Source organism: Aulostomus chinensis, chromosome 6, assembly GCF_037954235.1.
Source record: "Aulostomus chinensis isolate RoL2024-O1b breed Wild chromosome 6, RoL_Achi_v1.0, whole genome shotgun sequence".
Lineage (NCBI taxonomy): Eukaryota > Metazoa > Chordata > Actinopteri > Syngnathiformes > Aulostomidae > Aulostomus > Aulostomus chinensis.
Window position 1 is genome coordinate 27456335 of NC_141325.1, and position 288358 is coordinate 27744692.

Here is a 288358-nt window from a genome sequence, read left to right on the forward strand (position 1 = left end):
GACTTAAGACCTTTCTTTTTGATAAAGCTTATAGTTAGACCTGGCTTAGACTAGCCTTTAGATATGCTGCTATAGGCTTAGACTGCCGGGGATCTCCCATGATGCTCTGGGTTTCTCTCTCCTCCTATCTGTCTTCCTGTGCCCATTCATACATCCCTGTTACTAACTTGACTTCTTCCCTGGAGCCTTTGTGCTTCCCCAGCTCCCAGATCTCTGACTGATGCGGCTGCTGGAGGGGGCTGCGGACCTGAAGAGTCTCAAGCTGCCATCGGTCTTTGTACCAGTGGTACTCATACTAATATTAGCACTTGAATGCTCATCTTACACGAGTTGATTGCTTAAGTAGCTGGTAGATGTTACTGTTGCTGAAAGTCTCATGAGATAACTTTTTTTGTGATTTGGTGCAAATAAAACTGCCCCGATTTTTGACTCCAGTGGACAGAAAATGCTAGCTGTGTGTAATTAGCTTGAGGCCAATGATGCAACACAGCCGCCAACTACACCCAACAGCATATCTGACCAAGAATAACTGTTTACAAACTCTCAAGTACATCATTCAGTATAATCCACGTGTTCTTTGTCCAGTTGTTTGCTCAGTAATCCACAAATGAGCTGGATTACTGAGCAAACAACTGGATAAAGTACAGTAAAGTGGATTATACCAGACGACAAGCGTGAGAGTTTGTAAAACTATGATTTTGGACAGTTTTGCTGTTGTTAGCCAGCAGTTGATTTTAGCTTCAAGCTAAATGTTTGCGGCTGGCTCTTCCTGCGTTCTGGAGTGACGAAGAAGCGATGCAGCAGTGACAAAACGTGTGAGCTCAAGACAACTATTTGTGTGTGCACGAAAGTCAAAATAACCATTTTGGGTGAAGCAACATTTCAACCCTGCCCATCTTTTAAGTCCAATCAAACGGTTTTTGTGCCCCCTTTCCATCCACTCTGAAGGATTTTTGTTGGCATGACAGTTCTACAAAAGTGTTAAGCTGCTTTTAATTGTATTACTGACTCTCACCTGCGTAATGAGCGACCGGCAGATGCTCCCAAAGATGTTCCTCTAGTAATTGGAGGATTAGGAAGTATCATCTCATATTAATTAAGATAAGCTAATGCAGACACAATGTTTAAGAAAACCGCCTTTCTCTGTGTACTAATCATCAGCATGGACATGGACCTAATTATCTTATCAGAGCTGTCTTTGTTCGTTGGCGTCCCGGAGCCTTTTCTGTCGTACAAGAGAGGATTGATGTGTATCAAACACCAAATGAGGACGGAGACACGTGCAGAGCCTCGTACCGTCTACTGCTCCACAAAGTAGTCCAGCGCTTTCTGCTGGATTGAACAACAGCAGGTTAAGGATGTTCGCTCAGACAGATGATCTGTGAAATAAGCAACCGTAAAATGCTTTAACAGTGTACATCCATCTGGATTTACTGCACCAGCCTTGGTTATTATGTGCAGGAGCTGTGGTTTAGAGCGTCTTATTTGTACTGAATGGGACTTGACTCATATAAAACAGTACAGGCATGGAGATAAATCTCTCTCGGTCACGCTGGGGAACACCATTCGTGCCAGGTGGATGTTGGTAGCCCTCTGACCTTCTCTTGTTTTCCAGCAGGCAGAGAAACGCCCAGGCTTGTCTCAGGGAGCTGGCTGCCATGTTTCTCCCTGTGCAGGCCCCCCCCCACTCCTCCAGGACCAATATATCTAAATGACATGGCTGGGTACTCACCTCATGCTGCTGTAGGGCTTCGCTAGCAACTCCACTTGTTTATTGCCTTTGGGGTTTTGAGTCATGAATATCCTTCTGGAGTGCATATATTCATGTGTGTGTGTGTGTGTGTGTGTGTGTGTGTGTATCAGTTATGATGATTCATCCCCACCCAAATAGCCTCACATGACTCAGATCTGTGTTTTCTAGCTTTAGTATCAAGTGCGGCCAGTTTACATCTAAAATGCTGTTAACTTCTTTTTCTTTTGGGTCTGTAGGACGAAACCCACGAAGGCAGAAAGGTTGACACCCAGAAGCTGTGAGGTGACAGCACTTAAACCACTGCACCGTCCCCATGGAGAGCACAAACAAACTGTCCAGTAAATAGAAATAAGGCGGATTAGGGCAATAAAATATTGCGGTAAAATATCTAGATCACACGAGCTGATGTGATCAAAGTGCCACCACATCCCCTCGTACATGAGCCACTGTGGTGCTTCATAGGTCTCCAGATGTGAGAGAACAGAAAAAAATCTCAGGGTTTTAATGTGAAAGAGAAATGCAAAAACTACCATTTCAACTAAAATCCCAGTCCTGCAATACCTGCTAATATAATCACTTTTTTCTTTGCATATCACTCAGCCCTGACATGCAGTGAAAAGGACAATAAAAATGTTTCCTCAGATATACGTCTGTTCGGCTGCAGGACAGTGTGACAAATGGCTGCTGTTTATATATTACAGCCCTTGTGGAAACCTGCTGCCAGCACGGTGCCTAAATCACTGCAGGGTTTGCTGGGCAAAGCTGTTTTTCTCAGCACGTCCTTCACTCCTTCTCTTGGTTTTGTAGGATATCTCCATGATATGCTTGAGAAAGAGACTGAAGGAGCAAGAACCAACACGCGGCAACAAGGAGTCACGTTCGAGAGCTCATTTCACATCTGTGGCTGAAGATCTCCAGTCGGACCTTCGACTGCTCTGATTTACCTCCTCCTTGATGGAAAATGTCAAAATGCCCAAATAACACACTAAATTTGGACTGCTTATTAAAGAAAGAACTACGGAGAGTTTTAAGTTTTAGTTTAAGAACAACTAGAAATATTGCACTGCCGTTGAATGTTTTCAGTTCATCCTCGAGTCCTAGTGGACATTGGTGATAACGCTGAGAAGAAAAAAATCCCTTGCTGAGAAATTCTGCACATGTGAGATGACCCTGACCTTTAATCACCAAAATCTGTTCAATGTATCTTTCAGTCCCAGTGAGTGATTTGAGGAGTCTGGGGAAACATCCCAGCTCTGTTCATCTGCAGGAAACTGTCTGCAACCATCATTTTTTTTAAACCGAGAACAAAAGCCTTCAATTTCCGTGGGTTCAGACTTCCGCTAACAAGCACAGGTATGACTGAGGCTGGTTCTAAATGTTGTGCAGTGTTACCTTTCAAATGAATCCAAAATAATTTTGATGGAAGTGAGCCTACTGGGAACAGACAAAAGAGAGTGAAAAGCAATGAAAATTATACTCCCTGGTTGATTTTACAGTAATCTGAAGGACTGATTGGCCAACCTGGATCAATTCAGCGAGAGATTATCATTTTGGTTCTTAGATTAGGGTCAAATTGAGACAAGACCAAGACAAAGCAGAGATCTTAATTTGAATTTTCCTTTCCTCTAAGCAGTAGTCCATCGAGACCTGCACAGGCCAATGAGTTAGTCCATACAAGTTAAGTGGTTTTTAGTGATTTCTTCTGTGCAATTCCACCAGTGGTTGATATTCCTGCAGATTAATCTAATCAATCCTACATCCATGGTGTGATTACTCGAGTGAAAGGCTCCAAAACATGCACCATTTAGTCCTGCGCAGGAAACTGTTAGCTGATGTTGCTTTGCAGTAGACGAGACGATCATTAAGCTACCAGCACGTCTTAACTTCCACAGTTAACGCGGCATTTTTATTGTTCAGGCTGTAAAGAAAAGAACGAGTTTGGAGGTCGTTTTCAAAGAGTTACATTGCAGGTCTGAGAGAGAGCTGGCAAAAAGTCACACAAGGGTGTGTGTGTGTGTGTGTGTGTGTGTGTGTGTGTGTTTGATCAGGAGGGTGTTTATTGTCCATATCAGTAAAAACTGGCCTGATCAGAGTTTCAGGCTGCCCTCGCTGCTCATTTGCTGAAAAACTACGTTGAACTGATTTAAAAATGAATTGAAAGGAAGCAACATAAATCAAGCAGTGAATGAATTGGAAATTGCAATCAGAGACCACAGGGAGCACAACTTACCATTAGTGAGTTTGTTAGTCTCACATCATCAATTTAATTAAAAATCCATTTGAGATGGAAGCCTGGGGAAAGTTTTTTTTTTCTTTTCTTTTCTTGGGATGTCAAGACATAACCAACCAAAATAAGTGTGGAGTCTTCCTCTTTCAAGAGTTGGATCTTCACATTTCCGGTGCAACATCACAGCAGGTACACCATCTAAACCTGGAGCCGGGGGGTGAAGATGGTGGGACTTTAATGGACGAGTGTTTTATTCTTACCTGAAGCAGCTGAAGCCCCGGACGATGGTCAAAGGAAGAGTGGCGGTGGTATTTTAATTACACGGGACCCTCCATCAATCACGCCCCCTGCGGCTGACAGTTTGAGTCCTCCCAGACCTGCTGGGCTCTCCTCGCCCTTCACACTCCACAAGCGGAGCCCAGCTGCTGTTGTCCCAGCAAACACACACACACACACACACACCCACACACACACACAGTGGACAACTCTAATGCCCTGCAGACACTAATGGAGCCACAGAAGCAGCAAATTCACACAGGAGAGAGCAGATCGCACCACAGGGAAGAGAAATCAAGACAGATGTGAAATTGAGACAAAGAGGTGTTTTCTATTTGTGTGTGTGTGTGTGTGTGTGTGTGTGTGTGTGTGTGTGTGTGTGTGTGTGTGTGTTTTTTCAGGCTACATAGTCAGTAGCTAAACTAGCAATTAAACTATTTATTCGGAGCATGGATGCTGTGTTTCCACAGATCCACCAGAGCCCCAACCGCCGCCTGCATCGCCCCCCCCCCCCCCCCCTCTTATTCCCTACTGTTACACTGGCCTGCACTCCCCTTCCATGAACCAGTCTGCCATCCAGTCCCCCATCAAGCTGGCTTGCTCTCCCTGCCTCCCCTTCCAGAAGCTTCCTTCTTCAACTGTTATTAACATTTCCGTGTTTCTCACATTCTGCATTGTAAACTGTTTTCTTGTCTGTAACAACATCGACTGCACGTCTGTCCGTCCTGGGTGAGGGATCCCTCCTCTGCTGCTCACCCTGAGGTTTCTCAGATTTTTCCCTGTTAAAGGTTTTCTATGGAGTTTTTCCTCAGTCGATGTGAGGGTCTAAGGGCAGAGGATGTTGTTATGATGCCATGTGAAGCCCTTTGAGACAAACTGTTGGTGAAAACGGGCTCTACAAATAAAATTGCCTTGCCTTATTTTCATTAAGATATTCTATGCTGAACAGGGCAGCAAAAAGGTGCCACTCAGACGTCCAGCAGTCCTGGTTGATCTACTCACACAGGAAGATGTGAGTGTTGAACCTCGTTCTGATTTAAGAATCTAAATATCAAACCCGTTTAAAATGATGAGGGTGGCTTCCATCTGGATCTGGATCTGGATCCATCACCCCTCACTCAACCAGATCAGCTCGTTTTTCACTAGCCTCAAGTTGGGAACAGACCTCTGACTGTTGGGAGGGCCGAATTGGACTCGATTAGCCTGCAGTGTGTGCCCAGCCTGAGGGAGCCAACACCGGTACCACAGAGAGGTGCTTCCTCAGGGAGGTCCACCCACTGAGGCCTCCCATGTGGAGCTTGGTTCCTCAGTGGCACCTATAGTAAGTAAGTTCAGGTCAGGGGTCTCTCTGTCTCCACCAAGGTGAGCTCACTGGATTTGTGATGCCATCTCTAAATCTCATAATGTGGCAGCAGAATTCCTCCAGAGGAGTCATGTGCTCGGCTGTGCTGGTCGGGTTTTTTCAGTGGAGAACATTTGCTAACTTGTGTTCTTCTTCTCCTTCCTCAAGGAGGGGGGCGTAGGTCTCTCTCTACTCTTCCATCCAGCTTAAAACTCCAGGAACCCAGCCAGAAATATTATGTTGTGAAAATCTTGCGAGATTAAGAAGGAATGAGAGTCTCTAAAACATTCATTAAAAAAAAATAATAGATCAAATATTCAACAACGTCCCCAAAACCTTCTCAGAATGATGTAGTGGACATCTTTTGTCTTAGCCAACCTACAGGAACATTAGTTATAATGATTCAGCATCTTTAAAATGCTCTTTAAATGTCTCTAAAGCATTTTCTTCAGCATCATTCAAACCTATTGTGAGCCAGTGTTGTCAGAACTGTGTCTGTTGCCTTTTGAGGAATTGAGATCTCTTTTTTGCAAAGTGGGTCATTTTTCTCTGAAAACGGCTGCACAATATGTGAGAGTAAACAGACGTTATAAAGTCGCAATGAGCTGAAACTCACAATAAAGCCCCCCCCCCCCCCCCCAAAAAAATTATCCAAGCAAGTTACACAGGGATGTGCTGAGCTCCAGATGTGATCGTATTAACAGAACTGGTGTCTGGTTTGGCGAGTGACCTCATCATCCTCCAATCTCTGGAAAAAAAGCAAATTAAATATATTTCCCTGAATGTCAAACCATCCTATAATGATCTTCATCCTTATTGTGTTTTTTTTTTTAATCCTCCTTTTCAAACCCCATTTATTGATTTGTTTTTGTTTTTGGGTGTGTGTGTGTATGTGTGTGTGTGTGTGTGTGTGTGTGTGTGTGTGTGTGTGTGTGTGTGTTAACTCAGTGTTCCAGTTCAGGATGTGTTGGATCAATACAGAAAAATAGAGGTTAAAAAAATAAGTCAGAGCACAAGCTGCTAGAATTCATTAAATAAGAGTAGAACGCCACTGAACTGTCACAGTGGTGTCGGCGAGGCCCGTTCTCTGCTGACAGAGGTGATCTGAGCAGTATTTCTAATTATACTCAGGGTAGTACTACCTTATGTTGAAGTATCCCACCTCCCATCTTTTAAGCTAATATGTGACTTTTGCTGATTAACAATCTGATCCACGCTGCAGTGAATGGGAACATTTCTCTGCTTGTGATAATAACACACACATACACACACACACACAAAAAACGCAATCAGCCAACACCACTGTGATGATAATTACTTACGCCGAGCGAAATGCAATTTTTCAGTCGACTGCCTTTGTTTGGGATTTTTTCAGAGATGGATATTATTTGGACAATTATGTAAAGAACCTTCTCCAAAAGGAAAACATTTCCCACCTTGTCTGTAATTATAACGCTTCCTCTCCCAAAGAGATTGTGAGCATACTACACACCAGTTTGCTCACCAGCATGCTCCCCATGCTTGTAGGAAAGAGGTTAACCAGACCATAATTGGCGCTACGATACGTTTATTGTCCATCGTCCCCAAAGCCAGACAGAGAGATAAACACACTTCTCTCCTGTGTGTGTGCATCAGGGAGCCATCGAGACCAGCTGACTGCTTGTAGGCTTAGTGAATGAATGGTGGAGGACTGGCAAGTTAGCATTCCTCCGTCAATCAAATACACCTTTCTCTAAACCAGTCATTGCAAATTGCAAGATATAATTTCAGCCGTGTAGAGAATAGTTTGATGGACACTTTAACACAGTTGGAAACCAGAATTTAATACTAAATTTGGCTTCAAATGATTGAAGTGCTCCAGACTGTTTTTTCTTTGGAATTCACCTCTGTTCAGGAGTCCATTGAACGATTCTCTACACGTCTACCCTGAGAACACCAACCTTCATCAGAGAAGTGGCTGAACCACTGGAGACTCCCGGATTATGATTTTAGCATCACATGCAGTGCATAGGTGGAATGGCTTTCCTGACTGAGCAGACTGATTTGATGCGTCACATCAAAAGAGAAACAAAATGTTTGGTGACAACTAAAAGGGTGATTGCTGCTACTGATCATGGCCGATTTTGTAAGTGAGGATAAAGAGGATTACTTCTGGACAAACCAAGATCCTGATAAACGATCAAGATCATTTTGAACCAGAACATACAGAAGAGGAACTACACAACTACAGACAGAGGTATGCCAACCAGCCCATCCAGCGTGCTGACTAACTAGCAGCCAGCCAGTCTGTGTGCATTTCAGCTCCATAATGCACACAGACAATGGTATCCATCCTCTTGTCTTGCTCTGGGGAGTATGGATAATAAGCAAACTTCAAAAATAGTTGCCATTTTCCTTTAAAAGCTCTCTGCTACACCGGCAACTGGCACATTACATCCCATAAAGTCCTTGAAACAAAATGACAAATGTATAATTTGGGCTCTTCCTCGATGACATTCGTCAACAAGAGACGAATCTCTTAAAGATGCTGCAGTCAATAAAAGTTGATACACGCTCTTGACATTGTTATGTATTCCTTAAGTGTTATGAAAATACAATATACAGAGCAACAATACAATGCGTTGTTGGAGGCTGTTCAGTATATACACAACACTGTCTGCCATGTTGAGGAGGATGAGAATGAACTGCAAAGTTGTGCCTCTTTTTTTTTTCCAACTTCATGCAACTTCTTGGCTTCGATTGGACCTTTCCACGTCTCCCTCAAACAATAAAGATTTAGAAATTAATTTCCAAAGTGTTACAAAACTTCCAAAACCATTTAATGTGCACAAACATTTTGAACATCTATCTAGTCATGTTTTTAAAATCTACATGTCGTTGGTATCTCACAGGTCAGGGTTGCTGCAGATCAGTTCTGGGATTGTTACTTGATTCTAGCAAACCCTGTGAGAGTAAAAGGCGGATAGATAAAAAGATAATCATCCGATAAACAAACAGAACAAAAAGTGTCACCTGACATCCTTGTTCATTAACATATTTTTTTCATTGGTGAGTCATCATCAGTCACGTGGGGCATTGTGATAATATTTTGATTTGTATGACCCTTTGGCAGTTTGGGGTGATTCTGAATGTTCCTCTGTCCTCTACCGATTGGTCGGGTGTTTATCCAGACCCACTTTCCCCCTGAAAGGCATAAGGGTGAGTTTGTTACAAGTGCACACCGTTTATTATGCCACCTCTTTTAAAACACTGTCATTTAATCTTTCCATGCAGTTACGCAACTCCTTGGAGTCCCCCATCTCTACGTCTTGGCACACCCACTTAATGTCCTGGTTGTGGCCTCCAGTCAGTGTGTTAACAGTGGGGTAGCTACTGTCCGAGGGGATGGTGGTGAATGTGGTGAACTTGACTCGCTTCCTCTTGGTGGTGGGTGAGTCTCCTTTGCTGTCCTTGGCTAAGCAGCCTGTGTCTGCCGCACGGTGCACTTGGCCCTGCACGTTCTTCTGGGCTGAGCCACCGTTCAGCAGGTGGCTGCCTTCCTCGAGTCCACTGCTCGAGTCCATCATGGAGGTCTGTTCCTCCTGCTGGGGGGACAAGCTGATTTCACTTTCCAGCAGCTCGGCCTCATTCCCCAGCCAAACCCAATCATGGGCGTGGTTCATGCTCTCTTGGCCCTCAATGGAGAGCTCCTTGTGGCGGTACTTGAGCGTATAGGAGATGCAGTTTATGAGAAACACCAGGATAGCGAGGCAGAAGACTCCCAGCAGGGCGTACATGCCAATCTCTAAGTCTGTGAGTCCCCGGGCAGTTTGAATGAGGTCATCATCCATGTTGCGGCTGCGGGGCAGGTCAACTTGGGCAGGAAAGTCTGCAAAGTCAATCGGTATATTTTGGCTGCCATCGTTTGAGAGTTTATCCCCGTTGGGTCTGCGCATTATTGCACTTCTAGTGGTGGTGGCCCTCTTCAAAATGCCGTCCTCCATGTCAGAGATGGAGCTGCCATAGTAGTGGGTGTCAAGGCCAGTCCTGTCTGCAGAGGGGAGCCTTCCTCTGTTCTCCAAATCCTCTCCATCAGTGCCATAATCGCTGCCCCCTCCTCTTGAGCTGTCACTATAACCAAACTTCACCCTGACGTTGCAGTTCCCCGCTGCCAGGATGCTGCGGCGCTTGAACTTCTGGCACATCTCACAAACAGTCATTTCCACCCGGACCAGCAGGCCTTGGCCCTCAGCCTCTGTCACGATGACAGGCCATTTCCACGAGGGGTCCTGCTGCACTGTCACTACATCCTCATCCAGGGAGGTGGCTGTCAGGGCAAAAAAGTCAGGATTGTACAGGTCTAGTGGCGCCACAGAGCCGTCACTGAACTGCAACCAGGCACTGATCAGAGCCTCCTAGGGACATAAACACACAAGTATCCAAAGAAAGTCAGGTGTGCCACTATTGCATGGCGGACTTTAGGATTACAATTCAGCTTAAACAGGTTCATACAGACATACACAGTTTCTTTGTCATTTCTCAGTAAGATCATCAACTAGAAACGCACCATAGAAATGTCCTACATATGTGTAGATTTCTAATGGTGGAAAATGTAAATTATATACACACTCACTCTCTCAACTAAGCCAGAATGTAGATTAAAAGGTAGGTGGAAAAGGTCTAACAATAACATTATCCATTGTTCCTGTGAATGAGGATTACATGAGCTTCTCGAGGCCCTCGCATACTGCCACTTCACAATTATTCCTTTCATGTAACTGGAGGACAAATCTCCAAAGGAGTACAGATAGATCCTCACAGTGTTCTGTCTCTGCTCCTTATTACTGACACCAGAGGGCTTACAGTGAAGTGAAGTGCTGCCTGCTTATCTCTACACTTCGCACGTGGAGATAGAACTGATAAATGGCACTTCCATCTTTCCACAGTTGGAGACAGAGTGAGAGGGTGAGGAGTGAGAGGGTTCAATGGGTATGTCAAAGGTGAATAAGAAAAGGAAGTAAAATATGATTTGAAGTTCGGCCTACACTGTACTGTAAGTCCTATTTTGGCACAGAAACTGTGGCGTTGCTTTTGCATGCTCTGAGATTTAAGCCCCCCGTTTCTATTAGCTGCCCAAGGAAACACATTCTGTCACACTCTGGCATTCCAGCCTTGGAGTTAAGAGGGTTAGGGATGGTGAGGAACAAACAAATAGACACGTGTGCACTTGCACATGCACACTTGCAGCTCTCTCTGATTGTAAAATCACTCATTCTGATAGTGTGAAACGGAAGCTGGAAGTAAGTCTTTTGTTTTCAAAGCTACCGAGTGCACATTTTAGGCTTCAGCAGATACGGACGGGAGACAAATTGAAGGCAAAACCAGCATAGAGTGTCTTACTCAGGTGTTGGGCTACCAGACCAGCTTGAATGTGTCTCGGCAGAGTCTCTGGATCTTGGCTGGATGACTATTCTTCCAGAGGATACTCCTCCATTAGGTGTTTGGATGATGTGGTAGAGAGAGCTGAGCTACTAAATCTCGTAGGAGTTCAATGGTGACTTAAAACCAAGGATGGTGGACCTTATATCCACCCAGATGGCTTTTTCCACATCTCAGTGCCTCTTTTACACACCACTGAACTCTTCAATGTATATTCATTTTTGGAAAGAGGTTTAAAAAATGCACTGCTACCTTATTTATGTTATTACTGACAGACTGAGAGTATTTTGAGTGGTTGGTGCATGTTCCAAAAAATGCTATATAAATGAAGTCCATTTACAATTGAAAATTGCAGTTAATGGCGTGAAATAAATAAACATCAGTGTTTGCCAGTAGTCACTGGTGTGGCTATTAGCTCAAAATCAACATCATCTTTGTCTAACAGTGACGGTCGAGTTAAAGATGAGATGATGCACATAAACATGTATATTAGGGGGCGCTGACCTGTTTGGGGCTCTGCAGAACCTCCTGTGTTGTGGTGGTAGCCAGGATTGCTCTGTTGCTTCCAGGACTGAGCTGCAGGTTCATAGAGAGACCAGTGACCAGCTGGACCCCCAACTCAGTGATGGTCACTTTCTCATCCACCACTGTGATGGTCCTTTCTGCCAGGATTGAGTCCGACAGAGGAGATAACACCTACGAGGAACAAGAGAGAGGCAGTGAACTAAAGACATACGTGCATATTCAACTGCAAGTGCAATTCTAAAGAATTTTAAACTGATTTTTTTTCTTTTTTTGTTTTATATACATTATAAATGTTCCCCAGTTATTGTCTCAATTTATTCAACAGCTTCTTCATAAGAGTTTCATTTCCTGGCCCAGACATGAAGGGTTAGGAGGGTCATTCCCTGGAGAAATCATCAGTGAGCAGAAAAGAACACTACCATATAGAAGCTCACACTTCATCACCAACCGAAAATCCGTGCAGAAATAAGTCACGGCTTGATTGACAAGTGATTCCTTGCGAGTGCAAGGCAAAAACATCACATCAATGAGCAGTTAGCGGTGAAGATGTCTCTGACTTGAAAAAAGGAGATTACCATGAGTTATAGGTGATTTAAGAAAATGTCTTTCCAAGTGTTTCATCTAACATAAAAGGCTCACAAGCCCCAGTGCAATATGCAAAATGATACCCAAAACCTACCAGTACTTTTATCCATTTTCTCAGGCTGTGTAGATCAAACAACAGCTCTACTTGACTGCCATAAAACCCCCACACCTCCTGTAGGTAGGAATCCATTCCCTTTGATTAATACTGGTAATCCTGGAGAGACACGCTTTCACCCCACAACAGAGATAGGAAGTTGAATTGTGTTTATGATCAATGTTTGGATGAATTTGAGGTATGGATAACTTTTTTCTTCTTGCACATCTTCTTTAAAGTTTTGCTCATCCATCAGTCTGAGAGGGCAGGTGTACTAAGTAGTCAGACATTTGCTTTCCAGTTTGTCCTTGTTTTTATGGATGTTTTCTAGAAGTGAATGAGTCCACGATGCCAGAGAGTCGATCCCACTCAAGCAGACATCACTGGGAGATGTATTATCCAGTTACAACCTCAAAAAACTGACAAAGCAAAGGGTGGAGGGTGAGGGTCCACTCAGTGACATGAGCTGCTGAGATGCTGCAGTACAGGCTGTCATGCACCAGTACACACCTGTCTACACTAGACACTTGAAGGCAGCATCTCTTATTGACCCCAGAATAAAAAATAGGTTCATGTTCTTGTAGTGAAGTTTTTGATTTTCACACCGTATGCAACTCTGCTGAAATCATTACTATTCACCCTAATGGGAGATGTGAACTTGAACACAAATTGTGGGTGACAACATGGTAATGAATATTGGACCCAAGACATCTCTCCCACGGGGCTTGACTGTCTGTCTTGGTTCACTACAGTGCTGCAGATGTTATTTTCCTACCAAAACAGACATTAAAATTGATCTTTTTTTCAAATAAAAACAGGAAATAATACAATAGGTTAAAACAAACTAAAACTTCCAAGCTTTATCCACAACTCCTCCTCTTTATCTACCCATCTCTTCTGGTGTCCCCCAAGGTTCCATACTCGGCCCAGTACTCTTTTACATCTATTGACCTCAATGTTAATTCAGTTTTCTCAGACACATAGCATTTCTTTTCTCTGTTGAGCAGATACAGACAGATCTCCCCCCCCATTGCCTGCTAGCAAGAGGCTGTCTTTTCAAGCAGGCTGATGAGTAAGCATGCTCTCAAGATATGAATAAATGCAATCCTGCTTCAATTGTAGCTTTTCACTATCCATGCATGCAGACAGGTAGGGTTGTTGACTAGAGATCTTCACAGTGAAATACAGAGGTTATTATGGGATGTGAGCTGTTTATGGTGCTGTTGTTAAGTGAACATTACCATTCAATCCAATATCCCTTTTGTTGTTAATCTAATTAGAGGTCTCAGTTTGGATGGTTTTGTCAGCTAATGCTTAACTCATAGTGCTACTGATGGATAGTAGATCTCAAGAAGGATGAGGCTTCTCTTCATTCCAAATCTAAAATGTATTCTTTCAGTTTTTAGATTTCAGTTGTTATGAAGATCCAGGACTAATTCTGATCTGATTCACCTGGCAAATGAGACATCCAGAAGCATACTTTTAATCCTCAGAATGTTCCTAGCTTGTTGTCATTGTGTGCTGTTGAGTAAAGTGCTATATTAATAAACCTGAAATCATATTATAATGTATGTCTAGTATAACTGCTGAAGAAGTGACAACTTGCTGAGTAATTAAGTTAATGCATGCATTCTCTTAGCTAATGAGTTCCCTCAATACTTTTAGCAGCATTTGAGAGGCTTCCTGTTGAGACCACTTTCTTGTGAATACACCCACAGGTCCTTTAAAATTGACACATGTCCTACCTGGATGGTGGTCATCCCCACATCAAGTCCAGCCAGTATCCGTCTGTCCAGCAGCTGAACAATCTGTGGGTCCTCGACCTTCAGAAAGTCCCACACTAACTCTGTTATGTCCACCTGCCAATCGGTGCCCAGCATGAAGCTCATCTGACCTCGAGGATCCCCTGACTCAGCAACAAAATGAGTCAGGACTCGGACAATGGTGTGCTGGTACTGCAGGGTGCAGCTTCGTCCTCGTCTGTCTTCATCCTCATCCTCCTCGCTGTCACGTGTGGACCTGGCGATTTACAAAACCAGACTTTAAGCCAGATGCTAACATGATTAATTTCACTTAAAAACAACAATAATCTAAATTAGACAGGTTTGAGTATATTCGGAGATATTTTAGCTCCCTCTAACATACCTGCTCAGCATTTACCAAACGGACATCAACTCAGTGTTCTTGACGAAAGCACTAAGACAGGATCAGTCCAGTATTTCACCTTCATTTTTCTTCCTCAGTGTCTCTTCTTCAGCGTGCTGAGCATCATCCTGTCTGTATACTCTTCCTCACAGCTTTACTTAATAGCCTCTTTGATTGCTCTGCTGCTACAAAACCTACTTTTATTACTTTAGTCGACAAATCAGCTAAGTCTCCATTGCTTCTCGCAAGAAAAGATTAAATGGTTACACCTCAGCTGCAATATCATTGTTCGTAACAGTTTTTCCTTTTGCTTCAACAAAACTTTATAAAACAACAGATAAGCATGCCCAGAGATGAGGAGTAAGCAATTCTTGATCAGGGAGAATAAATGCTGTTTAAGCTCTTCAGTCACATGCAAACATGAAGTGCTTCGCTGATATACTGCACTAGAGACATACACCCATCCTTCATCATCATCATTTGTTCGTTTGTCTCTTTTGCACAAGCATCAGTTGAGATGATTAAGGGGAGAGGAAAGGAAATCATCTCTCAAACAGTTGTTTTATTTAAGGAAGATTATCCATTTTCTCTGTACATCTCCTGAGAAATCTGACAACACGCGAAACCGTGGAAATAAAGATGTCAGCTGTTGGAGTTAAAAGCTTAAACCCGTCACTGGTTTGAACAAGTTTATGTGCAACTGAGTGGATGATTAAAGGTCACAAAAAGAAACAGATCAGCATTCAACATGCTTCAGGATCCACAAGTGATCCAGCGTAGTGGCAACATCCTCCAACTGTAAATGTTAAGAACACTGACTGCTCAAATGCAAATGCTGCTACACGAAGGCTATTTCACATCACCATTTATGTTGCATTGTGACCTTGGTGCTGAGGTGCTGTAGCGGGATGGTGGGAGTTATCATCTGAAGCCACACAAGCCACAGAGACTCTCTGCACGTTGGCTGCATGCTGCAAAATACGATTTGTTCCAGAGTGAAAATGTACAGTATAATTTGAGCATCAGGAGGAATGATGATGGTCCCAGCTTTGTTGTTGTTAAACCAAACTGGGAAGGAGGTCGTTTGATGTTGTGAATTCATTTGTCGAGCAGCGTTTTCTCCTTCTTTGCATAACGCAGCTCACTTGTCTCAGGTTTGTATTTTAAAAGTTACATTTTCCAAGACTAATTTGCAGATGCTTGTAGCATTATCCTAAAATAGCAGATCTGTTGTCTCTGAGCGGGCCTGGTATGACACATTTAATGCATATTCATGAACGTTAACTCCTCTACTGAAGACTTTTATGTCATTTTCTACACAGACATGGCGCACTGTGCCAGATTTCCAGGCAAGGGTGTTATTTGTGTTTCTCTAGTCATTACATTTTGTTTGCTTTTTCTCTTGTGTGTGGACCTTCCCCACTTAGCCTACTACCTCAGTTTCACACATAAACAAAGAAACATGCATTTAATTGAAAGATGCATTTTACTTATTCCAAACAGACTCTGTGGTTTCTGACTTTTAGTACATATAGTTTCATTTTAAATGGGTGCTCTCCTGTCAGAAATTTATATTTTGCTCCTCCGGTAATTGATATGTTGTATGCAGCAGTGATTAACCTCTGCCAAAGATTCTGATCACCACTTTCTAATTATTCCAGCAACTGTAATTAAAAGTTCTGTTGCTTGCTTTGGTTAAATCTATTACAGTCATTTTGTCATAGTTTTGGATGCAGACAGAATTTTTGATTCGACATTCATGGTTGAAACAGCGCTGATGTAAAAGGAGCATATAATGACATTACAAATACATGAGTGATGCTGGAAGAAAGACGTGATTGGAAACTCATCTGTGGAGTCCGATTTTTTTACGTTATGAATTACATATCAGCTTGAATAATTTCTATATATAAAGTCTTGATTTGCTGAGTAAAACAGTCTGGCGGGGTGCTTTCCATGTCCACATGAGTGGAAAAAAAGGATTATTCGCTCAAGTTTGTCTACCTCCAAAGGGCACATGGGGGGTTAGACCCCCTCTCAGCTGGCTGCAATGAGGATTCCTTCTGCTTTATCTTTTTCATTGGATGCCATATACATTCACCAGGAGCAAGGATAGCAGACTTAACTCCAGACTATCAAAAAAAACCTGGAAAATGCCTACTACTCTGCACTAATTGAGGAACACAAGAACAATCCCAGGTTCCTCTTCAGAACTGTAGCCAGACTGACAGAGAGCCACAGCTACAGAGTATTGAACCAAGTATTCCTGTTTCCCTGGGTAGCAATGATTTCATGGACTTCTTTAATGACAAAATTCTACTTATTAGAGAGAAAATTCACCTCCTCCTGCCATCAGCTGACAACATGGCACCTATAACCTCAGAAACCTCAGAGGCAGCTGTAGAACCAGACATACACCTTGATAGTTTTTCTCCAATTAGCCTTCATGAGCTTAGTACAGTCATTTCCTCCTCTAAACAGTCCACCTGTCTTCTAGACCCCATCCCACCTAAGCTGCTTAAAGACTCTCTACCCCTAGTTAGCAACTTTATCTTAGATATGATCAATGTCTCACTGTTACCAGGTTACGTCCCACAGTCCTTTAAAGTAGCAGTAATTAAAACCCTTCTCAAAAAAGCAACTCTGGATCCAGAAGTTTTGGCCAACTACTGACCAACATCAAATCTTCTTTTTCTCTCCAAGGTTCTAGAGAAAGCAGTTACTTAACAGCTCTGTGACTTCTCCACAGCAACAGCCTATTAGAGGATTTCCAGTCAGGTTTCAGGGTTCATTATAGCACTGAAACAGCCCTGGTCAAAGTTACCAATGATCCCCTACTGGCCTCAGATGAGGGACTCGTCTCTGTGCTGGTCTTATTAGATCTCAGTGCAGCTTTGATGCCATTGACCACCATATCCTTCTGCAGAGACTGGAACATGTCATTGGCATTAAAGGAACTGCAATAAACTGGTTCAGGTCATATTTACTAGGTCCATCTCAGTTCGTACTCACTAATGATAACCCCTCTGAGACCACTACAGTCAGTTATGGTGTTCCACAAGGGTCTGTGCTTGGACCAGTCCTCTACACTCTATACCTGGCTATTCTAGGTCACATCATAAGAAAAGACTTGATTAATTTTCACTGTTATGCAGACGATACACAGCTGTTATTACTGCATCCACATGAAACAAATCAGTTGACTAAACTGGAGGCCTGTCTAAAGGACATAAAAACTTGAATGACCCACTATTTCCTTTAATTAAACTCTGTCAAAACTGAAGTTATTGTGCTGGGCCTAAAAACACCTTCGAAACACCCTATCTGATGAGATAGGTATCCTGGATGGCATCACCCTGGTCCCCAGCACTACCGTAAGGAACCTAAGAATTCTTTGATAAGGATCTGTCCTTTAACTCCCACACTAAGCAAATCTCTAGGACTGTTTTCTTTCATTGTCTCTCCTGTTCTGGCTTCTCTGCTTCGGTTCCCTGTCAAATTCAGCATAAAGTTCAAAATTCTTCTTCTAACATACAAAGTCCTCAACAATCAGGCTCCTTCATATCTGACAGAGCTCAGAGTCCCTTATTATCCTGCTAGAACCCTTCACTCCCAGGATGCAGGGTTACTTGTGGTCCCTAGAGTTTCTAAAAGTAGAATGGGAGCCAGAGCCTTCAGCTATCAGGCTCCCCTCCTGTGTTACCATCCCCCAGTTTTGGTCTGGGATGCAGACACCCTCACTACCTTTAAGAGCAGCCTTAAGACCTTCCTTTTTGATCAGGCTTATAGTCAGGGCTGCTTAGGCTGGCCCTTAGATGTGCTGCCCCAGCTTAGACTGCCGGGGGATCTCCCATGGTGCGCTGGGCTTCTCTCTCCTCCTCTCTTTCCTCTCTGTCCTCCTGTATGTGTTATACATAAATCATACTCATATGTGTTACTAACTCCTCTTCTTCTCCGGAGCCTTTGGGCTCCCCACATCCCAGATCCTGGGTGCTGGTAGAGGAGGCTACAGACCTGAAGAGGCTCAAGCCATCCGTAGCACCACCTGCTCACGTCCCCGTCTGTCCATCAGTCTCTTCCCTTTCTCTCTCTCTTAATCTGTCTCTCTCTTTCCTTCTGTATCTGTATCTTCTGTCTCTGCCCCGCTCTCCTGCTCTCTTTCCCCCCAATTGGTCAAAGAAGAAGGCCGTCCCCATTGAGCCTCGATCTGCTCCATGTTCCTGCCTGTTAAAAGGAAGTTTTTTGTCGCTGCTGTTGCAGGATGTGCTTGCTCAAATAAAATTGACTTGACTTACAGTAAAGGGGGACAGGACAAAGCATGTCCCTTATTCTGTCCAAAGATGGGGCTGATGCCTGTCTTGACTGTTTGTGAACATGTACAGTCAGAACGTCAGGTCAGTAGGGCCGACTGAAGCATGTTCATGCTGGAGTAATTCGATTCCCAACCACATTATCTAGGCATTTAGTCCAACTTTCAAAAGTGCAATTTCAGTCAAGACCACTGAAAACCCATTTTTAATTCAATAATAATTTTAATTTCCCGACGTCATGTAACATTCAGACGACCGTCTGTGTAAAGTTCACTTCTCATGGAAGTGGGGGGGACGCTAACTCGTGCTATTGGACAAAAAAGCACTGACAAGTGCAAGTCAAACTTAGCATTGATTCAATGACATTAAGGAAAAAAAATGTAGTAAAATGTCCAGATTTATTGCAGTCTTTAACATTCAGTCTCTAAATAGAACATGATACTTGTTGGGGGGCGTCAGTGCTATGTGCCTTCATGGAGCCCCGCATCTCCATCCCTGCAGGTATGAGTCAGGTATAATGGATTCAGGAGTAAACAAGCCGATAGTGATTTTTAGCTCTGCTATAAATCTGATATGCCAAGCTTTTGTGCAGCCATCTCAAAATCTAATCTTAAGGTTAATCTAATAAACAAATCACAGTCAGCGCCAAGAACAACCTGCTTCACAAAGCAATTTTTCTTTACGCTTCATTCTCTTCCAAACCCAGTTCTGACTTCAGAGGGGATGCTGCATATTAATGTGTGTGTCATGCTTATTTTTGTAGTGCCCTGTATTTGTTTTGGCATTTTGCAGCATTTTATTTTCTGCTACAACAACATGACGGAGGTCATTCGGACAGAAATAGGCAGAGCTGCTTCTGTACATACACAGGCGGCTGAGGCTGACAGTGCTTGATTGTTTCTTATTGTTTGAATCTTGCAGGGAATTCAAACGCAGCTCAAAGTTTTACAGTAGAAAGAAGTACAAAGTTTTAGACAAGTCAGGGATGAAGGCGAGATGAACATTTGAAATAAAAAAAACCTAACAACAAGATTCAAAAATAGTATAAAATAAGGCAAAACAGAGGCTTGATTTACATATCTTTAAAGAAGTGTTAAAGGCGTGGTGCTTGCCTGAGTGCTACACCTACACTTAAGTTTGCTGTCTGTGAAGGCTTATCTTGTCCCCGTTTTGACAGGGCTTAGGGAGGGAGGAGGTGAGGCATACAGGCTGTGTCAGTCAAAAACTGTGTGAGAAGTGCCTGAGTAACTATCCCACTAACATGTCTGATGTCTCCTCATTTTTCTTTCCTCAGTGTGGCCACGACTTGTCCGCCTGCTCACAGTGGAACTTCCTAACACTTGGTGTTGTAGCTCACTGGCTCAGTTCCTCTGAGGCTTACGGACAGTGGACCAATGCCTGCTCTCACCAACAAGCATCATGCTACTTTGTAAGGTCATGCCTGTTATCCCCTGATAAACAAAAACGAGAGAAAGTCAGGGAAAACAAAGCTCTCTGCACAGCCCATCAGCAGTTGTGCTGGCGTCAACAATGACAACACAACTCGGCTGTCCCTGTTGATAAAAAGCAGACCAGCACATAGCTAGGAGAGCAACATCCCCAACAAGCCAGTGCATTAGCTGAATGCTGTACCCCTGTCACTCAAAATAAGACAGGAGCAGAAAATAGAGCGTGGGATGAATCGGAGTCCAGCCTCAATGCTTTTCCAGAAGTAATTACTGCAGGTATAGGCTCATAGCTACTCCATCAATTAATGGATTTCAGCAGTTGCAGAGTAGCATGGTACCGCGGCCTTGGCAGAGGCTGCTATTGATGAGCCCCCAGGGGAGAGGTCTGGCCTCCATACAGCTCTAATAACGGTCTGTCCTACTGACACAAAAGAGGCGCGATGGAAGCCCACCTTGAGCCGACCGTAATGACAAGCTTTAATGCACAGGTCAGCCAAGTTGTTGTCATTCTGGAACTGTCAGTGGGTCTGAGGCTGGGCGGAGACGAGTGACACGTCTCGTCATTAGTTCCCTTTAACCTGCCATGATTCAAATCAAACTCCCCCTTGCTGCCGCTTCTCCTGCTACCACAGGTAGATCATCACAAGTTTTTCCGTGAAGAACTGACACATGAGGAGAAAATTCTAAAGTAATAAATCCTGTGCAAAAAATTAATGAAATAGCTGCTGTAAAAGTTTGGGAAACTTTGTGTTGCCAAATAGATTAAAATGTTCATTCTTGGTTTATAACACTGTTGTATGAAAAAGACGGAGGCTCGGGCAGTTGATGGAAGGGGGCTGCAGCAACCCTTTCAGTCCAGGGTCAGAAGACTGCTAAGAGTGATTTATCAGTTTTTAATTTGATTGTTCTCTGCACTTCATCACCTGAAAAAAACAGGCTGCTCAACAGGCAAACAGAAAAGAAACACACACACACACACACACACACACACACACACACACACACACACACACACAAGAGGGTATTCATGTACTTATATTGATATTGAGCATATTAGGGTTTGAGTTTCACTGTGTAAATTGTTGGAGCACTGCTGTAAAATGTTGTTAATTCAAATGAATACCAGCAGCCTGAGCACTGCGCTGTATTAGCTGCTGCAGAGACTTTCTCTCAGCAGACCTCCAGAGTCCCGTCAGCCCCCTGTAGCCCCATTGGCCCCCTGCAGCACCTGCAGTACTGTACCTCTGATTGCTGGCCATGATGGGTACCCTCCACCCTTTGATCTGGCTCAGCTCTGTGTCCGACACCTCAATCTGGAGGGGGAGTCGAGGGATCCACACGTTGAGCTCAAGTTGAGCATTCAGATACCCGTAGGTGAAGTTCACCATCATCTTCACTTTGCCCTTCATCTCCTTCCCATTCACGAAAACATAGTCACACCTTTCTGACACCTGTGTAGGAGGAAGGATAAGAGAGGTGGCATTTAAGTTGAGCTCTTCAGACCTTTGCACTTGATGATATAGTGCACAGTGTGAGTCAGACCCTCCAAGTTGATTATAAGACTTTACACTCCAGAGCTCTCCATTGATACATTACTACTTTGAACCAGATGAAAGGTCCTCTATTGGCTCCACACTCAGGAAAAAAAAGGAGGACGGAAGCAAGGACATCTTTGAACCTGAGGGAAAACAGGTTGCGGTCCAGCTCTTCTATTACTGTATCAGCCTACAGCTTAAAGCGGCACCAACAGATGGAGACTAGCAAGAAGAGAGCAGTTGTCTCTTGATAAAATGACCAAACTCAAAGCCATCTGTTTCATAAAATTGCTTTACAAAAGAAATGACCCCACCAATTTTGTGTTATCGAAAGATGCAACTCTTTGTTGCTTTGGCTTGCTCTTTTTGAAGTCCCCCTAGGCTGATTTTTTTCCACTCATACCAGCATTTGATTAATGTCCAAAATCCTCTCTGTCTGTCTCTTTAAAGGCTTTAAGATATGGCCTTGCACGCACTACAAACAAATAACATACACAAAAAGAAATCCTAGAGAGGGATATCCAGCAGAAGCACATACTCGCAGAGGTAATTAATCAGTGTGTCTTCAACAGAGATAGCCTGGTTTTTGGCACTTTGTCAATCTTATTGATCCCATCATGCAGCGGACTCCTATGGCTGGAACCAGATGGAATTAGATGGTGAGGGGAAATGTCTTTTTTTTCTCCTCCCAACTTCTATCTTCACTGCGAGACAGAACCATAAACAACCATTCATCATGAGTCCGTGGCAGGATACCCTTCTGTGACCAGGAAGAAAACTTTGTGTGCAACAAATTCTGGGGCTTTGTGTGAGTTCCTTCCACGCTGCATCACCTCTAGAGTCAAGCCAGTGGGAGACTTGATGAGGAAAATTACATTTGGCTAGTCTGTATATATTTGGAGATTTTAAGAAACCAGTGTGACTGGGGGAAAAGGCGATGCTATGTAGGAAAGCTTTCATTAATCCGAGACCTGCCAGTTAATCCCTTCTGTTTGTATCCATATTATGCTATAAATCTTTAATTCACCCAGATCATGGCTCTCTTTTTGCGCACTGTTAATTATGTGAAAGTTCCCCAAGGTCGTTGTGTGTCTGTCAGACTGTGACATGAGATGTTCCTTATTCTTGAAGTCAGAACTCCTTCTAAACAGAACAGTCTGCTGAATATCTCAACATGTTCTCTGTATCCAGAGCTGTGACCTTGTTATCAACAGTATAACGCTGACTGTGTCAAATCTTTAAGCAGGACTGAATGCAATCATTTGAGTGCACTTTGCTTCTTGGCCCAGAATTAAATATCATTATTTACATTATTCATCACATACTATATGTACACCATGGTGCCTTTTTTCAGCCCAATAGCACCTCACCAAAGTAACGTTTCCCGATCACCTCTGCCAAGGAGGCGTCGTTTCTCTGCCTGTCTGTCTGATTGTTAGAAGACTTCAACAAAAATTCCCCGGCTCTGAGAACGAGCCAAAGGAGCATCCATTCAATTTTGGTACAAAATGGAAAGTAGGTGCAGCTTGGCTTGGGGAGCATTCCTTTAAATGTGAATTTGAATCGTCAAGGTGCTCCTTGAAATTATGCATGACGTGCAAATTGAATAAATAATCATCATTTATTTTATTAATTCTCTTACAAAACAAACAGAGATACAAGAAGACAAAAAAAAAACCAGCACAATCTTGACTGGTTCTACCATCCAGAAGCTGACTGACTGACTGACTCTCCATGGGTGAAACGTACGTGTGCTCGTGTTGAGCAGGGCTGGTTGAAAGCTCAGGACAGCCCTACAAGCGTTGAGTTGAAACTCTGACAAAAGATGCCATGAAAAAATTCGGATTAACACTTGAAAATGTATCCATAGCAGATGTATCAGCATCATTTTCTCTTCCTTTTAAAAAAAACACAAGAACACATTAGAAAGCAGTCATAAAGGTGGACCTCCACCCACTGGTACTTTGGTGCTGGGGACCTAATTAAAGCGATGAGCAGAGAGGTGCAGGTCCCCGCACCTCCACACATATCAGTGTGTGGCTGAAGAGAGAGAGGGAGGTGAAACCTGACAATATTTGAATTTTGCATGAAGGAGCAGACGAAATGCAACATTCTGCATTTGCTTTCTCCATATTGGAAGAGATACTTGGAAAATGATAAATACTTTGATACAAAGTTGGCAAAATATTCTTAGAGCTTTTAGCTCACAGGCCAGAAGGAGAGGACCTTTTCTATTCCACGGGTCCCTAATACATGCAGTGGAACAATAAAAACAGCTTTTCAAGAACATTATTCATAATTATATGAGTCAGGGTGTAAGTTTATTTCCCAGTACTCTGTCACCGCCACTGTTAAAGAAGGACGGAGAACATTTGTAAAGGGCATCTCTGAGTCAGAGATTAGGGCTGCCATCAGCATCTCTGCTGGTAAAGAACATCACGGGATGATAGTTGAACCACTGACTTTTGTAAATGTTTCCAAGACTCACTGTTCTCTTTTCAGATTGTATTGTTATGTGATATTATTGCTAATCATTGAATAACCACCAGCATACCCTCAGCAGTGATTTTTAAATTATCCAAACCAAGCAAAGTCCACCTACAAGTGGGTAATTTTAGTCGTTTCAGGCTGCTAAACACTGATATTTCGCAGATGCTTGTTTAATGTGTCTTGAAAAAAAAAACATACTGAGTGCCACAGGGATGATGTATTTTTGTACGCCATTGAGAAATGTTGGAATATCTTAAGCGTGTTTTAACCACAGATTTTATTTCAGCTACCCGATGTTCAACAATGCCAACCTGCTGTATTTCCAGGTTTTAGGAGGTGGGGTTCATTGCTGCCCCTCATGCTTCCCTTTCAGATATTCACGTTTATCAAAAAAGGTCTTCTGATTTCTCATCTTCTGTTCACATTAGCATCCAAAACTTCAGGCTTGGGCCATCCAGTATCAGCCATTTTGGATATGAGTTTAAAAGTTAACCTTTACACTGATGACATTACTCTACCTTTGCATTCAGATGAACACCTTTCGCAGCATACTGAAGACTTCAGCCAGCACTCTGGTTACAAGTTAACTGGGGTGAGCGGGAAGTTATTCTGTTTAACAGTTTGATATCCCCAGCAGATTCAATCTCTACTTCCTTGCTTCATATGGAGGACAGAGGGAATGAAATATCTTGACATTATAATGGACTTATGCAGCTCAGCCCCTGTGAATACTGCCACCTTGAGGCAATATTAATGCTGAGTGACAACACATTCCCTACAGTCACAACCTTGAAAGTTCCTTCTTCTCCAGGGGACGCATGCAGGACCATTGGACATTGTTATAACAGCCAATAAAGAGTTGAGGAAGAAAAAGTCCTGCTCATTCAAGGCTGCTCAACACTGTAACGCATGGACTTGCTTAATGAAGCCTGTGAACATTTCTACAAGGGCAGTGTTGCTCCCCTTTCTCCAGTCAGTCACGGAGAAGACTGGAGTCGGTCCGAGCTCCCAGCGAGAGAGTGTGTTTGAACTGATAAAGATGTCAGAGGAGTCCCTGCTTCTTATCGCTGCTCATTGCTCGTCTCTTTCTCTCAGTACACTCAGTCTGCTGAGACTCAAGTGCCTTTGACAGCCCCTCTTTCTACCACACTTCTCTTAAGCCTCTGCAACCTGTCCACACAAGCATGAGCCTGCAGGCGAGGTAACACCTGACCCGGCTCTGTGTCAGACTCACTGATCACCTAATAGCGATATGAATGAACGAGATGCAGGTGATGCAAGTGTATATCAGGCCACAGTTCAATGAAGTTACCTGAGAGAGGGATGCTCTGCTGCAGTGCGTCCCATGCCAGAGAAATGAACTGCCTGCTGGCATTTCTTCCATATATTCCCATCCACATGCTAAGCAGAAACAATTATGGGGAACATGGCAGCTGACATCCAGCTATCCCAACACATTATGTTGACATGCTTCCTGCTGTGACGTATCTTTGGCGAACATAGCTCCAGTTTTAACATACAAAGACAGCTGCCCTGTGCTCCACTGTGTGTCATGGTGGGACCCTCTTTGTGAATTAAACACTCTGTCATTCCGATTCACAAAGTATCATAAAAGTCCAGGAGGATCCACTGCCACATTAATCACACACATTAGGCAGCTAACGGGAGACTACTTACAGAGGACATTAAGGCTGTCTCTGGATCTAGCCCAGGAAATTAACAACTCACCAGACAGATACAATCCATGGCAGATATGAGCGATGGGAGTAGGGAGCATGAAGGTAGGTTCGGCCTGTCTCTGCCTCGTACACAGAGCTGGCTTGACAGAAGCAATTAAGCCACTCAGAGTTGGCGGCGTAAGCTACACCACCCACTTCAATGTGAGCGGAATGTCTGCGCACGGACCTCCACCATGGCAGCAGAGCGGAGCGTAAGCCTGACTAACTGTGATCCAGGGCAAACAAGAAGACAGAATATGTGCCGAGGAAACTCATAAATACATAACTGTGCTGCTTGTATCATTATTTGAACAAGACAGCTCTCAGCAAGAGCACATATCTGCCAAGGCAAACTTTCGGCTCCTGCCACTGTGGTGTTTGGGCCCTCGTCAAAGCTGCGAGCAGCAAAGTGACCCCTTGCACACCCGAACATGCTAAGGTGTGTTGCTGAGGGATTTTGCATTAGGGAGCAATGTAATGTGTACACTGTGGTGCAATCATCCCTTCCTCCATCTACTAGATGGTGCTAGAGAACAAACTCTGCACTTTTCAGTAATCCTGCTGACAGGCAAAAAAAACAAACAGGGAGATGTCGACGTCTGACAGGTGATACACAGTAACGATTTCAGAGGTTCTACAGTGACAGCAGTCGCCTGCTTTGGTGAAACAACTCCTACATTGAACTCTGAGAGTGAGCTAAAATATTAAAGCAGTGAGCTGAAAGGAGCTCCATTGATCTTTGGACATCTAAAAGTGAAAGCTTACTGGGATCCTCACAAGGATCGACCTTCTTAATGTACAAGAAGGAATCAAACGTGGAAAGGGTGGTGCATTTGAATGGTCCTCCCTTTGCTAATCAAGTCTGATTTCCACTCCTTGAATGGATGACTGGATGTGTATAAAACCAAGATCTGACCAAAAGTAAAAAACCTGAAGAACAACAGGAATCATGAGGCTTCTCGGGATCATTAAAACCAAGCTGACGGTTCCAGGAGATCAGAGCTCGGAAGCCTCAAGTGGTGAACGAGCCATCCGTCATCTCCAGCCAGAAAATCAGAACCATCACGTAATCATTTTGATCTGGCACTCACATCGCCATGCTACTCCTACAGTGCTAGGGCAGCTATTCATAGCACCCAAAAAAAACGAGGCTTGATCAAATTTAGCACGCACTGAATTATTGACGAGGCAGTTTGTGACTTGTAAATTGTACATACAGTTTTAAGCGTGTGTAAACAGAACAAAATATAATAAGAAATACAAGCTGTGAAATTCTGCCTTGAATCATTTTCCATCTTCACTATGTCAGGTTTGCCTTGCTCTAAACAACACAAGTATGCACAGTCTCCATATATGTAGCCTGCACGTTCCCTTATATCAGTTAATGTGCGTAAAGGCAATTGGTGTTTTTTTTTTGAGACACTCGTTTATACATGCAGTTCCTGAAATGTCAACACAATTAATCCAGACACCAGAACAACAATGCAGCAAAATTTATTTAAACAAAACAACACTATGAAGAAGTTTGAAGAGTAAAATATGACCTTGGGTATTTTTTTTTTCCCCAAATTCCTTGTAATTATAAGCCTCAAGTGAGTGCATCATTTTATGTGCACAGTGATTCATTATTCAGGTTTAATGTCACTCTGTGTTTACTCTCCGTGAGAGAGCAGTGAGCATGCAGGATGAATGCTCGGACCCAAAATCCCACAGGCAGAGCTGTGACTGTTTCCTTTCAAACATCTTTTTAAACCTGCGGTTTAATTTCCCTGTGGAACTCTCTTAACCATCCCTGACTCACATATCAGACATGATAAAGTGGATCGAAGAGGCGAAATATCCTCTTTTTGATTCCACTGCTGTGTGATGTTGGCAGTTTCAAACAAGCGAAGAATACTGGAAGGAACTCTTAGCACAGCAGGGTGTCATTTCTAGATGCTGTGCAACATCTCAACTACTTATCTAATCGAAAACAGACCACAGGCGGACTGCGTTTTTAATTTATCGTATGGATGATTTAGGAGCTAATGAGACTCTGCTGGAGAGAGAGACTCGTAGTAAAGTTAGTGAGACCAGCATTCATCTTTATAATGTTGTTGTGCCCCAGGTCTATAAATATGAGAAATCTCCAGCGAGCTGTCAGCAGTCGCTGCTCATCAAACACACACTTTCATGTTGTTTGCTGGTGTTTGTTTATCCTCTCTGAAGGATTTGTATAGATGTGCTAAACATAGAAAATTTGTCATCTGTATCAGTTTTATGTTCATTGGTCACAAATAAGCTTTAATTCAGTATTTTTTAGTGCTTCACAATTCCTGGATAGTATTTGGAGTTATCAAATACATATGTTTTTGTTGTTGTTTTTCATGATTTGTGACTGGTTGCTGCATTTGCTCTGCCACTGCACTGCCAACATTTATTATTTGATTAAATGAAGTATTATCGTTGACTACGTTTGATCAGTTCCATATGAATGAAGGGAAATGTGCACGATGACTCCAGCTTTCCAGGAGCATCAGTTAATGTCATTAGTCTGTTTTCGTGATCATACTTTGATATATAAGGCTGTGCAATAAAATCCATCCATCCATCCATCCATCCATCTTCCACCCCTTATTCTGTCAAGGGTTGCCAGGGGGTGGATCCTATCACAGCAGCCTTCGGGTGCGATGTGTGGTTCACCATGGACGGGTCGCCAATCCATCATAGGGCCAACACATATAGACAGACAACCATTGGCTCTCACAGCCGCGCCTACAGTCAATTTAGAGAATCCAATTAGCCTCGTCCCCTCTTGATGTCTTTGGACTGCGAGAGGAAGCTGGAGTACCAGAGAGAACCCACGCAGGTACAGGAAGAACATGCAGACTCACGCAGAAAGACCCGGGCTTGAGCCGGGGCTCGAACCCTCTTGCTGTGAGGGGACAGTGCTAACCACTGCACCACTGTGCTGCCCTTGCAATAAAGTCAAGAGAGCATTATATTTCAATATTTTTTCACAATACTCAATCAATATTTCAATCCTTTGTATTGTACATCTAATGTATTGTGCTAAAATCATATTTTGAGTATGTGTATGTTATGGCATCTACACAGTATTTTGGCATTTTGCTGATCAGTGGGGGAACTTAAATGCAATTTATTTTTAATATGATGTTGTGGCAGCTACATTTAGTGTGCTTCATAGCAGTTGCTACCTCGACGACAATATTGCAGTATATGTATCTGATTAAGACGATATTCTGAGTAAGCCACTGCCATGGAAACAACATTTTCGAATGACCTTAACCTGGATAATGTCCTCGTTATGGTAAGCAAAAGTCATGTGGGGAGTTGGACTTTGTCCTCTTATCAAGCGTGTTTCCAGACTTGTATTCACAGCATGTTGTGACACATATGACAGGCAGACTGTTTCATGACACACAGTCCAGCTTCAAGCAAGTATTAAAAACGCCTCTGACAGCACTCAAAACGTGCTGCTCATAACATGACAGAAATAACTGCATGACAAAATGTGCAGCGGAACGTTGACGTAGAAGATGGTAACGTTGGACTTTGCTCTGTAGCATATAAACGGGAATCTGACTGTAACATTCCAGAGGAAACTCAAGTAAACACCTAAATGATGATTCAGAATAGTTTAATATTCAGATTATTGACATCTACGTAAACGCAGCCACTGTAACAGCAACTTTGCATTGCATAATCATTCCCAAAAATTGGAATGTAAATTTTGAATCAAATAGTTTTGACTCAATTTGACTGTGGACTGATCAATACAATGTGATGTACTTAAATTAGACTACCCTGGTGGTAGATAGCAGGTTGGTTTTTCCAGCTCTGTTCTCAAAATATTTCATTAAAGTATTGCAATATTTATCGTATAATATCATATCACAATACACTGTGGTAAAATCTTTTTGTGGTATATATGGTACCATGAGGTCCTCGCCAATACCCAGCTCTAAAATCTAGCCATCTGTGCTAGTCCGAAAAAAAAAACTTCAATAAAAAATACTTGAAGCAAATGATGGATCTCAGAAGAGAAGCAGGTGCTCATACTCACTTTGACCACATCTTCGTCTGCGGAGCGACACTTGACTGCTTCGGAGACATCAATAACAGAGGCGTCTATTCCGATGGTCACCACCTTCACTGGGACAGCCACCGTCTTCCCAGTCAGGACGGCCGTGTTCAAAATCTCAGAGTCCTGGAGAGGCAAAGAACACAGAAATATGTATTCTGCCTGGTAACAGACTAATAGCAATTATGAGCTGCAAAGACAGGGAGAAAGTGCGAAAGTCAAAGACAGAGCTGGAAATGAAAATAGGGAAAATGAGAACCACAGGTGGGTGGACGGCTCATGAGGGATGGCTGCTGGTGAGCATGTTGTCCGTGACACTGTCTAGATGGAACTCCTCTGTCTCTGTGAAAAGATTTTAAGTTAAAAACTCAGCATTGAGTTTGGATCAAGTGAGGTTCCATCATTATTTGGGCGTCATTAAAATGATTGTGCCTTTATCAGACTGAACGTTTCTCTCACTACTGAGCTCTCCAGCCATCTAATTGATGAACACCATTAGCATGACATTGTGGTTGGCTAGTTGCTATAATTACAGATTGGACGATAACACTGACTGTAGGTTATTGACAGCGGACAAATGAATGCTGAGTGAATTATACCTCATGTGGGAAAAATGATTCATGCTCTGCTGCTTGAGTGTTTTCTTTGAATCATTCGCTCCTCTGCTCCGACACATCATGAATAACATCACGAGTGTCTCTTACCAGGGTCGATGCAGCTTTCATTCATTTTGTACATAGATGCACAGCAATTTGCAGCCTCAGTATGGCTGTGATTACTTGCAGCTGCTTATTGTAATCATCCTGTAAAGTACAGCCAGGAGATGTCCACAGCGCACATCCCCTCTGCTGCACAATATGTTTCCTGTCGTCTCTTTTAAAACCTCACATTTCCTAACAAACTAAAGCCCTGAGCGTCCATCTTTAAAGGCCACATGGGGGCGTGAAATGTCTTGTCCCCACAGTGTAGGTAGCACATCATAAAAATAACAATACGCTTTATTGATAAGGGACTGGCCTTGACAGGGATTAAAAGGGCAGTAAATAACAGTAAGATAAACAGAAACAGGACAAATACAGGTTTTAACTGCCAAGAACTTTTGTAATAAGAGGCACCATGTCAGTCAGCAGGGGGTCGACAGACTGGCCGTGTCTGCCTGATACGGAGGGTGTGTGTCCTGGACGCTGCAGTGATGGGAACGGCGGGGAATAGCGTAATCCTCCCCCACACTAAGTCCCCTATATGAGACTCCTCACTGTCAGGTCAAAAGATTCATCCAACAACGCCACATGTGATGGAGGAAGCGGCCGAGTCAGTGGTTGCACACAAAATTCGCAGTTGGGCAAAGGTAGAGCAGCCGAGTGCTGATGGGTGCTAAGTGGGCTTTTAGCTGTGCTGAAATCAGAGGGTGGCAGCCATATTGACATTAAGATTAGGATTTATGGTATGTGTGCATGAGAGAAGTTGATGGTGACACTGTTCACTTTCTCACAAAACATATGGTGCTTGCATATTAAGATTTCGCAGAAACATTCAATTTATATAACATATTTACATCCATGTCTCCATTACTTCTCATCGGAGTCCCAATGGGTGAAACAGGCATATTTAGACCAGCACCAGCTCCAGACAGTTAATTACAGCGGTGCTTCCCAAAGCAGCAGAGGAGGTGGGCCATCGACCAGGACAGCTTGCTCAGGTGATTTAGCAAAGTACTGTACAATTAAGTGGGAAAAAAGGAACAAAAAAGAAGTACCTCCTAATAGACAGTAAAAATAAGCAAATATAACATTCATACCAAGAGTGGTTTCATGAAATTCTTAAAGGTTGTATTTAAAGTTGAGTCAGGAACATCTTGTTTAATGAAGACTTAGTTGCCTCTCCTCGATACTGCAATTTGACCCCGGATGGCGGCTGATCTTAGTCATCTAGACGGCTGGTTCTTTAGGTTAAATGGCACAGCTTCATTACTCTGAACACAAAGCTTAACCTTTCGTAGCACATGCATGTGCACGCGCGCACACACACACACACAGACACACACACACACCATAATTGACACAGAGGATAATTGGGGCCCATAACAATAAGTTTCAGGCAACGTCACTTGTTCGTGTTGGATTGCTCCTTACTCAGCCTCAAAGAATCTGCACGTCAATTACACAGATAGCAGTGGTAAATAGCTGCCACACAGGTCCTGCCTGGTACTTGGAAGCTGATATGACAGTAGTTAATGGTACTGGATGATAAAAGTCGTTGTTTTTCTCTTGGCTTTTGGGAGGCTATCACACAAAAACTCTGCACTGACTTGCTTAATTTCAATGAGTTGGAACCCCAAGACGCACAATTCTGTCTTCCTCTGTGTTGAGCAGACATCCCGGCTAGTCTACTGAGGCAGCTGCTGTTTTTCCTCTAACAGAGAGATCCAGCTTCTGAGTGATGCCTGTTGAATAAAATGTCACATGAGTTTACGGCAATAATGCTAAAACTGATAGGCTCAGACAGGACCAATCTACAGTGTGTCTTCCTGAATCACCAGGGAGGGAGGCAGGATTTGTTCTCTGCTCGGTAATCTCGATTTCTAAAGGCGTCCCTCTGTATTTGTGAGCTAGTAAATCAGAGTCATTCACAAAAAAAAAGAGCAAAGGCGGATTAAGTTTGGTCGCAAGGTTCGTAACCGCACATCAATTACCGAGATCATTCTGCTCCGAAGTGAAATGATCATTAATTGAGCCAAGAGATACCAATACATCACAAAAACACTTAATCTTCAAATGGCTTTTCATTGCAATTTTATAGACTATGACATTGTTATGCTGCAATATAACACTGCCACTGCCCCCCCACCGAGCCCCCCCAAACCACCTCATGCTGCTGACTTTGATTCAATTCTCCTTTTAGAGGATTGCTGTAAATTAATGCTGCGTCTGCTGGGATTCCTTCATTCCCACAGCGTCGTCTATAATAAATGACAAGGTAAGCGGTCGTGACCCGGTGAAAGCCGAGGCTTATGCTACATTACTGCAGCTGAAGATGACCCAGCGGGTTGTGAGCAGCACCAGGCAGAATTAAGACTCACTGGGTTCCAACAGTGACACATCATTGGTCCGCACACTCAAACACAGCACAATTAAATAAGAATTGAAGATGTCGAACAAGTCGCACTGCAGGGCTCCAATATCCAATTAATTTACTGCACCGCCTCATGCAACAACCAATATTGCGGCACTCCTATCTGACAAGAGACAATGTGCGACATTATCTCAAATACACACAAAACGCAGGGTTGCTGACTGACCTGTATTAGCCGGGAAATCCCTTTACTGGGCCGTACACACCGCCAAGTGGTAACAAGTACCAAATCTCTGGTAATGTGACACCCGTACCCTCTCAGGACAGAGGCCTAACAACATGTATCCAACTCAAAAATGCCTGACTCACCATTTCAGAACGATATTCTATAAACGACAGAGTCCACCTCTCCAATCCAGTCTGCACCAACAGTCAGAATTCATGTCGGCCAAATTACATTGAGACACGGTAAATGCTAAATTAAACTTATACTGCTTGGAAAGCGGATAAATTATGTAGATCTAGATTTGGTACCATCTTTTTGTTTCACTTAATGAGACTATCCAACATAGTTTTTGACAAATGACACATTGTGTATATTCAGAGTAGCTTGAGCCTGCTGTTCATGTCCTCATTTGCTCATGACTATTGTCTATTGTCTCAAGATTAATGTTGCAGGCAAAGAAAAAGAAACACAGCACACAGACTGCATTGTTTTGCATAACCAGGTAGTACTAAAGGCACAGTACAGAATATTACTAATTCATATTTTAGCGCAGTAGTCTCTTTAAATGGAATAGTTGGCGCTGTCTCGGCCAAGCATCCAAAAACAAAAATCAAAGCTGCAGTGACAATATAATTATTACAACTGTGAATATTATACACCAAAACAATCAGTGAGGGATATTCTCTGTCTGGCCCTTCATAAGCTTGGCCTGCCAGCTGAAAAAAACAAACTAAACCAGCAAACATAATAGGGTCTTCGCCTGAAGTACCTTCAGGCTCAGGCCCTAACTAAACAAAAAAAAAACTCTGGCATAATAATAACATATTTGAAAATATAGAGAGAATTACAAATTGCTCCTTATGCTGCATTGTGGGGTAAACATGTTTTAAATATGTAGGATTCCTGATTAGAGAATTTATTATTTTTGTTCTAATTTGATCAGGTGCCTGAGTGACAGTTTTGTGCAAGAGAAGTAAGAAAAAACTACAGACATTAAACTGATTTTAACAACACAGTATGTGTTTGGGTTTGTGCCTTCAGCCTACTGTCAGGCTCTAGGCTTGGCCCCCAAGTCTGTAGCCTAGACATAGATGTCCATTTGGACTGAACCAGGGTCCACTTACCGTCCCTCACTTTTCTGCTACTCTTCCGAGTAAGTGTAACTCAGGCTCATAGAGCTACCACGAACGTGGATATTGAGGGAAATATTTCACTTTCACTAAGACTGATCACAGACTTGGCATACGAATAAGGTAAGTTGCGGATGCCCTCATTATTTTTCTACATGTAACAAGCTTTGTAGTTCATTTGATTCTCAGTTGTTGATGCTGGTGTTTGTGCTGTTATTTATTCTGCAGTGTCACAGAGATGTCTTTGTGTTCAATAATCTGTAGGGGAACTGCCTGTCTGCTTTATCAAGGATCTCTCTGTTAACATTCTGCACGCTGCAGTGGCTGGTAATTTGTTCTGGGCCATAATTTCTGCCTGTGTCTCAGTTGGATCTGAAAATAAGTGAGATTTATGGTGTCAGCCTGAGTGACACAAGCAGCATGCGAAGTAGCGTAGCTGCCCGTCCTGGTGTGGCAATTAGCCTCTGCTTCTAGCCTGACAAAATACATCCATGTTCTGACCCAAACACACTGGCTGCTGCTGCTGAGGAAGAGGTCAAGCATTGTGTGGAGTCTGAGGGTTTTAGGCCCTGCATTATTCATGGAAGATGAAGAAAGGATGTCAAAACGTGCTTAATGTGTACAGTTATTCATCTATGGGAAGTTTTTTTATGGCCCAAAGCTAAGAGGCGGTTCAGATAAACTAGAAAAACTAAAGCTAAGAGGCAGTCCAGATAAATCAAATCAACCCCTCAAACCTGCTGCTCTGACACTTGGATTGAGTGAGTCTCGTTCAGTCATTTAAGCAAGCTAAAGTGCGTCAATACTAGAGTAATCTATGGTAAAGATGAAGTTCTGACAAACCTTTTTATCCCTTGATGAATAGCTATACAGGAGGGATTGTCATTCATATGCCAGAGACATTAAAGACCAGTCAGCTGCTGTCCTGAGGCTACTAAAGATACTAAATGAGACATGTCCTTTCATCAGCTCCTCCTTCAACATTGTGCTGTGTTCAATGTGGCACCCCAACCCCAAACCCCTTTACCCCCTCCCTGTATTCCAGTGGGCGTTTAATTGGCTAGAAGTGAGAAACATAGAGGAGAGTGGGAATAAAGGCCTCGGAAGCACCATGCAGAGCGATACATCACTGCAAGACAGCGCATTGAAGTGGTGGGATGGTTGTGAAGCCAACACTGCCTTTTAATGAGTCCGTCTCCTGCTCCCTACTCTACTCTTTCCGTTGGTGTTCCTCCAAGAATGAGTTGTCCTCTCTCTTCTTTCTCTTCTCCTAATCTCACCCCATCTGATGGGATGAGGATGGCTGCAGTGAATCTGGGCACACAAAGACCCATCTCTACTTGGCGGTCATCCCTCGCTGCCTCCTAAAACACCTCCAATCGCTTTTCAGTGGCAGTGGCCGGTCTAAGGTACATGTCGGTCAGAGATCTGAGCTGCTCATTACTGCTGGCTGTGGCCGGTAGTGAGAAGATTAACTCAGTGGCTGCCTTGAAAGTGTCAGTTTAAAAGCGAGGTAATGAGAGATCACACTGATGATCACATGGACAGGAAGAATTGGCAGCTCCAAATTAGCAAATCTGTCGAGGGATATTTTAATAGGTACCTGGGTCAATAAAAAGGCATTACAGAAAGGTCGCTTTACTTCTTGTCAGAGTACTTTGAGGAAATTCGACCACATAAAAGAGGCAGTATGTGAATGAGCTGAATCGTTAGGGACATGTAGATTGTGATCAACAGCACAATTGTAACATTTAAGGAAGGAATAGGTTTTGTACGATTTACATGCTTTTAGAAGAATTCTGGCTAGAGCTGTGAACTGCACTTATTTTATCGCCAATTTGAATTTCTAGATAAGTAAACACACAGCCTCCGGACCATTTCAAACCGACCCGCAACCTCCTCAAAGGGAGAAAAAGAAGTAACCCCCCCAAAAAACAGGAAAAAGGCAGTGTTCTGTTGCTGAATCTCTACTCAACTGATTAAACTAACTACATACTGGTATTATACAAAACTTCTGTCTACATTTGGGTTGAACTAAAAGCCTTATTCCTCACTCAAGTGACAGACTAGCAACGTTAGCTGTTGTGATAAAATGAATCCTTTAGAATTAATAGAAAAGAAGAATAAAATATGATGACTGTTCAAAGGCGGTATTTTGGATATGCCAAGAGAGTATGGCAGTCTTCAAGGAATGCAATGTCAGGGACTTTTTTGAACCAAGCAAGTTAATGATTGCATGAAATAAAAGAAAACGCCGCGGAATTGTTCTCCTCCTTCACATGCATCCTGAATCATTTTACTAAACAGTCAACCATCCAAGAATCCTCCACTGAGGGCAGCCACATGCTGTCTCACGAGCTCACCAGACAGACAAAAAACCCAACATCCCACTCAACTGTGCAGCCTTACTTCAACTGAGTCAGTGACTCGGTACCTGTCCCCCCAACACCATCCATCCATCCATCCATTTTCTATACCACTCATCTGTTAAGAGTTGCGTGGGGGGCTGGAGCCTATCCCAGCTGACATTGGGCGAGAGGCGGGGTTCACCCTGGACAGGTCACCAGTCGGTCACAGGGCCATCAGGAACAATTAGGGGTTCAGTATCTTGCCCAAGGATACTGCGACATGGTCACCGGGGGAAGTGAGGATTGATCCACCAACACCTCTCATGGTAATTCATGGTATTTTTGGCATGGATCATTTAAAGTAATACAATTAATCCGTCTTCATTTGGTCTGCAAGGATTCTCCCTCAAAGACCAGCTCCACTCCATCGGACAGCTCGATAGTTTTCAGTCCACCTCCCTGTCAAACCACCTACTGTGAGTGGTCAGCTCATTGGAATACGTGCCTGCTTACAGTTAAAGAACAGAGAACCCGTCTGAGATCCTGACCTTTGACCTTTCATAACAAAATCCCTTTGATTGTGTGAGAAAGAACATCAGTAAGCAAAGCAAAGAGCTTTCACATCACCTGAAAGAGAAAATTTTTTTTCTCCTGTTTTCTTAATCACATGGAGGAGATTAATGTTGGACTGCTGCCCTCAATAGCTTCAAAATAAGGGCAACCAATTATGTATCAAGACCTCCCTCTTTTTCATCGGGGCTGCTTTGGTGAGTGGTCAGTTATGTAAGAGCGTTCACAGTTGGTAGACGGTATTGATGTTTCAGTCACACTGAACGGCTCTCAACTGTAAATGAGTTATGAGGGCACATGATTTATGGGTAAACTTTGGCTGCAGTGAAACAGTGCTCAGGCATGCTGCTGACGGGGCAAATACCACCACAAATATTAATAAGGTTGGGCTGGCCTACAGTACATGGCTTGTTGACAATATAATTTGCTTTAAACTATGCTGAGGGTGTTTTTAGGGGCATGTCTGGAAGTCCCTATGGTTTCATCTTATTATTAAGAGAGACAGTATGTGAACCATGAAGTGATACCAAAATATGTAGATTAATAAAATTACAGCCGTCTGTTCTGCAGCTTCAGGAGTATTCTGGTAAATATATCTCTCTGTGATATAAAAGTACAATGACAGCACATGGATGTAATTCTAAAGTAAAGTTTACAGGAATTATTGAGGGTTGGCGCTGGAGGGACGGAGACACCCCCTGGAGCCCAGTGGCCATGAATTGCACCTCATGCTGTGAAAATGAGCTCCTGAATAAAACATGGTGAATAAGGAAGTATTACATTCGAAGTTTATAGGACAAATCCCCTGCAATTCTCATGAATTCCGTAGCTGTAATACATCTAGATCAATGGTGTCAGGAGGCAGGAGCAGGGGACCCTGGTGAATTTCAACAACAGTCAGGCTCAGCTCTGGAGGAGTGAAGGTCAGGCAACAGGGACACAAGCATCTCCCGCTCACCAGTGAGTGAGGGAGCTGCAGCGGCGCAGGAGAGGAAGTCGCTGGAAGCTTTGACTAATGCCAGAGCTGGTGCAGCGGTGCCTCGCTGGTCCACCTGCTGCTTGTCCATTGAGTCAGGGCCCGGAGGCCAAGAGGCAAGGAAACAACCCTGCCTACACCAGTCTGCTCAATTTCAGCCTGATATCTATCACGCTCAGACGATCGATGAAGAGTTCTTCACCAACAGCCAACCATGCCTGTGGGGGATGACCTCCTGATCTCTGTCTGATTTCTTCACCCAGCTCTGATCGAGATCCATACTGCCAGCTTAGCTTGGCTTAGCTTGGCTTAGCTGCCCTCTGGACACAGACCTCTCTCGGCAGGCACAAAGGTCAGTTCCACCGTAGAGTCCATTACTGCTAAAAAGTACACACATTCGTCTCAAGCCTCAGTGGGCCAGGATTAAAGTCAAAATGAATAGAACTGGGCCATAATGGAAAGCCGGATGTTAACAATTACTGGAAGATAGGAGATACAGGCAGGTGCAGACCCTGTCACTCTCAGATTGATCTGTCAGTTTGGATCCAGCCCTTCACATCCACCTGGATTTTTGCCTCACAGTGCAAACCTTTTCACCATAACTGACAGGTTTAGCAGAACAGCGAAGGCTGCCTTGACAGCTTTAATTTAGAGCACCTAGGTTATAAGTCCTTCTGCAGGGAACAGGTCAGGCAAACCAAACAATCGACACCAGTGCCGGGTTTTATGTAAGCAATTTATTGCAGGTCATTTTCTGAGGGTAACAAAGTAAACAAGTCATTTGAACTCTTACAGAAGAGAAAGATGACTGGTAACAATTATTGTCACTATATAATGAGCAAGTGTTGCAGTTGATGGTCTTGCAGCATCAGAGTGTATTCATCGATGGATGCACTCAAACATAGGGAGTCTGTGTGAGTGTATTTTAAAGGCAACAAACCCATCCCACTAACTTTTACCCTTTCAATTACACAGGGATGTCAGATCCTGAGTGACACTGAAATAATTTGCCATTAAACTACAATGGTGCTGTTTGTATAACAGTTCCCTGGTTTCATGAGCGGATTTATACCTTAAACATCGAGTGATGTGAGAGAACTAAAGGACCATAGAAAGCACAGTGGATTAGGGGATCATTCGTCACTGCGTGTAGTCTTAATTAGCTTTACATTTACTATGTGCACATAGTGCCTCAATTAGTGTTTGTACTTCATCATCAGCCATGAAGCTGTTTGAGTTGCTAATGGATTACATGCTTGGGGTCCATCTCTTAGCCCCTTACTGTAAACCAGGACTCATGCAATTAAAAAAAACAAAATGCCATGTTTTACCAATGTTCTAAAAAAGCAGGAACCGCTGGGACTCAACATGAGTGGCTGCCTGAGGTTAACAGACACCTGAAACAAGGTACTCTCAAGAAAAATACAGAACTGCCACTTCTGACAAACAGCGTGCGCGATATTAGCAGAGTACATGCTGCAATTCTGCAGGATTAGTTTGTCTGTAAGTCTAATTTTTTGCTTGATAAATAGCTCTCTAGATTTCACTTGCTTCACAGAGAAGATGTGCATTGTAACGCAGGCAATGGAATCGAAAAGAGCAAAATGAGACATTCATTGGAGGATGTTGATAGATGACTTTATCATGTGAGAGCAGAAGTGGCCAGAGAAGGCTGGGGTGATGATGTATTGTTTAACAATACATTGGAGCGGTATGTGAATACAAACGGCTGCTTTCATTTCTCCTCATCTCTATGCCTGCAAATGCTCGTATGAGTGAGCACAGTTTGGTGTCTGGGCTGGAACAGGAAGACGGATGAATCCAGATATGATGTATGCCCTGTCCTCCTGCACCCTCTCCATCACTGGGCTCCCACAGCATGGGTAATGATGATGAGGGCAGCCTGGACAGGAGCGTATTACTTCACGATGGTAAAAGATAATGGACCAGCCTCCTACTGTGCACAGGAATATGCTCAGACATCCAATTACTGCCTTTAAGATCCATCACAAGATGACCCAAAAAAACACTTAAGTGAAATGGAAGATGCCAACACATGGAGGCGGGGAGGTAATTAATTTGCACTGTTAATATATAATAATGTGTTTGTCTGAGGCAAGCAGAGGAGAGGAGGAGAGTAAAGAGAGAAGAAAAATTAGAATCACTGTATGCCTGTCACAGTAGCCCTGACCTTTGACCTCCAACACTTTTTAAGTTATCCTTGGGTCCCAGTAGATGCTTTTACTAAAGAAATGTCAACAAGACATTCATGAGATATTCATGTAAGGTGACAGTGACCTTCGGCCATCGCAATCATTCCAGTTCATCCTCGACTCCCAGCGGACATTTGTGGCAAATTAGGGGAAATTCCCTCGAGGCGGTTTATATGAGGTGATGGTGACCTTTGACCACCATATCTTTCCAGTTCATCCTTGAGTCCCAGTGGACATTTGAGCCACATTTGAGTAAATTCCCTCAAGGCGTTCCTGAGATATCTCCTGAATGAAAATGGACATAGGGACATATGGACGGATGCATGACCGGAAAATATAAAGCCTCCAGCCCTCAGCTTGCTGAGGTGTAAAGATCTGAGGAAGAAGGTGAAGAGAAGCCAGGACAGACAGGCAGGCACTTTTACACTCCACACTGTAAAATCACAAATACTTTTGAGGACTCTTCATATTCTGCTTTAAACAACTGCTGCATTTGCACAACTCTCGTTTCCACACTTGTGAAATTGGTGACAAGTAGGTGAGGGGTGCTCTCGCCATGCAGGTGGGTCCGTGACAAAACACAGGAGGAGCCCTCTTTAAAGGGGAAGGAAAAAAAGAGAGTTCATCTTTCAAAATAATGTTGCTGCTTTCCCAGAGGTGTCACCCTCGGCCGAGCCCATCGCTTGGCTGGGGGAATGCTATAAAAAGACCTTTTTATTATAATCAATTCCAGGGAAGGCGCAGTAATTTAGAATGTGCAGTAAATTGGAAGAGAACAGGTCTGAGGCCATAAATGTGATCAAATCCAAAGTAAGCTTCCCATTACGAATACTCATTAGCTTTATTATATCACAACCTATAGAGGCACAGTCAGTTATGGATCGGTTTATGAGATTATTTCTGGTCAAAAGACAATTACAGCAGCTTCTCCATTATAATAAAATACAGTGGAGCTTATTAGACTAATTAGTGCTAATCACAGATAAAAGGAGCATCTAGAGCAAAACCACAGAACAGTTGTGTCAACAGATGCCTTCAGCGAGCTCTCTGAAGTCTCCCCTCTCAACTTGATTAAAGTAGATTGGAGAATTTGTTGTTTCTCCCTCTCCATTATCTCTAAAAATGCCACTCGTTTTCCCTCTATAGTCTTTCATCCCTTCTCTTCAAAGCTCTTTTATTCATCTGTAACCTTGATTAACTGTCAACATCACTGCAATTACACACACAAAAACCCCCCCTCCAAAACCTGGCAATGGTTAGGCAAGAGAAACTAACTAGGATCGTTTTTCTGTCAAAGATTACGCAACATTTTTTTATATGACTGACTAACTTTTCGATTACATTTTTTTCCTACATTTTTGATCGCTGACTCAAAAGACTGTAACGTAATGTGACTAATACTGTTGATCTCACTTCAAATCTCAATCTCAAAGAACCTCAGTCTGCTGCTTTGGGAGGATTTCACTCATTCACTCATGTTCAGTTCACTATTCTGGTGTTCAGAGACCCATTTCTACTTTTTGGGGGGGGGGGGGGGGATTTTGGAGCTTAAATGAGTAATCAAACCTGTGGCTTGATTTAGTCCACTAAGCACGTGCTTTTACGCTGTCAAAATACAACATGTGGTAATTCAGTCATTCCACCAGAGCAGCAGCAGCAGGTATCCCGCTACCTTGCCCACAATAAAACACCTTACAGAAGACATTGATTGTGCCATCAGAACCTTGAATAGCTGCCTCCTTTATGCACGGCAGTCCACTGGAAGATCAAGTCACATCACTGCATTACTCCAGCAGCTGATCAGTAGTCCAGTGTCAGTCACGTACAGCATGTTGTATAGAGCTGACGAGATGAACTGTGACTAATTCGAAAACTATTATTTGTCCATACCCCTTTGGTCAGAGAGGAATATACGTAATCATGCCAAGTAACTAGAGGTGCACAGGTGATGAAGTGAAGTAAGTAAATACTGTATATCTTTCACGTTTCTAGGGCCGCCCCCTTCAAGCTAATGCTTTGAATAGAGTTGACTGAGATGCTTCAGGTTGAATAATCAGTAACTCAAACTTGCTGCGAGTTTGGCTGCGTAAAAATTTCTGTCAGTTTGGCAGTTTAAGAATCTTTTAGGAGAAAATGTGGATGTTTAAATCTTTAATCTGCGGTTGATTTAACTTGATAAAGCTTATAATTTGGAGATTTAACATTGCAGCCTTGAGCCATTGGCGCAGCTGGTGAGCTGTACCAGCTCGCAGGTCCTCACACCCCTGGCAACGTTTCATGTTTTGATGGCAGCAGATAAATGCACAGCATCCAAAACTGAGAATCAAAGGTCACCGACCAAAAATCCAGAGATCAGAGTCGAGTATGCACACTTTCATGATAGCTCCCATCGTGAATGTAATAAGACACACCTCCGTCAGGTGCAATCTGAAGGCCTTGCTAGCATGGCTAATGGCCAGGCTATGCTAACTGAGGTCAACACCCACCAACTGCAGGTGAAATTCACTCAAATCACACAGGCAACGTTCCTGATTTTAACTGGCAACTGAGGAGACTATTTATGTCTGACAACAGATACAACATGAACAATGTTATTTGCTCACAAGCCTCGTGAGAAACACCAACTCTCGCTCACACACACACACACACACACACACACACACACACACACACACACACACACACACACACACACACCAAACATCCATTTTGCACATTTGTTTTTAATGATTTTTATGAAAAGCAATACTCCTATTTCACAGCTTGCCTTAATTAGACCATAAAAGAATTTTCTATGCATTTTAAGAGAAGGAAAGAAAAGCAAAATGCTAGGTCAGTCGGAGTTAAGGGTATTGAGGAGACAAGAGGGAGGCGTGAAAGAGAAAGTGAATAGAAAAACTGAAAGAGAGGAAATGAGATGTGAAAGCTTCACATATAGAAAGCCGGTGAAGAGGGAAAAGAGATGAAAATGTGTTGAGAAGAAAAGAGTGAAGAATAGAGGAGAGTTGCTGATGTAAGAGCATAATATCGTGCTTTTAATCTTTTTTTATATTAAATATATGATCAGATATCCTCTTTTTTGTATTGTTTTTCAATCAGTGGATGACATTTCCAGGGATAAATGAGCTGTAGGTCTACATCAGAGAGAATGAGAGAGGTTGAAAGGAGAACAGAGTGACCAGCAGTAGATCACGTAGGATGATTAAATATGCCCACGCGACTCCGCTATTCTCCAGTGAGATCGAATATAATTTGAGTAAATGTTCTTCTGTTGGTCCAATAATCAATTCAGATTATTGAGGACCACATGAACTTGGCAATGATGGGGGTCTTTGATTTGCAATTAAAACAGCCCAGATTATTATGGGATGGATTCCAATGTAGCAGATGTGTCAGCTAAACATTCATGCATCGATCATTACCTCTGCCAAGGAGGGAATGTGATCACCACCGTTCGTCTGGTAGTGGGGTAACTCAAAAAGTTGGGTTTGGATTGTAATTATTTTCTGTCAGATGATAGGCTCTAAAAGACAGGCAGTAATCATGTTTGTCATTTTTTGGATCGATTGTCACTGAATTCAAACCCCGTCACCTCATGGATTAAGACATATTTAAACTGTTTTCTTGAATATGCCTCCAATTAGTAGATATCTATCTGTCTACAATCTAATCAAGGTCTGTAATCTTTCTGTATATGAACTAGAAATCCAAATGGATTCCTTGTACATGTTTGTGATGTAACGTGATAAAACTGAAAAACTGAAATCTGTTCGTGGGGAAGTTTTTTGGGATAAATTTGGTGTCAGTCTGAGGAGTCTTGCTGTGCTGAAAGCCTCCTGATTGTTTCTCACTACTTGGTGCAGCTTGATTGCCTAATCACCATCGGATGCGTCACGAGTGCGTGGCCTAAATACGCTTGTCTGTGTCATTGATCCAGAAGACGCCCAGAGGGCCGCAACATCGTCTGCATAAAAGGAAATTATTAAGCCAGAGTGTGTGACACTTTTTTACCCTTGATCTATTTTTTTGGCCTGTTTTTTCCTTTTTTTCCTCCACAGTTGTCCCATTCCCCCTCCAAAGCTACTGCCCCGGTGTAGCTGCTCAGTGGCAGCAGATCTGACTGCAGTGGTGCAATTGAGAGTTGCTCTCGGTAGGTTTCCCTGACTAAATAAAGGTTTTAAAAAAAAAAAAAACGACAACAATGAAAAACAGACAACTGCACTACATGGGTGCCCTCACTATTATGTTTTTCACAGATTTTAAGGCATTCTATCATCACAACTGGCTTGGAAAATAGCTCATAAATGCTGAAAAAAATATCAGGTTGATATGCCCTCGCGTCACCCTCACGTTGGGTTAAACTCAGAATGTTTGAAACAGCCCTGGCCCAACTCAGAACCTGAACCACTAAACTTTAAGATCATCACAAAGAAATTTGCTGTGCAATTTGAACCTCTGAGTAGTGAGCACGTGAACTACAATCAGTCCTTCCATTCTTTTCTCTCTTATTTGTACTTGGATGAAGTCTGGACCCCTCCAGGTGCAACATCCTCTCAAAACATGAACCTTGCTATCACCAGGCATCTGATTATCGTACAGTATACACACTGTCCGCTCACATTTCACACACCAAGTCTCTCCAGCATCGCCGCCTTCACTCTATTAGAGTGACTCCGGTTCTGTGTGTAGAGGTTTGTTTTCTATTCGAATTACTGGGTTTGTTCTCACTTCAGTGGAGGGAAGGAGGTGGGACATGGTGTGTGTGTGTGTGTGTGTGTGTGTGTGTGTGTGTGTGTGTGTGTGTGTGTGAGTGGGGGGGGGGGTTGATGACACTGCTCTTACATTACCTAACTTCCTCCGTTCTATCAGCAAGGAGTGTAGCAGAGGGGAGGGAGAGGAACTTATCTGTGGGCCTTTCATGCCACAGTGAACCCAAGTAATCTAATTCAGCCTTCCTTTTTCTCGCTTGTGTGCCTTTCTCATATTGGTGCATGCAGATTGCAGGAGCCGTATGTCCTTGTGTGTATAGTGTGTGTGAGGGGAGGGAGTGAAGGGGACAGCCGGAGACTGACAGAGTTTATGAGCTCTGAATGTGTCTGCATGTATAAGTATTTGTGGTTTGTGTTAAGTACTGAAGATTAGCAATGTGGTGCAGGTTGTGAGGTTTTCTGTGTGGGAGGTGGTTAAGAAAAAATAAAATGACATCAAATTGTCCCATTCAAAAGCCTTTCAATGGATTTTAAATGGCTGAAAATGTTTGAAACGTCAAAGGTACACCTGGATCAGAGAAACAGAACTTGATCCCTTTCAGTACACACACTCTCTGACATGATAGCGACTGCTTCACTGCATCGCTGACAAGCCATCTGAGCTGAAAAGCATTTTCAAGGTAAGAACATGAGCCTTACTGTACGCATGAAACGCCATTCATCTCGATCTCCTGTGAGACCGCTGCCTAAATTATCCTGCCCTTAATTGATTTAGCCAAGTTTAGCAAATTATTTGCAGTATCAGGTTAATTGAGATGGAGTTTTGCCACTGTGATAAAAGTTATATGATTTATAGAGAGCCGCAAAATGAGCAGAATAATCAGGCTGAAAAAGCAGAGAACTGATTGATGACTGTGTATTTGGAAGCTTGGAGGGCTGCGCACTCATTCGCAGAGTTCATTTTAAAAACAATAGTGGGATTAGTGCCTCTTATATGGTCATACACAAAAGTCAAATGAAATCAGTGAAATAACGTCTTCATATAAAGGCGTGGCCTTTTTGTGGTAGATTCTATTTACCATCTTGAGCTGAGCCTTTGCTCCATAATCATGCAAATCATCTCTACAGTTTTTGCCAGTGGAAGGAGTGGGTGCGAACTATATATTCCTCGAGCAAGGCAAGCTGGCTGTTGATAGATCAGTGACATAAAAAGGAAGTGAGAGAGGGAACTCGAACAATACTGCAGCATTAAACACATAGCTTCAATTATCCTGAGAATGGATCAGATGCACCGCATTCTCCTGCATCCAGGAAAAGCCACCCACGGGCATCTATCATCTACACAGCTACAGGCAATGCTTGGAGAGGAGCACTGACACAGCAGTCAGGTCTGTAACACCCAGATCACAAGCACCAAAATAGAAATGAATGCAATCTTTGTTTTATTAATCAGCACTGATGGGACATTTCTTTCTCTTAACACAAGTGATGCCACTCACTAGACCATTCTTGCTCTGAAGCTGTGCTCTCCTGGTCAAATGAAACAAGTTGCAGAGGTATGAAAAGCTTTCCATGTGACGTTCTGTGGGGACGCTTTACCGCCTTCTTGCTGGTAGAGACTCCTGCTCCAGGCCTACCCTCAGGTCACAGCCGGCCCCCAGACCCCATCTGAGACCCGCTGGGAGCGACAGATGTTCTCCACCTGGGTTGTCTCTAATCACACTCTGTGGGCCCAGACCTTCATTCCCGCTCAGCCTTTTCTATCTCCCACATTTAATGTTTGTGTGGCATAATAGGGGCAATTTCCTGCTGAATTGCAAGCACAGACATCATGATGGTTCACTTCATGTGCATAACGCCACACCACAGCCACACACGCATCTTTGATGTGGAGGTTCTTACGAATAGTGTGCAGCAGGGATGACATAGTTTTTAGGTAAACCTGGAAGTTGGTGTCAGTGTGGTTTCCCTCCACCAAAAGCCAGGGGGATCTTCATTCTGGTTTTTGGATCATTGCAGGAAATACAGTCTGTGGCAAATATAAACTAGTGAGATTTTTATGGCTGGTGTCAGACAATAACCCTCACAAATGATCACCACTTTTATGATTTCTGAAGTGTAAATTCAATCATCAGAAGTACACAGTTGCAATGAAAGAGCTACCCAGCAGACGCATGACTTGAATATCACCACTTGTAGCTTCGCGCTTCCTCCAGGTTTCAGGACTTCCTGTGCCCCTCTATAGCAAACTTTGTAATTCGGAAATAAACCACAGCGTGACAGCAATAAAAATCTTCAGAACACCAATTAAACCAGACACCTAGAATCTCCATGTTGAACCAAACTGAAAAAGCTGGCAAATGTAATGCAGCTAAAGGTAAAGCTAGTGAGAGAGTCTCCTGCTGTTTTCACTGATTTCAGAAAAATAGGTCACAATCACTATATTTCATTTCAGAAGAATGTTTGGAAACTAATATTTTAATTACTATAATATAGAATATTTTCTGTAAATAAACCTAATCTGTCATTTCATATCAATCTGTTGACCCCATTTCCTTCCATCCAGCATGTTACTGATACTGATCTTCATATGGGTTTTGTGTGAATGTGTGCAATCCTCAGCACTTTATTGGGAGACTTGTTTCAGTGAGGGTGAGAGAGAGTTGTAACATTTTTCCATAAAAAGTGTTCTTGGAAAGAAAGAAAAAAATCAGTTTTGGCAGTTCAGACTTTTAAAAAGACGAAAATTCCGAATAAGTCAAGGGAATCTGTTTATCTCGAATTGTCTTCTTTCATAGTCATACACAGGATGTAAAAGCAAATATGTTGTGAGCTACTGTACTTCAGAATTACAGAGTCATGATTAAAGATGGCGTTTCCAAGGTTAGTTATTTATGTAGCAACAGAAAGGATTTAAACTCTGAATTATGACAGCGTGGTGTCCTACAGTATCAGGATGCCCAATGTCTCACTCAGAGGAAACATTGTGCATCAAGTGTGTGTGTGTGTGTGTGTGTGTGTGTGTGTGTGTGTGTGTGTGTGTGTGTGTGTGTGTGTGTGTGTGTGCGTGTTAGGGGCATCACTCACCATAGCCAGTGGCACGATGCCTGCGAGGTCCTCTTGCGCCAGTCGGATCTCGGTCTCTACCTCTTGTGTGGTGGCACGACTGGCTGGGTACTCCACCTGCCAGGCCATCCAGCGGCTGCCCAGCAGCTCTGGGAAGCTTTCCATTTTCAGGTCCACCTGGAGCACCCGCTGAACTCCCATCTCAGCCCTGCCAGAGAGCAGAAAAATTGGGGTTTGTGGAGACGAGAACACATGTGTACAAGACAAAAAGAAAAAGTGTGTGTTAATGTGGGCCCATGGAACCCCTCAGCTCTAATGATGACAAACGGTAAAGGCTGATAAATGTGTCTGAGGCTGGAATCTATGACATTTTACCAACTGAGATTCTTTGAAATGTCAAGTCCCTTTGTGTTTGACTCTTTGGCCAACCCTTTGCTTCATGGGATAATATCACCTTGCTTTTTCTCTTTCCCCGTCACACTTTACTGTAGGTGATGTGCACTGTAAATAGGAGCTATTTCTCACCACTGCTCCACAGCAGTTCAAAGGAATGCTTCGCCTCGCTAGACTGTTGATAGTTGGGCCTGTCACCGCTGCCCTTGTACGCCACAGCAGAGTGTAAATATACAGGATGCTTCGGTGCAATCTACGACAGGCCTGAATTAAGCCAGACAAATGGAGAGTGTTGATAATAAAATTTCCCATGGTGCTATAAGTCTCTGGTGCTCAGTGTTTAAATATAGCCTGCAGGCAGGAAAGGTCAGCTTTACACAGGAACTGTAGAAGATAGGAAATGGCACACGATCTGTTAGCCATGTCTTGCGTGTCAAATGGCAGGACTCGAGGCCAGTACATTTCATGCATGAACTCTGTGGTGCCCAGGCACACAACAGCATCTTGTAATTTGAGCATGGTGAGGGAAAGAGAAAAAAGAGTGATGTGGACTCTGAATATATGCTGTTGTTTTTTATGTGTACAGAACCTGTTGGAAATACTGCAGAACACACAACTGATGTGGAAACATTAAATGGTTCGGACATACATATGTGGTAAATCTTAGGAAGATAAAAGTGCAAATGGGCTTTCTTAAGTTCCTAAATTATGAATAGGAGACTAAAACAGGAAAATGATAAATAATAGAGAATGTTTTCTTCTCATACATTCACATAGGTCTGACACTATTTTCAAATCATATTATTCTGAATTATTTCAAGAGAATGAAAGATTCCTTTAAGCAGCAGAGCACAACAACATTCCAGCAGAGGTGTGTGTAAATTATTAAGACGACAAGCAAATAAGTTGTGTCACATTTCATATCAGCGTACCGGTTGGAGTACGCCAGCCGTTCAACATCATGGACTTACATAACTGCTCCATAATGCTGTGAAAGTGACGGATGCTAATCTCTGCTCACAGACCGGTAAAAGCCAGGAGATTTGTCAGGGACAACCAAGTTAACAGATGATGCATCGAATGTCCAGAAATAAACCTTTGAGCACTGCACAGCCACTCAGAGTCACACAAGACCTGTGTCAGCCATCCAGCCCAAATGGCCTACTTTCTACAGCACAAGCAGACTTTGACTGCAGAGAGGTTGCTGTGCTAAACATCATACGCTCCAGGCAGCCAGCGACGAGACAGAGGAGAAGAATAGAACTGGCTCGGCAGCAGAGCGGTTTGATTGTGCTCCACGCACAAGTACAGGAGCTAAACTCACACCTTCAAAATGTTTAAAAGCCTCCAGAAAAAAAAGAGAGAGGATTATTGATATTAGCCCCCCCCCCCCATTAGAAATGTGAATTATTTCCCTCATTCCATGATCCAATTGGAAGGGTTTGATAGCAGCTGCAGAAGCAATGAAAGAATTTTACGAGGTTTTCATATTTCTTCCTACAATAAAAGTGCCAAGAAAATATTGAGGTTATGAGAATGTACAATATAAGGTGAAACAATTATTATAAACCACTGGTCTAATACAAAAATCGAATAATCTCACTAATTTTAAACTAATTTTGAAATTCAGATATATTGCAAATTAAAGCTTTATTTTTTGGACAGAAATAGACATCGGTTAGTGAGGACAGTGAAGGAGAAATAGAAAATAGATAAGTAGAATGAAGATGTGGCCCTTTTTACTTCAATTCTTGACAGGAAATAAAAACAGAATGGCTCCAGTTAAGAAGTTGTAGCTTGAATCGGTGAACATGGTATATTTATTGCATTTTTTTTATATTGACTCCTAAAAAGCAAAGCTGTTGGTAGTATATCTAACTAGCCAATAAGTTTGAAAGCAGACAGCAAAGAGAGGAACAGGAAAGATTTAACTGAGTCTGGCAGCTCTTGATTTTTGATGTACTTGACCCTCATTTACGCACGTCACAAAAATAGAACCTGACAGAAACATTGTTGTCGGGGATGAATGTGATATTCACCAAAGACACGGCAGCATCCTGAGCTGACCTCCTCTCTCCAAGTTTGCAGATCACGTGGCTCGCTGGAGGAAACTGCTCATATCTCTGTCACTTCCAGCATGGGCTCTAATTCAATTAGCAACAAAAGGGCCGATGGATGCATGCCGCACAGCTGACCTCAGCCTGATAATTATCTGTAAACTAGCGGCAGTTGACTAAATCTGGAGCCAGACAGATGAGCAGAGGGCAGCCACAGGCGTTAGACGGGCTCTTTAGATAACAGACCCCAAAGTTGGGGGCCTCCTGGCCCTGGAGACCACACTGGAGAGGAAATCTGACTTGACAACTTGTTGGAGATGGTTGAGAGGATGCTGCTTAGGCACATTCACAACGCCCAACAACACACAGTCAAGCATAAGTAAGTACTTAATGTGTAATAACTGTTGTTGTTTTGGAGCCTTCACGTATCTAACGGAGGCACATTTTGAAGGTAGCATGGTTACATGGCTGGTAATGAGTGCAGCATCATCTCTGGTGCTAGAACTGGAAGCCACAGCTTCATACCGCATGTCACAAAGAAAGCCTCAGAGATTTTTCTGTCTCTGTTGATCCTTTACACCACAGACTGCAGTCACTAAAATAACAACAATTATGTGTAATGGTTGTTTATTTCAGCATGAGAGAGGAGGACAATTTATAACCAACAGCTTTTGTTCAAAATAGGAGTATGAACAGACAGAGGGGCTCCATGCAACCTTCATGTCACATCTGACTCATAATGATGCTGAAAATAACAATTCATTTCACTTAACATATCAATTGAGATACGATATTTCCTTTTCCAGGGAGTCCTGGTGAAACGTCCTGGTAAAATTATAAAAATATATATATGAATTACATGTGACACAGCTGCTGGAGACAGCTCCTTACTTACTGTATAGGTAACAATACAACGGAATAGTGCACAAGATCAATCCAGGCATATTGATCGATTCAAGATTTTGTTAAAAATCAATACCTTAGAATCTACCACAGGAAGTTAGCAAGTGCAGTCAAAAACTGTAGAGCTCTAGTTGAGAGTATAGAGTGTTAAAATTCATCAGTGTCTGTGAAACAGTTCTTGAGTTGCAGTTTGGATATGAATAGCCAGCGGCGTCAGTGTGGGTGCAGACCCAAATATGTAATATTGTGTAGTTAATGTAATGTAATCACACAAGCTGTTAGGGGACGCTCCCATCCCCTCTATCCACCCCATATGAATCACAATGTAAAATGATGTTGAGGTGCATTGTAGATGCAGTACTTTGGAGCCATAGCAACAAAGAGTGAAGATTAAAAAAAACAACAACAAAAAAAACTACTTTTTGCAAAAAAAAAGCTACTTTTGCAAAAATTAAAACTTGAGCCAATGTTTAAAGTGAAATACATTGACAAGCTGTCCACTTGAGGGACTAGAATGGAGAATCTATTTGTGGTAAGTGCTCTTAATAATTAATCTATTAAAAAAAATAATTGCACATAAATTTTTCTGTCAAGTGACCTTTTAAAATAAATGTTTCAGCTCTGCTTTGCAAATGTTAAACGGCTAAATGACCCAGTGCCTGCAGGTGGCTTTCAGGATTTTTCTCAGCATTTTCAAATCATGTCCAACCGGCCTGCCAACAATTTCTTACCTCTATTGTTCAGCTTTTGTGGTCACTCATTACATCTGGTCATAAAAAGGTCCACTTAGAGGTGATTTAGCTCTTTCTTATCTTGAAAGTCAGGCATTCATTGAATTTAGAAGACAAAAGGTTGAAGAAAAATGCATTTAAAATGTCAAAATGAATAAACAGACACGGGACAGAGATATTGGAAAAATTCACTTCTAGCAGATTTCTCCAGAGAAAGACCTATAATTGAAATAGCTTCTTTTGTCCTATGATCAGTCTGGCTATGTCACGGTGACACTCCCTGTTTAATCTGCCCTGATGAGAGGAGATCCATCAAGACAGAGAGCTTTTGTTAGATAAATGAATTAAGACTTCCAGGTCCTTTTTTTTTTTTTCGTCATCTTTAAGATGAGACATGGCATTATTGGGATAGTTGAACAGAATAACATGGGTCCACATGTGGCTTAACATTTGAAGCTCTTTCATTCTGCGTATGTTTTATGTAAACGATAGTAAAAAAAAATGAGGAGTGCAGACGACCGAGGGTTATGACAAACCTCAGCAGAGCAGCACGAACCACAAGTGATTCACTAAAACAACGGCTGCTGAATGCAGAATGGCATATGAAGATGCATAATGCAAGCCGGCGGGACATGAGGAGGAACTGTCCACGACAGCCTTAGGCATCATTTGTGTGTGTGTGTGTGTGTGTGTGTGTGTGTGTGTGTGTGTGTGTGTGTGTGTGTGGCAGGGCCTTGCACGAACCCTAAACTACTTGTGGAGGAAAAAAATAATCAAATTTGTGGCTTCACTGGTGCTTGAAACTCTGCTGTTCACATGCTCTGTCACCTGGAACAGCAATAAACCAGACCGCGCAATGAAGCCACAGTTATGTATGTTATGTGCATGCACTGAATACACTGAACACCAAACTGCATTCCCATAAATGAAGGAAATTACAACAATTAATGTAACCGAAAAACAAAAGCAGCTACTTTACTCCACCCTCTCTGCTGGAGAAGAGGCTGCTCAGCCCTGCAGCTGTGGAAGTCTTGTGGAACTGTTGCAAATTGGAGTTGTGTTAACCACAGTGAGAGGTATGAATAATAATTGACTGGAATTAATTTGTACATTTCTTACATTGTTAAATGATAAAACCGTGCTGGCTAGCCAACCTACAAATGTTTAACAGCCCTTTCACTGACATTTCTTTGTGCATGTTTGAGAAGTAGGAATGTTTCGAGGAATGATTTTAAGATTATTTGGTTCAAAACGTTACACTTTTCTCAGCACTAACAGCTATGCTACTGTTATCAAGCTAATTTTAATTGCTGTTAAGAGGCTACTAGACGGCTTGCTCTATGACGTTGCACAGAAAGAATATTAGCCTCCAAGCGGCGATTAAAAGGGGATTTGGTGAGAAAAAACTATGGAGGTTAATTGTGTAATTATTATGCAATCAAACGAAACAGTTTTGAGAGCAAAACATTCCAAAATGCAATCAAAAAATAGATTTGAGAGCAAAACTTTGTATACTGCAATCTTTACTTTTCAAATTGAAAGTCAAATGAATTTGCGATGATCTTAAAGTGTTGTTTGCAAATCAGTAGGTTTTGTTTGCAAGTCCAAAACCTTAGTTTGAAAATCTAAACCACAAAATGAAGAAGTCGATATCGGGGTGACAGCTTGATAGCAGCTACAGGGGAAGCCCCTGCTCGTCACGGGAAGAGAAGACAGACATTGGAGGATTAATGACATCATTGCTGTGGATGAACAGGTTTACAGATACAGCGTATTTTGCTCACCACTGGATACCGGCTTTACTCATTGAGTTTGGTCAAGTTGGAAAGATAGTCATGAGTTAAAACTTCTAGGATTAATAAACAAAAAAAACACAGTAACAAGGAAAATGACCTTCAACCTAATTTTCATCCAAACCGGCCGTCCTCCGTCCTGGATGGAGTACACTTGTCCCCACGCGTCGCTGGCTGCGGGATCGGAGTGCAGGGACCGTCTACAAAGTACCACACTGAAAATAAATACTAAAAACACATTGAAGTAACTCCACCTCGACAGCCTAGTAACACCAAAATATCTCCACTCATCTATAATCTCCTCCAGGCTATATAGTTTGGAAAAATATTAGCAGTTTAGAACATTATGCACACAATTCTATTTCATGATTGGAATTTTCAAAGTTTTGCCCTGAAAACCATTTTTTTGATTGCAGTGTGGAAAGTTTTGCCTTCAAACCTGTTTTTATTGCATAATGAGGAAAAAATCCTCAGCCTTTGGGGAAGCAAACCTTTTTGATTGGCAAACACGTAATGCTGAACTGCAAAGAAAGGCTTTTAATTTGCAGGTAAAACGTTATTATTTGTAAAAGTGTGTTGAAATAACCACATATTCATTTGCAAGCATTTAAAAAAAAAATTGCAGAGTGAAATATTTCGTGTAAGGATCTATCTTGTGCTGGTAATTTTGAAAATTTTGCTCTCAAACCTGTTTACTTTTGTTTACATCATAAAGACACAAATCAACCCTCATAATAAACGACGCCACTTTCCAAAATGGCGGCTGGAAAACGTTCCAGTGCCAGAGGCCAACTTATAATACCTCTCACACATGACCACAAACTACATTATTAATTATTAGACATTGCTAGAACCAACCAACACAACACAAAACCAGGTCACCGAAGTCAAAGACTTGGAAGTCACCTGTGTTCACTTTGCTCACTTTTTTTAATGGCAAACTTAGCGGGGCGGTTTCACTCAGAGACCATTCAGCTAGGATTTTGACATAATGTCAGATTGTTATGCAAATGAAGGGCAAATGAACAGAAGGACTCAGAAATGGCAGTTTATTGAAGAGCTGACATTAATATAATGCAAAATATGCACTTCTAACAATGATTCACGAAAAAAATGGCCTGGTGCACCCAACGCTGTCTGTAAACCCGTCCATACGCTGTTGGGACCGATCCTTTCTGCATCCCCTTATTGCATATTCAGTATCGACCAGTCTTTGTATAAATCACATACATTTGCTTAAATAAGCATATTGTGGAAAAGAATTTTCAGAGTTTATTGTGACAAAAATATAGACCATGACATGATACTGTCACCCTCAGTCTGCTGCCGCTCCCTTTGTGCTTGTGAAGGATCGGTAGACAACACAGAGATTATAAATATTCATCAAGCCAGTGATATTCATGTAAAGATACAAACTCCATCCTTATTGTCGATATCAAAGACTCGATTATGCCACATTTGGAAATCCTTAAATGTGTCATTGTATCGGCCGACCACTGTGCATAGTACTGTAAGTATAAGTAAGCTTGTTCCCGAAAAATGACATCATCCATAGAAACGGGGTCAAATTCTCCAAATTCTCTTAATTCCCTAGAAAAAGTTGCTGTCAGCAGCTTTGTCAAAAGGTTTTAAGAGGAAACTCTCAGCGAGTTTTAACTTTACTGAGGAGAACCCTGGTCAGATAAATGCTCTGTGGATAAAGACCCTCCCTGATTCTGTAGCTGCTAAATGCTTCATTGGCCTGTAGCCTGACTTTATACTGAGTTTTATTCAGTCTTAATTTACTTTATCATATATTTCTTGTTCATGTTGTGTAGTTGAACATAGTCACCCCAATAAATACTCTTATTAATAATCTGATCACAATCATGAAGAGTTTATCATTGTTGGATAGACGGTTGATGTCCGGTTGAGTTTTTCCTCCCTAAAATAAACTGCTGCTGCTGATTAAAACAACAGCAAATATATGAAATATATATACATATATATATATATATATATATATATATATATATATATATATATATAAAAATTATGAATAATGCAGGACTCCACACGGAAGCTCAGACCTCGCTGGCTCCCACGTAACTTTCAAACCTAAATGTCATTCAAGAAGTTACATTTATGCCCGATGCTAAAGTGGTGAGAGAAAAACAAAGTGACACATAACAACAGCTGTAAAACATTTAAAGGGAATTTATTATTCAATTCTTAAAACAGTTACAAGATCAGGACTTGGTGTATTATCTGCCTCTAAGCCAGCAGTGGAGTCAGGTGATGAAGGGGAGGGGTTTCAGACAACCAATATCTGGCTCAGCACCGCCAGGGGAAAAGCTAGGGGACCAGGTCTTCATGGTGGTGCATCTTCCTGATGGTTTTCTGGATGGTTACCACCAGGATGGAGCAGGAGAAGGTGGCCAGGTGGTCCATCCTCAAAGAGTCCTGGAGACCCCGTCCTCAAGGGCCTTTGTGACCCCAACAAAAGCCTTGCTAAGCTTCTCCTTCTTTGCTCCCAACTCCGTGTGTGTACATGATTGTGGTCTCACCAGGCTGAGCAGAGGCATGGCTTCTTCCTCAAACTCCCACAGGCTTCACTCAGAAAGGGAAACACTCCTCGTTACTCTGCTTCATTACAGGCAGACGTGTGTGTGACATGAGGAGAGTTTGAGTTTTGGGGGTGGGCTGTGTGTGTGTGTGTGTGTGTGTGTGTGTGTGTGTGTGTGTGTGTGTGTGTGTGTGTGTCTGGTAACTGTCCTTTGCCTCAGGGACTCCTTACTCTTGTGAGTGATGGGCTCCAGCAGGTCTTCAGCTGGAAGGTAGGTGAGCCAGGATCTGGCTCTTCTGCTGCAGCAGCAGGACTTCCCTCAGCAGAGTGATCCACCAACACAGAGCAGATGCGTCACACAGCTGATAGGAGCTGACACGACGGTTTATAGCGCCGTGAGTGCCGATTGGTGGAAGCTTGTACCTGGACCTTGAAACTGCTCTGGTGCCATCAGATCAGCAGAGCAGTTCATAGATGCTGGTACCAAACAAGACCTGAGGAGGAAATGACATCACGTCAACGTAGTTTTCTACGGACACGCCCAGATGGCATTTGCACATGCATTTCCTCTGATTATGAAAATATTTGACATGAGTAGTGATGTAATTACTTAACTCTCAAAATGACTAAACTTACCCGGCAACTGTCTCATTTCCTTCAAAAATAATTTGACAAAATGAGTCAGACAGGACATGAATCTTCATGTTGTCATGTTTTACTGTTTTTCTTAACAAAAATACAGCTGCGCTTCAAATAAAATCCTGATAAATGAGAACATCTCTGCTAACTGCCAACAAACAGTCACTGAGGACACGTCTTCATTTCTCCGAGATTTAGACGTTTGTACCAACGGGATATCAGTGACCACTACTTTCTTTATAGATGATATAATACTTACATGATGTAAGTTAGCATAGCTTTGGAGGTTCTTTACATTTGAAACAGCACTCTCCCTCTATACACGACAAACGTGTGCATGTCAGCAACTCTGTGCTGACTGATTCTCTTCATACCGACAAATTGAAAGCTTCGTTGATAAAATGTAACTTTTTTCTGAAATACATCTGCAAATACTAAGTCTAACTTAAGTAAACACAAACACTTACCCGGACAGGCTTGGGCACTCAAGCGCTCCTCTCAATAAAATCTTCTTGTCCATTGTTTCCAAACCGAACTATCAACTGTCAAACACAACAGCCAGCGTCCCTCCGATGAGCAGAAAGTGTTAGTGGAGGAGAAGAGTCAGTGTGTCCACTTTTATACACTCTGTACATAACACTACATTACTCTGAAACCCCGCCCACTGACCAGCCAGCAATGATATCACGGAGAACCAAACTAAGACTCAAACTGATACAAAACAAAATTTCTGCAGGGATGTTTTTCATGATTGGGTCGGACTTCATTTAGAGCCGCCGTTCATGGGAAGTGGTGGAAGATCCGATCCAGGCTCAGCTCGAAAACACCACGACGCCTGACAACACTGATGGCTGCATGTGTCTGGCAGTGGCATTGATGCAACAACAGCGCGCAGGACCAGTAAGACACAACGAACACACGCTGGACCTCATGCTTTCGAGACGGCTCTGCACACCTGTTGTGTAAATGTGCCGGAGACGACAATTTTGAGAAAACTAATAATTTCAAAAAACATCCACAGAACTGTAAGAAAGGCAGAGAAATAAATGAACGTACCGGAAAAATATTGTAGTGTTAAAATATTTATCTAACTAATGTTATAGGGTCTAAATGTTCGTAATGTTTACGTTTGTGCGCGTTGGTTGGAAAATGCTTGCAGATCTCAGAGTCAACAGCATGAACACTTTGATATCAAGTGTCATCTGTGTGTTGCCACCTACAGAGGTGTAGATGTTGCATCTTTCATTTCTTCCAACAGAACTAAGATATTTTAGTTTGATTTCTTTGAACAGAACCAAGAGAGAAGCCTACAGCAACTAAGAGCCTGTTTGCCATGCTGGCCATCTTCACCTTCTAGCTTTGGTTGTCAACAAAAGCATTTTCAGCCATCCTGCCTCCTTTGCATGTACTGACATCACAAAGACAAACCACATGCAACGCATGAAAAAATAACCAAGGAACAAAGAGCCTCCGTCTGTCATTGGAGCCGATTCTACCTCATTGACAATCTTGTAAATTAAACGCGAAGACTTACTGTTCACATAAGAAACTGGTGTATGAATGTGTGACAATCAACTCAACAGAAATGTTTTCCAAAAAACCAACCAGTAACGTGGGTACCCAGCTGCGCCAAGTCAGGCTGCTACTGGAAGGATGTGCTGAGCAAGGACACCCCGGCAAAATACTCTGGAGTTTCTTTTGATTACGAGGCCATACGAGGACACCTTTTTTGATCTGCTGACATATCAGCACTTCAACATCAGCTTCTGCGATATCAGCGAACACAGTTTTATTGCCTCCAGAGAGGAACTGCGGCAGGAATGCTAGAAATAGCAAACGGCATTATTGACCACAAACAAGACCTCAATATCCGATCAAAAAAAGACTGGTCGTCTATTAAGACATTTACTGGTAAGGGGCCATTTTTGCTCAGCAGGAGCAGGCTGTAAGCCGCCCTGATGTTTAAAACTGTGTTTGTCACCATGCAGTGTCCTTACTTATTATTTCCTTACTTTATTCAAAAATGTGCACTTCATTCAACATAACAGCAACCCTGCTGTTTGGGCTGTTAGGCTATGGCTCAGACTGTTGAGTCTCTCCGATGTGAGATGGTGTTTAGTGTTACAACTGTCTAATCCAATGATCCTCAATTGGCGAGCCCCTGGGCCAGTCAGCACGTCAAGGCAGGGTGGCCTTAGGGACGTTCAGGAGGTTTCCCCGAATGGCCGGTCTGGCTGGCACATTTACAAAATAATTTGTTTGTAACCTCAAATGTCGGGGTTTATATTGCACCCTGCCCTTGCGGCTGCAGCATATACAGACAGGTACATTGACAATCCACTCGCGACCGCACTTGCGCTTTACTTGCACCCCCATCCCCCAGGAAGCGATATACTGGCTGGGACTTTTTTAACTTTCACTTTTGCTTTTGGAGCAGTTTTTTTTAAAAGATTGAATCAGTTTGTTAAACCAAAAGGGACATTTGGTTTGATTTTAGTGTCTATGTTCGTTTGGAATTCCTGAGATGATTCACTATTGGACAGAAATACGTTTTTCCTTCTTCCTTGTGTTTCTTTGTGTTTATATTTAAAAAGAAAAGTCTTCTTGACCCCCTCCTGACGTATTTGTTTTGGATTCATGGCAGGGGTCATGTTTGTTTTTATTCAATAATTTATTTCAATTTATGTCAAAGTGGAAATGACATTTTATTTTAGTTCTTTTTTTTTTAATGAAATGGGCATTTTGATATTACAGAATTATCACATGTGGCCTGACCAATCTCAATAAATGGACCTTCGACTCATTGAAAAAATTCTTTGTAGCCCTTTAGCATTTGTATTTGAGCACCCCTGGTCTAATAGATGGCTTTGAGACCTAAATGTGCGCAGAGGGATTCTCCAGCTGGCTGGGTAGGTGTTTGTCCACGTGCACATAACGTAAAGCATATAACTCGGGTGAACTGATGTCATATTTTCATATTGTTCAGGCTATAAGGTCTTTGTGACAAAGTTATTGCACCCTGTCACTCATGCAAGATGCAGTTTTCTGAATGCCACTTGTACTGAGACGCATGTTTGTACGTCCGAAGCACAAGAGTGTGCTTACACAATCATCACGGAGCACAGCCATCTCTTTCCAGGGCTTAAAATCTGTGTGCAAATGAGAATATTTCTGTATTCTCATGTAGATTTGTTAGTCACATACAGGTTATGGGTCTAATGAACAACTTTTTGTAAAATTGTGGTTCTTCATGTGTAATTACACAATTTTTGTCCAGCTGCTGTTATTTTTCTACATAGCAGCTAACGATATTAGCATGGTGATACCCAGGATTTTACAAATACTGGCATTTTCAAGAATACGTGTTGTAATATTGTATTATTATTGAGACAGAATTTAGTAATTTTGTATATCTAGAGCCAGAGTAGAGAGCCAGAGTCAAGAAAAGTCAAACTTTACATGCAATGTAAGACAGCGGGAACACAGACAGTGAAAGTCTATTATAATCTATGTCTTTCTACTCAAATACATCATGTTACTGAAGGTATACAAGTGGAGATGGAGGATCGAGAAGCAGCAGAACCAAAAAAAGTGTAGAGTTGAGGGGGAGTGTGGAGGTGGAAAAGCACCCTCAGACACTTATTCTCAAAGGACCTTTTCAATTCAGCCGTTCCAGAATAGAAAGAGAGATTGTGACAGAAGGAGAAAAAGGTGTAAACTTCGCCTGAAACACTGTCAAATAAAGGGGAGACAGGAATGAGAATAATAGTGATGCCATGTCAGTGTGGTGCAGCTGCCTCCGTGGCTTCAGAGCTTCGTGGTTATGCAGAGATATATTGAATGTGGCCACAAGAGGCTTGGAGCGAGATGGAAGAGGGAGATTTGTACGAGAACACAGGCAATTTAGGAAAAGCTGAGAACATTTACATCATCCAAAGTGAATCACAGAGGAAGAAATCAACAAATAAAAGCAAACAAAAAGCGAGAACAATCCAAGCAAAAACAATAAAAACAGTAAAAATGGTTAAGTAGTCAGAAAGACATCCAAGAAAATACAGTAAATTGATCAACAAGCACAAGATAAAAAAGAAGTGTCATCAGCAAATGGGAAATTACTTACAGCATCTACTATTCTATCTGTTTCCAACTTTCCCCTTCCTCATCCCCCTCTAGTTTGAAGCCTTATTCGGGCCTGAGCCTGAGGGTACTTCAGGCGAAGACCCTATTATGTTTGTTTTGTTTTATTTTTTCAGATGTTGTTGAAATGACCATGTCCAGCGTAAAGGTAAATGGCGACTGTCAAAGCTATTTTGATGATGGGTATGGTTTTATAAACATGGTTTGAGTAACGTTATTGCGTCACACTCAGTGACAGGAGTTGTTCAACACAGCAGGGTTACAGCCAGAAACAGGTTGTCAGAGCTATGATGAGCTCAGAGTAAAGCAGGTAGGAGGCAGGAAGGTTTACTACTCCAGTCCAGAGTTCCATTAGCAACACAGCACAGCCACACGTTGAGTGATTTTAAAAGGTGACATCGTAGCTATTAAATCAAAAGTTTCAGCAGGTGTTAGCATTTGCTAATGAGTGGTAGCAGAAGCTAAGGAGTCATGTGTGTGGCATCAATAAACTGAGCTGTAGTCTTGCTGGTCCTGGTGTGATGTATATTTAAGTTGTTTTAACACCTGAAAGTAGCGGATTGAGGTCTGAGGTGGGCCAAGGTTCATAAACAAGAGACTCAAGAGATTTATGGCCATTTGCACAGGTACTGACAGTGCATGAGAATGCTTGTGCGTTCCCCGAGTCAGCTTTTTAAAAACAAAACATACATGCACATAAAAGTGCACATAAAGCACATTTACAGCCTGTGTAGGAAAACACGCTCCAAAATAAGCAGACATTATACACTACAAAACTAAAATTACACACTAAATGAAAAGACATATTTGCAAATACATGGTGCCTGAAAAATAAGCACAAATGATTTCACTGTAGATTATTGCACAGTCAGTGATTTCACAGAATATAGATTACTGCACGGTAGATTACCGCACAATAAATTGTTGCTCAGTCTGTTACAGCATGTTAAGAGCACAAGTTAAAATGTGTCCTTGCTGTGAGTGGGGAGGGATCCTTTGCCATCACTCTGACTTCAGCCGGGAAAAAAAAAAAAAAAAAAAAAAAACCTGTCATGGGAACGTGCCTCGTGAGAGGAGATGCTCTCTGGTCTGGGGTGTCCCACGGTGCATCGAGAGGTTTTCCATGAGAACAGAGAGAGAACCGGGCTCTGTTGGTCTCCGAGGAAGTGCTGCGCTCTCCTCCAGCAGCGCTCTGGGGAGTGTCCATGCATTGGAGGTTTGGGCTGATGATTCTCCGTCTCCCTGCACTTGACAATAATTAGCATGTTTGTGTTCAGGCCAGCTGACGTTGGCTGAACAGATTTATTCCCTTCGATTGAATACTTTGTCCTCCTCTCCTTCCATCTGCTAATGTAGCTCATTTTGACATGTCTCCTGGTAGTTTTTCTTCTATACTGTTTAATGAGTGATCCACTTCATGTAATTGAACTTAACAAACCACACAAAGATCCAGTTTGAGCTGGACCGGGACTATCGCTTTAGGTCAGAACAAATTTTGTCCCTTTGCACAGGACCGTGACCTTCTCACACCTGTAACTTGGATGAAACTGAAAAGTCTGAAGATCAAAATGGTGTTAAATCTACCATATAATGTTTCTTACATCCTTGCCTGGGTTATAAGTTTCAGCTTTAAACTTCCCTTTAAGTATGAATTAAAGTAAGAAAAACATCACATTTGAAGCCCCCGTTACCTGACAGTTCAATCTGATCCTGCAGCTTGAGTGGTGTTTCCATCCCCTCCAGGATGTGAGCTGTAAAGATCCATCCAGCAAAGTGCCCACTGACAGGCAGCACCAACATTATCAAGTCAATATAGTTCCAATTTTACATTTCTTTACACTCTAATACCATGCTGCCTGTGAATGTAGGAGTTTATGCTGGACATGTAGCTGTGTATACATGGAAGTGTGTGTGTGTGTGTGTGTGTGTGTGTGTGTGTGTGTGTGTGTGTGTTCAAAATTCCTGTATTTTAAGTGTTTTTCTACATGAAGGCTGCTGCAGAGAAAGACTGGTGATAAAGTCAAGCACGCCGGCGCATCCCTCATGTTCCTATCATTTCCTCCAAGATACTAAACCAATACCTTTGATTTATGGTGCGTCAACTGACATTCATTTACAGCTCTCTAAACTGGCTGAGCGCAAATGGACGAGATACTAAACCAGGCTGCAAGAGAAATGCTACCAGACGCTTGTTTTCATCAGGCTGCTATCCCAATATAACCTTTAAGACAGAGAGCCTCTTTGACAATTTACTAGAGAGACAATAAATCTGTAAACACATCTGTTTTGGCACACAACGTATTCTCAAGTACGTTCCACACTGTCGGGCCATCAAATAAATTCTGAAAATGTCCTACTCACTACTCGCTAATGTTGCACTCAAATGTGGACTTCACTGAAAAAACCTACAATACCAATAAACATGTCCATCACGATTGTTGTCTTTTCCTGCTTTACTGACAATATGACAGCTGAACACTCGTCCTTTTAGTTTAAGAGCATAAAGTTAACGAAAAGAGGTCCATAACACACTTTCCATCACACGAGACGTGCAATTTTAAAACGTAATTTCCATTTCTCTTATTCCCACTAAGTGCATAAAGAAGATCAGGCTGTTACAGTTCAAATAACCTACAGTGCCTGAATTAAAACCCACATTTAATAAGCATCGGATTCTCCTTCATTGAATCATTTATTCTTTACCCCCGTTCTAACGTGCACACAAAGAAAAGAGCTGAGTACTATTAATTATACAATTATAATGAACAATGGGCGCAAACGCAAGGCTTCTGGCTTGTGTTTGCACAGAACCCAATAACGAGATCAAATTTCCATTTCACTTTAAAATGTTCAGTAGCACTGATCAAGAAAAATACTCATACAAACAAAATCTCGCTGTTGTTTCTGGCAGGGGAGTGTCAGGAAGGGAATATTTCGTTATTACATTTGTTTCTCAACGTATTTCACATTGCCTTGAGGGAAACAAGCCACAGTCAACGTGTTAGCCTGAGCTGAAACAGCCACATATCAATTCCCAGACAACCAAATCTCATCCTGGAGTTAATGAAATGCACCATGCCAACAGTTGTCTAATCAAAACTAAATGCTTCTCTGCAGTGCAACATTAGAGTCAATCAGCCGAAGTGGGCTCCATGGTGTAATGGATCCCTAATGATGGTAGTTATCATCACTGGTGACCTCAGACCTTTTTTGCATCACTTCCCAGTCAGATGCACTCTGTATCTGCCTCATTTATAGGAAAGCTATCTAAATAGCAAATTGCAATATAATAAATGGAGCCGACAGTTACTCTCTCTATTTTCCTCTCATCAAACGCTCATCTCGAGGCTGGATAACAACCACCGGGAGAGCTCATCTGCATTCACACTAGGGGGCAGCAGACGCTGAGCCCTGGGGCGGTGATGCAAATGATTGTGCAGAGAAAGTAATCCCTCCCTCCTTACAGCCCCCGGGTGATGTGTGTGTGACATGGTGTGACCGTCCGAGCCTGTCCCTCTGCAGGTGCTGTGACACAGGAAGTGCCTGTCCTCCTAGGGAAAGTCTTTAAAAACCCACAAAACCGTTCAGCGCTGCCACTGTTGCATGGCAACAGAACCTGGAGAACACACAAGAGTCATTGACCGAAAGAGGCCTAGATGATCAGATCAGTTGTACTCTATTGCAATCCAGGCTCTACCCCCTCCCTGCTTGGAGGATGTGAAAGGTTAAGCTCTGGCTCTGTGAGACACAAAAGGAGTCAGAGTTCAATCTTACAGCCAGCGAGTTGTTAACTGGGCAGCGGTAAATTAGACACAGAAGTCTGATTTACTGCAACAGCGGAGGGAAGGTTTCTGCAAGCGTCACATGGAGATGCGGCGCTAAGATCCGTCTGGAGAATGTTTAACTTTGCATAACGACACTGGACTTATAAAGTTCAACCATAAAACGCTCATGTAATCATGACCAACGCTCACACAAACAGTCACACTCCCCATTTTTTACCACCAGAATCACGTGGAACATCAACACATGTGTTTTGTTTGTGAAAATTACAGTGGTGTGGAGGCAGAATGGGCATGATTGCTTTGTACCTCAGTCTTAATGCAGTGTCCCATGGTTCAGAGGCTAAGAGGCAGCGATGCAGAGTCAACGACTGCACAACTCCTACCTTCTCAGCGGTCAGAGAACCGTTTGAGACACACTTAACGAACACACCTACACACCGGCTTCACTTGCACTACAAATTTGGTTCTTATTTTTTTAGTATATCCGATATTATTATGGACTTTCAAGTATGCAGTGAATTTTAAAGAAATTATCTTCCCTAAAATCTTAATACTTTATTATGTTAAATCACCAGGGGTTTGTAAACAACTGATTTTTACAGCATCCGGTGCATCACTCGCTGGTTACGCGGCCGTCCTGTGATCACAAATGGTCAGTTCGCATCCAATCGAAATAATTTCGCTGCTCATTTACAATGAGAAATCACACACACACAAAAACTCCCCTTGGACTGAATTTAAAATGAAATTGAACAGGTTTTTTTTTGCCCCTCATCCACTGATTTGTGGTCAGCTCATACGTGGATTGAAGGGCTGGGCGATGGTTGGTTGTTATTGTATCTGGATGGTTGCGATTATAGGATATTTGGATCTTGCGTCATCCATTTCTGATGTTTGAATTTCTGATAAGTTATTGCTGGTACACTTGTTTCAAATTCATAACTTTTTTTGTGTGACAACACATTATTGCCATTTAGTTCCAATTGCTGAGTACTACTTTGCAGGGTGTGATTTTTGTCTACGTGAATCGTGGTATGATGCGTGATTTCAACCACAAGCTCCAGCCCTGGGTCACAGCCGCGAGTAACACACAAGGACACACTGGCTGTCATAAGCCAATTCACAGTAATTTAACATCTTTGATTGATAAAACCTTTCCAAGTGACTGGAACTGGACTCAAAGACCTGAACCTTTTTTTTTTATTATTTGTTAAGAGACTTTAATTTTATGGTTTGAAGGCACTAGACCACAACCTTCTAGTATACGCCCAATCAGATGTGTATGTAAGCCGGGAGAGTTTCACCCCCCTTTCTACACTACTTAATGATCTCCCAGTTAAATTACTACCAGAGCAATTATGCAACCATCAGCCCTGTATTCCCTGAGATACATGGCGCACACACACAGTACACATTCAGAGAGGCTATTTCATAACTGCGTATTTGTAGAAATGTGAGTACAGTGTGCATGCAACACACATATCTGTTGCACTGCAGCCGCAGCAGAATTTCTCATTGATCAGCAGTTAGGTGCCGTGATGTGGGTGTTCGTCTTGGCAGATGTGAAATTATAAAGCATTTTGTCATGAAAAAAATGGCCTCCACAAACCCAGGGGTGTGTGTGTGCAGAAATGAGACATTGATCCATAATTGGAGGCACTCAGTCATGAAATCTAAAGACTAATTAAAGAAAGAGAGCTTTAACGGTTTCCATTTACATATTCGGCACAGTGATCCAGTGCTACTCGCCCACAGCCGCCAGTGAGAAATGGGATGATCTAGACGGAGCTGAAGCGTTCAGTTAGATCACATGACAGACTAACGATTAGTGTCTGAGTGCATCAGCATGATCTCTCACCACAGGACTAACAAGAGGAAACACACAGCTGGAGTTCACACAGAGGTCTTTTAATGAGGGTAAACCATGTATCTGGAGGTTAAAACTAGGAGCTCAGTGTGACCTCCACCGGCTGTGTGTGAACGAACATGGACGTATCTGCGCAGACTGTTTATATGTGGAACAGGTGACATGTCCACATTCTGGCATCTCATCTGGAGGCCTGGACATGTGCACCGGTCCTACTGTGTTGAAGCACTCAGGGTCCATCTGCTGATGCCTGTTTTGGCCAGCTGAGGTGTACACATGGCCTGATTACATGTCAGTCCTGCTAAACAGGCGTCGGGTTGCAGCACAGGAACACCTACTGAGGCATGCTACCCTTTCTTTCTCTGCTTTCAAGCTGTTAGATTCAAATGATGACAGAAGACAGAACAAGATTGCTTGTCAGTGTTTGCCGGCCCACATGCTTTAGCTCAGACAAGAGGATGAGCCTTGTACCTTTCTTTGTTTGTCTTCAGGTTCATTGAATCTACTTTTGAGTGAAAGCCCGGTTGTCTGTCCATGTTCCATGTGCTTCATTTATTACCATCTCTTTCTTTGGGCATTTGCACCTCCTTCTTTCCAATCCAATTTTTCTTCACCAAATAGTACTTCTATACCTTTCTCAAAGCCTACAGCCTCTTTTAATAGGCTCATTTAAATATGTCTGTGGTGCAGGTTAGAGCAATGAGACAGCTTTGGTGATAGAACCAGGAATTTTTTGAGTGGAATATCCTTCAGTACAAAGCCAGTCCTCCCGAAGGCCTGTCTAAACTGAGGTTAATTGGAGCCAACTGCCGGACAAGGTTACTTTAGCCTACCCAGTCAGATCAAACTGTAGGAAACGTGAAATTTGAAGGGTGACGATTTTAAGCTTATACTCGCCGCTGTTGTTCATGTGGTGAAAGTGAAACCTCATTGCAAAGCAATCAAGGTAAACCAAAGATGTAATTAGAGGAGAAACTGCTGGTATTGTGTTTCAGGATGCTTGTAGACAATTGCATGTTTACATCTCAACCTGCTTTGTCTCATCAGCTGGGTGGCTGCTACCTGCAGCCTGTGGCACATTTTGATTCAACCTCAGGTCTAATTTCATATTTTATCTGTCTGTTCAGAAAACATGGTCACGTGTGTGTGTGTGTGTGTGTGTGTGTGTGTGTGTGTGTACTTGTACTTGGTTTTTGTTATCTTTTGGAGACCTTTTCTGATGTAAACACTAACCTTACCAGGACCCCTAGTCCTCATGGGGACCAAAGACCGGTCGTAATGCAGCAGAACTTAATTTATGAACACCTGGTCAAAGTTCGAGTGAAGGTGTAAATTGCAGTTAGCTTGAGGTTGAGGTTAGGCATCAATTGGTAAGGATTAAGATTAGGGCTTGGGTTAGGATATTCACATGAATGGAAGTCAATGGAATGTCCTAATAAGGATATAAGGATAGCTACATACGCAAACCTGTGTGTGTGTGTGTGTGTGTGTGTGTGTGTGTGTGTGTGTACATAAATCAATTTGTGGCTTTTGATTCATGCTGCTGAAACATTTCACAACAAAAGCACATGATAGGGATCCTGCACAGATGGAGGGTTTAAACTCTGTCCCATCTAGCTTGAGCTCGGTTTAATTACAGAGCTGGGTTTCCTCATGAAATGAAGTAATACATTAAGATGCAAAAACAATCAACAATATTTATGTTAGAAGGGGTTTAAAATCCAGTTGGAAAACCCGCAAAAGCTTGACAGCTGATTTATATAACATCCTGCAAATTAAATAGTGTCAATATGTTGTATCAAACAGTCATTAATTGCGCTGCGCCCCCAGGATTACATAAGCTGTTTTTTTATTATTATTAAATGATCATAACTGTGCTTGGCTGCTTTCTTTTTCAAGGTATGCTCAGCTGCAAGGCGTTAAAAATTGTAATCATTTGGTTTTATCCTTCCAATCTTGGGCCATAATTCTACTTTGTTCCTTGACACTGTAGCATGTTGGACATCCCGAGGTTATTGCGTCCTGCAGGCGGGGCAATTAAGACAATTTCCGAGCTGTGCTGCGTTGTGTAAAGGAGTGTTGTGAGGAGTAAGTGGTCAGAGTACTTCAGCGACCTCATTCTTTCATGAACCATCATTAGTGAAAGTAGTAATGTGAATCGAGTGGTAATTTTCACCCTCAGAACTAGTTAGGTGGGATCAGCTATAAATGGACTCTGATACTTCACTGCTCAACTATGCAATGCCACTGTAAAGTTTAGAAACACCCTGCCCTGCTTTAGAGTGAGGTTTTGCTCCCTAACGCTGGACCCCCATGAATACTCAACGTACAAGTCTTTCTGACATGTTACTTTAAAGATTACTACTATCTGAAAGTCTATAGAAATTGTTGGTTTTATATAAATATTTTTTAGATATTTTATTTTCAATGTACTAAATTACTGGATGTACAGATTTCAAATTTAAGAATTGACAAAAAAGTCAAACATCATGGCTGGTTGCACATGACATGTAACATACCTTTTGAGATACAAGTCATCTAAAAGTGACTCCAGAGGAAAGCATCCCACCAACAACAGCAGAAACATACATAAACAGAGAATTGATTTTATCTATTATAGTCATAAATGGCTTTATTGTAAGTACAAAAAAATAAAGTATTTGCCTGTGGTAATGCAACCCTCCAAACACTGGTGGCTACAATCTAATCCTCCAGGGGATTAACCTCTAAGAGCAGGATATTCACTCATAAACCTTTATAAATCTGACACACATGATAAACCTCAAGCTGTCTCTCAGCTTCTGCACAGAGCTGTCCACACACACACACGCACACACACACACACACACGCACGCACACGTCATTTACCGAATGGAGCTGGCCACAAAAATATTCTGACGGACAGCATCAGCCGTGGAATGATTTAAGATGATACCTGCTACATGCAATTCAGCATTTCCCGATCACTGACAACCAGCAGAGAACACCATGCATGAATAAGTTCAATATTTTTGGAAAAGGATTCTCTCAGCAAAGTCACCTGTAGATGTATGACATGCAGATGAGGTGTGTGTGTGTGTGTGTGTGTGTGTGTGTGTGTGTGTGTGTGTGTGTGAGCGCGCATGTGTGTGTGTTTACTGTCTAATCGGTAAGCGGGGAAGGGTGCACTGAGCCACACTGGAGAATGATCTATTACAGTTTCCTTGGCACTGCAACAGAGGTGCATCTGAACAGTCAGATGTAATCTGGGCCGACCGTTGTATTCAGATGGTTGTCCTGAGGAGACACATAATACGCCTCATCTCTTCTCCGGTTCAGATAAAGGGAACCAAGCAGCATCTCTTCTATTAAATGTAATTTGAATGTTCTTTTCTCACAAACATCAAATTATGGAACCTAATAACACTCCCTCCTTCACTCAGTCTTGAAAAAGGCTTGGCTGGCACATACAAAAGCATCAATAGCATGAAATTTCAATTATGAAGAGATGAACAAGAAAATAGAGAGGTAGAGACACTTGTGTATTGTATATATCACAGATGAGGCGCCGGTTAGTATTTGCAGCTGGAAAAAGTGGGCCACTGGGAATAGAACTGAGTCATTATTTAGGGTGTTAGTGTTAAGACTGCTGAGTTAATATTGCTGATTGCCCATAATGTAACTGCGCTTTTTAATTTATGCTCTGGATTTTACTCCATCATATGGCAGGTCTAGCAAATCACCCAATCAAATGGGTGCTGCAGCTCACAAAACAAAAATGTTCATACGACATGAAAATGGTTAACCATCGCACTTTTGATTCTATCAATCAACATTTTGAATTCCTTTTGAAAATGGGGTGGATAAATCTTTTGACTTCAACAAAAAATACAATGAATGTATGCAAAGTGGTCGTGATGAGAGTCAGAGACAGGATTGCTCCTGTTTGCTTGGGAGGGACTTGCTCCTCCAAGTTCAGATACCTCAGGGTCTTGTTCAGTGTGAGAGTGAGATGCTGGATGCTGCATGGACCTGCTGAGGTGAAGACTGAGCTGCAAGGTGACGCTCTCAATACATCAATCGATTTACCAGCTTTGAGGAGAGACCAAAAGAATGCAACTGGGGATACAGTTTCCTCCACAGGGCAACCGGGCTTGGCCCTAGAGGAAGAGTGAGGAGCCCAGGCACCCAGGGGGAGCTCAGAGTGGAACCACCGCTCCTTCAGGTTGAGAGGAATCAGCTGACATAGTCCGGGCATCTGGTCAGGATGCCTCCTGGGGGCCTGTTGGAGGCATTCCAGACATGTCCAAATGCAAAGAGGTCCCATGGTTGACACAGAACACACTGGAGGCACTACAAATCTCTTCTGGCCTGAGAACTCCTTGCTGCCCCCAGGGGGAGCTGGAGTGAGTTGGTGGAGAGGAGGATGTCTGGGTTACCGTACTCAACCTGCTGCCACTTGCTCTCACATCACATGTATTTTTTTGTACAATTTTGTCAAACAAAAAAGGCCTGAACCAACATTTCCATCACATATGAATGTGATTGACATACTTGAAGGGGGCTTAAGGACCGCAAAACCCATCTTGGGTCATTTGGTTACTTGCACTCTTGCAGTGTGTCCCAACTATAATGTTTTTAAAGCTTCTCTGTACTTTGAAAATGAGGATAAACTGGAAGTTTGCGGCCACATCTCAGCTCTGTGAGCGCAGACATTCTCAGTCTGCTCTAACGGAAAAGTCACATTTCACAAAATGAATGCATGCTGAATTGATAAATTAATTACGTTGATCCTCACTCGTTGCAGATTGGATTTAGACAACGAGAAATAGGCCACAGTGAGACTGTTTGAAGTTAAAAAAAAAAAAAAGATCAGCAAATATGCCACCCACCATACCTCCTCCAACTTAGACTGGCTCTCTCATGGCTGTAATGAGTGGACTGCCCGCTATCCCTCCGCTGGGTGTGGTGTGGGCGATTAATGAAGTGGTGGCTCACAAGGGAAATCCATCTGCACCCAGACAGTCTTAATGAACTACTATGGCCCAGACACGGCACTTTTACGGAGGCATCCACTTATGGCTTATGACATGCTGAGAAGGCAAGACTGGCTTTGTTTTGAATGAGCCTGCTTTTAATGGTGACAAAGTGAACTTTTCAATCTACCAGAGTGCATTTCAGCCAATATTATATGGACTCCTCAAAGCAATTTTGTCCCTTCCTGTAGGGAGTAGTTTTGATTTTTTTGGATAGACTGTAGCAACATCACTGAAAATCTCAACTGCTCCAAAAAAAAAAAGAAAAAAGATTAGCACGTTCCCCTAAAAATAAAATGTGCGTTTCTACATCTTGCAGTGACTGCTTGTGATCCAGTGTTTTAACATTGGACCATTTGAATGCTTATCATAGAAAAACTATTTGTCAAGCAATGCAGTGGTTAAATATATGCTGAATGTGATGGAGGATTTTAAGCTTCCCCAAAGAGCAAAACACAGCTGCTATCATTATTTCAGACTCTGATATATGTGCATCGACTGGCGTCACAGCCTGATCTAACCAATTTTGCATACAAATAGCCCGACTTTACACTTTCAAACCGCAGGCACAGCATTTGCCTTGGTCTTTATTTGCATGCAGGTAATGCAGCAATCCTTTCCATTTACTTCTGCTGGGAACAATGCACACAAATGCTCAAATGGTCATGACTGAGGTTGATGGGAAACACGGAGCACGTACTCGATGCTACCGTGCTCGATGAGCATAGAGGAAGATGAAGAAATCCCTGCTTGTGTGTCAGCACTACAGTTAAGGTCCAGTTAGGCAGAAAAAGCAGAGATAATGTCTCGGGTTGATCTCAGTTTTATTAGGTTACGTAGCTCTGTCCGATTGCAATCGTAATTGCGTTTGTAAATCTGTGTTGTTTGTATGCAAGAAACCAACTTGAAAATCTTGTAAAATATTGTTACAACTAACTCGTTCAAGGTGCAAAAACCAACTTGACAAGCCAGCATCATTACTGACATGACTGGACAACTGCTATTCATTTTTAGAACAAATATGAGTCGTAAAATATGTGATTATACATTGTTTACTCAGACTTGACAATACAGCAGTTTTAAATTTGCAGTTTTAAGCCACTATCAGGGATAAATTCTTGACAACTATTAACTTAATATTGCACACTCCATAAATTTATTTCATTGCATTAAAAATAATTTACATCAAGCACTTGTTTCAGAATTTCCCCTAAGATTAATCCAGCAGAATCAAACCCATCTTTACAATGTAGCACCCCGTGATGAAAAACTGTCACCTCGCTTTTGCTTTTATTAGCCTCCTTGCTGCCAGTCTGCATTACCATAGGAACCTTCCAATGTCTGCAAGGTTAAGAAAGAAACCTCAGAAGCACCAGAAATATGCTATTTGATGAATAATTGCATTTGGCATATATATTGATGAATGATGGTGACATTTATGTTAAATAAGCTGCACTGCAGCTGATATGTGAATGTGAAGAAGAGGTGTACATGTGCAGGTGAACAACAGCTATTTCTTATTTTAAAATAGCAAATCCACAGAGGAGGGTGTGGTTGGAGCATCAGCTGTGAACGAGAGGGAGGGATTGGTTCAGCTGGCCTGGCTGCACAGCTTCAAGTGACTGACTGAAGCTGCACGTACCGTGCACCTGACCCATCAGCTCGTCTATGCTCTCATGCTCGGGGAGGGGGCTGGGCTTACATCACGGTACACAGGCTTCCATTAGTGGTCCCAGAGCAATTATTCAATAACAACACTTCTGTCCAGTACACAATTCAAGGTCCAGTGACATTGCCAACTGTCAGTTTGTCCCACGGCCAACAGTCACAGCTCTGATTCCAGTATTTATATGTATGACAAGGTGAAAATCAAACCTCACTACAATCATGCAAGCTGCTACCGATGACGTGTGCTATATGCACTGCTGTCATTACTTCAAAGGCTCTCTGATTGCCTTTGATGTAAAAATGATGCACCAACCAGTTAAAATTCCCATTTAAAAAAATTTAACGCATCTTGCCCAAAGCGAACTCCGGAGAGATCAGAGTAGAGCTGAGGATCCTTAATGCCACAGTGCCTTTGCTTCTCGAGGGACAACGTGGTGTTACGCCACAAGTGCGGGACTGCGACCCTCAGGGAGGAGGTAATTATACGCTTACAATTTGTACTTTTAAATCGTAACTAAACCTCACGCGCAAAATCCACCAGTGGATAATTTTAGAAAACACACACAAAAAAAAGTCAAGGTGCTAAGAGGACCTTGTATGGGTTGTGTGTACGTCAGCTAGGGAAGCACCGATGTCAAAATTGTGGCCAATACGATAACAATATTAATATTGCTGTCATGGCCGATACTGATATTTACCGATGTCGATATCTCTGTGTAGAAAACATGTTTTTATGATAATCAAAGAGCTATTTTACAAAATGCATTTTTTTAACTTTTGTAATTTATTTTCAGGAATAACTGATATTTTCCAAACATCTAAGCCGACACACACGTCAAATACACAGGAATGATAATGGGCCTGTTCACATCAGCCCTATTTAGACATCGGAACGATACCGCCGGGCCAAAAAATTACCATATCGACCGATATTATATTGGCAGCCGGTGTATCGTGCACCACAAATGTCAGCCACATCAAATCACAATTTTAGAAATGGAGGATTTCACTTCCAGCCTGTTCTGTGTTGCCTCCCTATTCACCCTCGGTGATGGAGGGACGGAGAGTCCCGATCACTCAGCAGTGCAGAGTCCTGATGCAGTTTCTGAGCCACTCGTGCTGTATTTAAGCCGATAGAAGGCAGTTACTCATTGTATATATTATGTAGAATTTAAAAGCTTAGCTGAAAGGTAATTCCATTCTGCGCTTTATAAATATACAATCGAACATGTGATGCAGGGGTTCGGGGTCTCATACAATACAAGGCTAAATGATAAAATACTTCTTGAATTTGAGTGAGATGGAATCCAACTGCATAGTATTACCAGTAAAATACTGTTTAGTACTGTGTTTTTCATTTGTATCATTCGCTTTCAAGTTCAAGTTGTTGTTTTTTTTATTTTAACTAGAAGATGTAAGGTTGATTAAAGATTAGAACATGATGAAAGGGTAGAAAATAATACTTTAATCTTGAGGCTCAAATAACCCCGAACCCTTTCAGAAAGAGATGTAACTACTGAAAAGCAGCAAATGAGCTACAGAGATGTTGCATTCAAGGTTCAAGTAGTAACAGCTCATAACACATCCACATGACATGGATGGGTAGACATGTTCACCCTGTTGTTAAGAACAAGCTTAAAGCAAAAGATGGGATCCACGGTAGTTTGACCCAGGCAGCATTTACACATCTCATCATCCTCCGACGCTCCAGGAAGCAGCTGAGGGAGGAGAGCAGGCTGATTGACAGGCCAACAGATGAGATACAGCTACGTCTAATCCTCCTCGAAAAGAGCTTCAGTGAATTGACTGGAACAGCGGAGGACGAGATGAAGGAAATACTGATGCATTGTGTTTTGTATAGCCATTATGGAACATCTTTAGGATTCTCTCTGAAGGGACTTTGACAGCTGTGAACTTTGAGGAGTGAGCAGTCCATCGTATGGACGAGCGCTATCAACTGTATGGATTTTGAGCATAGCGTGGTAAAGCCTTCCCAGTTCTATAGTGGCAATGACATGAATACAACAGTCAGAGGCAGTGATCCACTCAATGGTGCCCGAGTGTGGAAGCAAAACACGAAGAAGCCGTCGATAAACAGTGTGCTTTTTCTCACACATTGATTTATTGGTGGTGGCACCTAACCTGACCATTTTCATGATTTCAATGTAAAGCAGCGTGCAGCGTACACGGTTCCACATTCTCACGACTGAACATTTCTGCTTCATCACAGCCCTTCCAGGACTAAGCACAGAAAATACCCTCCAATTCAGTTTAACACAAACAACAGTCACTGCACATGTTTCAATTACACATGTGGGAGATTCTGCGAGCTTAGTAGAAGCACAGTGAGAGCAGAAGCAGCAGAGGTATGTTGCTCTGAATACCCTTTTTTGTAAATTTGTATTACAAGACATCATGTTTGTTGGTTTACACAGCTACCCTTGTTAGGACATCTCACTGACTTCCATTCACATGGACTGCTTCACCAAAGCCCTAACCATAATCCTAACCATAACCAAGTGATGCCTAACTCCAACCCTGACCTAACGACAATTTAAACCTTAATTCTACCCTTCTACCCACACACACACACACACACACACACACACACACACATTATTCATATTCCATTCATATTCCAACACTCATGTCAAGTCTTCTGGAGCAGGGAGACTTCACCCTGATCTTCTGAGCCACTGACTTTAAGATCACCACAGGAACTCCTCCTCCTGAGCCATGCCACAAATACAAGATGTTTTGGATCATTCCTGCTGAAGTGTAATTGAAAAACCTTAATAATTTAGAAAAACTCCCCTTCGACTCTACTGGAGGTTATACAAAGGTACTTGTTTTTATTGTCAGCTTCTTTCATGAAAAGAGATGAGTTCTTGTTACAGTTTTGCAAAATTAATGTCGTTAAAATACTGATATTCTATGCAAATTATAAAAGTGGAATTTGATTAAGAGTACAGCAGCTGTACTAGTAGCTGCCTTCCAGAGCTTAACCACTTCAGAGGCATTATACTGAGATTTTCTGGGAAAATAAATATACAGTACACAAAGGAATGACTTGAAGGGAGGGTGGTGGTATTGTTACCCAAGGGTTACTGGTTTGATGCTTTTTTCCTCTCTGACTGTGTCGAAGTGTCCCAGAACAAGATACCGAACAGCAAATTGCTCCCACTCGTGGATGCAGAGCCTCAGTGCCAGTCAGAGGCCTGCTGTGTCAGGAAGGAACCCATGCCAAATGAAATATGCAGATCAATGATCTGCTGTGGCAACCCCTAACAGGAGCAGCCAAAAACAGTGAAGGAGAAACATGCAGTAAACAGTAACTGCCCATGCTTCAAAATATACTGTGATATAAAATTTGCCTTTACCTGCGCTACTCTTTGATGGCCCACGCAGACGGAATTTGAGTAAATACACACAGTATTGTCTCCTCCTTTACTCTGGAACTCAATTTTACAACAGTTTGGAGCATACTGGTAGACAGAGGAGAAGAGGTGAGGTCGCAAGACAGAGCAGAGAGAATAATACCTGCATTCATGAGGCGAGCAGCCCGCAGGGAAGGGGAAGCCTGCTGCCAAGTGTTGCTGCTCACTGCTGCAGTTTGCTGAGTGCTCCTTTTTATATTGTAGAAGAAGCAGCAGCTCGACTTAGAGCCGTGCACAGGCGTGGAATATTATATAGGCCATGAATTTAACATAGCACAAATTCAGTTTGACAAATGTGTTGTGTTTCAGCAAAACAAAATGGAAAAGCACCTAAAACAACAAGCTTTTTACTGTCAAAAACATGTCAGCTAATTATAAAGAGGCTGTATTGACAATCTCATCACATTTTCTCATCATTTTCAGTCATGAGACGTGGATCCGTTTTTAATCCATGACCACAAACTGTATAACCCCAGATACTGTGGCTGTCAATCTGAAGTCGATGAAAAAGGAAGATGCAAACATGATGATTATTTGCATCGCTGTACATTTTGCAGGAATGCCAAAACATTTCTATTTATAAGACTGAGCTGTCAAAAGTTATTACACAAATAAATAGAAGGTCTGGAAAGGAGTTTATGTGTGGGGACGATTTTGAGTTCATTGGGTGTCTCATGTTTAAAACTGACAGCTTATAAAGTAAAGTGAAGATCCTCTCCATATTCAACTTAAAGTGTTGGACCTTGGTCCAAGTCCAAGCCAGCGAGGTCGGGAACTGGCTTGTGAGGTGCTGGTGTGCTGTACAGTTCTGCAATACCATATTTTAAATTACTGCGTGAGACGTTTCAAATCTTAAATAGCTGCCTCTGATTTAACAACCCAAACAATTCAATTGCAGGGACAATTATCTTTGTTTCATGGTTAACAGTGTACACTGTAATCATTTCTGGCAGCACCTTGCTTATAGTTGCCTGTCTCAGCAAACCACAGTACAAACCAACACAGTGTTGTACAAACACGATTAAATTACATATGTTTCACACACTCCTCTGCACTTGACTAAACCGGCCCAATTGTGATTACAAAGTACCCGTTATGATGTCAAGCATCTGTTTTTCTTACAGCAGTGGTTCAGACTGCTGAGTGTAATGATGGCTAAAGGGCACATGAGTCGAGCTCTGCCGACCACAAATCTGCATCCTCTAATCCATAAAATTACACCTGTCACTAGAAAGTTAGATATATTAAAACTACTTCTGGATCTAAGAGGGAAAAACCATTAAAAACACAAAGGCCTTCAATCAGCACTTAATTAACACAGCAACCTTTTCCCAGAGCTGGCAATCACTTTGCTATCTGCCAGATTAGTTTAAGGACGTAAATGCAGATAGGAAATGGCCAAAACAACTTTGAGGCTATGGCAGTGCAGAAATAAGCATGCAAATAAAAAAAAGGAAGCAAGTGATGAAAATGAGGGGATTTTGGAATGGTCTATTAACTTCCCCCTCCCTACAGAGGTCTCAATGGACAGATCCCACCAAGGGCGCAGTTCTCATTAAAACTTAGAGGGAACCACAAACATTGAATTTCTCAAGAGTATTTTCCGGAAAGTACCTGAATAATATCACAAAACTATCAAAGTACCTGCTGTGACATACACAGTTATTAATAGCTTTGTGCTGACGTATCAGATAAGTTCAAAGTCTCTCACGTACGTGTTTGTATTCCAAGTGTGTGATTTGACCTGATAAGAAGTGTTCATAACATACTTTTTCAACAGGAGACAGTACTTGACTCTCTTTTCCTTTATGCTGTCCTTTAACTGTCTCTCTTGAAACCGTTCCACCAATACTGGCTACATGTAGGACCTTCACATTTACTGTTTCTAATTACATCTTGTCAATCTCTCTTGAGGTGTTCCCCAAGGTTCTGTCCTGGGCCCGGTGTTGTTTTAAAAGCAATTGAAAGGACTCATGCTATTCAGTTTGCAGGAGGCAAAGCAATAAAGTTACACATCATTTTGTGCCATTGTAAGATAAATAATAACACAGTGATAAGAGTGAAATGTGATACATTATAGCTACAGTAGTAAATCTAGTTTTGTTATATTTTTGCTCAATAACCAGGAACAGGTTAACCATTGCTGGTACTTAATAACTGTATTTTTTGTTGTTGTTTTGTTTGACACAGAGGACAGCATTCCTGTCTTCAGTGTCTGTTGTCCATTTCGTATTTGCTTTATCTTTTATTGATAAGCACTTTGACATCTAGTTGATGTTTTAGCGGCTTTCTAACCTTAAAATGGAACTGAGCAGCTGCAACAGTTAAAAGATAAAATGTAAAATAACAGTCATCTACAGGCAGATTGGAGTAAGAGATTTACCCATTACAAAAGTTACCTGCTACACTTAAAAACTGCTGGATGTTGATGATTCAGGATGCAGCCCTAAAGTTATTTAGTAGCTGGTGGATATAAGGGCCATCTGGCAGATAAAGATCCAGATATTCCCCTATGGAGTTGGTGAAGAGCAACACAGTATTAAAAAAGACACAATATTGGACTTTAGGGGGCATTAAAAAGACTGTTTGGGGGTATGTACAGGTGACAATATGTCAGTGTTGTGTTTACAGCTTGTTCACTTTATAGGCCACAAATAAACACAAATGCAACTTTTTTCTTTCTTTTTTTATATCAATTAGCTTTAAAAAAAAAAAAACAGTGAACACAGTGTAGAAACATGAAGGCTCTTCTGACACATTTACATCTTTTCACTGATCTACTAAAATAACCAGTCACCCTAAAACCCTAAAACTTGATGTACCCCTTAACAATGAAGTCATGCATGTGCTGACCTTTGCTGATCGTAGCTGGACTCCTTCCTGCGGCAGTGAAGAGTCACCACTCGATGGCCTTCGCTTCTCACGTCCTGACTCACTATCCACTGGGTGGGGTTGCTGGGACGAGCCCCGAGAAATGTCACGCCTTCTTTCAATTTCACTCTGTGGAGGAAGAAAGAAATGTTTATGAGCATATGAGACAGATTGATTATCTTCTGTTATCAAGAAGATCCTCATCCCAGGGAGTCAGCAACCAGCTGATCCGTGCATGGCAGCTGGGTCCACCTAGACAATGATTTTTTCTGTCATTCCATCTAATAATATATTATCCAGATGGTTCACAGCTTTGTCTTGTCTTCAAAAGATGTCCCAGCTGTTACCTGCATTTTAATCACATATTTTTGTTGTTGTTTCCCCGGAGGACAATTGGCTGTTGGAAACTGTTTTCCATCAGTTAATGAAATGATCAAAACACCTGCAATATTAATGTTCACTTTATGCTTTGAAATTCAAAAAGATCAGGTGTACATCTTTTCCACAAAAAACTGTGTCTTGTTTTTAATGACAAATATTCCTTTACCAATTATATGAATGAGCCAGAATTCCAGTCACTGTACATGAAGATACCACTTTTCTGTTGTCATGGGACAAAGTTGGGTTGAGCTAATGGATGATGTTGTGGTCAGTCGCAGATTATTGACAGACATCACACTGTTGGTCACAAAAAAATACTAATTCTTTGCTATATCCATCTTAAAGAAATAATTCCTTGTACTGTTATTAACCCCTTTCCACCGTTTGTCCTCCTGCACATTGAACTAAATAAGAATATTTGGTGTTTAGGATCTGATCAGTGAATTTGGATATTGTTATAGAATTATTAGAGTTAAGAATTATCTACAAACTAAACATGATCGTGCCCCATACTGCCAGGGGTATCACTGTAGTCACAATGTAAATGTGTCAATGTAGCATCTTTAAACCATGATTCAACATCCCTTTCCCCCACTGGTGAAACAAAAAAAAAAATCCATCAAGGCTTGTAAAAAATATGAAAATGTGATAAAAAAAAAAAGATCATTGAATCCCAGGAAAGTCAACTAAGCTAATCAACCGTTCAAGTTTGGACCATAATGAAGTCAAGGATTCAGTGCAACAGTTCTCGAGTTACAGTAGCATCATGAACGTTGGGTGGCGGCGCTCGTGGTTTCGTTCATTACCTGCCATCATCTGACTGCAGACAACAAAGAGAGTAGCATGAACTTTCCTAGTCACGGACGAAAGGCAGCATGTCTCACACACTGACTGGCAGCTAAGACGAGAGCCTTCCTGACAGAACAAGTGGGTTTCCAAAGCTGGAAAAAAAAAAGGACAAATAAGCCGTGGAAAGAAAACAGACAACCAACATCTGAGTTTCCTAACGTTGGAAAGATAACCAGAGACTGAAATCACCTGGATCAATAGTTCTTAATGAAATGTTGCTAAACCCAGATAAGCATCTTTCTAGCCTTAATCATGTACAAAACATGCAAGAACCTAATTTTTTATGAAAACTTAATTTAAGTTCTCTGAGCTTGAACAAGAAGTGTCTGTCGGTGCAGCCAGTTGTACTTGTGAGCACACAGAGATTTTTCCCCTCTTCTTTCTGACACCAGAAAGCAGAAGGAGCCAGCCACTGTACGTACAGTAATTTTAGCTTGACGCTTCAAGCTATGGCTTACAAAAGCAAAATTGGCCAAAAAGGTCAGTTTTCACACGCTCAAGTGCATGGTCAGTCACGTCTCCTTTAGCCAGCCATGAACTTCATAATCCACCAACACTTTGATTTGAGTGCAAAAAAAATGCGAATACTTTCAGATTGACAGCAACATGGACGAGCGCCCAGCCAGATGGGTTACAGTGCATTCTGGAGCAGAAAGATGTGATGGAGGAGGGGAAAAAAAATTCTCAAATCCTTTTTGGTCAAGTATCACTTTATGAATGAGCAAAAGAAATCCTTCTCAAGACAGTATTTGCTATGCTAGCCGGACACCAGTTAGTCCAAGAATAACTTCCCTCTTACAGTGTGGGGGCTGCCGTTCATGGTTAATGTGCTGTTTGCCATAAAATGGGGCTATAAGTGACCATTCCGTTATGCCGCTCCTCTCCCTCCTCTACCTCCCTCAGTCGTCATTTCTCTCTCTCTCTCTCTCTCTCTCTCTCCCCCTCTCTCTATGAAAAGCACATTATGACAGGCTTTCTTTGACTGAAGCAAAAATTATTGCATCATTGTCACTGGTTCAAAGCAGGAGGTAAATGTCCAGGGAAAAAAAAGTAAATGAAAACACGGTGAAGGATACTCTGTGTATAAAGAGTGATCTGAGGGCGGAATTGACAATATTAAACAGATGGAGGCGAGTGCTTTGTAAAATAACGTGGTCCAAAGGTCTGTGTGAGCCTGACAGCAAAGTTTCAGGTCTGAGGAGAAGACTAAATTATCACAGAGGCCAATCACTTTACCGATCCATTCCCCCGCAGGATGACAGCTTGGACCAAAGATGGTAGTTTGCTTTCATCTTGAATTTGTTGCTGCACTTTTAACATGCACGACGTGCTCGCCTGTCTGAATGACAGTGAATACATCTGCCCTCTCCAGTCAGGTCTGTCTCTTTGATGTGATGTCTTATCATGTTGTGAAGGGGCTTATATCCAAAGTGAAAACAGGTAATATGACAGATGGTATGCTTCCCCTCTGTGTGTATTCTGGTGTGTGTGCATGGGATAATACTCTATGTTTGTGCTGCAGTTTTCAAATTGATATAATGCCTCCTGGCCAGCTGCTTCCCTCTCCAGCCTGTGTACAATAACATCCTTGCAGAAGTTCATACGCGTCACCGTATCTCTGTCAGATTAACATATAATTAAGCATAATTATCATAACTTGTACAAGAAAAGTACACAACTGCAGGGCATGATGTCACACCCACAGGTGTGATAAATTTGGTCGACTGCTTCTTACCTGAGGGTGAAAGCAAAAACGGGTCTGTAAGTTCACATAAATAACTCTTAGTCTTTGGATTTGTCTACAGAAGGGGGCACAGCACATTTTAAAAAATTGCCAACCTGGAAAAAATATTCCTCCCCGATGAAGCTTCCACAGAGATACACAGGATCAGAGAAGCTGCTGTTACACCAGATGTGATGACTTAAATACTAGTTTATAACAGAGATGCCGCGGGACTGACTGAGGGTGGAGAGGTTGAAAGTTTTTCTTTTGTTACTGGGGTGGAGCGGTTCGCACAAATCATGCCTTTACTGCCTAATAGGAAATGTAAGAATGCGACGTCTCTGAAGCTTTCCCAAAACACAAGTGGAGCGACTGTATATTGGCCTCGAATACATTATTCATCATTCTTTATGGTGATGAAATAAAAAAATAAAAAATGCTGTGATTTTGTTGGTCTTGACTTCCACAATTGAGGGAATACAGTCAAAAGAAATTGAAACAGGGATTTTACTTGAATTTATTTTCAGGTGAACAACTTCCACAACACTGTTTTAGTAAAAGCAAATGTATAAATACTTCACCCATAAGGTGCATTTTACTTTCAAGTATTCACAAATAGGTGCCTTGAGTTTACAGATGTTTTTTTTTTTCTTTCACTGCTGCATCCCTTTGTTTTGAGTCTTTCCACATTCTGGAGGAAGGAGGAGAGAAGGGATCCAGCTATGATCTCTTGGACTCAACATGCCACCTTATGAGTACCTGGTAGGCAAATTATTACTTTTATAAACCATTTTAAAATTTTTGTTATTTCAGTTTTAATTGTTTCATTCAAATGAAAAGAATATTTAATGTTGCTCCGTTTAATGAATGAGTTTTTTTTCCCCTGTCGTAAGATCAAAGGTTCATCACATTAAAGATCCACAAGACCTATCTGCAACTTTGAAAATACTTCATGTTTAGAGGATAACTGACGCTGGATATTCATCCTACTTCGACTTAAAGTACCAAGAACCTGAGAAGTCAAATGGACTGGAATAGCAGGAAAACATTGCGAGGTTGTCGCCTTTAAATGAGACGAAGTAAAAAAGAAACACCAGAAAATGAAGTGCAGCCCGTTTTCTTCACCTACAGCGATACCTTCATACTCAAACGCGAAGAAAAGTAAACAGGTCCCAAGGTGGAACTAAATAGTCGAGCTACAGTTCAAAGCAGAGTAAAGGGATGTGCTGAGGAGGAGCTTACTGGCAGAGTGCATGCAAGTGTAACATAAAAAGCTCATGCACAATCTGTCTGTCCCCGCAGGAGCAGCGGGGTCTTGTATGCGCTTCAGCAATCAGGATGTCTATCAGCGGCTTCCAGTGAGGCTTCAGGATGTTTTAAACACAGCGGAGTCACAGAGGGGAGCCAGTCATTACTCCGCTGACCATATCAGAGTATGGCTGGAGAGACTTTTATTGACTTAAGGGTCCATTTGGCTTTGTAATCAGCCACTGTGGACATCTCCTGCAGGTGAAATAGCACTCACCCAATACAAGTACCACTGGATTTATGGTGCCTCACCCAGGGTGTTTAGGAAGACAGTGCTAATTTGACCAAAATCACCTCTTTTTTTTTTTTAGGAAGATTTAAAGGTTTTTCACCCTTTACAAAACGTGTCAGGACAAAATATCTAGTCTGCCCCTGTAGGTCAACTGTCATTGTGTGTATCTTGACCTTGAAAGTCAAACTCTGTTCTGTTGTGTGACCTGGCAAAGTTAAGGATGAGCAAAAAAAAAAAAAAAAATTCAAGTGGAACTCTTCGCAAAGTTTGACAAAATTACACCCCCACCCACTTCTGAAGGCGTGTACACTTTCAACCAATGCACCTGGGTTCCCCTCTGTCTCTGAGTAGGTCTCCTCTGAAGAACGGAGCTACAATCAAGGCTGAGCCTCCTGAATACCAAGTCTTACACAACCAGAGGGGAAATGAGGAGGCAATGGCCCACAGAGGAAAGGAGGGGAACCGTGTGAAAAGGTAACAGCATTTAGCTGACAGTTTAAAGTTACACTAGAACTTAGCAAAACTGTCAGCAATCATGAGAGAACCTGACGAGGTTTCATCTGCGCTGTGGCAAGTCTGAGCCAAACTGAGCTGAACAAAGAGAAGGAATGCCAGCGATGTGGAGGCAATCAGAGAGAAGAGTGGCTCATTCCTGATTCCAAAGCCATTTCATGTCATCGCGACCCTTCCTTGAATAAAAAAGTAAGGCAAATCATGCTGTAACAAGTGTATATTCCTGCATCCCTCCCTCCCTCCCTCCCTCTCTCTCCCTCTCTCTCTCTCTCTCTCTCCAGTGCCCGTCCGCCCTCAGACCTGATGCACACCATGACTCCTCAGGGGCTCCCTTAATAAATAGTAATGAGATAAGTAAGAGAGCTTCTTGTCAGCAGGGCAGTGAAAGGAATAAACATTTCCGGGGAAATCCAATAAGGTTGAAGTTGGAAGATAATGGGAATCCCCAGCTGGTGGTCTGTATCCTGCAAACCGGGCAGCGCTCCAGTTACCTCAGTGGCCTGCCTCCATCTGGCTCCGTCAGCCTGCTCCCGGCTCACATTCATCACAGGGTCGCTGACCTTTTCTGACCATTTCTCTCCACTGGGGACCAAATGCGTCCGCAATCAGCAGCTCCCCGAAGAGGCGTTTCCTCTTTCATTGTGCCATCCGGCCGATACAAACAGTGTGCTGGGAATGCAGCAGCTCAGAGGGGAACAGGGGCAAAGAGAAGCTGCAGTGTGGGGAACAGCAGCAGGACAGCACTTTGTTGGCCTGTGCTTGGCAACTAATGGAAGAGTGAACATGGCACTAATCTATGATGCTGCTTTTTTATAGACTACTAAGAGCAGACACTGGGACGACAAACACACACACACACACACACACACATGCACGCACGCACACCACACAGTGAAAAAAAACAAAGACAGCTAAACGCCTACACTCAGATCCCAAGGTGACAAAACAGAATGATTTTATTTCAAAAACACAGAAACTTTATCAAAGTCTTAAAAACTCCCCAAAAAGATTTGTACTGAGTTAGTGTGAGTCTGTGTGTCTGTACCCTGAGGGCAAGAAGAACTTGTCGATATTTTGTGATATTGTTGATGGATTTACTGGGCAACCTTCCTCCTACCGCCATATACATACATACAGTACACACACACACACGCGCGCGCGCACACACACACACACCTTACATTACAAGTCTTCGACAAATTCTATTGTCTGACCGTATGTTTGCATTAAAAACTTCTATTCTGTTGAAAATAGGAATGCACTGACTGCCCGACGAGGAACTGGAGACACTCCATTCTCAGTGTGACAGGCCCTGACCGGTGAACGGCCAGTCACTGTCACGTCGTATTTTCGATTCCTAGCCGGTGCACCTTTTCGACGGGAATAGTGGTGAGTCTATTTTTGATGGACACCAGAAATCGCCGCACAAACAGCATCGTATAGTCGGTCAATTTTCAAAATAAAACACCATGTACAGGCTCCCAATTGACAAACCAGACCTGAAAATGACACAGTATAAACACATACTTGACGTGTACATGATATAAACACATAAATTAAGAGAAAATGACCAATCAGCAGAATCTGAGCAAGTTCACTATGCCAGGGGGCAACTGGAGATTGCACCTTTTTGAGGGACCAACGTCATCAGCATCACAGCTGTGCTGGAGGAAATTTGGGGTCAGTGTGTTAGCTCTTCACTGCTAGTAATGAGGACATAAAGCTCAGGATTTATTAAACACATAAGGCCAAAAACCAACAACAAAACTTATCAGACACTTCAATCTCCTTCACCCTGTTGAGCTGCGAAGTTTGAGGAAGTTAGCAAAGGGAAAGCGGCTAAGGCTCGTAGTCAGAGCTCAAAGCCAAGAACCAGCCTGCAGCCTCTCCTCCTTCAACTGCTTCTGCTCCATGAGTGAAAGATATGTCAGACACAGCTGAATGTACAGCAGCTGATTTTCAGGAGAATTTTATTTGCTTCTCTTTCCAGTAGGAGAGCAAGTTATTAATTTATGTACTTTTTAGAGTTGTCAAAATAAGAAAAAAAATCCTGTAACCTGGTGCAATGTGGGGGGAACTATAAGAGTAATATTTTCTGTAATAAGGAAAAGAAAAGTTTCCATAATTTTCTAATTATTATTGTCCAAGAAAATGTATTTTTTTAATGTTTTTATATTGTGTCAAGTGTAGTTCTTGGAAAGAAAATCAGAATTGTCAAAAATCAGTATCGGCAGGTTCCACTAACAAAAACACTGGAAATCAAAATCGGCCAAGAAAAATGCATTTGGTGAATTTCTCGTTGCTAACAGTGCTGAGGGTGAGCAATACTCGATAAATGAACAAAATTGTACCGCAGATTTAAAGACAGGTGTTGTGGCTTCATCAGGTTCTTTTTAGACAATGCAGTGTTCAGGTGTCTATAAATAGACTGGCTGTAATTTCTCCCATCTCTTACCACACTCGGGCTTCTTTGATTAGGCCAATCAGCCTTCTGTCCACACATTATATGGTCATGGTGCCCTTCACGTAAGAACTGCACAGGTTCCAAAGAAAGAAAAGAAAGCACCCCTAAACTAGACCTACATCCAGGACAGGGTGTATCTTTCTGATACAGTTCTTCCACTTTTTTTTTTTTTTTTTTTTTACCTCTTGTTTGATTTTTAAAATGGCTCACAGAGAGGGAGGCAAAGAATGATGTGAGGCCATGTCAATGTTCCCTCAGCATTAATTCTGGGGAAAATAGTCTCCCAGGGAACATGGGGTTTAATTTTGATGGGGAACATTTTCTTTGAAATGAGAGAACATAGAGATGACTCAAATGTTGTGATCGCGGCACACATCGTGAAGCACGCCTATGACGTTGACACTCTTGAAGAGCGACCCTCCGGTTGCCACTCTACCTCTGAGTCATGCCGCCCTTGACTCAAACTGATATACCTAAAAACCCTGCCGGATGTTCCATCCTTATCTTGTGTACGTATATTTGTCATCCCCGGAGGATGAATCCTAACAGCTCTGATTACCAGAGTAGAGACCTCATGGTACAATTTCATCACAGTGCATCAGGATAGGATTTGGTATGATGCATATTCATCTATCCATCTTCAACCGCTTATCCAAAATCAGGGAACCCCAAACTTCCTTTTCTCAGGCCACATCGAGCTGCTCCGACTAGGGGATCCTGAGGCGTTCCCAGGCCAGTGTGGAGAGCAACACATATTGCAAGTGACAATTTGAGTCCAAACTATTTCTTTCAAAATATCCATTTCAATTTATTAAAACTCTACCTGCAGCGCATTGAAATATACCTTCGATATATAAAGGAGCATTAGGGCCAGGGTAGAAGGATGGGAGGAGGAAGTTTTTTTTCATTGTGCACTTCGAGAAAGAAGTCAAAATGTCATGAAAAATGACGACATGTCTAAATTAGGAAGGTTTTTTTTTTCCCTTCATGCACCTTGAGAAGAAAGCGGAAATGGGAAGTAAATAAACAATAATTAATTACTGCTACGTTTTCAGTGGAAAAATCAAATTACTAAGTCAGCGGTGATGTCAGACATCAGCGGCCGAGGGGTTTTATTTTAGAGCGTTTTAGGTCTCACTGTACCCTTCAAAGTGATGTGCTGTTGGCTCTACTTATTAACTTAAAAAAGAAGCAAAAGACAACAAATCAGACATTGTGCCATTTTTCGACTTGAATTTATTCAGAAGTCTTCGCGTTAGCCTGTTAGCTGAGCACGATGATTGTTGGGGGGGGGGGGGGGGACTGTTTGATATGTTTTACTTTGTTTCCTTTTAAAAGTTATTAAGTAGAGCAAATAGAACATCACATTTATCTAAATGCTTAACAGGGGTTTCCATTCTGGATCTCCAGTGCAGTAGAGCTCAGCTTTGACCTCTTGACTGGTGGAACTACAATAAACATTTTGCTGAATTAGTGTTGTATAGGCTTTTTACTGTCGGTGAACATTTCAGCACTTCAACTTTGTTCTTGACAAACCAACTCTTTCCCTCAAAGTGCACAAATGGAAAAAAAAAAAAAAAAAACAACTCCTCGAGGCCCCAGTACACCAGCGTACCCTTGACATACCTGGATCATAAAATAATTTCATATATTGCAATACAAGCTGGAATATCAATATAGTATCATGGGGTGAAAAATATAGCAATAAATAGCTGTATTGATTTAATTGCAAAGGCCGAATCCAGATCTGCTAGCCATCTACAATGGATTGGCATCCTGTGGTCAGTATTTCACTTTGTTCAATGGTTTGATTTTGACAAAATACCTGAAAAATAGTTGACATTCCAATTCATTTCCTGTTTAAAGCTGTCAAACGTGAGTATGGTAACACGGTCAACTAAGACCGAAAAGATCCAGTTTCAGCTGTTTAGCATCTGCATGTAAATATTGGGTTTGTTAGCATTTAACTCACAGAGATTCTCAGTATTTGGAAGAGAAGGAACAAAACTATATATGAGACCATAGTTAGGTGTGAGGGAGATGGTGACAAAGAAGGAGTGAGAGAGGAAGTCTGGGGAAAAGGCTGTGAGACTGAGACAGTGTGTGCAGGCGCAGAGCGTGACTGTGCAACCTGCAGTTTCTTAAATCAGCCTGTGTTTCGCTGCTCGTCTCAACCGTTCAGCAGGGATGGATACTGTGATACTTAAAGGTGCAACACACCAATAACAAAAGCTTCCTGCTGAACTGCAAAAGCTCCAAAAAAATCATGATCAAATGTTGTGAAGTTAGACGACAACAACAACAACAACAACAACAACAGCTAAAGCAGTGGAGATGTGATGCACTGACACAAAACATCTGAATCCCTTTCGGAAAGCTGTGATGTGAGCACATGGCATTCAATCTAAACATTCCTTTAATGTGCCCACTCTACGGAACATAACGGCACCGTGATTGATAAGGAAGCATTGAGGATTCAACACCTACATCTGCATGAATACCCAAATTCATGTCAGCATGACAAGCATATTAATTCTGTTACCTGGTGTGAAAATGTTATTGCAGAGCAACTGCTAGATCCTGCTAAAAAGGCTGAAAACAATATGAATTTGACTGAGTTGCCTTTTGCTCAATTTGGGGAGCCACTAAGTGCTGGTAACATCCTCCGCAGTAGCAGTCATTTACCCCACATGCCAGGAGGCACATTTCCCCTGCTTTTCATTTCTGAATCACACAGCAGAGATTACACAAGTATGCATTGTTCTGCTGAGTGGACATAAAAGAGAGGGGGGAAGCATTTTGTAGCGAGATCTGTTTGCCAATTACTCCATCTTTTGTGTAGACATGGTGTGAGCAATGAGAGGGAACACTGAAAATCCCATTTGAGGAATTCATATGATTGCTATCATGGAGTGCGGTTTTGTGGCGATGTCACAGAATGTGTCCTTCTAATTGGATTTTCAACAATGAAGAGCACAGCCAGAGAGGAAAACATGCAGGAAAGACAAAGAGCAGGGAATAGAAACAGTTTTCCATAACAGTTTAAATCCCGTGTTATTAAAACGTATTTGAAAGAGGCCAAATTAGATTGAGCAGGTAGAGAGACTCTGGAACGGAAGAAAGAATTTGACTCCTCTCTTGCCGCGGCAGCCAGCCAGCCATAGGCTAATCTGCAGATATAGACAGTAGCTTTTCACTCCGAACACAACACCCTCCAAACTCACACGAGCAGAGGCAGATACGCAGGTAGCCACTCGTACGCATCATATACATGGCTTATACATGTGTCTATACATGCCTTTGTACAGAAGACGTTGCCTTTGTAAGGGAGATTATTTACCAGCGCACGTTTTCATTTTTTTTTTGTCTTTTTTTCCCATTTCCAGTTGTGAAAAAAATGAGGCAACTTGACAGTTTCATGCAGAGAGAAAATGGTTCGCAAGTGAGAAGCTACAGTTCAGGCTTTCACGTGACGCTCACGTGCGTCCCATTTCTGGCTTCCTGTGCCATGTTGGCCAGAGCCTGAGGTCACGTTTACACAAAGATGATCGAGGTTATGATCCTAATTCACGCAAGTTTGGTCGCTGGACTCGAGTGCAAAGTACTGCGCTGCGTCCTGCGCCATGAATGCTGTTGCTGCTGTTGCTGTACTTCTACTGTTTACTTCCATTTCAGGCATCTTTTAGGAGAGAATGCCTATGTTCAAAACTTTAATCTGTGGCCGTTTTATCTTGTCAAGGCCTAAAACTTGTAAACCAAACATCAAGTTGTTGGTCGTGGGCCATGAATTCCAACCGCCAGCTCAGATCCATCTGCGATGTGGTTAATCAACAGCTGTGGGTGAAAACACTGGACTGTGTGGAACACACAGTGATCAGCTATTCTTCCATAGTTTGCCTCAACGGGATGTCAGTGACGAGTCTTCACACTTGAATATTTTTGACATTTCCAAAATTGGCAAAATTGTGTATTTGCATCATGCAACTCCAGTCATTCATCCAAGCCCATGTGAATTTCTGTTTGTTTGTTTCTTCACATTTACTTTAAATGAGAGATGTTGGCACGTACGGTGGCTCTGGGTGGCCTAACAGCTCTCAAAGTGCCTTTGATGGATCCCCAAAAAAAAAATGCAGAAAATCAAACACGTTCCCAAGATGTTAATGATGTACAGAAGTTTCCGAGTCCGTTTGTCAATGTGACTGATGCAACACAATTTCATATTTATTCTAATGAACAGTGCTCGTAACGGCTTTTGTTCTGAACTGAAACCACCAGCTTGAACAGCAACAGATGGACTGAACACCAGTTCTAATCAGTCAGTAACACTGTAGAACAACCAACAAATATTCTCTAAACTGAGCTGATGGAAAATTATTCCAGTCACCATCAATCAAGTGATTTGTTATTCCCATGTCTCCTGTAAATCACACCAGAGGGCATCAGCACAGGGTCCTTCGGGGACAGCACTTAGTATTCAGGATGCCATTGACTTTTTAACCTTCCCCCTGAGCCCAGAGATATTTACACAAGTCAGTAGCATTTAGCCGCCTTTCACACATCTCCTCATCCCCTTCCCCGCCCCCACAGCTCCGCTTCCCGAGGGGGTATGGGAGTTGGTAAAAGATAAGCTTTGTGTCGTGGCAGAGGCAACTGACACTGCTTCAACAACATGAGGATTTTGCCTGCAAGCAGAGAACTAATGCCTGACGCGTGCAGGGAATCTCTGAACCACACTCATACACCCATCTGCCTACCTAAACATGAAGGCACATGCACACATACACTCACACGCAAGCGCAGACACACTCAAACCAGTGGAAAAAGCCGAGACACAAAAAGCATCAATTCTCAACAGCAACTCTAATGCTTAGAAAATGGCTTCTAATTGGTGGAGGAGAACGGATCAGTGTGAACATGCAATCCATTACTCCGCAGTTTTTTGAGAATATTCTGACTAAGACATATGTCTACAGACATTTATAATCCAAATTAAACACAGTCAAATTCTGACTTGCTGGCTTGTCCCCAATAAAAAGGGTGGGACTCTTACAGTATTGTTTAACACTCTGTGACACTTTACAGTTATAACTTCTCCTCCTGTGTTAGTGAGAGAAAAGAAAGTGATATTAAGCATTATTCGACTATTAAGTTTCTTTAATTATTTCGGAATGCCGAATGATGAAGAAGCCTGAGTATTTTTTGGGATGTTAGATAAACTATGTCTCTCAGTAGACAAAAGATCATCAACTGCTGTAAAAACGCAAACTTGACACATTCTGCTCATGTTCCATATAAGTCCATTGAACGCTCCTGACACGTGGTTAATATGCATTTGTTACATTAAGACTTCCATCCATCCATCTATTGTCTACCACTTATCCTGTTAAGGATAAGCGGCCTTCCAGTGAGAGGCGGAGTTCACCCTGGACAGGTCACCAGTCCATCACAGGGCCAACACATAGAGACAGACAACCATTCACACTCACAGTCACACTTACGGTCAATTTAGAGTCTGGATTAACGTGGTCCCCTCTTGATGTCTTTGGACTGTGGGAGGAAGCTGGAGTACTGGAGAGAACCCACCCAGGTACAGGGAGAACATGGAGACTCCACGCAGAAAGATCCTGTGCTCCAGCCGGGGCTCAAACCACTGCACCAACGTGCCGCCAACATTAAGACTTAATAAGTGTAATTATTTGTAGACTTTATGAGGTTAGGCCAGTCAAAACAAGAAAGTCTGCACACTGATGCTCCCTTTATGTGCAATTTATTAGATGCACCAATAAAGGGAGCTACAATGTGCAGACTCTTGTTCCTAAGTCGGTCCGTCATTGTCGGTGCAGCACCTGCCATGAAAGGCTTTTTGGATGCGTGCAACTGCAATGATTTTGAGGTTAAACCAGTTATCTATTCGACACCTGCAGCTGGTGCAAAGCACTGCTTCCTGCCTTTTGGCTGGGAGAAAAATTAGGGACCACATCACACCAGTGTTGTGTGTCCTCCACTGGCTTCCTCTCTGTTGCATGACTGGTTTTACATATTTCCTGTCTCAATGGGAAATTGCTACATAAAAAATGCAAAATCCAAGAGGAATAAGCAGTTTTTTTGTAGACACACACACATACCGTATATACCGTATATATATATATATATATATATATATATATATATATATATATATATGTGTGTGTGTGTGTGTGTGTGTGTGTGTGTGTGTATATATATATATATATATATATATATATATATATATATATATATATATATATATATATATATATATATATATATATATATATGCCAAAGAAACATGGCCAAGGCTACTTCGGATATAAAAGTGTTACAACAAAATTCATGTTGCACTATTTTTCGTTTCCCCTCTCTGTGGCAGTATAAAGTGGCTTTACAAGTGCAGCGCGGCTCCTCACTCGTCTAGCAGGCTCTGATCAGTGCAGAGCACCCATCTCCCCACAGTGAGTCAGTAAGCCTGGTAAGCACTCAAGAGGAGAAAGGCCTCAGGCAATCTGGGACTCGCCCCCCTTTGCCCATAGCTGCTTTGAAGAAAATTAGCTGTCACTCATCTGATCGACACAAATTCATCCGCGACTCACTGACCTTTTCGAGAGGAAGCAGGGGAAGGGCAGCCCGCCCACCTTGGCTTGACATCAACATGCTGAGAGATGAAACAATAACAACTTCAGAAGCTCAATAAGATGACGCAGCAAAGAGTTCTCACAGGAAGACACGAGTCAGGGAAGCTGAGGCGTACAAAACGTTGTTGTTGTATTCATGTTGGTGCATGTATGAGAGTTGTCAGATCTGAGTTACGATCATGAATGGCAGGAGGAGAGAACATCAACTGGCTGAACAGAGATACTATATCTCACCCTCTTGTCACAAAATCCTCAGAGAAAGTAAATTTGACTTGGTCCTTTGACCAGAAGAGTTGATGTTCCTTAAAAAATTTAATTTGCAGGCTCACCAGGTAAAATCCATTAAAATCCAGCCAGCGATGTCTGCTGAAATGGGGCTGTTTCTTCAACAGCACGGTTCGCTGAGTGCTCTGCTGGCACCTTGTTGGTAAGCACAAGGCAAATGGGATTTAAAAGAGACACCGACTGCTAATGTAACGACACAACTTCTCAAATCATGTAAAACCACAGAGAGCCACTAATGTCCTAATGCAGCCCAGACAGGAAGCATCAGTCTATTAAAGACTCAAATCATATCAGTGGAACTCGCACCTGATTAGCTGAGACTCTGTCGTCTATTTATTGCGTGTGTGACAAGAGTGTTCTCGTCAAGTACAAATGAGCTGTGTGAACACAAGACATCACGTTAGTACTACATGCAGTCCAAAGAAAAAAAAATTAGAAAAACAGCAATCCTCACATCGAGTTACTGGGGAAATCAGCATCAAGTACAAATACAAGTCCAACATTTTACATATGACTCTAAACTGTAAAAGTCTAACTGCAGGTAGAAGTTTATTGGTGTTTTTTTTCCCCCACTTAAACTGGAAACTGAACGAGTCCATTAAAGGTCCACTCAGTCAAGAAGTGTTAACTAATTAGTAAATGTTATGACAGGAAATGTCACAGCGGCATCGTGTGACACTTCTGAGGAAGACTGCATGAAATCAGAGGAAAATAGGATTCTGTTTAGAAGAATATTTGCTAAATATTCAACAGAAGCAGCTCTGTCAATGCTGAAATACAATCAGCGATTACAGCCCAACACCAGACCACAGAGCCAGTGTCCCATCCTATTTCTTCCAAAGAGATGTGAGTAAATTATGAGGTTGTGAGGTTTTTCCTGATTATAACACAATACTGCCATTGGCTGTCATGTTACTTAGTGATGGTAGATTGAGTAGGATGCTCATAGTGGCACACATCAGTGGTTTCACCTTTTCATTTTTGGCCGGCTGGTAGTGGGCGGGTTTAATAATGAGTCTGATGGCAGCTTGAACCTCAAAAACTTCACCTACCGCCAACCACAAAACCTGGACAAGAAACCGCACACACACGTGGTGTTAGTGTAGAGCCAGGGGTGGGGTACCTGGGGTAAGCCCCCGCACAAGCCAGTGCCAGTCAGCCACAGCGTTCTCCAGCAATCTCGCCAGCACACATTCTGTTAGAGGATGAGTTTACCTCGGACACATCAGGCCCAGCGGGCAGTCGTTCTCGTAAAAGTCATCACACAAACTAAAATAACAACACAAATAATCATTTGATTCACATAGTGTCTTTCAAGACACCCAAGGATGTTAGAAATTGCAAAAACAAAAAACAGACAGTACATGTGATAAATGGATTATAGTCCAAAGGCTGTAGTGAGCAGGCGGGTGTGGGGGATGGAGAGCAGACCCGTGTCTCCGGGAGGGGTGTGTGGGTAGAGGAGGTCAGGTTTCTCTACACTGCAGGTGAATGAGCCATGCTTTGCAGTTGTACACGTTTTATACTTTAGGTTTATTTCCTTCCTGCATCACTGATGAGGATCCGCCGCCGCAGTCTGTGACTTCAGAAGAATTATTATCTCTTAGGGTGGCTTTGTTGATGACTCTGGCCACCTGTGGACCTTGTTGGCTTTTCAGCCGTCACCACATGACTCATTTTCAAGCACTGGGGTGTGTTCTGACAAATTTGCTCCCCATTAGAGGAGTTCTTCCTCAGCCCACACCTACATCCCTCTACCATGTTAGGTGAAAATCAGCCTTATAGTTTTTACATCATCCTGCAAACAAATAAACAAACACTGCAGAAAACATGAGGTCCCGGGTGGAGGTAATGATTAAGTTGCAGTTATGATGGTAAACAAGTATTTGTTATTTAAGCCTATTCATTTCCTATTTTTGGACTAAAAGTGTTTAATGTTGCTGAAAGGGGACTGATCAGTGAGCTCAGCTGATATTCGGTAATTCACGACTGCAATGAGTGCTTGTCAAGGAGGTTAAGAGGTTAACTTATTGACGCTTTTAACTTCCACGTTATTTTGTGAGGGCGTTAGTTCATATTCTATCTGTATCTGTAGCAACGCTGGATTTTTCTGCTGGATCACAAACATGACCTTTGCTGCTGCCTGGAAACCCACAGGAAGTCATTTAATCACACCGCTTCTCATGGAAGCCAATACTTTCCCGATGCCACAATTACACCGCGGTGTGCTGACCCCAATTATGTAACTCAAAGGTCTTCGGCAGAGTTAATTATTACCGCAGCTGGCAGTGCCCTTGGTCTGTGCACTTGACAGTACAGTACATTAATCAGCTATGATTGACAGCTGACAGAGCCAATAACGGTCCAGGTGAGGCTGTATTGAAGCGAGCAGTTGTTGTGCCCTTGTCCTGTATATGTGGTCAGAGAGCTGATAGACTTCCATGTTAGAGCCGCTTCCCTGCAGCGCTTCAGGTGCAGGGCTCTTACACGTCCCACCAGGGACGAGTGTCCTTCAGGTTCTAACACCAGCTGACGCTGCACTGGCAACAGAAAAGCAGAGAAAAGCTATGGATTCAAACATGAACTTCAAAAAAAAAAAAAAATTATCAGCAGTGGTGCAGAAATGAATCAACTTTTGTGAAAGTGACTGAAGCATGACAACACAGACAATAAAAAAAAACAAGCCGAAACAAAGGTGACAACCCCCACAAGGATTCTGAGGCTCTTTAAAAGAAACATCTACTTGAATTCTTACCTAAAAGTTCAGTAGAATCAAAGAGAGAAGAGGAAGAGTTTGAACATTTCCTCCTCCAACAACAGCAGTGACACACTTTAACTTTTCAGGAAGACACATGAGGATCTCTTTTATGAGGTTATTACATGATTTATGCAAGGAAATTCAGGAAGTGTATTAAAACAAGTGCAAGAGAGTGGTTGTTCACACATCACACTCAGGTGCAAGGCGAAAAATCAGCATCAGTGAACAGAGAAGTCTACAAATACACACACTCCACACCACAGAAAGTTTCTTTGCAACAATGTTTCGAACTGTGTTGGATCTTCGTAAGGTCAAAATGTTTGACAGGTGAGAAGCTCACCTGTATTTATAACTTCAAGTCCAACACCAATAAGCTGATAAGCTCAAGCTTCTCCTTAGCGCATTGAAAGTGCTTTAAAACAGATCACTTTCACATATAATGTCCTCAATATTTCACTGTAATCAAAGCTATTATTGAAGTTAAGATCTAGCCGTAGACACAGAGGAGCGTTTAGCAGCTAAAGGCCAAATATTTCCAAGAGTAAATATTGGACTTTTATTCATCAAATGGCCAGAGACATGAATCCAAATAACTGTTTGCTAACAGCTTCACCATATCGGCATTTAAATGTGGTTATATGTCATTGTTTTGTTTACAGCTTATTTCTCTGACCACCAAGGGGCAGTAAATAACACCACGTCAACTCAGCTAAAAATTACAGCCTCAGCGGAAGCGTGGCGTATTTCATCCACTCGTCCGAGTGAAATATGTAGAGAGAGGAGCCTCGGGTGCGCTGTGCACGCGACATCATCTGTTAGCAGTGCATGTCATGTATCATGAGGATTCATGATCCACAGCAATTATTTCATTGCTGATTACTTCACTGATAAAAGTGTGTTAATAAAGAGGATCATTTGTCTTCTGATGTCAGTGTGAGGTTAGAGAGACAACCGAGAGAAAAGGAATCAGCTCCCTCGCGTCCCTGTTCTCACTTGTTATCTATCGCTTCTGTCTCATCTTCTTGGTTCACGCTCATCTCTTTCTCTCTGACAATCTATTGTCATTTCCCATTGTTGTCCATAAGCAACCTCGAGTCAAGGTCTTGTAGTTATGTTCATGATGCAATTCCCCCCCGCCACAAACACACACACACACACACACACACACACACACACACACTCACTGCTAAGTGCACATTATTTGCAGTATGCTTCATTTCACCTTAGCTAAGGCTGTTTACTCTGCAGCTCTGTGAGTTAATTGGACTCTGACAATTAATACCACTTGTTTACAAAGTGCTGATGTTGCCGTTAAAATGCCCGTGATGAAAGTCGAGCGTGGCAACAGTGTTGCACTGTGAAGACAAGAGAGCTATTCTTACAGCTGGTTTGTGAGTGTGAGCGTCTGCCTGGAGTGGCAAATGTCTGCAATAAATCAAAGGAAAGGCCACAGAATAGAGTATTGTCTTGGGATCAGCTCTGATTCTGTCTGAACACCAAACATGCTTGGTGATTGCAGTTCATCTACATTCAAGACTTATTAGTTGTAAGATAACAATCTGCTCTTCCTGTGTGGTATTAAAGGTGGTATGTGACGCTCACGTGGCATCAAAATTACGACATGAATACACAATGAACCGTCTGCCTATGGAGACGTCTTCCACTCTTTTTGTGCTTTTCTTTCCCTTGTTTCACTTTAATGTGAAAGGAGCTTGAAGTCACCAGCGAGACAAATGTCTAGACAGCCTATCTTGAGCTATCCTGGAAATCAATCTGCAATGAGGTGCCTAATACACGCCAAGCAGATGTGCAATATCAAGCAAGTTGCTTGCACTGGCCTTATAGTTTTGAGTAAAAATGTATTTTACCAAGGCTTAGGAGGATGGATACAGCTGTCCTCTGCTCAGCAGCAATGAGATGGGGACGTCATACAGTAAATTGCAGACAGAACAGAAAAGTTGAAGCCTGTGAAATTTGCATTTTAACAGCTACAGTACACAGAAGTGTCAAGAGGCTCTGCAATGCAAGCTGATGCACTGAAACCCTGGAAGAGGTGAAGGAGGGAACATGTGAGGGGAGTCTGAAGAGAAAAACAGCGGGCAGCAGAAACCACATAAGGAAACAGATTAGAGAAGTTTTTCTGTATAGGTTGGCTATTTTACACCCACTCGGCTAAAGTGTTCTTGTTAACCTTCGCTAACCTTCAGGGCATAAAAACACAGATATATGAAAAGTTTGCCAGTCGATCTGTCAAATCAGGTCATAGAATAGTGTGTATCATATTATTAGGTAATGCTCATTTGAAAATTTAACGTATACACGCTTTCATAATACTCAAGCTTTGTGAAAGAAGAGCATCTTGAAAAAAATATGATCATTCCTCCACCAAAAGTCAGTTAAATAGCTACATTTAACTACATATCATTACAAAATGTAAGTAGATCCTTGCTGCCACAGCAGTACTCAGAGATCTACAAAGATGCCTTTCTCTCTCAATCTCTCTCAATCTCTCTCTCTCTCTCTCTCTCGCTCTTACACACACACACACACACACACACGCACACACGCACACACGCAGGCTGCCATTCAAGGTGCCCAACCAACCAAGGATGCTTCAGCGTGGTCTCTGGGGGGAGTGGGGATCAAAGCCATGTCCCTTTGGTGACTAGATGGCTTCTCTACCTGCAGCCCGATAATTTACACCGCTTCATCAACAAAGTACGCTGTGTACCTATAAAACATTACTGCAATGGTTCATTTCACACACCGAGAAAGTGAGCAGCCAACTATAACGAGTCACTACTTAAAAGCCAGTCTCCTCCGGCCACTGGTTTACAGCGTGCATTACATTCTTAATCTCGAAAGCACTCAGAGAGGCTTTGACAAGGAGAGGATAAACTGTATCCCATCGAAGGCCTAGAACCGTCTTCAGGATTCAGAATCTAAACTTTGATCCAGATAACCTCCAAAATATAATCACTTGCCTCCTCCAGGTTTACATTCATTAGTTTTTGTGACATCCTGCTAACAGCAGAAAACCTCCTTGATGGAGGTAATAGCATTTCATTGGTACTGGATGTAGAACCATACTACCATAGGCAGAACAGCCACAATGGAACCAGGAGATGCCACCACTGAAGACAAGGCCTCCTGCTCTGACTTAACTCACTTAGTTATTATCTTATGGAACTTGGAGAGAGAAAGACTGGCATAGTGAGTCCCCCCAGTTTAAGGAATCTTGGACTGGATGACCAACACTACACTTGACATTAGTTCTACAACTGGGTTACTTTGGACATTTAATGCAGTGGCAACCATGGACTTTTGTATGTTTTTTTATATCTAACTATGTCCCATCTGCTACAATGGTGGGTCATGATGTATGACCTATTGTACAGTGCCGCCAGCCACCTTAAGGTGAACAAGGTCTTTTGATTTGGGGTGTCTATCTGTAGATATACAGGTGGACAGGACGTGGCGTTCAAAACCTCCTCAAACTAGTAGAACTTCCTCAATTCTCTTTGTTTGCCTGCTGGGCAGCAGGTCGAAATTACCACTGAGATGGGGGACTGCTTGTGCAGTTGTTTGTATGAAAGATTTAGTATTGTTTATTAAAGTTTCTTGGATTTTGGAAAGTTAGCAGAGGGCTTCAGGTTTTTGAAATTCTCAGTTTCATTGTTTATTCAAATCCATAGTTTCTGCAGTGCAAACAATAAAGCCCATTTAAGTACTGACGATGAATTGTAATGGGTATTCTGTCCACAAGGGGAAGCCAGTGAGACAGCAAGTAGGACGCTACAAAACATCTTAACTAAAGTTGGGTTTCCCCAAATGTATTATGATGCATATTTTGATGCTTTGCAACAAGCAAAAAGGTAAATGGTAGTAAGTTTTGCTGATAATCAGCTGTTTACACTGCAGTCGCCTTCATGGATACTCCCAAATGTTGTCTCCGTCCCAAGACAAAAGCAATATGTCCAGCAATATATTTTCTTTAAATAGCTCCTCTTCTACTCTGCCATGTGTAACACTGCCTATACTGCCATTTTGTGGCAGCATAAAAGCTTATTTCAGTGTAAACTAGTTGATGGAAAGCACACACATCTCATGTTCTGCAAAATCCAATCCGCTGGCACCACGGTGGTGTGTGGTTAGCACTTTTACCTCACAGCAAGAAGTTGCCAGTTTTGAGCCCTGGCTTTAGCGCGGGATCTTTCTGTGTGGAGTCTCCATGTTCTCCCTGTTCCTGCGTGGGTTCTCTCTGGTACTCCAGCTTCCTCCCACAGTTCAAAGACATCAAGAGGGGACCAGGTTAATCCAGACTCTAAATTGACCGTAGGCGTGGCTTTGAGTGTGAATGGTTTGGCGACCCGTTCAGGGTGAACCCTGCCTCTCGCCCAAAAGCTGCTGGGATAGGCTCCACCCCCTCACGATCCTTGACAGGATAAGCGTAAGAAAATGGATGGATGGATCCAATTTGCTTAAAATTCACTTCATAATCTAAGACACTACTGGTCACTTAGCTGACAATGTTTTTTTTGTTTTGTTTTGTTTTTTTACTTAATTCATTAACAAAATGCTGTAAACAAACTGAAAAGATGCTCCCATGGGGGAGCCAAATGCAATGTTACATCCTGCAGCTAAGATCATGATAAGTGACGTAAGAAGTGAGCCAGACAATTATACAATATAACTGCTGCCAAGTTGTCAGTCTCCTACGTTTCCATGCTAATGCATTGGCTCACCATCCACTGAATCCGCATAACAGCCGTTTACAATCTCGTCTTTTTGTTCCGATCGTGGCTTTTGGATGACTTGTTCCATATTCTTTTCACAACGTCTCAGTAATGTTCGAGACACATCTTCTTTGATTATTGTTGTTCATTTTAGGGACCGTATCGCCTGGGGAGTTTGAATGTTTTGCCATGGTAAAGAACTCATAGTACTGAGGTGATCCAAAAGAAAATCCATAATCTCTTTTATTTGCCCTCAAGGTGACATCTGTTTTAAAAGAACTCTTATCTGAGCTGATATAAAAGGGCTTTCAAAAGCCATTTCACTGGCTTTTGTTGCATATGTGTGTGTGTGTGTGTGTGTGTGTGTGTGTGTGTGTGTGTGTGTGTGTGTGTGTGACTGTGCAAGTGTGCGTTGAGAAATTCCCCTGGTGTCCTCTGTCTCACAGAGAAAAAGCAGAGCAAATGATTATATGAAAAGGTTCCTCTGACGCCTCCACGGTGGAAGAAAAACCAGCTGATCATTCACCCTGCATGAAAACCATTATGTCTTTTGTACTGACAATAAGACAAAATGCTTTAATCTACTTATGCGAGCGTCAGTGCTAATCATGATGGCCACTAAGCCATTCTCTGCCTCTGTCAGTCATTTTGTTCTTTTTCATCCTCTGCTGTTGGATAATAAAATAAAAAAGCACATGATTAATAGTTGGAGTCTGTAAGATGTGGATTTGCATCTTTTAAAGCATTTCCAGCCTCCATAATCATTTTGATGCAGGCTCTTCTTTACCTTTTCTGGGCATGAGAAAGCCTGCAAAACACTGGCTGCTCCTAAATGCATGCAGCCCATGTCTCCAGCCAGCCTCGGCCCCACTTCCACCTGCACTGCTCCTATGGCCCCCCTCCCATCAGTATGGGACAGTTATCTCCCAGTATCAGCAGGAAACGTGATGGATGACAGCTGGCAGCAGAGAGAGCGGGGCTTCTCAGAGCACGTCAGGCCTGCTCCCACCACTCATTAGTCTTCCATTTAGCCCTGCACCAGACCGGCTACCCTCATCACACACACGCTTGAATGTTCTGGTCAATGATGAATCCCCAAACCTTTTGCTGTATGATGGGCCTGCAAGCCCCACTTGCAGGAGCAGGAAAGGCCACAATGGTTCTGCTCTTGGTCTTGAGCCACATGGACCAACTGCTTCGCTCTGCTTCTCCTGCTGTCAGATGGCATCTAAAGCTACAGGAGAAGCTGTCAGATGTCTGATGTCTTTCTATGCTCGATACATTTACTGCAGAGGACAGGCCCGCTCTCCAGGATGGTTTGCTATAGAACACCATGTACGAGTTAAACCATTGTGCAACAAAAAGAAAAACTTTTTTTTTTGTTTTGGCGCCAGGGGGCAAGTCAGAGAATCCTTGCTGTGCAGCAGAACATCCCTCGAATCTGCTGGAATTGTGTGCCTGTTGGGGAAACTGTAAGTGCATTGATTAGACCTGGGAGTGACAGGCAGGAAAGATCACCGAGGACCTGCAGAAAATTGATCTGCAGTGCCGATCAGCCCCTTCTGCAGCCCTAACAAGGCCCATACCTCTGACATCTGCCTGGAAAAAACTCATGTTGAACACACAAACACTGACATCGAAAGCACCCATTGAAAAAGTAAAGGTCATGACCTTTGGAAATGCCAGATGGTTAAATAACATCCAAATTTGGATGCACATATAAAAGGCCATGCGACGTTCAGTGGTCAAATCCCAAGGTGTTGGGTTGTGGAGATATAAAGCAGAGTACCTCCAACAGACTAAGGCACCTTTGATTTGTCATCTGTGCATGTTAACACTATCAAGATTTGATTCAATCATTATGAGCTACAACATCTTCCTCAAATCGCTCATTGAAACAAGAAGCACCACACAGTAAGTGCAAGCCAAATATTACATTATTCCACTGCAACTTCCTGGCATAAAATCTAATCTTAGAGTAGTTTCACGTTCTATCTCCCTGTTCCTTCTACAAGAATGGGGTCGCCTCAGGTTAATAACAGTTTCTTCCAAAGATTATTACAGGAAGGAAAGAATGAAATATAACGAAGGTAGCTGCAATTTGATAATGTGGAGCTCTGCTCTGAGTCAAAATGCAAATGGTTTATCAATATACATATACTGTATATACTTGATGAAATGAAACAGCTTAGATGTCTCACCATCTGGTAAGGAAAATGTACAGTTTTCACATTGAAAATGTTCGAGTGATCTCCCATATAAATCCCAAAAGGACGCAGTGTGTTGCAACAGGAGCGGTCCTAAGCCCAGCGCGGGTGCTATCTATACTGTAGCTGCGTTCAGACAGCCAATCCAATCCATAAATGTGCTTGATCAAGGAAGAGAAAAAAACTGTCCCAACAGAGAGAGGGGATTATGGGTGAAATGAATCAATACAGGAGTGAATGGGAGGATGGAGTGTATTGGTTTGGTGTGTAATGTGTAAAGTTAATCTATACTGTGTTTGCTTTCAAAACACTGTACAAAAGCCTGGAAATACCATGCAATCTGCAGGTGGTCTGACGGGTTTATCTTCCTATGTACCTGACTTACAGGTGTGTATTGAATTACAGTGCAGTGGCTGTTAAATAAATCGTGTGTGTTCAGAACAGGTTGATTGCTGCCTTCAGCTGATTCTGAGCCAGCCATCGCTAAACAATTGACCGTAAAGTCATAAAAGTTTTACTAGTTGCTAATTTAACATAATCACTGCAGCAGTGGAGCGGTGTTGCAGTTGTGGGTGCACATCCAGCACTACCCTATTAACCCCAATACACACTCTATATGCATTTACACACATAAGATGTAGCTCCAGAAGATGAAACCAAAGTCCTTAAAGGAATAACTTCACATTAGGAGATGCTAAATGATGGCTACTATGTTGTAGGCTGCTTTTTCCACTACACCTGGAGTACTGCAACTCTTCAGTACAACCTGTGATGTGATAAAAGATTTCAATTGCAGTTGAGATTTGAAGAGGCTGTGTTTAACCATCTTGGCAGCTACGGTTCAAAGTAGGAGCCGGATTAAAAAGAAGTCAACACTGTCATATTTGTGGATATTTCCTCTGCTAATTACTGACATAACAACAACTGATCATTAGCAAAGACATCATCCAAATGTGGGAATAATGCACATAGATACCAGCTGATTGATACTAAAACTGTTGAGAATATCAGGCAGTCAGTCTAGCCATTGTTTGTTGCACTTATCTTCTCTCATCTCCACAGCTGCAGTCAAAACATCTGCCCAAGACATTATGAGTGCACCCATATTCTGACCTTTATGGTAAAACGGCCCAGAGAGCTGACAGGGACGGCGAGTGACTGGAAAGCTAAACAGAATAAACTTTTAGTTCAAGGGAAACAACTTCAACTTCTACAGCACATTTTCTTTAGATCCCCAGCAATTCACCATCCAAAGTAGATGGGAGGAGCATGCGCGTGCGCGCGCACACACACAAACACACACACACACACACACACACACACTCAGACACACACACACACACACACACACACACACACAATTCAACTAGCACACTAATAAGACTTACAATGATTCAAGAGGATCTGATTAAACCGGCAACAATTGATTTATTAGGCCACAAAACACAAAATTTAATCATTTGCATTAAATGAGATTGCTGTTTCTGGCCAAAGAATATGTTTATGTCAAAAATTCCCCCTTCTTTTAACTCCTGTATTTCCTAAATCCCTTAACTAGATTTTCTCATATGATGCCAGAATTAAACTTGGTGAGCTTCCCTCGTTGTTTCTGTTGTGCTTGCTTGAATACTCCCTCACCTACAAGCTGTGGGTATCGCTGGAACATCACAAAACAGCGGTTAAAAACACAGGGCCTGATTGATGCTCCATCACCGGGGAAAGATGCGCTCTGAGAACAAAGACCTGCTCCACCTGTGGCTGAGAGATGAGTCGGTAGCTATGGAAACGAACAAATATATCACGTTTGCATTTAAACATATTTGGAATTAGTTTTTCATCTAAAGGTTTGAATGTCATCTTCAAACTAATTATTTCCTGCACTCCAAAGGGATGTTATCATTCCAGAGTCAACGTTGAATGGAACAGTTCAGCGCTCCTATAGAAACTGATGACGTTAACTATCATGTATTCACTATGCGCTTGATACCGCCAGTGAGAGCAGAACTCAGCTGGTATGAGGTATAATGGCACTCTGCCTGAAACCACTGATTTGATGCAGGTCTGAGCGGGCTGGCTTGACAGGGGGACTGTAATGGCAGGGGGCTGTATAACCTCCCTGCAGAGAGCAGCACTGTTGCCAGGTATACATTTTACTGTCTTGTTCCCTGAATGCATCCAGGCAGAGATCCACCAGCTGACACACACAAGGTGGGGATACACACAGTAAACCCCACATCTGAAGTGGTTTCCTGCAGATTTCACACAAAGGTCATCAGAACCGGGAGATTATTCATTGTAAGTGTTTGATTGGCAAGGCAACCAGCAGGACCGGAGGATTAGGAGAAGGTAAAAGAGACACATCAACTCTTGATACTTGGTAAGAAAAAAACCTGGAGCTGTGATTCAAGCTCAGATGTCAAAAACAGGAACTCTGAAATATGCTTTAGTCGCTAAATATCATTATCAACACAGTGGGTTTAAGCAGGCAAATTGAACATGATATTTCCCTCACTGCCTTATGACGTGACTTTGACCAGACTTTGAGAATTTAAAACCAAAAGAGAAACGCTGATTACGTTGGTCCCAGTACTACTCACGTCCTTGGGCTCTCCGCACATTTTGTGTTCTTGTGCCAAATCACTAATTTTAATTTTGAACAACAGGACAGCTGTAGCAATGAAAGTGAAACTTACACCTGGAGGCTTTTGCCTTTTTTAACAGGCTAGTGGTGATAGTATATTCCTATTATTTTGGTCTTAGTGGGAGGAGAACTTTTAAAATCTGATCCGCCTGGTAGAACTCATCACTGTCAGCTGACCGGGGACTCACTTTACAGAAAAGTGAGTAATTAGGAGTGAACCACTGTGGGAAATAGGACAAAAATAAATAAGCAGCCTATATGTTCATGAACACCTGCAAACCTGGTGTCCCTCCATCAGCTGCACTTCAGTGCTAATTAGCAACTGCAACCATGCCAAACTAAGTCTCAGCCTGCTGAACCTCCACGTCTCCGTATCAGGATCTCCGATGTCTGAGGTCTGCATTTCTACACAGCAGCGTGGCAAGGTGCTGAATATTGGTCTGGGCAGAAAACAATATCTTGAAGAAAAGTGTTCAACAGAATATTTTTAGAGTTTTTTTACTGTGTATCCTGTCAAGGGTCGTGGGGCTGGAGCCTATCCCAGCTGACATGGGGTGAGAGGCGAGGTTCACCCTGGACGGGTCGCCAGTCCATCGCAGGGTAAAAGCAATTATAAATGTTCAAAATTTAGTGCTCTGCAAGACCAGAAGAAACACCTGATCATATTTGAGCTTTGTTGTTTGGTTGTAGGCCCTGTGATGGACTGGCGACCCGTCCAGGGTGAACCCCGCCTCATGCCTGAAAGCTGCTGGGATAGGCTCCAGCCCCCCCCGCCCCCCCCCCCCCCCCCCCGGGGGGGATGGATTTTTGATTGTACCTTCTTCCTTGTCATCTTTATAGAAAGAGGTTATCAACAATTATCAATAATTATCAGTATTGACTGAAATGACATTTTATTTAACTTTTGGAATGTTTGTCTGATCCCTCAAAACTTGAATAAAATGCTATTTAACTTCACTTTTTATAGACCAATCACAGTGTGGGACAGGCGGGACAAATAACACAACAACTGACCGTCACATCCCACATGTATGAGTGCAGAACAACAAAAGGAAAGAGGATGGAGCTCTGATTCTGATGGCTGATCTCAACAAGACGTTATTTCGCCCCACAAATTCCACTTGATTTGTACGGATTGGCAGGTCTGTCTGCTTTCCTCTACATGTGAGAGCGAAGACCAGAGGAAGTGCTGTCATTTCTACTTCCTGAAATATTACTGTATGTGTCATAGCAACAAAGCAGCTCGGCACTAAAAGAAAAAAAAAAATCTGCACTTCACTCTTCAATGTTCCTGCCGAGTTACTTTGAGGAGAGCGCCGGGAGTTCCCAGCAGCTCAGGTGGATACAGGCCCCAAGTCTTTGTTTGTAGCTGCTTTTGGAGCCATGCGTAAAACTAAAGTTTCCAAGTAAATTGATCATCCCCTCTCAGATTTCACTCTCACATTTTTAAAGAGGAGAGGTTGAACAAGAAGCTACGTGCACAATTGTTCCCTTGACGACAACTCTATGTAGAATGTGGTCCATTCTGATGAACAGATGGGTCATAAACCGGGGTGCAAATATTTGTCTAGATACAAGAAATGGCGCCATTTACGAGCGGCTGTTCCTCAACAATTAAGTTCTTTGTCTCGTTTGCTTAGTTGTCCAAAAAGCCCTAAATTACATGGAGGAATCCCATCAGAGATAAGCAGCAGTCAAAAATAATTTACATCTGCTCATCAAATAAATGATTATGCCTCATCTGCCCTGGAATCTCCATGTTTGCTGACTACTTTTTTATGTACTTACCACGACAGCAAGAATGCATCGAGATAATTACACAGCATCAGTGAACGAGTGTCAGGGAAAATATAATACAACTATAGAGGCAATTACAGAGTTTTCAGGTCACATTAAAGCCCATGAAAATATGCAAGGCAAGCACTCAAGTTCGTCTTATTGTGTTCCCTCCAAGAAAGAGCACTAAATCAAATCACTGTACCACCCGAGCCGACTGCTAATGAGCTGAGCATCATTCAAGGTCTAATGGAAGATACATTTCAACCAGGCCAAAGAGTGTAAGCGTCATCTGCGCGACAAGCCGGACTTCAACAATGAGATGGATGTTTTCCTTTAGTGTATTAAAAAGCTCTCCTCCGCTTATAGTAAAAACATGGTTACGGAATTCTTATGAGGCCATTAATATGAAACATATCTATCCAACGCATACCAAACTTTAAGTCAAGAAATGGACAATTAGTATGATTAGCTGGGAAGAAAATTAAAGATGAAACAGAAGGATATACGGCCTGTAATTATTAGAAAAAGACTTTGATTGCAGCGCTTCTTGCAAGGGAATAAAAGTGTAAGTTGAAAAATGTAGTCTAAGTAAAAAAACTGCACAGAGACTGAATAAGATGACCCATTAATTAGCGCCGAATTACAGATGAATTATTGTAATTTAATTCAGCCATTCTACAAAGAAATAATTACAGTCTCCTGTAGAGAAAGAGATGTATTGTGATCTCTGACGCACTGCTGCTGTCAATATATTCATCAGTCGCGTGGGCTTGGCCTCCATTAGCCTTACAGTGGGCTGTTTGATTGTGAGGTTCAGTGTTGTGAATATTCATTAACATTCAATTAGCCCGCTTATCTCAATCAGCAGCTCAAATGTAAAGTTAAATCTTAAATCATAAGTAAGGTCTAGATCAGCAGTGTTTAAAAAGTCTGAAAATGACTGAGATGGATTTAAACAGCAATCATTTGTCTTCGTGACAGCCACAGATGTGTGTCATTATGTGTGTGTATAAATATACAGTAAATACTGTATGCACCTACAGTAAATGTGTTGTGGTTTGAATCAAATTCTGCTATGTGATTAAGTTAGAGGCAGAAATACAATTTACTGCATCAGTGGTACACAATTACATCAAAAAACAGGAAAAAACACATCTTAACTCTGCAGCATCCCTTCAGCCATCTTGTAATTTTGTCATTGTCATCAAGTTGAAACTGAAGCGTGTTTTAACGAGCTCTCCCACAGTTAGCCTAAAAAAAAAAAAACACACACACACACACACACACAACAGCAGTTTTTCTTTTTACAAACAAGTTTCTTCAAAATTGCTTTTTGCCACAATTGAGACGCAAACATAATTCCGAATGAAAGTAATATTCCAAAAGCTGCTACGTCTGAAATGCCTCACCCAGCATGAATTAACAGTACAGTCACTATACTCACAGGAGTCAGAGACTGTGAAACACAAAACTGGGGGGGGGGCGCTGGATCTCAGGCTGACAGGAGTCCAAGAGCATATCTGAAAGGAGCTGAAGTGGATGCTAAGACCCCGCATGAGGTAATGATGGGGGCTCCAGTGGATGTGGGAACCGTGTCCTTCTTCACTTCCACGCTGCTGCCTCTCTGTTAACTCAGTCTGCCCCTGGCTAGGCCACACTTCTGCTAGCTCATAAATAGGTAACAAACACAATAAGACCAATTTAAATGGGCAAGCTCAGCACAAGAGACGTGGAGGTTCGAGACCTCGCAGCCTCTCTCCTACCCGAAAATATGAGACTTCTTACTGCAGAAGCAAGATAAGTCTGCATCATCCACAAGTGCTGCGTGCTGTTTTGTTTTTGGCAGGAATGTGTCTCATTGCATCCACACGAGCTGCACAAAGTCTCTGCTGTTGACACAGTTAGCCACTTCAGCGGGAGAGAAGTTTGTTTTGGAAATGCACAAGCAGTTTGCTGCAGGTTTGGCGAATCACACTGAAAACCTCTCCATCTAAAAATAAACAAACTACAAAGAAGAAATTATTCATCATGACTAAGAGACATCTGATTTGCTGCATACGTGACTGAAGCTGCTCTCACAGAGACGTTTAGTCTTCATCATCTATATCTGGTCCCTGGAGCCCTTCTATTACCCACTTTCAAATGGAGATGCTGTTTCACCAAAATTGATTATGACTTCAATGCCTGTCAATAAATGACAAGGCATTTTCTTAGTCTTTCATCACATATTCTCCCCTGCAGGAGCACCCCGGAGCCTGCTGACTGTAATGAATCGGATATGAGTGTGACCGCAGAGATGAGCAGTGTGTTGTGGTCTCGTGTGAAGAGATCTATCATTTCTGTCGAGACAGCCACTTTTATTCATATCCACTTCTCAAACTTTTTTTTTTTTTTCTGTGGAAATATTATCTTTATTTATTAGCTTTAGCAGCAGCTAAAAGCTTGTGGGCGCGCTTCGCTGGTCTCACAGGCCAACAAGCTGGTTCCTCAGAGGTTCTTGCTTGCTGAGAGGCTGCAAGTAAAACACAAGATTCTAAATCTTAAGAGCCTTCATGATTATAAAATAATTTTATAATTTACAGGTTATCCAGTAGTAATAACTAGCTGCATACTGTGCTGCCTTTTTTGGATGTAATTCTCTGTCACACCCACAAACAGACAGATATATGGTTACAATTTATACAAATGTATTCAATAAAGTAGGAATGGATGATCGTATTGGCAGATCATTGATATTGGGAGTTATTTGTCCTATTTTTGTATACAACTGGACTTGTTTTGTGTATCTCTTCTTCGCTCATCATCATTGACGTGGACACCATCATAAATATGATTAATGGGTTTTTTGAAAAGTGCTTCTTCCAATACAACATATAACATCAACTTGTTTTATACTGATAATATCCACATCAGTAAATATTGGCTATTGACCAAAATCAGGTATAAGAGATCAGCTGATCAGATATCAATGAAGAATCTGACGTCATGCATCCCAAGAAAAAAAAGAGGGTCAGCCAGTGTGTCAGTGATACACTCAGTGTGTGTAGGTGCTGTGGCATTCTCGGTCAACAGGAAAAAAGCTGCAAAAAAGACTGAGAGAGAATAAAGTGCTGACTCATTCTGTTATCGAGGCAGAAATCAAGAGGGAATCTGAAAAAAAAAGTTAGTTGTTTAATTAAAAAAGAAAATTCTAATGAAGCCAAATTCTCCCGCGTGGGCTACAGGAGTTACTGTAATACATCAGAAGTAAAAATGTTCTCTGGAACTCTTTCCAAACTATGAGCAGCTTAGAGTGAAGATCAATATCTCTGGCTTCATCTGGAAATAAAAGGGGGGGAGGGGGTGGTTGAGAAAATGACATTCACTTCCATTAATTAACGACAGAAAGAATAAGGCAGCTCATCCACCTTTGTTGGAAAGCCAAAGTTTTTCCTCCACTCGAAATATTCCTCAGCACTATCAGGTTATCAGCATTTTATGTATATTTACATAGTTTGTATTAGATATTCCTTTAATGGGAATATCTAATCTTGCTATTTTTACAGTGATAACAGCTGGACGAGCTTCCGGCGAAGGTCCAGTTGAGGCAGTGTCCCCAAAACTGTGCAGTCACATGGAGCAGTACCCTGGCTGCTGCCCCGCCCCTCAGGGGACTGTCCTTATTCTGTGGGAAGCTAATGTTTGCGGGTGAGCCCGAAGACTTGTTGAGGAAAAAGGTTATAACTCCTGACTTTAACAAAGTCGGCGTAGAGCTTGAAACGCTTCAACAGAAAAAAAAAAAAAAAAACCTTTCACAGTTTATCTCGTCATTTATTGACACATTTACTTAAATTTAAATGAGCATTTTAAATGTTATCACAGTCAAAACTCCTATCGCAAACTTTTAGATGAATCACTTAACACATAATGGAACTGTGTAAATTGAAAAAAAAGGGTGAAAACTTTTCATTTCATTTAATATTCTCATCTATTTTCACCTGTTGCCTCCTGTATTAGCATCCAGTGAGCACACAAAATGAAGCGTGGTGGAGGATAGCGCCGCTTTTTAAAGACGAGGCAAACTGATTTCAACACAGTTACTCATTGAGTGCCTGTTGTATTCACAGTGAGAACACGACACTCAGATGTGTCAGAATACATGCAAACACACATCTGCGTGTGCCCAAACAAGCCTGTGCACACACAAGCAGACAAACACGTTGTGACTGCAACAGCCTGACAGTTTATTGAAATCTGTTTGCAAGCAAATGTTTGGTAGGATGTTCTCAACAGGAGGCGAAGAATTAAATAAACATGCAGAGGACCTCAGCCAGCAGTGTTGATCTGGAACAAACTCACAGTCATGTACACACAACACACACCTGCATCGCACGCGGGGACACACAATCATCCACGCCCCCTCTATTACGCACACAAACACACACAACCACCGCAGTAACATTTATTATCTCTTTACTAGGAACACGGAATGATGTGTTTTTTTGCAGCTGATTTCTTTCACCGTGTCTTTCAAAGACAACGAAAAAAATATATGATCACCGAAAATTGTTAATTTCAGGGATAAAAAAAAATGAAAATGAAACCTGCATCAATTTGAACTTGGGCAGTATATTTCCCTTTTTAAAGTTATCACCATGTGTGTTTTTTCCTCAACCGCCAAACTACCAGCTGCAATTTCCCTCTGTGCTGTTTTTTCCCTCTCTTTACACCACTACGGCCTGCGAGAGGAAAATGACTTTAATGCAACATCTTTTATCACGTATGATTTGCATACGAACCACCCAGAGATAAGGATGAATAATCAATGACATATAACAATGTGAACTGCTCACACGGCGATACCAGAAAACACATTATGATAATGAGCCCCGCGTATACATTAGCTGCATATTAAATTTAATGACCAAGTTCTTAAGTGCCTTTTCAATGTCTTTTCCGTCATTTGACTCCTGCAACTGTGCAGGTGTGAAGCAATGTCTTCATGCTTTGACGGCGTTAGAAGAAGTAGCTCCCGCCCGTGATAAAGCAGCTCGTCTGTGTTGCTCAGCATCGCGACTCTGCGTTTCATCCAGCACAACAAAGCAGGGACATATCAAAGTACGAGCAGAATCACACCATTAGAACTGCACCAAAGAAAGCCCCCTCGATCAAAGAGTTCATGACTCCGACTCCACTTCTGTTCACAGGAATGACATCTTTTGACACTGTCAGTCCACTTAAATCAAAACAATATCAATCTATTTTCTCCACATAATGTATTTATTCCCTTCAGTGAAATGGCTGCTGCAGGAACATGAAACTTTTATAAGTAAAAAAATAAATAAATAAAAATACTGCTTGATAATGTGATGCTACAATCTTTAGATTAAACCCTTTAAAAAAAAAAAAAGAGCGTGTCGGGGAACCGAGCGAGTCTTCACATTCAACCATCAGAATCACAAGAATCACAGACTCGCATGGCCGCTTCCAACCTCGGCAGAGGGAGAGACAGACAGCACTCCTACTGGGTTTGCTCACCACTAAGTTCATGTGTTATCTTGGTGATGACAGGATGAGATGTTTATAGTGTATATCTGTCACATACAAGTTTTAGAATAGAAGTTGACAGAAGTATTAGGCCTACAGTGGGGGTTTCCAAACATAGTTGCATTCAAGTAGACTGGGGCCTTTAGGGTGGCTCAGGATTGAGGGTCAGCGAGATTTTTCGAACGAGAGACTTCAGGTTCAACTCGGGATTCTCTTTAGTGCTGTGGTAACAAATGCTACAGACCCGACCTGCTCCGCAGCAGGCTGGTCTCTCAGGAGTTAAACCAGAAAAAAGGTCTGCGGTGGTACTTAATGAGGAGCATGTCTGTGAGCATTACCGATTTCTCTCTGCGGAGGGAAGTGTTTGAATATTTGCCAGTCGAACGTTCCGTACACAGCAAGTGTGGTGGTTCACAGTCTGACTCTAACAGACTGTGAAAGAGTGACACCAACATTCATAATGCCAATGTGAAATATGCTATCAGCTACAGCAGCCATTCATTTAATGTCAATCAAAAGTGATATTCGTCAGATCTACTCGGGCTGATAAATGTGCTCATTTACATATTCCCACACACGGCTATGTTTTTCAGCACCTCCTTCCTGCTTTGGCTGCAGCAAGCATGTATTATGGATTTATATTCCTCATATTTGTGAAGGATTATATTTGTTCCTCTTGAGTGACATTCCAGGTCTCCATGTAGGTGATTGGTCATTGGCTCCGCCCCTTATTATGTGACTACACACACACACACAAGCAGGTAGGAACATGCTGCCGTGTTATCGTGAGTTTATAACCCCCTGTTGTGGTGCCGCTGATCCCTGACTGCAGTTGTTTGACTGCAAAACGACAGAAATTGATTTGTTTCACTCCAGCTTAGCTGTCGGTACTAACAAAATGTATCTCTGCAAAACGTTTATCGTAGATTTGGAGAAATGAGCAGAGAGATATTTTGACATGGTCTAAATGATGTAATTTTTCTTTAAGACAAGTAGGGGATACACTAAACAGCCTATCAATCTGTAGTGTTTTCTGGTGCTCATTGTAAAATACCACAAGCAGAATGATTCTTAGTTTCAGGTTATTATACACCCGTGAAACAATGAATCCTACATTCCTCCTTAAATTCTACGCGCTCATCCTTTATTAAGGTGCATTTAAGCTAGCCATAATGAATGGAGCAATAATTAGAGATTTAACTCATTTAAAGGTGCATTTAGTTTTATTTCCAAACATTTGTTGGACACGCACACTGCAGGAGTATGATATCTGGACCTTGTCGACGTGCTGTGTCGGGTGAAAACAAAAGCGTATTCTCTCAATGCTCTCACTGCAGGGAGCTTTAGAAAACAAGAAAACAACCCTCAGTAGAACGAGGAGGCTTGAAATATGTTATTACCGTGCACGTTATTCTGAGATTGCTCCCGTCTGTCTTGCTGAATGTCTCCCTTAATCAGGAACACGAGGCAAGTGAGAATCAACAAGAGTGAAAGCACAGATTGTGGTTGAGAGCTCAGAGGGATGCTCATGACGGTGTTGACACTCAAAGATTGGACACGTGACGTCCTACGGAGGTCTGTCGCTCAGTGGCCAAGCTCAAGACACTTTTTTAAGACACAGCTCCTATTTAAATAGGAGATTAGTTTGCAGCATCAAATGCAGGGAGCGACATATCTTGTGTTTTTAGCAACAAACACAGTAATCGGCTCTATATAATACTTTAGATTAGATTAGATTGATGTCCAGTGGGCTGCATGGTGGTGCAGTGGTCAGCACTGTGGCCTCACAGCAAGAAGGTTCCGGGTTCGAGTCCCAGCTTGGCCGGGGGATCTTTCTGTGTGGAGTCTTCATGTTCTCCCCGTGCCATCGTGGGTTCTCTCTGGTACTCCGGCTTCCTCCCACCATCCAAAGACATGCAATTTGGGGACGAGGCTGATTGGATTCTCTAAATTGACCGTAGGTATGAATGTGAGTGTGAATGGTTGTTCGTCTCTGTATGTTGGCACTGCGAAGGACTGGCGACCTGTCCAGGGTGAACCCCGCCTCAGCCCCCCCACGACCCTTACTAGTAAGGAATAACCGGAAGACGATGAATGAATGAATAAATGAATGATCTTCAGGTAAAGGCAGCACCAGACAGAAAATGGAAATATCTTCATGTCACGACGACTCTGGCAAACGTACACAAGCAGCGACTAGTAAGTGTTCTAACAACGTAAAACTTTTACTTAGCAGAACTTCCTGTTTCTGAGTGACACAGTCAATTAACAGAGAGGAGGTCAAATCAAATCATAACCCATCAAATTGAAAGTAGCTTGTCAAGGCAGAAATGCCCCAGCGAAGCATGCCATGCTGGGCATTCACGAAGTAACAAATTGGCCAGATGATTGGCTATTAAAACTATGTGGAATGAACTTCCATTGCATGGTATCCATCACAGCTTGAGCCTTTCAGCATAATAGATGTGACCAAGGTGAAAACTAGGAGGAAAGAATTACAGAAGGGTTGACTGGCTGTTTTAATTGTGGTTACTGTTCTTCATGCATGAAGAAAGAGAGGCTCTGAATAGAAATGTTGTTTATTCATGCTCACACTGAATCAGGTATTGAGAATATAATAATAAAAACTCATGTGGGATTTGGCTCCAGATTTTGTTATAAAATGTACCAAGCTGAGGATCTAATAAACATTTAGCCGCATTCAGGGCTGCACAGGCAACAATGGCTGCCACAGAAGTGTGTAGTACACAGATGATAATGATGCAGCGAATATAGAGATCAAAGTCTTGCCACTCCAGTGATTAAGTGTCCTAGCAAATGCATATATGAGGACAGCCTTATCACCTTGGACCACACAGCGGCCTTTGCATATCTGTCGCTCTCAGATGGCCAACCTGCGCGCGGCATGTAAGACGCTGCCAAATAAAAACACCACAAGCATTGCCTCTGTGGCCAGCCTGCTCATTTGACTGATGAAAGAAATAATTCTGTTTTCTCCCTTTTGGAAGTTTGAAACGCCTTATCACTTCAGGACAACTAGCACAGGAAGGGCAGAAATCTGGCAAATTTGTTTGGCTTGTTAAACTGCTCAGGTTTACCTTGCCTGCAATTTTGAGCCTTAACAAAACATGCTTGCTTTTTGTGTGTAAGGGGGGCGGGGGGGGGGGGGGTATCCAATTGTAAAGACGAAAAATAAGAATTCAGCAGCTTTATAAAAAACATCACTATGTGTAGCCCACGCTGTTATTTAGCGTGGAGTATTTTTAGACACGGTGACAAATTGGCTTGACCCCTCACCGAAACATTTCCGGAGGTTTATAAATGTACTAAAGCAGTGTGATTAAGATTGGCTTCAGTCGTTACACCATAGGACATGCATTTTAATTAATGATATCCTCATTTGCATTGTATGTTAATTATCCAGATCATTTTGTCTCAGCTGTGCACAGTAATTACGACCTATCAGCAGCTTCACTGAATCAAGCCTTTTCCATGAGATAACTCAGCTCTCCACCTACAGCGTTTCACACACGTGGTTAGTTGCCGCACTGAAGTTTTGTCTCAAGCTGCAACGTTATAATCTATGACATTGGATCCAACTTCTAGAAAGCGCATCACCCGATAAAAGCCTAAAAACTGACCTCTCCTTGAAGATTTTATGTTACAGAGACCTCTAAAAAAAAAAAGCTGATTTTACTGAAGAGTGAAGTGTATGTATGACCAGAACCCAAAGGTAGTCAGTTTAACGTTCATGAACGTCAGCAAACTCAACATCCGCCATCTGGGACAGAAAGAGAAAAACTACAACCTGTAAAATGTAAAGATAATCTGTTAATAGTTGGCTGGGCAAGTATAGAATTTGTTGAATTTACCACATTACAGCTTTGGTTCAAGTGAACGTCTCATAACTGTAGTTTGAATCTGAGCAGATCTTTAGAGGAAACTTATACTTGAGTAACACCCGTTGTGGCTTCATTAATAAAAATTAAATTTTAAAAATTAAAACTAATCAGCTGCGGTGTATCAGGCTTCAGAACCACTCCTGCTTTCTGTTGAATGCAACAAATGAGGGCAAAGTAAGGACGCCAAAAACTAGCTTAACATTAAGCTGATGGAAGGGATAGTTCATCCTAAAATGAACATCATGGCGTTATTACCCTGATGCAGATGGAATGCGAAGATTTTTTTAGCCTACAAAACACTAGCAGAGTCTGAGGGGAAAGAGCATTCTAGTATCTCCCAAACAATTGAAACGTTAATAAAAATAAATAAATAAATAAATTAATTAATTAATGAATAATAAATCTATAACTTACCTGCTCATCCAAAGTGTCGGGAAGCTTTGATGTGCTAAAATGTTGTGACAAATATCCCTGAAGCCATGTTAGCGTCAGTAAAAGCATGTCATCGCGGCTTGCAGTCACAGGCGAGGTGGGGTTACTGAGGATAGTGAGGCTGAAAACATGGTGTCGTTTCGCACTTGGCATGCCGAGGCTTCAGAACAGTTTCTTCACTTCGGAAAAACAGTGTAGTGACGTCTTACAGTATTTTTTTTTTTTTTTGATTGTTGAAAAATTGGTCACGATTCTTTAGTTTGGGAGATTACAGCAATGCCTTTTCATCTGAAACTCCAGCAGCGTGTTGTGGACTGAAAAAACTGCATCCGACCTTCCATCAGCGTAAGGGTGAGGTGATAATGACTGGATTTATAATATTTGGGTGAACTTTCCCTTTAAGACAATGTTCACTGTCATGCAAACAGTATTTTCTAAAAAAAAAACTTAACCTGATTAAGGTCATAGCCTGAGTAAGACATGATCCAATTAAGACTTAGGGAGTATTCAAGTATCAGTCACTTGTATGGTGATTAAAAGTTCTACGGGGAACGTGGGGAACAATCAGCAGATAACACTCCTCAAAATGTGTCACAGGGGGACAGTTGCAGAGTTAAACTGGTGGTTGTGTTGAAGAAGAAGTTATTGTTAATGTAGTTAGTCATCCGCACAAACTAGTCTATATTATGTCACCATAACAAAGCGTGCTGTTTTTCAATTGATGTGTGAAATGCATCAAAGTTTCAATCATGTGGCCTAAACAACACAAATGTGAAAAGTTGCATCATGGAGAGCAAGTCAGGATAGAATGTGGGTTAAACCTGCTGGGACCAGGACACAGAACCCAGTCTGGGTCTGTTGACTGTGATGTACTACTTGTTTGTTTTTGAATTGTTATAAATTAATAATAGGTGTTGATGTAAAACTCTAAGGGCATATAAAAGGACTAAAGAATGCGCAGCAGTCAGACACATGGCTGCTGTAAACACGTCTGTCTCAGACTGACAGATGTAGTGCGCACCATGAAAGAACAAAAGGTAAAGCGATCTTACCTGAGAGTAAACATCTCTACAGGAGAGTAGGCTGACACCGTGATGAAAGCAGAGATGGTTTCTCTCTGTCTCATGGGTGTGGTGGGCACCAGGACCATAAAGTTATTATCCAGCCTGTGTTCAGCAAGCTGCGGAGGAATGGGGTTCTGGTAGAGCCTCACGCCGCCAATCCGTCTCAGAGGCGTAGAGGTGTAGGAGCCAAACAGCCCTTCCTGGCTTGAGCGGATGAAGTTTTCCTTCCTGGCCTCCTCCGAGTGGCATTCCCCAGCTTCTGTGGACTGCAGCATATAGTACAGCTCCACTGGGGTGCCCTCGGACCACTCAAGGTTCCTTTGGCGTCCTGGCACCACGCTGGGTGGGCTGAACCAGCTGGCCAAGGGCTCCAGCTCAGCCACGCACAGCCCCAGCTCCCCCTTCAGCAGGCAAGTGCCACGCACCTCCTGAGTCTCATGAAAAGCAAACATGTGCACGCAGGGCAGCTTGTTGATGGCACTGTAGTCATCCCAGTCCCTGCCTGCGATGTAGAAGAGGACCTGGACTTTGGGCTTGGCCAGGTGAATCTTGGTATTCATGATAAAGGTCTGAACCTTCCAGTTGAAGGTAAAAAGTGAGGAGGCTGGAAAGGTCCCCGGGCTCTGGAGGAGCTCTAAAGGAACCGGCTGCTCCACAGACAGAGGCCCATAGCTGGAGTTAACTGAGGGCAAACTTCTGGCCTGGTAGATGAAGAAGGGCTCAGTCCGTGACATCAGGCTAGAGTTCCTCATGAAATCTTGATTGGTTTCTTTGAGAAAGAAAGCCAAGTCAGCGTTGAGCACCTGATAGTTGACAGGCAGATATGTGGGTATGGAGGGGTATCTCTGCAAACCCTCTAAGACTCGGCACTCTGCAACTGCAAGAGAGGAAAGAAAAGCTGAGTCAGCACACAGAGCAAAAGTAGAAGCAGGTATGAGTGACAGCAATTAAAACTGGTGCAGAGGCACATTCCCTTTTCATTGTGAACCCTGGTGCTGGTGATGAGCGATGACTAACGCCGACTGATCTGGCTAATCCTGGTTAGCACCCTGCTAACAAATGCAGATAAATATATTTTATCGTGTCATCTCAGACTCATTAAATGTTATCAAACCAAATGTATTCTACAATACTACAGTTTCATTTGGCAGACATACAACACAAAAGAATTTAGACTGGAGGGAAAAACCTGAGCAGGTACGACAAAGTGCTTCAAGTTTGATTGGCTGCAGGTGCTGCCATCTAGTGGCAGAAGAAGTGCCAGGTTTGTTTTTTCATTTTCTTAAGATATTTATCAGTTCATCCCACATTTAGGAACAACAAAGGAGAAGAGTCTTGTTAGAGACTTAGAGCCATGCTGGACTGGGAGCACCAGCCGCCTCTCACAGGCACAGTGGAGCGGGCGCGAGGGCGTGTAGACCTGGACGAGGGATTCCAGGTAGGCAGGAGCTGTTCCTGTCACTGTTTTGTAAGCCAGAAGAAGACTGTGAAACGAGTCATTTCACCTGGGTTAGATGATGCTCAAACCATCCATTCATCCATCCATCCATTCATCCATCCATCCATACATTTTCTACAGCGTATCCTGTAAAGGGTGGTGGGGGGTGGAGCCTATCCCAGCAGCTTTCAGGCGAGAGGCGGTGTTCACCCTGGACGGGTCACCAGTCCATGGCAGGGCCAACACATAGAGACAGACAACCATTGGCTCTCCCAGCCACGCCTACGGTCAATTTAGAGTCTGGATTAACCTGGTCCCCTCTTGATGTCTTTGGACTGTGGAGGAAGCTGGAGTACCAGAGAGAACCCAGCAGGAACAGGGAGAACATGGAGACTCACACAGAAAGACCTAGTGCTGGAGCCGGGAATTGAACCCAGAACCTTTTTGCTGTGAGGCGACAGTGCTTAGATGCTCAAACCACTTTTCCACTTTTTTACAGCCACTTATGAGTGTTTTAAATCATTATTTTATGTAGGCATATTCCTTCATTTACTTATTTATTCTTACATACAATTTATTGCCTTGACTTGCAGTATTTTTTGGTCTTTTAAGGGAAATGAAATTTCCTTTTTTGTATGGTGCAAAATGATGGAAAATGACCAGAAAGGAAATCTTGACCTCTCAGATGCAAGTCCACGATAAAAAGTCTTTTGTGACTGCAGTGCATCATGTGACAGATGGGGGAGGGGCATTAAAATAAGAGAAAGCATTTTCATTGGATGCGAATTTAGTAGATGCCCTGAGATCAGGATGAGTCATTTTTTTGTTTTTACAGTAAGACAAAAAAAAGGGGGGGGTTTTGATGAAAAAATACAACTTTTTTTTAGTTTGTTTTCATTTATCAAATAAGATACAAATGAACACTTAACACAGGATTAGAGCATTAATTTTTCATTTCATGCTATCTTTAATTTTGGGAGATTTTGGACTTGTGATCTAATTCTAATAGTCTAATATCATTACCCTCAATTGCTGCTGCTCACCACGGTTGGATTAACCAGATGGGGGGCATCGAGCTAACAATGTGCTTTGACCACCCACCTGCATCCTCTGTACATTACTGCTACTCCGACCAAAACCCCTACACTGGAATAAAAGCTTGCAGGTGCCCATTAGATTTAAAGTAACTTAATCAAGAGAACTTCATCAGCAGGAAGCATCACATGAGCAAAGCATAAACCATCTCAACTACATTACTTTTCAGTGTAATAATACTAGATGGTGATGGACATGTTTTAAAATGACTTTAGCAATAGGTAACTTGTGAATTCCCTTAGAAATATGCTGTTAATGAAACTGTTGGGACCCACAGATGTGCAATGAAAGTGCCTTTTGGGGTCCCTAGGGGTCTGACTGAAGCTTAGAATTTAGTTAATAAGGGCAGTGTGGGCAAATTATGTTTTTTTTTTTTTTTCATTTTTGAAGAAAAAGCACTAAAATCCCACTGCACTTTTGCAGCTCTGCATCAAACAGACACCGTGAGTGACACGCTGGTGAGGGTAAAGACACATTTAGCAGCTCAAGAGTCAGATACTGCCTTCATGAGCTGACAGAAACCAAAATGACAGTTACAGTGGTTTGGGACTCAAATGCACCAGGAGGATAGAGAAATGACTCAGTGAGATCTGTAAATAAGCAGTTTGTTCGGTGTCGGTTATGTCAGTGTCAGTGCTTATAATGTGTTTCTGCAGGTTTAAGGTAATAAAAGCTTCAAACACAAGTTAACAGTCACTTAAAACGGTTCCCTAATAATAGGAGTATGACAATGTCGCAAGGCTAAAACTAAATCTAATTCTTGTATCTGTGGATATTCTCAGTCATCCAGGTCATGGTAAGTCTCAAAAAAGCATAAAAAAAATGGCAACTGGACTAATTCTTCTATGCCGTTTCAATTAATGTGCCGTGTTCCCTCCAATGTCAAAGAGCACCTTCAACATTTTCCTGTGGTAAAATAACTGAATAGACTAATAATTCCTTTATTATCATGTACGGCCCCATTGGTTGAGGAGCTGCACCACACACGTTTAAAAAAAAAAGGTTTTAATCACAATGAGAATCGGCTCTGACCTTCTTCTCAAGTGCAATCTGCCATGTGATTACCCTCCCCCAGCACACCCCCGTCTTCGTGCAGGCTAGCGGATGATTTCTTTCCTCTGATCACCCGGGTAAATCAATGTCCTGACAAATCAGACCGGATTTGTGATTCATGTTGCCCCTCTTGACCTCAGCACCGTCCCCACTGAGAGACGCAGGGGCGCAGGTCTTCCTTGGACCCTCAACCCAGATGTAGCATTAGTCCTACCTAATGCATCAGCCAGCAGCCCCAGAGTAAACACTTTAGATTTAGATCCTGTCTTTACATGACAGCGAAGAGCACCAAAGAGCGCTGTGTGTTTTTCCCGAACAGGCATCAGCTTTGTGTTGTTTGTTGGCAAGAGGCATTGTTGTATACGTGACACTGCTGACAAATGTGCAGCAAGAACAAACCCAGACAGAACAGTCGGGAACAAAGTTCTCTCCGAGTCCCTGGATAATAACACTGGCACTCTCATGTCTTGAGTAAAAGCAGAGGCCTGGGCACCTCACTCCCTGTCTTGTTCCTTATTGTTCTCAAAGCTGACATAAAGGATTAAAAATGTCTGACTATTTTATGCGTCTAACCTACAGTTTTTTTGTGTGTGGCAGAAAGAGACTTCTGCCATATTTTATTTTTAGATCAAAAGGAAATAAAACAACTACATTTTGAGGGGGATGAAAATAATTCTTATGGCGACCAGAATATCCACTTTCCGTGATGTGAAAGATCATTATTACAACAGTAATGAAATTCTCTGAAGGCCAAATCCTTTTTTAAAAACTCTGCAAGGCTGCTCTGATAATGATCATAATGATACCAGCAGAAAGAAAGAAAGAAAAAAAAACACATCCAGACAAAAATGAATGTCTCCAACTGCTTAAAATTATACAAAGAAAGTAGAGGGGCCTTTGAGTAAAAACATGTGAAAAAAGACTTTGTTCCAGAATGAATGACAGGGTGAACCTATCAAGCGAGCTATTTGAATAAAGCAAAGTAAATGAGCAACAAAACAAAATCGAACAGCGCGGTCATAATAATGATGGCAAGCCAACACAAAAGAGGAAATGGGACATGAAAAAGAAAATCTAATACACTGTCAAAAAATGACTAATGGACGTTTGGAGACAATAGTAAACAAGGTTCAAACTGATGTTAATCTACCTAACTTTAAACTGTGTGTGATGCATGCTTTGTTTTAATGAACACCATCAATTCAGGGAGCTTAAATGGAGTCCATGTCCCTGAGCGGTCCAAAGCCACTTCACCTAACAACAGCATATAAGCATGCAAACCTTGTTCAGGGCTGCTGCCTGAAAAATGACACTGAATTTATAAACTAGAAAATAATCCTTTCTCCAGCCAAATGGAGCCTGGAAATCTCCAAACCCCAATCCAACGCAATCATAATCAGCTAGCGTGTGTTATGGATTAGAATGAGTAATGATACAAAGTTATTTCAAGATAGATCACATACTCTTTGGTTCTCGGATAAACTGGAAAACAAACCGAGTGCTCCTAACGCGGCAGACCTTTGTTTTTCAGTGCAGCATGGGGGGCTGATATATCTGGGTCCACCCTGAGAGATTATTGCTATATACCCTCCAGTTCATAAAAATCATTTGGAATATATGCCCCTCAACTGCTGTGACCCCTGTGAAACAGCCCCCTACTACCAATGGAACAGCTTTGCAACAGAGAAACTAGCTGAATTTACCATCAAGCAGCTAGCCTTCGTTCAGAGGTAAAAAAGAGAAACGATATTTGTTCAAATCAACCACAATGCAGAAATTTGTAATTTTTTTTCAGTACAGTTCGTAATTGTAATTAGCAGCAAGAAATATTAGTTCTGATTGGATCAAATAAGATGCCAGGTTTTGAATGAGGCATTTTTAGGCTAAGTTTGCATCAGTGTTGCTTCAACCGGAAGCGTAGGGGATCCTTACACTGGATTGTGAATTATTGCCAAAAATAAGTGCCGGGGCAAACAACAGTTTAAGTAAAAGCTAAGTTTCATTCAGTGAGATAATCGACTCAAATAAACAGTTTTACTTTTATTTTTTGGAACTTAAATGCACTCAGTAGAAGAACAAAGCTTTGCTGTGGGACGCACGACTTTGCCTTCCCCACCTATAAGTTTGTGCTTCTTCTGTGTCCAGGGTGATGATATTCAACACCTGAAGTCTCTTTTAGCCACTTTTAGCTCATTTTTGATACAAATACAAAGCTTTGAGTGTGATATTTACTGATGCATTTTATGCAAAATTCTGAAAATAATTCTATTTAGTTTAGTTTAGTTCTCATTCCTGTGCCACTCTATGGCCTCTTGCTCTCATGTTGGCCTGAGGGCAAACTGGACGCTATTCACTCACTTTCACCTCTTAAGGTACAAATTACTATGGTCTCAAATGTGGTCTCAACCAAAACAGATCATGGTAATGCAGCAACCTGCAGCAAAGTTTACCGTCTCCGTTCAGCTAACAAGCTGTTAATGGTCAGCAATGACCTCCAAAAATAAGCCAGTTGTTTGCTAAATGTAGTTCTCTTACTGTTTCAAAAAGCAGAGTAAGACATGCGGGTGTGGGGGATTTGATGGAGGCGTTCTCACAATTCAAAAATACAAAAATAATGAATGTGGGTGTAATTAGGTTTGCAACTTGAGTGCTTGGTGTGTGCTTTCCAGTTTGTCTTTTAACTCCAATGCTGGGAGTAAGACTTTAGAAATTTTCTCCATTAATAAACAACTCTCATCAATCTTTGCCAATTCTAAAAACTTCCACTGCATTAGCAAAAGAAAAATGTAATTCTGACTGCAGTAACACTGACTACAGTAGTGCAAGATTTGTTTGGAGTGTTGAAAGACACCAAACTTGCTGGTGATATTTCTTCAACAAAGAGGTTAGAGGAAGAGACTCAAACATTACTTTCAAGTAGTACAGAACTGCAGAGACAAAAGAAAAATAACGATAATTCAACTCCGAAAAATGTCTATTTCAGCATACACATTATGATCCACATCATGTATAATTAAATTTCCCTATTGTGTGGAATTTGATTGCAAAAGAATAGCCATCATTATGCTGAGCAGGATAAATTCAAATGTTGGAGTCTCTTCATCTCCCAAGTTTTAATAAAAAGGACTTCTTCGCCCTCTCTATATGGAAATGCTGTGTTGTCTACAGCACATACACTGAGAATGGCTGCCTCATTAAATCTTACCGGGGAGGGGACACAGGGAGAATCTTGCTTCCTGCGCACAAGCAGTTATTTAACTAACAGTGTTGCTCCAGGGATGACAGTGTCAGTTTGGGCAGTCGTATTCTGTTTCCGCCACTGCTGGACAGATCACGTTGGAATTTGTTAAAATAAATATTGATGGCAGGGGGAGAACAATTCTAATGGGACAATAGGAAGAAATGTCAGATGATTAACTGGCTTCATATGGAGCCCCCGCTGAAGTCAGAGACAGTGAGAGAGAGAATATGCGCGCATTGGAAGAGAGGGAAAGACATATTTTGTGGCCATGAGAAGTTGTTCCCTTGATTCAGTGACTTTGAGGCTGTTGATCCTCCAACTGAATGCATAAATTAAACCTGTCACCTCCCCCAAGGGAATCAGATTTGCTCATAGAGCATCAGTGCACAAGTCCTAATTATATGACATCAACATTTAAAACCATCAGTAGGACGCATGAAAAAGAAACCAAATCTTCAGCAAGCGATCATGTAGGGAATTAATGGATACAATCAATCAATTAACAGGTCAAAAATTAAGTCAACTCAGTACAAAAAACACACATCAAATGCAGAACAAGTTGTATTGTGACATTGCAGTCTGAGCTGATTGAGCAGGTGATGCCTGTTTTTGTTTGCATCCTGCATATAAGACTAACATTCATTCGTTAGTAAGTGGCAACAAGCTATGACTAAAATATGAGAAAAAAGAATTGAGAGAAAAATATCTTGCGACTTCAATTGAACAAAATGTTCGGACAACTGCTGTGGACCTAATAACTAAATTTAGGAACCAAGTTGTATCTAATTGCCTCAACAACAACAAAAAAACAACTTTAAATGAGGGAGCAAGTTACATCCTCTGGCCTTGAAGTATTGAAGTTGAGCCAACAAGTTGTCTTGAGGCTTTTTGTTCACTCCATATCGGCAATGCCCATCCAGGACTCTGGAAATACCTGGTATCCAGATTCAAATTTTGGAAATGTGTCTCACAGCATCCCAGCCCTTTCCTGTCCCGATTGGAAAAAGCTGGTCGATGAATATATTTAACTAAAAAGGACAACATCCACTACGGAGCTATGAAACAGGTGGAGTGATTTCAGGAAAGCGTAAGTAGATCTCACTACTTTCCCCCTGTTGGCAGTATTGAATGACTTACAGTTCACTGGTCAGCAGTACAGAAGAATGAACATAAAACTGTCAAACTAGATGTTAAGGTGCGTTCAACAGGATAATAACAATAACCAGGCTTCCCATCTGTTGTGTGTGCAGGCAGCTGAAGATTATATTAAGAGAAGTGACTTTACTATCTACTGCTGATAGGAGTTCACTTTCTTTTCTGGCACAATTTGGGGTGAATTCAGCAGCTATGGCACCGCATTTTGTTTTCCACCGCAACAACAAAGCATTCTGAATTCATTGCGGCTTTGATTCAGTCTGGCTTCTTTTCCACAGTAACATCAGCCAAGGTTCATGAGTATTGTATTATTTTTAGCCGTCCACCATGCCAAGATGATGGACAAAACAGAACATAGAAAGGAGGATGAAGTCATCGAATCTGGAGGCTAGAAGATAGACCTACATCTGACTCGTGGCTGCATCTTTCTTGACACTCCCTTGCTTCTTTATTAAGGACTGTTGAAAATGAAAGCTCGAAATGGGAATGCACAACTCACGATAACCGGATAGCCAGCTCCTAAACATCAGCATGTTCATGCTGTCTCGCTACTGACGAGGCACTTTTCACCACTGGGCCCTGGTGCAGACCCAGCTGCTTCTGCGGCCGTACACCTTCAGTGTGGCAGAAACTGCCTGATGAGACATCTGATTTTTCCTTTACAGCTTCTTTCTTTCAGGGTACTTTGGAGTAGCAATAACCTATAAAGCTAAGATAAGGGGTGTTTGAATGATTTCACACATACTGTACTGTGCATACAGTCACAGTGGGACTTAAGCACAGATTTAAGTATTGGCCATAACACAGCTCTGATAATGCAGTTATGGATTAAGTGCAAAGCTCAAAGGCACACTTGCAGACAGTATTAAATGAGGGAGGGCAGAGTGTTTACTTTACGTTTACTTGCCTTGGTCAGATTTACGTGATTTCTGACAGGCTTAAAGTACTTTAGAGAAAATGTCCAAATCTCTGTCATTTTTCAGTGTAACCTGCAATCTGAGGCAACATGAAAGTGTGCTGCATTAGAGATGTCATATTTAAGGGAATTATTTTAGCCTGAGCAAGCTCCTGCCTGTCTGCCTGGTCTCGTAATACCACTTTGTTCCTCAGGAGGCGACAGTGAGTCAGCGTAGAGGTTCTGACTGATCATGTGACTGACGCAACATTGCTGCTGCCTAGCACCAACATGTAAGGAGTCCCTGCAGCAAACCAGCAGTGTATCAATGTGTGGAAATATTGAATATTAATATTATTTGTTTTCTCTGACTTGGAATACTATCACATGACAGCGGGTAAGCGTTCATCCCACACACATCAAGCATGACTGATGAAAGCAAAAAACTGTGACTGAACGAGTCGATGACAGGCTTATCGGCTGGATCTTGTGGGAAAATTGTTTTCCTCAGTTTTTAAATCCCTATATTCTTTGCACTTGGATGGATGTCAAGCGCTTCATTTATTTATACAGTTTAAAGTTGCAGGGACATTTGACATTCGCAGACATTTATGTAAATGGTCAAATCTAGCCATCCTGGTTAATTTAAAAAGTAGTCCTGCAGGTGTGATGACAAGCAGAAACCTGCCTCTGTAACTGTAGCCATTGGGTAGGTCTGTGCAGTGAGTACACCTGAGTCACCAACACCTCAAGAGACACACTGGGGACTGATGCTAGTGTCTGTGTGTTTTAGCCTCCTTGCATGCACGTTTGCCTCCCACAGTTCCCCGAGTTCGAACCCAGTGGTGGTCAGGGCTCACACAATATGGATTGTTGAGAGTGAGGTTAGGGTGTGTGTGTGGGGGGGGGGGGGGGGGGGTAGTGCTGTGGAACATCATCAAGTAAACATCATTCTCCGAACGCCTCAAGAAACAAAAGACACGCTTGGTACTAAAGCTGGTGTGCATGAGTTCACATACCAGCGGTACAAGGTTTGAGTGCAGTAGCAACACACATTGCACAGGCTGTACTTCATCACTGAAAATACTATACTATACCAAGTGCAATCCAATTTTGTAAGTACATATTGCTGCTAAGCATTTCCCTCACCTTTGTTTTTGGCTAATGGCATCATCCGCAATTAGTCAAGGTTGTTTTTCATCGCTCAAAAGTTGGCTTGAAAAAAATCTCATCATGAAACCACAGCAGTATTAAAGTAGCAAAAGCTCTTCTCTCATCTGTCTTTGGAGCTCGCCATGTGGCAGCGATGTAGCTGCTGCAGTCCAGAGCTGACAACTTAAAAAAGAAACTCATTCACAATCTCATTCATTCAGCCATTGATCAAAGCATGTTTGCATGAGGTGAGTGCTGAAACGTCAATCAACTGGTCAAGTGAGAGATTCACCCTCAGCTCATGCTAATCAACAGAGGATCACCTTGTTTCTGACAGCAGTGGTAGATACCCCACATTTTGGTGTCAGAAATGTTTTACATCACATTAGCTTTGTTGTCACTTCACAATATCTGATGGCACACTTGCAAATAGTCAATTTAGGGTTTCAGATGAGACCAGGCTGAAGTTTTCTGTCAGCCAAGGCTGGCTAAGGAGGGCCCCAGGTGAGTGCTAGCTAGCCAAGCAGCACACCTCTTGGACCCAGCCTCATATAGACTCAGTCATCCTAGGACTGAAGCTCCACGTACGCTTCTGTCGAACTGGAATAGGACTGGCGGAGCGAAGAGCAGCCTTCACACTCAAAGAGGCTGAGTAAATGAACAGCCACAATAGAGGACACCAGGGACAGAGGGGCCACGTTCCTGCTGTCCACTCCTGCAATAATACGGCCGAACAGAAAAGTGAACGGCTGCAAGGTGGCTGGCTGGTCGGTTGCCAGCGTTTCTGCTTCATCAAACACATCAAGACAGACAAGAAATAAGGAACAAGGACAGAACGTGAAATAGGAAGTGACAGTCATAGAGAAAAGGTTGAGTGAATTTCTGGATGCTTTTCAGCTTTTAATCATCATTCAAAGATCTTAAGTCCCCCCCAACAACTATAGTCTGAATGTAGTTTAGTCAGGATGGAACACAGCAATTCCATCCCCTTTGACCCCCGATGAGACTCTGAGTCACTCTGAGCTTTGCCATGTAAGCCAAAGAAGACAATCTTAAACATGAGGGATGAGAGAAAGCTCTCGAGTCCCATTGCATTACCCACATCATATTTCTCACCATGTCCAATTAATAAGGGCTATCGAATTTGTGACCATGCGTCAAGAATAATAAATACAATATTTCCTTCAAGGATCATTTGGGGATGATTTATGCTTTTGAGTCACCAAGAAATTCAAGAAAGAAGGACTGGAAAAAAATCAATACATGACACAGTATGGTATTACTTCATGCCAGCCTCCATAGAAAAGGAATCATTCAGGCAGATAGAGGTCTGGGGAGTCCGCCTGGCTGATAAGTAAGAGTCATCGAGGAGGAAGGTAATACCATAATAAAAACTCCTGAAAGGGGAATGGGCGATACAGGAGACTGTCCTTTGTCTTTGACATGAGCCAAACTCAATGCACAATTATTGTTCTTGATTAAGGGTCAGTATAAATTAGCCGGTGTGTGTGCGTGTGTGTGTGTGCGTGTGTGTGTGTGTGTGTGTGTGTGTGTGTGTGTGTGTGTGTGTGTGTTCTGGCGGGCTATGAAAGGACCTGCTGGGGATGTTTGTTGCTTTGCCTCTAATGGATGGCCACATTTAAGACGCTAAGAGCTAATAAAGAGTAATGGGCCTGTGGCTTCACTGGGGAGGCGGAAGAGCTATTTTGGGTTCATGAGAGAAAGCATCATCTTGGGGATTAAATAGTATCGACTGGCAAAGAGTAAACATTGCAATACTGTGCAGCTATCCTATTTGGAAAAGCTGTGGATGAAAAACAGGAACCAAAATAGGCATCACTGTTAGTGGCTGGGCGGGTCAGTGGGGATGTCATTAACGGGTGCTGAGAAGGGCCTCTAGGTGCTTGATATGTCTGGAACAGTGTTATCACAGCAGGGGACTGCAGAGTGAGCGGCAAGAACCCTGGGCATTCTGAGTATCCTGCAGGCTGACAACAACACATCCTTTGTGCCATCCAACGCACATGGCTGGAGGGGAAAGGGGCTGAGAGCATTTGGCTCTGATAGGGTGGCAGAGACAAGCACATATCTGTGTGCCAATCAGTATTCCCGCAGCCCCTCAAGACTTCTCCAAAATATAAACTGAGCCCCTTAATGAAGCTCTTCTCCTCACACTGGCCTTGATGGCAAAATGATATCATAAATCAGGCTAAATACGGAGGCATTCGAGTAAGTTGGCCTCTCTGTGGGCGTGCAGGGACATTTAATGGTGAGTGAGCTGTGTTAGGGGAGGGGCACATGAGGGCGGGCCTGCTTGGATTAAACATTATATAATAATTACACAGCAAAAAGGATTAAAGAAGAGAACTACATCATGCTAAGGACAGGGGTGAAAAAGAGGACAAAGATGTCTGCCCCCCCAACCCCCCTCCCACTGCCCCCCACCCCACCCCCTCAGATTTTTTTTTTTAATGGAATATCAGTTTTAATATGTTGAACTGTTGTTGAAAAAAACACCCCTGGAATTGTATTCCTGTAATGTTGTTGCTCCAAAAGTAATTTAGGAGGGACACCAGTTCAACTGAGTGCAGAAACAGGCCAAAAAAATTTTTTTCATCAAAGTTAATCAAACAAAACAAATACAATATGAACAAAATCCACACTTTTTCAGGAAATAGAGACAGAGAGAGAGAGTACAGATTCCCACCATTTTACATCTAATACAACCAGAGCTCCAACTGCTATCTCAACCACCACAAGTAAAAGAAAGACTGTCACAGGTTAATTTCAGTTCAGTATCTGCTGTTTTCAGTGAGCCTGACATTTGCTCCACATAATGGCTAATGTCACGGTAATAAATGCATTAATTAACTAACTTACTCCAGAGCAGGTCCACTCAAGCTATACAGTAAATGTTCAATTAATGTCTCAGGAGTAAATGTTAGCTTCATATTCCACAACAAATGCAAAAGTAAAAGGATGAATTATGTGGTGCTAATTATTTTTAGCAGGGGAAAAAAAAGTTGATGAGTTAAAACTGTGGCTCAGAAGCACCAACAATGAGGTGTCTTGAGCACAAAAAGATGTTTTTCACCACTACATCACTTCTTTGTGACCAGGAGGAAGAAAGAGCCAGACACACATATTCAGCTTGAAGCTAAAGCAATGAAACAGCACCAAACAGTCAAAAAAGGTCGCCCTCTATTCTGCCAGATTTTCAGCAGTGCTCACTTTTCAGACAGTTTTGCTGTTGTCAGCCTTCGGCTACCATTAGCTTCAAGCTTAATACACATATCTGGTTCTTTCTGGATTCTGAAGCCGTCAAGAAGTACTCGAGAGGCAAAAAAAAAAAAACACTTTTGGGGTTGAGTCTGACTTGAGTTTACCAAACATCCAAATTACAATGACGAGCGTTTTGTGGAATCAAACTAATCACAACAGCCTGAAACACAAGTTAAGATTATTGGAAAAAGCAGCGAATTTTGTCAAAAGGTGACAAGTAATCAGCCATCATCAATCATGAGCATGTAGAATTGCTAGTTTAACGTTGTGATGAAATGTATTTACTTTTCTACCTTCAATGTGTGATCAAGGAATCACATTCATGATGCTCCAAATCAGAGAACCAAATACATCAAAACTTCAAATGACAGAAATATTCAACACAAGCAAGGGAGATTGATTATAAATGGTGGTGCCTGTCTGTGTTTTTACAGCTTGAAAGTAAAGCACTGCTCTTCTTTGACATGCCTGAGGAAGATGAGGCAGCATCATAATGGAAGTGGGTGCGAATCGTAGCCATAACATGTTTTTCTCCTCTTAGGGTCAGGAAACATCAATAAAACTTTCAAGCAGATGCTGAGTACAACTTTGGAGTTCAAATTCTATTCAACTAAAAACATCTCACAATGACCTAGAATTTGTTAAAGCCAAACTCGTGAGGCTTTCAGAGGGATGCAATTGAAGCAGGGGATGACAGCAGTAAAATCCTTAAGTTAATTAAATCAGTTTATATAGTCAGTGCAGAGAGAAGATTTTCCCCCAAATCCACTTATTTATAGCAAGGTGTGAAAAACAGAGCAAGTAAATGAAAGAGTTCTGTAGCGCAGAATCTCTGCATTCCTAAGCAGCTCCTTATCAAACCCTCCTCCCGTCTTAAATGCTGGTAAACTTCTCCCCAAGGTCACCAACGTGTAGGATGATAAATTCTTCAGGGAGCTCTCCTGACAAGCCTGAAGTTCTGTGAATGCAGTCAAACTACAATGAGGCTTGGCCGGCACGTAGTGTTGAGTTTATAGGTATTAGGTGAGTTTTCTATTTTCCACAGCTTCAGACCACAGTTCACTTCTAATGAGCCGACCATAGTTAGAGGAGTAAATGAGCTCGATCGAATGACAACTCTCAATTGCAATTTAATTAACTCTTTCCCAACCAACCTTTTTGAAAGGATGCCAAGCATTTTTTAAACATATTTTCTAAACACACACACACACACAATATTCAGTGCTATTGATATGTAAATGTATGCTTTTTTGTTGATGACTGCTTCATCATTTTCAGGCAAAATATGGAAATTGTTCCGACTGACCACAAAATAACAGCATACATAAAGATTGGCTGATATGTATAAGATAATATGTGGATGCCTTCATTTGCGCTTTCAGATTTTTTGCACAAATTTCAGAAGTGGTTCATTTGCATATGAATGACGTGAGCAGGGAAGATGCAACTTCAGGTCAAGGTGTGTGTCTATTTAAATTGGACCTGTTTCAACTTGCACATGCAGACAGTCTCTAAAAAAAAACAAATTTTCTATGTGGAATTGCAGATAAGAGTTTCCATCCACCCGTCCATCGTCGCCTGCTCCTCCTGTTTCAGGGTTGCGGGGGGATGGAGTTGGGAGGTGGGGTGGTGAAGCCCGCTCTCATGTCCCTGGACATGTTGTTCGTCCATCGCAGAATTTGCTTTTTATTTGTATATAAAAAGGGCAACTTCCAAACAGGGATCACTTTTAAAACACATCTACATCTATTTATCTAAAATCTCCCATAAAACACTGAAAAGATTTTATTTATTATTATTTTAATGCCTACAATTCCACCAATATGAAGATTTCAGTGGTCCCTCCAAAACATGGAACTCTGAACGCAAATATTCTCATTTGTGTATTCATTTACTCGGAGAAATCCTGACCACATTAAACTCAGGAAAACACAGATTATTCAAAACAGAATATTTCTCACATGGACTCTAAACAAGGGGATCTCCCTTTGATTCAGCAACGGTTTGGAGAAATGATATTTCCTTGTAATCGCCTTCCCTGAAGGTGCTCATTGTTGTGGGATTGTACAGCAAGAAGGAGACTGCACAGATGTCATTAGACAGTCTTCTCATCTTTGAAAACAGGTCTCGGTACCTGCTTTCTGCTTGGCTTTAACTCAGTGATGCACAATGTGCTCTGAACTGTACCAAGGGGGAAAAAAGGGAATAAACACATACCGGGCAGTAGATACCAGCACTAAATGAAATTGACAATGATATATTGCTGTAGGTATCCTTAACCTCCAGCTGCATAGGGACTTCAAAGGACTGCACACACACACACACACACGGCACTGGGTTGTGTACACCACCAATACACTGCACAAGGTCAGTACTAGGTTGCTAATACATAGTTTGAAATTTTGCAATAAATAATGTCAGGACAGTTTCAAAAGAGTCTCATTCATGCACTCAGCTCTCTGGTATGCTCCTGAACTACATCAAATGAAATCCCATAAGCTTTAACTTGAAAGACTCTCCAAGAAAACTGGCTTAACAGTCCATCTCCTTGTATACACCTCAATAATACAGAATCACACTGAGCCTGGTCCACATCCTGCTCACACCTCACTCTGGCACCATTACGCTCTCTTTTACAACAACAACAAAAACTTGTCAAACTCAATGACAACCTCCTCATATTTGACAAGTGTAAGTCTTTCATTTCATTCTTCCAAACTACATGATTCCCCCATCCACTGTATTCTCCATCTAAAAACTCTGGAACAAGCTTTAGAACACTATGAGAACACTGGAACAAGCTATGGGGCTGCAGCTAACTGTTATTTCTACAGTTTGTTTTGACGATAATTAATCCTTGAGTCATAAAATATCAACAGTGCTCAGAGCCTAAAGTCACATGTTCAAAATGCTTCTTTTCTCCATCAAACACCCAAAAAGCTTTATTTTCTGTCACAGCTGACAGCCAAAGAAGCAAATCCTTACATTTAAGGAATCTGGACTCTGACTCTGAATAGTTACATCTCACTGCACCTTCTCTACCACTCCCCTGTCTCAAGGCATTCCCCAGGGTTTTGTTCTTGGTCCACTCCTTTTCTTGCACTACTTGTGCAGACATCATCAGTATCTCCGCTTCTACAGCTACGATGAAGACGCCCGGCTCTAAATCTCAATGATATCAACTACAACTCACTCCAGCCTGCCTAAATGATATTGCTGATGCAAGTTAACTTGCTTTCGTAACATTATGACAAATGTAATATGATCATGTCCCCAACGTCTGCCTCAACCCATTGATAACTGCCCTTCACAACCCCCACTGCCTCTTTTACAACAACCTATCCAGTTCTGGGTCTCCCTTCTGAATCAGATAGCCCTCCATAAACCCCTTCCAACCCTGCCTCAACTATAACACTCCACCACCCAGACCTGGAGCAACAAAGCCTTCTCCATTGCCCCTCGCTCTGGAGAGCCAGCACCATTTGTTGCTTAATATGTTGACAGAATATTCCAATTTATCCTTGAATGATAATCCAGAGAAAGAAGATATTTGGGGTAAATTGGGAATCGTACCGAATAGTTTGTCGGGCAGACAATTTTGTTCAGAACTCGCAGTTCATATAAAACAATTCCAGTTGCTGTAATTTCAAAAGTGAGAATGAAAGTCTGGGCTTGGCCTCACTTTCAAAGATTAAGCAGGGAAGATTCTGTTGAGTTAGTTTGTGACCATGATACTTCAACAGGAAAATATTGCTGAAGATGACATGTTTTGATGAGCAAGAAGTGCTTCTGAGTTGAGTTCAATACAATAAAATAATGATTCTGAACAAAGCTGTTGATGAATCTCACAGTAAGCTTAATAGAGTTGTTGTTTAGTAGAGAGGACAGCAGAGGTTTTGCCAGTAATTTCACTCATTGGAATATTGGCAGATATTTCAAAATTATTCTCTAACGAATTTCTCCTTTCAGGGATAAATTAAATACCTGCCAACTCACCTAAATCCTTATTGACATTGGTTCAAACAAATGAGACTGCAGTGATATGTCCATTACTAACAAAACTCACCTGCTCAGTTACTCTTATTATTATTATTATTGTTATTATCACTATGTCTGTGGTGAAAGAAGGGTCTATTCAGTGATTCGTTCAGCCTTTGGAGAAGCTTTCACTGTGGTTCCAGTTCGGCTGGTTTTAAATCTGCAGTTTAACCTAAAGTCGGTGAGAGTAAGTAGTAACTATACGAACAAGTACTTCTATTTTGAGCCTGGGAGCGAAAGCTATTACAGCACAAGGAAAAAAATGTTTCTATTTCAGACTAAACTCAAAGGGAAGGCGGTAAGCTTTCACACCGCTGACAGAATCTGTTTTAAAGAAATATTTCCAACTAGGAACGTGGACACATTTCCTTTTCAAATCCTCTCTGCCCGGTTGCCAAGATGAACTTCCATCCAGTGATTGACAGCAGCCTACTCTACAATCAGGAGAACTCGTCTGGAGGAATCCTAAAAGACCACATGACTCTTCTTGAGCCAGTAATACCAGCTTTCTAACATGCTGGAAAAAAAAAAAAAATCTGAGGAAACAGAAGCTCATTATAATTTCAGTTCTTCAAACATTTCTTGGATGCGATGGGTGCTGTTCTGTAGGAAGAAAGGAAATCTCCTTCACGGCTGGAGTTTATTCTCAGTAGACCAAGCTAAAGCACCATATTTTTTCTCTTGGCTAACTAATGTTCGATTGAACCCCAGTGAGGAGAGGAGCAGGGAGGGGAAAACAATATTACACTGCCTTCTAATGAATCTCTTGCTGTGAAAAGGAGAAAAGGGATTGCAGTCTAGCCATATTAAATGATCCGCGTAAGCTAATTGGGGCCCTATGAAATCTCTTTTAAAGTTTTCCAGGTTCTGTTTTATTCTGTTTCACGAAGCATGCGATGTCCACTTTAATTTTCTGAATCCTGTTTTACGATTTGATCTCATTTAGTCATGAAAAAGAATCTTTAATTACTTTATGTGGTGAGTGGCTAAAATTGCTGCTATTCATTTCCTTTAATTAAATATGTATCAGTAAATATAACTTGTAGAACAGTAACAGCAATGCTTGCAATGGTTTAAAGTGGCTTCCTGCATGTCTACACTCAAATGTCAGTATAATAATCCTGATTCTTCAGTTCTTTGATGATTGTGCTTGTTATTTTTTTAATGCATTTATGCTTTAATGTTATTTAAGGTCAAGAGCTAAATACTGGACCTTGAAACTCTTTTTTCTTAAAGGATAAGTGGCTAATTTATCTTGTTATCTCGAGAAAGTACATGCTGTTTTTTCAAGTTAGCTCAAAGGAAGTTTCTCAAGATAATTTAATTTGTTGTAGTCTCAAAAAAAACATTTTCTCAAGTCTGGCAATCTCAATTAATTAAGTCTTTCCCCACCAGTATGTTTTACAGCAATTTTGATCATTTTCATTAATTTTTCAAGTATAAAATTGATTTGACATATATCTGTGTTCATTTAGTTGTTTTTTTCACTCCTGTATAGCTTTTTTTATTGTTTTGTTTAAAAAAAAATAGTAATTGGCCTAGTGTGCCTACAAGCCCCCCAAAGAACCAGCATATCCATCTGCCTCCTCTGCCTCATTGAAGGCCTCTGTATTTGGCCTGGTGAAGCCCCTCAGGACCCCTGGAGAATAACATTGATTCATCTGTAGCGTCTTCTTGTCCGCTTATTTTTGGACTTAGCTGTGCAGTATTCTATCTCAAAGAGCACAATGTCTCCCTCTATCACCAGTAATGTAATAATAATAATAATAATAATAATAATAATAATATAAAAAATTGTTGAAGAAAAATTTGTGATGGCAGGGAAGGATTGTCTATCACATGACGGAAAATCTTGTCAGTGACTTATCTCAAGAAAATGGCTTTTGTGTTTGAGATAAGACAATAAATACATTTTTAAAAAATGATCAGTGCAACCATCCTTGGCTTCCGTACTTGGCATCAATACCTGGCTCTCCACCTGTGTGGTGACGCTCCATCACGCCACTGCAGTTCACTGACTTTGTCCTGGTAGGTTGTTTTTTTATTGTATATTTCTGCTTACAGCCAACCAAGCAAGCTACAAAACAGTAGTGAAAATAACTTCCAAATGTAACTCAACCTTATTTATCTGATAAATCTCTTAGTAGCAACAAGTTGTCACACTCGGTCATTAGCAAAAGAAAACTCCTGCGTTTGTTTACTGCTGTTTGAAGACCCACCGGGCCATCCCTTCCTTGTATGTTGCATGTGTGCCAAAATGAAAAAAAAATCAATTGAATCTAGTGCTGTAATCTCCCAGTCCACTGGTGGATTTGTTAGTCAATACGTTCTGGTTCCACCAAAATTCTGATTGGTCGATTTTTTGCCACGTTAATTTCATCAGGAGGAAAGTACCAAGTGCTAATGGGGGTGTTTTCAAAGCACCCTTGTTTCACAGATAACGATCCATCTTTGAACACCCCCCTTGTTTTGCCATTTTGGACTAGCCCGACCCGCTAGAGACAGACAGACGAAAGTGTACCAGAAGGACAACATCTGGTGGTTTGATGAATGTCTATTTAATTTTGACGGTTTCATTTCAAGTCAGTCCTCGTCCACCATGTCGAAGACATCTGCAGCGTGGCAGCATTTCATGAAAACAGATCATGGAAAAAAAGTTGAATGCAAAGTTTGCAAACAACAGTTTTCATGTCACAGCTCCACTACAAACACGACGTATCACCTAAAAACGGTGAGCTAACTTGTCCACCTTCGGTTGCCCCGTCAGTTTTGAGTATTTGAACATATCAGAATTGACATTTCAATGTTTTAGTCTAATAATTGTTTTTGTTTCAATTGTAAAAATTCTTACAGTGGACCTGCCCTTTTGTGTTTAAGAGTAAAGTTTTAAGTTAAAAGTCTATTTGTGTCTCAGCCGCGATGCTGAGCTCCTCTGTTCAGTCTGGCTCTGTGCGCAGGACAAATGATAGCGTCGGTCAGTTATTATAACGTGACAAAAACAATTGTCTAAATATTCCTCAACAGGTTTTGTGCTGATAGTTGACACAGTATATTTTTCATATATAAAATTAGTCGATTTTTAGTCAAAATTTGAGGGCTTCAGTCGGCCAAGCATTTCTTTGGTTGATTACCCCTTGGGGATTAATAAAGTATCTATCTATCTACAGCCCTAATTGAATCTGCTACCCGAGGTTAAACCGAAAGAGAAATCTTCAATTCAGGGCAATGTGGCGTGTAGATTGTTGGTGGTGGGACAGACTCGCTAACTCAGAGATATTTCCAGACATCTTCCACAGTCTCCGTCATTACTTTGGAAAACAGTAAATATTCCGGTGGGAGAGTATGTTATCATCTATTCCTTATCAAATTTTTATTGCGCCGGTGGAGTCATTCAGCTGAGGTTAAAGAGCTTCCACCCAACACTAAAGTATGTCTGACTATAACTTTGACACAGCTGCTTCCCTCAAGAGATACGCGCTTACATTTGCTATAAAAACACAATCAAGTAAACAGTCTTGCCAAAAGTTTGTATGCTGACTGTGTACCAGGGAGAGTGCTGGTATCTTATTCAAACCAGTAGTGAAACAGCTGTTAATATCTGAGACGAAGCAGCGAGTCAAGGCCCTCTGGGCCTGTCGGCAGAGCTGTAATTTAGTGGCCTCGCTCCACACCAAAGATTGCAGCGTCTCAGGGAAGTGCATTTAAGGTTCCCACCTCCTCATTCACAAACAAACCAAGCATGAAATCACACAGACTGACAGGTAACTCGCTTTCTGGATGATTCCAGTAACTTTTCATTTACGTGAACACTCGAAGGGGGAAACAACACAAGCCTTATTCAAGTGATGAGCTAATCAGTTGCCGGTCTGGATGTCACAGATGAATGTCTTGTGCCATGAGTTGGGGTGAGCATCATCATGTTCAGTGACTTCAGGCTCAAAGAAACTATGGAGAACTTCATCTCATTTGATCCTTTCCTTGCATTTTCTCTCTTCCATACAAACAAAAACAACAGCAGGAAACTACTTTTATCTTCCTCATCTTAAGCTGGGGTGTATCAGGGCTAATGAATCATCAGCATTTGAATCGATAGCTTCTCTGATATCCAACAGTACTTTCTCTCTTCATAAGAAGAAATTTCTGTCGGATAAATGAGTCAAATCCTTCATGTTTCCAGACATGCAGATACGGTGCATTCTTCAATCTTGAGATATATTTTGTGTGTGACAGGTGATTCAGTTAAGATAAATTGCCAGGCTCAACTTTGCAGACTGGACGGAGATCGTTGTCTGATTCAAGCTCTAGAAAAATGTAACCACACTTAAGATCACTCTCAGCTCGCCATTGTCCTCCTGACAGTGGGTAGAACTCGACCTCACTTCAGGGATGATGTCACTCTCTCTCTCACTGTCTCTCTCTCTCTCTCTCTCTCCAGTGTATCCTGCACTGTCTCACAAAGCTGTGCAGATAATGAACTTTAGTACTGCTGACTGATCAAACTTCCATCAGCACCCAGTCGTTACTCTGTTGGCACCCATTAAAGTAATGAGTTGCGCACCTACTTTAGTTTGGATGCATCCCCTTAATCTTTCCAAGTTCTCTCTCCTCCCCCAGGTTTGACCAAATCATGACACGATCAGATAAGATAAATCTATTTTTAGTTGCTGTCCTTTTTACATTGTCATTTTGTGCCTTTTCCCCTGTTGTCTGCCGCTCTGAGCACCACGGACTACCACATGTCTCCTCTGCGACAAATGAAGCCATCAGCTGCATCTTTTCAAAGCGAGTAGCATCACCTGGAGGATGTAGCATGTGAATTTCCCTCATCCCTGAACAGGTGCTCCGACCTGCAGGGCCAGGAGACCCTTCCACAGACACCGCCAACTGTGTCTGTATGGGTGACCAACCAAAGACCAGCACAGGGAACTGAACCAAGTGCTCCAATTATGTAACACCCTAGACCACTTGCACTACCCCACCGCCCTGTGTCAGATTTATTTGATAGCATCAGAATCCAGCCATGCAAAATGAGTATCCAGCTGTGCAACATGACAATCCAGCTGTGCCATCTGCAACATAGCCTGCCCTGAACATTTGCTGAAGGAATAGTGTCACCAGATCTTATTTTTACTGTTGTACAGTACATGTTGTCATCCAACCTGAGGTCCATGTGTCTTGGCAAAACTAGCCACATTCAATTTGTATGAAAATGGCTCAAATTGGGTTGTTTATCCAGCACCAGGGTTGAAATGAGCAACATTCAGTCTAATAGAAGTGGATTACAATGGAAAATAAAAAAGGTATGTGATTTTGTTCAGTAGCTAAAAGGCTCGTCGTGTTTATATGTGCGGCTTTTATTCGACTAAAGCCCAAATCTGTAGCAGAGAAGAAGCTACAGGAAGGACATGTTTTGTCGAGTTGGTGTGAAAAGGTGCCACCATTTACGTCATTAAAACCTACTTTAATACCGTATTCCTGCTTCTCACTGTATCACCACAGTCCAGTCATAAAGCACTGCTCTATTTCTAGAGGATATACTAAAAATAAATCATAAGTTCACTTCCCAGTTCCCTCTGTGAAATTGTGTGCGACTCGAGATCTCTTATCAAATAATTGATAGAATCCCCCTATATACTGCGCTTTCAGATTTTAGGTAATTTGTATGCTTTTGTGAGAGAGAGAGAGAGAGAGAGAGAGGATCTGCTCTTATTTTGCTTTTTCAGTTTTTATTTCTGTTTTTCTCAGAAGTGAGTTTACCGCGTTGTATCAAAGGAACAAAAATTCTTGGATCATTCTCACGGGGCTGCAGAGATCAGCCCACCCTTCCCTGCTGCTCAGCTCACCAGACAAATTTCTCAGTCGGACCAACTTTGCCTCCCTACCATGCAGGTCAGATCATGTGCATTGCTTTGATCTGAAAAAAAAAACTTAAGTTTAACCTGACATGCGTACTTGTTTTATAGATCCTTTATTCATATCTTTGCTTCTTTTTCTCACTTCAGCTCCCTGTCCTTTGGCACAGATATTGATGCTCACCTCAAGAAAGCCGTCTAGAGTTGTTACTCCTCTGTCAGAGCAATATACTCTAGTTTTATATCCGGCGAGGCTGCAGGAAATACAACCCGACAGAGAAATCCAATATATGGACAGATTTTAGAAGGTATCAGCTGGCAAAGACCTTGCAGTTTCTTCACTCTTGTGGGCTAAATTAACCGTCCTACACATGGCATGCACAATTAAGGATCGAGCACAGATTACATCACCCTGAATTTCAGTGGCTGCCACAGTCCCAGAACATCTAATTACAGGGTCTTCACACAACAGTGTTCAAGGATTGTCAGAGAATGCACCAAAACACCACGGAACTAGGCAGCAAGAGCAATCACACACAGCCCAGAAGGGCGAAGAATCACTTGCCAAGTGCTTATTCACACTTACCACAGGCTCGTATGTGGGAATAGTTAGCACATCCTCTGAGCAAATCATATCAAGGCCCACATCATTGTCAGTGGATCTGTGCCAAGAGGCTGAAGCGACACAGCAGCTGCTTTCTACTGTCTGAACAACAAAAGTCAGCATATCGCCAGGATTGTAACACATGATGGAGGGGAGGAGGTGGTGCTAGACTAGGGGGTGATGATTTCAGAGCCAGAACAAATCCTACCATTGTGCAGGTTTTTAGAAATGTTGCTCTTAAATGAATCAATCATAAAAATTGCTGACAAATTTGATGTATCGTTGCTCAGGTCAGTACTACTCGACTCTATACTGTCTATATTCTACTGTGGTACAAAATACTGCCAGTCTTTTAATAGATGCTGTGATAACCTCCCTGCACTCCCTGCCAAAAACTTCAGTCGATTCTACTCATCACCTTCAACACAATCAATAGCCTGCCTTCAGCCTAAAACTGAGACTTTAACCAATTAAACGCCAATAAGTGGGCTTATCACTTAAATACTTAAACTCAGCCGAGGAGGTCGTGTTTTCAGTTTGTCAGCACAAAAACAACACGGCTGACTTTCGCCAAGAGGAGTGTAGTCGTGGCCGTGGAAGAAGCTGATACATTTTTGGACGGATTACTCATCGTAGATTACTCAGATTATTCCTTTTTCAACTGTTAACAGGACTCACCAGCTACTAACTCTGATGTGTGCAGGGGTGAGAGTGCTTGCACCTCAAGTGTAATAGTGCTTGACTACGAAAGTGCCAGAAGCCAAAAGTTGGCCTTGCTGGAGGTACGCACCCTCTGAGCACTTTTTAGCTTTTTATTATTCCATTGTTGCATTGCTCTTGAATAATTTCATTGAAGTGTATTTTCTGTTACTGTATGAACCCTTGTGCACAACTTCAATAAAATAGAATGACTGATATGACTCATTTGAATTTTAATTCTGAGAACAGGTGGAAAAGACAGCATTCAGTCTGGCATTAACATCCTTATATCCTTTTACTTCCAATTTGAATTAAACTGTCATATTTTATTGGCTAATCTTTCCTTATCCTTGGGGTCATTTCCTCTTAGCGTGGTGTGGCTCTGTCCAATTTGTGTGAAATTGAGGGCCTTGGGGTTAAGACGAGAGTCTGCAGGAGCTGATAGTGGCTCCGAACAAGCTGTGGTAGGAGGTGTCAGCGATGGCCCTGCTGGCCCGTATGACCGGCGACTCGCTGCCGCCACGCTGTCTGTCCTCCCTCATCATCAGCTCCACGTTCTCCAGCCTGAGAGCAGCAAAGCAGCATGAACGCAGCAGGCTGCCAAATACTGGAGGGCGCTGGCCGAAAAGGATGAGATGACGAGGTGCAAACATCTCACTCATGGATTCAAAATGCACAAAAATCAGGACATGTTTCAAACGGGGATATTTGCTTTAGCTAACATTATTGCTCTTTGACTTGCAATATCTTCACACTGCCTCTCTGAGTTTGCTCAGGGGAGTTCATTAAGTTTGAGCCACTCCTGCTGGAATAACTTGCACACTGATTGTAGTCTGAGGTGGCCGTTGCTTTTACACTGATTAGAAGCTGGTGATTGTTTCAAGACTGATTGGCGACGCACACCGGCATTCCAATTACAACAACTACCATCATGCCAATTTTCAGAGTGTACTTCAGGCCATTTACATTTAACTGGGATGTAGCAAATGAAGCACTGCTTTTTCTGTTGAGGAGCTCTAATCAAGGCTGCACAGAAAAATCATACCTGATCATGTTACTCCAATAAAGGAGTTGGTTACCAATAATAGTGACAGCAAGAGACGATGAAACATTTACATATTAGAGGCGAGAGCCACAGAGTAACTAACGATACTTGATGCTCAACGACCGTACCACTATATCTGCGTGTGTGAGGAAGAAATACCCCTAAGAAAGCAGCTTCACTGTGTTTACAGGGGTTATTTTCATTTATTTATTTATTTATTCATTCTTCCTAAGTTCATTTTCTTCCTCTCTATGTAAATGATGATTTAAATACAGAAGTAGATCAAGAAGAACAGATTGTTGATTTTTGGGTACATGGGTGTAGACATTTTTGTATGTCTGTATGCATACAGATATTAATAATTAGATATTCTTGTTAGGTATTGAGTGTTAGATTAGATCAATCAGGAAGCAATCAATAAGTTATGGAGGAGGGTTTAAGTTTGTACTTACACTCCCCCTCTGTTTCAGAAATGTAATGCAGGTCATCCACAGTTTGACATTTTCTTTTTTCTTCATGCTTTATATTCTTAAAATGATCAAAACAAAAATTTCAATCAATCAATCAGCTGTGGTGTCAGATACAAAGGCTTTCATAACCGGGATGAAAACAGAAGACACTTAAAGCCTCAAACACGACACACACACACACACACACACACACACACATATACAAACAGTACCGTGCGTGCACACACACACACACACAAACAAACATGCCAGCACACACATACGCAAACACAAATACAATAAACAATTTGTCAAAGTATCAGTGAATGAAATTATACCACCAGCTGGGCACCTGGAATAAAAATCGAAGTATTTGGTGCCGGTGCATCAATATTGTATAGCAGTAAAAATCATCGCAATGAACTGTGGCATCGATAGTGGCTGTTTGATAACAGAGTTATTTTGAACAGAAGGTTCTGCCAGCACAGAGCTAGAGTGACAGCTGTCAATCCCAGAGCTGCTTCAGTAGATGTAAGATGTTGATTTCATGCAATGTCTTCTGTTTGTTTGTTTGTTATATTTAGCTAATGCTCTTTGTTTCATATCATAAAATGTGCTGTATCCGAAGCACCTTCTCCATCTGCCACAATTCATTCTTTATGCTCGGTGCATCGGCTTGCCGTCACAGATGAAAGGCCACAACAAACTCTTGTTCCATCTCCACAAGACAACAGTGGTTCTTCACCAACAGAACGGACTGCTCGAGGGAAAGAACTAATATGTTTCAAAATTAAAATTCATTGCTAGTTTCAATGCCGCTGTTGAGAGTCCGACTGTGTGAGCGTGCCACTCTGAATCTGAAAGAGGCGCACAACTCCCATTTCAACATAATCTCGACAATCAATCAGCCTCACCACAAAGAAGTCAATGGGCCTTGACAGTATGTACCTGTCAGATCATTGCCTGTAATGCATTAGGCTCTAATGCCTCTGATAGACGGCGACAGCTCTGCGCGCTCGGCTCGCTCACATGGAGAGGCGTTTTGCTTTTTTTTTTGTCCAGCCACCTGCCTGTGATTACTTCAATCAAAAATGCAGAACCAATTGCTGTTATGGAGGCATCGCCACCGACAGGAAGGAAGCTAGAAAAACAGGAAATGCGCCTGCCGTCCACTATGATTCGTCACAGGATAAGTTTGTCATGTTTACTCTTAAGCAGAAGTAGTCACCTTACATGCATCCTTGTTTTTGCAGTGAATTCACACTCGGCATAGCAAAATAAACTTGTTGAGTTATGTGGTTTAATGCAGCCTGTATTACACAAATATCTAATGTTTTTTCACACTGCTATCTTATCTTTGCCACGAAAGCTCCTGGGCTTATGACATTTTATTACTGAAGTAATAAAAACATAATCCACTTTTTATTCTCTTGTGTTTGTTTGGGTTTCTTTTAACACAGAGTAAAAGTGTTATAAAAGACGAAATGAAAATACACAGTAAAGAAATGGGTTACAATATAATGGCAGTAAATGCATGGGGTTTTATGTGGGGTGGTATTTTCAGGAAATACTGCATCATAACTCAAAGCTGTTAAGATGAGCAATGTGCATGGAAGAACCTGGGATTGCAAACTAGTGTCTTTGCAAGGCAAATATATTTATATGGTACAATTCATACCAGAGGCTTGCCAGAGTGCTTTACACAATACATAAGGAAAAAAGGAAAAAATAAATAAAAGCAAGCAAGCAGAATAAAAACACTGAAAATAAAAGCAAGAGGAAAAGAAATGATAAAACAAACAAGCAAAGAAAATTAATTAAAAGCAACTGAAAAGATTTTTTTGTTTGTTTTGCAGCATGAAAAGCATGAAAATAATTTCCAAATGTATTAATCATCTCTCAGCAAACAATGCAGATGTTTCAAAGCTAAATCCATTACTGATGAACTGCATCAGGGTGTTCCCGGGCCAAGTGTTTGTGAGTGGGCCGAAAGACTGAAGAAAACAAGTGGATGTAGCATGTCAGCCATTCAACTCCTCGTTTCAGCATCAAATTCACCATTTTGGGTATCACCCACAGAGTCTGACTGACACATCGGTATCGACACATATTTTGTCTGATATGTGCTTTTTAAAAAATTACATAAGTCCAGAAGGAGGCTTGGGGTCAATTTTCAATGATTAAATTCCCCCTGAAGTTTAGCGCACAGATTTAACTGTTCAATATCCTGCCTTTCTTCATTTGGATAGCTTCATTTGAGGGATCACATCACAATGAATGCTGGCCGATATGTTTGTTTTCTAACTCCCTAATATTGTTTAATTTTAGTTCATAGTCTCAAAAAATGACTTGTAAAACCAGAATTCCTATATAGCACAAACAGGGAGGGACATAACATAAATATCCGCGTATTTCGATCCATGTTCATACTGGCATCAGAGCTTTGCGGCTGGGTTTTGCAACAGTGCAGTTGCCCCCTAGTGGCAGCGGCATTGAACCACGCGAGCTTCACTTCTCAGATCTGGAGGGTCTGTCCACTTCTCTTGCTCAGCCTCTCGACATTTTTTCCAGGATGAGCAGGCTTTTAGAGCTAGTTTTTGTGTTACAGAGATATTGCATCAGCTGACATAAAATATGCACTTGAGTCCGCGGTAATGTGACCACAGGAGATGGTCAATTTGAAAGGTAATTATGTCAACCACAGCACCGCCACTCTGCCTTAATGAATTTCAGAACAGCTCAAATTCCTGACCCTGCTCCTGACAGCACGCTGGCTAATGCTACTACAGCAGTCCTGGTTTTGATGACAAATACTCAAGTGATTGGGACCAAATTGGTTCCAAACACCTATGTTGGCTCCAGACCCCTCTCCTTAGCACCATCACAGTTAAATAAATGTTCAAATGCTAACAATGATAAACATGGCAGACACTTCCTGCTAAATAACTGGATGTTAGCATCAGCATAGCTCAGTAGTTACACTTGTCATGATCTGCACCACAGAGAAGCATTTACACTTCTGCTTGTGTCTAACACTAGCTGGCGGCGAGGCCTCTATGATGCAGTGATGAGCATCCTCGTGTATTTCACTTAGACACGAATAAATAGTTTTTAGAGTCTGGGCTAATTAAAGTTGAACAACAGCAACATCTACCTGGAAAATTCTCCAGATTAGAGGAAAAGGAGGAGTGGAAATGAGCGCGTGTAGGAGGACATGTTATTTTAGGAGGCGGACCAGTTACAGCTGTCGGTGTCGGCCTGATGTGTGGTTATTTTTCCCAGGAAAAAGGTCGTCGTCATAAAAAAGGTCTATCATCATGAAAACAGCTTTGATACATTTTCTCATAACCAGAAACCAGTTGAGCTAAAAGTTTGCAGAGCCCGGCCCTCCTGACTGCCCACTCTTTCCCCAGTGAGCCAGCGTGATGGTGAAAAGCACACAAGTGAAGCCACGTTGCTGAATGATGGATGATGGATGGATGGATGGATGGATGGATGGATGGATGGATGGATAGCCCAGCTGACCATTTTTGCTGGGGGTTAGCTTTTAGCTCTTAGCACATTATATTTACAACCCAGCAAACTGTAACTGTATTTATCTCCAAGTTGGAAGCAATGGAGGTGGACACAGGGGGCAGAGTGGGGGGTGTGTGTGTGTGTGGGGGGGGGGGGGTTGCACTATGTGGATGTCTGATTACTCTACAGCATTGGCAACTACCACCGCAGGCCCAATGATAACGATGAAATAAAGAAAAGCAGATATTCAGGCTTGCGAGCATCAAGGTCAGCCGGGAGTGTGGTCACCATGCAGGCAGCTCAGAGTCATGGAGGAGCAGCTGGAGGACAGAAACGTGCTCCAGAGATCCAAACTTGGAGCTTCATATTAGATTGAAATAAGTAATGGGAGCGGAGTATACGTGACGCGTTGAACGGATTCATCTGCTCAAGTCATTCAGTTCCATCAACATGTGTTGTGTGTAATGTTTCCTGATTGGAAAGTGCATTATTTACAACTGCAAAACTTACAACTCTTCCGTTTATTTCATGGGATTGTGGGAAGTTATCAGGCTCTGATCTGGATGCCACCCCCCCCCCCCCATAACCAACAGTTAACAGCATTAAAGAAGTATTTATACTTTAAACCTGACCTTTTATATATTTCTGCCAAACTGGAAATTAAAGAACTTCTTAATTCTGCTAAAAAATCATTCTCTGGGAAGACGATGACGGATGATGAAAAGATTTCTTGAAGTTACAGTGTGAGCGTCCTCCTCCTCCTCGTCCGCCTCCTCCTCCTCCTGCTCTCTCAGCACAGCGTGACTGAAGCGCACGAGTCTGGCCGTGAACTCCCGACTGATTTATGAAGAAGAGGTCCTCCACTCAGACACGACTACCCACTGATGAGAGTGTACAAACACTGCATCAGCATGTTGATCTGGTATTACAATGACCCCTTCCACAGGCCACACAAGCCCTCCCTCTCGAGCTCTTCATTCATTCATTCATTCATTCATTCACCGTCCTTTCACATGATGTTGAGCCAATTATATTATCGCATGATAAGGAGCCAATTAAGACAGGGCAGATGGGCTTTGTGGAAATACTACGGAACGTTACACTGATGATGTCTGAATTTATGGGGCCAAAAACCCTCATTGGACCCCCCCCCCCCCCCCCCCCCCATTGGAGAGCTACAATGTGTTCCTCCTACTCACACTTTAAGGATGATGAGCATGAAAGAGCAGTACAAGGGATTTAGATGAGTCCACCTACTCAGTGTGTCTCATAAATTCATTAAAGCAAGCAAGGCCTGCAGATTGACACACAACCCCCCGAGCGTTTGTGAAGTCAGTAATCGCACAGCATGGATCAGACCCCACCTTACATTGTGCTGTGTTTCTGTTTCTTTTCAACGAGGAGAAACTAAGGAAAAACACCCAAGGTCTGCCAAATTGGATTTTGGAGGAGTGAAAAATCTGCCTCTTTTTATCAACGTCCTCTGACACAAATCTCCAAGGTGCACCGCAGCATGCTCAAGGCACAGCTGTAAGATAGCCCTGATAAAAATACCACCAAGCAGGGATTTTAACTGCTCTTTCCACGTTCTCTGATCCGTAGAAACACGGAGTTAACACTGACGGAGCAGCAAAATGAAATTACACGTCCGTTAAGACAGAAATCCTAACAAGCATACGTTCCTGATACAAGTATAATTGATGTGCTGTCAATGGGCGGAAACGGAATTTAGGATTAGCAATTCTCAAGGAGATTATCTGAGAAAAACCCAGTAGAAACATAGAACCGGTAATTTCACAGAACTATTGAGGAAATAAGACAACACACATGTCCAGCTACCACCTAAATCGATAAGATATTGATAGAACACATTCCCCGTGTAATACAAGCAGCAAAGCACCACAACACACATGAACGGTCTGTCAATATCAGCTGAAGGTTGAGCCAGGCGTCTCTCAGTGGCTCAAACTATCCTTCGCTCTCTGCTCTTAACATAAAATGTTGTCCTCGGTTGCCGTTTGTCACCTCTCATTTCTTGGTCACTGCTCGCTCAAGGACAGGAGTTTAAAGGACTGCCAGGGGCAAAGACGAGAAGCTGGATGTGTGCCACATCGGTGGGGCACCACAGCTGTGTGACATTTCTAAGGACAATTACATTTTAAAAAAAAACTCCAGAGAGACAGAGAGAGAGACAGAGAGACTAATAATATGAGTTGGTATAAAATGTTTAAAAAAAAAAAAGGAAAGAAAAGAAAATCATCCACCAGGACGAGCCATATCCCTTGACAGATGTATGAGGACAGACACATGGCAGGGACAAGCGACAGCTGGGTTTGTGTGCTTAGTACTTAAAGATGTAGACTGAAGGCTAACCTGGCTTGATCCCCTTTTGGATCTTCCTAAGCTCAAGGATAAGATGAGGTGGCGTAAGATTGGATATTCCACTCAGGAATCCCATCGAGGCGTTTCACTGGCACACCTAAAGGCTCCACTTAATAGAGGACGTGACAGACGGCTTTAGAACACAGCAAAGTCACGCTATTTCATATGTCGGCTGTGTTTTTTTGCTCATGCAATCCAACAGATTTCAGGGCGTAAATGATGACTCCATTATGTATTTTTCCAGCGTGTATCTGATCTTGTGTTTTCCTGGAGTGTGTTATCATCACTCTTGTCTCCGTTCACGCAGTGAGGAACTGTGTCCTGCAGCTCTGCAACACACAGCGCTCAATTAGGACCCTACTGTGTATGATTACTGAGAAGGCCTTGGCATATGGCAAACAACATTACTGAACGCTTGGCTGCCGGTGAGTCAGCGGCCATCACAGAGGAGCGTTCACATGAGGGTCTTCCACCTCCTCTAGGAAGAAAGCCTCATCAAGGTGCATCGCTCAGCGGCCTTTGGGAAATACGCAGCAGTAATCTTTGCTGTCGATATCTGCTGCAGAGCTTGACTTTCTACAAGAAAAGTTACCCCTGAAACTAAAAAGATATTTCCTAGTAAAAAATATTTGCAATATTAGACAAGATGATAATATTTAACCCCTTAAGGGCTTCATTAGCCGGACCACCAGCCGCCCCTCGTCAGTCTGGCTGCCTATCAGCCCGCTCTCCTCCTCCTCCTCCTCCTCCTGGCTCCACATGATTGATGCAACGTCATGAACACAGAAAGAGAAATTTACATTTTCATTGTTCCAGCGAGAAACTCTGGCATTCATGTTTCTTTTCCTCATAACCAGCAGTGATGCTGCTGTTGTGATTTGAGCTATGAAGATGTGTCATCACTGCAGCAGATCTCTATAACTTTTTGCCATAAAATAATTATAAGCTGTGGAAGTAATAACCTAACAAGCCAAGTGATAATAAAGCCCCCTCAGCTTTGCACCGCACAAGAGAATCACTGTCATATTGAAATATTCATGAGATAAATGTTATTTGAGTCCAGAGCAGCTCTGGGAATGTTGTACAGGTGGGAAGCCAGAGTGATGGGCTGAGTGCTCATCATATATCAGCCTGAGCAGATATGAAGTCTAATTATTGCCAGACTGGGCAGGCAAATTGTTCATGTAATGTATTCATGAATGGAGGACTGATAATATCACATGATGTTTCCCAGGATGAGCTTGTGAAAGCTATTTCACTTCTGCCTTTACTTGCAAGAACATGAGATAAAAGTAAAGCAAAAGACACCAATAGAGAGAAACGGTGCTTACCTCCCAAAAGCACCACCGCCGACTGGAGCAAAAGGATATGCAACATGTTTGTTTGCGCCGTTCGGGAAACAAGAATTCCTCCAAACATGTATGGAAGCCGAAATGGCTTAATTCACAACAACAACAACAACAACAACAAAAAATCAGACTTGCTGCATCGTTAGTTTAAGAAAAGAAAATCTGGTGAAACTGACGTTTTAATCCACACAAATGCTAAAAAGAAATAACAGAGTGCGTGAAAAATGTTTAGCGCGCCTTTTCGCGACTGTCTGTTCTACTTGTTTGTTTTTGTCTGGAAAATTCAAGAATTGAAGAGAAGGATCTTGCGCGCTTGGCGTGACTCTTTCCAGCATTTTTGGAGGAGAAATGGGTTAGACGCCTGGTTTCATGGTAAAGATGCCACTGTCCCCAAATCAGTTCCATCCAAACAACACCAAAACCTGCTCAGTCCCTTCCCCTTAGACGAGCCGGGAGTCTGCTCTAGACCCTCCGCATCACCGGGCTCCTGAAGTTGGCTGCTGCGTGGCGCGTAAAGTCCCACACTTTTGGACGAAGAATGAGCAGCTCCAGCTCTTCGTCGTCTATTTAGGATGAAAATATAAAAGTAGATAATTTGTATCATTACACAGCAGACATCTTCCCCTTGGCGACCTTTTGTCAAGTCCTGATGAGCGCAACTCCTGCAGCCAAAGAGCGCGCTGTTCCCGGAGCCGGAAGCCCAGCTGCTCTTTCCATTCACACTTTGGCACCAGGTGGTTCAAATATTCTGCGAAAGTCCGATTTCACTTCTTCATCTTTTTATGTTTAGCCTCTGTAGGGGGGCTAGAGGCTGCGGTTGCAGTGGAGGTTACGCACAGCGAGTCCGTCCAATGCGCGTCGAGAACAGCAGACAGAGGGAAGCCTGTGGCGGTGACAATGAGTGACACTGGCACACACATCGCTCCAGCTACACGCATACGCACGCACGCATACACACACACACACACACACACACACACACACACACACACACACACTGAGCAAGCAAACCTTTTGCATCAAACCAAACGTTTACATTCTAAACAATGATGAAACGACCACATTTAAAACATGTAACATATTCTCTGGACGCTGTTGTGTCCTGTCGAATCCAGTCCCCCTTCAAAAGAAAAAAAAAGACTTTAAAAGTTGTTATTGGACATGTCCAGCTGTGTGCATGAACGCGCCACTTAGAAGGCACTAGCGACCCCATGTGGCAGGAGCGAGAAGCTGCTCGAGTGTGAAGGTGAAGGATAACAGACAGTTAACATTGTGGACTCCATTAGAGGGGGGTGATGAAGGTGACTGACCTCAGACAAATCACTGGATGAAGGCATGTAACTGGATGATGATCCTGCCAGGAAATCTTCAGGGAAGAATGTTCCCGTGCGGTTGTAGGTCTCAACACTGACTTGTTTTGGTCTGTTTCCACCTTTCCTACTGGGACGTCTTCATTCTTTCACTCATCTTTTACTCCAGTTTTTAGTACAGAACCCTGGAGTGGCTATAAAGAGAAATATTCTTTGTTTGTTTGGTGTAGGTTTTTTTGTGAGCATCAAGAGAAAAATAATTATTTAGAGGCATGAGATATAAATTACTCCAACAACTTGGTTATTTTTTTGCATCAACATGGAACTCATTCCTTCATTTTGGTTGTTTTTAGATGATAACTTGTTCCCTAAGTTTAATTCATTCATAGACATAACATATAACTTCTTCAAAAATACAAATTGAAATGAGGGGATGACATCATCACCTCAAAATAGCTTAATTGAGGGAACAAGTTACAGTATATCTTGAGACATCAGTGTTCCTAAACAGAGGGAACAAGTTTTATCTTGAGGCCTGGAAGTAACTCAGTTGTGTCTATCTATTCCAACAAACAAATTTCCTCTCTGTGGTCACTCCTGGGCTCCTTTGGTTCGGGCCTTGAAGAATAAATGTACGTTCCAACATGCATCCAACATGATCCTGCAGACTGTGCTCTGGGTTGGAAGGTCTTTTGTTCCAGGACACTAATTGTTATTACCAGCACCAAAAACCTCCAGATGAAAACCTGACACCCAGACATTGCAAACTTGATGGTATTTTTGCTCTTACATTGTGTGAAGATTCAGCAAAATGAAAGTGCTGATGACTTTATCAACCCTGAATTTTCTTTAATGGAATGAAAGATGATGTATCGCTGTACGATGTTAACTGATTCCACTGAGAGCCAAATAGATTTTTTTTTCCCTCCACTGCAGAGGAACAAGAGCGAAGGAACAGTAAAGATCCATGGCCACTCAATACAAAGCCATCCGGTGAGTGACCCTCAGCTGAAGCAGCCTTCACCCCTGATCTGTCTCTACTCCTCTCGTCCTCCAGGGCTGCGGTCAGGGCGCATCTGGCAGCAGCCCGGTTTGGATTTTGATTCAGAGGAGGACATTTGTTCAGACCAAATTCATTTGGGATGTTCAATAATAATAATAATAAAAAAAGATCCAGACAGTCTTGAGTACCAACACATTTGTTGCATTTGTTCACAAGTGAAGTTGTACTGTTCATAATCATAATCAATATGTGGAGGTATAAATGTGTGACCTGCTAACAAGAAAACTGCCCATGGCAGTTTCCTCAAGTCTTATATTAAAATTCATGCTACACATTCTCAGTCAGTTCATCGTATATGGCTCAGATCGCTGGCAGCAGAGCTACAAGTGGACGAACAAAAGTTAACATCTGTTGGAGATGCAGGCAGTGGAGCGGGATTAGTCCATCAAAAGGAAATGAATAACCAACTCTTTTCAAAAGTATTTCTGGCATTTTCCAAGTAAAACTATAAAATATTTACTGTTTTCTGACTCTGAAATAAAAGGACTGGCTTCTTTTTTTGTCATTAATAAAAACTAAAAGAGTCTTTGGGTTTGGGCGGCATGACTCAGAGGTAGAGTGGCCATCTAGCAACTGAAGGGTTGCTGTTACAATCCTCACTTCCCCCGGTGACCATGTCCAAGTGTCCTTGAGCAAGATACCGAGCCCCTAATTGCTCCTGATGGCCCTGCGACGGACTGGTGACCCGTCCAGGGTGAAGCCCGCCTCTCGCTCAGTCTCAGCTGGGATAGGCTCCACCCGCGACTCTTAATGGATAAGTTCTATAGAAAATGAATGGAGACTTTGGGTTTCGGTCTGTTGGATGAACAAAAGAAGGAATTAAAAGAAAGAAATTTCCTTACATTTTATAAACTAAACAGTTCATCGTAAAAATGTTTGCCAGATTTACTGATTATTAAAATAATCACGAGTTCCAGCCCTGGTGAGCACCACTAAAAGTTCAGAGAAACACCTAGAAACCTGCACGTAACGGATGAGCTTGAACTCATAGCTGCATCTGTCCTTTCTTTAACATGTCTTTTGGCTGATTTTACATTCTGTTTTTTTCGTTTACATCATCGTCAATGTGTTTGCAATTCAATCCTGGAAACAAATTCACTGCAAAAAGCATTACGGTGGGTTGGGGGGGCAGGCGTGTTGATGTAGAGCAGTCACTTTCCAAACTAAAACGGCAGGCTGGAACATCATTCACACAAAGGCTGGTAGCTGTCCAAAAGTAGCCGTTCGTGAGCCTGACAATCAGACGAATCCCTTGAAGCCCACGCTGCACTGAGGTCCATTCATCTGCTGGAAGTCAGAGAGAGCAGCGCAAGGCGCCCGAGAGGCTTAGGTTACATCGTCTGGAGCTGCAAGTCATTAAAATGTAGCTGAACTCCTCTCGGGTCTGCATATGGAAAGTTCATTTTCCAGGTTAAATTACATTGAAGACGTCGGCGGCTGTGAAAACACACACAATCCATCTCCAACCTACAGATGATTGGCACATCGCCCGTACACAGTGAGAGAGTCCAGCAAAACAGAGAGAGGACGTATTCAAAAGCAGAGGTTAAAAAATTCATTTGATTGTGTCTTAACAGATGTGGTGTTTAGATCTGCAGACCTCGGCGAGGACGCCTCCTCAGACTTTGATGTCTGGAGAAAGGTCTCAAGTCTTTGATGTGTTTAAAAAGATCTGTAAGCTTTCATGTCTAGAAAATAGACCCGAAGACATAAATGCCAGATACATAAAGATACGGCAAACTTTGAGGGATCTGGCCCTTGTTTTCCCACACTTTAGCTCCCTGTAAGAGCACATTTATTTGCTGTTGTCAAGAATCCTACATAGTTGCCACACTCAAGCATTAGCTGGGTATTCAACATACCAGAGACTGCCTTTTTTAAGTTTCTGTCCCACATCATGACCTTCTGTAACTCCCTGGGGTACACTATCCTATACTCTATATCATACATAATGAACCATCCCTGGTGTCTTTTTTGGTGGTATCCTTCATCCATGACCTAGCTTGTCCTCGTGTCATTTGGAGACAGGAGGCCCAAAATTCATCACCACCTTTTATTCTCCTCCCCTGGCCAATCTGATCTGATGATAGCATTAGTAATAACTGCTGCAGGACGCCCCGTCGCCCTCTGTGCCTCGCCCACCCCCGGCCTGTGCAGATTACCAGCAGCCATTCACAGCCCATTAAATCTGTATTTACTTATCAGCCTCTCTGGGGCCATCACTTTGTTTTCAAAAGTGATGCCCAGAGGGAAAGAGAAGAGTGACCTTCCTGTAGCCTACAGTGCAGGAAGTCGCCAGTCAAAATGGTTTGTCCTTTATTTTGCTGCCTTATCGCAGCAGTCAGTGTCTTCAAATAACTTTAATAACTCATCAAATAGGAGATGCCAAAAAAATGTTTCTTTCAACAAAGATGAATTATATGACTTGGAAAAATATGACTGATTTGATTATTTGTTCTGCCCAAGAAGCAAAGTCTGAAGAGTTGACTGCACAACTCAAAACAGCACACACACGCGCACACACACACACACACACGCACACGCACACGCACACACACACACACACACACACACACACACACTGGGGTAGCAATTAGCATGCTCACGGGCCAAACAATACCCACAGAAATGGCCAAAAGTGGAGCTAAAAGATGAATAAATCCTGTCCATACAGGTGGCCAGACACTCAGCTTCAGATAAATACCAATAATGGGCTGTGTTAGTTTGATTTCAACAGAAAACTTCACCTCATTACACCTTTGTTTCAGCTGTCTCAAGTGGATGAAGCATCGCTACACTAATTGCTAAAGCTGCCATTATCACTGCACGGATGGTTTTTATTTGCTTGTTTATTATGTTGAAATGCTAGAATAAATACATTTTGTAAAAACCTGATTTAATGCTCTGTTTGCCTACAAGTGACTGTTGAGTAACACAAACATCTCCTCCAAACCAAAGGGTCGCTGGTTCCATCCTCACTTCCCTCGGTGACCATGTCAAAGTACCCTTGAGCAAGACACTGGCTCCAGCCCCTTAACTAATAAGCGGTATACAAATTGGATGGATGGATGTTTCTCCTCTGTTTGAGTGCTTCATTGCTTTGCTTGAACATGCTGACAAACGGGGGCCAGAAATCATACAAGCTGTGTTGAAACTAAGTCACCCAACTCAGGTTATTTGATGAGACTGATAAGATTTCCAATTTTCAAACACTTCAAGTTTAGGAGTTGGCTGCCACAGAGCACACTTTAAAAATTCACACAGCTCTTTTCCCTTTGGTACTGATTTCTTTCAGAACCAGCAGGATGCAACATGCTGCTCTGTGTTGCACACTAATCTGGCAGGAAATGAAAATGAAATGAAATTAGATACAGGCGAGACATTTAATTGCATTGGAGAAATATCGTCAGAGTTTTTTTTTCAGGATAATTGGCTACCATCAGCTTAAGTTAGTAATGTTAGCAAGAGATGATAATGGCTCTCTCAAGGAGGCTGAGGAGTTTGGATAGCACAGCTCTGCTCAGCTCCAAGCTTTTATTACCTCCAGTGAGGAGGCAGTGTTGACACTGGCCTTTGTCTGGACAAAAAAAAATGAGGCAGATTTTCACCAAACCTACTTGGGGGGGGGGTCCAATATGTTTCCTACTTATTCGGTCGACTGGATCCATCACAAATTTAAAAAGAAACGCATTCATGGGACATAAAGCAGCATAATACCAAATACATATTCTCTAGCGCCACCTGGTGGACACAAAGTGATCATGCAACCCCAAGCATGCAAAAGACTGCTTCCTTTATGCAAAATTCCAATGTCGGGTTTCTCCACCGTGTAGCTCCGCACACATCGCAAAAACTATGAGGCCGAATGCTGTAGCATCGGCTAAGGAAGATCCCATTCAATTTTAAAGCAAAGCCGTCTAAAAAGGCAAAAAAAAAATACCAGTTGATTCGGGGTTTTGGTGAGTTCGCCTCACGTGAGGTATTCAGCTGCCCATGAGCTGACAATGGCGCAGACACTGCTGACAGCTGACATCAGCTCAGTCTCATCTATACTGCCTCCTGCATTGTGTTTTATATATGCGCCTTGATTCACCATTGGACGCCATGTTGTCTAGACTGATTTCCTTTGTGGATGTTGTATCTTTATGTGAATGCGTGCTGCTTTCAGCTCTGCTGCCCCTTTCAGAGTGACTAAGTCTCATCTCATCAGTCAAACAGCTCAAATAGTTGATGTGAAAAACTGTAATTAAACTGTGTTTTCACTCATTTAAAATAAGATTATTGAACTACAAAACGGGGCTGCACGGTGGTGCAGTGGTCAGCACTGTGGCCTCACAGCAAGAAGGTTCGGGGTTCGAGTCCCGGCTCGGGCACGGGATCTTTCTGTGTGGAGTTTGCATGTTCTCCCCGTGCCATCGTGGGTTCTACTCCGGCTTCCTCCCACCATCCAAAAACATGCAATTGGGGACTAGGCTGATTGATACTCTGAATTGACCGTAGGTATGAATGTGAGTGTGAATGGTTGTTCTGTATGTTGGCCCTGCGATGGACTTGCGACCTGTCCAGGGTGAACCCCGCCTCTCGCCTGTTGACGCTGGGATAGGCTCCAGCCCCCCCGCGACCCTTAATGTGTAGGAATAAGCGGAAGATGACGATGGATGGATGGAACTACAAAACTTACTGAGTGAAGTTTAAAAAGTCTTAAAAATACAGTATATCAAATTGCATAAAATTGCCCGATTATTTTCTTTATCCCTCTGCAGTAATTGTGAGCGACAGTTGAGAAATCACAGGACAAGGTGAACTCTCCTCATTCTTCCTTACACAGACAGTTATTTCTTATCAGCTGGAATGTAGCATGCTCTACTTTAGGTGTGCTTAACTTCCTCTGACCTTTAAAAGGGCTGATTATTTCCATCCACAATCTTCACTCGGCAATACGCTGCCAGCACAAAAGGATATTAGGCCCAGACCTGCTGGTCTGATAATGCAGGCTCTCGCTATGGAAGTGAAGGAAACGGAACCACAATGCTCTGCTCTTCTATTATCATTTCGCTGCCTCCACCTTCACCTTCACCAATGGTATTCTACCACCTTTCACCTTAGTCTGCAGCTTTTTCACAAGCCGAGGAGTTCTGTGTGTGTTCTGCATTATCGCATCTTAAAAGTACTTTGAATCCATGGTAATTAACTTCTACTTTATGCATCATCCTCCAGGGACAAATTATACATCTTTGCATAGCCTAGAATTCTTTGCAGCTGTGTAAATCTCCTCAGTTTTGGGAGACTCCCATGCCTCCAGCTCCCCTGACAGCACTCTTCGATAAGGAACAGAGAGAATCCAAGTAGGAAAAATATATCTAAATGGTTAAAAGATTCTTATTTACTGATGGTAATGTCGTTATAAGGTTCGAGGGGGTCACATCTATCAACCAGGGAACAAATAAAAGTCTAATTGTGTCCTGCTTTCTTTTGCCTCTGGAGGAAATGTGAATCAAATAAATGATGGCCTTGTTTCAAAAGATGCTCAGTCTATTGCCAACTATTTGTGGCAAACAAAGTAATTTCGATGCCAGTCTTTGTATTGATAGATGGGGCCTAAATTTAATAAAGAGTCTATACGTAAGGGGTAAAGGAGTGGAACAGCAGTTGTCTTCCTCCCATTTTGCCCCCATCCTCCAATCCGGCTGAAAATTAGATCACAAGAGAAGGAAAAAGGCGGGTATTTTTTTTTTTAAAGAACACCACTTTTTGATACCTCTAATCAAAGTGAGTTGTTTCAGCAGTACTGAAATAGCTTACATTACTACATCAATGTGAAATGTGTGTCTTTTGTGGGTTCCTTTGTTCGTGATACTGAATTTTAAGTTTGCCAAAGGAGGGAAGGTAAAAAGCAGTAGACCAGCTCTGAGGTTCAGGTGTATTTCGCTTCAGGGAGAACAGCGTAACACTTGAGAGTATTTTTGCAAAAACAGATTCAGGCATGATGTTTTCATGACCACAGGCAGCTGTAATGCAACATTAAGACTTGCTGTGCCATGATGACTTTCATAATCTTCCTCAAGAACCTGAATTAATGGAGAGCTTTCGGCCTTGGAGGGGGCCCTGCTGCTGAAATAAAATGTTTTGTTTTTTTCATGGCCAAACCCTAGATTTGTCTTATCACCTGCTGCTGCAGCTGCTACTGTTGTCAGACAACAACAACAACAAAAAAAACGGTGTTTTTGTGTGACCGCACAGTGGAAAAGATATAAATTAAGTCCAGGGGGGAGAGAGAAATGTTTACCTCGCTGAGGAATCCTGACAGGCGTGTGCACAGAAGCCTATGAATTAATCACTGTCTGATGTCTAAAAGGAGAAGTGAAGAATAATATTCATGTAATCACTCAAAAAAAATTGAAGCAGAGTGCAGTGGGAAACACAAAGAGGAATTCAGCCTCTTGGGAGGGGAATTGTGTGGAAGCTGACACTCATTCAGGGAACAATGCTTTATTGATCAGGTGATTTAGATGTGTAAATGATTATTTGAGAGTGAAATAAAATTGAATTCAAATCAAACCTTGATTAAACTGCAGAATTTTTGTATTCCACTTGAGGAGACGAAGTCTCGACATGACAAACACATTCCTCCAGTGTTACATTTAATTAAACAGGTGCATGATCATCCATCCGTGCGCTGTGCATGAGACTGCAGGCTCAGAGATGGTGCTGGCATGTGCTGCACTGCTGCCACCTAAAGGAAGAGTTTGAATTTATTTAATCAGGAGCCTTCCCTCTGACAGATCACTATCCCATAACATATGATCTTTATTTTCATACCATTATCAATTTAAATGAAACACATTTGATTTAATAAATGAAATTGTAATTGACCAACTTTTTTTAAAAGCCAAGCAGTGAATTATCACAGTTGTATCATGTAGCAGATAATATGGAGTCCAATTTTTTTTGGACTTTTACTCTTCGTATGTCCCACAGTTTGAGTCTTTCTGGTAACCATCATTCATCATTGTAAGATAAACATTATTTCTTATCCGCAAATTAACAAATATTCAGTACAATTTTTATTATTGTGTCTAAATTCGAACATTTTTGGAATAACAATCGTTTTCACTATTTCCTCGATGTAGAAGACAGCGACATGTGTTTCTCTGTTGTAGAAGGACCAAGGGTGAGGAGGAACCTTCGTTGTCGTTGTTGTTGTTCAGGGGAACGAAATTGCGTTAGAAGGGGCGGACACTTCCTGTTTAGAACGAAACCGGCGCTGCCGTGCCGTCCACCGGGGTGTCTGAGTGAGTAACTAACTTTGTCACGTACAAGTAAATTCACTTAAAAGACCCGATTGAATTATTACACTAATTTAGCAAACAAACGGCTCATTTGAAAAGTTTGGTGCTCAAAATAATGTACCGGTGTAAGTTAGCTAGCCTGATGTAATGTTGCGTTACAAGCAAAGCCGAAGTTGAATCATGACAGCAGACATTAAACGATGTTAAGGACATTCATTTACCTGTAAAAAAAAAAAAAAAAAAATCTTATGGTTTGATGGATTGTTGCCAATTTGCTTGAGGCGTTTTCCAGCTAACGTATTCTGTCCGTTTATAGATAAAGCCGTAAAATCTAGCTGAGACGCCCTCACCTCTTATCTGTGTTTTCTAACGGTCGGTGTAGTTGGGTTGTTAACGTACCGGCGCTGTGAAGACTGGAGCAGCTATGCCTTTCCTCCATGGGTTCCGAAGGATCATATACGAGTATCAGCCGCTGGTGGATGCTGTCATGGAGGTTATCGGGCCGGAGGAAGCAGCCACTGGTCGGGATGACAGGTGCACCTGAAGCCATAAATAAATCGGCTGTGTTCATTTTTCTGGGAAAAAAAAGTTTGAGTTTTTCTTAGTCATTAAAATTAAACAATTGGAATAAATCTCAGTCATATTGTTCTAATAAATTCTATGTGGAAGAGTTTATTGATAAAGGTTGATACACACATACACAATAAGTTTAACAATGTTGACGTTTCTTACAGTTCAAGAACATTAACATTTGTTGCGCTTGTGTTCTGAGCCAGACGTCCCGCAGATGATAGTGGTGTGTGCAGCTCTCTGGTGGAGCTCCTGGAGCGAGAGTCCCAGTCAGACGTGTTTGAGGAGGGCATCAGCTATGCCCTGTTCAAGGTGGCGGAGCGAGGACTGGTAGACGCAGCTGAAATCCTTCTACGCTACGGAGCAGATCTGAACTTTGAGGGTGAGGATAAAAGTCATGATTCTTATACTCTTACTTTCCTCCCGCAGTCTCACAGTAAAACGCTCTCGAACCGCTCTGTTTACACATCTGAAAGAGATAAACATGTTTTTAGTAGTTAGTTGAGTGTGATGCTTTTACTAAAAATGCATGCACAACAATTTCAAATGTATCTTTGATATTTTGTTCAATTTTTCTCTGTATCAGCAGGTGTTGAGGTCAACAAGTTACCGGCCGTAAAAACATAGTAGGAAGTTCCGGACAGAAACTGGTCAGGCAAAAATGGCAAAACCTCAGCGAAAAAAAAAAGAGGCTTTCTCTGGTTTTAACTGGAAATTATTTAATGTTTTACAATCAGAAATTCAAAAAATTCTCCATGTTCCACTGTCCCCAGGTCAGTATAGAAATGTATTTTTGAAAAGGGAATGGCCATATAATAGAGCATATTTTGAAAAAAAAAACAACTGTTGCTGTACGACAACAAAACAATATACCATTAATATAACAGAAATTTATACAAATCAATGTAGAAATATGTCCCTCATACATCATAGTTTTTACAATGATTTGTAATAACACTCTGGTAGAGTTTCTCTCACTGACTAATAGCATGCCTCACACTTCTATAACATTTATAGCAGGGACGGCCAAGTCGGATTTGAGGGAAAATGTGTTTGAATTCATAAAAATAAAGGCATAAAATGATAAATTGCATCGGAGAATACGAGAGGAGCTGCCTTTGTGGAACTGAATACAGGGAGCTGCATATGTATCGTGAGCTCGTTGTCATCCATTTCCACCTGAAAGAAGAAGTTTCCCTCAGTGAGCTGCAGTGGAAAGTACAGCATGTCTTCCTGCTGTGATAAAACCTGCCGGGGCTCGTGACCTCCGGTGGCAGTAAAAGAAAATCTTCCCCCCTGGGACATAATTAGGGGGAACCTTGCAGAGGTTGATTGATTCATCTTTCATATCCCTTGAATGCTTCTTTCCAGAAAGTTAACACTGACAAATTCACGTAGCATGCAGAAACGCCCCCCCCCCCCCCTCAAGTATTTGCCATCTTTAGCTTTCACACTCATATTATGAATGTTTGTACCAATAGCGGAAGAGTTCTGCGCTGTTCCATCATAGTCAGAAATAGTTCTTCTCTATGTAAAAGTAAAATGTGAACTAGTTGTTTGGTGCCTGCTTAAGAATCCTGAACACGCTGCAACTTAAGGAAATATAAGCTACTTTAGTCTAATTTTGAAATTTCTGGGAAATATTGTGCAAATACCAAAACACGAAGCAAACAAAAAACTAACAGCCACTTGGAGGAAAAACTCTTCTGGCACAGTGGTGATCATTTTGTATTTGTTTGCCTGATTTATATGTTAAGCAACAGCGTTTTCCTGTATATGTTTTTCTATCTCAGACCCTATAATGAGTTAAGATAACAGTTAAGTTGTAGTCCAGGCGGTGTTTTCTGCATTTGCCTCACTTTGGACATCATATGCCCACAGCACATCAATGAGGTCAGCCATTATAATTCAGTAATTTTTCTGCCTGATGGGTTTATGTTTATGTTTGTTCACATAAGAACGCAATCTACAGTTTTGCAGTTCATTTTATGTAGGTTCTATTACTTTTGGATATTTTTTCACATTTTTCGTAATTCTAAGGTTGGACGCTAAACAGTCAGAAGAATTAAAGCTCTTGAGTGACACAAAGGCCTAACGTGAACTGCATACCGTTGTTCCTAAGCTTCATAACTTTGCTGTGACGTGTGTGTTTATTTGAATCTCCAGACCCGGTGTCCTACTACAATCCGCTACATATAGCAGTAATGAGGAACAGACCAAACATGGTGAGGCTGCTGGTGGAACATGGAGCAGACGTCGAAAAGAGGGAGAGGGTGAGACACATGATGAAACAGAAAGAAGAGAGATGTATACACTCGGTTCTGCTCAACCTGTTGTCTTAAGCTTGTGTCTTCATAACGCGGTAGATCCACGACAGCAGCCCCCTGGATCTGGCCACCGAGGAGTCTGAGCGGCTACCAAGCCTGCTCACCCTGCTCGACCTTGGCGCCGATGTGAACGCGTGGGATCATAAATATGGTGAATTTACATTGCACTGCCCAATTTGACTGATGGATTTATTTAATGGGTTTTCAATGTGGGAGGCTGGCCTCCCCACAGAGCCTCCAGACAGATTCAGGGGAGAGTCAGTGAGTGGAAGAGGGGGAAGAATTCTGTTACATGTATAAAAGCCTGAATGCATGTGATCGGTTAATGATGAGCAGTAGTGAGGGAGAAATATTACCGTTTATCCAACTTTCCAACAGTCAGAAACACAGAAATGACTCAGAACACATAGCTTTCATGTTTACTCTGAACTTTCGTCAAACAGTGATGTTAGGTTACAGTATGTCTGAGGAGAGAGCCCCTCATCTCAGACTTCGAGGACCCCTGATTGAATTGATGTTGAAAAGTGAACATTTTGGTCTGGCCTCCAGGAAAGACGGCTCTGATCCATGCCATGGGGTGCTGCGATGGACTCATTGTGCACAACGCGGACAACATCCAGCTTCTGCTCGAGAGAGGTATCGAGTGTAAAGCACTTGTCATCCCTGCTAACCTGTCTTATTCAGACCTGCCGTGTGGATATGCGTACCGTCCCACTTCTGTGTTATCTTTAAGTGACATGTCAGGAGCTGTTGGTCGAAAGGCCAGTTAAGAGCAAAGATTCACAGGGAGACAAAACAGCTGCAGGGAGAGTGGCAGCGGTGTAGACCGACCCATCTCAGCTGGACTGGAGCACCTGCTGCTCAGCTCGTGGAGTCGCCAGTGATAAACGATACACTGTCTCATCTAGTTGCAGCAGTTCAAACTGGCAGGTTTCATGCCTCGTTTCCTTATATGGACCTTTTGGACTGCTGAATCTGTTGACGCACTTCAATTAAGTACCGGTGGAAACCTCAGTATTCTCAGATGTGCTGTGAAGCTCCTCCTTCCATTCAGCCTCAGGCTAGTATTTGCCCTCAGTATGCTGGAAAAAATGTAGCTTTCCTTTAGGTTTGACTGAATGATGTTTCAAGACACGTGTGTACACCTCTGCATAGTACCGCGTCAGTGATCCCTTCATTCTAATGAACATCTCTCTTATATGTATTCTTCCTGCAGTTTCAAAAAAGCGATGCCTGTGTCGGCTTAATCCCCCTGGTTACAGTTAGATGGCGTTCAAGCTGTGATGTGAACACCAAAACTGTTTGTGACCACTCAATTATGATTCCAGACACACAGAAGCACATCTCAGAAGCATCCCAGAGATGCTAAAACCGTGTTCTCAGTCTTTCTCTGACAGAATCCGGTTCACTCTTTAAGAGTTGCACACATATGACATAGAATCCACTTGTTGTTCAAATAAAACTCACGGCTTACTCTCGATGGCACATCACATCATGTGGTAACTTGCTGCAGAGGACCAGAAGTCTGCATTTTCACGTGACTCAAGTTCATATTTTAGAAGTCAAAAAAAACATGAAGCGAGTATGCTACAAAGCAGGAATAAAGACGATGACAAACACAACACAAGCGCGAAGAAATCAGTGGACAATGTAGCTTTTTATCCATGGCAGAAGACCGAATCAGGAAGTTACTAGCAGTAGTTTGAAGATGTAGAGAGAATAGAGCAAATGTACGAGTCCCTGGTAAGACTTCAGTCCCATCCCCGAAAAATGTCCTCTGAGAGTCTTCCTTATTGTCACCTGTTGTAAAGAGTTCGAATTTTTTTAGATTGTCAGTGGTGGAAAAAAAAGTAAATGAGAATTCTATTTCAAAAATGGTTAATAGAAGTTGAGCAGTCAGAGGATAAAAGAAAGAAAATATCCGTCCGGCTGCTGATGGATGGAATATACTGTAGGTTCTAAAAAAAATGGAATGAACTGTAGTTCATAAATAATGAAATGAAAGAATTTAACAAAATGCCTTTATTGCAAAAAATACTCTGGTATTGCATTGTGGAGAAAGTGGGTTTCAGAGCTTTTACAGCTGGAGTCATATGAAGTCTCGTGGCTTTTTGAGAGAACAGTAATAAATCACAGAAGTACCCCAGTACTTAGTTTGTCTAACAGTCATAAAACCAAGTGCTTTCATTCTGTGCTGCTCCTCCACCTCGTGGTCGCAGCTCAACTCTTCTCACCTTTCTGCAGTAAAATCTAGTGTCTGTTTCCACCACAATGGTGTTTGCATGCAACAGTATGTTTTGGTCTTTGGAGCCTGAAAACACCAACTTTTGATGCTGAATGCCATTGTTGCTGTCGCTGTGTAAACTGGAATTATTCAGATCCTCTAGTACTGATGACACTGGCAACAATGTGCCCACCACTGAGTTTCTCAGCAGAATGTAGGCTTCTGCACTGCCGAGTGCTGTGTTCATGGGAGATGCATTGACTGCATGACACCGTTGTAAGAGTTCCCCTGCAGGAACAATGAACTGATGCATCCTGCATCTCCTGCACAGGTGCTGATGTAGATGCTGCGACTGTGGATGGAGAAACAGCTCTGTCGTTACTGGTGTTTCTGGTGAAGGAGGCTCTGGATGTCAACGCGGAGGATGCTGCTGAAATGGGCAAATTCTGCTTGAAAATTACGCGTTTACTGCTGACCCACGGCGTGGACCCCAGCTGCTGCTTGAATGATGAAGGCGAGCCAGCCCTCACCCAGGCAAGCCTGCAGCACTTTGACCTGCTCTTCCCTCTGGCTGTGCTCATAATTCAGAGCGGAGCCACTTTGTTTTGCACCTATCATGGTGACTCTTGTTGGACAGTTGACAGCCTCATCTTCCAGCGGCTGGAGACCACCCTGCAGCAGTGCACCGATCAGAGTCAGGCCTCTGAACTCCTGGAGCAGGCTGAGGTGTTGCTTGACTTTGCGAGGGTCAACACCCCCACACTGAACATGCCTCCAAAGCTGAATCTCCCAGCGTCTGGGCAGGACCCTCACCCATACGCTCAAGCTCTGCTAGACCTGTACAACCGAGAAGTAGAGTGTGATGCAAGCCCTCCTCCTCTCAGAGACCTTTGCAGGGCGTTCATCAGGAGCCACCTGCGGCCCTGGCCACTGGAAGACAGAGTCCAAGCTTTGCCTTTACCAAACAAACTGAAAGACTTCCTACTTCCTGAGCGCACTTACACAACAAAGCCTGGCTGGGACCACTTCAAGCCCCAGCGCAGTGAGGGCTGACCATCCCACTGCTCTGTCACTGGCTATTGTGTGTGGGTGAAACGACAGACTGAACAAGCTGAAAACACTTGTAAAACATCCTTCAGTGTAACAGAAACAAACAAACACAGGCTTTTGTTGACTCTTGTTGTTTGCAATCTGTGCCGAGTATTTGAGTTGCCTTTGTCTTCACACGAAACCTCTGTACAGTTGAGGGACCCATTCTTGTAGAGGAAGTTGCGATACAAAATAAAAGCCTCCAGATGGCAGTGTTGTGTTAGCATATTAGAGGCAGCGCACATGTAAGGGTCAGAGATTTAGTTATTCACACTGCAGCCTATTAAAGTTGTTCCAGCGCTGTAGAACCCATTTATATTTTATTCCCTCAACATGATGGTGATGTATTATATTTGTGTTATTCTTGCTTAATACACAAAGGCGTACCAATACAACAACCGCATCCCACTGAGTCCTGGTCGCACGGAAACTATGTGCATATTACTTGTCAACATTTTTTTTTTTTTTAGTTGACCAGTTTGTGGCAGTGCTGTGCTGAATATGTTATGACACTGGCTACCTGTTAGGGTGTGATGTATTTACCTCTTAATTATGTTCATAAATCAGACATCAGAGTAGTTGATGCTAAAATAAGCCACCAAGACTACAATGGTTGGAAGTGTAGACTACACCACTGCAGAAAGAGTGTGACTCTAGACGTTCTAACATGGTTTTACAGTGACATAATGTAGCTGCAGAGGCTGCTGGCGTGGAAAGTTTGACCAAGCATTCTTAATGCTAATGTTTAAATTCAGATGAATTTAGGGACCCTTCCTTTCCTCTCGTTCGCTCCCTCCCAATTACAAAAACACGTTCGGTAGCTCCCGTCTTTGGCAATAAACAGCACTTACAGGAATCGGACTGTGATTGTGGCACATATATGTGTTTGCGTCCATGTGTGTGACTAGCAAACTAAATAGGACATTGTGTTACACAACTAACCCCTTCCTGACATTGCTGAAGCTGGAGTGGCTCCAAGGCTTGCAGGCGCTCCAGCTCCTCTTGGTTATCTAGGTCACAGCCTCTGAGGAGAAGAGCCTCAGCAGCAGCAGCAGCAGCCCTGCATGACACACGCTTCACTCTCCTGTCTGTCTGAATCTCCCCGCATACTCTTGACAAAACCTCAACGCTGGCCCTGGTCGAATGAGGGAGAGAGGGAGGAAGAGAGGGAGGGGGTTGCAGGAGGCAGAATAGTGGAAAAAAAAGCCTTTAAAGATACAGCGATGGCATATGTGGACTGGCTGAAGGAGGACACATGGAAATGGCAACATTGGATTACTCTTATACAATACACAGGCTGTAGAGACATAATCCACCCTACCAACAATCACAACTCTTTCAAAAAACAGTCTTCTTCTTTCCATGGACTCAATCCTGCTTGTAGAAGGTGATAGAACAGAGATGGTGTGTGTGTGTGTGTGTGTGTGTGTGTGTGGTGGTGGTGGGGGGGGTTAGTACTCTCCATCCAGCATTTATTGGAAAACACTGCGTGTGAAGCTTGGTACTGAAATTAGTTATTGATCTATTCTCTCCCCGAAGCCCATGGGTCTTTCCACCACACCTGCTCGTTCTCTCATAGCCTTTTCTTTCACTGCAACCCCGTATCTTTCAACCTTTGCTTCCAGCTCCCGCCTGCTTCAAGCCTCTGCATGTTTTCGCTCGTTTTGAGGTTCTGTTATTTTCTTCACGTCTGCATTGTATGGAGGGTCCATTATTAAATAAGGCCATGGCAACATCTACTTAAAAGTTTCATATTTAACATTCACATCTAAGTCTTATTTTGAGGAGCAGCAAACAACAACTTTACATGCCTTACGGTCCACAATGTGATCATGTCAGGCCTCATTCATGAAATGTTCTCAGGAACAAATTTGTGCTTAAATAGTAGGACATTTTATCCCTCTGTTTTGTCTTACAGACAAGAAACAAAGCCTGTCATCTATCTGTGTTCTGTCACAAAGTCTTTGCAAGATTTGGCAACTGAGTGACAAGAACTAAATATATATGTTGGTTTTGCTATCTGTCTGTAAGACTATATTGAGGGCTGAAATGTCTGAAACGCTGTCCCCCATCTTTGAAATGGTCAATTCTCTGATATGAGCTCTTTCCCACATTGATAGAAGAACACGTATTTGAGATTCTTCATTCTTCCAACCCTTAACGGGTCCCTGAGGACCATCTCCTCTGTTTTCGACATCTTAAACACTTCAGACTAAATATGGCGCTGTGAATGATATCACACAGAAAATGGTATTTTGCCTATCAAATACTCACAAATAGGTGTCTTGAGCTAACAACCCCCAACACCCCACCCCACCCCCCCCATTGCAGAGATTCATCCATGTATATTTGACTTGTGCTGACTGATGGCTAACATCTACAGCTAACAGCTACAACAACAATAGCAAATTTGCCCAAAAACATCCTTTTATAAGGTCTCAACCACGTCGTGCAGTATAATCCTCGTCTTCTATATCCAGCCTGATACCCAGTACTCCACAAACACTTTGATTTGAAGTAAAACTCACAAACTGTAACACTTCACCACGACTGCCATGAGCACAGATGGGTTGGTTCTTCTGACTGTGGCAGCTGGTCACACTAAGCACGTCCTCACACTTCCAAACAAAGTGTTGTAGGGTTCTTTATTTTTTTAAATTTATTTTTTTTTTTGCAAAGAACAAACAAGCAAGCTATGAAGCTTTCGCTTTGGCGCTCATTCACGGTGGCACTGAGCGCTACAACTCATCCAGTTGAACACTTTTGAGTGCTTGAACCACAGGAATTACAGTTTGTTTGTTTTTAGCTCGAATCTTAGTGTTATGGATTGTGAGTGATCATCCAGCTGATAAGGAAGACACGGATTACACCAGACGATGTGCTTGAGAGTTTGTAAACAGATGTTTTTTAGCAGTTTGCTCGTCCTTCGCCGTCAGTTTCCATTAGCTTCAAGCTAAATTTACGTGGCTGGCCCCCTCTGCATTCTGAAGTCACGTAGAAGTGGTGCAGGAGGAAAAAGTGCCTCAGTGAGCTCAAGACTCCCGCTTGTTAGCATGTGAAAGAAAAAAGTTCTTGCATGAAGAATCTGTTCAAAGTATTACTTTGTCTAAAAAGTGTAATTAGCTTTTCAAGGACCCACAAATAAGTGTCTTGAACTCACAAAGAGGTTTTTTCCTTGTGTGTTAGTGTTATTTTGCAGTGACTCCAGGATTTAGAAGACACCAGTCATATATTTTTAGTTTGAAGCTAATGGCAACTGACTACTAATAACAAATAAATACCGTCCAAAACGCCTGTTACCTTTTTGCGCTTGAACCAGAAGTGCTGTACTTTGTTGGATGGATGTTTTGGACAGTGTTGGTGTTGTTAGCAGTCGGTCTCTATTAGCTTTATGCTAAAAATATCTGAATAGTGTTTTCTGCTTTCACTAGTAAGTATCCAGGGAAGGGGGAAAAAATGACACCTTACTGTGAGTATTTAAAAAGCAACTTAGTGTTTTTGGATTCAGTGTGCCTTTATTCAGAATAGCATGCAGCACAAGGACATTTTAAGAACCCATTGTAGAGGAGACATTTTGTAAAACAAGCAACATAGAACATTTTACTGATGGGATACACATAAAAATCTGATTGATTAATATAAATAGACAAAAAAAAGAGGTACTCAACTGTTTCAAGACCAAAATGAACCTCTTTCAAATAGCACATAACATAAAACTGGTACCATACATCTGTTTTCCTGCATAACAACCTTAACTTTGAATCAAGTCGAATTTCCAATGAGCCATTTTTCAGTTTGCTTGTTTATGTCTGCCATCGGCTCACTTCCTCGTCCGGTCCGACCATTTTCACTTACCACCACGTCACCAACTGAAAGACATTGTGTCTGTCCCGGGCCTTTTCTTCTCTCAAGCGCAGCCGGAGCAGAATGTGCATCTCCTCGTCTTTCACGAGACATTGTCTAGACACGGGATAATTGCAGACATCACTGAACACTCAGCTGCTGCCTGAAGCCTCATGGGAGTTGGTTGAGGTGGACTTGGACAGATATGGTCAGCAGTCAGTGATGGGTGGGGAAGGGGGTTATACTGCTCACACACACACACACACACACACACACAAACACCCCTTTTAGATTATGTATTTATTTGTTTGTATATTCAGGAAGAGTTTGTGTGTTTGCTGGTGTGAAGGCAGGATTCAGCCATGTGTGGGAGAGAGGGAAGCGAATGAGAGCGTAGAAACACACAGTACCAAGTGTTCATAACCGCAGATGTGGTGACTTCATCAGAAAAAAATGCACTCCGTCCTATTGCTCTGCTAGTGCTGATGGAGTGCACCAAAACCAGCGGCTGCTAATGCTACAAAGGAATAAAGTATTTATTCTGCAGTTGTGTTGTTGGATTACAGACTGTGTATTTATCTCCTGTGAGATTATTGTTGAGTTTTGAATGTGGGGGCTCTGTGTGTGTGTGTGGGGGGGGGGGGGGGGTGTTCGTTGGTGTCTGAGCTTTGAGAGATGGTCGCAGGTCAGCGGGTTCACCCAGGGCAAAGGACTAATCTCAGTGGGGGTGGATTGGATGCTGGATGGCTGAATCCTGTCGGGGCAGGCCACCTTCCTATTCTACTCCAGGTGTTGGTTCCTGCTTCAGACTGACACACACATACACACACTCAGTGTTGTGTCTAACAGCCTCATCTATAGTCGAGCTCAAGATCAGTTTTTTTTATTCGTTTGGAGGGAAACATGTCAAGGTTTAAATTTATCTCAAAAAGGAGAGGTTGCCTTTAAACTTCTGGTTTTTACATGATACAGATTGTTTCTCGTGCTTCAATTTCAAAGCCTTAATCTGCTTTTCCAGATCCTTGTTTTGTCTTTTATCATACCTCTTAAGAGAGGAAACAGCTCCGTTACGTGAATTCCCTCTTAATCTGTTTAATTCTTTGAGTTGGAATGATTTGAAAGTGTAACATACTAAGAAGTTGCACTTCCATACTCCAACTCCTATTTTAGAAGCACCCAAATCCGCCACCCTCTACATTTCTACAACTGACGCCATTTCACAGAAATTCCAGACAACTGGCGCCTGAGCTCTGCCTCCAAGAAGGACATGATGAATAGGACACACCCTTGGTATGCTAGTGAATGGTAGAATAAATGGCACACTGCAGTGTTACAGCCTAGCTTCTTTATAGTCTCCCGTCCTAGCCTCTAGCTCTTTTGAGTGTCATTTTCTGTGCCTTTTCTCCCCAGCGTTTCATGCTGCTCGCCTATTTTTAAAGCCTGAATTCAAGTGAAATGCACTCAGGCACCAGTAAGGCGAGCTACAGCTCTTTCCAGCACTGGTTCCTGATCCACCTCTTTGTTGTGGTCTATGCATGCCTGCTCTAGTCACATGACTGCGTTTCTATGGCAACTCGGGTTTGAGTAATCATTTGCGTTACGACCTTTATTCCCTTGAGGAAAGGGGAGGGGGAGGTTAGACTGAGCCTGTAGAAAGAGGGAGCAAAAGGAGAGAGAAAAGACAGGCAGAAGGGGAGCAGTGTTGAGGCGCAGGGAGAGAAAAACGGCAAAAACAACGGCTGCAGAGGGGAAATGTAGTCTCTGCTTGCCTTTATATTTTGTATTTTATGTCTCTCCTCTCATCCTGCGCAGCAGCCTCTGCCTCAGCTATGGGATGAGAAGACAAAGACCTGCCAGTGAGCGCTAGTTTGTGTGTGTCAGTAACACCATAGTATCTTTTGTGTTGTGACTCAGAAGCAAGCGAATGAGTTTGGAGAAGCAGCAGGCATGTATGTTTCATAAAAACCTACACACACACACACACACACACACACACACACACACACACACACACACACACACACACACACACACACACACCCTTCATTTCTTCTCAGAGGAAAAGCAGCACTGTGCCACATGTGCAAGTCTCAGCAGAAACAGATTCTGTATGTTCCTGTTTCTTGCTCTCCCGGCTGTGTTGTCATGGTTACCGAGCTAGTCCACCAAGGCAAGCAGCTCCTCTCTCACGCTCTCTCTCCCTCTCCCTCTCTCTCTCTCTCCCTCTCTCTCTCTCTCTCTCATCTCTCTCTCCACCGTTGGGTGATTCAACCCATCAGTTGGGTTGTGTCATCTCAGAGATGAAGAAGTTTCTAGCCACTATCTCTGTATGGGTTTCAATTCCAGGGTTCTAGCTAGAAAAAATGGAATAATTGTGTGTGTGTGTGTGTGTGTGTGTGTGTGTGTGTGTGTGTGTGTGTGTGTGTGTGTGTGTGTGTGTGTGTGTGTGTGAGGGGGGGGTGTAAATGGGTGGGTGTAGTGGGGGATCCAACATTGACAGGAGGTGGGCTCAACTGGGGGCCGGTGATAGACACTATGGGGGAAGTGGGGAGGTGTTGGTGCTGCTGGCTGCTTCCAGGTGCCTGTGACTGGGGCTGAATATGAATGAGGGGCCCCGGTTCTCCAGAGATGGTGGCTAGGGAGAGAGCTGCTAAAACCAGAGACCAGAGGAGCCTGGCTGGTTGAGAGGCCCCCACAAGCTGCTGACAGGAGCTGGAGCTAGCCATCACGTTAATTAGCGTTCTTACTCCAGCAGCAGCAGCAGCAGCAGCAGCAGCAGCAGCGAATAGGGGGAGTGGGTTAGAGGGATGTGGGGGTGGTATATGACTCATAGACACAGTATGGTTTATTCATGATGGAGGAAGGGGATGTGTGTGTGTGTGTGTGTGTGTGTGTGTGTGTGTGTGTGTGTGTGTGTGTGTGTGTGTGTGTGTGTGTGTGTGTACACACGCGCGCGTGAGAGTGAGAGGAACATTTGATTTCCACACAGTTCTCTGTGTGTGTGTGTGTGTGTGTGTGAGAGAGAGAGAGAGAGAGAGAGAGAGAGAGAGAGAGAGAGAGAGAGAGAGAGAGAGGAACATTTGATTTCCACACAGTTCTGTACGGGCGCATGTGCACACACACAGGCATGTGTGTACGTCTGTGAGTGTGTGTGTACTGCCTCAGTGGATCACTGATTGGTACCAAGCCAATATATTATTATGGTTTGAACATAATAAAAGCCATTCATTATTTTCATGTGCGATTTTTCTGTGATTTTAAATATACATTTTGAATAATTTCATTTTTTCTTGAACTTTTATTCCACTGCTTTCGTAACACACAGATGAACACAGGCGGACAGATTAGATCCTCGCCAGACATTTGCGTCTTCTGATATGTTGCAATTTAGTTCTGTTTCTTGTGTTACGTTGCTATTATTGATCACGGGTTTCTGAGGCCTGTCTGGGAAGCATCAGACTGATGAAATGGGTTCAGGGTGCTTCTCTCATAGGTGACCTGACCTTGTCTTCTCCGCCACAGCCCCTGACAGTGATCCTCACCCCCCGGAGAGATGCAAGTGATCAATAGATTTGTCTTTTATCCACACCAATCACCCAGGATTTCCCATCCAAGTTGAGTGCAGAGGAGAAGTAATAAATAGAACATTCCAGAAAAAGCATCTTCTCCTCCGTTTCTTGGCTCTGCTCTGCTCTTCATTTTGGAGCCGGGATTCGAGGGCTTGTGGATTTGTTTGTGTGTATGCATGCAAGAGTGTAGGGGAGGTTACATTACAGCTACACTATTGTCTAATTGTCTCCTCTTATCATTAGTGACAACCATGACCTCTGTTATTGGCATATCTGCATTCTGCCTGCACTGCAGAGCCTCCACCACACTACTCACAGCATTTTTCCTCCCAAGAGCGGCAGGGCCCATGCCTCATAAATACAAACACAATCTCTCCTACACCTCCTGACTGCAGGACAGGACTCCACACATATCTGCCCGTGGAGCGCAGCCCATTTGCATACATATTAAAGTGACGCCTCAGAAAAAAGGAAGAGAGAGAAGGGGGGGTGAGCAGGAGAGGGGGAGCGGGTATATGCAAACAAGGCTTTCATCTAATATGCAAGAACCGGCATTGCTCTGGCATAAATCTGCATCTTAGCTCAGGCAAAGCGAGTGGAGCCCATTTGACGGTAAATGGGCTCGGGATAGCTGTCAGATGCACAGGGGAACGCTGTTACCCCACAGAGACCGGGGCGATTGATCAGTATGGCATGACACCTATGGCTACATGCTAACAATAGCACATGTTAACTAAAACCAGTGGATGAGATTAGAGGGGGAAATGATGGATAGATGGGAGTATGTCAGGGAAAATATGAAAATGAAGTTATGTGACGCTCCTCTCTCAAGGTTTCACTGGCGAGTGAGTTTAGACAGAACCACCTTTGCAGGACGTCACCAACTTTTTGGTAAACATATTTATTTGCATCTTCCTCACAGCCAGACAAGAGGATAGCTACCCCTCTCTCCTCTAAGGAGAATTGTAGACTGCTGGTAGCTTAGCACAGTGAATGGTAGTGGATGGGAATTGTTAGCATGCCTCCATCTTGCCAGCTCAGCATCCAAAACCTGTAGTTCCTCCACTTTGATCTTCTTCATCTAGAATTGAACATTCTCATCCCCAGTGGTTTTAATTTGGACTCTGATTCCAACTACCATTCTAAAAATACGATGAATGAAAGGCACACAATAATTCCACGCTGGAACGATCTCGTTGAGGCAAAGAGCTAACTTGATGTGTACACATGCGCTATAATGTTACAATATCTTTAAAAAAAGAAAACTGGTAAATACTGTCAAAAGTTGTAACTCTCTCCAAGTGCATGATTCATAAAATTCACATTTCTGGTTGGTTTCAACTTGGCATCCTGACAGTATTTTAACTTTTAATTAAATGACAGCATTTTTTTTTTCAACAATTCATTAAAGCTCATCCTGGCTATTGTCGATGGTACTTTTTAAATATGTAACAGTTCCTAACAGGGATGCACGGCCTTTGATTAGACTACATGCCGATATTGTACCAGTGATATTTGCAGGTATTTAATATTCATTGATGGCATTTATATTTTGCACACACTGAAAGCATAAGTAAATGAGAATTTAAAGAAGTTATTTTTTCGCAAAACATTTAGAAAGCTCATAATTCAGATATTTATTTATTGCTCTTTGAGCAAAGGAAAGGAGACTTGAGAAAAACTGGTGCTTACGCCAAAACCAGTATCAGCTATCAGACCGATACAGATTGTCTTTAAAAAATAACCAATATCTGCAGATACCAAGATGATATTACAATTCCTGCATTCATTCCTGGAATATGTTTATACTTCACAAAGCATGAAGTTTGTCTCTGCTTCACTCAAAAACTCTGTTTTTTGTGCCATGCTTACGTTTGAACAAGATGAGCTTTCGTCTTCTTGGTTTTTGGTGTCACGTTTGCCATGTGCAATTTAAAATAAAAAAAGATAGACAATTGGGCAAAAAATGAGGCTTGTTTATCGAATACTTCATAACCCACAAAAGGTTTTGTCCAATAAAGAATAGAATGCAATACTGTTTACATGACCAGTCTAATAATCTGTTGTTTTTTTTCATATTGATCATTTTGGTAGCGTGCATCTAAGTGCATTCAGTGTCTCTTCATTTGAACTTTTGTGCACAAACCTTTGGAGCTATGCTAACCCGCCCACGCACTTCCCATTCACTGTGCTAAGCTAACTAGCATTCAGTTTGTCTGTGGGTCTCAGCTGCGTAATGCAGCAGAGAGGAGAGGAGAGAAGGGAATTGCTCTCCTTCTTTGGCACTGGAGAGGATGACAACCATATTTCCAAAAAAAGTTGATGTGTTCTTTTCATGCTATGCTATGCTATGCTATGCTATGCTAAATGCAGCTTTTGGCTGAAGCATCCAATTTACCATACAATACTATGAGGGGGATTAATCTTCCCATCTAACTCCCAGCAAGAAGGGGAATAATCATATTTCCCGGTTTCTATTACTTTAAAAGATACATTTGTTCCAAAAGTATAAAATATGTATGCAGCTTGGCCTCAATAACTTGCACAAGAGAAAAAAAACACACGATGGCAAATCAAAAAAGTGCACAAGTGAAACTTTACTTACTTTCTTCAGAGACTGGAGTGCTGCCACGAGCACTGGGTTTCCCCTAACTCTGTGAGTATTTCATGTTGGACACCCTTGAACTCCCTTTCCTGTTTTCCTGCCTGAGCATGTCGCACTGAAGCGCGCCATTCTGTCTGCGCAGGTGATCTTACGCACAGGAAATGGAAACTCTGGATGTGCCTGCGTTGTCTTGTGCGTGTGCGGCTGTGTGTGTGTGTGTGTGTGTGTGTGTGCGTGTGTGTGCATTGCCTGTGCGTGCGAGTGTAACAGGATACGTTGGGAATAATACAAAGCACAAAAAGTGTCACATGATCTGAAACACAGAGTTGATTTATTTGGCTTCAGAAAGAATCTGTTGCATGTGGTTTGGAGGAGAGAATGTTTTCCCTCTTTGCTCTCAGTCTGCTCAGACACAACACATGGAAACATTTTCTGAGAGGCCATGGGTCTGTGAAAGAAAAAAAAAGGAGAAAAAAAAAAGCTGCAGACATTTTATTTCTTCTCCCTCTTTTCATAGCTTTTTGGGTTGTGCTTTTTTTTCTTCTCAAACCTATTGAATTACATACATCTGTTTGCCATATGTAGAAATACCTGGGCTAATGAATATTTGTGACACGCTTAGCAATTAGCAGGTATCATTATGAATTGTTTCTGTACGAATCAAGATGGAAGACGCTTCATCCAGCGACTGCCTTCAAGTGTGGCAGCGATATATCACTCAACACCCTACTTACAGCCTGGATTTCACCATGTAATAAATACACTTCCACTCACATGAGACAGTTGCATGTCTGCTCTATTGTCTGCCATAAATATGCTGGAAGGGTTGGTTAAATATTGATAACACCAATTTTCTGCCTACCCCACACACCCTCTCTCTCCATCTCCACCACACACACAAACATGTACTCACTCACATCTCACACACACACACATACTAAACCCCTCCCTCTTTCTCTCCTTCTATCTCGCGGTTATTTCACCCTCACAGTAACCTTGCTTATGCATATTGCATATGTAAATAAAGCACCCCGCCTCTGAAGTAATTGTGTGCATCCTCTACAGAGCACCATATCTCAGCTCTATGTTTAAGAGGCCGCACTGGTGAAAGACTGAATCTTCTTTGTTTGGGTGAGACTCTTTTCTTTCAGAACTCATCCGCCAACTTAAAAAACTGTAAGAAAAAGCCTCACAAGTGCAGTTTTAATAAACCTCTGTTTCCGTTTCTTGTCTGAGTTGAGAGGGAGTTGGTTATGGGCGGGGCCGAGTCCTCCATCTAGGATTTCTCTCATTTAATATTGTCATTTGTTAACAAAAAAAAGGGGGTGGGACATTACCGATATGTGATATTTATGATGTGTTTGCAACGTTACACCTTTGATATAAATCGCTATGAAAAGTCTTGTGGGATAACGTCTAATTTTTGATTTAAAAAAGACAACTAGACACATGGGTTTGCTTTTTTTAATACATTTTCTTAAAAACACATTAATATATCAACATTATTTACATAACGAAAAACGCATCCAAACATTGTGAAATACAACATTGTTCTTACCTTCCAAAACATTTGTTAACTCATGGATGCATTGTAAATGTATTGTTACCTCGTCACTGGTGATGCGTAAAGATGAACAGCTGTTCCCGATGTATTGGAAAGTGACCAGTACACCAGTGAGGCGGTGATACTTTGGGGCATTCTGACATTCTGACTTATTACAAGTAAAATACATGTCAGTATGGTGTTTTTCACTTACAGTCTTCTAGAGAAGTATGTATTGTATTAAGTATAATAATATTTTTTTTACGAGTCCGTCATACTTTTTTGCATCATATAAAAGCAGAGTTGACTTGAATCGGGCAAAATATTTAATACGATTTTACTTTAATGTATATTCCAATACTTCTTGTCTAATAATGTTAGACAATAAACATAATGTCTATACCACACATATATATATATATATATATATATATATATATATATATGTACACACACACATATGTGTATGTGTGTGTGTACATATATATATATATATATATGTACACACACACATATGTGTATGTGTGTGTGCAGAATTTACTATTCTTGGAATGGGAAATGTGTCACAGTAAAAAACAAAATAACATCTAAAACCTAATTATTCTCATCAGACTGCCACTTTAATTACTGTTACTTCATGTTTAAATCAGACATCACAAAATGAATTACAGAAAAACAAATGTTTTTTAAGGCACGTGGCCTCTGGAGGGAGAGAAGTTTGAAAGTCAAACATTTTTATGTCGGCTGTATGTGTAATTTTTTTTTCAGGTTCTTTAAAAAATGACCGCGAAAACAAGCAGCGATATGAAGGCAGTGGATGAAACATTTAGTATACTGGAGGTGCTCGTGTGTGTTTGATCGCAGGAACTCAGGGTCCGATGGGTGCTCAGACTTTGAAAATCTGAATCTGAATTCATCAGAAATGGAGGTGCAAGTATAGAACAATATATTATACCATGCTATACAGTACTATACTACACTATCCTATACTACACTATACAATACTATACTTTACAATACTATACTATGTTGTACTATACGATACTATGATGTACTAAACATACAGTAATGTACTATACTATAAAGCACTAACTATACCATACTACAATGTACTATACTATACCATAGTATAATGTACTAAACTATACTATACAATACTCTACTATAATGTACTATATTGTAATGTACTATAATGTACTATAATGTACTATATTATAATGTACTATAACTAAAGATTATTCACTTCAATTCAATGCCTTTATGGTCAATGGCATTTGTTTTTGCACATTTTAATATCAAAGATAAGCAAACACATCAAACAAAAGCATTAAATCTATAAAAGCAAAAAAAAAACACAATAAAACCCTACATTAAAAAAAAAACTGTGAGAAATACGAATAAAATTCTGGCATGTCAAATTAATCTGAAATTGTATTCAGACCAATTTGATCGGCAGCTGCTTATTTAACTTTTTTTTTTTTAAGGCTGAGGTATGAAATTACCGGATTACTAGTAGTGCTGTTTTAATCTCTCAACATTTCCACCACAGTTTAAGCTTAAATCAGACACTGACCTGTGGACTGCCCCTGTCTGATGTGCTGCCCTTGTCCAGTCTTGTGTAGTTCCTGTGTACTTGTACTGTTGCTGTAGATGTACACTGTTTGTTTGACAATTAGTCCTGTCAGAGTTGATCTTATAATAAACGCTGGGTTGATTTCTCTGCACTTTTTCCTCTTTTTTTTGTCCCAACACTGCTCTCACTGTCATGTTAGTGAGGTAAAATCGCTCAGGCTTATGGGCGTTTTTGTGAGAACGCTGTTTCTCAAACTGAAACTGTGACCTTTACTTTGACCTTTGCTTCTTTTCTCTCCTTGTAGGTTGTTGTTTCTCTCTCTTGATACTCAGTAAAACACTTCAGAGCTGTTTTCATTTCTGTTGTGACATTTTGGCACCCTCCCTTTGTTTTTTTGTTCCCACGATCATTTCCCTATTTTCTGCTTAGACTTGCTACTCCTGACATATCACTCTATTTGACACAGCACGCACACACATACATACACACACACACACAAGCGTATACACACACACGCACACGCACACACACACACACACACACACAAAACACAGCATATCTCTTTTGCTCTCAATCATGTGTTTCTCATGCGACTATTTAGCATTTCAGTTTATGTCATTAAAAGATCCCGTATGTGGTGTGGGATCATGAGGGACAAACTTCTAAATGTTTCTCATACCACATCACATTGTCCCAAAACTCATCATACAGTACTCTGAACGGTAAATTACAGTATAAATACAGTGTAGTAACTAGAAGGCACTTGGAGAGCATGGGCCTCCTCCAATGTGAACTTAGCTTCATCTGACATAAAACTAAAGTTCATTTCTCACTTTGTTAAAGCCACTAGGTGGCGCTATGCAGCTTGTAGAGTCTTCAGGCTGAGACTCTTAACGTAAACCCTCAGTCTTCATAGTCACTCGTCACCATCTTCTTCAAGTGTTCTGACCCACTTTGTGATGGGTCTGGCTGACCCACTTGGAGGAGTGCATCAGAGTGTAAGACGAAACCTAACATGGTCATTTCCTGATGCCATCAGGTGGTGTTATGACCACTCTGATTAATCACAGCGCCTCCTGCCCCAACATTTTAAGGATCCTGCTACAATCCTCCATCATGTTTTGGTGAAAATGAGTCTGATAGATTTTGCGTAATCCCGCTTATAGAAAACAGATGCATAAGCAGGATTTCCTCGGTGCAGATAATAATAGCAGCCATCGTCGTTATGCTTCTGCGCGGGTTCTCTCCAGGTTCTCCAGCTTCCTCCCACGGACTAAAAACGTCCCAGTTAGGTTAACTGGAGACAACTGGCTCGTAGGCGGGAGCATGAGCGTGTCTGTGTCTACATGTCACCCGGGTGATTGACTGGACCCGCCCAAAGCGAGCTGGGATTGCCTCCTGACCCTTTACGGGATAAGAACTATAGATTATGAATAATCGAATTACAGATATAATATGTACATTTAATTAATTACCGTGTTACTACGATAATGTTCTGTACCAGGAAGAGATGAACCGCGCCGGTGCCACTTGGCACCAACCTGCTCGTTGCCATTTAAACTAAATTCCTGCGAGAACACACACGTCAGGCTCCAATTTACACTATTATCGTAGCTTGATAGCTGTAATAGTGACTGTCCTCCTGATTCACCTATTTGGCAGCAAATCAAAGTCCTATCCAGGTGTTCACTATGATGTCAGCCATCTGTGTGTGTACACACAAACAGATGTGGGCTGACAGATAATCGCTCTACTAACAGCTTTTATTTCACACATCCGAGTGCCGTGAAGATATTTCTATTATCAGAGGAATTGTCCTGATGACATCATTTCCAGGTTGAGACCTTTCAGTCTTGATTGACAGCCTGCGAGCTTAACTAGGTGTACAAACACGTCTAGTTGCGAGGAACTGCTTGTAGTTAGAGTATAAGACATTTAAAGTACAACTATAGACTGAAGCAAGCAATAAATTGCAGCGGAGTGAATATTTTATACTTCTCAGTGTGATTTTGGGTCGGGCTTCTGCCTCTTGGAGAGAGGCGTTGAAGCTGCGAAGCCTCAGAAGCTGCAGGCTTCTGAAGGATTCCAGAGGATCTGAGACCAGTGGAAAATATTGACATATTCAAATTCAAGCTCCAAAAGTAGCTTTTAAGTGTGCTTTCACCTGATTTTGTTGTTTACTCTCCATTATTTACTCTCTCCTTTCTCTGTTTCAGTTTCCACTGTAGCGGGAGGATTTTGTTTTGGCTTTCCGTCACACACAAAAAAACCCTGTAACACTGAACACCCGTGACAGACTCCACCGTTTATCATTCCATATTTAATTGCTCCCCATTCTGGCAGCATTTAACAGTGAAGCTATATTAATAACAGTTAATTAATGCTTAGTTAATGTTAGTTAACTGTTAACTAATGTGTGGAGAACAGACTGACTGATACTGCTTTTTGAGGGCTGACGCTGATAAATAATAAGCCAACAAACGATGGCCCTGGCAGATATTTCGTTTCAGTCATTGCTTTCCTGTGTGTTTATTAGAAAGTTTCTTTTTGGACAAATGTATGAGCAGTAAATGAATGATAAATTTTGAGAGTGGATAAAGTGTCAACTTTAAAAACACACTGAAAAATTAAATTAAGCAAGTTGAAAAAATAACTCCTAAAACGTTTGTTCTTTTGAATGAACATTAAAATGTATGGAGTTCCAAGCGGACTGTCAATGAACTGAAATTTAAAATAAAAATAAAGAAATTCTAACTCAAATTGACAGACTTTAATGTGAACAATGATGAACTATTTTTCCTCTGCTGCACTGCTGAGTAAATGTAAATATATGCTGATAACAATGTTTTGAAAAATGACAAATGTCTAATATCTGGGGTGAGTTACTTGAGAGTTACTTGTTCCCTGTTTTACAAAAACGGTCACAATTAATAAACAATTAATTACAATCGAGTAATGCTTACTTGTCCTGCTTATATATTCCTAGCAATAACTCACTGTTATGAATGTTCCCTTACTGAAGGGATCACAATTCCATATCTATTCAGATAAGTCTGCACCACAGTCCACCCAGTGTACGTTTGAGTAACTAATGTGTGTAATAACAGCAGTTTTCCCCTCTGTATCAACTCCTCAGGCTTCACTCTGACCGCACATTTAATTCTTTGCTTTTGTCAAATCCTTCTACATATGAATAGGATTGTACTGTATACCTGTTTATAGTAGTTATGCTGAGGTAACCTTGTCAAACCTGCTTAGTCCTGGTTTTAGCTGTGTGCCATTTACACCGATCAGCCAAAACATTAAAACCGCCTGCCAAGTGTTGGTGGCTCGGGGATTTACATCGGCCCATTTTTCCAAAGCGTCAACTTTAAGAACTGACTGCTCACATGCTGCCTCATCCATCCATCCATCCATCCACCCATTCATCCATCACTCCACCTGTTACCAGAAAAACAAGGCCATTCATTTGAATCGTCTACGATTTTAATGTTGTGGCTGATCGGTGTAGGAGTCCGGTTCTTCTGTTCTTACCAATCAAACTGATTGATTACTTGTCCTTTGTGGCTATGGAAAGCTGTTTGAATAAGAACTTTGTAAAGATGTTTGATATTCTAGTCTTTTCTGCCCTGTCACTCTCACTCCATACTAAACCACAGCCTACCACGTATTGTTCTATTCTGTTCTACTCCCAGAAGCTCCACTATGTTCTATTCTGTTGCACCCGTTCTGTTGGGTTCTACTCACTTGTATTCTACATGGACAGCAAAGTCTGACGATCATTGTGCGCACTGAGATTTAAAAAGCCCAGAACATATTTAGAGAAATGCAGCATGCCCGCTCCTACGTGCATTCTGAATGAGGCATGTAGTGATATTTGCGTATAACAGTAGCACCGCCTCCCTCCCATTGGACAATGTCTTCACGAGGGCGTGGCAAGGAAATATGAGAGTTGCAAACCCATGCCCTTACTGAGAAGACATGGAGCGCCATGGACACAGTCTACCCGAACCAAGTAGGAATCTCAGCTGAAGACATTTCTATTTATCCAGTGAATAAACCTACGATTTGAGAGGCTGAGAGGGAAGAACGGGTGGCCCGGTTGAGGATGGAGTGTGCATTTGACGCACAGAATCTTATCTCCATTTCTTTGAGGAAAATCCAGAGCTCCAGGACGCAGAGAGGAGGCATCAAGCTCCACAAGAACTTGCTGGTAACATACGTCCTGAGAAACGCCAGGCAGTTTTACATGAGCAAAAACTTGTCGCAGACGCAGAGGACGCATCAGTATGAGGACGTAGCCGCAGTCCGCGAAAGGCAAGAATACCTTGAATTGACGGGAAGCTTTACGGAGTTGGCCGATGACTTCTATTGCAACTTTACAGGGGTTGAGTCGGACACTTGGCACTGCGGAGCGCACCAGCCCAGCAGCCAGTCTGCAGAGGTGGTGGCGCACCAAGACGCATCAGCCTGCGCAATGGTTCCTCCAAGTGACTCTGACCTCATGGTTTCGGAAGCCTGTTGGAGTTGTGCAGACAAGTCCTCCTGGGAGTTACCTATCCCAAACACACAAGCCAACCAAAAGACTGTCCTGGACTTGGACACGCATGTGGTGACTACTGTCACGAATGGATACTTCCACTCAGACTGTTGCGCGCAGCCAAAACAGCTGCAGGGTGCGCAGTGCTACACAAAAAAGAGAAAGATGGACACAAGTTATCATATTGTTGATCCAGAGTTTTATTTGTGTGACTTTGGGCCGGTGCCGTGTAAAAGACTGAGGACTGATGATGAGTCACATTCAGAATCGGAGCAGCTGGACTCCACGAACATCTCCAACCTGATCTCAGTGCTGGGTTCAGGTGGACTATCTGAGTTTGTGAGCTGGCAGCAGACGGACCTTGAGCAAATATTCGCCTCTCAAACAATTTGTTTAAAACATACACTGTTAGCAGGAAGCGGTTGGACAAGAGCAATCGAAGCCTTTTGATTTGTATGATTGTTTTATTTTTCATTGTACCATTTATTTTATTGCTTTCAAATAAACCATGACACGACTGCAATCCTCTCTCTGCTCTGTTATTGAATGTGTGGAGAAATCAAACCAGATCAGATCTGCACTCAAACTTCACTTCTAATTGCTGTATTTTCCTCGCGCAGTATAAATTAACTGTTCTCCTTAATGCTTTTATTTTTCTGGTTATTCGTTTGGGCTGCTGGAGTCTGTCTTTGGTCTCCTGGAGAAACCAGTTCTACTACGGAAGGATGTTGAACGAGCGCCATCATGTGGCTGGTAAAGATCCGTGCAGGGTTATGCAGCAGATCCCAGAGTATTTTTCTGTACCTGTTATTTCTATAAGAGCCTGCTTTCATTTATCAATAAAACTAACATAATGAAACAAATCAGCATTCGAGTTTAGTTGAATCAATAACAATTAATACAAATGTAATCTGCTAGGTTTCAGAGTGAGTGAATACATCAAATTCAGATGAATGGGGTGACCTTTACGTAATTTTTTCCATTGCAAGGTAAAAAGTCAGTATTAAGAATATAAGATGTGCCCTGTTATAATTAATAATAACATTGTTTTTCTCATTACTGGAACCAATATATTAACAGTAACGGTGTAATGATATGAGGTGGCACAACTCTGAGGGAGACTTCTAGTGAAATACTTTGGAGTTGCATGCGTCTGTACCAAACTCCGTTCGGAAAAGCAGGAATTTTAGAGAGGCACAGTTGTCCTTCCCCCGTGGGTCCGAGGGGGGGCGGCGGCTGAGAATAGACGGTGTGCTTGTCCTTGAGACATGACGACCCGGAGGTTCCCCGTCTGTAACGACTTAAGCGCGTCTATCTGACAAGATGTTGGGTCTTTTTGCCAGAGCCACGGTGAGCGTGCTCGTTTTAAGCCTAAATGTGTTTTCGGTAATCATGGAATGGTTGTAACATCTGACGTTTGACTGCATCCGATCAAGGCTGAAGGGGGTGGGGCGAAGCACAGCACAACAACATAATATTGACAACATCAGGTGGAAATGTTACCAATGTTTTTGCACGGGAAGGTTTAAAAAGGGGTTATTATTGTTATTATTATTTATTATTAGCGTCGTGTTAGCTGACAGGTGTTATTACGCTAGCTAGCTTTAGCCGATGCCATGATCTTAGCTTAGCGTGCATGCTCGAAACATGGCCTCGAAAATGAACCGGCACGAAGTTATTAGTTCAAACCAATCAAAATATTATTTAGCTGTATGCCTATCTTTTTATTCATTGTTGTTTTGCTACACGTCCAGGCCAATGATGTAACACACAGTAGTGGGGCCGTTTTATTTTGAAAAGGTGTATCGGAAGTAGATCATTCCTGCCTTGTTTTGAGGTGAAAATAACTGTATATGACCATTAGTGCGGATGATTACATCCCTGCTACTGAATTAAATGGTGTCTTTCTGTTTCAGTTCTTAAGTAATAATTTTAAACTGTATCAGAGATACTTTTGATTTTTTTTTCAAAATTCGATGATAAAAGATGAGTCATCTAATTTGGATAATGACTGCGTGTACAGACATATTTGTTGCTTTCATGTGTTTGTTTAGCTACCATTCCAAAGGTTCAGCTGTGGTAACATTCTATTTATAAGCTGGCAGTGGGGGAGTACAAACAAAAAAAACAACCTCTTACTGCTTTACCAGGTTGTTTTGGTGTCAGTTTTCATAAACCTGGTCATCTTACGGTTAAGTTTGTCTTTGAAGATCACTTGAGAAGTTGTTCAGCTGCAAACCTGCTTCTCACTTCAACCTGGTTTCATTTTACCTTTCAAAACTTCTGTTACATGAATTAATATTCAACAACATGTTGACAGCTGGATATATGAGGCAGCATCAGTCAGCACTGTAGGCTACTTAATCTGATTTATTTGTGATATTTAATAAGGTTATATATTTCTTTTAACGGGGAAGGTGCTCATTCTAACCTGACCTGATTGGAAACCATTTTTTTCCAGCTGCGGCCTGGCATGGTGAAGCCATGTCGCCTTGTCAGACCAGTGACTCGGATCCAGGTTAGGTCTCTGGCTCATCAGGAGGGTTTACCGAAGCTACCCGTTCCTCCGCTGAAGCAGACGTGTGAGCGCTACCTGGCCATGCTGGAGCCTATCGTCAGTGAGGAGGAGCTGGAGCACACCCGAAAACTGGTGGAGGAGTTCCTCAAGGGTGGTGTGGGAGAAAGGCTGCAGAAAGGCCTGGAGCGACGGGCCCGCAAGACTGACAACTGGGTAGATATTTGGTGTATTTAGCCTTCATGTAGCAGGATAGGCCTCTTTCACCACAGCCTTTTTTGGTACAAGCAGCTGGTTTTGATAGAAATTATTGTGGTCCCGTCCTATTTAGTGGGTCACAACCACCCCAGTGAGTCAGCATGCACAATACCAAGGCCCTGGCCCACCTAGATAGGACAGGGCCATAATTTATGCTAATATTTACATCTTAGTTAACTATTTCAAATTAGCTGCTCCGCAAAGTTGCTATTAGCAGCTAAAAAGTAAGGACCCCCTACAGTGAGTTCTGCATCACAGGCCACATTGACGAGCACAGCTGTGGAGGAGTTATTGGACTATGAGTCAGACTTAAAGGTACCACACGGTACTTAAATATTAGTGTGGTGAGTACTAACAGTAAGTAACCTGGATCTTTTGTAGTACTTGACATGTTGTCCATATGTCTGACTACTACTGTGTGCTGCTGTCTCCATGTAGCTGTCAGAATGGTGGATGCAGTCAGCCTACCTAGACTGCCGCATGCCCGTGGCGGTCTACACCAGCCCTGGGGTTGTCTTGCCACGTATGCACTTTCAAGATCGCCAAGGACAGATGAGGTGAGGGTCCAGCACCCACATCTAGGACCACTGCAGTGACCGAGCACCACCAGTTGAACACACAAGAGGAGTCAGTAGTTAGTGTTTTAAAACAGCTTGTTTGTCTTGTTCCTCCCAAATGGGCTGCTATAAACAAACTAATAACCATACTTTAGTGATTTATACCCTGTTGAATACAGTACAAACAAGTTTACATGAGGCTGGAGTCCAGCTGACCTTAACTTAGGCTTCCCTTCCCATGCCGGCTATTTAAAGCCCCCTGGCTGCTCCCAGCATTGCTCAGCTGTCTTCGACTGCTGTGACCCATGGGATATGCAGTCAACGCGATGGCAGGAATATTCTAGTAGAACCAGCGCTAGCAGTCTAGATGTGCAGGGTACAGTAGGCTGTAATGATCAGAGTTGGTCTGATTCCTCTGCCAGTATCAGACATTCCTCTGATACTGGTTAAAAGTGCAGGATCAGTAACAGCAGGTATGCTAGTAGTGTGCACTAGTCTGATACCACATGGTGAATTTTCCATGGAAACGGACCCTGCTGTTTTCTAGTAGGGATGGGAATCAAGACACGGACTCATTAGGGAAGCAGTGGTTAATTCAAAGAATCAACATGGATGCCTCTTTTCTGGTGGTTTCTCTTTGAAAAGCAATGATGTCACATGTCTGCACTGTAAAGGAAAGGGAGAGAATTATTATTGTAATTCATTAGGGATGCACAGTATTGGATTTTTGGCCAGTATCTGATATCCATATTTGCAGATATATTTAAAACTGATTTTGGTGACCACAATATTTACCAGTCTTGGTATTATTTGTGGAAAAAACATCTTTTTAGAACATTTTATATACATAGTGCAACAGATGTAAATATTATGAATGTAAAAAAGTGTTTTCCTTATTTCCAAAACTTTGGAAAAGCCGATAAATCCTATATTTCCTGCATTTTTTCCTCATGGATGACAGATGATGAGCAGATGAAGAGAGCTGTGCAAAACCAAATATCAACCATCAGAACCACTGAGATATGGCTAAGAAATGACCAAATATCTGCCAATACTATTGATGTGCTAATAATATCATGCATTCCTGTACTGTATTTTGACAAGATCAACCAGATAAAATATCTTGTCATCATTCTAAATGTGACGCTTCATGGAGGAGAAGGAGCTCATTTCATCTGCAGACAAAGTTACAATCATAAAAACGGGAGATTTGTGTTTCTCATTGGACAGCGAAGATGAAAGGTTGCTACACTAATATTGGATCGTTGCCGTGCTAAAACCAAATGTTGTGTTCGAGGTTATTAATAAAGCAGAGAGAAGGATGATGATATGTTTGGCATCTCCTCTACAGGTTTGCTGCCAAACTGATTGCAGGAGTTTTGGAGTTTAAAAAAATGATTGACACGTGAGTTTGGCTTAAATCAATCCAAATATCATAGTCTCATTACGAATAGCTTGAAGTGATTTGCAGATGTTTACAAAGCTGAGCATAAGTCATAATTCCATCATGTGTCTCAGAGAGACGCTGCCTGTGGAGTATCTGAGTAAGAAGCCGCTGTGCATGGACCAGTACTACCAGATCCTGTCCTCCTGCCGCATCCCTGGACCAAAGAGAGACACTGTTGTCAATCACAGCATTGGAAAAACTGCTCCCACTCACATCACGGTGGTCCACAACTTCCAGGTTCTTTGGATGGCTTTGCTGATCTTGTTTTTTGCAGTTCTTAGCGAATTACTTCCAGTGAAACAAATCTAACAAAATCCCTGCTGGCTTTTCTCTCCCAGTTTTTTATCCTGGATGTGTACAACAGTGACGGCACCCCACTGACAGTTGATCAGCTCTACATGCAGTTGGAAAAAATCTGGAATACATCTTTGCAGACCAACAAAGAACCAATCGGGATCCTCACATCGCAGCACCGCAACACCTGGGGAAAAGCCTACAACAATCTGATCAAGGGTGAGGGGAGGAGCCTGCGTAGACGCCCCTCAGTGTCACATACATTTATTCCCAGCTTATTTTCACTTAAATTTCCTCAGATAAAACCAATAAAGAGTCAGTTCGTGCCATCCAAAAAAGCATATTCATCGTTTGTTTGGATGCTCCAATGCCGAGGGTGTCTGATGAGCTGTACCCGAGCCGTGTGGCTGCCCAGATGCTGCATGGAGGAGGGGCTCGCTGGAACAGCGGCAACCGCTGGTTTGACAAGACGTTACAGGTGAGTTTGAGAAATGAATATTTTAACCAATAAGTTTGACTGAGGTCATGGTTGAATGTTTTAATTTACTTGTAAATCTTCCTCAGTTCATTGTTGGTGAAGACGGCACATGTGGCCTGGTGTATGAGCACGCTCCTGCGGAGGGCCCACCCATCATCTTCCTCATCGATTATGTGGTCAAATGCATGTAAGTTTAATTTGAATCCCCTGTGTTTTCACCGTTTTTCTATGAACTGAATTTGACTGTAAAATATTTTCTTCAAAGGCAGAGGACTGAAATGGTACGCTCCCCCATGGTTCCCCTGCCTATGCCCCAGAAACTACGCTTTAACATCACCCCTGAGATCAAGAGAGACATCGAGAAAGCCAAACAAAACATGAACATGTACGTCAGCTCTCACTCTAAATGGGATTATCATGGTTATTATCATAGGTGCATAGAGTGATGGAAGGGTGGACCTATTTTTTAGAGGCGGAGGGGGAGGTAAACATTAGCATGGGTTCTAGAGTTTGCGATGAAAAAGCTTATGAGAACCGTTCACCACAAACCCTTTACCATCATCTTGATGATTTTTGGAAGCAGTAGTTAGAAATAAAAACTGATGTTGATGTTGGCTATGAAGGAAATACACCATGGACGCGTGGCTTCAGCGTCACCACAACGATTCTCACACTTCTTGTTTCAGCTACGATGACGTTTCATGGCGATTACAACCTCTGCAGTCTCGTTCAGCCACTTGTTAGCAGCCGCTGCGTTTAAGACCCATTAAAAGTTTTGAAATTAACAAGTTTTGTATTTACTGACACATTTTATGACAGAGCGCAAAACATGAAAATATCTAGAGCTGGTGTGAACCACAGAACTTTTTCCTGGCATTTAACTGAAAACACATTCAAAAATCCCATTTGGTTTTTATAGACGAGGGAACCAGACGTTCAACGATCCTAACCTACTTCTGAGTTTTAGAACTCATTCCTGTTCCACTCAATAGTCAGATGTTCTATTTAACTTTTCTTTGTATCTCTAGAATGGTGCACGACCTCGATGTGAAAGTGCTCAAGTTTTCTCACTTTGGAAAAAATGTGCCAACGCAACACTCGCTGAGTCCGGATGCCTTCGTGCAGATGGCTCTTCAGCTCAGTTACTTTAGGTAACAAATCTCTTTTGTCATTCAAATTGTCATTGAGTGTGCTCTCAGTCATATATCCTGATCGCTGTTCTTCTATTTCAGGATGTATAACATGTGCTGCTCTACATATGAGAGTGCATCATTACGAATGTTCAAATATGGGCGGACAGATGTAATCCGGCCCACCACAGTAGATTCTTTAAAATTTGTCCAGGCAATGCAGGACACATCTGAACAGGTACTGTTCAGCCACGTTTTGACGATAAATGTAGATGTAGGCTGTCTGACTGAACAGTGAATGTTGCCAACAGAACCCAGAGAGGCTGGCACTACTCCAGAAGGCTGTTCAGACACACAAGGAGAACACGTATGATGTGAGGACTGCCCTTCTACATATACAGTATATCAGGTCTGACAACATCTGGTTCACCAAAGCCTGTCTTCTCTTTAGGCCATACATGGCCAGGCCATAGACAGACACCTCCTCGGACTGAAGATGCAGGGTATAGAAGACCTGACCTCTATGCCTGAGATATTCATGGATACCTCTTTCGCTGTGGGAAACCATTTCAATCTCTGCACCAGCCAGGTAGATTTATATAAGCACAAATATTATCATTTTTCAATTTTCTAGTAATATTTGTGCACTAGGTATAATTCCTCACCTCCGCTGTCTCTGCCCAGGTTGGCTCCAAGACAGACTGCGTGATGTGCTTCGGTCCAATGGTGCCAGATGGCTACGGAGTGTGTTACAATCCTATGGCTGAACACATAAACATTGCCATCACGGCCTTCAACAGCTGTGAGGAGACGAACGCAGCCAAGTTTGCCCAGGCTGTAGAGGATGCTCTGGTGGACATGAGAGCGCTCCTGGAAGACTCAGCCGCAGCCAAGTAGTGATCTTCTACTGTAGCCTGGCATGTTGTCGGGGTCCCAGTGGACTGTGTGTGAGGTGGAGCTGAGCCAGGGCTGGACTTGTGGCAGGACGCCGCCATGCTGGCATCCACTCGCAGTGTACTGAGTGTGTTGGAATTGAGGGAAAACTTGTTGTGTGAAGGTTCTGAGAAATGTAAGGCCTTTGAAATGAGGCAAACTTGTTGCTGAGGGACATTCTATATTTTAATAAATTGTGTTAAATATATATATTAAACACCACATAAATGTAATTCGACATTTTTATACACATAAGCAGGACTTTGTGGGCTTTCTTGACCTTAATATTTTGAACGCTTAATTATTTATTTCAGGTTAACATGATTAGAGATATGTAGTCTCCTACTCCTCTCAACAGAATGGAAGCAATAGAGTATTTTACATAAGAGAAAAAAATAAATCAAGGATGCATAAAGGAATATTCCGCTCTGAAACTCCCTGCGGAATGCAGATAGTCTCCATGAAACTCAACCTCGGCCATGTTTCCAGAGGAATGCCACAGAAACAGCTGCTGGCCTTTGAACACGTTGGTCTTTAAGACATCCATGTCCCGAATCTGAAAAAAACAAACAAAAAAACAAAACCCACACATGATGAGACGCTGCTCTCATAATTAGGCCTGCATTGTGTTTTTCACCTCACTCAAGATTACATGCTGCAGCACATGTTGAGACGAGCATTCGCACCATAATGTATGTAGACTGGGAGTTACTGGCGTTGAATACTAATCCTATGTGCAGTGCTTGGATTTTGATCTTCACCGAGGGAGGGGCATTGATGAGGACTCGACAGGTGTGGTTAGTGCTGGACGTTGTTGGGTTCTCAAAGACACCGCTGGAGGAAAACAGCTGCATGTCGCAATCTGTGGGGCAGAGGTAGGAAGTCCCCATGCAGTTGAATACAAATTTAATGTGGTTGTCCAGAAATGTCTCCTCCAGATTCATAAGGGAGGCAGATGAAACAAAAACAGATGTGACACAAAAACCTCCTCACATTAATCCATTAATCACCACTCCATCTATTGATATATGATGGGATCAAGGCCAGCTCTGCATGACTACACAAGACATCATACCCCGATGGTGGCTCTTTTTCATGTTTTTTTGGGAGCTGTAGGTGAGAACAACCCCGTTCCCAGGTGTGAGCAGATGCTGACGCATGAGCAAGACGTTGGTTCTGGTGGTCAACTCGCTACCTGCAACCAGCTCGCATTTCCTCACCAATGCCAGTCGGTCAAAAAAAGCCACAAACTCCTCTGTGGGCACACATTCAAGTTGTGGATTAATTGACTTCTCTTGGAATAGAAGAGATTATTGTCCACATACAAGGTGATGCTCACTTTTTCCGCAGTTCAAAAAGCTGGAATCTACTTTGACGTGAATGACCTCATCCAGGGGTCGACCTATGGCAACTGTACAGTAATCTTGTACATCTCTCAAATCCACGGTGCCTGATTCCTCCAGGAGTAGCTGTCCACATACACCTTGAAAACAGCACATGCACGCACACGCACACACACACACACACACACACACACACACACGCACGCAGATGATAGAACTGCAACTCCCTGCAGCTTTCAATGAGAATTGGTAAAGGGAGTGTGTGTGCGCCTCCTAACTGGGTTTAGGTGGAGGGCTGGTTGGTGGGGTGGTCTGCAAGATGGTGACTGGTTCTGTTGGAGACAGAGGAAGACTGCCAATTTTGTACATTTTATGTCTCTTCATGGGAGACAGGAGAGGTCCCTCTTCTGTGGGGTTATCCTTCACTGCAGGAAGGGCCACTGAGGTAGGGGGCACGTCGCTGCAGCTGCCTGTGTAGCAGCCCTGGATGGTGATTGGCTTGGGCATGTGCATACAAAGCAGGGGGCTGAGGGGCTCAGGTTTGGAGGGGCCCACACAGGACACAGCTCTGGACTGGATGCCATACCCACAGGGCATTGAACACTGGAGAGCAAGGAAAAAACACTACAGACAACGGTGCAAAAAAGTAGACTCCATCTTGTTCTCAGTATAATAGCAATAGGTAGAAATGTGAAGAAGGAAATTTAAAAGGCTAAAATGTCAAATCCAGCTCTCAACAACTCTACTTCTGATGCTGCCTGACAAAACCTCTGAACAGAGAGCTACAGTCTGCAGACCTTCATTTTGTACTTAAATCACTTGTTTATGATCAGCATCTCATTCATGGATTCGTGCATCCTCATTTTTTTCTGGAAAACTAAGTGTGTCCCTTTAAAGTTACACAAAAACTGAAAAAAATGTTGCTTTTTTTAATCCAAATGTTTGATCTATTCCTTTAACTAATCAGTCTCATTTTTTTCATACTCTAATCCATCTGGTAAAATGTACCTGGCTCCAGGGCTCAGCCTCCCATCTGAGGGTGCACACCTGCACCAGGCAGGGCACCGTGGTGGCCGGTTTGACAGAGGGATGGCAGTTCTCCTCCGGCACTACACTCTCTTTGCCTTGGACGAACTGGACGCAAGACACGAGCCTCTGAGCTACACCCATGTCACAAGAGGCAGAGCAGGGCCATGTCCTCAGAACCTTCCACCTGGGGAGGATGAAAGTGCTGGTCGGAGGATTTTTGCTTTCATAAGAACTGATTTCACATGTGCGTGCGTGCGTGTGTGAGCTTTTGCTACCTTGCTGGGCAGCTGTGTGTGTTACATGACACCACTGCTGTTGGTTTGGGAAAGTTACTGCACTGTTCATCGTCCACCACCGTCTCCTCCCCATCTGTCTCTAGAGCGCAGTACAGCACCCTGTTGGCAACCCCTCCTCCACACGTTGAGCTGCAAACTCCAAGCTTAGAGCGCCACCTGGTTGTTAAGAATATAACCTTCAAGATACTCATTTAATTTAAATCATAGCTCTCTTTCCGTTGTCATGTATTGCAGCTCACACAGGAGGGCAGGGAGACGTGTTGCAGGTCTCAGACTGAGGAGGGGGTTTGGTTGAGGCATCACAGTGAAAGTCAGGCAGGCCCAGTCTGGTGTGGTGGTCCACACAGGAAAACCACATCTGCATGGTTCCTGTACAGGCATCAGGCTGATGAGGACATGCTGTTTCTGAGTCAAGGTGTGCATGTGTGTGTGTGTGTGTGTGTGTGTGTGTGTGTGTGTGTGTGTGTGTGTGTGTGTGTGTGTGAGTGAGAGTGCGCGCGTGTGTGTTCACTTACCATTGCCACAAGTCTTTGAGCACTGACTGATAACGGGACTCCAGACATACACAGGAGCTGGTCTGGAGCGTGGCAACAACTTAAGAACAGGCTGCTCCTGTTCACACAAAAAACCCCAAAAAACAAAAAACAAAACAAAACAAGAATGTTTAGGCAAAACTCTCATTTTGAAAAAGGAGGAGAAATCTTAGTCTTTTACCTCTCTCTTTGTTTCCCACCCAATGGGACAGACATCCACCACGCAGGGCACAGACTCAGGTGGTTTTATTTGCTGCGGACAGAAGCTTTGATCAACTTTGACCTCCTGGCCATCCTCTAGTCGAACACAGGACACAACCTGTTTAGCTTCTCCTGGCCCACACACTGCTGAACATTCCCCTGGCTCTGACACATGCCATCTGTCAACACATGTAGTTTTAACATAAATACTCCTGTCGCAGTCTTTGGTCAAGGCGGCATTTTGAGCACCTTCTGTAGAGGACATACTGATGTTTTGGATTCATACCTGGCAGGACACGGCTGAAGACTGCATTTCTCAACAGCATCTGGAGCTGAATCAGGTTGGCAATCCGTATCTGGAACTTTCACAGCTTCAGCTCCCTGTTTCTGAAGACATCTTACAGGACGCACTCTCTCTCCTCCACCACAAGAGGCACTGCAAGGTCCAAACCTTCCTGTGTCCCAGCTGGAAGGCAGTAAAGAGTGATGTAATTGTACTGAGCTTTGTGTGTGTGTGTGTGTGTGTGTGTGTGTGTGTGTGTGTGTGTGTGTGTGTGTGTGTGTGTGTGTGTGTGTGTGTGTGTGTGTGTGTGTTTGTGTGTGTGTGTTTTAGTTTTATTATACACATATCATCACCTAGCAGGACAGAACCCTAGCTGGCAAGTGGTATGGAGAGGAACTGGAGAAGGAAGCCCATCACAGTTATGTTCCTCCAAATGGTTGGTGGTGTCTTTGTCAACGCAGACATGAACATGTTTCTGTACACCTGAAAGAAAAAGTCAGATTAGCAAATGCGACAACTTCTGTGTGTCTCTGTTTGATGTGTGAAAAGACAAACCTGATCCACATGAGACAGAGCAGGGTGTTGTGAACACAACCCATTTGCCTTTAGGTGTGATGTCCGTCAATGCACTGTGTCTGGTAGGTAAATAGAACTCGTAGCTAATGTTTGGGTTTGTTCTCTCTCCATATTCTTTTCCATATTTGCGGTAAACCTAGAAAGAGAAAATACATTGTAAATGTACCAAAATCCATGTTTATTTCTAACCAAGATCAATATTTTTGGTAAAGGATTCTGACTTGAATGTTGATCTCCTGTTGTACTGGTCCAGGAACCCGCACCTCCTCCATCTCAGGCAAAAGATCAGGCGTCAGGTAAATACGGTACTCTAGCCGTTTATCATCCAGCGGCGAGGGATGTGTCATGTTGAGTTCCATGCTTCCCGCCCCAGACACAATGTACTGATCTCCATACATTACAGCTGTGGGTGCAGATGGCAGAGATGATTCAATTTGTTCCTGATGGTCCTGTTGAGTGACCCTGAAGATAAAGTGATGCCACTCACCCATATGAGTGAACAATGGTGCTCTGTTGACGATATGAACCTGTGTGGCATTCAGGGGCAGAGAGAGAAAGGACATGTACTCTGAAACAGAAAGCATGAAGAATTAACAGACGGAAAAGCATTCATTATGGCCGTAATGTTTTCAATGAGTGGATTTTTTTCATTTATGATTATTTTTGGTAGTGAAATAACTTAAACATTTATTATGATGGTGTTGTCTACGACTTTTCTGCCAGTTGATGTTCACGGTGTGTGTGCTACCTCTGGCGTGACCTCCAGTGTAGGAGTCAGACGTTAGAATGCAAGATGATCCATTCCCGCCACACACCCCGCACACGTCCATCACTTTCCCAGAGTCCAGTACACCATCACAGCCAAACAGCTGGTCAGACACACGCCGTTTTAACATGATGTTCACTAATAGCAACATTGCATCAGGCAGGTTTCATCAATCTTCTTTACCTGACATTTCCCTCTCAGACAAGCAGCTGTCGAGCCAAAGGGAGGCGAGCTGATAAACTCACAGCGTGTCCCATCCACAAACTGAGAACCGCGACTCACAATGAAGTTTTCTCCCTCTGACTGGCACATGAACCTGCACTGCTCATCCCCTGCTTATGACAAGAGCAATGAACGAAACAGAATACAAAAATACAAGCTGACAGACGGAGACTGAGTCTTCAGGCCCACCGTGTGCAAAGCCCACAGCAGGGATCCAGGTGTAGAAGGAGGCTGTGTTGGGTTGCAAGTAGAGGGGCTGGAGGTCTGTTTGAGAGCACTGCTCTGCCATGAAATCCAGCTGAGTGTGCTGACATGGCTGCAAAGACAAATTTGGTAAGAAAAGACTGATTCTTGTAGACATTTCTGGGTTGATGATGGTGTCTGAAGTCATCAGGTTGCAGCCTCAGCTGTGTCAGGATTGTGTAGTTCTCTTCATCTAAAATTGATCAGGTGATGACCTCATTTTGCCCCGAGTTAAATTTTTAAACGACCCACTTTACTTTTTATTGAGAGTAACCGCATCAATGCTGATATCCTTGAAAAATTTTGATGTGAGTACACGTTTCATGGGTTCAAACAAAAGAAGAATTCTCAGTCCAATGATCCACTGAGTAAACATTACTGTATGGAGGCCCACAGTAAACATGCCCAGAGTGAACATACCTGCTGGTTACAAAGTTCAGCCTTGATATCTGGACCCTCACAATCACTCCCACCAAATGCAGGTCTGAAAAATCAGACAGACTATCTGTTAAATAAGGAGCTGACACAGGTTCAGACTGATGCCTGTGTCACATTTATTCACCGTGGATTGTTGCACAGGCGTGTGCGGTGGGTGACTCCCCCACCACATGTCCGTGAGCAGGGACTGAGGTCAGACCAGCTCGACCAGGAGCCATGCACCACTACAGAGGAGCCGAGCTCATCCGGGGACACGCAATTTCCCCTCAGACACCACTGTAACAGAGAGAATTGCACCTTATGGAAAATGTACTTAAAACTGCAAACAATTATTACTATAGTCATTAACATTAAAAATGAGTAATACTTGATTTGGAGCACATTCTGTTCCATCCAGCAGTGGAACCAGGAGGCGTTTGCAGGAGCTGTTGTCATCAGGGTTAATTTGACAGGACAGGACCCTACATGCTGGCTGATGGAGAGAACATGACCAGAACTGTAAAAACACGGTTGTAGCGTATGAAGTGCCACCTTGTGGCATCAATCTGCAATAACAATAGATTCACCAGGTCTGGATTGGTGAAAGAGCAGGCTCTCGCGGTGCTCCCAAAAGCTATTCGACACTGGTCATCGACTCCATAGTACAGACCAGGCTTCCAGTCCTGTAGGGAGCCTTCCAGGGCCGGCAGATCCTTTACACATTCAGCTTTCCCTTCGCTGGGAAAACACGTATATATCACTCTCTGTTTCACAGGAGTAAAAACAGTAACTACTGTGTTCCACACTGAGACATTTGAAGAATGACAGGGTGATTTTTTTTTTCGTCAACAGTAATATCAGGAAACTGAACTCAAGCTGGTGTGCATCAAAATACAATACATTCTTTGTCTCATATCAACTATAAAGTCTGAGAGTAGATTTGCCAGATGTTGAAGACAATGAACCTTTGTGTCAAAAGTAGCTCAGGGAGAAAAATGGAACGAGTCCAGTTCCAGTAAAGGCAGAAATTGGAAATTTTCTGTCTGTACAATATTAATCATATAAAAAAACGTTTTAAAGAATTTAGAATCAAAGCCAAATAGTACATTCCCAACATATGAAAATGCAATAAATCTGAAGTGGAAAACTGAGATGTAGACAAAATAGCCTTTCAAATGACCATTTTTTTCCCCCCTCACCTGAAGAATGTGACCAGCTGCTGTCTGCTACAAGGTGACCACGTCAGATCCACGCTGTTGTAGCCCCCATCAGAGGACATCATGAAGCCGCTCCTGCTGCATGTGTTCCCTTCCCCATCATGGTTGACTCCGAAACTGTGTGAAATCAGAAGTTACAGGGATTTTTGGTCTATTTGGTTACATTTCAAGGTGTTATACATTTCTTTTTCTATATTTATGAAATTTAATGATATTTCCTACTTCTTATTGGATTATTATAATTATTTTCCTTCTTAAATATGTATCCTGTTTGCTTTTGACTGCAAAACTAGAATCAGTTGCAGATTGCAGAATCTCTACTTTATATGTGGGTTGTTGGGTGTTGTTGGCCAATCAGGGTTCAATACTGAAATCATTAGGACTCAGATTTTCAGAGAAAGTTACATGAATGACACAATGTCATGAAATCAAATTGATTTCATGACTCTCCTGTATAAATATACATTTAAAATTGATTAAAAGGAGCATTGCAATGCAATAAAGCCATCAAGCATGGAAGAAATATTGCTGGGATTGTTACCTGTGGGCAATTTCATGAGCAATAGTGATCCCCAGGTCAAAGCCAGTGTCTTCTGCGATCACACAGCTCCATTCACTAGAACAAGCCCCGCCCAGCTGTGCCACACCCCTCACCTGGTTGTTCCCATCAGGCAACACCAGGTCATACCTGTGTGTGTGTGATATATCATGATTAAATGGTTTGTTCAACCATCGTATTTAATTTAACACAACAAATATGCATCAAACCTGTCGATGTAAAGGAGAAGATCAGCGTGCAGAGGGTCTGTATCATTGGAGGGGTTTATCCTTCGACCCCAGTCGCACACGCTCCTGAGAGAGGCGGTGATGTCAGTAGACATTTGGATCTCTGGCTGGAAAAAAAAAACAACAACACAAAGATGAGAGCAGTAGGGCAGTAAAGAAAATCAAAAGAACACCTGTTACTCAATCGTGGCTCTTGAGACATTTATCCACCCCTTTTAAATACAGGGTTCTTCTGAAGTCTGGAGTAACGGGGAGCTGCTGACCTCCGGCTCTGACAGGATGATCATGCGGACCAGGTGAACCCTCATGTTCACACCAAGCGTCATGTCTCTTAACAGCTCTGAGGCCTGGGTGGAAGTAGAAACATGAGCCAGAATAATGTAAGTCAGGATGTGCAGAGGTCCACTTTTACCCTGAGCTCTGAACATAACAGTGCCATCAACAGTGTCCTGTCTCTCCGTCCATGCATGTTGAGGTTTTATTAACCCTAGAACGCTAACGTTAAAATGAGCAACACCTTCACAAACTTCGAGTGTATTTTACCTGATATAATATTCCTGTCAAAATATAGCTTTCATCAAAATATATTTAAGTACATCAGTGTATGCCGAATTGAAGTACTCTTCTTAAATTTCCCGATATGCAGTGTCACATAAAATTAAACAGGTTGCCCAGGGGGGAAAGCAGCAACACAATGAAAATCACATGAAAAGACTCCTGTGGGCGAAAATCACCCGACGTTAGTGTTCTAAGGTTAATGGCAGTTAAAGCAGAAAGATGTCCTTGTGCACACACTTACGATGTTAAGGTTGGTAAGAATGTACCGTTCTGTGTCCTGCTTGTGGACCTGCTGGACGTCAAGCCCGACCACCACCAGAAGTTCCAAGTGGGTGATATCAGGCATGAAAGGCAACCGACGCTGCCGACCACTCACTGTGAACCAAGGACACACACATTATGAAGTGATTTTCTTAATGTTTTTGTTTTTAAAGAGGTAAAATAGGAAGGTATTTTCAATAGTAGTCTCTATGAGATACTTCCTTATGTGAGTATTCAGACACTCATACCTGAAGCGTCAGAGGATAAAGAAGAGGAATCAAGAGCTCGTTGGCTGCTGGAGTGATGAAAAAACTGTGGAACACACACAAACACACCCTTTTTGGGTCATCTGTGAAGAACAGCTTTGGATCTGCCACTAAATTTAGACGTGTGGCCCAAATAGCGACTGAAAAAGGGTTTTTACGATCATAAATGATCATCATGTAAATCCAGTGAAACAGATACGACTCTCTGCAGTTTGTGGATTTAAACAGTTGAAAGTTGAGGAGTTCAATGTACTTTGCAGAAGTCCTGAACAGTGGCCTCGCTAACCGCAGCACCGCTGTTCACCCGTAGCTTTCCACCTACCTGGTCCGATGGAGATCTCATTAGAGTGGCGAAGCCAGGCTGCAGTAACTGCAGACAGACTAGAGCCATAAAAATCATGTTTCCCCACTTCCTGTACCTGCTCTGCTTAAGTACTGGGACAATATGTGATCTTCCCACTCACAGGCAAAGAGGGTATGAGTAACGTGTTTATGTCAATAGCAGGGACAAAGTTGATGAGTGGTCCGTCATTTTTTTTTCCCTACTTGAGACCACAGAAACATCTCCCATTGGTTGTTTTTTGTGTGTCCTATGACAGCTTTGTCCTTTGTCACCCTTCGTCACTGAGCAGCAAAAACTTCTGAAATCCCCTTGTATTTGAAGTACTTTGACGATGAGAGAAGGGCATTGATTTCTGTGTAAACAGAATCCACCTTTTGGATCCTACATTCACTTTTAAACCTTTTCCCAGCTGCACCTTTTAATTCATTGCACTAAATAAACATGTGAGTGTCGTTGCCTTTTATAGCCATTAGAGGGCAGTCACGATCCTGTGAAGAGACTGAAGAACCCCGGCGGAAACAGAGGATCTCAAAACACTCACAGTTACTTTTTGGCTAGAATAACAATTATTTCCTGGAGACATACCTGACTACTACTCAACCACCAACCCAAAAATCAGCTTTATAATCAGGGATACAGTTTTTGTCCTCAATTACTGCCCCCAATTATGTGGTCTGGAGTCTGGTTCGTCTCCCTGAAAGTGGCTTACAGACACACACACACACACACACACACACACACACACACACACACACGCACGCACACCTTCACAGGACTGCAAGGGGATTTCATTTCTTTGTCCATGAATGACATTGAATGCTGAATTGCTCATTTGGGAGGCAGGGGATTTACAGTGGAAATGAAAGAAACTATATAATAACTTTACTGAAATGGAAAAGTTTTCTCCTGGTTCTCATTTTCCTTTTTTTTTGCTAGACTGAGCCAGATCTACAAGCTACCTTCATCCCAGTCCAAATATTTCTACTGAATTGAATTCAGGATGCACAATAATATCAGCGAATCATCAGAACCATGAAGATATCATTAAAAACTGTTTATCAGTCCATGTCTCCCTCGTTAACTGCTGGTTATGATGAGGAAACAATTCTGTAAACGTGTGATTTCAAATGTTTTGATAATCAAGAAAAGCTTCACGTTTTCAAATAAACAATAAGTACAAAGTGTACATATCACTTAAACTTGTAAATTAAAGCTATCCGATATCAGCAAATCTCAACATTGTGCATCCCTAAATTGTGTTTGTACTGTTATAATGTCCTTGTGCAGGGAAGTATAGTTGCTGCAGTTCATAATGAATAATCCAAAATGTACCACTTTCAGTATATTTGATGGTAAAATGAGAGTCATTCTGTGCCCTCTTGTGTTCTAAGACACTGCTCCAAATCCCAGTTTCCCCTTACTGCGATGAAGGGATTGACTCCACCTTCCTCTCTTCCTCTCCATCCCTACCTTCCTGAGAGGGACACAGTTTATCTCCATAAAGCCAGGATTCCAGTCCCATCTGCCATCAGTCTGACAGCTATCTGGCCACTGTCAGTCTGAATTAACAGCTGTGTGTCACAGGCATTACACCGGCCTCACTGCTCCACTAAAACCTCAACGCCAGGCTGGATTTACAGAGCACAACAGACCATGATAAGTGTTGCTGGATCCTCACACCCGTGTCTGTTCAGAGGAGGGATTGTATATTTATGATGTACTAAATTATATATCTCTAGTCATATGGGGTACTTAAGTGGGCACAACAGATGATGCCTCAGGAAAATGTTGTTCGGTTGCAAGACGGAGCAAGTTCCTCACAATGATGTCTTCTAGTCGGTAGAGAAATCACTTTTTTCATCCTGTCCTTGTGATTATTGAAAATCTCTGCAAATCTAAATGTAGGAATGGATGAGAAATATCACGAAAACATATGAAAACACGGTACAATTCTTGGGTAGCTGTTGCACTGTAATTCTGAACCTCTCCGGGTTCCATTTTGAGGTGAATTTATGTAAAGTGGCTTTGGCTTGTACGTAAAAGGATTCTGCTGCTCTCTCCATCTGTCACTGTTGTAAAAGATTAATGTGTGCAAAAACTGTAAATGTTCACCTGCTTCTTTATGACAACCCATCACTTAAACTATATTAGGATGAAGCACTCCCATTGAGATATTGTCTTCATTATATGATTTTTTTAAGACACTATTAAGATGTTAGTCTCATTATATCTTGCTTACTAAGCACAGACGTGACAGACCACCAGTAAGATAATAAAATCTTGACCCTCTTATTTTTCTTTTTTCATTTTTAAAGAGGTTCTTGCTTAAATCTAGCACACCTTTCATGTGTCTGCATTCTTATTCAAAGCTAGGTATCTATTTATAACGCCGTCATAGTGATGGATCCGATGGGGAATCAAAGTTATAGCCATACATAATAATATCACCGGCAAACGGCCTAACACACTTTTTCAAGTATATATCTAAATCGTTGCACTTGTTTATGTTTGAAGGACTCTCTCCTCAACTTGTAATATAAGAAAACTCAAGTATATTCCCTCCTGTTTCACTTGCTCTGCTAATTAAGACACGTCTTGGGTTGATGGTACATTGCCAGCCCTGAGATGATGACTTTCCTGCCTGAAAAGCAATATCGAGGGTGTTGAAACTCAGCAGCAATATAAAATAAACAGATATTTTCCAGGCGGTGGTTTTCTTCCAGTAATCCCCCAGCTGTTTTAGCATATGTCAGCACATCATAGCGATGTGAAGACACTGCAGGAGCTTATAATGATGCCCTCGCACTGATGATGATTTAATGACTGCGATGTTTGGTTTCTGACATACGGAAAACGTAATGTGTATGTCATAGGGAGGTGGTGGTGAGAGAGAAATGGTGATGTTCGGAATTTGTCTGCACAGACAATTCCACAATTTTCCGATGTAAAAAAGGCAATCAAAAAGCAGCAAAGGCAAAACAGCCACGACATGTTTCATGCCGGATATCTCTGTTGCACGCTGCACAATTGCAGTGCCTGTTGTTGGAGGTGTTGGTGACGTTTGTCTCAAAGTTCTCACTTTGATCATGGGGCTCCAACTTTAATCTTTGACTTTGATCTCTGACATAACTGCTGACATTACAACTACACGCCCCACCCCTGCATCTCCAGCAGTGCTTGTTGTTTCAGGGGCTCGGCCACCAAGGAACCCATCCCTGACAAACCTCGAACGTCATCCCAATGATTGGATGAAAAGTTGATGAGATCATTAAGTCAAACATAAAGACAAATGCAAAGATTTCTTTTGCATTAATGGTCGCCCACTTCTATCAGTAAGCTGAAAGTAAAAAGGAATATATCCTGCTGTATGTGGAACATTAAAAAAAGTCTCTGAATTTGTTTGTACACCCACATTCTTTTGTATCATGCAGTTGGTGTCTAAATTCAGTCACTATTTATGGAACAAAAACCTATATCCATATCAGTGTTTGGTGAGAAACTATGTTCTGCCTAAACACTGAGAATGTGATTTAGACTCAGACTGAAGACACTAGCCAAGATTTAATCTGAATTCTGCCTCAACAGAGATTCATACCTTTACTCTCACTCCACCTGCCCTCAGGTTTACAGCACAGGAAGATTAGAAGTCTTTCATTCATTTCACCCATTTGGCAATGCCATCTTTCTCCAGCATGTGTTCCGCCTCAGTCCCTCTATTCCTGCGAGACCGCTGCCACTGCAGTTGGCTGCAATAGGGGACTGCAGGTAAGGGCACTGAATGCTAAGATAGCCAAGTCCACATTAAGCATCTCTCCAATGGACAGAAAGGCTCCTATAGGCCGAGTCTGTTGGCACACTTGCTGCAGAGACCAGAATTTTAATGAGCTCCACATGAAAATGTCTACCTGCAAAATTTACACCCAGATTAACAAGTGTGAGCAACAGATATGACAAATGGGGTCTCTTGGGAAAATAACTCGTCCTTCCCTCTTTAATACAGTCCAATACGCAATCAATAGACGGTGGAGGAAGGAAGGACATTCACCTCTTGCTTGAGGCCGCTCCATTTCACACATTCCCTCTCATTTAACAAGTTCTACTGTATCTCTGAAATCATTTGTCCATGTTGCACTGGTGCTTGGTTGCCATCTCCAAATCAGTAATTGGAGTGGGCTGTACGGGTGGTCTGAAACCTGATGGTTTTCTCACTAAATGTGGTATCATTTGAATTTTCAATCTTGTTTTTTTAGCCAAGGACAAGAGATCCTTGTCTCAATGGATTTCAAATTAATATGCATACATACATACATACGTGTTACAGAAACGTATCTAAATAAACTGAAAAATATCCATTAAAGAGTTGGCTTTCAATTACACACACAAACACACACACACACTGAGACACAATATCTTAGATGGCTCCAAGGGGATGTTTTTAGGTCTGCTCAAATAACCCTAATGAAGTCACCTGAGCTATCACAAACTGGGGATGCATCATGGGAATTGTAGTGCCATTGGAGCATGGGTTCTGACAACGTACCCTCCCTCTGACTACCTCAGCCTTCTTTTTAAACGGCTCTTTTACTGCTGCAACTTTTTGAAAGTGTTAATTGCTTTATAACCCCTTAAATTACTTCCTATTAGCCATTAAAGGGGCACTGACTTTTTAATGTCTTATTGTAAGACGGTAATGTGATAATTAGCCTGAAAGACAATACGTGTAAAGTAGCCTAATTACGCAAGACATAAATGTCTTACAACACTATGAATTATTAAACTTTACAGACAGTGGAGAAATTATCAAAAAGCACTCATAACGTGGTGAAAACAAACAGCAGCTCGGCTATTTATATACCACTTGACTCATTACTTCTGGAAACAAAAACTATCCCAGAGTGAAACAATACCGGCCAAATAAACAAGTCGTTTCAGAGATGGTGAAAAAGTGAGTCAGTGGTTCGCCGCTCTGGCCGTTAAAGCACACAAAGAGCGAGTGTTTCACCGACGGTACCGCGACGTCAGTGCATGTGGAGCAGAGCTGAGTTGGCCGGCGCCAGCATCAACGTCACTCCCCGACGGCGGCATCAGAGCGGCCATCCTTCAGCGAGGAAGGCAGCGAGGAGGCGCTCCGGAACTCGGCGGAGGGAGACAAGCGTCGGGACAGAGGCTCGGTGCGTTCCTGGCTCACCGTACGACCACTTTTCCGCCTTTGTAACTCAGGTAAACCCTTCACAAACAGTAGCTTTATCATTCCCGTGCGTATTTTTTTTTTTACTTTGTACTAGCTAGGTGAAACAGCGTGGGTCCTGAGACGTTGCGAGCACAATGACTAGCAAGCTCCCTGCCCAGTAGCCGCTGTACTGTAGCCATAAACTGTGTGTTGCTATGGTATTGCCAGGCAACATCCCACCTGCTGCCGCCGCAAATGTATGTTTTTCTCCCGTGACTTCAGTGAAACAAAGCTTCCTTTTCTAATGCGCATTTGCTGTAAATGCAGCCACCCTGAGGACGCTATAAGTTTGTTTGTTTTTTCCCCCCCTCCTTTAAGTCATCTCGCCGCTGGAAGTGATTTAGTTTATCCAACATGCTCCACTACATGCCCTGCAGCTTTGGTAGACAATAGAAATGAAATTCTGAGTATTTTTCATGTGTTGCTGTGGCTTTAGGTGACTGCACACTCACACACACACATTTTTGTAATCTCTGTCTGTTTATTTTCAGTGTTAAAGCAAAACCCGGGACCACAAGGCTCCAGAATGCACACAGTGGTGATGACATCCCTCGGAAGGACATCACCAGAGGAGAGATGTTTGCAGTGAAGGTGCTTAGTGAATACTGTAGTTTCCTCCTGTGTGGCTGTGGTTAGGCATCACTGCATGCCAACACCAGGCCCCCGATACAAAGAAATTCCATTATCCCTCATCTCCTGTCTGCTGCTGCGACAGAGCGGAGGAAATAACCGTACCATGCTGTCTTGAGGCCAGGAACGAGGGAGCATTATGAGTCAGAATGGAGAAGAAAAGAAAACTGTCACTCCTCAAATCTGCTTACAGGCCTGGTAGACAAGTCACATGCTTATTTTAAGAGCTTATTTTTGCTCTTCAGACTGGAACTATGTAGAAAGCTTGTTATTCTCCGTAAATGATCACCTTTGACTTAAACTGTCCGTCCACATTTCAGGGATTAGAGCTAACGCTTAGAGCGTGTGCAAAGTGCACGTGGTTGCATCCAAAGCGAGTTCTTTGCATTGTGTTTTAGTTTACACGTCTCCTTATCTCAGTTGTCAAGAGAGAAGGGGGGGGGGGGGTCTGCTTCTACAGTAACTTATCTAGAGCGATAGAGATAGTGGTGGGAAAGGAGGGGTGGGAGGAGTGAGAGGAACAGAGAATGTGAGAGAGCGAATGTGCTTAACCCAGCCACTGAGTGACTCTTGTATCCAAGGACGAAAGGTAGCAACACATTCAAACGCCACTCTTCGCCCACGGACTGCTGTGAGGAAATGAGGCGGACACATAGACACTCAACGCCCGTGTAGACTCAACAACCTGGCGGCCCTCTGTGGCGGGGATCCTGGGGTTTGACTGTCTGGAGTGTTGATGCTGACTGAGCAGATCATCACTACAGTTAGAGTCAGCCACACATATTTAGCCTGAATGGGAGTTGTTTGTCTAGTTTCACCGGCCTTGTTGCACCATAACGGGCCTTCTTTGTTTTTGGCAGAGGCCGGAGAGGAGGTAGTAACAGGTGCTGCGTGGCGAGGTGGATTTGAAGGTGTGGAGGAGAGCTGAAGACCATGGGTAAATCAAACAGCAAGCTCAAACCTGAGGTGGTGGAGGAATTGACCAGGAAAACCTACTGTGAGTATTGCGGGATCTTGTAAAGTAAAAGTCAAACATTTGTGAAGAATCTGCAGTATTTGAAAGGAACATTAATTCTAGTGCTGCAGTTTTCAAATTATATTTATACTCAGTAAATAGCTGGTGCTGCTTGTTCTACACCACTTTCTCATTACCGACAAAACAGAGCTACAACTGGGAATAAGCTCCTCGTTTGATTTTAATTTACATTTAAAATGTGGTGCAACAACAAATTGCAGTTGGGCTAAAGGTCTGGCACAAGTTGCAATCAGCATCTTTAAATCAAGCTGTGGGAAATCATGAATATGGAGATGCTGAGTTTAAGATATCGAGTTGCAGGTTTTATAAATGAGCATCTGTGATTGCACATGTTTATACTGTGTGTGTGTGTGTGTGTGTGTGTGTGTGTGTGTGTATATATATATGAGAGAGAGGGGTATAGATGGATTATATTGAATATGAAGACCTCAGTGCAAAACCTGTCCACAGCATCTATGCACACATTCATGTTGTTTGACTTATAAGATTATCACAGATTCAGCGTATTCTCACCCTTTCAGACCAAACATATTTACAAATGATCCCACCTCCCGTGGCTTTCAATCAAATTTGAGCTCGGATTGATAATTATCAGAACGGCATCTGCTGGGGAAGACTCCATATTAATCATTTGTGTGTTATTTCTGGAACACATCATTATTATTATCATCCGAGGCGTACAGTGTGCAGGTGTGAGTGGGAGTTGACATCCATTGGTTGCCTAATGACAGTGTTATTTGTGTGGTGGCACTCTCCACAGCACAAGCAAGGAGGGTTGTTGCGGCAGGAAATTGCTGTGGAGGAAGACTGGGCTTCGTGCTGGGCTGGGCTGCTAGCTGCTGTCCTCTCTCTCTCTCTCTCTCTTACCCTCTCACCCCTGTCTCGCTTTATCCCCTAATTGCCCTCTTTGAGCAGGGAATGGAATAGTATAATTAGGATCTTATCTGGTTAGCATCGCTGAGAGGGGGCACCAAGCCTTTCTTTCCCAGATCGCACTCCCTTGTTCTCCTTTCTCTTGACTTGAGACTCCCATAATTTCTGCTCTCCTTCATTCTTTTTCCCCTCTTTCTCGTGCGCCAGAGTGAAGCTTGGTCTGCCATTTTAGTTGCTGCTCCCTGTTGGTTCTTGACAGATTGGGGACTTAAATATTTCTCTGTGTAAATGAGTACCGGTATATTTCTCTGCGTCTGTGTGACTTTAAGAAGTAGGGTGTTTAATTTCTCCATGCAAAAAATAGCCTCTCTGTTGACAGACAGCTAACAAGTCCAAGCCACATTTTAGACCTGTTTAGTTCAGTCGAGCTTCTATCAAAATCAGTCCTTGGTTTGAAGAGATGCAGAGACATTCTGAAGAGGAAATATGGCATTGTAGCTCAAAAAGACAATACCAGGGGTAGGACTTGATTTTCACATATGTGATTAGTCAGTAAGTCTAACAAAACCCCAAATTTCTGACTCTTTAAAACATTTGTTTTTCAGGCACTGCTGTCATTTGCCTAAAAGCTGTTTGCGAAACTCCATTTAAAAAAAGAAAAAAAAAAAAAGAACAAAAGGTTCAAACAGATTAATGAAAACCTAGGTGATACTTGTTCTCAAACTTGGGAGAAATACAGTCATTTGCTGTCCTTTCGAAGGCCAACAAGAGGATACACACCCTGCTCTCTCTCTCTCTCCCTCTCTCTCTCTGTCTCTCTCTGTCTCTGTCTCTCTCTTCCATGTGTCAGTTGAGACACAGAGACGGCCTGAGTGCTTGTTAGCTTAGCGCAAAGAAGCGTAGTACATGGGCAGATTCAGAGCCGTATATAGAGAGAGTTTGGCCAACTTAAATCATGGGCGCCATGTTTGCTACCAACGGCACATGATTCTACAATATGGGGGAGATACGCTGTGTTGATATCGATCACTTATCTTCATCATTAATAAGCCTACAAATGTCACTGCCAACATCTGTCATTGTGTAAAAGGCCCCCACTTAAATAACCCAGCTTGTACTTACCTTAATTATCTTAAATGAGCCTGTAAAATGCATTGTAGCCCAGTCACTCAATTGATCACGAAGCTGTTTAACTTCTCCTTTGTCTCCCGTGTTCATCCGTCGCCGAAAGAGGTTGAAATTACTTTAAAAAATGATGCCTCGGATACAGTGAAAATTAACCTAGTCGTAGTCATACTGTTACTTATTGTTAGTGTTATCATTAGTATGATCATTATGAACTCTTATAAACACTTCCCAAAGTGTGATGTGATATGTGATTCCGATTAAAAAAACTATCCAAAGCGCATATATATATATATATCTATATCTATAGATATATATATCTATAGATAAATAGATAGATATATATCCAGTATATATCTATATATAGATATATACTGGATATATAGATAGATAGATAGATAGATAGATAGATAGATAGATAGATAGATACTGGAGATATATATATATATATATATATATATATGCTAGCAATGATAATTTAGGAGTAACAGAGCCAAAGTTATGTGTCATTGAAATTTGGCTAGCTACATCGACATAATTTATATATACACATGGTTTTCACAGTATATAGCATCCAAGTTACAGTTGGCAATTGAGAGAAGTCAAGTTGAATTCAAGCTGTGACAGCTCCTGACAGCAGAATAGCTCCTAATTTTCCAAGCATTTAGTCTAGACACTAGCAGCTCACTAGCATAAGGCTAGCTTAAGGCTATCATAACTCTTGGTAAACTTCATTCATCATTCATTTCTAAAGTGGTTTTCGGAGTTTTTGAGAGCATGAAATGAATAAATGATGATATGACTTTATTTTTCCAATGTAAATTCTTCACAAAAGTCAAAGAGAGAAACTGACATTTACCTCACATGATAGGGAGATATCAGTTGGTGTCCCGTGGTTCCTTCCAAACTTCAGCTCCCATAACCTCCTCCGTTTTTTTGTTGTTGTTGTTTTTGTCACGGGGAAAGCGATGCATTTGTTTCTTCCCTGTTCTTGCACAGTTTAGCATTCTTGATTATGTGTGGAAGTTGATTGTTGATAATTCATTAAAGTTGAAAATTGATCCCTGATATTCGCTTTGCTATGTTCATCATTGGATAAATATTGGGTTCATGATAGCGAACATGGCGCCCACACGTGACCGCCCCTGAACCAATCCCATGTCAGAATTGTTCTGAACGTTCGAACCTTGGGTTGGCCGAACTCTCTCTTCTCCTCCTCTCCTCTTCCTCCGTTTTGTTTTTGTTGGCTAGTAAGATAGTTTCAGTTATGTATCTGATTCTGAAATCCTAATATTTAGCAATTTTAAGTTGTTAATTCGTGCTGGATGTTGTGCTTAACCCTGTTTCTATGAATGCAGGCAAACACATTTTTGGTGAGTTTATTTGATGACTCTTGACAGAGGCGTGCTAACCCACACACACCCACTTCCGTTCACTGAGCTAAGCTAACTAGGGTTAAGCTGGTCTCCGTGGGTCTCAGCTCCCTCATGTCCCACAGAGGAGAGAAGGGTATTTATCTTCTGGTCTGGCTCAGGGTGGGAAGATAAATGAGAATATTTCCCCTCAAGTCGGCATGTTCCTTTAACTTTGTCGTTGAAAAAAACTGAATGGAAGCGGAGCCATCAAAAGCATTATGAGACAAAAAGCTGCTAACAAAACTATAAGAGATTTTTGAAAAACATTGAAATAGTTCCCTCTAAATATTGAATAGTAATTTGATTGTTCATCCTTCGACAACAGAAAGCTGTGCAAAGTCTCTGGATAGTATTTTTTTCCTGTTCTCTGTGAAACCAGTGGAGGATGCTTGGAGCCTGCCCTGTACTTCCACAGAGCCTAATTCATCCCAGAAATGGTGCTCAGCAGACGTACTAAAATGTCTGCAGGATGTACTCTGGGCCCGTGTAATAAAATGATGATTTTGTAAGTCGTCAAAGCCACGAAGGGGCTCACGGTGACACAGCGCAAGCTGAATGTGTTCTAGCAGACCCTGCAGGACCAACCAGCTGAGTGGGCCCTGCTCTCTCCTGCATGGCCTGACTGCGTTATTGTCCATTGCCTCCAGCTGAGTTATGTAATAAACTATTTCAATAAATCATAGCCATGGTAGATTCCCTCAATTTTGGACTACATTGACTTCTGAGGCCAATTTAATGGTAGCTCAGCTCGGCTGACAGTCGTGAGATTGACCCTGACATTTATTCCCAGGGTCACATGACGGGATTCTGTGGAAAAATTCTGAGCGTTGCCAATGTTGGCTGAGATGCAGGCAAAGGCTACCTGGCCTGGGCTCCAGCTCAGTAGCCTCTGGGCACGACTGTGATCCAGGGGAGGGAGGAGTCAATACATTATGTACATCTCACTGTGAGGTTTTTATACATAAATAATCCACATTATGACTATGTTTCGCATCACCTGACAGACCTGTGAGTTTTCCCTCCTACAGCCTGAGAATAGTAATTGAATTCCTTCCTGAGCTCGTATGCATGGCAAGTGAATCTCTCGATGTATGCTTCACAGTCACTTTGACGAGGAGCTGCTCAACGGTTAAACATTACAGTAGAGGAAATTGTCGATTAACAAAGCAGCTGTTGGCTTCACTCGAGGCTTCGCTGTGACTCAGGCCAGACGAAGGTGGTAGCAGACAGCACCTTGACTTGCAGCATGAATTTAGACTGTCTCTTGTAGGGCCTCCTGCTTCAACTATCGCTATTGATTTCTTGTCCGTGTTTTCATTAGCGACCCCAGAGGCTGAGATTTTGAAAATTGCTCTAGCTAGTTGAGAGGAAGTAAAGAGACAAGGGAGAGCCATGAGGCATTGTTTGATGAGAGACTGGCGGATAATGGCGCTTGTGTGGGCACGATAACACATCCTCCTTCCTAAAGTGCTCTCTTTCTTAAATCTAAGGCTGACCTTCACTCCCTCAGCCTTGTTTGTCTTTTTGTGGTTCCCAAGTGTTCCCTCCCACTTGTCCTCTACTTATTGGCCTGGATGAATAATTATCCATTCACCATCCCCTCTGATGACATACAAGATTCGATTCTACAACCATTTAAACCCCACTATTTCCTCTAATTGCATGTTGACACAGTTGAACGTTTTGAGTCAAGTGAGGAGAAGTGTTAGAAAGGATTGGGCCAGGATGATTAATGATGCTACGACTTGGCTCCTCTCTTGTAACCAGTAGGAAACTGTTGTTCTTTTTTTTTTTTTTTTTTTTAAAAGATGGGCAAAGTTTTCCGCCAAGCTAATGTCACTTTTTTTTTTCTCTCTTTCAGTTACGGAGAAAGAGGTGCAGCAGTGGTAAGTGTATGCATTCATTTTTAATAATAGTCACAGATGAAGAATTTGCGTCCTCACTGGCGAAGCCCCTATGAATCAGGGAGCCTTATCTTGACCCACTTTGGTACATCTTGGTTAGGATTTGGTTCCAAACATCCTTGGATAGTACATTTACAGTTGCTCTGCTGACTTGAGGCTATCTTCTAGACACTCGCCTGAAGACGGAGGAGTTCCTAAAATAGAATGACTTTGAAGTCTTACTGAGACTGAATGACTTTCAAGGCTGATAACACTGATACAGGCATTTCCATGATATGTACCTCAACAGCCTTTTTGCTCTGTTAGGATAAGGAATGTCTGATAACAGAAGAATGGCAGGGGCATAAGGTTGTTTCACTCGCCGACACTTAATGACTACATGACCAGACTGCCTCCACAAGGTTGCAGATTAGTAATCCTTCCTGCCATGTTCCACAGCTACAGTATTAGTCAGTGTGGCCTGCACCAGTATCGTATTGCAGAGGTCAATCTTTTGTCTGATCTCAACCTTTATTTACAGTGTTGGAGCATGTAGGAGGGGAGGTAGGGGTATCACGATTCTTCAAAACCACCATTTGATTTTACTTTGTCTACTTTTACTTACTTTTTTAAGGCCACGATTTGAGAAGACTATAAACATGCTTTCAAACACTTTGCAGTAAGACTACTGAGTTTGATTTTTAAAGATCAAGATATTATCAATTGGCGTGTGGTGTCAAGCTTGGTCGAGGGGTCATGCAAACACAATTGGCCGAGCCTGTGGGTGGGAGGCAGGGTGAGGGTAAGTGTCCTGGATGCTGCGCTAACGCCTCCTCCGGTTTATCGCAGTCCCAGAGAGTGTGGAGCGACAATCAATGCTAAACATGAGCCAAAAAGCCAAATAAATCAACAACCACATAAAAAAAACAAAAACAAATGTGATTTATTTAAATTTTCTAATTTTGTTACATAAATAGGCTGCATGGTATCAAGTATGATATCGCTGACATTTTTTATGCATCCATGCTGGATGGATGTATTAAGTTTTTGGACTACCTGTCCAACCAGCAGTTATGAATATGATATCTCGGGAATGCCTTGATTAAATTCCTTCAAACAAAATTTCACTTCCACATCAAAACAAGGAGGAGAAGCAGGGCTGGATCTTTGTGCGGTCACATACACGTGCCTTGTCAGATGCGCTACGCTCTCTTCACAAGATGTAGTAAACTGTGACCAGGACTCAAATGTACCATGACTGCAAAAACAAATATTTGCCAAAAAAATCCAGGATTTAATAGTAATTATGATAGAATTTAACATTACTGTCTTAATAGCAGCAAGCAAGAGCCGAGGTCAACTGCAACATGATATAATGTTTCACAAGAACACCTTTCTGGCTATTTTGTAGCGACATCTCATCTAGCAGCACAAACATGGATGTAAACTGCAACTGCACCAGCCGGTGCAGGCGTTCAACCACAAGGCAGTAATTCCAGCTTTAGAATGTACCACATTAAGGGCTTGTGTCCACCAAAGCATTTTCTTTCCAGCTAAAAATGCCTGATGCTCTTTTGAAAGTGTCCAGCTGGGAGCGTTTGAGAACACTTTGGAGGAGGAGCGTTTGTTCAGCTGAGATACTTTGGCTGTTATGATACGGAATATTCAAACAAGTCCAAATGTCAGCACAAGGTAGACAACTTCCTCTGGTCCTTGTGGGATAAAGGCTGAACCACTGGGGGAGATAAGACAACCTACCAGTCACTGTGGGTCCATGAGATTTTGTAATTTTGTAACCTCTTGATGAGTGCAGTTGTCTGGTTTTGGTTGTATTTGGCCCTCTAACCCTCAACTGTTTTGAGGGCTGGTTTGGCAGTGGTCATGATTGCTGTGTTTTACCCGAAGCTGAATAGTTGTCAACTCTCAGCACTCAGCACCATGTCACTCTGCTGTGCAACGCAGATTTATAGCATTTAAAAAAAAAAATATTTTGTGGACACAGATCCAAAGGCCATATGTTCAAATTTGATTAGTTTCTCAAAATAAAACAGCAATAATGACAGATACGAGTTCGTTGCAAATTGACTGTTAAAGGGACACTGTCAGAAAAGGAGCCAAATCTATATGTAGGAGGCTCATTTATAGGTGGAGTAGCTGTCTTTTAAATTACCTTCTGCCATCTAGTGGCTCTTCCCATTACTGCGGTCTTCCCTCTTCAACGCGTGTGCACAAAACGGGGGCCGGGCCACTTTTGTAGATACCGTAACTCTTTTAGAAAAAAATGCATGGAGCCAAGAAACTAAAATGTGCACAGAAGGATTACACAATTTGCTCATAATGTATTATATTATTTAAATAATGTATTATCAATTTAAACTAATTTTATCTTGAAGGATCTTTGTGCTGAAACAGTCATTAGTTTATCAAAGCCACTGTTCCATCTTAGTATAGAGTTTAAGTCTCTATCCAATCAATTCTTCTCTTTAGCACACATGGATCTAAAGTTGAGAGTGAAAACCACATACATCACACATGCTTTGCACTCAGGCTGCGCAGTTAATCAAAATGTAATCAAAAGTACGATATGGTCTTCTGCATATTTCTTTAAAGACTAATTGTGTGAGAAATTTAATATTGAATTGAATTTAATATTGTGCAGCTGCTGAGACTTCCTGTCTAGATATCACGCTCTACAGACTTATAAAAACACCCGTGTTGGATCCGGATACCCACAGAAATCACAACATTGTCACTGAATGGCTTTTTCAGTGAAACTGAGAATAATGAAAAAATTGTAACATTACTGTTAATTTTCATCTATGTTGCCGCACAGGTGACTTCGTACCCAGCTCAATTTCTCCCATCATCTCTGACTTTGTCATCTTAAAACAGTGACTTTTTAGCCTGGACACCCGCGAGGAGGGTGGATCTGGAGGGACGGATCTATGATGCAATCTTACCTGATTGACTTTGCATTTTCACCCAAAATGACATTACGGCACCTCTTAATGTAATTACACAAAGAAGTACTCCTACTCAGTTTGTGTATCGATACCATATTGCGACATAAAAATACCACGGTACTATTCTATGTTCTCCCCACATGCCTACCTTTAACACGCACTTGCACTATAACATGTACTTGTACATATATCCAAATGAATTACTTTCATCCAAAAGAGGCACCTTAGGCTCAGAGAGGCTGCACACAGCGTCGTGAGAGTGATCATTTCTGTTCAGGTATGAATATCTGAGTGTTTTCCGAAAGGCATCGTTTGATAGCCGCCGGCACACAGATAACAAACAATGCATCTTCATAACAGTGATGATTCAAGCATGAGCATAGCCATTGCTTTTGTTGGCTGTGTGCTGCTTCTGGGCTATTGTTTCTTTGAAAATGAAGAATAAGGACGATCAGAGAAGGGAGCGCGGTAATCAAGTGATCACTCTTCCATGTTCACACTTCACTTACCCTGCTGTGGTTTTGCATTTGTCCCCTAATTCTGCATGCATGAAGAGAGCAAGTCGTTGTCTGTTTGTGTCCCCAGTAAGAGGGAGTTTATGGGTGGAAGAAGTCGGGGCACATGTACAGCCACACAGCCACAGCATTAGATATCATTGGGCATGGGCAGGTCCAGAGCCTCCGAGCTGGGCTGTCTCTGGGCTGACTGAGTGCACTGGGGCGGAATACCCCCACCCCCTCACCCCCTGGCTATGCACTATGCACAATGCTACACACTTGCCATCACTCTCGCTGTCTTTCACAGCAAAGTTTGCATGAGTCTTCACTTCATGATCAGCAGCAATCAACACGGCTGCAGAGTGTGAGGAATGAGAGGGAATTTTACCAGGGGAAATGACAGATGGCGTGTAATTAGAGGACAGGCACACACACACATGCATGCACACACACACACACACACTCGGAAGAATTAGCAGGGTTAAATAAATGCCTGTGTTGTGCATCAGATTGGTTCCCCTTTGTAATTCTCCTCTAAGGGGACGTCATTAGTATGCTGGAGGCTTACCTGAAATCAATAACCAAATGCCATAGCGCAGTCATGTTTGCCAGCTATCAGGAGGCAGGATCAAGAGAAACATCCTCACAACTCTTCAGCAAGCCACCATGATGGATGCCAGGGAGCAGGAATCAGTGCCAGTAATAAATACTTCATCTTCATGCTGGCTCCCCAATGCACAATGTCACGTCTGCAGTGTCCCTGCAAGCTCAGCGCGTAGTCACTTTGTTACATGACTTTGAGTACAGTCTGAGCGCGTATGTGTCTTAGCACCAGTGTCATCTCGTCAGATTGTTGGTTCGTGATCTGTTCTTGACAAAGGCTCTGATGATTTGCCGGCACCGACCTTGTTCTGCGGCACTTGTCTGTGTCTTCTGTCTACACTGGTACTATACTCGGGGTGTTGGCTGATAGGGCTGAAGGATTTTGGAAAAAAAATTCTTCTGTGATTGTTTTGATCGATATTGCAATTAGAACCACAATTATCACCATCATCTGATCATTAATTTTCATTGGAAAGCCCAATTAAAATGATGACACTGTGACTTAAAACAAAGGGTTTTTCTCAAATCTGTAGACAGAGATCTCTGCAGCCCCACAATGTTTCATATAAAGTTGAATTTTGACACACTTATATTGACTTTGCAATTTGTTGGCCATAGTGGGATTTTGATTCAAGCTCTATCAGCTGCGCAGCCCCATTGGCTGACCTCAGAGAGGCCCAATTTTTCTAATTTGTAGCTGGAAACTATAGACACAAATCTTTGTTAAATCAAAGATCTGGACCAGAGCCCAGCCAATACTGCAGATTTATTGAGGTCCACACTATTATTAATACTTGAGTCAAAGAAATGCAGTATTAATACAATATAATTGTTAATATTTTAAAGATACATTCTTAACTCCAGATATATCATCCACATGAGTAGAAGAACTTGAAATATGAGATAAAACCACAGTTTTGCAGGCTCGTTTAAGGCCATTAAAATTTCATTTTTTGAGTTGATGAATCAACACGGAAATCTGTTGATGAGATTCCTCGATGCGTTCTGAAAGGTGGAAAGATTCCAGTCATAAATATGTGACATCAGTCTATTCCATTTTGAGAACTTGAGCAGGATTGTGAATGCTCCATTAAATGCCACCTGAAGCTTTGTCATTTTTGTTACACTGTAACGGCACCACAAGCGGGCTGTGAAGATCCGAGACCAGTCGGCTCTTAAAGGGGCTGGTTTAACATCCTCTGTGCACATAGGAAATATGTGTGCCGGCAGGTCGGCATGTGCACACAGTTGGCGTCGCTGCCTTATCTTGAGTTGTTTTGCACACTTAGCATCTGTGTCAAAGAAAGCAATTTTTTGTAGTAAACACTGCACACCCTAAACTTGATCAGACTCTAAGCAGTTGTTGTATGTCGCTACAGCTTCTGTGTCACCGTAACCCCTAAGTGTACTGGGAGCAGATAAATGATAAGATAGAATAGCCATAGAATTTTTTTTTTTTTCAAACTCTAGCATATTTTATACTTTTAGTAGTTTGGATTTCAACTCCATTGCTGTAAATGTAAAAAAAAAAGATCCATCCATCCATTTTCTACCTCTTATCCTGTTAAGGTTGGTGGGGGGGTGGAGCCTATCCCAGAGCCTTCAGGTGAGAGGCCGGGTTCACCCTGGACGGGTCACCAGTCCATGGCAGTGCCAACACATATAGACAGACAACCATTGGCTCTCACAGCCACGCCTACGGTCAATTTAGAGTCTGGATTAACCTGGTCCCCTCTTGATGTCTTTGGACTGTGGGAGGAAGCTGGAGTACCAGAGAGAACCCACACAGGAACAGGGAGACTCACACAGAAAGACCCCGTGCTCCAGCTGGGGCTCAAACCCGGAACCTTCTCGCTGTGAGGCAACAGTGCTGACCACTGCACCACCGTGCCACCAGTAAAAAAAAAAAAAAAAAAGATGTAACAGCAAATATATAGAAACATTACATTTTAAACCATGACCAGACACCATCATTTACTGTCAACAAGCATTATAAACAACATAAATCATGAACATGTATAACATAAAATGATGTCAAAGAACATGCACTCTGCGATAAAAGATGCTGAAAATATGCTGATCATGAGATGAAGTCGTGCGTGATGAGAGCAAGCCTGAACAGTATTATGAGCATGAAACAGTTATTAGCCTGTCACCAGGAATAGATGCTCTACCACTTTCACATGCAGGGACTCCTGAAGTGCTATTGAATTGTTACATGTTTCTCAAAGAAGAGACATTTTTCAAGAGATGTTATATCTAAAGCTTTTATGATACTGGTGTTGACATCATAGGTTGTTCACTCTGTTTATGTGGTTGGTACATTAATATATGTGACAACTAGAAAGCCCTCTGAGAGCTCATCCCTCTTCACCATGGTGGACTTTCTGTTCTGTAAAAAACAAGAAATCTTGTTGTACATGTGCGTGTTGTTCTTTACATCAGGCTTTCTTCCTGTAACCATGATGCAACACTGTGACTGTCACTCACAGTCCTCACAGCAACAAATCAGCAAGGTGTTTCCCACCAAATTTAAGAAGGATCTGACTGTCTCACAAGGACGAGGACATCAAAGTGTAAAAAAAAAAAAAAAAAAAAAAAAAAGATCTTTTGCCACCAGGCGGCGCTAAGACTGACCTGCTCCAGAAGTGAAAGAGCTTCGCCTCCACCCATTCTACGCTTCTCCTCCAAGTTCTGTGAATATTGGCCTCATAGTTTTTATGTAATCTGCTGACAGACAAACACCACAGAAACTTGACCTCCTTGTTCCTGCGTCACTAGAATTACCATATTGTGAAACTATGGAACAAGTATAAACCACAGAGCTGTTTAATCTATATAAGTGCAAGTGGATTATAAGATATTCTCATTTGATTAACTGTTCGTGACCCTGTGGCAGTCCTCATGCAGCTCTTGCTGTTGCTAATGTATGCTCTCTATACTTCAACCCTGTATGTTGTTCTCTATATGCCGTATACAGACCCAGCTATACGGTGTGTGACAGTATCAATGGATCCTTTCTCCTTTGCTGGATGTGACAACCGTGTATTAAAAATGACTGAGGAAGTCATGTGACCTGGGTTAGCTTTACATAATGATACGGACCATGTGTTGGCTCTTTGAATTTTTTAGTCTTTATAGTGAGCGATATGCTCCCTGCAGGTGATTATGATTGTGAGAGTGACATGCTTCAGCTTGCTCGTCTTCTTTCTGAACTGTATTCTTCGCTGCTCCTCAAAGGATCTATTTGGCTGTATGGAGCTGGCGTCATTGTCTCCAACACAGATGAAATGACTTTAAGAGGAGTGTATGAGTGTGGAGCCAGTGACTGAGTGGAAAAGATGTGTCCCGGCCTTCATTCTTCATCACGACACTCTTCCTCTGGCCTTAATTACAGCCCTGCTTCATGTTGGAGAGCCGTAACTGAATCACAGACAAACAAGCGGCACTCCCTTGTGTGAACTTGTATCATTTTTGCCGTTGATCAAAAGCCCTTTCAGCGCCTTTTCATAACTAGAGTGTTATTATTATCCTGCTATTTCCAGCGTCTCTCGGTGCTCATGTAGCATTTGTATTGTAAAGGCTAACACGCTCTTTTTGCTCCCTGACCTATTACAGTTAGACTCGGAGGCTGCCGCGCTCCTTTATGGAGACGCACAAGGAAATGGCCTACCTTTGAGTGACTGCCCTTGAAATTGCTTATGAAATGTTTCTATATTTAGGCTAATAGAGATGTTAAATTGCTCACTGTATGTCATTTCTAGGGGCGAGAGGAAGCTCTCAGACTTATCTATCAGCCGCGCATATTATCAAAAGAGGACTAGAGAGTAATTTGATTAGAGTTAACCACTCCGGGCTTGCTATTGGATTAGGGTGATTGTCTTATCTGTGAATGAGACAAATAGCTTTGCACTTTACCTTTTTGATCCAGCGCCCTTGTTGAAACTGAATCAGTATTACTGAGCGCCGATGTGAGAAGGCTTCTACTTTGCCTTCGCACTATACATGTTAATTACTCTCTACATCTGTGTTTTCTCTCGTCAGGTACAAGGGCTTCATCAAAGACTGTCCGAGCGGGCAGCTCGACGCCGTGGGCTTTCAGAAGATTTATAAGCAGTTCTTTCCTTTTGGAGATCCTACAAAGTTTGCCTCATTCGTCTTCAATGTTTTTGATGAAAACAAGGTTTGTATTTGTTACCCTCTTTTATCATATGACTAGAAAAAAGAGGATCAACCCTTGTTATGTCAGACATTGATTGATTATTTGGTACTAGATAAGGAAACTAAGACCAGTTTGTGCTTTTCACATGCTTTTCAATTTTGATCACTTTGGCTGTGTTATTGATTATGATGTACAATTTGGTAAGATTGTGTACTTTCGGGGGATTTTCAAACTCAGCTCCTTTCAAAATTCGATCGTACTTTTAAGCTCGAAAACTGCACCATTTAAATTCAAATTGCAGTTCTGGATGCCACAGAGCCATCGGACCGCAAACCTGCATGGTATTATTTCTTTGTGTCATTCTGAGGCTTTCCCTTGAAACTTTTAGTGTTTTTTCTTGTCTCCAGCATCTGGGGTACTTTTAGGGTATTCAGCCTGTTGAGCAAATACATCCTGCAGTATTTCCACTGGGGAAACTGTGTGCCAACGCAATACATGCATTTGAGTGTTAGTAGGTGGTGTCACAGTTAGATAAAACTTTACATTACTGTACTGAAGGTCACAATCGATACGAGCGGCATCATGACTAAAAAGCTGGCATTTAAAGGGATTAAATTAGGTAAATTATTCATATTTGATATTTACGAGAACAGAAGAAAACATGCGCCCTTCAATACCATACCTGACCAAGAGCTTGTTGTGGTTTTAAAAAAATAACAAAAACTTTTGAGAGCAACTATCACTGAGCGTATGTTTTTATCTGCTCTCCTATTTGAGTCTGTTAATCCTGCACCTGCTCTTGTCTCATTTCATTCTCTGGATGTGCGTGCACTCTCTTCCACTGCTGCAGTATTTGATATTTATTACAGGACTGATGCTAGTTAACTGTGTCTTTTGCATGGAGCAGTAGGAGTAACTGGAACGAGGGCCCAGGGGGTCAGACCTGAAGCTGTTCAGGATCATGCTAACCGGAAGTTTTTCATTGTTTACTTATTTAGAGAGAAAACATGGCAAGGAAATCATGTGAACATTTTGTCGGTTTTGTATGATTATACACATCATAGAGTAAATATAGTAAGAACATGTCATGTACATTTGTGTACTCAAGTCTTCTTGTATATTGCAAGGTTAGTATGAAAATAAATCTCTCTATGTGTCAATATTTTCCACAGCAAAGATTAATTTCTCCTCAAAAGTCAATGATTTAATACATGGGAACAGAACTGCACCAGTGTCATGCCAAATATCCCCCAGTTTGCATTTGTATTTGATTATTGTGAAGTGCTTCCTCTGTGTGGGCGTATCCTGAAGATCTGATTGATGCTACAGCAACTTTGACCAAAGCCAATCATTGCAATTGTGTTTCGGAAGCCAAACTGCAGATGAGCAGCGCGGTGGATGTCCCCAGAGGTTTATTGACGTTGGTTAAGAGGCTTTGTGTCAAGAAGACCAGACAGCCGCTCTTTCTGATGTTTATCTACGCCCTTCATTAGCGTTTGGCACCCCGCAGTTAGAGAATGCATTGATCTTAACAGTTTTTATGACTTATGTAATCAGCAATGCATGACTGTGGCGTCTGACTGGTCAGATGTCTGCTAGAGATAAAAGTCAGTCGACCATAAAGCCACACAGAGAGCTTGACTGTTGCTCAGACTGGACTCGTAGCGTTCACAGGTAAATGCTTCAGAATATAGAGGATAGGAATTGGGTGGCCAATGGCTCCGCCCCCAGAGGCCACTTTATATGAACTGTTGCTTTCAATCATCGAATGAGTCTGTCAAATAATGCTGTTTTGCACAATACAACTCCAAAGACCACATTTTTGGAAGTTGGTGGGGAATTTGAGCTGCTGTGGTCAGATTGTACATTCTATCAGAGCTGACGAGAAAAAACGAATCAGAAGATAGTTTGTCAGATGAAGGTACGGGCTAACTCCTCCATTGTTGAACAATTTGAAAGATCTCAAGTATACAACACTTTTATGTTTGCGTGCTGTAACTTTTGGACAACGGGCCAGTAGCATCCGTCTTCCTAATGACCAGAGGTGACATATTTCTGCCTCAGGAGAGAGCCAGGTGCAGGGCAAAAATAGCAGCCGACTTGGAACGAACGTCTGGCCCCGTTTTTCAGCAGAATAACGGCAAGGACATTGTGAAAAAACTGAGGTGTTCCTGAAAGTGCAGGGAGGGCCATTGTGAGGAAAGATTCTCATCTTTTCTCCGGCCCATTTCCCCTCTCTGTGTGTGTGTGTCTCTCTCTCTCTCTCTCTCTCTCTCTCTCCCCCTCCCTCTCTCGGTCGCTGTTGCTACTCTAGGACGGACGCATCGAGTTCTCTGAGTTCATCCAGGCGTTGTCAGTCACTTCTCGGGGGACTCTGGATGAGAAGCTTCGATGTAAGAAGATGCACCCTCCATTGCTATTTTTGACATTCAAATGACGGGATTTAGGCCTGATGGCTGTGTTGCATATAAAAGAGGGCCAGTCGCAAGTAAACAATGATTTGTGAGGCACAGCAGGCTCCTGTGAGCAAGGGGTCACGACCCTGTGTGTTGACAGCCTATTTTGAATTAGAGGAAAAATCTGCAACTTTAACTTGCAGCTGTATCCATAACTTTAATCGAGTGAGATCATTATTTAAATGCAGAATTACCACTCTCATCTTTTGGACCTTTGATCTGCTCTCCCACATCCAAACAAGTTAAACTTTGCTTTGTCACTCATGTAAATTTAATATAATCATTTATTGAGCACTCTGAGTAGCAGCAGACCTTTATGCATTGAAATCTTTCTCTGCTCAGGGGCTTTTAAATTATACGACCTGGATAATGACGGCTACATCACCCGCGATGAGATGTTGAACATTGTAGATGCCATATATCAGATGGTGGTAAGTTTGACCAAACATGACACACACTTGGAGCTGATTTGTTTTGAACAGTCGGCTGTAAAATTCTTATGATTTGATGTCTTAGGGGAACACGGTGGAGCTGCCAGAAGAAGAAAACACCCCCGAAAAACGAGTGGACCGTATTTTTGCAATGATGGACAAGGTTGGTTATTTCAGTTGAAATGATGTTCCAGAGCAGTAAAGATAGTTTACCATAGAGGAGAACTCTGTCTGCCTTTGCTGCCTCCCTCGGGGCATTGACATGGACACTGTTAAGTTTGGAGCTGTTAGCCGTATCTATCGCAGCGTCACTAACACTGCCAGCACTCTATAAACATCATATACAGTCTCCTCAGCCACTGGCTCGATGCCCACTCCCTCAGCTCCAAGAATCTAGCCTTAGTGAAAAATGAGACGCAGCCTGGGTGGTTGTGTTCAGACTGTTGGACGAGCATTGCAGCACAGCAGCACTTGCTGATTTGTATTGGCACAGTGGCCACTAGCCAAGTACAGTCCAGCAGCTCTGAGCAGCACTAACATGATTTGGCTTATTTTGCCCCCTGCTGGTGAGCCTGTGTAAAAGCATCAGTGGTCATCCATGTCACTCTCGTTCCAGAATGCAGACGGGAAGCTGACTCTGCAGGAGTTCCAGGAAGGCTCTAAGGCAGACCCCTCTATTGTTCAAGCACTGTCACTCTACGACGGGCTCGTGTAGGAAGGCCAGGTGAGCTGCACACTCATAGTCTTCGATGTGAAGATAACATTTATTTAATCCTCATTTCATTTAAGAATAAAAGAACTCAAGCCTGTGCCCTGAAAGCAGAGCAAAGAAGCCACTTTCTGCTCTCAGTTTGTTCTTATGAATTATTCAAATGTCCCACTTGTTTGCTGGCAGTTGTTTGCTGGCAGTTGTATGGTTGTGCAGCGCTGAGTGAAGAGCGAGACAGCCCGCTGCTCTTGCTGCTAATATAATCCACCAGCCGCTGCAGATTGTTGCCTACATCCTGCTCAGTGTTTTGTCAACTGTGAAGTGAGCTCGTGAATACATATTTGTATCATGCTGTCACTCTGTTTTCTGATGGTCCTGCTGCTTGTCCAAAATAGCCCAGGTATCATAACACCGTTTTCACAACTCCTCAGATGGATCCGACTCAGCGTCCTCTAATCCAGCAACATCACACCTGTAAAGAGGAGCGAGCCACACAGCCTCCCATTAAACGTGCTCACCCAGATGTGGACCGCCAACTTTTCTCGCACAGCCGCACGGCATTTTGTGTCAGTAGCTGTTCGTCTCCGTTTTAAGGATTGTGAACAAATCTGTACCCTCTGATGTGATGGAGCATTCAAACACCCTCAGTCATCTGTCTGTGCTTCTGCAGCTATGTTACACTGCATACACACTCCAGCGCCGTGCAGCTCTGCCAGTGCAGCGTTGTGGTTTCCCCACGGAGGACTGAATTCCCGCGGAGTGTTTTTAGTGTGTATCGCTCAGAGGGTCTGTGCTGCTGCTGCTGCTGCTGCTGCTGCTGCTTCAACACCACGTGGACGAAATCTGGAAGAATCTGGAAAAATGTATTATTTGGTGATAAAGTGAACAATAACTTAAAAGTTACAAAGCAGTGTATTGTAAAATGTAAATATAATTTATCTTCTGCTTTGCTGCGTTTTTAGGATATTTCCTCATCAAAATGGAATGAAGTTTTATTTTTTATCGAAGTTGTTGACATGTATTGCACTGCATTTTTCATGACTACTGTGGGATTGCTTTGTTCTCACACTCTGAGAGGTTTTTATTTAGAGAAGAGTTGAAAGAGCTGGGAGTTTTCTATGGATTGTTTTATTATGTTTGCAGTCTGTGCATCCTTTGTGTTGTCACTTCCCTTGTAAGCATGAGCGTCCGCAGTGTTGCGCCGCCACATCCTCGACGACATGACCGAGCAACACGGCAGCAGCTCACATTTCAATTACCTTCTTTTGAGAGTACGGTTCCCCTCCCTCAGCAGACACAGCCTGGACGCTGAGCCGCACAAACAGACATCAGCTCTGCTTGTAAAGCTTTTGTGAGCGCCGCTGTTAAAATCGTCGTTTGTCCCGTGTGAGGGCCTCTTTCATTCTGTTATTTTACGTAATGGCTTCACTGGTTTTATGCCTTATGAAAACTGACTCGATGATACATGTCATTTCCTGTTCATTAACAGTATAAGAGCACAGAATAAAATGCATTTAAGTGGCTAAGTTTTCTATGACTATTGCTAGAATGTTTTTATTTTTATATAAATATCAAACTAGATAGAGGATCATTTAATGAGCTTTGTTGTAAAATGCATTTCCAGCGTGGAATGACTGTTGCTCGTGTAAATCTGTAAATTGCGGAACCCAGTGGTGGAAGTGTTTTTACTCAAATACTCTACTTAAGTGCGGTGTTGAAGTGCCTGTACTCTACATGAGTATTTGCATTTTAGGGCGCTTTGGTCTTTTGCTTCAACATTTCAAATGAATTCTTGTACTTTTGACTACATTTGCCTGAGCAGTTACTTTGAAGAGAAAGATTTTGCGTAGAAAACTTCCTGATGAAGACGATGTACTCAAAGGTGTGAAGCTGCCAACTCCAAGAAGTCGCCATCAGAGCAGCACAACTGGAACACAGACACACACACGCACATCACGCCAGCGTGACCTTTACCAGTCAGTGGTGTGAGGATTGACCACTTGTAGAATGTGTGCTTCTACTTTTAATACCTCAGCAAATACATCAGTAGAATTTTGAATGAAGACTTTTACCACCATACTATTTTATCTGGATATTTCTACTCTCGCTTAGGTAAAGGAGCTGTGTACTTCTACCACCACTGCTTAAAACCTCACAGTGATTGTCAAGTAAGTCACACTCACACACACTTGAACTGTGTGTGAGTGACAGGCCAGTGTTGCTCTGAGATACAAACACCAACAGCGTTATCTTGTTTTTGTGATGCTTCGAATCAACACATGCCAACCCGCTCTGCGGCGTTCACGCCTGCGCTGGACGATGTATCCTGTTACAAATGAATTTCAGAAAGTGGTGATGTCTAGGCACTGACCGCTGGGCTCATGACACTGCTGGGTGTGTGTTCACCGGGCCTGCACACACTTGCTCTCACACGAGTAAATGATTTGAAGGGGGAGGTCTGGTAAGCCCGAGCTTTGAACCTTCCGTCTTCCACCCCTGATTTATTTCTTCTATTAGAAGGTTTGAACTGTAGAAATGAGACGCAGAGCAAGTCAAGTGTTTGTTTTTTTCAACCTTTAGAAGAAAGATTTCTGGGCCTTTTGATTTGTTAAAACTTGATACCAACTTTTTATGATTGATAAATATTTATATCCAGATTAGCAACAATGTATTTCTGTGTGGCGTGTAAAGCTATGCCTCGTTCGTATGCCAAGGGGATATTTCTCAGGGTGTGTAAAATTAGATCGTGCCAGCTGAATTTAAACCGCTGCTATTTATAAAAATGAGGTTGAGACATTGTTACGGCCGCGTCCAGAACACACACTCCGCCGGTAACGTGTTAAAACCGCGTCTCTTTGGCACACCTCGATTGCGCGGAGAAACTCGAATTGTGAGGGAATGTTGAAGAGGGTGAAAGCCTGGAAGTCACCGCGGGGTCGAGTTACACACAAACTCACGCACACATACAAATCAGGTTGGGTCTCGGGAACCTTTTAATACCCATCTCCGCCCCCGTTTGAAGCGTCAGAGCTGCAGCTCTCCAGGGGCGCTCCAGCACAGAGTCTCACCACACGCTCCTCCAAACTTTACGCACGGATGTTCTCCTCTGGACTCGTTTCACACTGGAATTTTATGTGTTTCACTGTAGCCGAATTATTCTATATATCTTTCTTGTCGATAGGAAGCAGTGGTAGCCTTTTTTTTGTTAAGTTGTTCTAAATCTAAGAGGTTTTTTTTTGTAAACTTTAATTTATTTAACGTAATTTGGCTCGTTCCAGCAGACAGATGTTGTCAATCTAAACTTTAAAAAAAAAATGACCGGTGACTTCTTAAAGTGCCTTGTCTTAGTGCTCTGTATCAGCGCGCACAGGCTCTTGGCAGTCCCCCCGGCTGAGGATGATGATGGATCCGGTGACAGCGCCTCGACCCTGGCCTTTGTGTTCGATGTTACCGGCTCTATGTACGACGATCTGAAACAGGTGATAGATGGCGCCTCACGGATCCTGGAGAAAACCCTCAGCAGGAGGACCAGACCCATCAAGAACTTTGTTCTGGTGCCATTTCATGACCCAGGTACTTTATTACCACTTGAAACAAAAGTGAGATACTGTTTTGTGACACTGGTATTCCCGAATTCTAATGATTTTTGTGAATTAAGACACTTTTTAAATTTAATTACTGCAGTAATCAGTAAAGATAATGTTTGTGCATTGACTTCCCCTCTCACACTTTAACAACCTCCTTGTCACCGTTGCGGGTCACATTGCCCCTGATGGGATGGCGTTTTGGTGTCAGTTTTGTGAATTTTCTTGAGATGATCTCAGAAGCAGCAAGCAGCAGCAAAACTCATGAAGGTGTCACAGCTCAGCCCGGTCAAAGTAGCCCAGGACTCAGTCTGATGGGAGTCCAGTGAGGGTGGAGGTAGTGGGACAGGTAGGACTTCTCATCCTTTATGGGAAATCTGGAGCTTGAAAATAAGAGTGCTCTAATGGGGGAGGGTGTTTGAGCACTGATGAGAAGCATATGCTGTCTGCCTGTGTGTAATTACCCCAATCACCCCTCCCCACCCCTCCCTCTCCTCCATCCTAGCCTCCGGAAAACCCTCACAGCCCCCGGTTTAGCCAGCCGGGGGGTGGAATGATGGTGGTGGTGGGCTCCACTAACACCACACATTTTGTCTGTGTTTAATGTGCCCTGCCTTTGGGGACCTTGTAAACTTTCAAGCTTGCTAAGGAGACGCTGTGCCGGCTGACAAAGAGGCGTGACAGGACTGTCAGTGTTTTACAGGCCCTCATGAGGACGAGACCAGGACTTGAAAGCCTCCACCCTCGGAAGATGGATGGAGAAGGAGTTCGGATTGTCGTCAGCTTGACACATGCCTGCGAGCTCTGTGTCATTAGCCTCACAAAGATACTTTAATGTTGTGTTGACAGTCGAGCATCTCTACCTAACGTGGGTCTTCTCTGTAATAGTTGTAATGAAAAGCTTGTGTTTCTTGGCAGCAGTGTTCAATGGCAAAAACAATGTGTGTTCTGTCTGTTGGTTAATGTTTACTGTTCCATCGATTAACAACAAAAGCCTTCCTAGGAAGTGTCAGGCCCGCACAGGCTCTTCCCCGTCATGCTGGAGACCAGTTCTGGTTTAGAGTCGAGGAAGTTTTCTTGTAGAACGCGCACTGACTTTCGAACTTTTGGAAACATTTCTGAGAAACCGAACCTGATGATTTTATTTTGGCAGAGCAGAAATCTACTCTCCCCTCGGTGCTTTGTGGGGTTCGTGATGATTGATATTCCAACACAGAACCTTTAGGGCTTCTGGTCCTGATAGATGGATCTGTTGCTTATTAGGGATTTGGTTGCTGTGAATGTTCACGGATTCTTAAATTCTTAGAGGAAACAACTAAATCAATTGTTCTGATGTGTTTGTTTACTTGAGTTTAGGCCTGAATCATTATTCCACTGGGGTCAGTGTTCATAGGCGCCTGTATAGAGACCAGGAATGTTTTTCATCCCAGGCCCTATTATCCTTTGTGTTGGGTTCAAATGATTGATTTGAAGAAAAATTGTTCCAATATTGAGCAAGATCGACAACTGCAAAGTGGCTGTTACATTTATCATTGCAAGTCTCTGATTTTGATCAGTCTCTAAACACATCATTGAGAGGATCCCAACAGAGACAGCTTGAAAAATGCCAGAATTCTCCTCTAAGATGAGCTGGAATGGTTCTGTTCCTTTTGGGGATTTTTGATTATGTACATCTCCAACCTTGCAGATATCGGGCCTGTCTCCATCACCACTGACCCTAAAAAGTTCCAGCAGGATCTTCAAGAACTATTTGTCCAGGTGGGAACCGAAACACATGACTTGCCTGCTCTGTAGTACAGAGACCACTGAATAGTTCCACACAAATCGGAGTTTTAGCCAAGTGGACAGCAGCCACAGAGTTGTGGAACAGTAGCGCAGTCAGAGGAGAGCCATAAAAGCAGCCAGTTGACTCAGGAATGTCAGTTACACATTGATATTGATCCGTAGAGGGTTAATCTGCTCTACAGTGCTATTATCACTTACCGGGTTTTGAATATTTCTATGCAATGTCTACCATGACATTTTAAAGTAGGAAAATCTGGTACAAAAGCCACAAGAGTTCTCAAAGTAGGGAAAGGTTTGAATGAAATACGACACTGGGAACGGGTTTATTCCAGTGGTATTGTGTGTGTGATCCTGTCGCTCAGGGTGGCGGCGACTGCCCTGAGATGAGTGTAGGAGCCATCAAGAGAGCCCTGGAGGTTTCTCTGCCTGGATCCTTCATCTATGTCTTCACTGACGCCAGAGCCAAAGACTACCGGCTAAAGAGAGATGTTCTCCAGCTGGTGCAGCTTCGTCAGTCTCAGGTAAAAGTCTCGATACCACAGACACACGCTCATGATTGTCAGTGTCAGTCGTGTACTCTTGTCAGTACTGTGGACACACGATGGCGGTGGAGACAGTACACGTACACAACAATTCGGGATTTGTTCTGTTATTTTAAAAATGTATTTTTCCAATAATGTTTTGGGGAAATTGGCGATTCGTTTGAGAGAAGACATTTCTTTTCTTTTCTTGAATTCTACTCACATTTGAAGCGATTGTAGTACTGGTCCAGGTGGTACCATGATATATTTTTTTGGTACTTTACTTTCTATACAGTACAATGTGTTTATCTTAGGTTTTTAAATGTGCCTTTTGATACTGATGCTAACACAAATTCCCTCAGGGCCAATAACGGTTCTATTCATTATTTTGAGTAAACCCCAAAGCAAGCCGGAGTTTTTGACTTATTTTGTGAATTCAGATGTACGAATGAGTAATCAAATACCATACACAAATACCTTTCTCCTTACTTTTAAGCCCCTTTTCAACCAAAAGTTTGTGGGGCTTAAGAAAATTCCTGGGGCTTTAGTTCCAGGAGCTTGTCTTGGGATAAGACAGTGTCGCCTGTGTTTCAACTGTGACCTAAAGACTCGTGAATATTGGTCAAATCAGTCCACCGTCATATGAAAAAGCCCCACAATTTCTGACCGACGTTCACTGTTTCTAGTTCCTGTTGGAGGTCATCTTGTAGTTAAAAAACAAGCAAACAGTGAGACCAGCACCGCAATGGTCCATTGCTCAAACTTTCTTGTTATTCTGACCCTTGATGTATCCGCGGTATCAGTCAGCTGGTTTATGGATTTTATTTCAACATGAATTAAATATGAATAACTGAGCCAGCTGGAAAGATTCAGCAGAAAAAGACGCATCCCAATAGTTCCTGAAAGTGCTATCTCCTGAGGAGGGACCCTGGCTAGATCCTGGTGTTCATGGTCAAAATGAAAGTGGTTCCTCTAAAGGCTCCAGGGCGAAGCTCCTTTGGTCAAAAAGGAGCTTCAGAGATATTTTGCTTCCTTTTTTTTAGATGTTTTATCTCAGTAACTCATACTAAAAAATGCAAGTTTTGTTTTGTAACCACACGCGAGGCTGCTTTCATCCCTCCATTGACCTGACTGGGCTTGGTTTGAACACGTTTCACTGGTGCTGTGACATCACATGGTCCTGGGTATCCAACCCTAATTGCTACTGAATGGATTTGAAGCACAGGTCACAGCAGGTTCCTGCATGTGTACATCACAAACACATCTTCCCCAATGGCATGCTGGGAAAGATCTACATCCAGCGACGTTCCTGATGCTCAGCTGAGCTGAAGAGAAGTGTCTTCAGAGTTGCTGAGTCATAGTAACCTCCACCTGCCTAAAAGCATTAGAGCTACTTTGGTGCAAAATGAAAGAAAATCCTTCGAGAGCAAACGTTGAACACAAGTAATCCTCTTAACTCTTCTGCCCCCCTTCATTCTCAGGTGGTCTTTGTGTTGACGGGGGACTGTGGGGACCGCTCGCAGCCCGGCTACAGAGCCTACGAGGAGATTGCTGCCACCTCCTCAGGCCAAATCTTTCACCTGGACAAGCAGCAGGTCAACGAGGTGAGAGCATGACGGATGATCGCTGCCGTACTTTGAAATGTTAATGAGATCATTGCAGTGGTATTAAATCTTCATTGCAGAATTAAATGGTTTGTATAAAAAGAAAACTGTTCTACAAATGGTCAACAGCAGGAACAGGACCACTAATGTAATAATAGCTGTTTTTATTCACTGTAATCAAATGTCTACAAAGCTGATATGAAACTTCCTGGTGACAAACAGAGCAGGAATTCATTAAAATCGGAAATGGCATGTAACAGAAGCCCTGTGTAAGAGGCCAAAGACAGCGTGACTGACTTCCCAAGCAGACGTAAAAGAAGCCAGCGCTTCCTCTGGAAGAGACACTGGTATCCTACATGTCAACACAGGAGGTGGCTGGCCAGCAGTGAGCCGGAGCCAGCAGATCGGTGCTCTGGTGGCCCACTGAACCCCTGAACTCCAATGTGTTTGTGTGTGTGTGGGGGGCGTCTGTTTCCTGTCAAGTCGTGCTCGTATGTAACTAAACATACAAAGCATGTGTGTGTGAGAGGCTGCTCAGTTCATTATCACTCAATAATTGTGCCAGATATTTAGTGACTGTTTCAATTGACATTTCTGCGTTGTATTTGCGAGGGATTTTGAGACCAAATTCGCCTTCACACCTTGATCCCAGATGCTAAACTAGCATCTTGTGTTGACATGCTCTTGGTGTATTGGTACATGTTAACATATTGTGAACAATTTTTCGGGGGATGTCCACCAATTTTAGACTTGTCTGATTAAAGCTCTTGGGTGGCAAGCTTTTACCAAATTAATGCAAATCTTTTAATCCATAAAAAGCTCTGAGGTTCTCTATGTCTAAGCAAAATATTCCTCTTTAATAGCAGTTTAATAAAGTGTGGCCAAATCAAATATACAGAGTCTTTTTGTGGTCACCGGGGGGAGAGTAGAGAGAAAACAGACCGCTTATTTTACTCTCTAATCCCAGGATACGATCTGTCATGGCTTCCCTCCTTCCAGCGCAGCTGCCCAGTGGAGTTGGCTCCGAGTCCACGCACAACAGCTCATTGTCAGCTCCGCATTCTTCATTCTTCACACTCGTTAAATTTGACAGGTTATGATCAATGAGAGGATGTGCTAACAAGAGCGCGCACAACAACAAATTAAAAAAAAACAAAACATTTATGTAGTGTTGAAGCTGGACCACGATGGTAATGATGCCATCCTTAGTCATCAGTGGCCTGGGGCGTGTGATCAGAAGTGACGGCTGTGACGTTTCAGCTTCCAGATAATGTCAGCAGTTATAAGATCAGTGTCATGCAGCAGGTTCCCAGTACAGGATTGTCTGTTTTTACTTGAGAAGTGTCCTCATGGTTTTCTCATTAGATCGATACAGTCGAGAGTTAAGGGGCTTTAATGGCTGTTAAAGTAGAATTAAACCCAGACAGCATTTATCCTCAGCTGCCCTTCCGAGTGTGCAAAAAAACAAACCTTCAGTGAAACACAGGTGGAAGCGAAAAAGCCGTGGCAGGTGCGCTGCATCTCAATGAGGAGTCAGGACTCCATCTGGCACTGATTCGCTCTCATAACCTTCATTTGAAGTGGGACATCTCCCCGCAAATGTGGGCGAGTCTGGTGTTTAAACTTGGGCAAGTACTAAGCTGACCTCTGCCCACCAGGGGGTCTGGAGTCAAGCTGTTCAATTTAAACCACGGCACAACTACAGCTTTCTTTAGTACCTTGTACCTGAACAAGGGAGGGGACTACAGTATGACCCCGCCTCCGCTGACCTTTATTGTTTGGCCCATCTGTCATGCTTCTATGAGTAACAGAGGGGATCCTTCCTGGAACAGCCCTGTACGTCTGTTCAGCTGAGACACCCCGGATGATGTTTCACAGGAGTGTAGAACAGGGAGCGGCTGCAGAGCTCAGCAGGCTTCACAAGGACGTTGCTGCACGGACAGCGGTCGTCCCATCTCTGCGGTCCGCTGGCTTTTATCTGGGGGCTGACTGATGCCCGTTCCTCTCTGCTCTTGAATATGAGCAGGAGACCCTACCCTGGGCCAGATGTAGGTCACTTCTTAGCTGTTTCCTTCTCTGCTGGTGATGGCTGCACATGTGGCAGACATTACAGCTGTTTCCAGTTGTAAAACAGCGAGAGGAACCAGCTGCTGTCAGCACCCAGCAGACCTGATAGACAAAAAGCCGAGGCCTGATGATTAAATTATCAAAGCCTTCCCTTGTTTCAGTTTCTGCTCCTCTCTGTAAATGTCTTAAAATGTGTTGTCATTGGCTCCAACTTCGAGGGCTCACTGAAGAAATGTTTTCAGTTTCTTTCATTACAGAGCAGCTCAACCATAAGGCTTCTCCATGCGAGGTCAAAAAAACACGAGACAGCAGTTGCTTGTTAAGCGCTTGGAAGATGGAAGACGTCGAGCCAATTGTGGCCACTGAAATGAGACTGTGAAATGTCAGTGGATTTTGCTGCTTCTGTTTTCATTTTAGAGACAACAAAAGGAAAACTGTAGTCGAAAACATGATAATGATTATAGCCGCAGGGCCAAGCACCTGTCAAAACTGCAATTCTATAGCGTCAGATTATTTTCTGGAGACCCACCAAGGAATATTACAAGCTTAATGATTGCTGTTTTTTTCCATTAAATATGATCAAATTATCCGTTATTATCTAGAGTTTGGGTAATCTGCTCTGAGTGGAATGACTCATTTAAGAAGTGAGTCTACTCATCTGGCTAAGCTTGACCAGTTCCATAGAAAAGTGGGAATCACCAGCCAGACATGACTGTAAATTTGATACTGTGTAATAGAAAGTTTAGATGTTTTTCTAAAACAAAGGGCCTCCTGCTACTTTCACTGCTGCTTTCTATTCCGAGGAACTAGCCTCATGATTCATGAAAGCTGTGCTGCGGGAGGGAGGCTGCTGCCTGAAAGACTTCTACTGTGCAGGACTCTCCTCTGGGAATACACGCTTGAGAGTGCAGAAAACTGTATGTTATCAGTTTGACAGTAGAGCTGTTTCACTTTTCCTTTGTTTAGGCAAAATCCCCCTGAGGAATACTTCTGTGATGAAAGAATAGTCCAAAGATAAAGAGCAGCCCTCTGCTTGGGGGGCTCTTACGGAAAGGTCACCGTTGCATCCTTCCTGTCCTCATCCCGTCTGAGTTTGGAGGGGATCCCTGACTGTGTCCCAGCGTTGTATACCTGCTAATGTGTGTCCTCCAGCATGAAATGTTGTTTTTCCTCTCCCGCCAGGTTTTAAAGTGGGTAGAGGAGACAGTTCAGGCCATGAAGGTCCACCTGCTGTCCTCCAACCATGACAGCGCCCAGGAGAACAAGTGGGAAGTGCCCTTTGACCCCAGTCTCAGAGAGGTCACCGTTTCACTCAGTGGGCCAGCACCGCAAATTGAGCTCACCGACCCCCTCGGTAGACGTCACATTATTATTGTTTTTTTTCCCATTCCATATCAGCTACAGCTCCATCAGCAGTCCCAAAAACTATATAACACTGAAATGAAACGTTTCTCCCTCAGGCCGTGTAGTTGGCGTGGAGCAGGGCCTCACAGAGCTCCTCAACATTCCAAACTCTGCTCGTGTTGTCAATCTGAAATTTCCCAGACCAGGTGCCTGGAAACTGAAGGTACTGCTCTGGAGAATAATTCATCAATATCTCGTACTCATGATTTTACTACGGTAGGCTCATACTATTGTTTTCATCCGCATCAGGTGAACTGCAGTGGTCGCCATACTCTGAGGGTCACAGGGGTCAGCAATCTAGACTTCCGGGCTGGCTTTTCAAGTGTGCCTGTTTCAGAGTTCAACCACACCAGGGAGCGGCCCATCAAAGGTGCTGCTCATGTTTCTGTTAGCATCACAACTGACTGAGAACACGTGTGACAGATGACTTTATGATGCGGTTTCTGTCCCTCTCAGGACTCCCAGCCCATATTCTCCTGAAGTGCACGGGCCTGAAGCCCCCGGGTCTGCTGAGCCAAGTGGAGCTGATGTCTGGTTCAGGCCGCTCCCTGCGCACCATCCAGGTGCCTCTGCCCTCTGACCTTGGCCAGCAGGGACTGTGGAGTCTCCCAGAGATCCGCACCCCCTCCCAGAGCTTCTTCATCAAGGTGATGGGCAAAGATTTGGAGGGCTACCGCTTCCAACGGCTGTCCAGTGTCTCATACACCAACATAGTCCCAGGCAAGACACCCCCCACCCCCCGACACATCTCCTTAGCCCCTCTGCAGTGTCTCTCACACCTCATCAATCTCTACTGTGACCTTTAACCTTTGTTTCCTCCATGGTGTAGATCCCCCAGCTGTGAGCATGCCTGAAGTGGTGAAGGGTCTCTACATGCAGCCTGCTGTGATTAGCTGTTCGGTGGAAAGTGACGTCCCCTACAGACTACGATTTACCAGAAGTGGGGTTACTCTCGGAGAGGAGAAGGTCTTTCAGTGAGTCTGTCCTCCGTTTACGCTCTCCAATGTTCACCTCCGTAGATGCTACAGCTTCATGCTGTCATTACCTGCTGTAGAAGATTCTAATTTGGTCATTGATTACATCATGCACACTCCATGCAGTGGGCAGGCCTGGAAAGCATTAGTGCTGGTTGTCTCTTTCATTTTATTGCCTCACATGTCAGGAAGCAGGTATACACACTTCTAAGAACGTTACATATTCGATTGTGTCATCTCCAGTAATGAACACACAGCCTTGTCTTTCTTGATGCTCTGCTTTGAATTACGTGATGTGAAGCTTACTTGTGGTGAAAACTATTCTCAGTGAGCACGTGTTTGCCAAACACCATGAAGTAAAATAGGGTCTTGTTGCTTTTGTCATGCTCAGTGAATGAAGCGTGTGTTTTTGTATCAGGAATTCTGCCATGGCATCATGGGAGATTGACCACGCTTCAGCAGAGGATGAAGGCCTGTATGAGTGCGTAGCGCAGAGCAGCGCAGGACAAGGACGCGCTTTAACCCAGCTGACAGTTAGAGGTGTGTCATATACATTCGCACTGTCACGGCAAAGTCAGTTCCTTATGTTTTTATAATCATGGCTACGTGAGTCTGAGGATGCCAGTACAAACATTTGTGTCGACAGTAAACTATTTCTGCATTTCTCGACACACATGTCACCAGTTGGATGTTCCGGTTGTGTCTCCATTAAATCAGAGCCTCCTCCAGTCTTGAAGCCAGCGGTGAATGTAACGTCCTCAGTGGGAGCTATGGCTGTTTTGTCCTGTCAAGTTGAGGGTTCCATGCGCCACAACTTGACCTGGCATCGAGCGGGTCGCACCATCCGAGCCCGCTCTGGGAGAGTGAGGCTGCTGTCCGACTCATCCCTGCAGATCAATGCGGTGCGGATACAGGATGCGGGGGAGTACCAGTGTGTGGCCACCAACGCCTTCGGAGACGCCAACATCAATGTGTGGCTTCTCATCCCAGGTACAGTGGGATGCAACTCCACAGGTCATCTGCTTAAATGCTTAACACACGGGGGCCTCATGGCTCCTCTCAGGCACCCGCCATCTGGTTTCCATTACTAGCTCAAACTCCCTGCAGTCAGATTGAGCCACTTCCTCGTCAGAAAATGTTTCTCATCAGCCAGAATTGATGCATGTTAAAGTGTTTTCTGTTGTGGGCATGGCTTCAGCGTTTAGTAGTGAATATCAAGAATAGCAAAAGAAGTGTGAAACTTCCTGAGTACAATCTGCCAGTAGTGATGTCAGACACCGCTAATTGCATTGTTTACTGATGTTGAACCCATGATAGAGAAGTTAGAAATGACATCATGCAGCGGCGATAAGACTGTGTTTGTCTATGTTTGGTTTCAACTGTAGAGGCTCCTTCTGTGGTAGTTCACCCCCAGAGCCAGGTTTTCTCCCGAGGGGACGAGATCCGACTCGTCTGCTCAGTGTCCGGCTCCCCCCCTCCCAAGCTCTTCTGGAGCCATGGAAACATGTTCCTCACTAATCGGCCGAGGTAAGAGACCTTTCAGCCCACTCATCACCTCCGGCACAGAGGGCTCTGAGAGTCATTACATTCCACTTGAACTACAAGCACTATTGTCACTTCTTGTTTGTGTCATTGTGGAGTGTAAAATTTACTGATTTAAAACATTTTTTTCATGTTCGTGCGCATTCTGTAGGAATTCTCTCCTTATACACTGCATAACATTTTGCACGTGCAATCAGGACGAGGCAGCAAACATGATTTCTGTCACTTGCACAAAACAGGTTAAGCCTCCAGCAACATGGTGTTCTAACCATTCGAGGGGCTCTCCAAGAGGATGCTGGGAACTACACATGTCTGGCAAGCAATACAGCTGGGACGGCCTCTCAGTCTGTGTCACTCACTTTTGCAGGTAAATCAGAATCTTTCTGCAGATGTAAAGTTGATGAGCACTGCTTTGCACTCTACAGCGTAGCCTAGAATTATCTGTGCGTTTTATGCACATTGAAACTTTAAGTTGATTGATTTGTTATTAATTTCAGTGTTTGTAAAAAAGTAAAGCCAGCGTGAGTTGCACACTAACTTTGAGTGACGCTCCAGCAAGTCTGGCCGCACAAAAGGATATTTCTTGTCTTGTTTCATGAACAGTTGTAAGCCTGACATTTCGGTCACGGCTGTCAGTTAGTGGCTGACAAAACCCTCCACGCTGATGGGCTCTGTCAGCCTCTTCCTAGGGTGTGCTTGGTTTGTCTACGAATGTCATTTTGAACAACATTAATCTGTCAAGGCACCGAGAGCCTTCCTCTCAGCTCAGCTGTCTGCCTGCTTCAAAAGAATCCATCTCTGCTCTGTTGACACATCATGTTGATGCAACGTAAGCTTTGTCTCCATGATTACTTCAGATGTTTTTCTGCAGTGATGCAGGCCATTAGTATTTGACCTTTATTTAAGTATACAGTAGAACAGTTTACAAAGCTGGCAGATTGCTATCACATGACCTGCACTGTAATCGTTCCTTTTTTTCCGTCAGAGGCTCCCAGAATAACAGTGGTACAGCAGGTTCTCCTTGTAGCTGTTGGGGATGATGCCACTCTGGAGTGTCGAGCAACAGGCGTCCCCTCTCCCCTTGTCCACTGGTTCAAAGGTACGCTACATTCAAAAATGGCATATATGTGGTGATAATGTCCATGTTGTAGACCAACAGGTTTATGTATTATGTTTCTTCAGGCGAACTTGAGGTGGGCTCTGCCCCATTTGTTGAGCAGGACGTCCATCGCGGGACCCTGCACATTCGCGGGGTGCAGGATGTGGATGCTGGTCAGTACAGCTGTGTGGCCTCCAGCTCTGCCGGAAGCTCCTCTGGCACTGTGAGTTTGGAGGTTGGAGGTGAGACCATCTGCGAACTGAAATTTCATGATCAGAGCTGATTTTTTTTTCCTTCTTACTTAAGGAAAATGTGTTTCTTCCCTTCACAGCGGGCCCATTGTTCTCTGAGGCTCCATTTGACTTGACAGCCAATGTAGGGGAGAACATCACCCTCCCCTGCGTTGCCCGAGGTTTCCCGCCGCCAACAGTGACCTGGCACAGACACGATGGCACACAGATTCCTACCAGGACAGACACACACAGTAGAAAAATGCAGTTGGAGAACGGATTCCTTCTAATCCAGAGTGAGTTAGTCATGCCACACTATCACAACACTGCGCTTCGCTCTGGCTAATGACACACATGTGTAGCCTTTTATTTCTGATTTTCTTCAGAGTTGCAACACGATATCATTGCAGTTAGAGGATTGCAATACTTACCAAGACACAAAGTATGCATGCTACTAAAAGTTGTGAGCTCTGGAAGCTTTCCCGCCTGCAATATGTCTAATCCTGGCCGCTGAAGGACACCCTTTGTGCTCCTGAGACTAAATGTTTATAGCGTTCCTAAAATTATACTGGTGAGGAATGGACATGTCTGCTTCTGTCCGGGTTCCCGGTTGTTGTGGTGGCTGTCTGAACTCATTAGCTCGTTCGCTTGCAGATGGCTTCATATTTTACCTGCCATTGTTTGAGAAAACATGTGTGCGCATCGTCCGTCACCCTCCTGCCCCCTCGCTTTTTTGCTTCAATGCTTGGTGTCTCGTCTTCATCCATTTAAACATTGGCCCGAGCATCTGAACACAGGAACTGAAGAATTTGTTGATCTTCCAACATGTGATCTCCAGAGACTTGAGTGAGTGGGGCATATGTGTCAGCGGGCTGGCAGCTGAGCCAAACTCATTAATCCTGTCATTTTCTATTTTTAGTTTCTAATTACAACACAGTTGAAGCATTAATACCATGTGTTATCAACCAGAGGACTTGAACTGTGAACTGTAGTTAGCATGAACTTATCTATTTTAGATCTTTCTTAATGTGCAGACTTGCTGCTTATTTCAGATGTATGGAGTCTGGTCTGTTAATTTTCCTGCCCTTCAGGTGTGTGGCTGGATGATGAAGGCTTGTACATCTGCGAGGCAAAGAACCAGTTTGGAACTGTCAAAACTGAGGCCAGAGTCAGAGTCACTGGACTGGGTAGGCTTTCTGAGGGCTTCCTATGACTCTCCACTTGATTGTGACTATAAAAAAAAAAACAACCCACATTTGAAATTTGATTTCTGTCTTTACTAATATATTGTAGAGCCCCCTCTCTTGGCTCAAGGTGCCCCCGTTGTCATCACTGGTGTGGGTCAGTCCCTCAGTATTCCCTGCATGCTGCTGGATGGAATTCCTCTTCCAGAAAGACACTGGACCCAGAATGGGAAATCTGTAAGTCTGGCCGATGTTTACCTCTCAAATATGTTTACTGTCTGAGATGATCTTTGTGTTTCTGTGCAATAGCAAACATTTCTCCTCTGCAAAGGTTCCGCTGAATGGAAGAATGTTCCAGAGGAGTGATGGCAGCTTATACATTGAGAGGACTGTCCCAGAGGATGCGGGGACGTATGTCTGCACGGCGAAGAATGTAGCGGGCTCCATGAACATCACCGTCAGCCTGGATGTCCAAGGTAAGAGGCCATGTCTTGTCTTTGTGCCAGAGAGTCAGCCGGGTCAAAAATGTGCTGACTCAGCACGGAAACAACAATATGTCAAAGACGCGAGCACCTGCTGCCATCACAGTGAGGGGCTTCTTTTCACTGCATGCTCTGATGAATAGGGTCGTGCATTGGATGGGAGCAAAATGACAGACAGGCCAGATTATGGTTCATTATCGAATGGTAATGAAGAAATGCCTGGAGCGCTGATACCACTGGCGCGCTAAGACCAGTGATAACGCTGTGCCCCCGCTTCTTCATGGTCAGTCAGACAGCTGTGTTGTGTGACCTACTTCTTTCACAGTGCCCCCCGAGATCCACACTGGTCCTTACCACTACATAGCTAATGAGGGCGTAGCCATCACACTATCATGCGAGACGAGCGGAGTCCCCAAGCCGACTGTGGTCTGGTCCAAGGTATGATGTCACACTCAACCTACTTTCCTCTGTTATCATTTTGGCTGCATGACTAATCCTTCGTCATGATTCCCACAGAATTATCAAGTAGATGTCACACTTGGCATCTGTTCGTCTGAAAATTCACCATCATTAAGACTATAAATGATGGATGAAGGTATAGCTTCTGTGCTTTTTATTTTTAACACAAAAGCAAAGCTCGCTGAACAGTCAGGCATTGAGTTTTCTTCAGGTGAAACTAGTCAACACTGGCCAGTTAATGTAATATAATGTGTGCATGCTGGACGGTGAGGCAGAATTTAAGCATGCACTCTGAAGATTTTTATTGTAAATTCTGTCCTAAAGAAATATGCATGAATTCAAACAGCATTGTGAAGCTCCACTGAATCTCTGAATATCCCGTTTTATTATTTACATTGACGTTACACAGATGCATGACCTTCTCCTTTCCCCATCAGTCCGGTTAGGTTTTATTTTTCTCTGATTCAAAGGAACCACAATGACTACAGTAACAACCTTTCCCACACAACTGTTGATATCAAGTTTTCATTCACCCGACCAGGAAAGATGTAACCATGGCAACATTACCTTTACTTATTTCTGCTCGACTACAGGAAGTCACTCAGTATTTTATTGTATCTTCAATGAAGTACAGGGTGCATCCCATCTTTTGCATCAGGTAATAGATAACCTCATTTAACCCCCGGGGTGCCCAACACAAGACTCGCATCTTACTACGCCTTTGCCAATTTCAGTGACTGCTCATGCAGAAATAGTTGCAGCATCACAAACACTGCCAACAGTGAAGAGGTGGTGGTGTTCTGGCACGTTATGATCACTTCAGGCATCATCAAATGCTCCCTCTATAAGTTCTGACCACTTCTATCAGTTTAAAGAAGACTATAAACAGTGACTCGTTAATCTGCGCCATGACCCTGTCAACCTTTGTGAGACAGATTTTTCTTTTCTTCTGGAGTAGTGCTGAGAGTAAAGAAGATTTCTAGAAGAGCAAATCTGTAAAAGCAATTTAATGTTCAAAGCAAGTGCAAATGCAGCAGGCTGCATTCTCGTGCGTGCGTATTGGGGATAGAGAGCGAAGTTAAAGGGGGAGCTTTGTAATTATATTAGACATCAAAGGTAGAGCTGTAAACCTCTGTCGAAGCTCACCGTCCCTGCGCTCTCCTGTGAATGGCCTTAATCTACAGTGCATCCTGGTTTCACGTTGCTACAGGGACGACAGCCTCTGGACAAGGTCAGGCTTCAGACTGACCCCGATGGCTCCCTTCGCATCCCCCACCCCACCAAGGATGACGCAGGGGTCTACATCTGCACTGCCACCAGCTCTGTGGGTTACGCCAGTCGAGAAATCCAGCTCAGTGTGAACAGTAAGGAAAATAAATATTTAACCACAGTTGCCGCCAATGACTCATGATGTTCTGAGTCAAAATGTTCTGTTTAGAGATACACGATATGCTTATGCTGGTTTTCCCTCCCTCCAGCCATGCCCAAGATAATGGGCGTGAGTGGTCTCGACAACACAGTGAAAATGGCTGCCGAGGTGGGCACAGAGGTTGTTCTACCATGCGAGGCCGAGGGGAGTCCGTCTCCTCTGGTGACATGGAGCAGAAACGGGCATCCCATCCCCCCCGTCACGGCTGGGTAAGAGGAAATCTTACCTCACGCCGGCAATGATGTAGTAAAACTAGATTATCATGTAATAAAAAAACGGTTCACCATACCTCACCTATGACCAACATGTGACTCAGCCTTTAAACAAGCAGTCTGGTGCTCATTCAAAACTGCTGCTAAAGTTTGGAGTTCATTTAGCGATGCCTTTTGAAGCGCTGCTTGGCAGAGGAGTCTGCGGGAGAGCTGTGTGCGGGCTCTCTAAGCTGAGGAGGAACATCTGTTCCCACACCGTTCGCTTTCATGTGTCGTCACTTCGGGCGCAGACAGGCGGACTGACTTGGGACGCACACTAGATGGATGACAGACACACTGTTCAGGCCAGACACCACACTGAATGGTTCTGAGCGTGTAGAAGAATGGCGGAGGGGGTTGAAAGTTGCGGTGGTGTCTGTTCCAAATAGAGTCAGACTTGTGAGGGGCCAGGGATAAGGAGAAACTGGGGGTGGAGGGGTTGGGGGGTAGGGGGTGCCAGGAACGCCAACTGACAGAGATACAAGCTGTGTCTGCCTGATGTGGGGATTCCCTGGGGTGCCTCGGTAGTAAAAAAACCCAACATGCTGAGTCTTTACTGGTGCTGTCTGATGAGAATACCACATCTCTGTGAGCTACCCCCGCTTTGCATATGTAGGACCCGTGAAAACAGGCAAGCTGTGTAAAAGCAGATTCATTCTCTCCAGCCTCTCTGGTTCAGAGGAGATGACTGGGGGGCTGATGTTAAAATAACTGCATCCAGTGGGCGGTCAGAGAAAGGAAAAAAAAGGAAGAGGGGGTGTGTGAAGACACGGTGATTTGGCCACTCTCAACCTAATCCTGACGAGGCCAATTTGTCCCGTCGTGTCAGACTGTGTACACAGATGACTTGACACCCATGTGGCGACTGAGGGATGGAGGGGAGGGCTGTTTCATGTCTTGTGTGCTTTAGCTTGACTCTAACTCTGCCGAGCAGCGGCAGCACAGATTGACCACCGTGGGGACAGTATTTGAATGTTGTTGCCCCTCTTAAGAGTGTTTGTAGAGGCGGGGGAGCTGCTGAAATAGAGGGGCCTTTGTTCGTCCAGCAGATTTCGATGAACATGTTATTGTTATAATTCTGTTGCCTAGCAGAAGCACTTATCTTAGATAAATCACAGAGGTGTGTTTACATGGTGTGTATTATGCATTTAGACAGCTGGAAAGCCTCTCTGGTGCATTTCAGGTTGTGGCGCACACACACACGGGGTGTGTGTTGGGAAGCTGCTGACCTACATTTCACTTATTTCATCCTACATCTAACCGCCGCTGTTGTTTCTATTTCTTCAAAGCATACTTTCTCTAGTTGAGGTGATGGAATCGCCTCCAAGTGTCAAACAAATGGCGTAATTAGCATAAACATCTTTGGATGTGGAAATCAAATCTTGAAATTCCTGGAGTGATATTCCCACAGTAGTTGCCGCTGGAAGGAAACCATTGATTGCGACAAACTCATGACCTTTCCCAGGGTGACATCATCAGGTCAAACTTCGGCTACCCTTATTCACTATTATTACCCAGGACAAGTGTGTGCAAATAACAGCTCACTGGGGAGATAACTGGCCGATGTCTGGACACCACTGAGTGTTTTATTTCTTTGTTTAATGCATCGCAGATCCAGTTACTGTTCACAACAAAGCATTTGTCTTTAATGAACCCAGACATGGTAAATTCAAAGACACCATTCATCAGCTGTGTAAGACATTTCAACTGTGTATTGCATCACATTCTCTCATTTGTTTTGTAGTTAGACGGAGTACGATATCCTGGTAGAAAAACAGCAGTTTCTGGTGGGAATCTGCTCTCAATCTTCTCATCTTTCCCCTCTGACAATCCCAACAGAAGCCAAATAGTATCTACAAATGATAAACGCATGTATGCTTTGAGATAAAAATATGACACTGGAGGAAAATGGGACTTCAAAACAGGAACTCCTCTTCCTCCAAACCACCAAGGCTATAGATCTTCTGTGACTTTTAAAGTTTTGTGTTTTTTCCCCATCTCTTTGCCCTTCACCCCTAACCACTCTCCAGGTTCACTGTTTTGCCTTCAGGCTCTCTGAAGATCACCGATGTGCGCCTGATTGATAGCAAACTTTACACCTGCACTGCAGAAAACCCAGCAGGCAACGTGTCCATGAGCTACAATTTACACATTCAAGGTAACTGCGTGAGGCTTCAAGTCCGAAACCTTGAAAGGAGCTCTTTAAGACGCTGTCATGTTGATGGATCATCTGCGAATACATCACTCTTAACGTATAGCGCTTAAACAACGTCAGATTTATAGCGTAACAAATGTGGTACGACATGTATTTAGGATATTTGTATGTGCTCAGCGAAGCCCAGGATCCAGCCCGCTCCTCCCCTGCTGAAGGCCCTCATCGGCCAAACGGTGACGCTGCCATGTGTGGTCCAGGGACAGCCCAGCCCAGAGGTCAATTGGTTTCACAACGATCTTCCTGTCAGGGTCAATAACTCTTTGCCCCTCAAGATCCAGCAGGTCAGCCTGGCTGACCAGGGCACCTACCGATGTGAGGCCAGGAACAGCGCTGGACAGGAGACCTTGGAGATAACTCTGAAAATACTTGGTGAATATTGCCATTTCCCTAGTTTTTACACTTTATCCAACTGTTGGACTCTTTAGAGGCACAGTAGCTCCATGCCACGCGAGGATAAGTCTTCAGTTACACCAGAGGTTCTCACAAAGAGCTAACGTCTGCCTGCACTGCCTGAAAACTTTTAAATGTGAACAGGCCTCAGTAATATGAGAATGTTTTCTTTCTAGGTTTGTTTAGGTCTAAAGTACGCACGTTAACAGTGACAGCTATTTAAATAAATCTAAAACACTAGAGTAAAAATGGAATTTATTATTCTGTCTGTGGGCAAAAAAGGACAGGGAGCTGGTGAGAGCAGGGTAACTAACACCAGCACGATCATTCCGAGGAGTCATGACTTAAAAAGGTGGAGAACCTCTGCTTTAAGCCTCTATCCATGCTAGACAAAGTTCAGTTTAATGCTGCCTAAGTTAGAGGCCAAGAATCTTGTAATGAGCTTCCCATAATGCAAAGCTGACCAACAATCAAGCTGAGTTTTCGTAATAACTGATCTGAAGTAATGAGTTATTTTCCTATCCTCAGAGGCCCCATCCTTCGCCGAGCCTGGAGATGCTATCATGGAGAAAGTAGCAAACAGCAAGGTCATCATTCCTTGTCCTGCTGAAGGTATGAAATGATTCACAGAGGAATCAGCCTTGGAGAAAAAGGATGGGGTAATGAAAGGTGAAGGACTCTGTGTCTAGATGAAACAGATTGTTGGAGTCTAAAACAGATGCATTGTTGTCTTTTATCCAGGCTTGTTTGACTGACAGCAAAAGAAACGGCAGCTTTAAAATGTAGGACAGATCTGTGTATTTGTGGACCATCAAAGGAATGTGTCACTCTAGACTTTAAGTTGTCAAACTGAAAAAAGCTTTTGACGTCTTGAAAGGTGCTTCTCTTTATCTTGACATATTGTTGCCTACATAATTATTTTAAGATCTATGTGTGGACCAGCTAGGATCGAGGAGGGAGCTTGCTGTAGTCTTTGTTGAGTGTGTCTGTGGAGGCTCTGATGGACACTCTGACAGCTTGTGCAGCCAGGTATTGTTTGTGTGGAGCTATGCCATGGTAACCAGCTCACTGAGAGAAGGTGAGGGCGGTGTCTAATGTGGAGCAACAGCTGGAACATCCGTCCACCCACTGCCTCGGTGCGCCACATCTGCTTTCCTCTGCGTCTGGGCCTGCTGGGAGAGGAATCCTAATTACAGGCTGCTGCTAGCAGATAAAGGACAGAGATGTCTGAGGAGCACCATGACGCACAGGAAGAGGAAGATGGAACCATGTTAGCCTTCGCTCCATCCCAGGGCCTCAGAGGGCTGTCGCAGCCATGCATGATGTTCTTGACACTGCAGAGAGGCAGCAGGAAACAAGGATCCCTCATTGTTCTCTGGAGATCTATCTATATGGAGCTAGAACCAGCTTTCTGCCAGGACAATGATAATTATTAGCGAAACACACAGAGGATGTAATCTCTGACTTGGTTTGCCATGGCAAATTCATTCTAAGTCTAACTAATGAGAGCTATTAACATCTAAAAGAGAACATCTGTATGCATTTCCTCTCAGCAATGAGATTTGCTTCAGAGCTCCTTAACTATAAACATGTGTGGGAACAGATGATAACATCACCTTTGGTTTATTATTGTCAGCACTGTGTGTGTGTGTGTGTGTGTGTGTGTGTGTGTGTGTGTGTGTGTGTGTGTGTGTGTGTGTGTGTGTGTGTGAGAGACACCGAGACACCACTTTGATTCACTCCTGATCTGTCCTTGTCCTGGGAGTTTACAGTACTTGGTCCAAGACCTGCCTCGACACCCTTTCCTCACTCTACCTTTCTGCTGTTTACCCTTTCCAGCTCTTTTGCACCCACTAATCTACAGAACACATCTGTTTCAGGCTCCTGCATGTACGCACCAGTGCCTTTGAACTTTTCTTAATGCTCATGACTCTGTGTTGGGTAATAAATCTTGGTGCTAGTATTTTAAGGCCTTCATTGTCGTATATTAATTCACAAAATTGTATCTTATTTTTTACGAGGGTGACCTTGAAATCTTAAGTTTGCAGGCATGGAGGACTATTTTGGCACAGTCCTGCTGTCCAGCAGATAAATGTAGAGCTGGCATTTTCTAGTCTGGGCTGTGTGCCCATTAAGTTCTCCTGCAGAGAGGCAGCGAGATGGAAGTAACTTTTCTTCTTGTCAGACATGATCAATAAAACTCATTTCAATCTCACCCTGCCTGCCCTGTAGGTTCACCGCATCCCAAGGTGCGCTGGTTCAAGAACGGGCTTGAGATCCACCCCGAACAATCAGACTTCTCTGTGACGAGGAACGGAGCTCTTGTCATTAGCAAATCCTCTGCCAGCCACAGTGGAGACTACAAGTGTGTGGCGACCAATGAAGCGGGGTCAGTGGACAGGAAGACCAGGCTGAAAGTGAATGGTGAGATTTCAATCAATCTTGGTTTCTACGGTGCTTCGGAGAATCAGTGAAGATGCACATTTTGACTTCTGTGCTATTTCAGTTCCCCCTGAAATACAAGATGACGGCCAGTCACTGAACCTCACCGTCACCTTAAAGCAGCCGCTCACTCTGGGCTGTGATGCCTTTGGGATCCCCTCCCCAACAATCACCTGGACTAAAGATGGTCATCTTGTGAGTTTGTAATTCTGACTTCCCAAATAAAACTTGAGCTCATGTGAGCATAGTTTGATCAATTCTTGATGTGCAATGCCACCAAGTGGTCACTACGTCAGGTTTTCTGTGTGTCCAGGTGGACAGTCCTGGGGTGTATCTGCAGAGTGGGAACAGGCTGCTGAGGATTTACAGAGTTCAACCTGATCATGCAGGACAGTTTGCCTGTACGGCTCAAAACTCAGCTGGAGAGGCCAGAAGAGAATATCACATCGTGGTACAAGGTGAGCGCAGAAACCAGCAACCACAGATATTTAAGGTGTGTCTTATATACTGTGTGCAACAGACCACGGCACTTTCTTTTAATAGACTCTGCCTGAAGTACCATGCATCCCTCTACACCTGCAAGCGTGCACTCTTTTGTCAGTGACAGTCACCTAATGATTTGGAAAGAGCTGAACACTTTTATTGATGTAAACTATTGAATGGATGTTGTCCTTGTGTGTGTGTGTGTGTGCTAATAAAGCTCCACCGGTCATCTCCGGAACACCCAGACTGCAAGAGTTGACTGTCGTTCTGGGCCAGGAAGTGGAGTTTCAGTGCAGGGTTAGCGGACGTCCAGCACCCAGAGTGGAATGGAGCCGTGATGGAGAGTAAGCTGAAGAGACATTCGGTGCTACACAGACCGTGCAGTACCCGCTGTACTGATTCAATCTGTCTCTCTTTCCTCTCTCCAGGGTTCTGTCCCGTGATGGAGACCCACATGTGGAGTTTCTGGAGGATGGCCAGGTGTTGAAAGTGAAGTCGGTCAGGCTGAGGGATCAAGGGCTTTACCAGTGTCTGGCCAGCAACAACGCAGGAACTCAGATGCGCCAGTTCAGACTCACAGTTCAAGGTCTTCACTTATCTCCCGACTCTATTAGATTAAGATGAAGTATTGACATCCTAAGGGCCTAGAGGTTGGACTTGTGTTGCCTCTTCTTTTGACTTTGAAAATCAAAATAAAGAAAACTTGTGGTTCAAACCTCTGTCAGGGCCAAACACTATCATTGCTGTTTCTGCTGTGGCCTGTGCAACAACCCCCCGCCAAGTTTCCTGAAAATCGGCTAGCAGGTTTTTGTGTAATCCTGCTGAAAGTCAGACAAACAAACAGAACTGAAACACAACTTCCTCAGCAGAGGTCGTTTAAAAATTTAGTAGGCTACTGGGATGAGTACTGTTCCAGAGCTGCGCTTCTTTGGGAAACAAATGTATTGAACATGTGTAGAGCTGGCCTCTGCATTAGATTATTTCACTTGTATCATAAAGCTTGGTAATCGCTGTTTTTAGGGTCCCCCGAGGATCTACTGTATACAGTCTTACTCACATCTGTCTTCCTGTCTAGCACCCCCAACCATCAAAGGCCCCAGTGAGACCTCCGAGGTGTCAGTGGTGCTGGGGTTCCCCACAGTCCTGCCATGTGATGTCGAGGGCTCACCCGCCCCCAGTATCACTTGGCTGAAGGACAACCAGCCCATCGTGTCGAGTCCCCAGCTGACCTACACCCGCGGGGGGCAGGCTTTAAGGCTGGGCTCAGCTCAAGGAGACAGCACCGGCCTCTACACCTGCCGGGCCTCTAATCCAGCTGGCACCGCCACCAAGCAGTATTCTCTCAGTGTTCTAGGTAAGACACATTTACACAATACAGGTTAAAGTGGATGGATCAAGCTGTTAATGTTTCCTCTTCTCCTCAGTCCCACCACAGATAGAAGGCGACTCAACACTGTTTGATAGTCAGGAAGAGAAAGTACGGATCAACGGGAGTTTAACTCTCTCCTGCCAGGCTAAAGGCTTCCCTGAGCCCAAGGTTGCATGGTTCAAAGATGGACAGGTGGGTCACCCCCACAAGCCCTGCATGGCTTGAATCATTCCCTACTCAAGTTTTAGACTCTATCAGCCTCTACTGGCAAACAACATGAATTACAACAATGTGAGAGGAAGCTGGAGCACCAGAGAGAACCCACGCAGTTACAAGGAGAACATGCAGACTCCACACAGAAAGGTCCCGTACTCCAGCCGGGACTTGAACCCGGAACCTTCTTGCTTTGTGGCAACAGTTGAAGAGACCTCCACTCACCTTATTAGGAGCCATAAGCAAGCTACTTAACTGAAGCAAATTATGAAAAATAATGACAGACAATAATAATTTATCCTGTTTAGTGTTCATTAATACCCAGTATTTGCATGTGCAGCTTAATTTAACTCTTTGTAAACAGGACAGACAAAAAACACTTTTCAAAGCTAGTATTTAATTAGATTTGGTTGACTTTACTGTCCATCTGAGTGGAAATCTTTCTTTCACTTCTCCAAAAGTACAACAAAATACACCCATTATTACTACCACAACCCACAGCAGTGTCAATGAGCAGGTAGCAACATTTATAAATGAAAAAAACAGAGAGCAAAACATACACTTCATTTGGTGCTCAGTACTTCTATGGCAAAGGGAAGACACTGTATGTTGTGCTGACCTCTTCTCATTTGAACTAATAACCCCACCTTGATGCTGTTTAAAGCAGTTACACACATAATTTAAATGTCTCTCCGAAATTCACTTCCCATCATCTAATGTTTTATTCATCCTTTAGCTGCTGACTGGAAACCTCCATGCTGGGATTCAGGAAAATGACCACTTTCTTCACATAGAAAACGCCACGCTGTCCCACGAGGGCCAGTACACCTGTGTGGTCACTAACTCTGCTGGAGAGGATAAGAGATACTTTCACGTCACCATTCAGGGTGTGTTTAAGTTAAATACCTGTAGTTATCCTGAATATTTATATATTCTCAGAGAACATGTACAAAAACACTCTATTGCCTTGCTAGTTCCTCCGGTCTTCCACCGTGTCACCAACCGAGAGGCTGCGTGGGGTCTTGGCCACGAGGAGGATGATGAGGATGACATAGTGGATAAGCGGGAGGTGGTCCTGGGACACCCCATCACCCTCTCCTGTGAGAGTAACGCCATACCCCCACCCAAGCTCAACTGGTACAAAGACGGACGGAAGCTCACTGCTGCTGATGGAGTGATGCTGCTGCCAGGTGGGACCTGGGTCACATGTTGACAACTCTCTTTCTGAGACATCATATTCATGCTGTTTCTTTGGTTTGTCCTCTCAGGTGGACAAGTGCTACAAATCGCCCGAGTTCAGCGAGAGGATGCGGGGAAGTACACATGTCAGGCTGTCAATGAGGCCGGCGAGGACCGCATGCACTTTGAAGTGGAGGTCCTGGGTCGGTAAACACATCTATTTTTTATGATTTTATTGAAAATTAAATGAATGCAAAATAAAAACTGACATGAGCGTTTCGTATCCTCAGTATCTCCTGTGATCATGGGGGTATCTGAGGAGTTCATGGAGGAAATGGGCGCAGTGGTCAACAGCACTGTGGTCCTCCACTGTGATGTGACAGGACATCCAGCCCCCGTCGTCTCCTGGCTGAGGGAGGGGCAGCCGGTTCACACAGACTCCCAACATCTCATCAGCGAGGATGGCACACGTCTCCAGGTGAGTCAGTTTAATAATAGATGATGTGCAACCATGATCTGTTGTAGTGAGCAATAACACTCACTCACACACGCACACGCACTCACACACGCACGCACACACTCTCTCTCTCTCTTGTGCAGCTCCTTAGTGTCCAGGTGTCAGACATGGCAGGGTACGTGTGTGTAGCTGAGAATAAAGTCGGGACGGCTGAGAAGCTCTTCAGCCTGACAGTTCAAGGTCAGAAAATCAATCACAGTCTCTAGTGTAATTTGATATTTGTGTTCTGTCTTGTGTTTACCCTTGAAGTGTGTGTGTTTGTGTGTGCGCACCTATGCGTGTGTGAGTGTCTTACAGATTTATAGAGGTGATTTAGCTCAATATATTATCTTTGTTACCTTCTCAGGGACTACAGATGGAAATTAACTAGCTGCTAAACCTGCTCCAAAACATATGGGACTGATGCATCTCGTACACGGTCCCTGTTCTAAATGCGTGTAACTAGCTAAATTAAACGACCATTAATTCTTTGTGTGGATTATATAAGGAATGCAGTTTGCCATGTGGGATTGAGATATGATCATTTTAAAGATTTTTTATAAATGATGCCCCCCCATGCACAATTTCACTGATGTTTTCTCTTCCAGTTCCTCCAAAAATAACAGGCCAAAAGGAGGAGGAGGTTAGCGTTATCGAGGGTCACATGGTGTCACTGCTGTGTGACGTCCAATCATACCCTCCACCAGAGATCACCTGGACCAGAGACGGGCAGCTCCTCCACTTCAGCTCTGGTGTCCACGTTCTGCCAGGTCAGCCTCAAATTGCCTTATAAAATCTTATATTGCACATTTATTTTATGTTATATTTTACATTTTATTATCTTTAATACTCTAGGGGGCCAGATGCTGCAGCTGCCCCGGGCACGACTGGAGGACGCAGGACAATACGTGTGCACAGCCACCAACTCAGCAGGCCAGGACCAGAAGAGCATTCTCCTCAGTGTTTATGGTGAGCCATCTGCACAGTTCCACTAAATATACAGATGATTAAATCTCAAAACACTGTCACTGCTGAAAATCTGTTTAGTACAAGCCATCTGTGAGCCAGGATAGTTCTGGAGTGACTCATATCAATACTGCCGCTGAGATCATGTCCTCTTTACATGTGCACACCAACAGTCCTGCCAACCCTTAAGCCTCGTCTTGACGCTGAGTCAGACTCGGTGACGCCACAAGTTGGCTCCTCTGTCACCCTGCGATGCGAGGCCCAAGGTGTCCCACAGCCTGAGGTCACATGGTATAGAAATGGCCAGCAGCTGGTAGCGGGAAACGGTCTGAAGATAGATCATCACCAGCTGGAGATCGTAGGAGTTCAGGTCAGGAAAACACGCCATACAGGATTGAGGCTGTAAATCAAGAGGCAGTGTTAGTCAAACTGGATTTTTCACATCAATTCATTTCACACTCTAACTGTTACAAAGACCTGTGACCTTATTTAGCTTCCACAGGAAATACACAGACTGCAAACTCACCCTTTCCCTGAGCAACAGACAACTGACTGAATGCAAGCGACACCTGATTATGGAGGAAGTCCCCTTTTTATAGACCATCTGTCTTCAAAAATGCCTGTTTCCTTTTGGCTCCTAGATAACAGATGGTGGCACGTACACCTGTAAAGTCTCTAACGTGGCCGGCCAGGTGGACAGAACATTCAGGCTGACAGTGTATGGTGAGAATATGTGGACTGGTTCTCAAAGTCACACTTTAGGTAGACATTGCAATACATTTTGAAAATCATAATACTACTGTATCATCGCAGTACCTCCTGTCCTGGATGGGCCTCTCCAGGAATCCCTAAACAGCACTCTGGGTTCTCATGTGGCCCTGGTGTGTGAGGCATCAGGGGTCCCTGTGCCCAGCATCACATGGCTCAAAGATGGAACCCCTATCGGTAAGAGGAAGGCAATGACAGCAGCAATCTGAATAGCGTGAACTTGACATGTCACAGCTCGCGTTTGTTGTGCAGAGAGCAGTCTGCAGTGGCAATGGTCAGTCAGAGGGAACCGCCTGGAACTGGGGCCTCTCACGCTGTCTCACGCTGGAACGTACACCTGCTTGGCCAAGAACAGCGAGGGCCAAACCCAGAAGGACTACATGGTCACGGTGCAGGGTAAAGAACAAGAGCAACAGGCACTCATCCTAGAAATACATGTCATCCATGAAAAGGCTGATTTTAGCGGTCATTTTTATCCTCATCAGTGTCGCCCACCATCCTTAACTCTGACCATCCATCTGAAGTGAGTGCACCCGCGGGAGAGGAGCTGACTCTGGAGTGCAGAGCAACTGGAATCCCCACTCCCCGCCTTAGCTGGCTGAAAGACGGCGTGACTTTAGAGGGATCAGACATCCGCCACATCGTGTAAGCACTTCCCGCTCCCCTTCTTTCCTGACAGGGCTATAATCCGCACACGATGTAATAACAATAATAGATTTCATTTTGCACCGTTCGCTGATTGAATGCAGCTCTATTTGTTTTACGATCAGTACAATAATTAATCCTTGTTATTCTCTAAAGTTTTGGGAAATAATAGAGTAATCATCAGCACCCGCGATTATGAGCGTGACAGATGGATGTGTGGAGAGACAAATGGAGTCATTGATGGTCCCTCGCCTAATTTCATCATGGAGACCATTAAGAGTAGCAGCTGCTTTACAGCTGTTCAGTAGCTTATATAGTAAATGCAAAGGCATAAGCCAGAGAAAGCAGGAGACAACCCCGTGTGTGTGTGTGTGTAAGCGTGTGTGAGAAAGACGTGGGACAGTGTCGATAATGATGGGAAAGTAATTCTATGGGTTAAATAATGGATGCCGGTTCAGACTGGAAAATGTGATGTCAATGTTACGCACTATTAATGTGGAAACATGCGGTGTGTTTGTATTTTGGCAGCGTGAATCCTGATGGCAGCACGCTGACATTACTGAGGCTAAGCCCGGAGGATTCTGGGACATACACTTGTTTGGCTGTCAGCGCCGCTGGCCAGGAGAGCAAAATCTATACCCTCTTTGTACTAGGTCAGTTTTAACTTAGAACGGTGTGGTTCATTTTATTATTTCATTATTATTTTTTACCACATACAGATTGGATAATTAAATTCTTAGTCAGAAAATACTGGAAAAAAAAAAACACAAGTTTTCCCACAGCTCAGGGAGATGTATTCTAATTAGCTGGGAATCACAGTAACCGACTTTATGATCATGATGTTTTGTCCATGATGACAGACAGCGTTCCCCCAGGAATTAATATACTGCAAGACAATGAAGCAGTGATGTGTGACGATATCTGTGCAGCTGAAGAAGGAACGCCGCAATAAGCAGGAGTTATGTTTTTCTTCACGACTGAAAACTGAGTCTAAACATACAACCAAGTGCATAGTCTGAGTTTAGAGCCTCCTCAACACAAACACACACACACACACAAAACAAAAACCTTGCGATCAGTGAACCAAGAATCCGTTTCTAATAGAAGTTGTTAAACAAAAGTTCATTATAATGTATTGCAAGAGGAAGTACTAGGACATAGAAAAGTATCAATATTTCATTGCATCCTAATTCAAATGTTTTGTTGGACTCACTCTTCAAAAAATTTCAATTTACAGCCATATATGACAATGAAAAAAAATCTTATTTCAGATGCCAGAAAATTACAAAAAATAATGGAGCGTCTAATTATTACTGCACCTCTAATAAGACGTCACAGGAAGTAAGGTGGGGGTGACGTCATCCTGGAGTGATTTAGTGATTTTTCTTGTCACAGTTCCACCATCCATCTCTGGGGAGACCACCATCCCGAGGGAGGTGCAGGCCACCCAGGACAGCGCTGTGACACTGGAGTGTCACGCTGCTGGAAACCCTCCTTCTCAGATCAGCTGGCTGAAGAATGGACATCCCCTTCTCCTCTCTCCGCGTACACGCCTCCTCTCTGGTGACTCGGTGCTGAGGTCCGAATATGCTGGATACAATCATGAGCTTTCGTTAAGGTGGCAGTGATGCTTAGTTGTCCCTTTTCTTCTGGTTTAGGATTTCTCCCGTGCAGCTGTCAGATTCTGGCGTTTACACATGCATCGCACGCAGTCGAGTTGGTATCGCTGAGCTCAGCTATGATGTCCAGGTCCAAGGTACCATCATAGCACTTGTCTGACTGTGGTTAAACCAGAATCCCTCACAGCTATGTCAACATGACACATTATCTGTGTGTGTGTGTGTGTGTGTGTGTGTGTGTGTGTGTGTGTGTGTTTGTGTCTGTGTCTGTGTCTGTGTCTGTGTCTGTGTGTCTGTCTGTCTGCGTCTGCAGTACCGCCTGGTGTGGATCATGTGGAACCAGTGGAGCCAGTTACAGTTGTTCAGGGGTCCTTGGTGACATTAACCTGTGAAGCTCGTGGTGTTCCTCCTCCCACACTGACTTGGATGAAGGACGGCCAGCCGCTGTCACTGCACAGGAACCTGCTGCTGGATGGACAGGAGACGCGGCTGCAGCTGCCTGACGTGGCACCATCTGACGCAGGCCTCTACAGCTGCGTGGCCAGTAACCAGGCTGGAAGCAGCACCAAGAGTTTTAATCTTACCATTCTGGGTACATCCTATGAACAGTCTCTGTAATTAAATCATTTCTGGATTAAAGTCATAGTGATAACTCTTTATATTTCTTTGTCTTCCTACTCCAGAGCTGCCAAAGATCTCCAGCTCTGGCTCCCCAGAGGAGTTGACCCTAGCGGTGAACAGCCCACTTGAGCTGGAGTGCTCGGCTGTAGGAGTCCCCCCTCCCGCTCTCAGTTGGCTCAAAGATGGCCGCCCCTTAGAAGGAAGTGACATTGTCCAGGAGGACGGACACTTTATCAGGATTACAAAAATTCAGGTAAAGTCCAAACTGACTCTACTGGGTAATGCTGACAAAGCAGCAGTAAGTGCGGCATTGTTACTCAGAGGCCACTCAAGCTGATGAATGTCATTACTTTGTAGGTGGAGGATGCAGGTCTGTACACCTGCTTGGCCAGCAGCCTTGCTGGAGAGGATGGACGAAACCACTGGGTCAGGGTCCAAGGTGACACAAGCTTATTTCTCTACAATGAAGAAATACATCACGCCCCCCCCCCCCCCCCCCCAACAAACACCCTCCTCTACTCACTCTGGGATGCATAGATAATCCTACAGCTGTGGAAAAACTAACCTTTGGCAATAGGGTTTTCCGTCTGTAGCGTTGTCAGGCACAGCCATTATATTGTGTGAATTTTCATGCATTTACATGTATTGAAGAGTATTATGATGATTGTCTCAGTCCCGCCGACACTCCTTGGCTCTGGCGACGTGAGGACATTGACAGTGCCGGTTAATGGACATCTGACCCTGGAGTGCCTGTCTGACAGCAACCACCCTCCTGCCATAGAGTGGTATAAGGATGACGTCAAAATTCAGGTACAGGATCAGCAAAAACAGGTTTTAAAGATAAAGCCACCTCCTCTGACTGATGAAGGTCTTTTTTCCTCTATCAAATCAGCTGGGTGGTCGTATTCAGTGGCTGGCGGGGGGGCAGTACCTCGAGATACAGGAAGTCAAGCCTGAGGACAGCGGCCAGTACAGCTGCGTGGTCACCAACATGGCTGGAAGCAACAGTCTTTTTTTCACAGTGGAGATTCTCTGTAAGTCAGTCATGGAACTGAAAATAGCTCCTCATACTTACTCCAAATTACCATGTTGGCTTATTTCTTTACTTCTCTAGTGCCTCCCGTAATAAAGGAGAGCAGTGCAGTGGTGACGGCACACATTGGCCAGGATGCAGTTTTACCTTGTGAAGTTGAGGATGGCTCATCTCCTACAATCATGTGGAGAAAAGATGGCTTCCCCATAACTCAGGACAACAACAAGTACTCACTTATAGAAGACACAGCTGCACACTTGATCCATTGATCATTTCTGTCAATGAGGGAATTTACAGAGCACAATAAAGGTCAGAGGGCTTGAACCTATCTCTACTTTTCATTTACAGGTACACTATGTTAGCTGAGGGCTCCTTGCGTATCCATGGCGTTCAGCTAAGCGATGCAGGTCGCTACTACTGCACCGTGTCAAACCAGGCGGGCTCAGATCACCGCGGAATGGATCTTCGGGTATTTGGTAAATGAAACGAAAGGATTTTTGAATTATTGGTGCAGATTTTAGTTTTGACTACTTACTGTCAGATAGTATGAATTTGAATCTGTTGTGTCTTCTGTCAGTGGGTCCTTCAATCGGTCCAGGTCCATTCAACGTGACGGTAACCATGGGGATACGAGCAGTCCTGAGCTGTGAGACCACAGGTGTACCCCCACCTAAAGTAACCTGGAAAAGGAATGGCTCCCCCCTCGATATCAGCCAGCAACCCACTTCATACAGGTAAAGGTAGAACTTGAATACACAACCAGCATGAGTCACATGTTTCCTAGACATAAGGACATAGAACTTGACACTGTTTTTCCTGTGCAGGTTATTGTCCTCTGGGTCCCTGGTTCTTTTGTCACCATCCAATGAGGATGAAGGGTATTTTGAGTGTACCGCTGTGAACGACGCTGGGGAGGAGCGCAGAGTCATTGAGGTCAACATGCAAGGTACTGATGTTGACATGTGGACAGCTAACAGATTGTAGAGTCATTCTAAACTGGAACTGATTAATCTTCCCTTCCCTGCCCTTGTAGTTCCACCGTCTATTGAAGATGATGTCACAACCATCACAGCTGTGAAAATGTCTCCTGTCGTGTTGCCTTGTCACGTACAAGGACGACCTCAGCCCACCATCACCTGGACGAAGGGTGGAGCCAAACTGGGATCCAGAGAAGGAAGTTTTCATGTCCTTCCTACTGGTAAGATGAGTATCTAAGGAGCTGTAGCAGTTCTGATGAGGGTTTCAGGACTATCATTAAGGAATATCAATCTGTTTATTATTTGTATTTATGTCACTGCAGGAGTGTTGGAGATAATGGCTGCTTTGCCAAGTCATGCTGGCAGGTACACTTGTTCAGCCCGCAACCCAGCTGGAGTGGCTCACAAACACATCTCCCTCACTGTGCAAGGTGGGTTCCCACTGTTATTGGATTGAGCATTTATCACAAAGTATAACGACACATGTATAACAACATATTTGCTTTTCCATGCAAAAAGAGCCTCCAGAGATCAGACCAATGCCAGAAGAAGTAGAAGTGGTGTTGAATCATGGGACCATCTTGCCCTGCGAGGTTCAGGGACTCCCGAGACCGTCCATCAGCTGGCAACGAGAAGGTGTTCCCATAGCAGCAGGTGACTACAAGGAAGATCAAAACACATCTCAAATACTGCATCGGACAGGTTGTATTTATTTTGATGTGTGCGACAGGTCACAGGTTGGCTGTGCTCTCCAACGGCGCCCTCAAGTTTTCCCGGGTCACACTGGGTGATGCAGGGACATACCAGTGCTTGGCAAAGAATGAAGCTGGTGTTGCTTTGGGCAGAACCAAGCTCGTCCTGCAAGGTAATATGACTTAGCAATGAAAAAAGAGACAATTACTGTGATTCACAGTGACAATCTGCAAGTTGGAGAAAGCGCTCATGATACCAAAAAGCAGCAGATTTAATCCTCGCAAAAACCAATAACGTCATCCTGGATGAATGGACCTTTAGACAGACGTGCCATCGTACATCAGCTGTCAGACAGTTGGCTGATTCTTCATGTTTACAATGTGTAATCAAAATATGTCGTTTTAAAATTTTGACGTTTCAGTTCCCCCGGTGCTGAGTGTGCCTCATGTGGAGTACACCGCTGTGCTGGGCCAACCAGTCAGCCTGGAGTGTGCAGCTGACGGCCAGCCGCAACCTGAAGTCACTTGGCACAAAGAGAGGCGGCCTGTGGTTGAGGGCGCTCATATACATATCTATGCCAATGGAACCTTGGCGATCACATCCACCCAGCGCAGCGACGCCGGCCTCTACACGTGTTCCGCCAAGAACCTTGCAGGCAGATCCAGCCATGACATGAGGCTGGTTATACAAGGTGAGACAAGGCTCTCTCACGGCTTGACTTCACCTCGTACAGACTGTCTGTAACATGTTTAGTTCAAACAATTATGTTTATGGATTTCGGATTTCAGTCCCACCCATGATCCCTCCTGGGCAGACGGAGCTGTCAGTCATTCAGGGATTTCAGGCGTTGCTGCCCTGTGCCGCTCAGGGTTCACCAGAACCCCGAGTATCATGGGAGAAGGATGGTGCAGTTGTGCCAAACCTTCCAGGCAAATTCACTGCCCTGCGATCAGGAGAGCTGATTATCGAGAGGGCCGAGGTGAGCCGGGTCTGGCTGCTGTTCTAGATTGTGGGCTCCCCTCTCTGTTCTGGTCTAAGATTGATTCCTGCTCACTTCACACAGCCAGGAGATGCTGGGGTCTTCACATGTGTGGCCACAAACGCAGCCGGCGCCGTGAGACAAGACATCCGCCTGTCCATCAACATGAGGCCGGCCTTCAAGGAGCTGCCGGGGGATGTGACCTTGAACAAAGGGCAGAGCCTGGCCTTGTCCTGCCACGCTCAGGGGACACCCTCTCCTGTCATCTCCTGGACCGTCAACAACACCCCCTACCTGGGTATTGTTTTCCACATACTTGAAAGACAGAGCCGTCATCATGCAGTCTCATTGATTGATAGATCAAATGTGTTCTCAGGTGCCAGTGTAGACGAGGCAGGCCGGAGCTCCGTGATTATTGACAACATTACCATGAGCGACGCAGGGACATACGTGTGTATAGCAGAAAACAGCGTGGGCTCCATACGAGCGCTCTCCTTCATCCGTATCAGAGGTGGGTTTGATCCTATTGATTGAGCAATGTTGCTTTAACTTCCGGTTGTTGTCTAAATCTACGTCACGTCATATTCAGAGCCCCCCATGTTGAAGGGGGAGGCCCACATGTCTCAGACAGTCATCCTGGGCAGCTCTGCTGTGCTCGACTGTCCAGTCCATGGAGACCCCAGTCCAGTCCTCCGCTGGCTTCGAAATGGAAAACCACTTTTCCGCTCCCTCCGGATGCAAACGCTTCACAACGGGTCCTTGGTCATCTACAGCATCACTGTGAGTTTGCTTGGCCCCACTGCTTGCTTGGTGTAACATCTGTGACCTTAAGTTTGAATGATTAAGCTTCTTTGAACAAATTATTTACATCAACAAATGATTGTCACGATGGATCAGAACTAAGCTTCATCTAAAGTCCCTTTGGGTGTTGGAACAGTGTGTAACTGTCCTGCAGCATCCTGCTTCCACCCAAATCAGATTGGAGGCGCTTCAGTCAGGGAGGCTAACAGCATTAGCAACAGTGTGCAGAGAGGAACAGAGAGCTGGACGTTCCCGGACTCTGCCCTGCCTCCCGGAGCCAATAACCTTGTTATCTCTCCAACTGCTGCAGTAATTGCACAGCCTGCAGCTGAGACTTTCTCACAGACAGATGACTGCCCTTCCCACAGAGCGCTGTAATGTCAAATCTCCTCTCTCTGCTTCTGTAATACCTATTACGACCAAGAATTCAGTGGAATACAATCCTAACTGTGCAGGAGAAAATGTCATTTTTTTGTGCTGTAATGTCTTTCCTTAGTTATAAAAGTTTTTTTTGACATTCAAAATGCAATTTGTCCTGGATGTTTGTGCCGGTATCAGAGTATAATTGTTCCTATAACTGCCAGTTACACTAAACTCTCATTAACCTGTTTGATTTATAGGCTGCAGATGAAGGCCAGTACCAATGCGTGGCTGAGAGTGAAGCTGGAACCGCTGAGAGGACCATTACACTCAAGATTCAGAGTGAGTTATACACACATTACATAAAAACACATTAAATGCACATTAGCAACAAAGCCTGTCTTTCTTGTGTAACTATAAATGATAAGTTTCCAACCACCTTCCTTGGCTCACTGGACTTTTTCCTTTCCCCTCCTAACAAAAGAAATTGTTCTTAGGTTAATAAAATAGCAAGCTTTCTTTTCCAGTCAATGGAGGCTACTCTAACTGGGAGGAGTGGGGTCCCTGTAGTAGCACCTGTGGACAAGGCATCCAAGAACGTATTCGACTTTGTAACAACCCTGAGCCATCCAACGGGGGCCGATCATGCAGCGGGCCCAGTATCAACTCCAGGCAATGTCACGCTGGTCTTTGTCCTGGTAGGACTGACTCACCGTTAGAATGTTTCCTGAGATATGATTAGAAAACCCATTTCCAGATATCACTCACTATTTTCTGCCTGTGTGGTGTCTTTGTTGGTGAAAGGTGAAGCTCCTCGGAGGACCAGAGGCAGTCTGATAGGGATGGTGAACGAGAGGGAGTTTGGTGTCTCTTTCCTGGAGGCCAACATCACAGACGACGCAGAGGAGGGCAGCAGCACCCTGCAGGCGCGCCTGGACCACATCCCTCCTAGTGTGGGTGAGTAGTCGTGCACGCTACTGCCCTAACTGATGTCTAATTCATCTTATTTACTACATGTCACTGAAAATGCTAAACACTAATATATTCTGACTTGGAGTTCTTGTGTGACGGTAGTTTCAGGGACCATTTTCAGTTGCCATGGTGCTGTAACAGGCCCAGAGTTTACCGATGCTCATGCTTTAGGTCCCCTGCTGCGGGTGTTGGTGTCCGTGTTTGCTCCCATCTACTGGACCAGCGTGCTCCAGAGCGGAGAGGCCAGGAATGGCTTCTCCTTCACTCAGGGCCAGTTCAGACAGGAATCTCAGCTGGAGTTTGAAACTGGTGAGTAGGTTTTATACATGGGTGCATGTTAATCTGCATGAATGAAGACAGTGTTTAATTATTGGGTAAATTACACACAGACATTAACTTAAACAGGTTATTTGTCATTGTGATTTTTCATTTTGTAGTTTACAAAATAACCAGCAGAGGGCGTGACTCACCACCATTGTTTAGCAACAGCATCAGCATCTCTTTGGCCTGTTACAGGATGATGATCTTACCTCCTTTAATCTCTCCAACCAGGGGAGATCCTCCGTCTGACCCATGTGGCCAGAGGTGTGGATCCTGAGGGAGTTTTACTACTCGACATTGTAATAAACGGATTTGTTCCGCCTTCATTATCGACGTCTCATCTGAGCTTACAGGTGTGTGTTCAAACTGTAAATGACCTCACATCTCTGTTGAGAATTTCTTTTTGACACATTTAAGCTCCTCTCCAATTCCTCTGACCTCATTTTTGGTAGGAGTTCGATGAGTCATATGTGCAGACGGGCCAGGGGCAGCTGTACTCGTGGTCCTCACAGACCCACCAGGGAGGAGGAAACCCCATGGTGCTGCGCTGTAATCACACCATTATATATGAGGGTCAGGAGAAACGCCAGGGCCCTCTGCTGCAGCTGCTGAAGGTCTCTGGGATGAACAGCGTCTATAATGTGTTCACACTCTCTTTAGACTTCCGTATCACTGCCAGGCTTCTCATACCAGGTCAGCGGAAAACTTGACAAACTTTTCCATCACTTCATCATGTTAGATGTGAGTGATGAAACAGCTCACACTGAACGTTTTTGTTAACAGATGGTTATGAAGAAACATGCCCTAAAGGTTTCACTCTTGACACGGCCTCCTACTGCGCCGGTACGCTGCTTTTCTTTCCCCTGCCTCGTTTATTGTTTGATCACATTTATCTCTTAAAAGTTGTCACCGCACCATTTAATTATGATTAAACGTGTTTTTATTAGATGAAGACGAATGTGCGCTTCAGTCTCCCTGCTCTCACTCGTGTAACAACATCATGGGAGGTTTTTCCTGCGTCTGTCCGTCTGGCTTCACCATCTCTATGGAGACAAACACATGTCAAGGTCACACACACACACACACACACACACACACACACACACACAGACTGGAGTTTTTGTATGCAATTACCTGACAAATTGTCAAAGGACCAGTGTGTAGTGACATCTAGTGGTGGAGTTGCAGGTTGCAACCCCTTACATCACTGCATCATTACAGAACCCTGCATGATGGGTCATTCATGATCCTACATTCAGCAAAAATTTAGGTTCAGATCTTCTCAAATACTAAGTTTCAGAAACAGGAAAGCTGCTGTGTTCATAAAGAATTCATAAAGAAAGAGACTGGAGTCCTTCTGTAGAGGGGTGGGCGTAGCACACTTACGGTGGTCTGGACGTAGTTCCAGAGCTGGCACTTTAATGTCTGAGCTGCAAGAAATGTTCATTTACTGTAATGTGACCAGGGTGGTAACACCTATAAATAAAATGGGAAGCCTGCCACCTCTTTTCCTTTTGCTCTCAAATATATTCCTGGACGACTCCACTGTCGATGGTAGCGATGGTGTCCAAAGTATTTGCAGACATATAATACCTCACTCACAGAGGCCCATCATTATCTAATCCATCGGACAGAGATCTTTCATTGCCTATAATAGAAGACGAGCTCAAATCTCCTCTCATCAGCCTCTGCTGTCCAGACCAGCTCTCTTCCATCATCGCTTTGTTCCTCTTCTGCATCCAGCTGTTGCGTGTCAGTTGTTCCGTGGCGTTTGACCCAAGAGTTAGAGCTGAGTTCAACAACATACTTAGTTGAAGTAATGCCACGGTGGATAAACATGCAAGAAAACCCCCATCTCCTGTATTTGGTGAGGTCGAAGCTTAAATAGTAGGAATGATAAAGATAATTACTTAAAGAATTTAGTAAAAAGAAATGTCTTTGCTTTGTCTTTTCTGGGCTGCCATAGATGCAACTTGGCTGACTCTGTGGAGGAGGAACTGCTTAGCCTCATTCTAACACACTGATAATTGGTTTTGAGTGATAATACACTGATGTTACGAATATTATATTACTTTTCTGCTGATTGATCTTAAATTCTTCACTCTGGACCTTAAATGGAAAAAGTAAAACTACGATTGTAGTTTATACTGTATATGTGAACTTGCAGTGTCTCTTAGTCCAGGTTCCTCTCACAATCCTTTGGTTTAACACTCGTTCGATGTTGCTGTCGTGCAGATATTGATGAGTGTGCCCAGGGCTCCCACATGTGCCACTACAACCAGCAGTGTGTCAACACAGTAGGAACGTACCGCTGCCAGGCCAAGTGTGGACCAGGATTTAAGCCCAGCATCACCGGAACCAGCTGTGAAGGCAAGTCCCCGTTAATCTCCTCTCTTCTCCCGTCCTGGACCTGCCCTGCTCTCGTTTAATCAATTCATCTCTTACATATCTTATATACTGGATGTCAGCTGGAGATTAATGAAGCCAGATGTGTCGAATTGTGTGTCTCAGATGTGGATGAGTGCCAAGAGTCCACTCTCTCGCCGTGTCAGCATCAGTGTCTCAACACTCTGGGTTCCTACCGTTGCATCTGCCACCCTGGATACCAGCTGGCAGGACACCAGTGCATTGGTTAGAACTCATTGCTTACACTTAGGGGATTGTTATTTTGTTAGTTAGCTGAAAATATGAACTGACAAGCAATCAGCGCTCTGTTGTAATGGCTTCTTTTACAGACATCAATGAGTGTCTGAGGAATGTGTGCCCGGCTCACCAGCAGTGCCGTAACACAGACGGGGGCTACCAGTGTTTCGACAGCTGTCCCACCGGCATGACCAAAGCAGAAAATGGAGCCTGCATGGGTTTGTCCCACTTTGTTTGCTCTTCCTCACATGGTTTATTTAGAGGGTGAGAGACGATAACGAAGGTGCTCACCAAGGAAGATAAATGTGACATCCTCCACCAGCCTCTTCACTAAATTTTACGTTGCGTAACAAAGTGTCCGATTTCACAGGAAGTCTGCTAGATTTTTTAGAGGCACGAAACAGCAAGCCGTGACAGGACACCTTTGACTTAAGAACGATCTTGTTTATGAGAGGATGTAACAAACTTTATAGTAGTGGGGTTTTACTCTCAAGAAACTCTTCCATTCCTAATGGCAGCACTGGCACGAGACGAAGGCGACCAGTCCTCTTGCTGGTCTGGTTTTTACATGTGTTTCACAATAAAATTGAAGTCATGTTTCATTACATTTGCCAAGGTCTGAAAAACCTTTGTCAATTTTTCAGACATCGACGAGTGTCAGGATGGGAGTCACATGTGTCGCTACACTCAGATCTGTCAGAACACAGTAGGAGGTTATGGTTGTGTGTGTCCCAGAGGTTACCGATCGCAGGGAGTCGGCCTCCCATGTCTGGGTAGGAAAATTGCTGTGTTTGTTGCATGTTTAAAAAAAAAGACTTGTACAGGAAAAACACAAATTGCAATTTTGTTTTTGCATCACAGACATCGACGAATGTCAGCAGACACCAAACCCGTGTGCTTACCAGTGTCGCAACGTGCCAGGCAGCTTCAGATGCCAGTGTCCACCCGGGACGGTGCTGCTAGGGGACGGGCGCTCATGCGCCGGGCTGGAGAGAGGAACCACCTTCACCAATGGAACCAGAGTCAGAGCAAGACTCCGCCCACAGCTGGTGTCAGCCGTTGGCAGGCCCATCCTGTCCCGACCTCACGGAGTGTCCCGCATCACCAGGCAGAGCTGCCCTGTAGGATACACCAACCGAGACGGCACATGTGTCGGTGAGTGAGTAGTCTTCCCAGAAAACACCATACCTGACATTAAAAACAGGCTGAAAATATTCCTGAGTCTCACCCTTGCCATGACGTTATTCTCGGTACAGATGTGGATGAGTGTCTGCTCAGGAAGCCATGCCAGCATGAGTGTCGAAACACGATTGGCAGTTTCCAGTGTGTGTGTCCCCCAGGTTACCAGCTGTTACCTAACGGCAGAAGCTGTAAAGGCAAGAGTCTGATTCCTGATGACATAACTTTCACCCTCCCTCTCATTACTACAGTTAAGCTTTTATTCTCTCTCTCTTTCCCTGTAGACATCGATGAGTGTGTAGAACAAGGCATTCAGTGTGGACACAATCGGATGTGTTTTAATACCAGAGGAGGATACCAGTGCCTGGATACACCCTGTCCTGCATCCTACCAGAGAGGAAGAAGTCCAGGGTAAATGGCATCACTGATGAGTATTTGAAAGTAGTTCCACTATATTTAAATTTACTGTAAAAACTAGGATTAATATAGCACTGTACATATGCAGGCAAGTACTAGCAGCTGCAGCCTTAGAGATGTGGTGCTGACATCTATCTGTGGACCTTTTGAAGGACATGCTACCGACCCTGCTCTCTGGACTGTACCACTGGAGGCTCTCACCTGCTACTTCAGTATAAGCTGCTCACCCTCCCCTCTGGCATACCGGCCAATCACAACGTGGTAAGACTGTCAGCCTTCTCCGAGTCCGGCGTCCTGCAAGAACGCACATCTTTCAACATACTTGAGCAAGAATCGGAGGCGGGTGTGATGGGCCGTGTGTTCGGCATCAGAGACGAGGCAGGCAGGGGCATCATCTTCACGCTGCGGCCTCTGGACACACCAGGACTGGTGCGGCTGAAGGTGCAGGCCACCACCATCTCACTGCAGGGACGCATCACCTACCAGAGCATCTTCATCATCTACATCTCCATCTCGTCATATCCCTACTGAGCTTCTGAGCTGCTGTAGAGAAGACTCTGCCCCCCAGTGGCCTCGGGATGTCTTTTAACACAAGATGGTTCCCCAAAGACCTGTGCCTTGGACTCTGTAGGCCTTATAAAGAAGCTCTAACATACAAGATAGAGGACAATCAGTGGGCTTCATAAAGAATGTGACTGAAATAATCTTGTGAAGAGCAAAGACATTGTTTTAAAAAGTTGCCTCAGTAGGTTACCACATTTGAAGACATCCCTGACTGCTGGATGAACAATGGTTTGTTGACCACATGCTCGACCTGGAAAATATGTGCCTCCTTCTAATCAATGTCATATACAGGAAATGCATTCTGCAGTGCAACTCATTTTCATGCAAGCACTAAAGTTATTCACTATTAGTCAGGAACTACAAGGAGCTCTTTAATGTTTTGATATTTCATAAGTGTGTGTGTGTTGGTTTCAAACGGTGAATGTCTAATTTAGGGATTCTGACATGAAAATGCTTTTGCAGTCTTCCCTTTGAAATACAAGTCAGTCTTTCACCAGCAGTGGCATTCGACAGTGTTTTGACAGTTACAGGAAACCTGTTTCCCCTCATTATTTTAATTTATTTAAACCACTTGAACATGTCACTGGTCCAAACAGCCTCCAGTCATCTCCTCTGTCATGGCAAACTTGCAAAGACACAGAGGAACATAAGCGTGACAGTGTTGCATCTATTTTGTACTCTTTTATAATGTTTTCTTTTTTTCAAAATAATGTAAATAACTTAAAAAGGTGCCTTTCTGAATGTACTCATGTGACTGAGCGGCTACGATTCACTTCACTGGTGCTGGTGATACAAGGGAAAACAAACCTGTTTCCAGACTCACTGATCAGTGTTGGATTGCGCTTACAGTCTGTGCAGCTACAAATGTCTTCCCTGCATTTGTGACATTAAACACAGCCATTCTGACATTTGGAATAGTTGCTCAATGTCAAGGTTGTGATGTCAAGACAAAAACTTGTTGAATGAAATGACTCTGAAAACCAAGAAAGCTCATAACAACCCAACCAATGAAATGTTGGCCCCACTCATACATATTTCTCTGTCACTGTAAATGAGTGTCTCCTATTTGTAGAAATAAATTAAATAAAACTCTTTTGTAATTGCTATTACTCCACAATTTGGTTAGTAAATAGCATAGACAGGTTTTTGTTTTTGTTTTGTTAAAATTCCACAAGTACTACACACAATATCGGCATATGATATATAGCCTAATTATCAAACATTGAAGTTATTTGGAAAATCAGCTACTCCCAAGGATGTGGAGTCATCGAGGGGTGGGCAGTGCTCTATATTCACAGGGAAGTATTCAATATCGCTTCAGTCAGTGCTAATGAGCCTCCTTTCTGTGTTTGTGCCGCAGGTACACAGAATATAAAGTCACTTGTTTTCCTGCGGAACACAAAAATGGAAGTTCACCAGCATCTTGAAACTTGTGTTATGATCCCAGCCATGACAGAGTTACAGTAAATAATGTCTTGACATGGGATAAGCAGATTTGTGTTGGGAGAGGTGAGGAAAGGTTGCAGCAGTCCAGTCTGATGGCAGCAAAAGCTTAAGGGTCAAAGATTTTCTGCTGTGCCAGCAACTTCAACTGGCTAGTCACTGAACGTTAACCTAAGTGGGCGTTGAAGCGCCACATCAGATCCATCATCATCTCCAGAGCGAACATTTGTACCTGGAAAAGCAGGGAGCGATAAAAGCAAAGAAAACCTGGTGAGAGGACAATAAAAACACACCGTTTTCCATGAACCTTGATCTGAATGAGAGGCAGTAGAGGTGGGCGATCAGATCTGTTATCCATCATGTACTCATATATCATCCAACAGACATACTACACATTATGACGTTTGATCTGGAAATTGAATCGAGAAACTATAAATGATTTCAGTTGGTGGGACAGACACATAGCAAAATACTGATCAAAAAAGGAGCAGCTACCTGCCACAAAACTGAAAAAAAAAAAAAAAACATTTTCATTTGGCACTACTTTAATAAGTATCATTAACTTAAAGTCTGCAGAGAAGAGGGAAATCTGGTGTTTTAATGTGCCTCTAACAAAGAGTTTTTAATGCAGGGTTGTCAGGAAGTCATACATCTGTCAACATTTGTTTACATTGGATACAGGTAGTCTGTGCTAAATCTAAAACAGTTCTTTGCTCGGGGAGTCCCTCAGCTGCTGAGCAGATGGAGCGGGCCTTTGATTATTCTTGATCAGCAGTACCGTTGTGCTTATAGTGCTTGATACTTTTAGTCACCTCATTTTCATCACAGTGAGATATAGAGCCGCTTCTCGCAATCAATAAGCCATTACAGTTATTTAGCATAGCACCTTTCACAGAAATAAATCCACAAAGTTCCTCACAGGCAAAAGAAGAGAATTTTTTTTTCTTTTTACAAAAGACCAAAAAAAGCACACAAACAATAAAGCAAAGACAATAAAACTGTACCAGAAGAAAATAAAAGAAACACAGCCAACAGAGGACCCAAAAGAAATACGCAAAGCTCTAGACTTCTTCGGGTGAGACAAAGTCTGATTTAGAGAGAAATTTTAGAAAGGAGTCATTACTTCAAATGCAGGAGAGCAAGGGATCTCTGGTAGACCCTGTTCGTGATGTATGTCATCCTGCTGGAACTAGTAAACGGCCTCGCAGCAGCATTCTGGTTCATCTGCAGATGGGTCAGAGATAACCTGCTGAGACAGGTAGACAGGGAATTACAGTAGTTTAACTGGGAGGACACAAGATCATGAATAAATACTTACAGACTTGATATTTGCAATATTTCATCATGGAAAACAAAACGTGCACAACTCAGTGATTCAGTATGCTGGACAGTTTTAATCTAATTAACACATCACTCAGATCAGTAAGACTGGCTGAGGAAAGGATCCATGGGAGCTGTCATGTCTAAAGCAGTGATGAGAACATCAGTCTTATCTGTGTTTAGTTGATTGACATCCAGTCCATCAGTAACATCTCTAAATCTGCTAATTATTTGACCTAAGGGAAGCATTACATGGCTAATAATATAGGACCCAAGATGGAACCCTGAGGCACACCACAGAGAAGACCAGCAGTTTCTGAGATGTGAGGATGAAGCAACACAGAAACATGATCTGGAAGATCTGACGTATAGATAAACTAGTCTAGGGTGCTTCCAGAGAAACCGAACCATTGCCTCATCCTGTCAGTCAGGATCTACAAAACCTGTACCAACATCCAACACTAAAAACATCCACAACAGAAACGTGATGTTGTTGGAGCCTCTAAAAAGCTCAGACAGAAACCAGACTCTAAAAACTTGAGGGGGGGAGAAAAATCAGATGCACAGAAGAGACACGACGGGGGGGTTAAAAGTTACCTCTCGTATCAATAAAAAAGTGAATCACTAAGTATTTGGCAAAACTCACATATAAACACCTTTATATGGGATCCATTTTTTTGGCACAATGTTATTGCTCGAGAAGGCACAGTTGAAATGCTGAAGCGGTTAGTCACCCCCTAATACAGAACTCATTTTTGCTGTTTTGTTTCCTGGAAATGAGTAACAGAGACCATCAATGTGACCTGAGCTGAGTGTTTGTTTGTTGATGCTTCACTGTTGCCTGGAGTTGTTTAGCATTTTGCTGTTTTACGTGATGTGGTCATTATTAGTGAACGTGACTGTTGACATTGACAGTTGACTTTGCTGAGTGGGTAGTTAAGCAGTGTTTGTTATTTAACATCTCCATCACGTAATAGTATCATTACTCTTGTCATGACTAAATGGGCCCACAAAATACTCACATACTTCGTAGTAGAGACATGTAAACAGTAAACACTGCACCGTCAACTTTTCCGTAAAAGTAAGCCACAAAAATATCAAGAAGTAAATTCCTGATAACTCTGTTTCTAAACAAACAGCCATCAAGCTCAATCTTTGTGAGGTCTACTGCACATGAAGTGGATTAACATAACATGTGCTGCATCTTCAATATCACATTACAATACAGCATTAAAATAGCAGAGACAAGCATCCATCTTTGTAAAAAAAACAGCAGGACTGCACACCAAATTTGAAGCTAGTTATTCCTTACGGCTCGATAAAGCTGCACCAACTCACAGGAGCATGTGTAATACTGGGAGACAGACTACAGGCCTTTTCCACTTTACTATAAAACACTGAGCATTAGTGGAAATGGATGCTTAAAGCTGAGCGATGGCTACCAGTAACAACTCCCCTACTGCTTTACAGTCAGGATGTAGAGAGAAACAGGGACTCACTAATGAGCTGGTAGAAGCAATCAGACCTAACCAAAAAAAACCTGCAGACAGAACAATTCGATGAGTCAAATCTCCACAGTCCTCAATTTAGCCTGAGATCAGTCACCCTTGTTTGACCACACAATGAACTTACAACCATAAAAGTTTTGAGCTTTTTAGGATTTCGTATGAACTATTGCTTAAATATGCATGTGTAATGCTGGTTGCTATAAAGGTCCCGCTCAGGTTGATGAGCCAGAGGAGAATCATCACCCCCCAGCTTTACAGAGCAATTTAGTGTATTTTAGCTCATTTTTTTGGTTAAAGCAATTAAACTTTACTGTTTTTGTTCAGCCTCACAGTCCTACTGAGCTTCATTCCAAGACACAGCAGGTATTCCTTGCTGTAAGAAAGTTCGGAAAACCCAACTGTACGCTCCCCAACTTGTCCCAGAGAGACAAAGTAAATGACGCACTCTTAAACAGTTGGCAGTTACAGACCCAGATGATGAGTTGCTGAAAAAGAGCTGAAAGGAGGGTGATGTGCTTGATGAAGCGATCTGGGAAAAGTCTGTTGAGTGCTAATAAAAGCTTAGCTGATATTGGTCTATCACAGGCAATTTGTTACATATTTGTTTTTTCAGTAGGTGAAAACTTTTCTTTTCATGGTCCATAAAACAGAAGGAGATACTTTGGATTAGTTTGGTTGCTATTTGAGATCGTTCTGACTGCATTGATTAAAATACTGGCGCGCCGCTCAAATCTCTCTCTCACTAACACCCATTCCCACTGCACATACCCGAGAACCGTGTATGTGGGTTTTATAACCTGTGTAAACCCACTAATAAACCCAGCTGACTGTCTTCCTTTTGTGCATTGATTAAGAGTTGCCCATTTCTTTTTGTCCCACTTCATTGACTCATAAACAAAGTCAACATAAAAGCAATAGAAAGCACACTGACACTGACAGTGACAGCGGCTCTAACTCAGCGCAGACCCAACAATGTTTGTGAGCTTTTCACAAATGCAGACAAGCTGAACTTGTGGCTGAGAAAGTCTGAGAAAAAAGCTGTGATTGCCTCCATGTGTATGGACGAACATGGAGCCCCAACCACTTGTCATATCTCGGTCTGGCTGAATTCTGCAAATGGCTGGTTTCACCAAATTTTTGTGATCACATTGACGCCGATCAGAACCGATTAATACCCGTCTCTAGGGTCATTTGATGTGGGACTGGATATTGATTAAACCTGTTCCCACTGCAGACAAAAAACAGATGTGAGTGGAGGTTCTGGCCAGTGAGAAATAGTTTAAGCTGTAAACCAGCACTATTATGACAATTAGTGACAACACATGAGTCACCAAGCTATGGTGACAGTGCTCCTGCGGTTGAGGGCTCAATCTGCACAACACCCCAAAACATTCTGGCTGAAGGCTCTATGTTTTGAGGTTGCGTGTCCATATGTGCATCCATACGTGTGGAAGCATGTGTCCATCCTAATGATTCATTATGTGTTTATCTCTACACATCTTGTGAGAGGTTTGGTTCAAATGCAACCCCCCCCCAGTGTAAAAATGACCTGAAAAGATTTTGGTGGTCAAAGATCTAAGGTCACTGTCTACTAACACAAGTGATATATGGATCCTCTTCTTGTTAGCGTGCTATCTTTACAAAACTTAATGGAAATTTCCTCAAATCTAACCCAGACATTCAATGAAAACCAAGGACGACCCGGCAATTTTTTGCAGGCCAAAGGTCAAAGGCCAAAGGTGACTGTAACAGGCAGACATCACAGAGGTGAACAACTCTGACGCTGTACTTCTAGTTTACTCCTAATATCATAATATCAAGAGCATCCCTGATTGGAGTTCTGGTCCCCTCCATGTTCTCTGCGTGTCTGTGTGAGTTTCCTCACTGCTTACGTTACACTAGGCTAGGCTAAGGTTAGGCTGGGTTAAGGTGGGCTGCAGTCACTCTAATCCCCCTGTCAGTGCCTCAGACCAAGTCACTGCCAGAAAGATCTGGAATTGGATGCCAAGCGTCTCACATGGCTGCTCGCTGCTCTGTAGAGGAGTTCATCACACAACGTACAATGACAGTAACAACAGCTTCTTCCATTAAACTGTAAAGTGCTAATACGGTGATCTCATATTTTTACAGCTGCCTCCAAATGGCCACAAGCACTTGTTAATGCAGGGTTAAGTGTTTTTATCTACTGCTGGCCATTGATGAGTGTACGTGATACTGCAGTCCATAGCAGCAGATGAGAGTTTGGACTTTGGGTGGTGGATCTTTTTTAAGCCCTGTCAAGCTTTGTTAGTGTTGTCATGGAAAAGGCTGACAACAATACGAACATGAGCCAATGTTATAAAACCATTGCATGAGGTCAGTTTGTTCACCCCAGAAGTTGCATCAGACATTTTTCTCTGTCAGTGACATCAGGGCTGTCACTGACAGGAACAACACAGAACCTCAAAAGGTAATGATGATGATGAGTAATGCCACGTTAACAGATGGTCATAATTCCACTGTCTCCTGCTAAGTATGGGGGAATTGAGTAATACTATGATGCGTTGATGAAAAATTAATGGTAAAAGTGGAGGGGGTGGGTGGTGGAGAACAGGACATGCTTCTACAAGGGAGGCCATGCAGGGCCAGTTTTATTTGACTTTAAGTGGCAAGGATGTAATCGGTTTTCTGGCTGAAGGAAAGAGAGCATTACAGAGCAGGTAGCCAGGTCCATGCTCATCAACGTTACTAGAGTACGCCTCGCCGGCCCGCTAATAAATTCATGCAAATAGGAAGGCCCCCTGATGCCAAATTGCAAATGTAGTCAGGCAGCTCACTGTTGGCAACATGTTTTAAAACCACCAAATTTTCTTGAACACACTTTGTCAACACTGCACGCAAGTGTGGAGACAAATTTATGAAACTGGAGGATATTTCCACATGACGTATTCAATTTCTCTCGTCGTCTGTTTCTCCTGCCAATAAATGTGATAATCATGCAGCATGTTCTTCCCCACAGTTGCCATATGCCCTGTTGGAAATAACTTACTCGTGCACAGTAGAAAAAAAAATACAATTGGGATAGTTACATGTCGCCATAGCAGCAGTAAAATATACATGTTCAAAATATATAGAAAGGAAGTGATGAAGGGTGGAAGAATGCATACATGGGTAATTGTGTGTTGAAAGATCATTTATGATGCATGACTTTCTGTCTTTGTGAAGCAATATTGTGTTTTCTCAAAAATAATTGAAGATGGAAAATTGTTTTTCCTTCATCCATGAAACATGGTGAAATAGGCTAATATGCTGGGCAGAAGTGTGAGTGTGCATGAGGTCATGGATCACAAATGACATAAAATACTGCTTAAAGGAAGGCCAGCCTTCAAAGCTATCAACCTTCTCAAAGGGGCCATAAAAAAAACTAGCATGCTTGGTGTGTGAGTGTGTGTGAGTTGTTGTGCGTGTGTTGTGTGTGTGGTATATTCCTTGACATCATTCCTTTCAGCCAGCATGACAATATTTTCTCCACACATGCGGGAACAACTTGCCAAATGCACCAGTGACTTCTGGACTAGTGTCTGCTTTCTCTACTTTCTATAAGAATTCCTATATCTATCTGGTGAATATGCTGCCAGTGATGTCACCACAGACTGTTGCTGGGGCAACCGTCCTCTCCAAACCACCCACAATGCCCCCTCGTTCTTTCCTTTTGCATACAGGAAATGCTGAACACAGGATTACACTTTCATGTGCTCTAAACATGTTGGTTGGAATGTAGCTGCTGTGTGGACGCACACGTCTGCATGAGTTTTAATGTGGGCCAGACACTGACTTCATCACCGCAATGCTTACCACAGTAGTTCCTTCCATCCTGCTTCCCAATCCGCCAGCCAAGCCCTGCTTCCTACCATTACTCAACTGGGGGAAAATCGAGACCAGCATCAAAACGTTGTGTAGGTACGGATGGAAAGAGGTAAAACGACCAGAGACCAGAGAGCCCACACAGCTCCTCGCTTGCATTCCACAAGCGGTCTCAAAGCTACTGTCTTGGGCTCGATTTCCACAGTTTAATATCATTCGCATCAGCGCCGGCACTGCAGCAGATCCACAGACGCCAGATTTTTCCTCAGTCACTTTTTGCCACAAGAAAAATGACTTTCCAGGCATTGATGAATAAAATCTATTATATAACATTCATGCAAGATCACATAAGACAATGTACTGTACACTGGATGGTTCAGTGGTATCGGTATCGGCTCTAATTACAGTAACATGAAATAGTAGTCAGAGGTGACGAAAGTACAAATATTACTCAAGTAAAAATACAGAGTCCTTTTTTTGCTTGGCCTGCAATGTTGGCTGCTTCTCTTAAATCCATGTCATCACCAATGTCGACGCTATTCCTCTCCTGGAACAGCATCCTCGCCTCTGCTGTCACATTCCTCACTACGCTAGATGCCACGGTCACATGTCTAACTCGTCTCTGTTCTTCTTATTAATGAGTTGATATGGCGATGTTTCCCTCTCCCAACTAATGTTGCAGTTATCTGCCTCCTAAAAGTGATACTTCATCCATAAAGTGTATTTTTGGATTCAAAGCACTCACAAATAAATGTCCTGTGCTCTTAAAGAATTTTTTTCATAGTTGAATCCCAGCTCTGTGACTCCTGAAGGCAGGAGGAACCGGCCATGTTTATTTTTATATATTTTTGGAGAGTTTTGCTGTTGTTTGTGGTTGACAGCAGTCAAAGTTCAGACAGAAATATGAAGAACCCACACCAGCTGTCAGTCGGAACAAAATAATTGTTTCATAATCAGAACAATTTACAGAAAATAACAAAGGCAACTGGGAGGTGAATCAGTGATCAGTGGAGTAGGAAAGTGTCGAAGGTGGTGTAAAACAAAAGAACCAAGAACAAGTAAACCAGCACACGGAGCACATGTGGGAGCTGAGAGGGAGCCAGCAGAATAAGATTTGCAGATGTAACTCCTCCCATTGACGACCTCCACACTGTTGTCACTTCCTGCAGGGGAGGAAAACACAACCAGGAAATATCAGTTCTTATACAATTACTTGGTTTCTGTGACTCAGTTCAGGTGCCTGGCACTTACATGGTAGAAATACCAGCATCTGGAACGCCACAATATTACAACATAGCTAAAGTTTAAAAAAAACAAACAAAATGAAACAATTATATAACCAGCATAGTTAACTCACCACATTGGGCTTCCCTCCCAACCCTTCAACAACCTGGTACCCTGGAGCTTATTTGAGAATAGGAGGAGAGAAAACCACAATAGGGAGAGAATAAACAAGGGTTCAACCATTAGGAAGCTCTGCAACAGTTCACAAAGACCAGACAGAGCGTCTGCTAGAACGTGAGTGGAACCCTTCATGTGACAAGCGTTCAGCTGATAGTGTTGCAAGAACAGAGCCCACCTCACTGGGCCATGATTAGGGTCCTGAAACCATCACAAAATGGTGAACGGGTTATGATCGGCATAAACAGTAACGGGAGTACCCTCATGTTTGCAGACCTCTAAGTCTATAAGAGCCCAAATTAAAGGGAGTGCCTGCTTCTCGATCACTGAACAGTTCATCTGGTAGGCATAGAACTTTGTGGAGAAGGAGCTGGTTTATCTACCCCTGTTGTAGTTCCAACATGACTTTTGTCAACATGCAAATTGATAGGCTTGTCAAATTGTGTGGGCAGCAAACGATGGGGACACACAGAGGAGAGACTCTGGTACTGGCACTCATCCATCCAGACAAATTTGACCTTCGTTTTTAGCTGGTTGCTAAGTGGGGCCACAACTGTGAAGAAGTTCCGGCAAAAACTGCAGTAGCAACCAACCTATCAGTTCCTTCTTCGTGTTTGGAAGCAGAAAGGATTTATTAACCTCATCTCTGGCTTGGACTGGTTGCACAGCACCATGGCCAGCATCTTTAACCCACAGTTGCTTCAGCACATTCACATTTGGCTCGGCTCATGGTCAGTTTAGCCCACACTAATCTGTTAAAAAGAGCATGGACACAGTGGACATGGTTCTCCCGTGTGTCACTGACAATGACATTGTCCTCACAGACAGAACAGCCAGCCAAACCCAAGACAACCCGGTTCACGAGTCTCTGAATGGTTGAGAGCTGAGACGAACATTTCTGAACAGTTTTGCTGTTTTTGGTAGTTGATGGCTGTCATGAACTGGCTCAAAGTTCAGACAGAAATATGAAGAACCCACACCAGCTGTCAGTCGGAACAAAATAATTGTTTCATAATCAGAACAATTTACAGAAAATAACAAAGGCAACTGGGAGGTGAATCAGTGATCAGTGGAGTAGGAAAGTGTCGAAGGTGGTGTAAAACGAACCAAGAACAAGTAAACCAGCACACGGAGCACATGTGGGAGCTGAGAGGGAGCCAGCAGAATAAGATTTGCAGATGTAACTCCTCCCATTGACGACCTCCACACTGTTGTCACTTCCTGCAGGGGAGGAAAACACAACCAGGAACTTTTAGTTCTTCCAAATACTCAGTTTCTGTAACTCTGATCAGGTGCCTGACACTTACATGGTAGAAATGCCAGCATCTGGAACCCCACAATATTAAAAAACTAGATTAAGTGAAAATAAACAAAACAATTATATAACCAGCATAGTTAACTCACCACATTGGGCTTCCCTCCCAACCCTTCAACAACCTGGTACCCTGGAGCTTATTTGAGAATAGGAGGAGAGAAAACCACAATAGGGAGAAAATAAACAAGGGTTCAACCATTAGGAAGCTCTGCAACAGTTCACAAAGACCAGACAGAGCGTCTGCTAGAACGTGAGTGGAACCCTTCATGTGACAAGCGTTCAGCTGATAGTGTTGCAAGAACAGAGCCCACCTCACCGGGCCATGATTAGGGTCCTGAAACCATCACAAAATGGTGAACGGGTTATGATCTGCATAAACAGTAACGGGAGTACCCTCATGTTTGCAGACCTCTAAGTCTATAAGAGCCCAAATTAAAGGGAGTGCCTGCTTCTCGATCACTGAACAGTTCATCTGGTAGGCATTGAACTGTTTTATCCTCCTGTGGTTCCAACATTGCTCACATAAACATGCAGCTTGAAAGGGTTGTCAAACTTAGCTTCAAGCACGTGGCTGGCTCTTTCTTCCTCCTGGAATCCAGCAGTAACAGGGAAAACGCTGGGAGCCAAGTATTGTTTTAAACAAATCTATCTGCTTCTCTTATTACATATTTCTCTTCATTTTTGTCTGTCCTGCACAAAAAAATGAAGGAACAAGCCTGTTTACAAAACGCAAGGAGTAAAAAGTTCTGAGCGTATGTATAAATAACTCTCAGAAATAGAAAAAGCCCATAGCAATCCTGAGAAATCCTCTTAAGCACCTTCTCTGCTGTGATAATTGTCAGCCAGCTTTGCAGCCTTGCATTTTCATTTTCCAGCCGGGCAACTTAAATGATTTGGTTTCCTCTCACTGATCTTAGTCTCAAGTTGTAGACGCCAGCTGTTTTCAGTAAAATAACTGGACTGAGCTACTTGTCCAACACTAAACATCCAAAGTCAGTCAGTCAGTGAACATAGTGAAACGTTTAGCTGCTAGACAGTTTGCCATATAAAAGGTGATAAAATGTAAATACTCAGTTTACAGTGTGCTTCAAAACTAGCATTTAGGAGTAAATGAACATCCTCCTGACATAATGATAAATGCATCGTCAGCTCTGCAACTCCCCCTCCGCTACCAAGCTAAACATTTGGCAGCGTGAGCACGTTAGCTGCCCCCTCAGGATATTTTGTGTCTGCTCTATTAGTGAGGCCAAAGCTTCCATTAAGCTGACGTGCAGTTGTTCACTAATCACTCTGCTCAGATTTACTGCCCTGTTGGACAGGTAATTGTCAATCTTGCTCCAGTGATTATTTTCAGACACAACCCATGCTGTGTCGCATTGCTTGTAAAGATGCTCTTTCTCACGCCAAAGCTAGAGGCAGGGACGGAGATGTGAGCACCTTTAGGCTATCTACAAAAATACCTCTCTGGCAACTAGCCACATGCTACACTGCAAGTTAAAATAAGACAGTGTCATGTAGCAGATAGTGTTCCTGATGAATATCTTGGTTTCCTCTGGTAGAGAACCTTGGGTGGGGGTTTGATGTAGAGACAGAACCTAAGAATTGGAAGAGTACTATCTTTAGTAGTACATTACAGTATATCTTACATTTTCATTGATTTCTTAATGTATGAAGAAGAGACAAGCCCTCAGTCAAATTGGAAACAGGGACACCAACCCAAACTCGCGTTCCCTGTTTCCAACCAGGTGCCAGACGAGCTCACGTCTGTAATCACACCGTTGTAAAATGACTTTTTAAAGTTCAAGTTGTTGGTTTTAAGTGTTTTTGACAGCTGTTCAACAATCATTTGTGAGACTTGTGTTTCCCAGCATCGAGATAAGCATCAATAGACAAATACCTTCAATTCATCAGCACCAGCAAGTTGCGACTGGCCCCCAACAGAAACTCCCCACACTTCATTCATGGCCCTGGAATGGCACAGGCATCGGAGATGGAAATATCATAGTCATAAATAACTGAGCAATGCTGAGGTAAAGGGAAAGCCAAAAACAGCACTTGCACTGATCCTCCCACAGTGGCTGCGGAGTAAATGTGGTCAGGACTCTGAATGACCTGTTGAGTAAAGGTTGGACCCAACAAAGGAAACATCATCTCATCATCAGGAGGCTGCATTTTAGATAAAATATGACATAAAAAATCAGTTATACCAGATTTGGTCGATTATTGTTCTCTAATTCATAAAATTGAATCAGTAAAAACACTTTAGCTCAATTCAGGGCCCACACATTTTCAAGGACTCTTCACATGCAACATGACAGTTGGAGCTGCAACTGCTTATTTCCAGCTTCTGATAACAAGTTTGACAGAGTGCAGATCAAAAGTAAGAATTTGACAGCAACATGGCGCCAACAGCTGACTGACATCATCGGATACACCCCCTGTATAATTACAAACACAGAAACACCTCATAACAAAAGAATGAGCTTTTATAACAAAAAGGAATCCAGTAAACGTGTTTTACCTCAGTGTGTTTGTCAAAATAGAAGAAACCAACAGAGAGCATCATCCCCCCACCGCCCCCCACCACGAGCGCTGTTTGTTTTGGCATCATCCTTATTTAGTTATCATCAGTCCAACAATCACATTTTCTGCTTTCGCTCAATCTCACAGTTTATGAGTGTCCAGGATGTATTGAATCAGTGTTTTTTTTTCCTGGAACTGAGAGTGCTGGTAGCTGGCTTCCAAAGAGAGAGAGAGATGTGACCTCCAGTGGTGTGACCCCAGGAAATGGGGTGGTGCCGGGGGGGGGGGACTGCCATTCATCACAGCCAGCCCTGAGACATGCTGTGGAGCGAGGCTTTCTCTCTCCCTCTCCTGGGCTTTCCTCTCACCATTCACTACTTCGTGCTTCTTGAAATTCAATACACTCGCTTATATTTAGCTTGTCCTCTCAACATTTTACAACACGGACTGGGCCAACAACATGCCTACGAGTTTGAGATGAGACATAACAGTTCATGGCTGCACCATCCATGGCAACAGTCTGTCACTGTTTTGGCTTTGTAGTTTGCAAAGAGACAATGAAGCGAGAGAGAGGAATCACAGACAGGAATATAAAAAGATCAACATTATCTGCAGATTTAAGTCAGACCAGTCTGAAAATACCTCAAATGTTAAATCTCATTTTTATAAAACTTGACAATAAAGAACACAAAATAGAGAAGTTACTAGGGAACAAATGAGAAACTGATGAAGAACCCCTAGTAAATCATTAGTTAATGAGTAACTCCTAATCAACTTTGTAAGAGTAACTAATGATTTGGTGATTAGGAAATGCAGCAGTGAGATAAGCCTTTCAAGATGTGCTCTAATGGAGTGTGTGTGTGTGTGTGTGTGTGTGTGTGTGTGTGTGTGTGTGTGTGTGTGAGCAGATGAAGTAAAGGGCCTTACTGATACACGTGTCAGTATCATAGTGGCAGTCTCACTATGTCCTGAATCAAAACTAGCTTGTCACTTGCAAAGCTTTTCATTCCTACAAGTGTCTGCTGCAAGCTAACATTAGCATTAGCTGAGGCTTGAGGGCCTGGCAGTTCTTCCTGACGGTAGCAGATTCTGGTCTGGCCCGTAACATGTCTGCCTGGTACCTGTGTGCATTCTGTATTCTACAGAGCACCAGAAGTAAGTCGGGTGACCCTAAAGTGCAGCCACTGGCATTTTGAGCCTTGGGCTGATTATTGTGGAGCTCTTAATTGGGAGAAGTACTTACAATATCCTGAATTTCATTTTATAGACCCAGGGTCAGCCAGAAAACCATATTCTGGATCATGGAAGAGATACTAGCTTTTTTTCCCAAGGAGTGTGATGGTGTCAGGTAGTTCTTCAGTACGCCTCAGTTCCCTAAATGATGACCACGTGGGAATACCTGAATGGGCAGCAAGATTTTCTAGATCTGGTGAAGCAGATGCTGGAGTTAGACATGGACCACCGAATCACAGCTCGGGAGATTTTTTTTTCTAACACCCCTTTTTAAAGCAATGTGTTGTCCCTGAGCTTTTTTCAGAACAACTGGAGCAGCCTGAGATGTCTCTGACTACTGAAGGAGCAGCAGACATTCCTTGCCTTCAAACAATGATGAAGGAAGAGGAGCCTGCGGTAATGGCTGAGGTCACTCAAGCAGAGTTCGACATCCAGAACAAGCTAGTGCCCAGGACAAAGGCTGGTTTAAAGGTGTCCTTCTCAAAAGAGGCATTCCACCCACCATTTTAACAAGCGCAATAGGCCCCTGGAAGCCACTGGTTCAAGAGAGTTGTTGGGAGTCTCGGGGGTCTTCAGCTTAAGCAACTACGATTACTGAAGCACTACAATCTTGGGATGTCCAGGAATACACAGTGAGAACCAAACTAACTTATCTGTGCAACATTTAGTCCAGACCTTGACCAATGTCAGAAGCATGTGGTTCACGAGAGATTGCAACATATGACGACATGAGCAGCTGGTCAGGGACACGACACAAAAGCCCAAAACGACCAAAATAACAAAGTCTAGTCTTCAGCCACAGCGACAGTCTTGAACTGTGGAGACTCACAGAAAATGGTGGTCTGAAATTTCAGCCTGTGAATAGAAAATGAAAGCTCTGTGAGCCTCTCCACAGGTTGTTCAAGGTTCTGACCATGAGGTGGGAGATGGGACAGACATGAGTTTTTACATCGAAAGGTGTGTATTTATTTAGAAAAACACACAACATGACATGCTGCGTTGCTCCAATCCCATCAGCAGGCTTTGACCTGGGGGTGGGGGTGTTGAGGGCAGGGATGGGCTCTGAAGCAGCCTGGCAGGGAGGGAGCCTCCCAGGCTGTAACAGGTTTTGTTTTTTTTAGCTCGACCGAGGAGTTCATGTTTTCAGTGCCGCTTGTTTGCTTGCATGGTGCAGATATTGTTTCGTCAAGCATGTTGCAAACATTGTTCCCCATTACTGCTAACTTTTATTGTACCTGTGCACATGTTGGAATGACCTGCTGTTCCTGACGCGTTTGTTTTAAAGGACTGGGGAATAACAGGGGTGTAGGCGGAGGTTTAAGCTGTCGTCTCTGAAGACTCACAGCTGCGGCGGCTGTGCAGCATTATCAAGGTTCTACTTCCCTGCAGCCTCCTGTCTTCTCTTACCTCGTCTACTGTGCTTGAATTAAGTTGAATTCACCATGTAGAGGGTCTCATTTGCATATTATCTGTCTTCAAACAAGTGTCAGCGATGACATATGAACCAGGAATTCAGATGAAGGGAAGCAGCTCGTGTTTTTTAGCTATAATGACTTTTACAATTAGTGACTTGATCAGCCAGACAAGCAGCTGACCAGTGAGCCAATGTAGGCAAATGTGAGATACAATGGACTGTGCCACTTTACAGACGATATCAGGCAGTAACCACACCTTTGTATTTTGCTTCTTATTTTGATGCTGGTCTCTCCACTTGTTTTTAAGAATTTATGTCTTCGGGAACTTGGTGTACTTAAGAATATTGGCAGACTAATTGTCAGGTAATCAGCAGCAGTCAGAGACAGTGCGCATGCATGAAAAAGGATCCCGTTTTGTTCTGAGTCCTCCAGCTTGTACAATCATGTTTCACCAAGGTTTGTTTTTTTTTATCAAGGTTTGAAATATGATGAACATGCACAAACAAAAAAAAGAGATAATTCAGCCGCCTGATCATAACTGTGATATACAAGTTCACATAAACACAGTAAGACTTGGCGGCTTTAGACACCCACTCATTGGGTTGTTATGTCCAAAACTGAAAACCTTCAAACCTCGTTTTATGGAGTGCCAGAGGATTATGGAACAACTTGCTTGCTGTAGATCTGATGAATGAATGATATGAATTCCCCGTTCCTCTGCTCTAAAATGTGCCAGAGTGTCAAACCTAATTGATACCACTTGAATTCTACATCTACTGCACTCCAACTGCTCCTCTCTTAATATAACACTGAATCATGAAGTCGTGGTCACGGGCCAGCATCTTTGATTGACTCGGCACCTTGTTAGAACATCAGAACCCTAAACTGAAGGTGAGCAAACACCAAAGGTTCCTGGAATTTAAATTCTACCGGCCTGATTTGAAAATTAGGTTACATCACATGCGTCAAATGGAAGAAACTCCCATGAAAATGCGAACATTAGCCAAAGTCAGTCATTACATCACACCTGGGTAATAAGACCTTCCTCGCCCCCATATTTGAAGATGATTGGATTAGAACACTTCGACGGATTTGTGTGCACACGTTAGCCAAAGTGCTGCAAATGTTACCTTGGCTCAAGCTGCTTCAAATGCAGACCACACTTCTTATGAGGACAATTTTAAGGCCCCAAAGAGACATTATTACCTATTTCACTCTTTACTGAGAACAAATAAAACTGCAAATTGTTCGGCGCTGTAGCCAAGTAGATCACCACAGGGCCAAATTGTTGTATTTCACAGAGAATCAAGGACATTGGCAGACAGCAGTGAGTCTGTAAAACCTGATACAGAGCCGTTTTAGCCAAAGCTCACTGTACCGTCGCCTGCGACTTAATGACTAAACTTTACTGCAAACACCGGTTCTCACTTTTATAATGAATGCTTCCCTGATGCTGCGTCTTGTACATGCATTTTATATACACCGTGGGTGCTGACACAAGCCATTTTCTTTATAAGCTCCGTGTTGGCGAGTATAGAATTCCAACCTCCAGTAAATGTCGTGATCGAGTGAAGACAGAAAAGCAAAGAAATAGTAAAAGTAAAGAAACTGAAGCTGCTTTTCTGTATGTTTAAAGAAATGGAAAACTTTTGAGTGTATGACTAAAAAATAAACAGGTCAAGTACTCTGACCTGACTTTTACTTTACTCTCTGGGACATTCCTCTAAAGTGACCTCATAGGGGACAGCGGGTCTGGAAAGCAATAAAACGTGTCCCACTGATGGCTTTTCCATCAGTTCTCCAGCTTCATTGTTCGGGGGCGAGGTTAAACCTGTTATATGGGACCCCCCTGGAGTGGCTCCAAGGCCTGGGGAGATGGGTTGTAACAACTTACAATACTTCGGTATAAACTCTCACATCTCACAGCTCTATTAGATTACAGTCCCTACAGGCTAATTTTATAGCCCTCGGCAGCTAAAAGGTTAGCTACCGCCAGTCAACTGTTTGGTGCACCGTAAAAAAAGGAGTAGATAACAAAAACAGAACGGCGCATTACTGCCAAAAGAAGAATGAGATGACGATATTACG

The 288358-nt window shown here is 42.9% G+C and overlaps 7 protein-coding genes across 13 annotated transcripts; 5 read left to right on the forward strand and 2 right to left on the reverse strand.

Moving 5' to 3' along the window:
- Nucleotides 1-7992: 7992 nt before the first annotated feature.
- On the reverse strand, nucleotides 7993-161894 carry LOC147260632 (transmembrane protein 132C). Of its 2 annotated transcripts, XM_086207316.1 has the most exons (12): nucleotides 161732-161894; nucleotides 161459-161520; nucleotides 154110-154303; nucleotides 152782-153727; nucleotides 119543-120431; nucleotides 80084-80230; nucleotides 48282-48468; nucleotides 29933-30076; nucleotides 21366-21574; nucleotides 13966-14239; nucleotides 11521-11712; nucleotides 7993-9992 (listed from the first exon to the last, which is right to left on the reverse strand). In XM_086207316.1, the coding sequence occupies exons 4-12, from the start codon at nucleotides 152867-152869 to the stop codon at nucleotides 8826-8828; spliced, it is 3297 nt and encodes a 1098-aa protein (XP_086063442.1). In that variant the 5' UTR covers nucleotides 152870-153727; nucleotides 154110-154303; nucleotides 161459-161520; nucleotides 161732-161894; the 3' UTR covers nucleotides 7993-8825. The 2 variants fall into 2 exon arrangements, with proteins under 2 accessions (XP_086063442.1, XP_086063443.1); XM_086207317.1 differs by lacking the exons at nucleotides 152782-153727; nucleotides 154110-154303; nucleotides 161459-161520; nucleotides 161732-161894 and adding an exon at nucleotides 143342-143455.
- Nucleotides 161895-162330: 436 nt separating this feature from the next.
- On the forward strand, nucleotides 162331-170409 carry asb6 (ankyrin repeat and SOCS box containing 6). Of its 2 annotated transcripts, none has more exons than XM_086207318.1 (7): nucleotides 162331-162464; nucleotides 162844-162995; nucleotides 163238-163413; nucleotides 165198-165304; nucleotides 165398-165509; nucleotides 165908-165994; nucleotides 167914-170405. In XM_086207318.1, the coding sequence occupies exons 2-7, from the start codon at nucleotides 162886-162888 to the stop codon at nucleotides 168633-168635; spliced, it is 1314 nt and encodes a 437-aa protein (XP_086063444.1). In that variant the 5' UTR covers nucleotides 162331-162464; nucleotides 162844-162885; the 3' UTR covers nucleotides 168636-170405. The 2 variants fall into 2 exon arrangements, with proteins under 2 accessions (XP_086063444.1, XP_086063445.1); XM_086207319.1 differs by having other exon boundaries at nucleotides 162436-162464; nucleotides 162778-162995; nucleotides 167914-170409.
- Nucleotides 170410-185751: 15342 nt separating this feature from the next.
- LOC147260634 (immediate early response gene 5-like protein) lies at nucleotides 185752-187159 on the forward strand. The gene has a single exon (XM_086205487.1). It carries the CDS (start codon nucleotides 185913-185915, stop codon nucleotides 186792-186794), a length of 882 nt encoding a protein of 293 aa, XP_086061613.1. The 5' UTR covers nucleotides 185752-185912; the 3' UTR covers nucleotides 186795-187159.
- Nucleotides 187160-187539: 380 nt separating this feature from the next.
- Nucleotides 187540-194233, forward strand: LOC147260635 (carnitine O-acetyltransferase-like). 2 transcript variants are annotated; one of them, XM_086207321.1, is made up of 14 exons: nucleotides 187540-187694; nucleotides 188806-189075; nucleotides 189556-189674; nucleotides 191026-191079; nucleotides 191193-191358; nucleotides 191460-191634; nucleotides 191715-191893; nucleotides 191980-192080; nucleotides 192159-192278; nucleotides 192922-193044; nucleotides 193126-193261; nucleotides 193335-193397; nucleotides 193475-193612; nucleotides 193708-194232. In XM_086207321.1, exons 1-14 carry the CDS (start codon nucleotides 187668-187670, stop codon nucleotides 193918-193920), a joined length of 1884 nt encoding a protein of 627 aa, XP_086063447.1. In that variant the 5' UTR covers nucleotides 187540-187667; the 3' UTR covers nucleotides 193921-194232. The 2 variants fall into 2 exon arrangements, with proteins under 2 accessions (XP_086063447.1, XP_086063448.1); XM_086207322.1 differs by lacking the exon at nucleotides 187540-187694 and adding an exon at nucleotides 187719-187834 and having other exon boundaries at nucleotides 193708-194233.
- On the reverse strand, nucleotides 194129-203936 carry adamts13 (ADAM metallopeptidase with thrombospondin type 1 motif, 13). Its single transcript, XM_086207320.1, has 29 exons — nucleotides 203276-203936; nucleotides 202936-202999; nucleotides 202668-202801; nucleotides 202132-202215; nucleotides 201851-201975; nucleotides 201624-201770; nucleotides 201065-201199; nucleotides 200453-200603; nucleotides 200254-200358; nucleotides 200011-200162; nucleotides 199869-199932; nucleotides 199395-199521; nucleotides 199167-199315; nucleotides 198966-199086; nucleotides 198705-198785; nucleotides 198439-198620; nucleotides 198197-198353; nucleotides 197995-198124; nucleotides 197645-197824; nucleotides 197339-197537; nucleotides 197140-197236; nucleotides 196864-196993; nucleotides 196604-196780; nucleotides 196308-196512; nucleotides 195578-195902; nucleotides 195296-195439; nucleotides 195032-195211; nucleotides 194643-194818; nucleotides 194129-194512 (listed from the first exon to the last, which is right to left on the reverse strand). The coding sequence occupies exons 1-29, from the start codon at nucleotides 203351-203353 to the stop codon at nucleotides 194357-194359; spliced, it is 4155 nt and encodes a 1384-aa protein (XP_086063446.1). The 5' UTR covers nucleotides 203354-203936; the 3' UTR covers nucleotides 194129-194356.
- A 4234-nt stretch (nucleotides 203937-208170) lies between these two features.
- Nucleotides 208171-228846, forward strand: LOC147260637 (neuronal calcium sensor 1). Of its 4 annotated transcripts, XR_015116645.1 has the most exons (11): nucleotides 208171-208516; nucleotides 209018-209117; nucleotides 210017-210153; nucleotides 215467-215491; nucleotides 223596-223734; nucleotides 226028-226106; nucleotides 226512-226600; nucleotides 226686-226763; nucleotides 227217-227324; nucleotides 227741-227875; nucleotides 227980-228846. XR_015116645.1 is itself a non-coding variant. In XM_086207323.1 (10 exons), the coding sequence occupies exons 3-9, from the start codon at nucleotides 210090-210092 to the stop codon at nucleotides 227313-227315; spliced, it is 573 nt and encodes a 190-aa protein (XP_086063449.1). In that variant the 5' UTR covers nucleotides 208171-208516; nucleotides 209018-209117; nucleotides 210017-210089; the 3' UTR covers nucleotides 227316-227324; nucleotides 227741-228846. The 4 variants fall into 4 exon arrangements, 3 of the variants coding, with proteins under 3 accessions (XP_086063449.1, XP_086063451.1, XP_086063450.1); XM_086207323.1 differs by having other exon boundaries at nucleotides 227741-228846; XM_086207325.1 differs by having other exon boundaries at nucleotides 208171-208467; nucleotides 227741-228846.
- A 1749-nt stretch (nucleotides 228847-230595) lies between these two features.
- hmcn2 (hemicentin 2) lies at nucleotides 230596-271326 on the forward strand. The gene is made up of 81 exons (XM_086207326.1): nucleotides 230596-230882; nucleotides 232581-232651; nucleotides 233041-233199; nucleotides 234681-234803; nucleotides 238053-238224; nucleotides 238331-238437; nucleotides 238524-238644; nucleotides 238731-238994; nucleotides 239104-239248; nucleotides 239667-239788; nucleotides 239966-240238; nucleotides 240634-240775; nucleotides 241030-241157; nucleotides 241776-241889; nucleotides 241973-242131; nucleotides 242221-242415; nucleotides 243211-243306; nucleotides 243413-243540; nucleotides 243635-243779; nucleotides 244111-244223; nucleotides 245455-245608; nucleotides 245723-245882; nucleotides 247955-248082; nucleotides 248257-248508; nucleotides 249058-249141; nucleotides 250762-250953; nucleotides 251036-251166; nucleotides 251285-251429; nucleotides 251672-251798; nucleotides 251883-252040; nucleotides 252530-252808; nucleotides 252879-253015; nucleotides 253773-253923; nucleotides 254011-254226; nucleotides 254305-254418; nucleotides 254506-254693; nucleotides 254816-254912; nucleotides 255320-255481; nucleotides 255567-255680; nucleotides 255851-256047; nucleotides 256319-256400; nucleotides 256491-256622; nucleotides 256698-256841; nucleotides 256931-257090; nucleotides 257619-257743; nucleotides 258486-258669; nucleotides 258749-258846; nucleotides 259023-259301; nucleotides 259393-259583; nucleotides 259688-259769; nucleotides 260004-260140; nucleotides 260223-260364; nucleotides 260445-260589; nucleotides 260712-260839; nucleotides 260941-261097; nucleotides 261188-261309; nucleotides 261397-261561; nucleotides 261664-261771; nucleotides 261860-261994; nucleotides 262071-262205; nucleotides 262455-262724; nucleotides 262822-263012; nucleotides 263097-263310; nucleotides 263389-263523; nucleotides 263602-263792; nucleotides 264434-264515; nucleotides 264701-264871; nucleotides 264978-265130; nucleotides 265317-265454; nucleotides 265698-265819; nucleotides 265919-266159; nucleotides 266250-266309; nucleotides 266414-266533; nucleotides 267702-267836; nucleotides 267978-268097; nucleotides 268202-268327; nucleotides 268754-268882; nucleotides 268971-269264; nucleotides 269366-269485; nucleotides 269573-269699; nucleotides 269858-271326. The coding sequence occupies exons 1-81, from the start codon at nucleotides 230624-230626 to the stop codon at nucleotides 270234-270236; spliced, it is 12591 nt and encodes a 4196-aa protein (XP_086063452.1). The 5' UTR covers nucleotides 230596-230623; the 3' UTR covers nucleotides 270237-271326.
- Nucleotides 271327-288358: the final 17032 nt, after the last annotated feature.

Coding starts and splice junctions, on each gene's coding strand:
- asb6 (XM_086207318.1), top strand. CDS start 162,886: ATGCCTTTCCTCCATGGGTTCCGAAGGATCATATACGAGTATCAGCCG. Junction 163,414..165,197: donor AGCAGATCTGAACTTTGAGG/GTGAGGATAAAA, acceptor TTGAATCTCCAG/ACCCGGTGTCCTACTACAAT. Junction 165,305..165,397: donor ACGTCGAAAAGAGGGAGAGG/GTGAGACACATG, acceptor ATAACGCGGTAG/ATCCACGACAGCAGCCCCCT.
- LOC147260635 (XM_086207321.1), top strand. CDS start 187,668: ATGTTGGGTCTTTTTGCCAGAGCCACG. Junction 191,080..191,192: donor TTTAAAAAAATGATTGACAC/GTGAGTTTGGCT, acceptor CATGTGTCTCAG/AGAGACGCTGCCTGTGGAGT. Junction 192,081..192,158: donor GATTATGTGGTCAAATGCAT/GTAAGTTTAATT, acceptor TTTTCTTCAAAG/GCAGAGGACTGAAATGGTAC.
- LOC147260634 (XM_086205487.1), top strand. CDS start 185,913: ATGGAGTGTGCATTTGACGCACAGAATCTTATCTCCATTTCTTTGAGG.
- adamts13 (XM_086207320.1), bottom strand. CDS start 203,353: ATGATTTTTATGGCTCTAGTCTGTCTGCAGTTACTGCAGCCTGGCTTC. Junction 199,316..199,394: donor TGCTGTGGGCTTTGCACACG/GTGGGCCTGAAG, acceptor TGTCATAAGCAG/GGGATGAGCAGTGCAGGTTC. Junction 196,513..196,603: donor ACACACAGCTGCCCAGCAAG/GTAGCAAAAGCT, acceptor CATCCTCCCCAG/GTGGAAGGTTCTGAGGACAT.
- LOC147260637 (XM_086207323.1), top strand. CDS start 210,090: ATGGGTAAATCAAACAGCAAGCTCAAACCTGAGGTGGTGGAGGAATTG. Junction 223,735..226,027: donor ATGTTTTTGATGAAAACAAG/GTTTGTATTTGT, acceptor TTGCTACTCTAG/GACGGACGCATCGAGTTCTC. Junction 226,764..227,216: donor TTTTTGCAATGATGGACAAG/GTTGGTTATTTC, acceptor CTCTCGTTCCAG/AATGCAGACGGGAAGCTGAC.
- hmcn2 (XM_086207326.1), top strand. CDS start 230,624: ATGACCGGTGACTTCTTAAAGTGCCTTGTCTTAGTGCTCTGTATCAGC. Junction 238,438..238,523: donor CAGGTGCCTGGAAACTGAAG/GTACTGCTCTGG, acceptor CATCCGCATCAG/GTGAACTGCAGTGGTCGCCA. Junction 238,645..238,730: donor CAGGGAGCGGCCCATCAAAG/GTGCTGCTCATG, acceptor TGTCCCTCTCAG/GACTCCCAGCCCATATTCTC.
- LOC147260632 (XM_086207316.1), bottom strand. CDS start 152,869: ATGTTTGGAGGAATTCTTGTTTCCCGAACGGCGCAAACAAACATGTTG. Junction 21,575..29,932: donor CAGACGAAGATGTGGTCAAA/GTGAGTATGAGC, acceptor CCTCCTACACAG/GTGTCAGAAAGGTGTGACTA. Junction 11,713..13,965: donor TGGGGATGACCACCATCCAG/GTAGGACATGTG, acceptor TGTTCCTCGTAG/GTGTTATCTCCTCTGTCGGA.